The sequence below is a fragment of the Hyperoodon ampullatus genome, assembly GCF_949752795.1.
Source record: "Hyperoodon ampullatus genome assembly, chromosome: 1".
Lineage (NCBI taxonomy): Eukaryota > Metazoa > Chordata > Mammalia > Artiodactyla > Ziphiidae > Hyperoodon > Hyperoodon ampullatus.
Window position 1 is genome coordinate 3371277 of NC_136914.1, and position 288358 is coordinate 3659634.

The 288358-nt window shown below is 43.5% G+C and overlaps 3 protein-coding genes across 5 annotated transcripts in view; 1 reads left to right on the forward strand and 2 right to left on the reverse strand.

Annotated features, from left to right (window-relative positions):
• LOC307052668 (histone-lysine N-methyltransferase SUV39H2-like) overlaps nt 1-923 on the reverse strand; it is a gene marked incomplete at both ends in the record, with an annotated part of 1233 nt that extends 310 nt beyond the window's left edge. The window contains 2 exons of one of the 2 annotated variants that reach the window (XM_079703753.1): nt 1-74; nt 615-923. The exon at nt 1-74 is cut by the window's left edge and continues 310 nt beyond it. In XM_079703753.1, the coding sequence (XP_079559879.1) occupies nt 1-74; nt 615-923 (383 nt within the window). The other variant, XM_079703752.1, reaches the window with a different exon arrangement.
• A 31170-nt stretch (nt 924-32093) lies between these two features.
• On the forward strand, nt 32094-108614 carry GATB (glutamyl-tRNA amidotransferase subunit B; the record flags this gene model as incomplete). 2 transcript variants are annotated; one of them, XM_079702224.1, is made up of 13 exons in its annotated part: nt 32094-32269; nt 34213-34363; nt 63231-63344; nt 65759-65957; nt 66369-66491; nt 75397-75510; nt 77734-77818; nt 78533-78577; nt 80562-80751; nt 92430-92563; nt 99858-99936; nt 106411-106545; nt 107906-108614. In XM_079702224.1, 13 exons carry the CDS (start codon nt 32094-32096, stop codon nt 108032-108034), a joined length of 1674 nt encoding a protein of 557 aa, XP_079558350.1. In that variant the 3' UTR covers nt 108035-108614. The 2 variants fall into 2 exon arrangements, with proteins under 2 accessions (XP_079558350.1, XP_079558351.1); XM_079702225.1 differs by lacking the exon at nt 106411-106545.
• A 6964-nt stretch (nt 108615-115578) lies between these two features.
• Nucleotides 115579-220816, reverse strand: FHIP1A (FHF complex subunit HOOK interacting protein 1A; the record flags this gene model as incomplete). The annotated part of the gene is made up of 11 exons (XM_079707829.1): nt 115579-115999; nt 121729-121867; nt 122118-122296; nt 128770-129912; nt 133472-133662; nt 144114-144193; nt 149444-149611; nt 188297-188383; nt 190517-190675; nt 209233-209859; nt 220712-220816. The coding sequence occupies 11 exons, from the start codon at nt 220814-220816 to the stop codon at nt 115746-115748; spliced, it is 3132 nt and encodes a 1043-aa protein (XP_079563955.1). The 3' UTR covers nt 115579-115745.
• Nucleotides 220817-288358: the final 67542 nt, after the last annotated feature.

Sequence of the window (288358 nt, forward strand, 5' to 3'; positions counted from 1 at the left end):
AGATCAAAGAGATACGTGATTCCTTTGTTGTCATATAACTGCCCCCGTCTTTCAGCTTCTTCACTTGTGATTACCTCTCCGACATACTCCATGACAAAGCTCCTTCTCCTAATCTTCACAAGGGTCTTTACGCCCCAGCCGCAGCCATTGCTGGTCCGAAAGATGCAAAGTGAATACTGTGTGCCTTTTTGGACAATCCTCTTGGGACAATCGGGTCCACACTGACACCTTGAGTTGCATTCGTAAATGGGGGTGCCAGCTGGGATTTTAATTTGTTGATTTTTATTATAAGCCAAAAGAACTCCAGCTTCAGCAGGACAACATTTCTCAAAGAAGCAATCTGTGCATGAACAACCAAAGGTGGCTTCATTTACTAAGCTGATTCCAGGAGCTGGTTTGTATTCATTAATGTAGTAGAAGTCTGAAGGGGGGCCCTCTAAGTCCACAGTATTTTCAACAAAAATCATTCCTTTGTGATTCTTCCTTCTGTTGAGTTCGTCCTGCCATCTCTGCAGAGCTATCCTTTGTTTAGCCTTCTCTACAATGTATTCAGCAATGGCAGGTTTCAAAGCTCTGTGATTTTCTTTTAGAGTTATTGCTTTGCCTTTCTTTACCTGAGATAAATAATTATGCTTGTCATTAGAGAACTGCTGAAGCAGTAATGGGCACTTGAGATTTTGCAAAGGTTCCCAAGTATTTGTAGAATCTGGCCATCCTTTCCATTTTACAAGATAATATTCCATATCCTTTACTACCTTGTAGTCACACAAGTATTCCACCTCATAATTGTTTAGATTCCTTTTGGTGATTCCAATCGATTTACATGTGAGCTTTTCTTTTCTACATAATTCCTGAAGAGTATCAAGTGAAACTAGGCAAGGCACACACCAAGCTCCTCGCGCCTCGGCCCCGGCCGCCGCCATCTTGAGGAGCTTTCATTCAAACTAAAATAAGTCATTCTTACAACTAAACCCAAAGGGATTAGTCCTCTATAAGAATGCAACTTTCAGATAAATATATTTGTACATTCTCACTGGAGAGACTAGGTTATTGAGTTGATATTGAAAATCCGTTAAAGGCCCGTGGTGCAAAGCAGGAGAAAGAAGCACAATTTCAATCCCAAAAAGGGAACACTAAAATGCCACCCGTTGGGATCTAGCATTGGCTGACAGCTATTGGGGCACCCCCAGTACGTGGCACTGTCTTGTGACCACGGTATACCCCCATTAAGGAACCTCAGGAAAGCTGTAGTGGTTTAAGGAGGGGCATTGTGGCCTCCTTGAAAAAATTTCACTTTTGGAATAAGAAAAGGCTGTGCAGTACACTCACTTGTCTTTTGTCCTCTGAACAGACCTTGCATCAAATTGGGGTCAAGATTTCCATCTGGGAGGCGGAGCAGTTAGGACTAGCCGGGGGCTGCCATGTCACTTCAGGTGCCTGGGACCAATGTTCACGCTGACACCTCAGGCAGAGAGTTGCTTGCTTATTTTCTTTTTACTACAGTCAGTGTAGACATCCATTTCCAATTGCATACAACATTTTTAACATTTTGAGAGATGGACATAGAGAAAATGAAGACACAATCATTGTTTCTTGAGGGCTAGAAATGGCAGTGGACTATGAAACAGACCTGAAATCTCATCTCTATCAGCAGGGGATGAAGAAAATCTGTTGTATTAAGTCATTATTAAACTCCCCTTTCCTGGGCTGTGGAAGGCGAGGAAAAGGGAGATGTGCTCAAACTTGACTGGAACATTTAGAAAAAATCTGGCTAAGACTTAGCTCATTGATTGCTACTAGAAGAAGCTGCATGTGGGTTCTGTAATAGTCTTATTATTTAAGGGCAATCACAATCCTGCAATGGTTTTTCCATCTCTACCCCTGATGATTTCCCCCTATTCCTTTCATCATTATAAGTTACTATTTCATGTATTTTTAAGTAACTACTGCTATCCAGTAGGTGAATTCCAGGCTTCTAAGCAATGAGAGTTTATTTTTTACATTAGGGCACACAACCTGAAGTAAACTCATTGATTGTATAATTAAAAATCCACAGGCACTAGTGGCAATCTCTCAGCCAATTGGTTACACTTTGTTATGCTAGTTTTCATGCTAAAATTAACTGAAGATCCAAGTAAAAACTGCCAGTATGGATCAGAGGGGAAAAAGCTAGGAAAAACAGCTTTCAAGTATAGAAATATTGGGTTCAAGACCTGGCACAAAACTGAGAGAACATAAAACGAAATTTCATTTTTATAGAACAGGTCAGGGTCAAGGGCACTACCATTAAAAATACTATTCTATAAATATGGAAATCGGCCCATTGTTCTCTGGGAAATGTTGTGACACCTAAGAAGAAACTTGCAGGGGTTGGCATTTTCCATAAGTAACAAATGCTGACCACCAAGGAAATCCATCAAATAGTGCCTAACCTAGAAAAGAATAAAAGGGAACTCTAGGAGAAAAAGACACCTCCAGAGAAAACCTGAGTGGTTCTTGTAAACTGAGGAGGGTGGAGGAACTGGGAAACTGGAGTGGAGAAGTAAATCTCAGATCTGATGGTAGGAGGAGAATAGAAACCAGCCAAGGGGAACAGGAACACTACATGAAATGGACAAGCTCACAAAACAGAAATCCCAAGTAAGGGGCATGTAATAGAGAGTGTTTAAAGGACAATTCATTGAAGGGAATTGCCCGAGACACTAACATGGGTACCTCTGGCATCCCCTTGTGTGGAAGGCAAGATTTTACACTGCAGATTGGAACAGTCATTTCCATTTCATAAAGCCTACATCTCTGGAAAATTGGGTTCCATGAATTGAGATTTTTGTTACATTAAGCTTTACTTTTAACTTTCCAGTAGTTTTACAGGGGTAATTTATTTGAACCATTCAAAAGGATACAACAAGCTTGTAAGATAAAAATGAGTCAAAAGTTTTAAAATTAATTGAATAAATCAATTTGATAAGTAGTCAAACAACACTGATTTTTCAGGAAAAATAAATTACATATCAATTAATAAATATGAAATTAAATGCAGTCAATTTTCAAATATCAATGTTAATGGAGAAAAGGCAGAAATGAGAAACAAGATCCACAGAGAATTCTGAAATCTCATTTCCATTCAACCCTTTCCCCCATTTCCATTTCAGTCTTATTATTGAACAAATTCGAGTTTTAAAAAACCTCTCTGTTTCCTTGCTGGTCATTAAATAAACATTTATGAAGCACCTGCTATGTGCCAGGCCCTCAAAAAAACATTCAGAAGAAAGAGACCAGGGCCAAGGGGCTGACCAGGACCCTAATAATAATAGATTTGGTTTCAGTCATTTCTTTTTATCACCCCAGCAAAATGCAGAGCATAAATTAGAATTAATAAAAAAGAAAAAAAATGCCCTTAGAACGTATGGATATCCTTATCAATTTTCTTCTCGAAAATAGAGTTTTCACTGGCTCTCATTTTTAATCCTGATCTCTGTATGAGCAAGAAAATAGCAGCTGGGAAAAAATGGAGAAGGAACAGAAACTAGGCAAAAAGCAAAAGCAAAGTATATAGAAAATTAAGATACGAACAGAAAAGCAGAGTATAATTCATCTACGAACAACATTGAAGTTAACCTCAATTTTTCCTAGCAGATGAAGAGCTATAAAAATGGATTTATAAATGGGAATGTCCTGCTTGACAAGCAAAAGGCTTATGTAGAGAGGATGTAGGAGTAAGACAGAAATGATGTCCATCCCAACAAATAGCCAGGAGGAAAGGAAGCTGGAGAAATCAGTGAGCAGGAGCATCTGATCCACATTCATTACAGAAGAGACCGGTCAGGGAGTCTAGGACACAAGGAGCAGGTCAGGGCCATGATAAGAGGAGCTCCTTCTACAAACTGTTTTCTTTTTTTTAAAAAAAACATTTTTTTAAATTGAAGTCTAGTTAATTGACATGTTGTATTAGTTTCAGGTCTATAGCAAAGTGATTCAGATAATATATGTTATTCTTTTTCAGATTCTTTTCCATTACAGGTTACTACAAGATATTGAATAGAGTTCCCTGTGTTACACAGTAGGTTCTTGTTGTTTACCTATTGAATATTTTATATATAGTAGTGTGTATCTGTTAATCCCAAACTCCTAATTTATCTCTCCCCCCCATACTGCTATTCCCTTTGGGATAAGTTTGTTTCACAAACCATTTTCTTACCTACTTATTCCACAAACATTGGAGGTGCACCTATTGTGAGCCAGGCAACAAACGAAACCTATCCACCTCAATGGTGTGCAATAAGTTTTTTTTTTTAACCAGTAAATGAAAGAAGAATATAATGAATGATCAAGCCAATGCTTCAGAAAATCCATCTGTCCTTTAGTACCTGCAGCCCCTGCTAGGTGTTTCCTTATCCTCGGCTTCTGTTGGGCTCTTTCTCATCTACCCATCAATAAGGACTCTTAAATCCCAGTCGCTATGACTTCAAACTCTCACAGGCCACACCAACCAAGTGAACCCAAGTGAATCTGGTCTATTAATGTTGAGGAACCTGAATAAAGGCAGGCTGTAGAATTCCAAGAAATAAGATTAATAAATATTCTTACTCCCGTCACTCATGGGCAAAATGGAAATATAAGTGTTACATTGCCAAATACCACAGAGAGAGCAGATATCTCCATTAGATAGTTCTAGTGTCTCGTAGAGAAAAGTGCCCCTAACTTGAGCTCTCACGCTCAGCCGCATGCCTTTCTACTGTAATAAGACATGAACTGTGCATGATGTGATCTCAGGTGTCCATGACACTGGGTGGGATGACATTGCAGGTCTTGACACGGCCGTCCCCAGCGGTCTAACGGTGCAGCACAGGCTCACACTAAAGTCAAATATGTGATGCCAAGGGTTGAGAAGAGATGCATACCAGAGGCTGAAGAGTGTCACCCAAACACACGCCAATGTCAACACCCGGAACAGAAGTATCACAGACCCAACTTAACTACAGAAATACAGCAGGAATTCTTCCAGAATTCAGTGCCTGATCAACGCTGTCCCAGAAACCAGAGCTTAAGTAATAATAAACTCTTTACACCTGATATGTATATATATATATATATTTTTAAAGCTCCCCAGGTGATCTCAGATTGAGAACCACAACTACAGCATCACAAAACTTCTGGTTCTTCCTCCTCCTCCTCCAGGCTCCTTCATGAAAATGACAGGTTCTTGAAACATTAAAAATTCACTAGATAGGGTATTTGAGAGCGTCACAAGCCTTGCCCAAGACTAAATCCTTAGGAACATGCTTGTCGATCCAAAATAATTGTGGGAAATTGTAGAGTGAAATTAAATGGTTGACTGATCAAGGCAGTGGTGAAACGTGGTCCGTGCCTTAAGGAAGAGAACAATACGGTCTCTTGGGGCCCTTCCCCTAAGTTGTTTTCCCCTGTAGGGGAGGAGAAAACCTTTCCTTTACCCATCTTAGGTTCATTGGCTAGAGCCCTGCAAATTAGACTGGCGAGAAAAGCCAAACAGATCAACAAGAGAAAAACAAACAGAAGTTTATTCACACATGCATTGCACAGACACACAGGCGTACTCAGCAATAAGTAACTCAAAGGGGTGGTGAGAACTTGGGCTGATATAACATCTTAACAAAAGACGAATAAATTTTGTAGAAAAGTGACAAGACAAAGGAAAAGAGCTTTAGGCTTTCACGGATAGCAAACTCTGGGGAGGTAAATATATGGGGGAAACTAATGGAAGAGAAGCGTTGTTCTATGGATTTCTGTGGTGCCGCCACCTCTGGGCTGATAAGAGTCTAGAGTTGTCTCCTGTGGTTAACAATTGCCTTACCCTTCCTAATAGGAAGGCAGAGGGCAGAGAGGTTTTCTTGTCTACTTTTTTTTTTTTTAATTGCCTTCGGCTCAAAATAATCCTTATGCCAGAGTGGCATATTTGGATGGAGCATACTCTGAACTCCTACACCCCTTCAAGGCTGTTTGATGGGCTGGAAAGCCCTCCGTGCTCTCCCCACCAAGTTACTCTCTCTATGTCATCACCCAGTTGATTTCTTCTTTGGCACTTGTCACTGAGTAACTAGTAATTACTTAGTATATTCGAAGTGATATTTTGAAAATTATTTAATTAGCTTTTCCTGTTTGCTTTTGTACTAGCAGGTCCAAGGTATCCATCTGCCATGGGGGAGATTAGAATTTGCTGTGGGAAGTAACAAACAAAAAGGATAAGGGTGGTATTCACTTGTAACATGCCAAATAGGATTAGGCAGCAAAACAATAGCTTTACTAGCCAGGCCTTTGTATTGAGAGGATTTTCCAAAGTCCTCTAATAGCCACTTTATGAAGGGCCATTGGTAGGGCTCTTCTGTTGTGGCGAGAGAAGCTATCCCTTTCCTCCTAAGACAGGAAAGCTGATGAGGCTTGTTGCTTAATAGGGGGAGGATGTAACAAAGGGGAAGTTAAAGAACTAAAACAAACAACAAAAGCCTGGGGAAGGCTGGGGTAGTGGAGAGGAAGAAGAGAGAAGAGAGAGTCTGTGGACCAGCTTTGAACCAGACAAGGGTAGTTGCCGTAGATAAATGAGGATGTGAGGGTAACACCAAGGGCAAGTAGGGGCTCTTGCTCCCACCTTCTGTTAGGGTTCTAGAAGAGACCCCCCAACTTCGAACTTGGCTGCTGCAAATTGGCCCGGCAATGTCACTGGGCAGAGAAGGCTCTGAGCCACTCTTGTTCCCATCGGATAGGAATTGAGTTGGGAACAAAGAATCCTGACATTTTGGTTAGCCTGTGCAGACTTTCTGTGGAAACATGTACCATCTCTGTCAGGTTTATTGAAAGAGTGAAACTAGTTTTACAAAGGGAAACTATAGTGTTTGTACCCACTCCAGCCAATATTCTGCAGGATAGTGAATTCTAGACACCCAAGCAGGAGTCAGGGGCCCTTTTCTATCAAGTACCAACATTTCCCCAACTCCCAACCCTGTAACTGTGAATACAGGCATTTGCTTATTCATCCCTCAGTCATCATTTATTAAGCACTGTGGTGTCCCATGTTCTGGGATATGTACAGCTGAGACAGAAGTGTCCTCAAGGGGCTCACAATGCAGTAAGAAGAGGTGACAGTGTAAAAAAAGATTAAAATACTGCTATGAATTGAATTGTGTCCCCAGAAAGATATGTTAAAGTCCCAATCACTGGTACCTCAGAATGGGACCTCGTTAGGAAATAAGGTTTTTGCAGATGTAATCAGGTGAATGGTAGCAGAATCAACCACCCCAAAAATGATTGTAGTAGTTCAAGACAGGCCACCTCAAATCATGACCCTTTAGTATTTTGATGATTTTGAGCTGTAAGCACTTGAGAAATAGCAAGTTCAGGGAGAGGATTTCTGTGAACTCCCCTTAACTACCTAAAGACAGATCCTCCAAAAGGAACTCCGTTATCATAAATCCCTACCCGGGGGTTTCCGAACCAGGGAAGATGGACTCTCATCACAGGAGAAGACATTAGAGGTGGGCACCACAGCCAGACAGTCTTGGTCCCAAACCATCACACCTTCTATTCTTCCAAGGGCTCCTTCATCTTTCCCAAGAATCATTTCCTCTCCCCTAAGAGGCCAACATCCCCCTGCCCCCTTCTCTATTAAGATGGTATTTAAGCCCGAATTCTAAGCCACCTCAGAGAGTTACTCATTTTCCCTTGAGTGTCTCCCATTTATACATGAGGTATACATGTTAATAAACTTCTGTTTGGTTTTCTCTTGTTAATCTGTCTTTTCTTATAGGGGTCTCAGCTAAGACCTCAGAAGGGTAGAGGGAAGATTATTTTCCTCTCCCACACAAGTTAAGATGAGGTCACACTAGAGAAGGGGGGCCCTTATCCAACACAACTGGTGTCCTTAGATTAAGAGGTTAAGAGACACAGACGCACACAGGGGAGGACACCACGTGGAGGAGTAAACAGAGACTGGAGTTAGGGTGCCACAAGCCGAGGACAACAAGAATTGCAGGCAACCCCCAGGACCTGGGAGAGAGACGTGGAAACAATTCTCACTCAGAACCTCCAGTGGGACCCAACCCTGCCAACACTTTGATCTGGGACTTCTAGCCTCCAGAGCTATACAAGGATATATTTCTGTTGTATCCAGTTTACCAGTTTGTGGTAATTACCAGTCTGTGGTAATTTTTTACAGCAGCTTGAGGAAACCAGCACAAGTACCATGCGAGGGATGCTTCAATGGGGCATTCTTACAGGACTGGGAAGCACAGTGAAAGGAGCATCTTTTTCTGTAGAAAATGGAACGCTCTGTCTCATGGGCGTGGTACAGAGGTGACTGCAAGCAGCAGCTGCACGAAGTTGCCAGCTCAGCCAGAAAGACGCAGGAAACCTAAAAAAGAGACATCTCCATACACAGAACCTGTTTTGTGGTTCCCAGAGGAAACCAAGCCTGTGGTGGACCAAGATGGAAGTTAGTCTCAGCATGTAGGGCAAAGACGTCTCTAACTGTAGAACAAAGGAAATGAGGAATTTATGACAAAGCTTGAAAGCAGGAGACGGAACAATGATTCTCTAAGTCTGTGTGAGTTGCTTTAGTGCCTTAAGTGGAGGAGCCCTAGGAAATGAGGCATCAAGGGAGCAATGGAAATTCATAATATGCAGATGCAGACAGCTGGCCACTGATGTTCTGTGGAAAAAAAGGGACAAAATGATGCTCAATCTCTTTCTCAATGAGATATTATCATCTTTATTATTATTACTTCCACTTTATCTACCAAGCTGGTATTTCAAGAAAGGATTTCTCAGTTGAAATGAATTCCTATCTTTTTCTACCAGATTCTGAGAATAAATGCATACCCCAGAGAATGCATATTTGGAATTCCAAGGGGTATTCTAGGTAAAATCTACTCTGCCATTCTTTTAAAACATACGAGGTCGGTTGCACAAATACATTCAGGCCAAACCATTTCTAAAAGAAATGCACATCAAGCTCCACAGATCATTTTTGAGTTTTTATTCCCATATTAAATGTCATTGTAAATCACAGAAAGAGTAGAGGTAAAAAAACTTGAGCTATTGTTTCACATTGCAGGAAATGTTATTTTTTCCCGATTCCAGCTTAACTGAAATTATTTACCTTGCAGGGAAATGTTTCAAAATACAGGTAGAAGGAAACACATACATTTTTCTCAGTCAGACGATTGAGCCGGATCATTGGCAAGTCTTCTGAAAAAAACATATTAACCTTCTGTTTTTCAGAGACTGAGTACCCAGGTCTGACTCTTCCCTCCTACTGTTGACTGATCAAAGTCAAGGAGAAAAGGCTGATGGAGTCAGGAGCCTCCCAGGCCCTTCTCAACCCTTCTGATATGTTTGCATTTTAAGCTTTACCTCTACGAAAGGGTCTTTGGTTCAGAAAGCATTATTTTATGTGGCACAACCTAAAATTTCAGGACACAGTAAGCAACATTCTCTTCCTCTTATGGATGAGGCCAGCTCTGCAAGTCCAGAAATAAGTGATATTAGAAAGAAAGAAACAAACAGAAAATTTCGATGCAATTAAGGACCCCAAATCCAAATGGGTAATTTTGATTAACATGTACTCTTTTCCTAATGCTCATTCATTTGTTCATTTATTGGATTTCAAAATGGTACCCTATGCCCTCCAGCCTCAGCAAACAAAGACATAATTTAAAATACTGAGACACAAATGTGCTATTTATTACTGTGTAAAAGAGCCATTATTACAGTGACTTCTTTTTCTCCAGGAAGCTAGCTCTTTTCAAGTTATTTACCATGTTGTCAATTATTACTGTCATTAATAATGATAATGATAATCATTAAGAACTAGCCATGCACTAGGGAATAAATAGAGCACAGAGCCAGGCATGGTCCCAAACTAGTGAAACAATGGTGATTTTTGTTTCACCCCAGATTTCACAAAGTGAAGATGACAGATAGCAGGACAGTCTTTACCCATTATCCTCCCTCATGTTTTTCGTTTCAAAGCTCCCCTTTTGCAATTCCTTGGGCACACAGAGGGTGCGAATTCACAGTCGCCCTCTTTTGCATGACCTGGCATGTACCCCAGCCCATGCAATTCCTCAGGCTGGCACTAATTGCCAGATTCCCCCAGCAGCTGAGAGGGACTGGATGTTAGTCCCACTGGGTGTGCTATTAGTGGAATCTGTTATCAAGTCACAAGACAAGATGCCAGTCTGGCACTATTCTGCAAACTGGAAGTATATGGGGGAAACACAGACACCCTGTCTGACGATGAATAGCTAAGCTGTGAAACCAAGTGACGGGGCACCTACTAGAAATGAGCCTGTCAAAAATGATTGCACTGTATGAGATGGAACATGATGTATTCTTCTGTCTGTCTATTCGCCTGCCTGTGCTTCCTTCAGCTTCATAAATGTATGTGTATGTCTATAACAGAGTCAATAACAACTGAATTTCTTGGGAAGTATCTTGCTTGGGTTAATGTGTTCTGATAACATTCTTAACATAAATCTAAGTGAAACAGTAAGGGCAAGAGTAGAAACTATATAATAGCTCTTTTCTAAGGAATAATTCTTTGGAATAATTTATCTCACTATTTTCATGGATGCTTAGAATGAAATAGACAATTTATTTTTATCATATTATAGAATTTGACTTAATACAAACTTAAAGGCATACCCCTCCCTACAATGTCAATGCTTTTCATCCCAAGATTCTGAAGCTTTACATTAAACATGAGGAATATGTCTATGAAAGAAAAGCAGTAGCCCTTCTTGTTGTCCTCTGCCCCCTTCTTGGCTTAGCTGTCCATACGACAGGGGTTGGAAAGAAAACCACGCAACACTGGCAAGGGGAGCACTGGCGGATCGTACCCTGGTTGGTGACATTTCTGTTTCATGGCCCCATTTCCTATTTATCCTATTTTTCTTCCACCTAGAGACTACCAAATAAACACAGAGGATCAGAAAGGCTCTCCATGTGCATGTGTTTGTGTGCACACACACACAAACCCCTAAAACATAAGCTTTTCTGAAAGCCAGAAGTAGAGATCATGTAACAAGAAGAAAGGCAAGTACTCATTCTCTTAGCTCTCGTAACCTAGTTACTCAGTTTTCCAAAACTTTCTCTTCAAAGGCAGTGGATAGAGACCCAGAAAAACTATGCATACATACAAACACTACATATGGACACAGGACACATACATACATGATACAGATCAACTTCTGCTCTTGAAAATACACATATTATTCTGAGATCCAAATACAACCTTATCTTTTGTATAATTATCTCAGCGGGAGTTATCTGTGTGTATCAAAGGGTGAAATTCAGTCTAGGCTAATTAAGTTTGTTTTGCTTTTATCATTTAGACATGTAGAGTGGTATTCCCAAAATACATTTATTGTGTTTTTAAGAGGAACTTTTTCTTACATACACTTATAAGTTAAAAGTGCTATGGATAGGACTTCCCTGGTGGCGCAGTGGTTGAGAGTCCACCTGCCAATGCAGGGGACACGGGTTTGTGCCCCGGTCCGGGAAGATCCCACATGCTGCGGAGCGGCTGGGCCCGTGAGCCATGGCCGCTGAGCCTGCACGTCTGGAGCCTGTGCTCCACAACGGGAGAGGCCACAACAGTGAGAGGCCCGCGTACCGCAAAAAAAAAAAAAAAAAAGTGCTATGGATAAGGACTTAGTTGTCAATAACAATCAATTTTTCTTCATTGGGAGTTACAGACCTGTATCAGATTATTTCTCATAGAGACATTTTCCTTCAATTTTTAGAAGAGGGAGAAGGTGGAAGGAATATTGAGATTTTATTTAAATGACCTGAGATTTGTGCCTTTAAACTTCCAATTAAAGAGCACAGTTTTGCAGCTGAACCTTCTGTAAATCTATCAGTTAAAAGCCTGTGTAGTTTGATGGCATGTCACCTCCAACCACTGATTAGCAAATTGCAGGCCAAGCTTAAACGCTTAAGCAATGCTGCTGCTTGTCTCAATTTGGAGGACTAGATCATTACAGTTTGGTAATTTAGATAAATCCTTGCAGCCTATACTTCTTCTCTCTGTAGAGATCTGTAGAGAAGGCACTCAGGGCCAAATTACACACTACATTTCCCTTGTAAGAACATGCCAAAGAAATGTGCATTGATGGAATTTATAAGAGTTCATTGCATTCACTATCTGAAATTACCTTGTTTGTTTACTCATTTATGGGTTGTCTCCTCCTATAAAATGTAAGCTCCATGAGATCACAGACCTCGTCTCTCCTGGGCACTGCTGTATCTCCAGATCATTGCACAGAGCTCAACAAATATTTGTTAAATGGATAGATTCATTCATTCATCCATTCCTCAGGTATTATAGATGATAAAAATAAGTTCCCTGCCTTGGAGAAGTTCAGTCCTTTAGAGGAGACACAAACATCAGACCACTACAGTGCAAGTAAGTGAGCCTTGGGGAGGGCAGCAAACACTAGATATTACTCTTAAAAATATAAGCTACATATTACCTTCATGTATCATATATGTGCCATATATGAACATGGACATATTCACTATATTACCCACCAGTGATTACTTATTCAACAAATATTCATTGAGTACTTGGGCAATGCTGCCATGCTTATAATTTAGAACCAAGTCAGAGCATGAAGCTGGCAGTCCCAGGGCAGAGGCAGCTTAGAGTCAAAGGTAAGCCGGGGTAAAGCTGGGGCTGATGAGTGGCTTAGCCAATCTAGTTACTGGTTGAGGTAGGCAACTAGTCTTGGAATATTTGAAAATCAGGAGGGCAAAGTTCAGTAAGTTCTATAAGTTCTCAATTTTTGCATCACATGGAAAGGCCATGATGTCTGAAGCTATTCACAGATGCCCATGAAGTCAGGAAGACTGACTAGGAGGTAATTCAGCCCTCTTACCCTTGTTGTTTCCCAACTTCAGGGTTCTACTTTTCAAGACAGAATCAGTACTTGGCCCAGAGCCCTGACATGAAAATGTCTTCAAATGTTCTCACTCTATCCACCCCTGGCTTAAGGACCTAGGCGACCAGGGACACAAGACTGGAGGCCCTTTAGATAATGAGCCACGGTGTGCCAGGGCAAGTCACCTCTATTTATTTATTATGTGCAAATTTATTTTAGCACTTAAATTACATGGCTCCAAATGATGACTCAATGCATGGTTGATACTGTTGCTTTGTTGTTTAGCAGCTAATAACAATATAGTAGCTAATATTCATTGAGTGGTGATTATGTGCCAGGGCACCATTCTAGACACTTTCCATTGACTAACCTGTTTAATATTCATAACCACCCTATAGGGTGGCTACTATTACTATCCCATCTTACAGATTGGCAAACAGACCCAGAGAGGTTGAGTAATTTGCCCCAAATCACACAACTCATAAATGGTAGGATGTGACAGAACACACACACATGGCTCCAGAATAAGCAAACCCCTAACCACTGAAAATTGTTACCATATTTTGAATGCCAGCTAAGTGCCAGTGGCTTTACATTTATTTTTATCTCTGTAAGTCTGTTTCAAACAGCAACACTGCAAGGTAGGCATTCTTTTCCTCATTTTTCAGACAAAGATACTAAGGATGGCCCCAAAAATTCTGAAATCAGGGTGTGAACCCTGTCTGTCTGTCTGTCTGAAAGGCCTATGCTCCATCCACTGCTCAGAGCTTCTTCTGTGATCTTCCTTCCCACTGACCTTGAATACTGTCTTACCTGAGTCTTGCTTTTTCTATTCCTGATTTATTTAGTTTTCCCTGGTCAAAATAGCAACAACAAATTTTAATTAGGTCTTCATTAGGAGGTGCTGTGTTCCTTTCTGAAAGCCTTAATCTTTCACACTAATATACCACTATATATATTTCCAATAATGTTCATTTACATGCCCTCATTTGATCATCATAACATCCCTAGCATAAAAGGTAGGCATTATTGTCCCCCATTTCTGGAATGAATAAACCTTACGAGAGAGAGAGAGAGAGAGAGAGAGAGAGAGAGAGAGAGAGAGAGTAACATGCCCAAGGGGCTTGCACCTGGTCCTGATCTATTTTCATTTACTTGCCTTTGTTTCTACTTTGTGTAAACATCCCGAAGCAAAGGTCGATAGGTGGGAGAATTGGGCTAACAAAAAGAAATATGGCTCCCATCTCAGAGAGACCCATATGGATTTCTGCAGTAGCTCCCCTGCCTGCAATAAAAATATCTGAAAAGATATCACAGGGTTCTAGTTAAATACAGAGGACTGGACACTTGTATTTACCATTTCTTCTTCTTGAAATTATATAAAAATGACAGAAAATGTATAAACAGAGCATAAACCCACAATAACAAAGATATTGAGACAGAAGATGATCAATCTAGGTGGCCCAACATCTGAAGAGTAGGAGCCCCTGGGAAGAGAGAACAGAGGGGGATTACTAGAAAAATAATTCAAAATTTTTATCCACAACTGAAAGACATAAATTTTCAGATTGAGATGTTCAATGGAATGCCCAGCTCAAAAGATGAAAAACGACCCACATAAAGAGATAATGTTATGAAATTTCAGAATGTTAGGAATAAAGAGAAGATCCAAAAAGCATCCAGAGAAAAAAACAGGGGACATAAAAAGACTGAGAAGCAAATGGCATAGCACTTCTCAACAGTAGTATTGAAAACTAGAATAAAACAATGCCTTCAGGAAGCCTCAGGGGAAAAGAAAAAAAATTCTGAGGAAAATTATTTGTTAAAAATTATATTTGAATTTTAAGCTCATCCAAATTACCAATCAAGTATGAGGTCAGAACAAAGATGCTGTAAGATATGTGTCTCAAAAATATTTACTGCCAATGCGTCCTTTCTCAAGAAACTACTAGAAAATGTGCCTTACCAAAACAAGGAAATAAAGCAAGAAAGAAGACAGCAGATGGGAATGAGGAAGTAGAAGGTCCAACATATTCACAAAGTGAATGGGATCCCCAGGATGATGATAGGATTATTCAGGAATACAATTGTGTATCAGGACCAGGAAGCAACCAGCTCAGATTGGAACAAGAGGAAACAGAATGTTCCAGGAGCACATCTCTAAAACAAAGATGAAATTGATACACAAATATATGTTTGGCTGTCCTGAGATGCAATTTACACTTAAATTAAAAGCTTAGGAATAAATTAGGGACATACAAAACTAAGCACAGGAAAAATAATTCAGTAAAAATTTTAAAAATATACGTAACTACAATATACTACATAATCCAGCTTTGAATCATATTAACATAATAATATAAACATTGAGTACTGAGTGAAAAAAATTATGACATAACTGTATTGGAAGAATGGGTGAAGGGAACTGGGAGTGGTATAGGCATAAGGGTGTAAGAGCAGTAAACTTCTCATTTTCAATGGTAAAATAAATAGATACTATTTAAAACAAGAAAACAATTTGCAGCACAATGTTGTTGTTTTTGTCCGAAAATGAAGGTAAATATTAGGAGAAACAGAAAAAAGAGTTGAAAATATTTGCCTCTAAGAAATGAGAATCAGAATGAGAAAGAAGATGGCAGAGAGGATATAGTTCTTAGCAATTCTGACAGAAATGTTGTTGTCTACCATTCTTCTCTTTTTCCTTGGTAATAGAATCCCAATTTTATTCAGGAGAGCAGTATGCCAAGATAAAATACCAGGTTTCTCTGTACCTCTGCAACTAGATGTGGCAATATGGGCTTCATTCTGGCTACTGAGATGTAAGCAGAAGTTGTTGGGTATGACATAACTTTTATCTTTCCCTTTTTTCCTTTCTGCTTCCTGGAATGCAGACATGAAAATGGCTGGAGCTTATTGTGACTAAGGACAGAGAAGCAGAAAGCTAGAAGGAGCTTATGTTCCTGATAACATCAGGAACTGCCAAACAAGCCCTGGACTATCTAGCACTAAACAGCTTGTACTATAAATAGTAAGCCTTATATATTTAAGACACCATCATTTGGAGGTTTCTGTTAAATGCAGCTGAATCTAATTCTAAGCAATCCATATAATTTAAGTATGTATCTGGCTTATTAAACTATGTATGTGTACCTTGTATCAAAATTAAAATTGAAAGAAGGGATGGATGGTCAGCAAATGCATAAAGAAAAGAACTGTCAAGTACCCACTTTGGAAAAGTTCTTTAGGACCCTGAATATCCATGTGATGAATGACTTCATTGCTAAAGACGAGATAAAAAATACACTGGATGGAACTTATGGTAGATGAGACATTAAAGACATTAAAGAAAGGAAAAAAAAGATTTCTGACTTGAATATAACAGTAATAGAAACTATCTAAATAAAAATGCACAGAGAAAAATGAAATTAAAAAAATGAAGACCCTCAGTAAACTGTGGGATATCTTTAAGAAGCCTAATATCTATGAAATTGGAGTTCCTGAAAAAGAGGTGGGTTGAAGGAAGAGATGGATGAAAGAAATATTTGAAGAGATAATGACTGAAATTTTTTCATATCTGGTGAAACTTACATATCCACAGATCTAAGAAACTAGACAAATCACAAATAGCATCCTTTAATAGAATAAAAATTTTATTAAATTTTAAATTTAAAAAATTTTATTAAATTGCTAAAATCCAGTGATAAAAAGAAAATCTTAAAATCAGCCAGAGGGGGAAAAATCATGCTAGGTACAGAAGAGCAGTAATGATTACAGCAGATTTCTTATGAGACACAATGGAAGTGAGAAGACATTGGAATGATATCTATAAAGTAAAGGGGGGGAAAATACCCCAACAATTGTCAACCAAGAATTCTACCATGAGACAAGTAAAATGAAAACACAGTGATCCAAAATCTATGGGATGCAGCTAAAGCAGTTCTAAGAGGGAAGTTTATAGCAAAACAAGTTTACATCAGGAAACAAGAAAACTTTCAGACAACCTAACCTCAAACCTAAAGGAGCTAGAAAAAGAACAAACAGAATCCAAAGGTAGTAAAAGGAAAGAAATCATAAAGATCAGAGCACAAATAAATGGAATAGAGACCAAAAAAATAGAAAAGATGAAACTAAGAGCTTGTACTTTGAAAAGATAAAAAAAATTGATAAACCTTTAGCCAGATTCATCAAGAAAAAAAAAAGAGAGAGGACCCAAATAAATAAAATCAGAAATGAAAAAGGAGAAGTTACAACCAACACCACAGAAATACAAAGGGTCATAAAAGATTACTACAAACAATTATATGCCCCCAAAATGGGCAACCTAGAAGAAATGGACAAATTCCTAGGAGCATACAAGCTCCCAAGTCTGAACCAGGAAGAAATAGAAAATATGAATACACCAGTAATCAGTAATTTAATTTGAATCAGTAACTTAAAAAACTCCCAACAAACAAAAGTCCAGGACCAGATGGCCTCACAGGTAAATTCTACTAAACATTTAGAGAAGAGTTAACACCTATGCTTCTCAAACTATTCCAAAAAATTTCAGAGGAAGGAATGCTTCCAAACTCATTCTAAAAGGCCAGCATCATAGTGATATAAAAACCAGACAAAGACATTACAAAAAAAAGAAAATTACAGCCAGTATCACTGACCATAGATGCAAAACTTCTCAACAAAATATTAGCAAACCAAATTCAACAATACACTAAAAGGATCACACACTGTGATCAAGTGGGATTTATCCCAAAGGTGCAAGGATGGTTCAATATCTGCAAATCAATCAACATGATATACTACATTAACAATTGAAGAATAAAAATCATATGATCATAAATGTAGAAAAAGCTTTGGACAAAACTCAACATCCATTTATAATTAAAATCTCTCAACAAAGCGGGTATAGAGGAAACAAAACTCAACGTAATAAAGTCCATATATGACAAACCTTCAGCTAACATCATACTCGATGAAAAGCTGAAAGCATTTTCTCTAAGATTAGGAACAACATGAAGATGCCCACTCTCGCCACTTTTATTCACACATAGTATTGCAAGTCCTAGCCACAGCAATCAGACAAGAAAAAGAAATAAAAGGCAACCAAATTTGAAAGAAGTAAAACTGTCAGTGTTTGTAAATGACATGGTATTATGTATAGAAATCCTAAAGATGCCACCAAAAAGCTGTTACAACTAATAAATGAATCTAGTAAAATTACAGGATACAAAATTAATATGCAGAAATCTGTTGCATTTCCATATACTAATAATGACCTAGTCAAAAAGAGAAATTAAGAAAACAATCTCATTTACAAGTGCATCACAAAGAATAAAATACCTAGGAACAAATCTAACCAAAGAGGTAAAAGGCTTGTACTCTGAAAAATATAAGACATTGATGAAGGAAACTGAAGGTGATACAAATAAGTGGAAAGATATTCCATGCTCATGAATTGGAAGAATTAATATTGTTAAAGTGACCCTACAACCCAAGGCAATCTACAGATTTAATACAATCCCTTTCAAAATACCAAAGGCATTTTTCACAGAACCAGAACAAACAATTCTAAAATTTGCATAAAAATGCAAAGAACCCTGAATAGCCAAAGCAATCTTGAGAAAGAAGGATAAGGAAATAAGTAAAGCAAAGAAAGACAAGCACCATGTGATTTTATTTATATGTGTGGAATCTAAAAAACAAAACAACAAAACAGAAACAGACTCCTAGATACAGAGAAGAAACTTGCTGTTGCCAGTATGGAGGGGACTAGGAGGATGAGGAAAATAGGTGAGGGAGATTAAGAGGTACAAATTTCCATTTATAAGATAAATAAGTCAAAGGAATGTAATGTACGGCATAGGGAATATAGTCAATAATATTGTAATAATTTTGTATGGTGACGGATGGTAATTTGACTTATTATGGTGATCATTTTGTAATATACAAAAATATTGAATCACTATTTTAGACACCTGAAACTAATATAGTATTGTAAGTCAATTACACTTCAATTAAACAGTGGAAAAATTTACATTTAAAAAAAGAAATTAAAATTTTAAAACAGTACCATCTATAATAGCACCAAATATAATATACTTAAGGATAAATCTGACAAAATTATGCCAGACATATACACTGAAAACTATGAAACATTGCTGAGAGAAATTAAAGAAGAACTAAATAAATTACACAAGACTCAATACTGTTAAATGTCAGCTCTCCCCACCTTAATCTACAGATTCAATGCAATCTCAAAGTCCCAGCAACTTTTTTTGTAGAGATTGAGAAACGGATTCTGAAATTTATATGGAAATACAAAGGACTAGAATAGTCAAAACAACTTTGAAAAAGAATAAAGTTGGAGAACTAACAGTAACCAATTTCAAGGTTTATTATAAAGCTATAATAATCAACACAGTGTCATACAGGTATAAAGATAGCCATATAAATCAATAGAAGAAAATAAAGAGTCCAGAAATAGATCCAAATATACATGAACAACTAATTTTTTTTTACAGCGGTGCAAAGGCAATTCAGTAGAGAAATGATAGTCTTTTCCACAAATGGTGCCAGAACAATTGAATATTCATTAAAAAAAGAGAAAAAGAAAGAAAAAAAAGAACTTTGATCCATACCTTACACTACACAAAAACTAACTCAAAATATATCATAGAACTAAATGTAAAATCAAAAACTATAAAAATGTCCAAAAGGAAAATGTATGAGAAATCTTCGTGACTGGTTCCCAGATTCATAATTCTGGAGTTCCTCTTCTACAATGCAAAAACTCTTTTGCACATGCAGGATGACATCTGGCTATCATGCTGCCCTGAAAGGGGAGAGTAGAATGTGAGGAATATATATATGTTTAATAAACTTTTAAATCACACTATATGCCCCCCACCCCAGATAACTCCAGCGCTCTCATGGTCTTAACCCCCACTTATTTTCTTATGACTCCCAATTTATATTTCTAGTCTAGACTTCTTGGTGTTCACACTGGTATTTTCACTAGCCCTGCATGCATTCACTGAGATGTCTCACTGAAACCTCAAACTCAATGTGTCCAAAACTGCACTTGGTATCCCTCCCCTACATCCACTCATGTTACTGTGGAGGCATCATCTCTACCGAGTCACCCATGCCGGAAACCTGGTGATCACCCAATGCCCATGACGGTTAAGAGAGGCAAGATTCACTTATAATTTCAATGCTTGTAGCCAGAATAACTGAGAGAGTGGTTTCTTATTAACAGAAAAAAGAAAGTCCAGGGATGGAACATAACATTCAGGTGGGAAGATGCTGAGATTGTGGACGTGTTGATTTCTAGGTACTGGCAGGGCATCCAGGTGGAGATTCCTAGCAGTCAGTTGGAAATGCCACTGTACCTGACAGATTGCTGATCTTGGTTACAGAAATGAAAGCTCAAGAGCTTTTCTGAAAAGTTTAAGCTGTGGTTTGACAGGAATCATACTGTTTCTAAGAGTGAAAACACTCAGAAGCATTCGGCTGTGGAGCACAGACCACAGGGAGGAAGGGAAAGAGAGCATTGAGAAGGTGGAGGTGTGGCATTTGGAGAATGATTCCCTGGCCAGTTAAAGGCCAGGCAGCACCAGTCACAATTTTTGTGGTAGGTCCTTTACTAGAGAGTTCTTCACTATATGACTTCTCTCTCCTTCTCTGCCTGACAAAATCTCTTACCTCTACTGTTACATTTCTTTTCCTATTTTTCTACCCTGGAGCCCTGCATGGGAGAAGGCAGTATGGAGAGCAAAGGTCTGGCTGTAGGTTTTTCACTCCACTGAGTTAGGAAGGCAGACAGTGAGGAAGAGGTTGGTAGGAAAATTCTTAAGTCTTTGGCTGCCCTTTTTTTTTTTTTTTTTTTTTTTTTTTTGCGGTACGCGGGGGCGCCTCACTGTTGTGGCCTCTCCCGTTGCGGAGCACAGGCTCCGGACGCGCAGGCTCAGCGGCCATGGCTCACGGGCCCAGCCGCTCCGCGGCATGTGGGATCTTCCCGGACCGGGGCACGAATCTGTGTCCCCTGCATCGGCAGGCGGACTCTCAACCACTGCGCCACCAGGGAAGCCCCTGCCCTTTTGATTTGTGTATTGCTGTGGAGTTGATAGCCTGCCTCAGAGAGGCTGAAGGGATGTGTGTTCTGCATGTCTGGAATTTATTCCTTTGGCTCTGTAAGATGTGACACCGCATAATGGCCATGAAGAAGTAATTTTGATCCTGTGACGGATGATCTTGGCAAAAGTTCCAGAAAGACATATGGACATAATCTTCTGAACATTTGTAGAGGAGCCTTCCCTTAGGGATGGTCTTTGCCAGCTTGGGTTCACTTCAAGACCTATGGCTCTCACTAAAGCTTTAGTCTCTTGTTACTTAGGAGATAAAAATCTCAATTGTATTCAATTGAAAGAACTAAACATATTAATGTAAGAGCAAGTCATCATTACTGCCACATATCAATTTCTCACCTCTGAGGCAGTGCACAGAAGCAGGGCTCTGAGTAATAACCCAGCCATGATTAGGAAAAAAGAGCTCTAGTGGATCTTAGTACACACTGTGAAAATATGAGTTTTCACCATGATGGGAGCCAGCATCTTCAGCTATAAACTTACAGAGAGGTGACATAAACAAACAAAGTCTTCCTAGGAATGAAAACTTGCTTAAATATTATTCTGTAACAAGCTATTATGAATCTAGGACCCCACATATCAGGTATATTTAAGGAATTACTTATTTCTCACTGGAACAGATTTCAATCTATATACATTTTTATTTTAAAATAGTTGAGATAGCACAATAAATCCAGCTAGCTTTCCCCTAAGTTTCTGTATGTGTTTGGGAAATAACCACTTATTCAATGTAAACTTCATTTATGGCCTTCATTTAATCCTGGTCCTTGTTTCTTTCCTTGATAAGTCTAATGTGGTGATAGAAAAAACTCAGAAAATACCAAAGCTCAACCTCAGTCCATGGAGAATGACCATGCCTGCCCCAAAAGTTGCCCCTTAAAACTAGCTCCCAGAAAAATTCCAGTTAAGAAGTCTGCCAGGAGACAATCTTTATTCATTTACTAGTGTTTTGTGAATCCCCTTTGAGAAAACTGTTTGGAGTTGTACTACTGGCAACAGGAGAAAGAGAATGAAACTGTGGAGACAGATGTTCTCTGGGGTATGAGGTCTTCTTTGCTTCGTGGTTTTCCCCCAAGGAAGCACTCAGAGTCACCTTGCTAAAAACTTGCCTTGGCTGATGGCCAGCCTTAAAAGGATGGGTTAGTTTTTTGCTTTTTTTTTTTTTTAATCTCAGTGGTCACTACACTATCAAGATCTAAACAAATGACTGTTCTATGAACCTTGGCTGAGAAAAATGAGTGATCACGAACTTTTCTGTATTCCTTCTCATCATGGTTACACCTGAAGTCAGTCTTATCGAATCTGATGATAGATCCAGAGAATTACAGATCTTGAAAAGGCTCAAGAGGTCATCTGATCCAGCCTCCTGGTGCTCAAGGCTAGTGGATAGTACGTGCAGGGGTTCAGGGACCGCTAGCAGGCTATCAGGACCTTAGCTGATGTTTGGGCGTGTACAAACTAAATTCCCCTGCACACATCTGAGGCAGAGTGGAGGGATGTGTGTTCAGCATGTTGATGGCTTTCTTCTTTTCATGGCTGGAAACTAGACTGCTGATAGGTCTTCGGTTTTACACAAGTGGGACAAATTGTTTTCTTAGTTCTGGTCCAAAAAAGTAAACCAGGAAAGGGCTCCAACTGGTCTTACTTGAATCAGATATTCCCTTCCTCCAGGACCCAAGAAACCATGCTCTGTGTGTACATGCATACACAGTAGGACTGGCTTTGTGGGCATGCAACCTGTACAGTGGTATAGGGACCTGTGCTTAGAAGGATCTCATGCTTGGCTCAAGGCTCTGCTGTTGCCACCTGAAAATTTTTAGTAATGTTTGAACAATGGATTCTGCATTTTAATTTTGCACTGGACCCCATCAGTTATGCAGCCAACCATGGCATGGAGTCCTAGCTCAGCTTGGCAGTCCTGAGCATAGTCACATGGATGGTGTAGGTGGGGAAGGGGAAATGATTCCCAGGATCAGTGGGTAGATGGTGGCCAGTATAGCTAGCATAGTTCTGAGAATTAAAAAGACATGAAACATGAAAGATATGGTCATTGTACTCAAAAATCTCAGTCTAGTAAGACAGATTCTCTTTTTGAAAATTTGTTTCTGCAGTACACACATATCCAAATGAATATATTTATCTTGGGTGCTAATGGGAACATCCAACTGCTGTAGGAAAGCAGAGGCTCCTCAAGGAAAAAATAGAACTACCATATGATCCAGTAATTCCACTTCTGGGTATATATCCAAAGGAAAAAAAATTGCTTGAAAAGATATCTGTACTATGTTTATTGTAGCACACAATAGCCAAGGCACAGAAGCAACCTAACTGTATATATATGGAGAGAGAGACGTTTAATATATGAATAATAATAGATGGAATATTATTCAGCCTTTAAAAAGAAGGAAATCCTGTCATTTGTGAGAATATGGATGAAATTGAAGGGCACTATGTTAAGTGAAATAAGCCAGACAGAGAAAGACAAATACTGCATGGTATCACTTATATGTGAAATCTAAAAAAAAAAAAGAAAAAGGTTGAACTCATAGAAACAGAGAGTAGAGAACTGGTTACCAGGGGCTGTGGGGTGGAGGAAATAGAAGAAGTTGGAAAAAGGGTATAAACTTTCAGCTGTAAGATGAATAAAATCTGAGGATTTAATGTATAACCTGGAAACTGTAGTTGATAACACAGTATTATATAATTCAAATTTGCTAAGAGTGTAAAACTTAAATGTTCTCACCCCTCCAAAAAAAGATAAATATGTAAGGTGATACATGTGTTAATCAACTCAGTTGTGAGAATCCTTTGACAATGTATCTGTATACCAAATCATCATGTTGTACACTTTAAATATCTTATCATTTTATTTGTCAATTATACCTCAATAAAGCTGGAAAAAAATGTAAGTAAAGAAAATATATGGAGAATGTCCATCTTTGCTTTCAATATCACAAAGACTGGTTTTTATAAAACTGTAAGCTAGTCTATGATTACAGATGGAAGTAAGAGTCCCTTGAACAACAAGAGTGACACCGTACTAGCAGCAGTCCCTTACTATTACAGACTGTTAAAAAAATATTCTTTCTACCAAAGATACATGCACCTCAATGTTCATAGCAGCACTATTTACAATAGCCAAGACATGGAAGCAACCTAAATGTCCATCGACAGATGAATGGATAAAGAAGACATGCTATATATATATACACATACGTGCTATATGTGTGAGTATACACACACACACACACACACACACATACACACAATGGAATATTACTCAGCCATAAAAAAGAATGAAATAATGCCATTTGCAACAACATGGATGGACCTAGAGATTATCATGCTAAGTGAAATAAGTCAGACAGAGAAAGACAAATACCATATGATATCACTTACATATGGAACCTAAAAAAAGATACAAATCAAATCAAGTATAAACTTATTTACAAAATAGAAACAGACTCACAGACATAGAAAACAATTTAGCAGATATACACTACTGTATAGATAAACAACAAGAACCTACTGTATAGCACAGGGAACTATATTCAGTATCTTATAATAAACTATAATGGAAAAGAATCTGAAAAAAAATTCTTTCTACCAAGATCCATGAAGAATCGGACAAAGTAAGCCCTGGAATGGTGCCTGTAGCCTAGTAAGGACTCAATGCGTAGATGGACTATAAACAGGAGAAAGAAGTTGAGTGAAGAAGAAAAGGAAGGAACGGAGGAAGGGCGGAGGTAACTTGGCCACGCTCTGTTTTTCAAGGTAAGCAAGTGGTCCAGGAAGATGGTGGGTGGAAACCGTAAAAATGAAGGGTAAGCCATAACTAGAGCAATAAACTGTATGAAATGTTAACTGGGTTAACTCTCAGAACTCTTCCTTTCATTATTCTGTTTAACAGCAAACACTAAAAAATTAATCAGAAAATTCCATCTGGCCAACAATTTTGATTTATGAAATTCCTTTTGCTTCTGAAAATTAAAAGCAATCCTCGGAGTGAATTGAGCATTCTAAGAGAGCCCCAAACAGTCCTGAACGAAAACTCTAGAGTGTTGCTTCCTTTTATATTGTAACATCTTTGAGTCACTTACAATCTATAAATAAATTTGCATTTTACAGGAATGGGTCTACAAAAAGCAGCCCCATGCTGGAATTCAGTACACAAGGCTATTTTTTAAAGCGTTTTGATTTTTAAAAATTAATTATAGGCCCTAGATAACACAGCAGTTATAACTTGGCTTACTACAAGTTTTATGTTGCTTAACAAGTCTTTAAAACAATTCTTACACCTGTGCTTTAAGGGCACATCAATGTTACTTGAAGACTCCATTGAGTGTGGCTGCCCTGTTCTACAGCAGGAAAAATGGGATCACTAATATTCTGAAATCAGCAATTAATATTGTTTACCTTTAAATATATATATTTGGTGCTCCTGTTTTTAGATCTCTTTGGTTTCCCTAGGTGTAAAATAAGAAGCTGTCTGACACCAAAATGAATCTTTGAAACAGAAGCCCTTGCCTTAAAAACTTACAAGAGAAAAGCAAGGAAAATTTTGAGGCAGTGTTCATCTTGGCAGAGAGGCATGTTCAACTGCAATGCTGTGAAAAAAATATCATTATGAAATAATGAAAACTTTTGACCTAAATATATTTTTCCAATTGAACTTGTTAGTTGATCCTATATCGGGGATAACAGAGAAGAGTTCTTGACATCGAGGAGAGTTAGGTGAAACCACTAATGCCTGGGAAATATTATAGCCTTTTTCTTATGTCAAAAGGCATAGATAGTATGATAATAGAAGTTGTAGTATTTGGAAATTTTAGGCCTCAGAAAGTAAATGTTAACTGCTCTTTCAAGAGTATGGGATTTAAAAGTATAGGAAGCAAGGTGATTATTTCCGCCACTATGTTAATTAACAAAGATTAAATGCCTAAGTCTTGTCTGGGTTTTGCTCTAGAAGAACAATCTTTGAGGATTTTCTCCTAAGAAGTCCTTTGGAGAGGAGCAGACATTAGCCATAGTCACCAGAGACAGGACAGGACCTTGGATATGTGACTCCTGTAACAGAAACAAATCGATTTTCCATAATTTGGCCTGTCTTGACACATTACATTTCAGGCAGAGGGAAGATTACTACTTCCAAGCTTGTTTCTTGCCAATGGAAAATAAATAGCAGCATTTTTTGAAAGAAGAAAGCACAAACACAACATTTGATTCAAGGGTGCCATAGAAATCCAACAAAAAATATGTACTCAAGTTTACTTTTCAACTCCATGGACAACAACTACTAACTTACACAGTGAGAAGCACAGTTCAGGTGCTCTATTACACAATAGAACCGATGCAAAGGGATATTATCACTTTGAAATAAGTGATACAATAGATGATTTTTCAGAGACATTAGTCCGCCATCTTCTCAGTCTGCTGGCTTTCCAAATAAACTCGTATTCCTTGCCTCAAAAAAAAAAAAAAAGAAAGAAAAGAAATAAGTAACACCTTAGATCTCTGTTAGGCAAAGAGAACAGAAGGGCGTAAGGATAATCTAGTTGGAGTTTCTAGAAAGATATAATAAACAATGTAAGCCAACAGCAAAATATTGTTGGTCTTCCTTGGGGAAGTGAGCTGCTATTCCAGTAAACAGAATTGCTATAAGAGAGGTTGTTATACAGCCATGAATGTCCTCTTGCCATAGATCCCAAGAGAAAGGCCCAGGCACCTAAAATGGTTGCTGGTCTAGAGAACTAAGCAAGACGAATTATTTTCTTTCCTAAACTCAAGATTCTTCATTTTGACTTCTGCTCTGGACACTAAACTCTGAGAGACTGTGCAGTGTCAAACCAACCCTCATAAATTGTGAGAAGATTTCATAAGATTGTGTGAGTTTCAGTGTGAAGTAGAAGGTAATGAATTTATTTAATAAATCTACATAAAATTTTAAAAATCATGGGCTCTGAATCACGGCAAAATGTTTCCCAGAGATACTTTACCAACGTACTATGGCAGCCAAAATAAAGATAACAGCTTTAGAGAATGAACACAGAGAGAATATTAGGCTAGATGGGCCCTTGTTATTTGCTAGCATGGCATTTTACATAATCTTACTTTCCCTTGTCTTTTAAAAAACACAGTAACCAGTCCTATTCTTAACATCATTTCTTTTCATTACTACTACATGAGAAAGGGGTGAAAATGCCTTTTAGCAGAAAAGCTGGTTTAAGTGTAGAATCAACATCAACTTGAAATCATTGTTGAGTCAAGCTATCAAGTCTTATTCTTTGATAAGAATAGAATCTAGAGTCGGACTCCAAGGAGACATGAATAATGTCTGTGCTGGTCTTTCCCTTCCTAATTAGTATTCATGAATCGCTGGGAATTTTTTTGCTGTCTCTCTCTTTGCATTTATCTCAGTAGTTGTATCATTTGACTGCTAATGTGTTTGAATTAAGCTGCTTGATTTTAATTCAATCTGGCACCTCTTCGTGGAGTACTAAATTTCCCCTCAACAGCCATACGTTGAACTGTGGGGAGCCCTGAAGGCTCTGCCGCCAACAAGATTTCAGCCTTTATTGCTTTGTGCAGCCCATCCATTCTTGGTTCAATGGCAGCCTAGATACAGAGATCCCAGTTCAGATACTCAAAGGTAATGACACTGATTACCTGGCAGGATGTGCAAGGTGATCCTATCTGTTCTCTTCTGTAGCACCCTGGTGGACTCTGATATATCTTCCCTTCAATTATCAAGTAGGGGTTTACCCAATGAGGGAAAAGTGTCATCAAAGCTTATGCGTCTGGGCTTCCCTGGTGGCGCAGTGCTTGGGAGTCCGCCTGCCGATGCAGGGGACGCGGGTTCGTGTCCCGGTCTGGGAAGATCCCACATGCCGCAGAGTGGCTGGGCCCGTGAGCCATGGCTGCTGAGCCTGCACGTCCAGAGCCTGTGCTCCGCAACGGGAGAGGCCACAACAGTGAGAGGCCTGCGTACAGCAAAAAAAAAAAAAAAAAAAAAAAAAGCTTATGCGTCTTGGTGGAGTAGTTCTGTACCATTGTACTCCTCATAATCTTTGGACTTAAAATCAAGAGAACCACCTGACATCCAAAAACATCATGTTTTGAAACCTAAATCCTCTGATCATTATCTGTGCAAGATCCCAAAAAAAGACACTGCTTAGCTGTGTGTGTGTACAAACCCTGTAACTTTAAAGGCCAAATACCCGATTCCAAAACACAAAAGAAAGAGCTTCTTAGTGCATAGCAGAGATCTGACCACATAGCCTCTAGGCACGAGGAGTTTAACATGTTCTACTGCCAATACTTGCAACTCAGGAGCATTTTCTTTCAAATAAGCTGAGTCGGGGGGATGTGGAAAGGTGGAGCTTCCACACATAATTCCTGGCTGCTTCCAGGATTAGTCAGATTTCTAGAAAAGCAAAAGCCTGGGAAAACAGCAAGCCATCCCTTGAAACCATATAGAAGAAGAAAGGGTGTGGAGAGATGACAGTTCATGGACCAGGCAAGCCTCACGGCAGCGATACACTGGCCCCATCTTCCCCAGACAGCCCTTTGTCTCTACAAAGACATTGGACAGGGTGTTCTATTTCCCTGTTTTGGAAGGAAGAAAAAGTTAATAGATTTCTTTGCCTCAAAGCAATCTTCCATAAAAAAGTAATTGTTCCCTCCACATCAGTATGTTACCAGAATAAAGACGTAATTGTAAAATAAAAGAAAATGAATCCTGTTCTCCTGATTGCCCACTATGCATGTGGTCCCAGCCCTTTTTCTTCCCCTAATGACACTCAACTGGGTCCTACAAGGTGGTTTTTCTAAAAAGGAACGTCATGCTTTCAGAATGCTTTTTCAAAAACAGGCCCTTCTCTAGTGCCAATGTCCTTCCTACAATGTCCTTCCTATGATGCTGTCAGTTTTTGTCATCCGTACATCATCTCAAGTGGACTTTTTTCTTTTTTTTTAGAGAATTTATCCTGACCTTCCTTCCTGCCTCCCCACATGATGTAACATTCAAGACAGCAGGCTAGCTGCTGTAGCCATAGAACAGATAGAAACTAACAGTTGCACAGAGGAACTAAACTCACAACTGTGTTAAAAAATACTAAGATAGCCCTCTACGTCCAGCTCTGTTAGACTGCAAGGGACACTATGTTTATTAGTCTGCTAGATGTCTTTAAAGTGCTGCCTTTGCTTCCACAAAGCAAAAGTCATTAATCAAAGAATAGGTTAGTTAACACAATTTTCAGATTCAAAATTGTATACAAATCGATTTTGAGATATACTGCCAGGATACATTATTAAAATGAGGAGTGGAACCTACCTCCTTTTAGTTTTACTTGAAATTTTAATGTTTCCATTAAAACTGTTTATTTCATTTAAAAAAAAATGGAAACTTAGAGCCACTTGTGTCATTCCCTCACATTGTACTCATGATACTGAAGAAGTTATAAATCCTAGAATACCATGTTTCCACACATCATTTTGCCCATCTCAAACCAGTGAAAGGATGAGAAAGAAAGTGATTACAATTAAACACCACTTAGATTTGGGGGGGAAATTATTTGTATTAAGAAACCAATGTGTTTATACAGATACCTGGGGATCTAGAGTCAAGCACAGAGGTAAGCCAGTCTGTTCCAACTCCCATATTCAAAGACTCTCTGAAGAATACTAAACAAAACCAAGCATGTTATTTTAGGTATACTTCCTAACTACTGCCGTTTATAAGTAACGACTCAAAATTCTGTCCTGGCTTCCATAGCTTTTTAGGGACCTGTTCTAAATGTATTTGTCCTGTGTCAATTATGTGAATAAAATAAGAGCTGAGAGACTCTTCCCTAAGAAAATGTTTTTGCTAGGAACCCTGTCCTGCCACTTTCTGAGCTTCTTGAAAATGAAAATCTCTGTGTCTTCCAGGTGACAGCCACCTTTTCGGTGAAACCAAAATAACTCTCTCAGCTAGAGAGCTGTCAGTAAGAATTCTGATAGATATCAGAGTTGGCATGCAGGAGGAACGCAAGAGAAATGGTTCCATGGTAGGAGGTTTGCTGGGAGCCCCTGACTAGGCAGGAGGGAAAACAATGCACCCCTAGACACTAGACCAAGCACGAGGAAACCAATGGGCTTTTCCGGAAATGACAGATAATCTTGGGGGAGAAGGGAGACATTAGGTCCTGCAGGATTTTTAAAGGACTACGTCATATGCGTCAAGCTGGAAGGTGTCCATTTGTTAAAGAAATCAAATACACTTCCATGCACAGGATTTTCTCTCCCTCTAGTGGTGGGGTGGGATATGCTATTACTACATGATACTACCTCATAAACAAAGATGAGTTTCCATTATAGCACATTTTGCCCATAAATAAGGATTTTCATGAGGTGTGCTGCTCTCTCTTACGGTGGTTTCCAAACACCCCCAAACCCTTCATGCTAGGGAGTGAATTGCCTCCTAAGCAGGCTGGTTATCAGTGGGAAGGTAGCAAGGATCTCCTTGTCCTTTTGGCTAAAGAATGCCCATGCTCACTTCCAAGATACAGGATGCTCCTCTCCCCTGTAGTCCCGATCAACAGGTTATTGATCAATAACTGCAAATCTATCAGTGTGAAATATATAACGTATGCAGCTTTCCCCCCTGCTCCATACCATATGCAGTTAGGCATCAATGATGCTTATTTGACTTCTCCTCTTGTCTGTCTCCAAGGCAACCAAAGTCATATTTTCCTGCAAACCTGTTTCTTTTCTAGTTTCCTTATCTCAGTGAATAACTTCATCGGCTATCCAGTTGTACAAGCCAGAAATTCAGGAGTTACTTCACCCCCACCTAGTCTTCCACCATCATATCCAATCCATCACCAAGTCCTTCAATCTAACCCTCCTTAATCTATCTCACAGAGGTCGATTTCTCTCTGCCTCAACCACCCCACTATTTCATCATCTCCTTCATACACAACTAGTACTCCAAAGGGCATTCACTCCATCCCTTGTCAAATGCATTCTTCACACTGCACTACTTCATTCAACAAATATTTCTGAGGGGCCTACTCTGTATTCTGGTAGTACTGTGTTGAATAAGGCAGACCAATTCCCCATTCTCAAGGAGCTAGTGGAGACAGGATATAGACATTAGTTAGTGTAAAATAGGGTGATCTAATAGAGCATGGTGAATGGCTATTCTAAATTGTGTGTTCAAATACAAGAAATCAGTGGGAGTTTCAAGAGGGGATGGGTTTTGAAGCAGGAAAACAGAAGAAGTCCACTGGGATGATGGTAGCTGCTATCAAGACTTCCTCATAGGTAAGGAAAGTGTTTCAAATACTGGCCAGGATCCAAAAGAATAAGTTAAAATGTTCCTGATGTTTGTCTCCATGCACCTCTGCTGAAATATAGTCCTTATTATCTATGTGAAAGCATCCCATTTTCGTTAACTTTTCGGTACGTCTCGTCTACCAGTAACGTAAGCTCCATGAGCAGAACGGCCACAACTGCCTTGCTCATTGCTGAATCCCCAGTGCCTAAGAACTGTGTCTGGTATATAGTTGGCATGCAAATAGGTATTTGTTGCATTAATGCACAAATTGGTGTGTGAAGTGGAAAAGGAAACAGAAAAAATTTACTGAGTGGGTTTGGGGTTCACGAAGCCTTCGCGGAGATGTCAAGGTCATTTACTTCAGCTCGAAAGGTTAACTGGGCTATAAAATCCTGGCCAGGTTTCTCCGCTTTGGATCTCTGGCACCACCTGCTCTCTCTCAAACTCACACACGTGCTCACAGCTACAAAGCTCTCCAACTCCCCGCTAGGAGTCACACCTTCCGACACAGAACCCCTCCCACCCTCTCCCTTATTTCTCATGCCCTCCTCTCCCCTCCCCGCCCGGTTCCGGAAGCCTTCGAGTCGCAGTGCCCCCTGGGAATAGTAGTCTTCCGGTCCGAGCCTAGAGCGGTTTATCCCTTTCCAGAACTACGCTTCCCAGAGAGCCTTGCGGCAGAGGGCGGCTGTATCACCTGACCAGGACTCTGGAGAGGCAATGGCGACGTCCATGCTGCGCTGGTTCTGGCCTGGAAGGCGTTGGGTTTTCGCCCGGATTGGCGGCGGTTCTCGCCACGGAAGAGGGGTTCCAACTGGGTCCACGTCCAGCGGGAAGAGGGGACAGAGCTCAGTCGCTCAGCAGCCCTTCATCACGGCCCAGAAACCGAGGAAAGGGTATATTATTTCGTACCATTACTCCCCGCTTAAGCGTGAGGTGGAATTGCGGGACTGGAGAGATAATGGCCGCTACAGCCCAGCCTTCAATCTAGACGTTTTGGTGGGCGGGAGGTGCTGGGCTATAAGTTGCAGCGCTGAAACCTAAATGAAAGCACGAAACTGGCCCTCTATCAGCCCCGCCCCCACACACATAAACCGCTGTCTGCAGGTAGACAGGCATATTTGGGTAATTCGCGAGTGTAAAATAGCACGTGTTTTCCTGACGCGAAAGCTGCACAGAAGAGTGGATTCAGTCACCTTAACTAATAGCACCAGTAGCGGGGTCGGTGACAGTAGAAGATGAATCTTATTTACCTAACATTTATTTAGAGGTATTACGAGTCAGCAGTGTTGTAAATTATTAGTCAGAAAACACCACCTATCTGTGGAGGCGTTTCATTTTGAACATGTGTGTCTAGACCTAGGAGAATGCAGCCAATACAAGAGATCTTCCCTCTGGTTATGTAGAAAGTGTTGCTTATTTTGCTTAATATCCACTGAACAGCTGTTTATATTTCACTATATGAGACCTAAATAGTTTATTTTTAAGTACAGAAACATAAGGCATGTGTCTAATATTCAGTTTTTCTTTTGAGATAGTTAGGTTGCCGTTATTTTGCTTTTCTGTTGGAGGAACAGAGGGAAAATGTCCAGAAACACTGTTTCTGTTCCTTTCATAAATTAGGTTGTCTCACTGTGAATGGAAAGTATTTTTTTCTCTCATGTAATGAAACTGCAAAAATACATTGAATAAGGTTTTGGTGAATGCAAACTTCTGGTAAGTTCTTCGTTTAATTCCTCTCAGTTACAGGTTGTGCTTCCCAACTTTAAAAAGAAGGAATTCATCAGTACTACAGATGTAGAACTTCATGTGTTGAAATGACTGAAACAAAACCAAATACATGTAAACAAAAATTTCGATAATATAGAAAATTGCTTGGGGGAAGAGCAGGATAGGAACAGGCAGACTGTGGAGAGAGTAGGTGTTCACCAGGTGATCTGCAGATTGCCCAGGATACATGGGTTTAATAATAACCCATGGAATAAGCACACTTATAAGAACCTGGAGAGACCTCTGTATGGAATGTTCATACAGACCCAATAGAGTAGGAGTGGCCAGATAAGAGATTATTGGAGCATTTAGGTTGCATTATTGCACCTTCTTAGGTTTGGTAGCAATCAAGTATAAAACAAGCAAAGGAACCTGACACTAGATCTTTGGAATTTAAAGTGATCTGGGGAACCAGAAAAAAAAAAAAAGCCACTTGCAATGGTTTAATATTTCCCTTTGCACAAAATTCCCAGGAAGGGTGTCATTTAGTGGTGATCTATTATATCTTTGTCACTCTGGTTACTTTACTTGCAAACCATTGTTAGAAAATGAATTCCAAACATGACTGAGAATTTCCCTTCCTTTTTAATAATGAGATGTGCAACTATTTACCATTATTTCTCTAGTAAAATCCTGATGTTTATGTTAATTCTAAAAACGTTCACAAGATCAGCTTTCTTCATTTACTGACCGATTAATTGACAAAGCACAGTTAATTTAGAAAATGCTGCTTTTCATTAAAGTCAGCCAAGCAGTCACCACCTGATACCCATTTCTAAATTGTTTTCAGATGCCAAATTGTTCTTTTCTGTTACCTTCTTGTTTGCACAGTGAACTCTCCTTATGCCATGTTGTAAGTGAATTTTGCTTTGCCGGCCTTGTAGGTGTTCATTTTGCATTGCTTTTATTTAGTCACCAATACAATATGACACATTTTTTAAAGTAGGATATAAAATTTTAATAAATTAAAAACACAAATAGAAAATTAACATTTGTGGTTTCAGCTCTTAGAAGTTCATGCATGGTGACAGATCTAAGAACTTCTTAACCATTTTGTCTTCCTCTTTAGTGAACGTGAGTGGGCAGCTGTGGTAGGTTTGGAGATTCATGCCCAGATTGCCTCCAACTCCAAACTCTTCTCTGGATCTCAAGTCGACTTTGCAGCACCTCCCAATTCTTTGGTATCTTTTTTTGATGCATCTCTGCCTGGAACTTTGCCGGTAAGATTTTTATTGTATGCTGTTTCCATTACACAATGTTCATGTTTTATCGAAAATAACTCTTAGGAAATACTTGTTTAGGGAGCTTTGCATGAAGTGGGTTGGACTAAATGTTTTCCAAAGACTCATCTCTGTAGTTCTGTTTCTAAGTCTAAACGTCATCCGTTTGTTCATGTATTCATTCACTCATCTCACAAACTTAGATTGTTTACTCAGTACCAGGGTGTCTGGTCTGTGCTATGAACTGAAACAGAAAGATGAGCGACAATCCTTGCCTTTGAGGAGTTCAGAGACTAGCTGGGGAGATGTGTCTTATGCACAGAGTACTGTGTCACTGCTCCTGTGGAGGTCATATGGTTTTGGAACCCCATGCAGGGACTTACCGAATTCAGTAAGAGACGGACTGTTGTGAGAAATTGGGGAAGCGATAGGGTTGGTTAAGGAGGGGTTGTTGGAAGAGCAACAACCTTCTGAGCTAGCTGAGAAGGCAGGCGGGAGTCAGGCTGATACATGGAGGAGGGGGAGGAAGGGGAGTCTCGTCAAAGGAAGCAGCATATGTCACGTGATATTACAGTATAAGGTCAATAATGATTGTGGTTTTAGAAAATTAAGAACTGGTCAGTAATGGAGAAAAAGTCAACCACAGTATGCTTTGAGTGAACTACTCATTTATCTCTTCATTCTCACTGAAACTGGCAATGACTGGGTCCAGTGTACTAACTCATCAGCATGATTTTTCGCATATATTTTCACATAAGTGGATGACGTTTTGAAGGAAAGGATGGAAGGAACAATGTGAATATTTGGGCTAATACATGGCTCATGGTCTGTCCGGGACACATAGTATCAACTGGGTGTGGGGTTTCCTGCCCTCCTTTCAGGGAATGTGTAAGTGGTGGTGATGCGGGCAGGGAGAGGTTTCCTGGGTGAGTTCCACACTTTCTAACATTTAAATACAAGAGAAAACTGGTTGAACTGCACACTGCCAGGTGTGCAGAGGCAGAGGTTTTCTTTTCCCAGAGTCACTGCCATGGAAGGTCATGGGCAGTGCCTCCAAAGTACCTGCTGCACCCAAGGTTTTGGTTATACTAGGGCAGTGTCTGTGTCTTGGAACTTTTTCCTTACTTGTGCTTTTTGTCATGGAGGACTCCTATTCCTGTAAACCATGCCTAGGGTCACCTTTGACTTGCTGTTGGGCCTTTCTGGGAGAAGACAAGTATGGGAGTGTCTGTCCCTCCCTCCCTCCCTCCCTCTGCCCTAGAGTATCTACTGATGGAGAGATTGTTTTGATTTGAGAAGAGACAATTTTCCAGTTATAAATGTACAAATTCTTTTTTGGGGCAGAGACTCAGCTATAGTAGAAATAAAGTAATATCTATTTAGACAAGTGAATGGAAAGCAATTCATCACAACACCTCTTCTTTCTTCCTTCTGAGCTCAAAACATTTTTTTTCCACGTGGTGGTTGGTTCATTATCAAGAGACTAGACATAACTGCTGAGTTCTTTCTAGGTTTCTCCAGCTGGGAATATAGTATCTAGCAAGGTATTTATTATAGTTCACATTGAAAACATGTATGTGCAGATAGACATGTTTTCTATAGATAGGCTCTTTACTTGTGGCTAACTGTGGTCAGATATTAGAGACAATTCAAAATGACTAAATGTCAACATGCTTTGAAGACATCTTGTTATGCCCCCAAAGAGGAAGATATTTGCCCAGTGATAGGCATATCAACATGACAGTGAAGTCGTTTGGGACATTGGAGCATTGAGAGCTTGGCTTACATTCACTAAGTGACAATCAAAAGCTAGAAATCCAGTTTTGCTCGAGCTGGGTTTTGTTTTTCCTCTTTGGAGCCTACCACACTCATTGTTTGAGCAGCCTAATAGATTATTCTCGCAACAGAGCTAACCTGCCTCTTTTTCAGAAATGTTTCTGTCTTTAAAAGAGCTGTGTTGGTGTGTGACCTAAATTATACCAAAACTACCAGAATAAAACGTTGTCATTCCCACAGCCCTTCAAAACCCAGTGATTTACCTAGATAGAGATTTTAAATATACTGAAACATTTAGACAGTTGACCTTCTCTAAGCCTATGGAGATGGTGTGTTGATGCTCTGATATTCTGACTATGCATTTGGTTATTTTTATGCAAAAAATGGTGACCATTTGTTAGATACACTGATAAGAAGATAGAAATAGGCAACCAAAAGAACTTAGGTTATAGTGTCAAGTCTTTTTCTGTAGACCAGATTCATTTGCTCTGCTGGCCCATTAAAGAGAAAATATGATAAAGTGTGTCTTTCTGTAAGTATTTGATTCTCCCCCTCTCTTGATTGTGTCTTTATTCATTCGCTCAACTGACATTTATTGGATGCCTCCCATGCACTAGCCATTGTAGAAGTTCTAATGATACAGGTTTGAAGAAGGTAAAAGATCGCTGTGGGTCTTGTCCTCACGGAGCTTGGACAATTAAGTGGGCAATTGCAGTACTTTTCAATGAACATGCTGGTAGTGGAAATACAGTGTGCTCTGGGAGGGGCGTTCAACACAGATATAGGGAATTTGCAAAATTTGGCCAAATAAAAGTGAATAGGATGCACAAAGACCAGAAGAAAAACAGGGCTTGGCTTGCTCTGGGAACTGAAAGAAGTTCCGCGCGTTGAAGCATAGAACTGGAATATGGTGTGGCAAGAGGTGAGGCTGGCGTGGAAAGCATAGTCTGTACCATACAAGCCCTGCTAAGGAGTGTGCATCCCATTGCAAAGAGGTAAGAAGATGTAAGGAGAGTACCGGGTCAAAGACTCCAAGGGATGGCATATTTTGAGGAGTGAGTACACAGTATCTAACTTACTGAGATTCAAGTAAGGTGAGGACTAGGCAGTGGTCATTGGATCTATTAAGGGGGATATCCTTTACAAGAAGCGTTTCCACGATGGGGTTAGGAGGCAGGTAGCAGAAGGTTGAAGAACTCGGGGATGTTGAGGAAGAGATGAGAGAGTGTGGGCAACTATTTCAAGAAGTTTGGCTTGGAAGGAAAAGAGAATGCAGTAGAGAATTCCCTGACAGTCCAGTGGTTAGGACTCCACGCTCTCACTGCAAAAGGCCTGGGTTCAGTCCCTGGTGAGGGAACTGAGATCCCGCATGCTGCAGGGCGTGGCCAAAAAATAAATAAAGAGAGTCAGTTTAAAAAAAAAAAGCCTCATTTTCCTTAATGTTGGAGAAACTTGAGATTGTTTCAGTGCTGATGAGTTATAGTCAACAGTAAGGTATCGTCCACTTAAAAATATGTTAAGAGGGTAGATCTCATGTTAAGTGTTCTTACTGCAATAAAATAAGATTTAAAATAATTTTAATGCTGATGAGAAGGAGCCAATGAGGGGGCAGTTAAAGAGGCTTTTGATTAATGTGGCAAATTGAACGTATACATGTTAATCTGTCCTTCTCCTCCTACCCCAAAGAAACCCCACTGAAATGACAGTGAAAGAATTCAAAGTTATAAACCTGTGAGAGAATGGGAGAGTAGACCAGCATGCATGAGAGACGGTAGATGGAGGAGGGCCTGACTTGGCAGAACGAAGTTAAGTGTAACCCAGGAAAAGGACAGAAAGCCTTCAGAAAGAGACAGTAGTCAGAAATGAGATGGTGTGCCCTATGCAACCTCAGAAAGGGTCCGGATGTGAGATCAACAGGTATTGTGGAGGGCCAGAGGGAGGTGAAGACAAAGGGATTAATTCGGAGTCTGAATACAGAGCAGTTAGACCTGAGGTCCTCTCCTGCCCCTTGGTAGCTGCTCTACCTTCATAGGAATCTATAGTTTGGGGAGAAATTCAGCTTGTGACACACTCCCTCTAGAGACCCCAGGCAGAGCAAGAGGTACTGGTGTCAGACAGTGTCTGTACTCTGAACCCCAGGGCCTGCCCGATCCTTTCCCTGCCCCGTTTGAGGAGCTCAAGTGAACTGGTATGGCCATCTCTTCTCTTTCCCACCTCCCCCAAGCAGGAACCCATAGGAACCTGACGGAACTTGACATTTAGGGGGATCTCAATTAAAAAAGCTACCTGGCCACCTCATTGATTGTCCTAGAATGAAGGCCACCAATCAGCAAGCCCTGGATATATACATAGAATGCTTAGTCAGCATTTTAGTACCTTACTTTAAAATATAACTAGACTGGGAGTTCCCTGGTGGTGCAGTGGTTGAGAATCCACCTGCCAATGCAGGGGACACGGGTTTGATCCCTGATCTAGGAAGATCCCACATGCCGCGAAGCAACTAAGCCTGTGTGCCACAACTACTGAGCCTGCATTCTAGAGCCCGTGAGCCACAGATACTGAAGCCCGTGCACTTAGAGCCCATGCTCAGCAACAAGAGAAGCCACCACAATGAGAAGCCCACACACTGCAACGAAGAGTAGCTCATGCTCGCTGCAACTAGAGAAAGCCCACATAGAGCGATGAATACCCAACGCAGCCAAAAATAAATAAATTAAAAGTAAATAAATTTCTTAAAAAAAAAAAAGATCATTTCAAGAGATAAATTTAAAAAATATATATATGTGTGTGTGTGTGTATGTATGTGGTGTATGTGTGTATATATATATATATATATATATATATATATATATATATATATATATATATAAATTGACAGCCAAATATCACCAGACATTTGAAGAAATTCTCCAGTGTAGTGGACAGAGCCCAAAATAAAAAGAAAACAAAAAAATAAGAGGCACCAGATAATGCACAGGGTAAAAGAATTCTTTAAAAATTAAAAGCTTTTATAAATATCCTTAGAAAGATAAGAGAAGGTAGCTGCATCCTTGAAACAAGAACATGATACCACCATTTAAAAATAAACAATCAGGGCTTCCCTGGTGGCACAGTGGTTGAGAGTCCGCCTGCCGATGCAGGACATGGGTTCGTGCCCCGGTCCAGGAAGACCCCACATCCCACAGAGCGGCTAGGCCCGTGAGCCATGGCTGCTGATCCTGCACGTCCAGAGCCTGTGCTCCGCAGTGGGAGAAGCCACAACAGTGAGAGGCCCACGTACCGCAAAAAATAAATAAATAAATAAAAATAAACAATCAGGGACTTCCCTGGTGGTCCAGTGGTAAAGACTCTGCCTTGCAGTGCAGGGGACACGGATTTGATCCCTGGTCAGGGAACTAAGATCCCACATGCCGCGGGGCAACTAAGTGCACATACCTCAACTACTGAGCTTGTGAGCCTCAACTAGAGCCCACATGCCACAAACTACAGGGCCTATGTGCCCTGGAGCCTGCGCACCACAACTAGAGAAGAGAAAACCCGCACGCCACAATGAAGAGCCTGCGCGCCGCAACAAAAGATCCCACTTGCCTCAACAAAGACGAGCCTGACTACACATCATTACAGCTACACTTGAATCTCAGAATGTCAGGGTGCCCTCCCACTCTGTTTTTCTAGGTTAAAGTTATGATTGAAAAGTAATTGGCATATGAAATGTTTTTATCTCACCTGAGATGTGTAGAGTAGTATTTTTTCTGAGGATCACTCTTACCTCTTTTAATCTTGATGGTGTTACCCGGCCTACTTCCCGGTTGCCATCACTTAGGAGAGGAGACCAGAGTGGGGCCTGTGCAAGGACTCAGACCCCGAATGCCTTGGGAACCATGATTTTGATTATTTTGCTCTTATGAAACAGCTATATGATTTTTTTTTTTTTTTTTTTTTTTTGCGGTATGCGGGCCTCTCACTGTTGTGGCCTCTCCTGTTGCGGAGCACAGGCTCCGGACGCTCAGGCCCAGCGGCCATGGCTCACGGACCCAGCCGCTCCGTGGCATGCAGTATCCTCCCGGACCAGGGCACAAACCCGCATCCCCTGCATCGGTAGGTGGAGTCTCAACCACCATGCCACCAGGGAAACCCTGTATGATTTTTTTTTTTTTGGTACTAATATGAAGTTTTTCCTCAAAATTCTTCTTTTCCATCCTAGAGAGAAGCCAGCCCCAGAACGGTGAATAATGTAGTGTTGTTGTGAGATTTCCCCTGTAGTTTTTCTCTCCGTGGACTTGAACCAAGTGCTGCTGCCATATCGGCCTTTAAAGTACAGGCTCATGTGGGGCCTCCCCAGAGGGTCTCATCATTTGGGGGGAAAGTTTGTATATTTTTTCGGTTGGCTTTTCTTTACCAGTTTCTGGCTTTTATTCTCAATATATTTTTGCTAAACTTGTTTCACAAATTGAAAAAAAAAACAAAGATCCCATGTGCCACAACTTAAGACCTGACCCGACGCAGACAGAAATAAATAAAATAAATAAATAAAAAATAAATCTTTTAAAAAATTAAAAAATAAACAATCAGAACAAAAGCTCTTAGAAATTAAAATTAGGATGGAAAAAAAAATCCAGAAGAGTCAGAAGATAAAATCAAGAAAATCTTCCAGAAAGTGTAACACACATGCAATCGGACAATCGGGGAAAAAATAAGAAAATTAGAGAATCAATCCAGGATGTCCAACCTCTGGTTAATAGGAGTTCCAGAAGAGAGAAGAGAGGAAGTAGACAAGAGGAAACTGTCAAACAAATGACACAGATTAATTTCCCAGAATTGAAGGACATGAGTCTGCAAGTCAGAAGGGCCCGCCAGTGACCCAGTGCAAGGAATAAATAGCCTCCCATGCAGAGCTGTCATCATGAAGTGTAGAATTAGAACACCAGGGGTAAAGATAAGATACTAGAACTTACAGAGAAGGAAAGTCACACGCAAAGGACTGGGAATCAGAAAGGTGTCGGACTTCTCAAAGCAGCACCTAAAGCTGGAAGATAATGGAATAGTGCCTTTAAAAATCGTAGGGAAAAAAAAAAATCATCCTAACCTAGAATTCTGTATCCAGCACTATAAATCAAGTGTAGCAGTAGAATAATGATATTTCAGACAGGCAGGTTCTCAAAAAATTGTCCTTCCATTAAACGGGAACCTGCTGAAGTCTCGGAGAGGCTTCAGATTGCTGGCTGTGTAGCAGTGGGAGAGGAGGAGATGGCTCCAGAACAGAGAGGTTTCGAGAAAAGAAGGGAGGTGGGGAGGGAAGAGCAGGTATCTAATGCTTGTGTAAATAAGAGATTTTACATAGAAACTGGAGTCTTTTTATTTATTTTATTGAAGTCTAGTTGATTTACAATGTTGTGTTTCTACTGTACAGCAAAGTGACTCAGTTATACATATATGTGCATTCTTTTTCATATTCTTTTTCATTATGGTTTGTCGCAGGATATTGAATATAGTTCCCTGTCCCATAGGACCTTGTGTATCCATTCTATATATATGAGTTTGCCTCTGCTAACCCCAACCTCCCTGTCCATCCCTCCCCCACCATGCCCCGCCTTGGCAACCACAAGTCTGTTCTCTGTGTCTATGAGTCTGAGAAACCAGCCTTTGAGACTGATAAGGAATAGGCAATAAGAAAATAAAGCAAATGATAAAATGAAAGACCTATTGACTCCAGGAAGAAACAAAACGTTCAAGAAAGGACATGTAATCCGTGTGTACTTTACAGCTCACTGGAGAGACATATTTACATAATAATAATAGAAACACCAACCACTCATGTAAAAAAAACTGTGATATAATTGGGTTACTGGCAAGTAAAAGAACTAAATTCTTGTCTACCATAATCAGAAGTCATGTCCTAAATTGATAACGTAAGAAAAAAGTAATGTAGGAATATGCGTCTGGAATATTTTGGGCCACAGATTAAGGGGAGCCTCTTTTTCCTTTTCAGGCCCTAAGTTGATTGATTGGTTTTTGCTTTTGGTTTTGTTTTTTTAATTGGCTGTTACTATTTCTTTTAGCTTTTTATTTTTTTAATAAGATAATGAGTGAAAGATTTAGAGCTCCCAAGAGACAAGTTATTAGGCAAAAGGTTTTTCAACAAAGTTTTAAAAGTTTTTATATAAAGATAATATTAAGTAATAGTCAGATATCACCTCTGCTGGTTTCTCAGCCTTCTGTTGGTGAAATTTTCTCTTTTTTGTTCCCAAAGTTCGAACAGTGACAGCGTCCCACCTCTTCCCCCACCTGTAACTCCCACCCTTACCCTACTCTTAGGAGGAAAGGCTCATCTACATTCCAGATCCTTCACAGCCAAGTTCAGGCATGTGGCAGGAGTCCCTGCTTCCCCATGGGTGGAATGACTTACCTACCTACCAACCTGACTTTTCCACTTCAGTGTCATTCAGGTCATCATGGGCTTGCACTTAGGGGCGGCTTATGTTGTTCTCGAATAGAAATATGATAAAGTAACAAACACGGGTAAATTCTATGGGACAGAATAAAACATAAAAGTATTGCAAAATATCTCTCCTTGTAACTGATATACATTCTCTCTTGGGAATGGCATGGGCCTAGTCTGGTGGCTCCATCTTCCAAAAACAAGAACATTGGGTCCTTGGGACAGTTTGTCAAGTCTGTCTTTTCCCCAGATTAAGGAAGGATTGTTACGTGACAAATGGCCAATAGCCTTGGCCAGAAAGTGATGGATTTTCCAAAGGTCCCCTGGCACAGCATATTATTTAAAAACAGGAAGGTAAATACCAGACATGACAGCTCAAAGATCTGAAGGTGGTTCAGGACTAGCGGCGGAGGGTGGCGGGAACTGCTGCTTTTCGTTGTAAATTGTTTCTAAATACGTGCCTCTAACATTTTGTTAAACAATCAAAAGTTAGGTTTAAAGGAGTGACATACAGGGGAGAGGAAATTATTGATAGAATCAGGTTCCTGAGAAATCAGGAGCTGTCCCTGGAGCACAGGGGGAAAGACAGCTCTCCCACTGCAACCTCAGGGAAGGGGTGCCCCTCCACCCACAGCTAAAGGCAACTTTTGGGGTTGGCTTGTGGAAGGTTGAGGAGGCCCCCATCTGGTTTTTCCTTCTCTAGCAAACACTGTTTCTTGCATCTCACGCTCCTCCCGGGTGCTCTTTCCTGCCTCTGTTAGTGTGTCTTGAGTTCTGGGTCTGTGGGTGATCCACTCTCTCAGCTTTGCTGGCCTCCAGTCCCTTCTGTTTCTCCCTCGCTCTTGAATGACAACGTAGAATCCCAAGCTGACAGTTCTGTCCCCTCAGCACTTGGAAGACACGATTCCGTTGTCCTCAGACGTCTGTTACTGCCGACGAGAAGTCTGTATCCTTTGTAGGAAATCTGTGTTTCCTCTCTGATAGCTTTGGCCAGGATATGTCCAGGTATGGGTTTGTGTCTGCTTATCCTGCTCAGTACTCAGTGGGATATCTCCACTTAAAGACTCGCCCCTAGACTGTGGCGGCATCTCTGGAAGGAATTCATGGTGACTGTGTTAGGGCCCATTGGGCTTTACTGAGCAGACAGTTTCTCTGTTCATTTATTGGCCCCCAGCTGTCACGCCGCTTGGATGGTGCCACCCTTCAAGCCCCACACCCACGCCAGGAACAGGGCCGGGGGCTCTAGGTGGGTGGCCTCCTCCATATCAACTCCTCAGTTGGTGGCACAAGATTTTCTGGCTGGACCAGGATTTTGTGGCTCCCGGCTCCCTGCCCCCAGTGGAATGCCAGCCTTGACTTCTGTGCCATAGGTACTTGAAGTCGCCAACAACTGGTGTCTCTTCAGTGTGGTTAACAATGCTGATGGTAGGAAAGTCAACTAACATTTACTGAGTGCTTTCTTTATGTGTGTGTGGTTATTTTAACCTCATAAACTTTATGAGGCAGTTCCTGTCATTATCCCAGTTAGAAAGTAAGTGGACAAGCTAGATTCAAACCCTGTAGTCTGGCTTCCAGGTTCATACTCTTAACCCCTTTGCTGTTCTGTCTCCTGCAGTTATACCCCTGGGTGATGTGGGCCCCAGGAGATTTCCTTTCTTTTGAGCTTGGCTGTGTGTATTTATAAATTTATATGTGTATGTAAATGTCTGTGTGTGACGACATAATACTTGTTCTCATCCCCCATGTCCCCCCTGCCCCAGCATGTCTGCACTACCAGCTCTGTAGCACTCAGGCTGCTGTCTTTACCGGTGGTTACAACCTCCCCCCTCCATTCTGATTAGTGACCCTTCTTCTGAATGTTTCTTAGGACTACAGGCACTTTATCTTCTAATTTTACCTTTAGTTTTAGAATTATGTGGAATCCCACCATAAATCTTCAGACTGAAAAGGTTACTCAGTCTATTTTCCTGCTGGTAGGTAGGATTACAGCTAAACCAAGGACAACACTCTTTGTTTTTATTAGCAGGCATTCAGCTTCGCTCATTGCTTTGACCTAATAAGACCCCTTACTCTGATACAGAATCTCCCTTAATTTATTAAATCATTATTTGTCTGTAGAATTATAGACAGAATCTTAGGTTATTTGCTTCGAGTCAGTTATTTCCTATTTATCAATGTCATTCCAACTCTCTACTTGTAATATTTGGTATGTGAGATGCGAAATGGGAAGAAAAATAGGAAAGGAAATGTATTTGTTTGATAAAACGTCTTGAGATATACAAGTCTATTTGTTCATAATTTACAAATGTTTCCAGTAATGGCGAGATTTCAGCAAGGCATCAAGTCTGTTTGAAACTAATGCCTGTGCAGACCACACACACACACACACACACACACACACACTCTCTCTCTCTCTCTCTCTCTCTCTCTCTCTCTCTCTCTCTCTCTCTCTCTCTCTCAGTGCTTGCTCCCTCCTGGTGTTGATCCCTGTGTAGGAGAAAGCAAAGCGAAGAGAACGTTGTTGCTTTGCTGATGCCGGCTGGTGGGTGGCTCGTCGGTCTGTGGCCAGGAGGTACCTGCTGCTGCTGATCAGGCTGTGCCACATTCCATTAATGAGAAACTAGTACCTCTAACATGTTAATAAACAATACTGGTCGATTTCATTTCAAAAAAATATTAAAGAAACTAGTAATTCTGCTCTTGTTTTACTTGTTTGAAAGCGTTTATCTGTACATAACACGGAACTGCCTAGTAACTATGACTGCCTTTTGCCCCTAGAACTGGAGAAAGGGCAATAGAAGCTTTCTTCCCCATGCGTATGCAAGAATGTTCTCCGCTTTTCTCAGGATCAGCCTGTCTGAAAAAGCCTTGGGAGTTTTCCATGTCAGAGATATTTTAGATTGGCCCTGGCAGCTATGGCATGAAAAGTGGAACTGAGATATTACTTACCCATTTTACAAAACTTTTCTTTTATTCACAAGAGTGTTACCACTGTTAGCAAGCAGAAGGGGAATGAAGAGAGAGGAAAATCTGATGTGAATAAATCTAAAGTGATGCCTGCCCTCTGGGAACTAACAAACAATGCAGTTACCATGCTTTATGTTGGAGATTTCTTCTTGAATGTGTATGCAAATCTCTCTGAAAGGGATCCTGCCCCTTTAAGAAAAGATACTGTGAATGCTTATGTAAAGTACTTTGAGATTAATGTATTTTTAAAATTTCTTACAGCAGATTTATTTAAAGCTGGGTAAATCTGCAATATTCTAGCTCTCTGAACATAGCAGATATTGGTAATAACTTTTGTTTTGAAGGACCTAATAGATTTAGAAATACTTAATAGTTCTAGAGAGCATTAGGCTGAAGCACTCTTCTGACCCTTAATTCTAAATGTAATTATAAACCTTTTTTAACTCAAGACTTCTAAACAAAATAAGAATTCAAGAAAAGAGCGTTCGGGAAAAGTGTTTAAATGCATACATTTATAGTCAGATCTGTATTTGCCTCTCTGTCCATTCACACTTAAATGATGGTTAGTTATTTGACGAAGAAGACAAAATGTGACAGTTTTCTATTAAAAGGTTTTTCCGTTTCAGTGATTTGCTTTAATGTAACCTGTAGAACTTATAATTACGTTGTGTTCTCAGACGCTAATCTTGCTGTTGTCTGAGCCACTGTTACACTTTTTCCTCATCCCTCTGTAGAGTGGGGTGTTCCAGGGCTTGCAGTGTTCTGCCTCGTGACCCTTGCTTCTACAGAAGAGGTGTGTCCACGAGCTCACACGCACACAAACGTGGAGAGGCTCCCTATGAGCTCTTAAACTCTCTGATGGTCCAGACTTGTCCTCTGACGTCATTAACTGGATTTCCCCCGTGGACTCGGCTGACGCATGACCATCATGGACCTTCATGTCCAGTAGGCAGCATGACCTCCCCTCCCTTTGGGGAAGCATTTAACTCCTTCCTGCCTTGGATCTTTTTCCAGCATTCGGTGGGTTCTTGAAAGCCTCCCTCTTCACGACCATTCTTCCTTCCCCCACGCTTCTGCCATTCTCACATGCAGTATTCCCCACAGTGAAATCTAATACTAGTGCTTCTACATTGTATCAATATATATTTCGCAGCTGACTGACCATCCTTTATGTATGTTGTTTATGGGGATTTCTGTGTTTGATTATAAGGTTCTAAAAAGCAGCTCATAGATCATACTCGGGCCACTTGACAGTACCTTGCACAGAACATGTATATATAACACCCATAATAAATATTTCTCTATATAATTGCAGATACTTATGAGCACATACATGAGTCCACTTGAAAGAATTTTCCAGGTATCTAAAACCCTTTTGATATGTTTTAGCTTCTTCATAGGAATCTTTCTAAAATGTATTTTCGACTTTTCTCCTTTTAAATAGGGTATGTTGAACATAAGCTAACCTTTTCTTGATTGCTCAAGGTTATCAGCAATATGTTGTTGTAATATAATGGTGCCTTCAGGGTCTACTGAGGTGTGTAAAATTATCTGATCCTACAGGAAATGGCTAAAGATAGCCTTTCTTTTTAGGTTTCATATTACAGTCTTTGTTATTGCAGTCATCTACCCGTCAACTCCTTTGTAAAGCTACTGTCAGTATATTTGATTCTAGGAACCACTTCTTGCTCATTTTTCACTTCTCAATTATTACTTCTGGTCTGCTCCAGCCCAGAAAGCCAGATGATTGCATTTCTTAATGTAAGTAAGAACAGGCTCTGGGTAGAGACCTGTCCTACAAAATAAAGTACACGAATGGTGTGAAGCTAGTTAGCTTCTCGACATTGTAAACAGTGTGAGAATAGAGTCGGAGGAGATCCTGGAAGTCATCCAGTTTAGTCCTTTTAACTTAGATGAGAGAACTGCTGTTGTGACTTGCCCGGCCGTCACTCAGTGACTTCATGTCCTAGTCAGATTAGAACTCATGTTTCTGACCTCAGTTTAATGCTCAGCCTCCAATCTCTGTTCTACCATAACTGTTGGATGCCTGATTTATGTAGGTGCTATTATTTTGCAGGTATGTGTATATTACAAAACATGGATACCATCAACTGGTGTATATGTGGTAATGTTAATAGATGTATGTCCACATACTGTACACACACACAGGCATTGACTGTTCAGCATTGATGCTGATCATATGTGCTGTTTATTAGTGTCCAGTAGGTGAGAGATCTAAATCTGGGGCGGGGGGTGGAGAAAAGAGGAAGAGTGCTCCTTCCAAAGAAGAATGGGTGAAAGGAGATCTGACCGAATAAGCTACCAGTTCAGTGCCCCGGACACTGGATTTCTCCAGACCCCCCACTAAGAGAGCAGCCCTGACTCCGGGCAGCTCCCAGCTATACATTTTACCGTGCAAATAGTGGCCATAATGAAATATTCTTTTAGAATCTTTTATCGATGTTTCATTCTGGGAAATTTTCTCTACATTTTCTTCCAGTTCACTAATTCTCTCTTTGTTATATATACTCTACTCTTTAACATACCCACTGAGTTGTTTTTTGTTTTTTGTTTTTTCACTGAGAGTATCTTTTATTTATAGAAATTCTGTTTTTCTCTTTTAAATCTCTCTTGTCTTTTTGAAAATATCTTGTTCCTTTTTCATGTATTCAGTTCTTCATTTCTTTGGTAACTTTAAATCTAAATATTTTATAGCCTGTGTTCAGAAATTCTATTACCTGAAGTTCTTGGGCTATCTTGTTCTGCTTTTTGATGTGTCTGCTGATTCTGGCAAATGGTAGATGATCTTCTTGTTGTATTTTGTATTTTGTATTATGAAGTCATGTTTGACAGGACTTTTATTAGTGGGAATCTTCTGGCTGGGGTAAGAGCGAATCTCTCCAAAGAGCTTTTACTTGGGCTTTTGCCAGATACCCCAGGTCTAAGCCAGGCCATTTTTCATGTTTATGTCTTAGCTTGGGGGTTCCCAGACCACAGAGTTAGTAAATTTGAACCCCAGGTTCACCTGAGAGCAGGTTGTGGCAATCAATTCTTAGGGCAGACTTTTTTGTTTTGTTTTAACCTAAGTCTGGGCTGAGACTTTACTACAATTGAAATTTTACAGGAGGGAATAGAAGGTGTGACCATGTAGCTGGGTCTGCAGCCCAGGCTGTGAAGGTGAGCGACTTAGACTCCAAATGGGACAGGAAGGCATCTCAGGCTTCCTTTCCTCTGCCACCGAGATATCCTTCCCTTCTGATTGCAGCTGAGGCTGAGATCTGTACACCTCCCAGCTCATCCTATCCGTCCTCTTATCACAGACATAGATCAAGTGATGGAGCTCTTTCCACATTCTTTCTGGTTGTGCAAGGATGCACACTCTCACCCATTGCCTTTAAAAGTTATCACTTTCCAAAAGCAATTCAGCCTAAATGAATTGTTCCCTTCACCTTTGTGTGGAAATGGTGATGCCATCTTGTTCCTCTCAAGGGACAACAAAAAGTAAGACAGTAGAATTAAGAGGGACAGCGGATTTTGGTGGAGGGAACCCACGAGGAAGTTGAGGGGTTGTTTTCCCCTCCACCCCAGCCTCAGGGAACCCGAGGGACCTTGTCTGGCCTTCTCCCCAGGTGATCCTCTGACGCCGCCACATGCTCCTTTCTGGGAAAGGAACATCTCCAGGGAGCACACTCATCTCCCCAGAGATTCATTCCTGAGCAAGAAACCTTCAGTATTGGGCTTAGGGCTTTTCTCCCATTTCCACATCCCATTAGGCAGGTTTATTTTCCTCTCAGAATATGCCCTTGGACGAGACATTGAGTACAATAACACCAAGCCCTTGTTAGAGAAGATAGCGCTCTACTTAGAACTCCTAAGTGTTTAAAACGAATTTGGTACACCACTGCACCTACAAGTCTTTGATGCTAAAAAACGAGGTGGGAATGTGTAGAAAATAAACTAAAAACACATTACCAAAGGTGCCCAGGAGTACGAAAGCTTAGAGGTCTTCTGTTGATATAAATATACAGTAGTTTAAAAAATTACCTAACACTGTTCTGTGACATAGTTTTTGTCTCTGCCGTTCAAGCAGCTCATACTGGCTTTGTTCTGGTGATTTACGTTAGAAGCCTATAATAAAAATGCAGCCTGAAATCATGCAGCTGGGTACCATTCATTTTTCTTCCACGGACAGTTCCAGAGCTTAAAAAATTGCAGCAGACCTGTAAAAGCTCTGCACCCACAGGACATGCATCCTCAGCCATGACAGCTGGCTCTCTCTGGTTTCTTCTACTGGAGTCATTGGTGAGGCTGTCGGGGTTTCTGGATTGGTTTAATGAGTACTAGAAAAGAGTTTCCAGGAAGGTATTGTGCGGTTTTAGGGCATCAGTAAAAATAATACTCCCTTCCCCTCTTGAGTCAGAACCAATTGAGAAATCAGTATAGAATTAAGACAAATGGAGATGAACCTACCAGCTTCATTACTGATAACAGCTTGATGGAAAAATGTAACATGGGGCTTCCCTGGTGGCGCAGTGGTTGAGAGTCCGCCTGCCGATGCAGGGGACACAGGTTCGTGCCCCGGTCTGGGAAGATCCCACATGCCGCGGAGCGGCTGGGCCCGTGAGCCATGGCCGCTGAGCCTGTGGGTCCGGAGCCTGTGCTCTGCAATGGGAGAGGCCACAACAGTGAGAGGCCCGCGTACCGCAAAAAAAAAAAGTAACATGATATATCCAAATGGCTTCTAGTACTTTCTGCCTCAGTTGAACTCAGCTCCCCCAAAACCGTAGGCGTTTCACTTGCAGAAAGCTTATCACATGGCCAGAGTAAACCAGAATATACCATCTCGGTGGGCATGCTGATCAGAAAGAGCTGAGACGGGCTGTGTTCTGGTGATTTCTACTAGAGCCTGTAATAAAAATGCTGGGCCATAAGGAGCCGACCACTTGTGCTCGATTCCTTTTCCCAAAGTCACTCGTCAGAAAAGTCACTCCTCTTTGAGGACAGAAGAATACAGAATAGAGAGCAGAATCCAGCCACATGGAAACATGGGGGCGGGAGAATGGAGGGTGCTCAGTTCTGCCTTCATTAGCCCGAGCCAGTTTTACTGTGTCTGCCTTGCATCTGGGAGTAGGTGTGAGATACTCTTTTGGGGTGGGTTCTGTGGAATTCTTTCTCTACACCACAGGTATAAACACGTGTCTTCTGAGGCCATTGGGATAGACCTTTCTTACTTGACCATTTCCAGATGTATTTTCAGCTTCATATTTAGTTTGGGGGAAGAAGTTGGCTATTCTCTACACTGCAGCATCTTGGGGAATTTTTCTCCTTAGCTCTTTTAAAAACCTTGGCCAAGTTAAGAAGTCATTTGCCATTGGCATCCCAAATATGACAAGCATAGGCTTGGTGATTCTGGCATAGTTAGTGTAGTCAGGCTGGGCTCCTCTAAAGAGCGTTTTGTTACTCATGGCAGAGGGTTCTTGCTAGCGAGCCTTCATGTTTCCCAGCCTTCCACCACTGGTTGCATCCTTATAATAAAGCCTGGGTGCTGGGGCAGAGAGAATAAGTGGGAATCAGAAAACGTTAGTGTTCCCAGGAGCCTTAAAAGTACTCTATTCCAAATTTTGATGCATGAATCTCTTTTCTCAAGTATAAAAGCGGGAAGCATAGTCAATCAAGAGTCTTTGTCATGCTCTGCAGCTTTCTTAGGAGATGCAGACAGGCAGTAATATGTGATTGTCAACAGCGTCTTGAATTTTCCGTGATGCTTGCCAACTCATAGACCACCCAAGTGAGCAAGGTTGGGGCTCCAACCCCAGTTGGTAGGAGAAGAAATTGAGGGCCTTCTGGACTTATGCAAGGTCACAAGGTCAGGAACCCAGTTAAAAATAGAAGTGAGACTTGCCTGGTTCCCATTCTTAGCATAAAGCACCAGACTGCATTCCCTTCTGCAGAATTTGCTCATTGTTCATTTCTGACAACACAACAGGGAATTTTTCCTTTATAGCTGGTTGTAAACATTTAAGATGCCTGTCATCACTCATAACCTTTGTTTACTTATCACAGCTAGCTAGCTCTCTTATTTACGTATTTCTTGTTCTTTTCCATTTTTACTTCTATGCAGAGAAGTTAATGTATATGAAAGCACTTCATAACTCTCAAGTGGTATGTAAATGTTACTTGTTATTATTATGGTACTCATATTCTTAACTTTGCACCATTAAAATATTATTAATACAGATAGTACTTCTATTTTATAGTGGCCAGTAGGTTTCAGCACTTAAAATGGCACAGCTCACAACAGCATGAATGACAATTAATATGAAGTTCTTCATCACAGATGTATTTCAGAGAAGCACAAATTGAGAAATTGCCTGTGTGTTTACATAGTGAGGCAACAGAATGGAAGCATTAACAGAAAATAAGATACCTATACAAATTTGGGAGACGCTAAAAGTACTTTTCAACTAGAAAAGATATAACTGGGGAAAATTATTTTCCTACTAGGTAAAAGAGCACGTCTTCCCTTCATATTCTTGTTTATATATATGTTGTCTATACTTATATATAGATGGTACAGAATTCCCCGTTAACAGATTTTTCACATGTAAAATGAAATACTTAATAGTCCTATGAGTGTTGCACTATATACTTCATTATCTACACAAGGAACTTAATGTGTTGACAGCATAGGAAAGTTTAAACAGATTATAGTAAGTAGAATATTTTCTTTTCTACAACTGATTTTCAGCAATGCTGAATGGGAGCTTCCAGTACACATGTATGGTTTACAAGTTAGCATCCGTTTAAATAACTCCGGCCTCCTCTAGGCTCTCCTCCTGACTTTAAGGCATGTAACATCTCCCCATCCTCTTAGGTAGGAGAATTATCTACTCCTTTCTTCCTCCCCCAGATTTTTTATTTCGAAAGAATTCAAACTTACAGAAAAGGTGAAAGAATAGTACGTTGAACGTCCATCCTGCACCTAGATTTTTTTTTTCCCCTTTGGATTAGCCATTTGAGAGTAAGTTGCAGACATCATGGCCCTTCACCCCCAAATATTTCAGCATCTGTCTCCTAGGAACAAAAACATGCTCTTACTGATGGCTGTATAATTATCACCCTCAAAAAAGCTTAACCTGGTTACAGTACTGTTATCCAAGACACAGTTCATGGTCATCTTAGTATTAGCCTTTAGTTACTTCTTCCCAACCCAGGATCCAGTCAGAGATCACACACCACATTTAGTTGTCATGACTCTTTAGTCTCATTTTTTCCTTTTCTTTGTCCTTTCCCTTTCTTTCTCTCTCTCCCCAATCTCTTCCTCCTGCTTTCCCTTTTTTTCCTTTCAGGACATTGACATCTGTTTAGAGTCCAGGCCAGTTCTTTTAATACCTACTCTTGAAGCAAACATAGCTAAGGAAATAGGGGGTTTGCCTTATGAAGGTTTATCTTTTTTTTTTTTTTTTCCTTTTAGCCTCCATGATTTTATGGCTTGCCGTGAAGCCTCTAAGGAGATGCCGTATACCTACTGGATGCATAAAATACAGGATGGTTTTTTCTTCCTGAAAACTTGTGTCCTGATAGACTCTTCCAAAGGCCCACTCCTCAGGGCATTCCTGGGACTGAGGAACAGAGCCAGTGCACTTTCAATAGGATGGCAGGTGTCTCTGGGAATTGCTTTCGATATTCACAGGCCTTGTTCCCTATCCAACTTCCCTGTCTATACCAGTAGTGAATACCTAGCTAGCTTTTCTTACAGTTCAGTTGGTTCAAGCCAGTTGCTTTGTTTCTCAGCAATAGTCAAAGCTTTCAACTAAGTACTAACCTTTTATGTAAAGATAAAAGTAGATCTCTTTCTGGGTCATTAGAGCTTTTCACTCATGAAATTAATGTTTCTTATCACTATCACTGATTACTCTTTTTTTTTTTTTTTTTTTTGCGGTACGCAGGCCTCTCACTGGCCTCTCCCATTGCAGAGCACAGGCTTTGGATGCGCAGGCTCAGCGGCCATGGCTCACGGGCCTAGCTGCTCCGTGGCATGTGGGATTTTCCCGGACCGGGGCACGAACCCGTGTCCCCTGCATCGGCAGGCGGACTCTCAACCACTGCGCCACCAGGGAAGCCCACTGATTACTCTTAATATGAAAAAGTTTGTCATTCCATTGAATCTCTAGGTCTTGGGAGTAAATTTTAGGGTAGGTTAGAAAAGATGTGGCCATTTCAGTGTGGGGGCAATGATCTAAAATGAATGGATTTGTATGCTTTAGCCTTTTTAATAGTAATATACTCTTCTTAAAAGCTATAAACAAGAGAAAGACATATTCAGAGTTCAAGTTGGGGGAAATCTTTCTCCATTAAAGATCCTGGCCCGATCCCAAAGTTTTATTCAAAAAGGACAGTTATTGGGACTTCCCTAGTGGCGCAGTGGTTATGAATCCACCTGCCAGTGCAGGAGACACGGGTTCAAGCCCTGGTCCGGGAAGATCCCACATGCCGCGGAGCAACTAAGCCCATGCGCCACAACTACTGAGCCCGCGCTCTAGAGCCCATGAGCCACAGCTACAGAGCCCATGAGCCACAACTACTGAAGCCCATGTGCCTAGAGCCTGTGCTCTGCAACAAGAGAAGCCACTGCAATGAGAAGCCCGCGCACCACGACGAAGAGTAGCCCCCGCTCACCGCAACTAGAGAAAGCCCATGCGCAGCAACAAAGACCCAAAGACCCAGCCAAAAATAAATAAATAAATAAATCTTTTTTTAAAAGGGACAGTTATTTTTTTCCCTGAACAAACTCTTTATTTTTTTATTGAAGTGTAGTTAATTTACAATGTTGTATTAATTTCTGCCATACAACAAAGTGATTCAGTTATACATACACTCTTTTTTAATATTCTTTTCCATTATGGTTTATCATAGGATCTCGAGTATAGACCTCTGTGCTATACAGTAGGACCTTGTTTATTATATCCGTTCTGTATGTACTAGTTTGCATCTGCTAACCCTAAACTACCACTCCGTCCCTCCCACACCCCCTTCCCCCTTGGCAACCACAAGTCTGTTCTCTATGTCCGTGGGCCTGTTTCTGCTTTGTAGATAGGTTCATTTGTGTCGTAATTTAGATTCCACGTGTAAGTGATATCATATGGCATTTGTCTTTGTCTTTCTCTTTCTGCCTTAGTTCGCTTAGTATGATAATCTTTAGGTCCATTCATGTTGCTGCAGGACAGTGATTTTTTTAAAACGTGATTCCCATGTCTCCTTCATGCCTTCCTACATCTCTTATCCACAGACTCTCTTTGAATTTCAGAAGTAGCTGGGATCTTAGAAGACAGGAAGTCACAGATATGTGGTGGGCAACAATGAGATGGCAGTAAAAATGGACTCAGTTATCTGGTGTTAACTGTTCAGCTTGTCAGAAGGTAGTTTCTCTCACTTAAGAAGGGGAACTTTTTCCAGCCACAGGCAAGCATACAGTTTATCCAAGAAAATTTTGCTTCACGATAAAACAGAGACAATGAAATCATATAAGGTTCCTGAGACGTTAAGAAATATGGTCTCTATTCCTCTGCAGATAACAAACTAATTATCACAAAAGGCGTTGGTTATCATTTAAGCGGGAAGTATGATGTTGACATAACACATAATTTCAGCATCTGTTGTGCCTTACTTTGGATTGTAAATCCAGACTAATGGGTCTGTGGAACTGTTTTGACCCTTTCTTATTAGATTCCCTTGCCTCTTAGAAAAGCTTGCATATGAAAGATTCAGTTGATTTGGGCGTTTTGCATTTAATAACACTTCCATTCTGAAACTAGTTATAATGTCTACCATATGTCGAGTAATTTTATTGAATTCACCAAACAATCCTGCAAGATAGTCATTTTTTTCCCCTTCGCAGATAAGAAAACTGAGGCTGAGAGAGGTTACGTGATTTGTGCAGGGTCACACAGCTGATGAGTAGAGAGAAGACTGAGCCTCAGGTCTTTCCGACTCAGTCTCGACCCAGTTTGTCTTCTCGAGATCAGGATAACTGCCATGCTAGTAACTGCCCGAGTGCTCTGGGAGCAAGGAACGGAGACCAGCCAACCTGCACTCCCAGTCTTGCTTTTCACTGGCCACCAACCATTCTCAAACCTTCCTCTCTAACCTGGCTCACTGGCCAGGTCTGAGGCTTCACAAGTGAACACTGTAGTAGTTGGCTTGGCCTCCGACCCCAAAGTGAAGTCTGAACAAACCAGGCTGTGTCACGTGAGAGCTCTTTTTCCCTGGGCTAGAGGGAGGCCTGGATCTTTTCCTTCTTCCTCCTACAAGTCCAGAGGTGAATGTCAGGTCCTAGTATCCCAATGGTCCATGGAAAAGCAAGAGGGATTGCTCCAGTGTCAAAGGCCAAGATGGTCCAGGCTGCCCTCTCCAGCCCTTCCTTGCGGGGGGAGTGTGGGTACCAGCCCTAGGCCACCTGACCTTGCCAGGGAGGCGGGGGCAGGAGGAGAATGGAATCCCAAGTGAGGAGAGTGGGCCTTCTGGCACTTTGGACCAAGGAAATGTCCTTGCCCTTGATCCTGACCTGTCCTGGGGAGCGGAATTGGTACAAGAGGGCTGAGAACAGAGAGGATCGTGGAGCTGAGGGACCCCTGAACCTGCCAGACCACACCCCTCCTCTTTGAACAAGAATTGTTTCCTGTGATGGATATTTGATGTTTTTTTCCCTTTTGTGAAAGAGGGATTTAAACAAAAGAAAAATTGTTGCATTCACATTCTCCTTTTCCGGAGGCAACGGAGGCAACGCCCGTGTTTAGGTGTAAAGAACATATATATTTATGTGGGCATATCTAGATAAATATTTAGTATCTGCAGAAACCTGGTAACTTTTGATGGTAGAAGTCCTCTTTTTAAAAAAATTGTCTTAACTGAGCAATTGTACCGAGCTTAGTCGTCAGTGCTCAAAGTGTTTGTATTTGTATTGGGTGATGATAAAAGAGTTCAGGGATGAGAAGGAATGTGGTGGGGAGAGGCGATGGGATGAGGAACAACTTTCTTTACCATAATGAAAATTTATCTGTGTGGGAACTTTCGCTTTGAATATGAATCAGAGGGAGTTTGTGCTTTGAGACAAATTTATGGTTAGCGGTAAAATAAAAGCACGTTTTAGTGCCTTATTTTTACATAATAAATCTTAATTACTTTCTCTCCATAAATTAAAGCATTTGCCATGCTATATCTTAATCATCAGGTTTGTCATGTATAGCATTAATTTCATAGAGTAATTGCCACTTGGGATTTTTGTAAAACATCACCTTAGAGTCTTTGTTTGAATGCTCCAGAGGAGTTGCTAACTGGATTTTCAGTGAGTTACACTAGTCTTGTCATGTTGCCTCAATTTTTTAAGGAGGTACTGGTACCCATTGGACTAACTTTGGGTATCATGTCACTGTTGGGTCACCAGTTGAGGGTAAAGGAGGAAGGGGAGAGAAATGGTGTGAACTACAGACTCTTTTGAAGACCATGCAGTTTTACTCCTTTGAAGTATATCACAAAATATTTCCTGGCATAGGTCCCCAAGACTGACTTCTGTGAATTGATTTCTTTGTAATTTGTAGAGTTTCACATAAATGTGCTAAAATCCTAGGGAATGTTCTGTTGACTAAATAAGTTATGGGGTCTTCTTCATTCCTTGAACTTACTTAGCAAATTGCTTCCTAATAGTCAATGTCACCTTAGAGTTCGGTCCAACCCAAATTGAATTATCACAGATCCTCCTTGTAAATTAGTAACATTTCATAATTCTTGGATCCCAGTATGTGAAAAAGGAGTCCACAAGATTTTCATTTGTATGATGATTGGATAGACTTGAGAGTGGCATCGTTTGATCAATTAGATATTTAACAAAAGAAAGAGTCATAGAAGTGAATATAAAAATGGATGGGATTTGCTGTGTGGTCGTGGCCTGCGTTCCTCAGTTCCTCGCCTCACCATTCGCCCGCTCTTTTGAGTATCACTGCGGGGGGGGGGGGCGGGGGGCATGTGCCCCCGCAGGCTGACGTTCCTAGTGTCCCCTCAACCCACCCCCATCAGCTGGCTTCTGACTGGTTCGGCGGGAGGCTCTGATGAAAGACTGGAGCTGGGAGGAAAGAAGCAGCAGGGAATTTGTGCTTCCCTCTTCCTCTGTCAGCATCTCAGGTAGTGGAGAGGTCATGTCTACTGCCTCTGCTTCTCCCCACCCAGCCCCTCCATCCCTGGGGTATGAGTGTCTTCCTGCTGCTGAGAAGCTTCTAAGTTGCCTTTTTGACATCCCGGCTCATCTGTCATCTGTGTAATAAGGTCTCTGCATGAAATCTGTTCTATTTTACATGCTAAGAGTGGTGGCTTTTTCCTGACACATATTTTATAGAACAGTTTTGCTTTTATTTCATAGCTTACGGAGTTTGGGATGTTGATAAAGGGAATGCTGAATTATTCATTACCTCAGTTAATGTTTAATCAGCTGGTTTGCATTTGGTAATGGCTCAAAGAAGATAAAATGACTTGACTGCCCTCAGGGAGCTCAGTCTGCCTGGGGAGCCAGTGCTTTTCCAGAGCGCACGGGAGCTGAGAAGGAGGGATACCCTACACTGAGGTACTCGTGGGTCAACCGGGAGTCTTGCCAGGTGCTAAGATCTTGCTCAAGTGGATGAGGAGGAAGGGCGTTCCCAGCAGAAGCAGTGGTTTGTACGAAAGCATGTCACGTGCCGAGCTGCATAAGCATCTGTTGGGTTAGGGGTAGTGGAGGGAGAGGAAGCCAGCAAGGTGATGATGGGCCGAGTCACAGAAAGCACTGAAGACTCCACCAAGCACTTGAGTTTATCCTTGCGGTGGTGGGAGGAAGGCAGAAGGATTTTAAGCAGGGGAATTACATGAACAGATTTATCCTTTAGAAAGATCACTCTTGAATGGGCGTGGAGGAGAGATTATAGGGCTGAGGGTGGAGGTAGAGAAACCTGGCCAGGTGGCAGGTGCAGAAGTCTTGATTGGAGGGGGATTGTTTGAATGGAGGCCTGAACTAAATCAGAGGATTTGGGAGGAGGGAAAAAATCAAGACAGACCAAGAAAGTAGAATGTGAATTACTTGATTATTTATTTATTTATCTTGTATGTGTTGGGAGTTGTTAGATGATTAAACGATTGTTGTGCTCAGAGATCAGGCAATGTTCCTTGGGTTAGGCTAAGTAAGTCTTAAAACTCGAAGACTGCTTCTCATATTGGGGTCACAGCGTGTCCTTGGAGGTCTCATGATGTTTCTGGGCTGTTTATGCTGCCTTATGTGCTGGATGTATTTTAGGTTCCACACAAGTTACGGTTTCAGGACTGCTTATTTTTCAAACAAGCCAAACAAGTGATGATTCTTTTTAAAAACCATTCACTACCCCTCCACCCTGTATCCTTTTTCTGGCCGTGATCTGCCCGGTCTCTCTGCTGGTCATGACATTTATTGGCTGTCTCATCTCCTGCTTCCTCCTCTCATACCTTTCTTAACTTCCGATTAAGGAATTAGCTCTTCACTTACTCAATAAATCGTTTCACAGGTACTTGTGTCTAAAGGTTTCAGAAGTCGAGCGATACAGCATCCCCTGCTGATTGAGAATATCTGTAGACCCACCCCCTCTCCAGCTCCCACATGCCAGAGCCTGTGTACAGTGTTCTACAGAGTTCAAAGAACATGAGGCTCACCCTCTAAGAGCTCGACATCTGAAAACAAGACTGCAGGTAGAAACTGGCAGGAAGAAAATACTGGAAACAATATCTGCCTTAAGCTCTACGGAAGGGTTTGGTCTGGGCCGCTGCTGCAGAGTTATGGCCTGAAGTTAGGGTCTTGAGAGCTAACACCAATGCACTTCATTCTTTGAAGACTTACGATGAGTGTAGCCCAGGGCCTGGGCTCTGGGGGCCTGATGTCCTGGCTCTGCCACTTACTGTGTGTGTCGCCTTGGGCCAAGTTCCTTAATCTCTTGTGTTTCGCTTCATTATGTGTAAGGTGAGGATTATGAGAGTATCTTCCCTAGGACCACGGAGGGGATCAAATGGCACGTGCGTGTGGTGTGCAGAGCATACCTCCTGACACAAGCTGAGTGCAGTCAGCACTTGCTGTTGACGGTTCCCGAATCCAGAGTGAGGTGTCCTAAGGCTCAGCTGAGAGAGATGTGCTTTGTGAGTTCCAAGGAACATTGCTTTCCTTCCACGCGAAAGCTGCTGGGGTTAGCCGTGAGCTCCTTTGTAGTCACTTTATGTTAATTGCAAAGAAAATTCTGTAACAGGCTTCTTCAGGACAAGTTAGTCTTTGGAGTTTTTGAGTTACCTCTTGATCATATCATACGTGATTGGTCATCACTTCAGGGCACTTCCAGAAATAAGTCTGAAGGCCAGCAGGAGGCAGGTAACACCTTGGAGGAGACTGAGGCATCACTGCCTCTCTGAGACCCTCCCTGGATACCCGTCACCTCCCTCCTCATTTGAGTTCAACACACATTGAGCACCACTGCCTTTCAGTTCTGTATGAGGCTCCTGGGGTCCAAGGCTGAACAGACAATTCCCGTTCTCATGAAACTTAGTTTAGTGGAAATATATGTAAACACATCTAATCCACTGTGATACAAGCACAAATGGAAGCATGCAGAAGGTCAGAGAGGTACATAGGAAGAAGCGTAAGGAAAGTTGCACAGACTTGGTGACATCTCAGTAGACCATGAATAAGAATAGGGCAAGTCAGCAATTAGCATGGTTTGTACAGGAGAACTGGACCGTGGGGTGGGGTTGGGTGGGGGGATGTGTGATAGGAGATAAAATTGAAAATGGAGGCTGGAGCTAGACCGTGTAAAAGCTTGGCCTTTATCATGTGGACATGGGGGCCGCTGAATGATTTTAGGCAACAGAATGCCATAAGATGTGCATTTTTAGCAGGATCATCCTCACGTGGAAGATGAACTTGCAAAGGATGTAGGATGTGCCGGCAGGTTCATGTCCTCAGTGCACATTCCTTGAGGCCAGCAGCGGAGTCTTGTCCCTCTGCATTCCTAAAGCCTAGTATTGTGTAGACACTGAAGACATGTTTTGGAATAAAGACAACAGCCCCAGGTGAAGTTTCCAATTCTGCTGCATCCTCTCCTCAGGACATGCTGACCTGGACCTCCATCTGTCACAAGCAGCTTGACTAAGATCGCAATAAATTCTTTCTTCTTGGCATTCTTTTAACTGGCACTCTCTATTTACTAGCCCTTCTGTGCAACTGTAGTGTGGTGATGATTGATGCTTATAATTCTGACCCTGAAATGCTCCAAGCCTTCTAAATCATCCAGAAACGATGAAAGTATATTCAATATTGCTGTAATGTTTGTGTGTTTTACTGAATTCTTATTCTTTGGAAATGGATGGTTTATCAAGTGCTCATGTACTCATGTGCACGCAGGGACAGTGAGAGTCTGTGATCACCCACGAGTCTTCACTCCCGCACAGCACCAGGAGAGGGGTGTTTATTAGCCATGCACACTCAGAAATTAGCAAGCAAAACAGACCTGGGCTCTCTTCATGCCTAGAAGGAAGCAGGTTGGCCCCAAAGGGGCAGACTGGACAGAGATGAGAGAGGAAGCAGTGGTTAGAAAACAGTGGGAGTGATAAAGCAAGAACTGGACAGACAGCCAGTCGGGCAGTTTCCAAGCACACCCATGCTGCGGCCAAGCCCCGGAGGAGTGGGGTTCGGGGCCGGGACCCCAGCTCAGGTTCTCGTGTGCCTTGACCCGGGTCAGATTTTCAGGCTTGGATTTGGCAGGATCTTCCACCAGCTCTGTTTGTATTGCAGTAACAACTGTTCAGTAAAATGCCAAACATTAGCAAGTGAAAACATCAATAATTAGAGCATCCTGTTCACGCCGCACACACATCTTATCATGAAAACCATTATAACTGCAGAGCTGACAATATTATTTGGCCCAGAATGAAGCACTCCAAATGGAAGCTGTGAGATGGCTCCATTTTGTAACCCGGTTTCCAGAACCAGGCACGCGATGATGTTATTAGAAGGGAGGTTTGCTGTTGGCTTTTTCTTTTGGTGGTTGTATGTTGCAGTGAGTAGAGACACCTCTTACATTTTCTTGTACAGATTTGTTTTTAAAATCTGCGTGTTTGGGCTTCCCTGGTGGCACAGTGGTTGGGAGTCTGCCTGCCGATGCAGGGGACACGGGTTCGTGCCCTGGTCCGGGAGGATCCCACGTGCCGCGGAGCAGCTTGGCCTGTGAGCCATGGCCACTGAGCCTGCGCGTCCGGAGCCTGTGCTCCGCAACGGGAGAGCCCACGACAGTGAGAGGCCCGCGTACCGAAAAGAAAAAAAAAAAAAAAAAAAAATCTGCGTGTTTGATCAACAAGTCCTGCCTGTGTCTAGGTGCCTGGTCCCCACACCACAGGGATCCTATTCTGTTTGTCACCCTCTGAGCGAGGGCACTTGCGGACTCTCAAGCTGTTTTTAACGTTTTCTGCTCTGAGATTCCAGTGAGTCTCTTGGTCTCTCTGGGTCTTAGTTTTTTCTTTTTCTGACATATTGGAATAATACAAATTCCCTCTTTATAGGGTTGCTGTGGGGCTGAAATAAAACGGCGGATGTAAAAAAGCTTAACTGGAAAGCCCTACGTAGATAATAACATAGTAAATACACTAAAGAACATCATAAATAGTCTAATAAAAAATAGAAATATGTTTCATCAGCAAGCATAATGTCCTCAAAACTTTCCCCAAAGTGGTGTGGGGAAAATGAACCATTTATTGAATTCCTGCTGTGCAGTAGATTCGCCAGCTGTGACTTTGTCCCCTCTGCAAGGTAGACATTGAACCCCTCTCTCAGAGGTGAGGAAACTGAGGCTTCCAGCCCCACAGCTGTACATCTACACAGCGGAAGTGGGGTCTGGACCTGACTCCAGAGCTGAATGCTCTTTCTCCTCATCTCTAGTTGTCTACCTCATTCCAGCCAGCTACCCACCCCCGCAAAGTGCTAAGAGCTGTTTACGTCCCTTGGGGCCAGAAAGTTGGCTAGCCCTTTCTTGGTCTTTTGCTCCTGAAAGCGGGACAGGGTGGGATCCAGAAGGAGCTCCGGAGCCCCAGGAGCCCTGGAGGGACCAGCAGCTTGGGGAGGTGAGCGGGGGGCATTTCCCAGCCCTTGAGGAGACGGCTGCAGTCCTGTCGTTTCCAGAAGTTCGTTCTTCCTGTGTCACAGTGTCTCCCAGCCTCCCCGAGGTTGTTTGGAGAGCTGCTTCTCAAATCCTCCTCTCAGGAATCAGTGCCTCCTGTGTGTTCTGAGCGGCTCCTTGTTCTTCCAGCAGAGGCAGTGACCTTAAGTTTATTTCCTGTAGTAACCACTCTGCTGAGCTTTTCTGGGACCTTCCCTGTTAACTTTGATGTCGTGTCAGGTATGGGTAGGGGGGAAGGACCCCCAAAGTGGCAGTTACTAGGTGCCCAGTGGGACCCACCACCGCACGCATCTTTTTTTTATATAAACTTTCCCCAACTCCAGATACACTGAGTCGGCTTGTAAGCCGAGCTGCCCACACAGAACCAGAGCTGATGCCCGTCGAAGGGCCGGATGGCCAGATTCGGGGGGGATGTCCGCAGGCAGAGGAGCGTCTGTTCAGAAGGCGGGTCTGAGAGGAGCCGCGTGTTCTGTGCCCCCAGGTCCTCAACAGGCGGTGTGTGGAAGCGGCCGTGATGACCGGCCTGGCCCTGGACTGCCACATCAACAGGAGGTCCTTGTTTGACCGGAAGCACTACTTCTACGCAGACCTCCCCGTGAGTATGCTCTGCCCTCCGTCCATCCATCCGTCTGTCCACCCACCCAGAGCTGGGGCTCAGCCGCGGGAGGGGGCTGAGCGCACCTTCAGCCAGAGCTCCGTCCATCCCGACGGGAGGCCCTGCCCGGCCTGAGGAAGCCAGTGCCCCCCGACGTTTACTAGATTGGACGCCAGGGTCCTGATCGCCGGCTCTGGCGGAGCCTCGTGCTCTGGCGGAGCCTCGTGCTCTGGCGGAGCCTCGTGCTCTGGCGGCTCGCTCCTGACTGACTGCGGAGGGGAAGCGGCCCGCGCTCTCAGGCTCAGCCCGGCTGTGGGGTTTGGTGCTCATTGCCGTTAGGACAGAAGCTACTTCCGTGGCTGATGCAGCAGTCAGTGCATCCTGTGGCCCCAGAGACAGAGCGAGAGCGTCCCTCTGTTAAGTTGGAGGTCCCAGTAAGAGGACCGGCTCCTCTGCAAACGTTCATGTCGTCCCCAAGTACTGAGTAAGTGGGCAAGAGCAAGCAGGAACGTGAGCCAGAAGCCTGGACGAATGGCAGTAATTGGTCGAGCAGTAAACCCAATATTAACCTGCTTTTTCCTTAAAATTAGAAAGGTTTTTTCTTTAAGAGGAAAGCCAGTGTGAACTAGAGCCAATTTTTCATAATACTGAACTGAACCAAAACTGTAATGTCAAGTGTGTTGCCCCAAATAATGTTTGATTTGCTCTGAGCCTCTTATAGTAAGTGTGGCCCTTCTTGAGGTTTACAAAATCAGTAGTGATAATATTGCTTCACGTTATTTTCTCTGAACTGAAGGCGGGGGGGTGGGGGTGGGGTGAGCTGTTTTCAGCAGGTGAGGGCAGGAGTAGAATTAAATAAAAAATACAGCTGGAACCTGAATTCCCCAATTGCTGCTGCTTTTTCCCTCTGGCTGCCAGCCTTGTAGTAAATTCTACTGCTTGGTAGGGTGGAGAGAATTAAACTGCATTTTTTTCATCTTTTAAGAGTGATACTGAGTTTGGTTCAGGTGGGAGACTTAGCAATATGTGACTAAAATGAGATGTTTTATTAACTCTGGCTTTCTGGGGTTTCTGGCCCAGGTAGCTCAGATCATCTGGAGGTCGTGTTGCCAAATATTACATGAGACAGACACACTTACACTAAAAAAAGATTCGTTTTTATCTAAATAAACAACATACTCAAATTATTCCAGTGTCACCAAGCATCTGTATTTTATTTGGCAGCCCTACCCAGAGTTTAATTTTCACAGATTGAGACTTCCTGTCTCAGCCCAGAGAGCAAATTGACCCAATACAGTGGTTCTCAAAGTGTGTTCTCTAGGCCACTAGCATCAGCATCTCCTAGGAATGTGTCAGACATATAAATTCCCAGGCGCCACCCCAGACGTGCAGTCAGAAACACTTCAGATGGAGCCAAAAGGTCTTTGTTTTGACCACTCTACTGGATGATTCCAGTGCAACTAAAGTTTGAACAATGCTGGCCAGGTAACTAGGGGCACAGACTCTGAGTCAGACCATCTGAGTTCAGATCCTGACATTGACACTTACTAGCTCTGTGGCTTTGGGCAAAGCCCTTCCCCCCTCCATTCCCTGTAGCCCCTTCCTAGGGTTGTCTTGAGGATTAAATGGTGTGAAGTGCTGAGAACAGTGTCAGGGGACACTAACTGTGTCAGTGTCAGTCTCTGTTCTTCCCCAGTTCTCCGTCCTGACCTGCCTTCTCTCTAGTGTGTGTTGATGCACGTGTGCATTTGAAAGTAATTCTTCCTCCCCACTTAGAAGGTGGTGAGGGAGCTCTGGCAGCATCCATCAGTATTTTAGTACTCCGTGCTTTGCATTAGCCGGGCGTGAGTGTCACAGCATTTTCTGGCCCGAGGAACAAGGCAAGTCGGGTCAGGGAGGGCAGCTGACATGACTGGTGAGCTCAGAAAGCAGGAATGAATCCAGCTTCACCACACTAGCAACTGGCGTGAGCTGTGCTGAGAGTAGATGGCAGGATGCTTAGCCAGCACTTCCAATAAGAGGGTCTGTCAGGAGCCCCGTAATCAGATGCAGGGCTGAGCTAATGAGCTTAGTGGAAACAATACGTTCCTTTCTTAGAGGCTTCAGACAGAGAGATTATTGTTATTCCCCAAAATGGTACTCCCTAGGGAAGATAGGATCCACGTCGTTGACTGCTTCATTATTGGGGGTGTGGGTGCAGGGACGGGGAAAGGGGCGTCCAGAGAAGCCAGGAGAGGCCAAGCTAAATTACGGCCGCAGCACATAAACTGATTTGTGTCTCCTTTTCCTTTTTTCCTTTTCTGTTCTGTTGTGGTTTTAAGTAAGCCTGTAGTTTGATGACATTAAAAGGAATGATCAGCTAGTTCCCAGCTTTGACCTACAGACGAGTGACTCTGGCCCACATTTGCATGCAGGCTGGCTACCAGATTACCCAGCAGAGGCTGCCGATCGCCGTGAACGGGAGCTTGGCGTACAGTGTCTGTGTGGGGAACAGGCGGAGTCAGATGGTCACCAGGACAGCGGGGGTCAAGCAGATCCAGCTGGAACAGGACAGCGGCAAAAGCCTCCATGACAGCCTGCGGTCCCAGACGCTCGTTGATTTGAACAGAGCGGGTAGGCTTGGAGAGTTCCCATTTTCCTTCCCGCCACTTCCCCTCCCCTCCAGTGTTTGCCCAAACCCACTGAGGAGGCAGGCCCCGGAGCCTGACTGATGGCGATGGGAATATCAGCGTTGGTGTTGGCAGAGCTGATTAGAGAGCCGGGCTAGGACTGTGGTTTCTGTGCGCTTGCAACTAACCCACGCCTAAAACGAGACAGCGTGGCTGCCTAGTCACAGACCCAGCAGCTTGACATCTGAAGCAGACATTAAAAGAAAAGAACCAAAGTTAAAAATCCAAAAGTGAGGGGAAAGTGAAACGATTCAGGGCCTGTCAGTGCTGCAGGGTTTTCCTAAGTTTCAGCCTGATGTATCTGCGGATCAGACTGGAGAGCTCCAGTCAGACTGACTTTGCCTCTCTTTGGTAGGGGTCGGCCTTCTGGAAGTGGTCCTGGAGCCTGACATGTCCTGTGGAGAAGAGGCTTCTGCAGCCGTCAGGGAGCTGCAGCTGATTCTTCAGGCCCTGGGCACCAGCCAGGCGAACATGGCAGGTAGCGGCCACAGAGGCAGTGCCCGCCTCTTCCCCATCTCCCTTTCCGCTCCCGGGCTCTCTCCTCACTGGAGTCTTATTCTCTGCAGCAGCTGCAGTGGGGTTGTTTGCATCCTTTTCTCAGCCTTTTCTACCTCAGGGTTTGGGGGTTTTTTCCTTAGAATTTTCCTTGGATTTTTTTCTGAGCCCCCGACCAAAAATAAACACAAACAGCGGCCCTGCGGAGGTGCTGAGCCCGAGTGTGAGATTAGGAGTCCAGGGACTGGAGGTGTCCTCCTGGCCTCTTGCATCAGGACGTTGTGAGAATTAATAAAATAATGTGTTTGAACAGCTTCATCGTCCTCAGAAGACCCTGTGTTTATGCACAGTAGCTCTTCGTTTGTGAGTTCTGTGTAGGCAGTGCTTCATTGCTACTGGATGCTTTTCCTCTGGGTCTCTTTCCGCCTTTTATAGAATTTCCATCCAGGTAAGCTGAAGCCAGATTGTATCAACTACAAACCAAGGTTATGATTTCACAAAACTTTAACTTTGAGATAAAGTCTGAAATTCAATAGAAATATAATAGGGAATTAAACAGAAGAAACAATGCGAAAACTTGGGATCAAGGAAACTATACATTTTAAGTGTTTGCAAATTGGATACAAAGATCACAAGTTTTGGTCAAACTCAGTTTCTTCATGAGCCTTTCCTAGCACTGCCTTGCCCGCCCTTACACCCCCGAATGCTCGTCTCTCCCGTGGTTTTCCCCTATTTTCTGTTCCCAGGGGCTTTTAAAAAACGTCTGCCGCTCGCAGAGCGCTCCCTGACAGCGTGGAAAAAGGGTGCAGGTTCTGCATCTGCAGTGGTTAATCCATCTCTCAGTACAGTGTGTACTAGTCAGGGTTTTCCAGAGAAACAGAACAAATAGAACGTGTGTGTGTGCGCACGCGCGTGGGGCATGTAAAGAGATTGATTATAAGGAGTTGGCTCATGTGACTGTGGAGGCTGAGGCGTCCCTAAGATCTGTAGTCATCAAGCAGCAGGAGAATCAGTAGTAGAGTTCCAGCCCAGGACTGCAGGCCTGAGAATCCGGAGAGCGGAGGACGAAGTTCCAGTCTGAGCCAGAGTCCGAGACAAGACCAGTGTCCCCGATCCAAGGCAGTCAGGCAGAGCCGGCAGATTCCCCCGATGCCGAAAACTCGGCCTCTGTGCGCTGGTGCCAAATCGAATCTCAGAGACAGAGTTTGGGGTGAAGTAGAAAAGAATCGCTTTACTCCTTTGCCAGGCGGAGGGGAACACAGTGGACTCATGCCCTCAAAACTGTGTGTCCCAACCCAGGGGGATTTGATGAGTTTTACAGCAGTGGTTCAAGGGCTGGGTTGCTGATAAGGATCAGGGTGTGTGCAGGGCCTGCATTCCTTTAATCTGGTCTCCTGATGAGCTTCTTTGGTTCTTGAGGCTGTCACATATGACCTTCTCTGGAATGAAGAATGCTTCATCAGGTGGTTAACGTCTTCCACTTGTTGGGGGTTTTCGTTCTGTAAAGAGCTCAAAGATAGTGTTCTGTGTGTCCCTTGAGGGGGAACCAGGACCCTGCCCCAGGGCCGCACTGTTGTTCCTTGGCTGCTCCTCCCTTGTCTCTGCATCCCCTCCCTTCCCTGATTAGCAACTGTTTGAACCTGCCCTTTGAACTCAGGGAAGGTCATGGAGGCTGAATGAAGCCTCTTTCCTGTAATCAAGAAATGAGGGACACAGAAAGGCTTCCATGTCCAGGAGCCCCGCAGGGTCCTGCTTGGCTTCACCCCCACTCTGCCTTTTGTTCTAGTTTTCAGCGGATTGAATGAGGCTCACCCACGGTGAGCAAGCAATCTGCTTTACTCAGTATATCAATTTGAATGTTCATCTCATTCAGGAACACCCTTACAGACACACCCAAAATAACATTTAACCAAATATCAGAGCATCCCGTGGCCCAGCCAAGTTGACACAAAAAATTAACCACTGAACATGTTACAGAGGGTGCCACTAAGTACCATTGATGGGGATGATTCATCTCCCTGTCAGTTTATCATACCATTTACCAACCATTTTGTCACACGTTTATTCACATGTTACAAAGGGACTTGAGAATTTGTGATGCCACATTTGTCACATAGGACATCTAATGGACAACAAATTGTATCATCAAAGCCCTGGTACAAGTTGAATCTGGAGATGGAACTTGCCAATTTGCTCTCTTCTTTAAGCTAAAGTCTGGAAAAATAGCCAGCCGCATGAGTTTGAGTGGAGCGCTCTGTGTTAGAGCAAGAGAATTCTCTATTGTAGATTTATGGCTCACGCTGTCTTTTTACCCACAGAACAGAAATGAAATATGGGCAGATTGGATGGTTATCCATTTACGCACTGTTGCTTTAAAAAAGTTTTATTATTCCATTCTTCTTCAAAATAACTGTGATTCCTACCAAACCTATGGAATAATAAACAGGCCACCTGTTAGCTGAGAAATAGTCCCATCGGGTCCTTGCCAAGAGATAAACCATAACAGCGAGAACTCATCAGGCAGTGACAGCTGAGAGGGTTCATTAAATCTTATTTGTTGTGACACTTTTTGTTGCTTTTAAATACAAATCAGACAGCTTTGCCCCCAGCACAGCAGCAGAGTGGCTGAGGTTGTCCTGAAGTGCTCTGGGTAGTGAAGGTCTGCCTGGAGTCTGCAGGTGTCCGGCTTTCGGTGCTCTCAGCACTTTATCAGCACAGGCCCCTTTCCCATTTCTGTCCCACCACCATAGGCCACTGTGTCACCATTGGAGAATGCAGCCTGGGAACCAACCGAAGGCTGCCCTGGAGAGCACCAGTGGACCCCCAGCGTGCTTTTGGAATGAAACTTAAATTGCTCCGGGCTGTGCTTCAGTGAGTTCCTGATAGTTTTGCTAATGAGCGTGGACTAGCTCAGCTTGGGTTCCAGAAGTCACTTCCTTCTCAGGATGTTTGCCACTGTTGAGATCCTCAAAGCAGTCTGCTGAGTTGAATGTGTACCAAACTGTATAGATACGCTAAATGTTTCCAAGGTTGTAATATCTGCCGGTTTGAACATCGAGTATGTGCTCATCAGTTCAATAAGCATTTTTTAAATTAATTTATTGTCTCATTTAAACTTTATGACATTCCTGAGAGATGGGTATTACTGTGCCTACTGTACAGGTGAGGAGTTGAGGCTTCCAGAGGTTGGGTTATTTGGCCAAGGTGCACAGGAAGTGCCCGAGCCCAGGTGTGTCTGACTTCAGGACGCCTTCCTTTGTAAGCACTGTCACCCTGCTTCCTAGTGCCAGCCGTGACAGTGTCTCCGCTGCTGTAGATAACAACCTTGAGGGCTTCCCTGGTGGCGCAGTGGTTAAGAATCCGCCTGCCAATGCAGGGGACAAGGGCTCAAGCCCTGGTCCGGGAAGTTCCCACATGCCGCAGAGCAACGAAGCCTGTGCGCCACAACTACTGAGCCTGCGCTCTAGAGCCGGCGTGTCACAACTACGGAAGCCCGAGTGCCTAGAGCCTGTGCTCTGCAACAAGAGAAGCCACCGCAATGAGAAGCCCACGCACCGCAACAAAGAGTACCCTTGCTCGCCGCAACCAGAGATAGCATGCGTGCAGCAAGGAAGACCCAATGCAGCCAAAAATAAATAAAATAAATAAATTAATTAAAAACAAAAAAACAAACAACCTTGGGAGCTGGGTTAGCAGAGTGTGAGTGCTGAGGACACCGCAGGCCCAGACCTGGGTTGGAATCCTATCCTACCGCTTCTAGCTATAGAAACTGGGCGAGGTATTTGACTTCTCTGAGCCTCCCTTTCCACACTTGTGAAATGAGTCCCTAAATAACTGTATATGGAAAGAGAAAGGAAGAAACCAAAGTCATCCAAGTCATCAAACAGTTGGGGCAGCAGGGTGGGAAGATCAGGCGAGGGCTGGCCTTGTGGAAGAAAACCTGGAATACCGTCTTGGACGTGTCAAGTGTGAACTGCCTAAAGGACGTCTTAGTGGATGTGTCATTAAAGCTCTGTTGTAGGGAAAGAACGTGGTAATGTGCATAAAACATATCACAGGTCCTGACAAACAGCCTGTGCTCATGAAATGTCAGGTGCTTCTATTGACAATAATAAGTAGTATTACATTCACAGAATCACCACTCATTGTGGATGAATAAACTTTGTGAAATATGTTGGATAAAATTGAGCCACATTATTTATTTTACTTTATTTTTTGTCAAACCCTGTTATTTAAGTTCTGGAGGGTATTCAGTGAACAGAATGAGACAGTTTAATAGACTTTCTCACTAAATCTTCAGGCCCCTGCTGTTTACAGAAACAGTTTTCTGCCCTGATGTTATATTTCTGATGTGTGAATGTGTTTAAAAAAAAAAAAAGTGACTGCACCATATCACTGTGCTCAGTAGTACAGTTTTTTTGTTTTGCTGTTACAAATCTCTACTTCTAGAGGGTGGAAATTGAGCTTGATAACGTTCTTGTGAAGGCCCTCCCCCAGTGTTGCAGAATGCATTGAAGCAAACGTGACTGTGAGGCTTTTGTGGACTTGAGGCAATTTACCTTAATTTGTTTAAAAGGTATTTTGTCTTCACTGGGTAAATGCCTTTTGTGAGTGTTGGATGCTGTATTTGAATCCAGGCAAGTGAACTGTCTTTTTTTTTTTTTTTTTTTAATTTATTTATTTATTTATGGCTGTGTTGGGTCTTCGTTTCTGTGCGAGGGCTTTCTCTAGTTGTGGCAAGCGGGGGCCACTCTTCATCGCGGTGCACGGGCCTCTCACTATCGCAGCCTCTCTTGTTGCGGAGCACAGGCTCCAGACGCGCAGGCTCAGTAATTGTGGCTCACGGGCCCAGTTGCTCAGCGGCACGTGGGCTCTTCCCAGACCAGGGCTCGAACCCGTGTCCCCTGCATTGGCAGGCAGATTCTCAACCATTGCGCCACCAGGGAAGCCCCGAGTGAACTGTCTTTCAACACTGCAGGACGCTGAGTCCCCTCAGACATCTATGGAGTGCAGTCTTCTCTGGGAGAGACTGAAACTCATGCTTTTATTCCTTTTCCAAATTAAAAGTCTAAATCGTGAAAGATGGTTTTATTTTTAAAAGCAGGAGAGGTCCAATTCAGGGTTCTCAGGGCTCAAAAAAAGTTCTCTCCCAAGTATCGAGGTTTGGCTGGGCAGAGCTCAGCATACTTGGGAAGTTTTCCTTTGAGCTGAATGGGCCTTTCATAGGATTCAGTAGCTTAGTCCTATTCAGACAGAACTTTAGAACCTGTTGGGAACCTACTGTGAAACCAGTCTGCTTACTCGTGGCTCGGGAAAATACCAAGGTATGAATTTATCGAACAATTCCCATGTGCCAGAGGCAGCTCTGGGTTCTGAACAGAGCAGTGAAAAGGGCATTGTTCCTGCTACCTAGGGAAAATACTGTATTCATGAGGGAGACAAATACATCAACAAATAGAACAAAGTAGTTACAGTGATAAGTGCTTTAAGGAAATACAGAGGGTGCTGTGATAAAGAATACATTGGATGGTGAGGGCCTCTGGAGAATGACCCAAGCCCCAGCCCCAGGGAGCTAGAGGATGAGCATCCAGGAAAGAGCCAAGGCAAAGTCCCTGAGGTGAGGAAAACGTAGAGTGTGCTTGGAGGTAACGCAGGTGCAGAAGACCACTGTAGGGAAAGCTCCAGGAGCAGGCCAGTGTGGCCTCAGGTAAGGCTGAAAAGGTCTGCGAGGGCTAGATCACCAATAGTGATAAGAAGTTTGGATTTCATTCCAAGGGCAGTGGGAGGTCAGGGAGGGGCTTTTAAGTCAAGGAACGACATAGTCGGATGACCGTTTTGGAAAACCGCCATGGCTGCTCCGTGGGCCGTGGGTTTCAGAAGGGTATGAGTAGAAGCTGAGCCCAGTTCCGAAGCTTTGGCAGTAGTTCAGGTGGAGGATGGTGCTGTTGTGGACAGGGCTGGTGTCGGTGAGGATGGAGAGAGCAAGATGGTGGATTCGAGGTGGTTTTTAGAAAGAAGAGGATTTTTGTTAACAGGCTGGTGTAGAAGGCAAAGAGGCCGGAAGAAGTCAAGGACGCTTGAGGAACGAGGTGGCGGTGCCATTTGCTGACACTGGGAAGATGAGGACAAAGGTGCCTGTGTTGCAGGGGCAGATCCTTTAGTTTTTGAAACTGAAATGCCTGGGCCACCTCCACGTGGAGATGAAGTAGGCACAGAGGTCAGGGTGGATGGAGTTCAGAGTAGGGTTTTGGCTGAAGAGAGAAATTGAGGAGTTATCCGAACGTGGATGGTGTTTAAGACCATATACATTTACACAGAGAGTGCCGGTAAAGAAGACAGTCCTGAGTCTGGATGGGAACAAATGACACGGACATGGAAAGTGTCCAGGAGGTAGGGGGCAGCTAAGGGTGAGTAAGGTCACAGCAGCCGAGGGAGGAAGATGTTTCAGGGAGGAAGCGTTGGTTGGTAGGTCACATGCCGCCGAGGGCTGGCGTATCCAGTGAGGGGAAGATACAGCCTGTCCTGCGTCCGTGGGATTTGGCAGCCAGGGGTTGATGGTGACTTTGACAAGGCGCCTTGCAGAGAGGTGGGGCACAGAAGCCAGGCTGGCGTGGGGGTAGGAGTACATGGGAGGTGAGCTCACGGAGACGAGACGCCAACAAGCAAGCAATGCTTGTTGGAGAGGTTTTGCTGAAAAGGAAAGAGCAAAAACAGCAGAATGATGAAGAGAGAACTGGGCTCAAGGGAGTGGGTCTTTGGGTTCTGTTTCTAGTGAGAAATGCTGTTGACTATGGATACACATGCATAGAGGGAATGCTGAGGAAGAGAGCTAAGGAGTGGTGTGGGAGACGGGAGAGAACCGAAGGAGTGACGTCTTTGGGAAGGCAAGAGGGGTGGGAGGTTTAAATCTGGGCTCCACTCCCAAGGGCCCTCCATCTGGTCTCAAAGAAAAGACTGATTCAGAATAGACTACAGTCATGTGCTCTCCTGATTGCATGTATTCTGGTAGCTCCGAGGAGCCACCAGTGGAGGCCGGCCTACTGATGAGGGTTTCCAGGAGGAGAAGGTGGTACCACTTACGTGGGACCTGGAAGGATGAGCCGAGGTTGAAGGAGGGACAGTGCCGGTGATGACGAGGGCCTGTGGGAACCCGCGAGCAGACAGAAGCTCCCCTGATGGGAGGAGGCTTTCTCAGGGAATGAGCAGCAGGACATGCGGGGTGCGTCAGCCAAGACCAGACGAGGGCTCTTGCATACCAAGCAGAGGAGGTGGGATGACCTAGTGGGAGCCAGCTGTGCACTTGGTCAAGCACTGGGAGTGATGCAACCGTCCTGTAGCAGGATGTGGCCGGAGCTGAGCTGGGGGATGGGGGGTGCTGGACCAGGAGGGGTCACTGAGTTGAAGGTCAGGATGGGATGCGGGTGCTCAGGCAAGGATGGCAGCCGTGGGAATGGAGAGGAAGTGCCAGCTCTGAAGGATGTTTGGGGGAAGGAACTGACAGGATCTAGTCAGTTAGACTACAAAGGGCCAAGAAAACAAAAGGATGCCGCAGGGTTCCTAGACCAAGAGTCTGATGATATCAGGAGTCGTTGGGACTTCTTGAGATTCAAGGAAGCACATGTTGTCCTAAAGGGGCTATGGGATTTTGTAGAAACGTGAGAGGTCCGTGCTGGAGACATAGAGTAATTTCTGGGCTGAAAGGCACCTTTTCCCTGCTTGTCCATGTGGGTGGCCGTTGGAGCGGCAGAGTGGGAATGACAGAGACCTGTTGCAAGGGTCTCTTTTTCTTAGCATAGAATATACTTGAGCTATTTTATTATTTTAATATGCTTTTGCTATGAAACCTTGGAAAAGAAATTTCTTTCTTCAGCTCGTCGACACATTCCTCTTTGGCAGATTCTTTTTTAGTTCAAAGACTTGCCTAAGAAAAATCCAGCATTTTGTCTTCCCCTTTTGTTCTGTTTTAAATATTGTAAGTGGAATTGGAGAACAGAGCATTGGGGCCTTACCTTGCAGGGTATAAAATGTGATAATTTCTTATCTTTATCTCTCTTTGGCTTGAGATTTTGCCTCCCTCTCCTCCTCAAGAGCCTCTTGGCCCGCTCCACAAACCACCTGCTTCCTTAGGGATTACTGTTCCCAAAATGGGGGGGCTTGCAGGGTCAGAGAAAGTCCTCCCAGGATGGGGATGGCCCCCTCTGAGTCCCTCCCCCACAGACCGTCCCCTTCATAACAGCACTGTCTGTCTGCTGCGGCAAACCCTTAACAGCAGTCAGGAAGGATTCCGAGTCCTGTTTACGGAAGGAAGAGATCATTACAGTACCTGGAGGAAGGACGAGGGGAAAAGCCCAGGTTTCTGGCTCTTGCCCTTGAGCTGTAAATTCTCAAGGACTCTCTTATAAATCTCCCGGAATCACGGTTGGAAATCTACATTCCATTGGAGAGCAGTGTAGGGCTATATCACATGACCATTTCTGAAGCCTTCCCCCACAACCCAGCTTTGACACTTTGAAAAACACTTCGGAATAAAACTGCAGGGTAAATCTCCATTTTTAACAGTGTTGTTTTTCTTATTTGGCATGAAAGAAATTAGATTTCCCAAGCCAGTGTATCCAGAATTTCTCCTGCCTTCTGCATGTGCACAAGTGCACAGAAATATACACACACACATACACACACACACCCCTCAGATGCCTTAGGACCATCATTCTCGCAAGTGGACGGAAGTACTAGCCATGAACTTCAGGACCAGCCTTACTTCCTCTGAGGTTAGGCTGCTGTAACTAAACAGCAACTAGAGTTAGACGTTGCTTGCACTCTCTTGCCTTAAAAAAACCACGACTGCCTCAGAGAATTTCTAAAGTGTTGTCTTTTTTCTTTCCTTACAGAGGGCCAGTTGAGAGTGGACGCCAACATATCTGTGCATCACCCTGGGGAGCCTTTGGGCATTCGAACCGAAGTAAAGAATCTCAACAGTGCCAGGTTTTTGGCCAAAGCTATAGGTGAATGTCAGCTGTTACTCCTCATATACTTCTTTGTATCAGTTATCTGTTGCTGTGTAACAAGCATTCCTCCCCCGCAACTTAATGGCTTACATGATAACATCTCAACTTCAGAGTTTTGTGGCTTGGGTGGTTTTTCTACTTGTTCTGCCTTGGCTCATTCATGTGGCTGTGGGGAGCCGGCAGCTCTGCTGAGATATAGGGTCCAAGATGACCTCACTCACGTGTTGCAGCCTTGGTGCTGGACATCTGCTGGGCTGCTCTACCCACGTGGGCTTGCTTCATTCACTTGCCTAGCCCAGCCCTTCTTATTTGGCGGAGGGGGCATCCCAGGAGGATGAAGGCAGATGCCTCAAGGCCTCTTGAGTCATTAGCTCTAGAACTTGCACAGCATCTCTTCCAGCACATTCCATTCAAAGCAGCTTCAAGGGGAGGGGAAATAGACTTCACCTCTATGGGAGGATCTGCAAAATCCTGTAACTCTGTTTTTCCATGTACCACATTCCTTCTGACCAGAGCAAACTGTATAAAGTCATATTTGTTCCTTATAGATTGGCCACGATTTGACCTAATTGGTCAGTATGTTTTTCTGCTTTTTACCGTTTTAACTAATAGATTGCTTGGGCCTGAGTAATCAGGTATTGGTCTTGTTTGTTCACATTGTGGATCTTTCAGTGTGGACAAATATATACTAGTAGTTACAATAGAACAATTGAGCAAGATCAACAGCTGGGGTGGTCCATAGAAGTTGATATCTGTGAATGTGAGGGGAAGACATCTCAGAGGAATGAAAATATTCTTTAAAACCAAAGGTATCTAGAGAGGAAGAGAGGAGGGAGGAGGTGGAGGTTAAGGAGCACCCTTCAGGGTGCACAGAGAACGGGACGGATGAATGTGGAGGCACAGCCAAAAGGTTTAGTAGCATCCTGGGTATTAGAAGGAACACAAAAAAGATTTTCTCATCTTGTATAAAACTTTATTATCCTGAACCTGAAATGATCAACTAGCCTCAGTGAAGACACTTTGAGTCTACAAGTTTTCAGGAAAAAAGCATTAAAATAAAGTGGTCAAGGGAATGACTTACAGGAGAGGAAGGTGTTGGGGAAGGTCCCCACGTGAAGACAGACTAACGATGGTGGACTCTTCTGCCTGTAAAAGGAGACACAGTCCATATTTCTGAGGCCATGATAGGTTTGGGTCAGGGAAAACCCTCCAGCTCAGGTTTGTGAAGGGGAAGCTTGGAATGAACAGAAAGAAAGTTCCACTTCACCTTGTAGGTGGTAAGTGTTCTGGAACTCATTATTCTAAGAGGTGGTGATGGGAACCTAAAAAACAAACAAGATTTTAGGTAGATTCATCCCTGATGACTTACGACAGAGACCCCTGCCTGATTTTGGCTGTCCCTAACCTGTTATCTTATGAAGGACCCTTTGGAGTAGTCTGAGACAGAATTCTACCTGTGGTCTGACTCAGGCTGGAAGAACCGAAGCTTTACTGTTACGGGCTTAATTCTCCAAGCCTGTAATTTTTCTACCCCATGTTTCTCCCTACATCACGCCTTTTGGCCATCCTCTTAGTGTTGCTGCTTTTTATCAGCTATGATAAGAGTTTGGATTTGGGCAAGGGTAGGTGGTACATGTTGGGCAGGGAGTTGAGGTGGGAGGGGAGGCTAAAGCTGTTTTCATAAGGAAGCTTAGCAACGGTGGCTGTGCTTTGCCTACCACTTCTGCCTTGTGGGGTGGTGAGGGAGCGTGGCATAGAGCAGTGGCTGTTCATCATTTGGGGTCATAGATCCCTCTCCAAAAATATGTGCCTGTGCACACATGCACGTTTGCATAGCATCTCAGGAGGTACTAGACCCCCTTGAAGGCCACCCATGGATCCTGGGATAAAAACTCTTGATAAGCAGCCGTCTTAGATCTGGGGTCCTCCTGCCTCGATATTGGTCCTAGCCCTGCTTCTGCCACGTTCTGTAGCCTGTACTGGGTCCCGCAGTCTCTCTGAGCCTGGGTTTTCTCAAAAAGTGAAGGTGCCGAGCTTCCTCAAAGGCCCTTTCTAGCATGATTATTCTGTGACGGCAGCAAGAATAAAACATAGCATCTGTGGGGAAAATTATAAACAACTCCCTTGATTAGTTTTTGACATAAAGATGGAAAAAGATGTCTAACTATTGCTACACTGGATGAAAGGAATCAAAATATGCTACTAAACTATTTTTTTTAGACTATGAAATTCAGAGGCAAATCAGTGAACTCGAGAATGGAGGTAAAATCCTGAATGAAACCCGCTCGTTCGATTACAAGCTGGGGTGAGTTTGCATGACAGCATCTTGAATACAGGTAGGTGGGGCTCCAGTCTGGGCTCACCACAGACCAGCCATGTCACCTTGGAGAAGGTACTTAGCTTCTCTGCACTTCGGTTTCCTCATTAGTAAAATTAGGAAAATACAGTACCCTACAGGGTTGTGATATGCCCTCTAGGGCTGGTAAGAGGTTTCACCTGACTGCCATCAGACTTGCTGAGTCTTAAGTCCTGGCACTTCCCTGGCTTCCAGCTTACCTCCTTGGTTCCAAGAATTTTTACTTCCTTAAATTCTATCAGACCTAAGTTCTGCCAATTTAAGCTAGAAGTGGAAGAAAGCTTAGAACTGGTTGTAGAGGTGTCTTTTTCTGTTTAGATATCTTTGAGTCTAACTTTCTGACTCTGAATTTTGAGGATTTTATACACTTAACAGAAGACTGGGGAAAAAAGCTCAAGAGCCTAGAGTTTGAGCTGGTTAAATGTTGGAAACGTTGAAGCAATTTCTTTTCTGTTCTTTTCTTTTTCTTTAATTATCATGCTAAACATTTGTCTTTCTTTAATATTATTTCTGCAATGTATTCATGAAACTGTCTCCTAAGGAAGGCTGAGGAGCTTGAATCCCCTGGGTCCCCTATTGGTAGGGGAACCCCTGTCTGCATCTACACTAGCTGATGCTGCATGCAGCATTTTTTTTTAATGTTTTCTCGTTTAACTGTCACAGGTGCACCGTGCCGATGAGAGACAAAGAAGGAAAACAAGACTACAGGTGGTTACTCCTCTTGTCAAAACACCATTCTGTTATTTGGGTCATATTCCAAATCCACTTGCAGGCCAACATGATCCTAGATTGCTTTTAGGAACCACTTTTCCTTGTTGTTGTCGCATAATGGAAAATCTAAGCTTCCTGTTTTATGTGTACTCTGAGAGGAAGAGTATTTTCTTGATTTGGTAGCCATGGAGTACCTTATTTGACAGGATTCAACAACTGGAAAACACTTGTTCACTCACCTCTGTGTCAGACAGAGTTTTCATAATTGAGCTAAGAGGATGGCAGTTGCGGGGTGGGGCCTAGGCTGTTCTTATTCTCATGTTCAGTAATTAATGCAGTAACACTGAAGTTCTGTGAGAAGGTAGAAAAAAGAGATGTATATGTCAATGGCAAGTCCCTTCAAACCTCAGGTGATGCTGTTTAACACCTTAGACCTCACTTGAGATCCAGAAATAAAGCAGATAATAAGAATAGCTTCCAATAAATTGAGACTTTTGTTTCTTCCCAGTTTAGCAGACTGCAGAAATTAAAGATTTAAGCAACAAAGTTGTGGGGGTTGGCACTTTCCTTTGCGAAGGGCAGGAGGAGGTAAGAGTAGCCATTGCTGTCAATGAGGAACAAATATAGCCTCGAGATTCAGGAAAGACAAAGCTCACAGACCCTTAGAATGCATGTCACCTCGAGGACTCCTCTTGTGTGTCTGTCAGAGTCACCATCGTTCTAATTATAGTGATCCCTCTAGGTTCAGTCTGTTCTTCCTAAGAACGTCTTTGTTTTCCAGTGTCGCCCCTACTCTGTTTATGCTGCTTTCTCGCTGAGCGTGGAGTTGGCTTTTAGCACAGCCAGTGGCTTCAGCTCAGTCTCTCAGGTTAACAGATGGGATTCAGGAAGCCTCCCTTTGGTTTCCTCTTGCCATCAGAAGTCAGACTAATTCATAGCACAGATTTGGCATTGAGATGATGGGTTGCTTGCCCTTCTGAGCTATTACCTTGGAGCCACCATTTATTCTGCATTACCCTGCTTTTGCATAAGCCCTTTGACAAGTATGGGCAGAGAGAAAACGTTAGATGCTAGAATAGAACAGAGGGAAGGACGTCTTTATTTCACAAGAGCATATGCAACGGTGCGGCTTCCACATTTTTAAAAAAATTAGTTGACTTTTTTAGAGCAGTTTTAGGTTACAGCAGAACTCAGTGGAGATTACAGAGTTCCCATATACTCCTTGGTATGTCGTATTCCCCCCCGCCCCCACACACACAGAGGTTCCTCTGATAACATCTTGCATTAGTGTGTAGTGTGGTACCTTGGTTAATAGTAATGAACCAATATTGGTACCTTATTATTAAGTAAAGTCCATGGTTTACATTAGGGTTTGTGCTTTACGTTGTCCATTCTGTGGGTTTTGACAGATGTATAATGACATGTAGCCACCATGACAGCATCATACAGAACAGTTTCACTGCCCTAAAAATCCCTTATACTCCCTTTATTCATTCCTCCTTCTCCCCTAGCTTCTACATTTTATTTAGGCAAAATCCATTTATTTCTTGCACTTCTCAAGAAAGAAAGTTTTCTTTTTCTTTGACTTTTCATCTGTTACACAAATACTGCTAAAAATATTTTAAAATTTATAATCTTTCTTCCTAAAAAGTAAATTGTTCTCATTTGGTCCTATTTTTTCCAGCCTATGTCTTTATGAATATATACTTTATCCACAATTATAAACCACCGTGGCATCCACATGTGCTGTGCCTTTTTCACTTAATGCTCGTTTAAGCATAGAGAGTGGTGGATTTGGTCATTTTGACCTTACACTTGTACAAGGACTAGTTCCTGGAAAACTAGGAGACTTGATATTATGGGATGTTGGAAAATATTTGCGAGTAACATGGCATCCAGACACAAACTTTCATACTGACTATAGGTTTGTTTCTTGCAGCTAAACTGAATACTCAGTCATGCCATCTCCTCTGTGTGCCAGGTTCATGCCGGAGCCCAACCTGCCCCCGCTGCTGCTCTACGACTCGGAGTCCCTGCCCACTGGCACAGACCCGCAGCAGGTGATCAACATCGACCGGCTCCGGGAGCAGCTTCCCGAGCTGCCCCGCGTGACCCGGGAGAAGCTGGTGCAACAATACGGGATGCTGCCGGAGCACAGCTTTGCCTTGCTGGTGGGTACTGATCAGAGGCTGTGATCAGCCCAGCCCAGCAGTGGGGGGGGATGCTTCTCAGGGGGCTCTAGGTGCAGTGGCCCATGCCTTCAGCTGTACCGTAGAACCAGGCGTGCTAACCTTCCTCACCAGCCTTTTTGGTAAATGCTCCTCCGAAAACCAGAAGATGAGGCAGGATCTCGTGTCATTCATTTCTTGTGTGTAGACACGAAGAGCTGCTCACAGCAGCCGTGGAGGCTTCTTGAAAACAGTCCAAATGTTATGGATGAGTGTTCTCCCTTGCGTCTGCAGGACAAAAGGAAATCAATATATAGGCTTTCTAGATGTCTGGCAGTATCGAACCATGACAGGGTCTGGCAGGAAGTGGGGTTCTCAGAAAGCCAGCCAGTTGTTTTACCAGTTGTAGAAGAAACATTTATTCCACACAAAATGCTGAAAACTCTGACTAAAAGTATTGGTCCTTGGAGGATGCATCTGTAGGGGCTGTTAAGGATCTGACACCATGGAGATGTGCTCAGGGATTTTCCATCCTTTTCAGGGCTGTTGGGCTTTGCGGTTTCCTTTGTCACGGCAACATTAAATTGACACAGCGTCCGTGAGGGTGGCATTTCGTCACAGCTGTCTTCTGCTTGTCTGTCAGGGAGGATGTGGAAAGTTTCTCTGCTGCATCTCTCGGGGATGAGGTGTCTGCCACACTGATCCTGCGGAGCGCAGAATCCCTGGAAACTCTGGGCTTTTGCATTGTAATTGACCGATAATAACTATGTAGGGATGTTAGAATATTCATATTCGTATACGTATGTATACACTTCAGTAACAAAACCTGGCCATTTCTGGTACAAGGTAGGCGAGCGAATGCTTGTTGAATGAATGAGTCTCTTTATCATCCATAGATCAGCTCATTTGAAAAGTATCCAGAGAGTATACAAAACTCCGTTTTGTTAGATCGACTTGGAAAAACACACGAATCCTAGCAGGCTTTCCGGTTAATAGGTGTTCTGTACGAGATGCACGTGAACCCTCTTCCACCGCCAGTGATTAGACATGATGGGTTATTTTCTCATGCTTTAGGCAGAGTTGCTCACCACCTCCCAGGGCTGCTGCTGTATCTTATTCACACCTCTGAGGCGATTATGTCACTGTATTTTAATTCTTTGTTAGTGTATTTCGTTCAGCGCCTTGAGGGCGAGGTCGGTTTCATCCTCTCGCTCTGCTCGTTACCCGGCGCAGATTAGCGCATCAGCAGTGCTGACTGCCAACTCTTTGTAGGAATCAGTTAGTGAGCTTCTTGTTCAGAACACCTCTTAGCCTGAAACCTCTGGCAAGTCACGGCCTGTTCCTCAGTTGATTTAACAAACCTGAGTTTTAGCCTTACACATCTTCCCCACCATCTGGACTTTCCAGCCCACTTGAAATAAACTTCAGACTCAATACTAAACGCTGAATTCCAGTCCTGCGTTTCATAACGGATTTGCCAAATTAAATAAGGGATGGGAGGACACAGACCGAGGCTTCTCAGCCCCAGGGATAGTACCCTCACCGCCAGCAAGTTCTCTGAGGCAGAGACACGTTCGCACTTGTGTCTGTGTCCCAGCCTCTGCTCCCGTGACCTTCAAGTGCCACAGCCTAGGAGGTCTTGGATAGATGATTGCTGAGGGTGGCAAGTGAGTGAGTCTCTGTTTTCATGGTTTAAGGCCCTGTTTAGGGAAACTTATTTTTTGATCTCTTCAGTACAGCACTTTTATTAGCATCTCCTATGTAGCAGGTACTGAGACAGGGACAGGGACAGGGACTCTCTTTTTTGTTTGTTTGCTTTCCAGGAATATGTACAGGTGACACTACCACTAACCAGCCCCCAGGGCAGACTGCACTAGATAGATGTGTGATGTAGGCTGGGAGCCCAGAGGAGGTAGTGATTACCTTGATGGAACAGAGGGGAAAACTCTCAAGAAGGAGGTGGTTTTTGAGCCAGTTTTATAGGGACTTTTTTTTTTTGATATACTAAAAATATGCTTATTTGTATAGCTTGCAGATAATGTAGTAGGTGACTCATTTCGGTTTTTTCTTTTTCTTTCAATGGCTAGTACTTGAAATTTTCAAGACGGTTGAGAAGAGAACTTAGTAGGAATGGAAAGAGGATGATTCAGACAAATTTTTTTTCCTGAAGTTAGGCATCCCGAGCCCTTGATGACTTGATAATCACTGGAAGCTGAGTTACTTATACCCGGAAATGGTCTGTTCACGTTTTCTCCTCCCTTCCTCAGAAACACAGCAGATTGCTGAGAACGGCAGATGCACAAACCTGATGAACTCTCAGTTTAAAGAGCGCCCAGGAGTATTCATTAAATCGGTAGCCGTGGTGGAGGTCTGCTCTGCAGAGCTCTGAGTCCACGCTCCTGCCTTTGGGCCACTTATTAAATTCAACATTAAACACATACCCACCCCTCACGGGCCTTACCCACAAATGATTTTTAAAAACTTCAGAACTTAACTCTAGTCTTTAATTTTTTTAAATTGAAGTATAGTTGATATACAATATTATATAAGTTCCAGGTGTGTACAATATAGTGATTCACAATTTTTCAAGGTTGTACTCCATTTATAGTTGCTATAAAATACTGGCTGTCTTTCCTGTGTTGTACAACTCTAGTCTTTATCTCGTCGTCCTACTGTGTGGTGAGCACTGAATTGCGTATTGATCATTTCTCCTTGGCATTTACAAAACTCTAATATGGGTCTATCTTAGCACTCACCACAAAGTCTGGCACACAGTAGGCATCAGTGAACGGATGGACACGTAAGTGGATGAATAGGGTGCTGTCACAATACTCATGAAAGTCCTGGGAGAAGCAGCGTTCCTGATAAAGCATCCCTGTTTCCAAAGGTCAGATACATAAACCACCCTTTTGACAGCCCAGCAAATCACAGGGTGGTACCTGTGTCCTTGAGCTCCGGGGGAGAAGCCTGGGGTTTCCGCCATAAGCTCACCACGTGCCGTGACCGGCCTCAGGTCACTTGGTCTCTCTGACTCTTGTTTTCTGAACTGGTTTCTTTAGGACATTAAATATCTGCATTCTGATTTCATCTCTTAAACCCATCTGATAATCCCCTCCCAACAGGTAACCTGTATGACTGTTTCTTCCTCTGGCCTCATGAAAAGTATCATGTCCCACCTGAAACGTCAGCCTAGTGAGCTAACCTTTCCTCCCTATCTTGTGTCAGACTCCCTTGATTTCTCACCTCATTTGTAAGGATTATGGAATGGACATACGGAAGCTGAGGATTTTGAAACCTGAGAGATTCTAGTAGCGGAAGCACAGCAAGTTCTTCTCTGAGTCAGTGTATCCAGGATTAATTATGAGAACAGTCAAGGTTATATGCAGGTACATTTTTCTTAGTAGATAATCCCAGGTGTTTTCTTTGGGGGCATCTCTTCCTAAACCTTGCTTTGCTGGACTCCGAACGCAAACGAATTGTTGTCATTGTCTTGATAGGCAGCACAGAGTCGAGGCTGTTAGCTAACAGCAGGTTCTGCGGTTCACAGCAGACCACTTTCTAATCCATCCTCCCAGTACCCCCTGCTGTCGGTACCATCCATCGCCCCATTTTCCCGGTGAGGAAACATCACCTCTGTGGTTGAGTGTAAGACACAGTGATTTCGTCAGGCCTGTGAGGGAGCTGACTTCAGGGCCCAGACTCTTTACTTCCAAGCGCTTCTGCCTGCTGGCACATACAATGTGCCACAAGGCCAAATGGAAATAATGTTTCAAGTTCACTGCTGGTTTTTTTTTTTTTTTTTTTTTTTTGCGGTACGCGGGCCTCTCACTGTTGTGGCCTCTCCCGTTGCGGAGCACAGGCTCTGGATGCGCAGGCTCAGCGGCCATGGGTCACGGGCCCAGCCGCTCCGCGGCATGTGGGATCTTCCCAGACCGGGGCACAAACCCGCGTCCCCTGCATCGGCAGGCGGACTCTCAACCACCGCGCCACCAGGGAAGCCCTTCATTGCTGTTCTGACTCAACTAACAGAGAAAACAGAATGTTTACTTTTGTGGATATTAATGCTTTATCCAGCCCCACTGATGCTTCATGAAACGGAGCCATAGAAATCAGTCTATTTAAAACTTTTGCCCACCCCTCTAGGTTTTTAAGATACCAGCCTGCCCTATAAATAAATATAAAAAGTGCTATCTACTAAATTTAGTGAAAATCAGTCAACTCCAATGAAAAGCAGAAATTTTATTCATTTTCCAAGTAGAAAATTTAAGTCAGAGGAAAGAAATGTAAGCTCTTCTCTGCAGTTTTATTTATTTTGTTTCTTAGACTTTCTGCCTTAGGTATTTGGCCCCTTCTGACAGAATCATTGAGAAGGGCCTCCACATAGTCCGTGGGGTTTGTAGGTTTTGTGGGATGATTTTGCCCAGTTCCTTGTGTCATGAACTTGGTAAGAATGCATCTGAGCTCACAGGGTGGCTGGCTGTGTATGAATTCAGTGGACAGATTTCAGCGTCATCTGTCGTGGGAGGTTTAGTGGAGGACTGACGTAGCAGCCTCAATTCAGTGTTTCTTGAGAGCCCACTGTACTCACCACAGTGCCTTATGCTGTTGTCAGATGTAAGAGCTTTATCTTTTCTGTGTTGTGTTCAATTCTCCTGAGGAACCCTGCAGGGCAGTGGGTTAACACACTGACTAAGAGACAGACGCTCTTTTTTTTTTTTTTTTTCCTGACACATAGTTGATTTACAATGTTGTGTTAATTTCTGCTGTACAGCAAACTGACTCAGTTATACGTGTATGTACATTCTTTTTTATATTCTTTTCCATTATGGTTTATCCCAGGACATTGACTGTCGCTCCCTGTGCTGTACAGTAGGCCCTTGTTATGCATCCAGTCTGCATGTAATAGTCGGCACCTGCTAACCCCAAACTCCAATTCCGTCCCTCCCCCGCCCCCTTCCCCTCCCTCCTCCCTCCTCCTCCCTCCTCCCTCCTCCTCCCTCCTCCCTCCTCCTCCCTCTTGGCAACACAAGTCGAGACAGACACTTTTTATTTTTTTTCAAGATTTTTTTTTTTTTTTGATATGGACCATTTTTAAAGTCTTTATTGAATTTGTTACAGTATTGCCTCTGCTTTATGTTTTGGATTTTTGGCCCCAAGGCACGTGGGATCTTAGCTCCCTGACCAGGGATTGAACCTGCACCCCCTGCATTAGAAGGCAAAGTCCTAACCACTGGACTGCCAGGAAGTCCTGAGACAGACACTCTTGAGTCCAGATCTCACCTCTGGCACTGAGGAGCTGGGAGGACTCTGAGAAGGTACCTGAAGCTGTTCCCTCCCCAGAGGAAAGAGGAGGGGAATGAGTCACTTAACCCCAAAGGTGACAGGCACAGCAGCATCTTCACGGAATCTAAAAAATCTACATACAGCTGACCAGACTCCCAAGAACATGCTGCCAGGGTAAAAGAGCAGCAGACAGCTGCTGACACATCAGGAGCCACGCAGGGCAGAATTTTAGGAAAAATCCAGCATGGCTCCTGTGAGACCGGAGGGAGATGTGATTACCCTCCGAGTCAGTGCCTTTTGCTGCTATGTGTCTGTCTGTCTTTGTGTGCAGCCTCAAGATATGTGGTCTTATTTGAACAAATTCATTTGCCCAGCTGGTTATTCCCCATTTAAAGTCATAATCTTTTGTTTCTGACATCATGGAAAAGAGTAAGATGTCTCCGAGGAACAAAGAAACAGAAAGGATATCATGGTGATGGTTGGTTGTCGAATGGATTGTTTTCCAAGAGTTTTGCTCTGGGTCTCTCGTTACCTTGAAATGGCCTGGTTTTCTGTCTGGATGAATTGCCTGTAAAATAATTTCCCATGATAGATATCTGTATATCTCATAGGTAATACTACTTTAAAGCTAATAGTTAGAAAAGCAACTGAACCTTATTGACTGCTTTTAACTGCCCAGACTTATTGAGGGGCAAAGGACTCACCGTGTAACCATAGCTGAAGGAAAATGCATTTGGTCAACACCATCGCTCACCATATTTCAGCTTCATGCACTTTTCAAAATCGATTTTACTGTTCATTTTATAAAATTGCCCCCAGTGCTCGTCGGCCTAAGGGTGCTTTCACAGTTAGTCTGTGCACCGAAAAAATAACCAATGTTTTGTTCTGGTCAAGTCGAATCAAAAGGTGCGTCTTCTAACTTGACTCCCGCAAAACCCACAGTTCATTCACTTCAGGTGCAAGTGGCAAGGGGCTTTCTGAGGTGAGTCCCCTCTGGGCCCAGGCACCTGCCCACTGTGGGGTGCAGTCCTGAGCGCCAGCCTTGGGGACTCTCTGGGGCTCTGTCCCCAGCCCATCCCGAAGCCTCGTTTCCTGTCTGTACAGTAGACAGGTTTCCTTTTGGGGACAGTTAACAGAAAGCTTCAGCTGAGTAACACAGGTTTCGTCCGTGTCGGGACCATTTTGACAGCAGTGGTTTTAGGCTCACTGAAGTGCGATCACCATCAGAATTGATTTCTTGACAACATCCTCTTTGGGTCCGATTCTCACAGTCTTTGATTATGCCTGTCTGCTGTCAACTTTTATTACCTGAATTATTTGGATTTTGATTGTCCAAGGGAAAGCCCTCCTCTCAAATTGGTTTCTCTCAGCGTCTCTCCTGGAGTGAATGCATCACAGAGGATGTAGCCTCGTTTCCACGCGTCTAAGGCAGGGGTCAGTGAGAACGCGCGCGGAGTCCAGCTCAGAGGTGTGTGCTTGCTTCCCGGCTTTGCTGGGAACAGGGCACAGGTGACATGGACGGGACCGGAGTTCCGCTCAGATTGTAGGGGCTCCCACGCTCTCTGGGAACATGACCCAGAGGTGGAAATTGCGGGGACCAGAATAGGACTGTAGACCCATCTAATCATCTATTCCTTGAGTCAGGCTGAAGAGCATACCCTTGGTGTTTGGAGTCAGTTTCAGAGCTGCTTGAAAGCGGCAGTGAGGGTCCAGGATTCCAGCTTCCTCCACACACTCGGTGGAGAGCGATGTTTCCTGTGCCAGCCTCACACCACCAATGAACTAACTACCTCTTGTTTTTCCGCACTGATGATCCTCTGGATGCGTCTTTTTTTCCCCCTTCTCTCTCACTGAAGGATTTCCACAGCCCCTCCTTGTTTCCGTGAGAAGCAGAGGGAGGCTCCGTTCACGGCATGGACCCCGCCTCCCGCCCCACTGCGGGTCCCAGTCCCTCCCGTGGCCGCGTCCCTCGTAGGGGCCTCCTACCACCTGATTTCCATTTCCACCCCAACACCAGCAGTGATGTTATCTTCAGGGCCACGTTTCACAAAGCTGTGGGGTCCGAGTTCTTTTTTTTCTCACCTTGTAAGAAGGATTAGACTCACAGGAGTGACGGGAAGCACAGAGCTCCCGTCGACGTGCAGATGCCGGGCCCTCTTCCCGTGGCGCGGCCCCCGTGGGTACCTCCCTCCGTAGGGCGGCGACTCCTGGCTCCTTCGAGCGCGGCCCGGGCGGAGCTGCTGTCACTCAGCTGCAGGTACGGGGTCCCCCGAGCTGTCAGCCACTCCCCCCCACAGCACGACCTGCCCAGTTAGGTATAACCTCGTGCGCGAGTCACCCGCATCAGAGGAGCCAGAGTGGGACGAAATACCATGTGCTTGACGCGAAACTGTGAGTGACAACAGGGTTTGTTTAGCCGTGTCAGGGATGCTGCAGAGTCAGGCAGCACCCATGCAGGCGCGCTCCCTGACTTCTCTGGGGAGGGGAGTGGAGGGACGCAGGAGAGAGGCCCCGGGGCGTTCCGGCCGCCCTCCTGTCCCCCCGGAAGCCCCGTATGGGGGGTGCCACCGTTCCTCCCCCCACCCCCCCACCCCCGACCTGGGAACCGGTGTGTGTCAGCCACCTCGGAGAGCACCACGTGGTCTAGGTGTACCTTGGCAACGGCAGCACCTGAACTCACCATTTTCTCCTCCTAATTTCTAAGCTAATTGCTGAGGGCCTTTGCTACATTTTTAATATGTTAAGAACCTTTCAGCAGCTGGCAGCTCTCAAAATAATGCAAGTGGTGGGGAAGTGCGTTCTTTGGATGGGCAAGTTGCCTCGTGTTGTGCCCGGCCCTGGCGGGTGCTCAGTTTCAGTCCCCAGGAAGGCGGGGATGTGACCGTCCTTTGTCAGCGGCAGCGGAACCCGGAGGGTGAGAGCACAGGCTGCAGAGTCCCAGCTCTACTGTTTTCTCGCCTCAAGGGGACCTCAAGCAAGTCAGTGCTCAGAGCGTCCCCACCTGTAAAAGAGAACTCCACTAGTACGTCGCCCACAGAGTCGGTGTTGGCACTGGATGAGTTAATGTAGAGAAAGCACCCGTTCTTGTTGCTGTTGAAACTACTCTTAACATCATTAGCAGCAGCAGTAGCCACGTGCCGTCCCCACCCCTTCCCCCCGCAGGGCTGGCCACTGATCCCCGTGTAGCAGGTATTCAGGCAATAAAGCCAGGGTCCCCATAGCTGACGGGTCACTCCCTGCCACATAACCAGCTGTCCCATAATGTGTGCTCTGTGGCCTTTTTCTTCTCCGAGTCTGCCACCGGGCAGCTCTCTCTATCGGGTTTCATTCTCCTTCTAAATATAGTCCAGCCTTATCCTGCCCTCTCATCAGATTCCCAGGGTGTGTGACTTAGGACAGGAATGGCAGTTGAGAGATCAGCCTTCATCCTCTTGCAGCAAGATAGTCTTCTGGCATTTGGTCATCTCTGAAGGTAGGCTGGAAAAGTCGGCTGCGGGGCACCTGGCTTTAGGGCCCCATGCAAGTGTGGGTCAGGTTCCTTCCCAAAGCAGCAGGGAAGGGAAGGGGACCCCTCTGCCTTGCCTCACCCCAGCAGTGACCAGCGGACAGACCCACTGGCAGTGGAGGGTTCATGTCTGCATCCAAGAGGCTGGCCTGGCATTGGCTCTGGGTGTCATGGGATGCTTTGGGAAATTTGATTAAAATGTGAAAAGGATGCTTCCCAGTTAGTCGCAGAGCTGTAAAGAGTGTCTGGTGTTACACAAAAGCCAGGACCAGTTGTCCGTGCCACTTGGGCTATCTCTTGAAGGAACAGTTTGAGACATAGTCGACCAGGAGACTTGATGCCCTGTGTAGCTGAAGGTTCAGCTCTGTCTGATGTGAGATAGATTAGTGCTGGCCTGTTGCCTCTGAGAAGGACGTTAAGGGTTCCCTAATGCAGTGGCCTTTCTGCGTTGCTCTTTTTTTTTTTTTTTGGCTGCCATCACGTGGCTTGTGGGATCTTAGTTCCTCGACTAGGGATTGAACCTGTGCCCTAGTGCAGAGTCCTAACCACTGGACTGCCAGGGAATTCCCCTGCGTTGCTCATAATATGGTTTTCATGTAAGGGAATTAACTGGTCCATTGTTTTCCCGAGAAAACCAGATGGCTGCTCGGCCATGTTCACAGGGACTTCTGAGATCCGGGCCAAGCTTATTAGCATTTGCCAATCTCACAGAAAAACGAAGAAGGCCTTACCTAGAATGCTGTGTGTTTTTTTCTTGGTAAGCAGGCTTCTGATGTAAAGAGCCCGAGCGGGCAGCCCATGTGTGACTTTGTATCCATCTGTCATTCTCTGGGTGGGGGCAGCTCGGCCTCCTGCAGCCCTGCTGCCCACAGCTCGCCCTGTCACGATCGCAGACTTCCCCGTTCACTGCAGATTGTGTACTTACTGAACCCACATATCCCCCAGTGAAGCACAGCTCCAGCTCTGAGAGGCTGCCTCACAGCACTGACACGAAAAGACAAACAGAAATCTGACTTGCCATGTTATCCATCCAACAAAAAAACCACCCAAGGGTAGAGGAATAGATATTCATCACGTCCCAGCAACTCAGCCAGGCCTGTGAGTTCAGTATTTCTAGGTGGACTTAGAAAACCTTTCCTCGGCAAAGCAGGGTCCTCCTCCTGACAGCTCTTTTCACCAGCAGGCCAGCCTCTCTGGGTTAGAACAAAGGGAATCCTGCTTATCTGATTTGGGCCGGTAGCGGGTTTTCTCCCTCTCCAGTGGTTTGTGTGCCATTGTGGAAGTTTGAATACTTTTCCATAAGTTAAACAGAACTTTCTCTTCATGCTGCCTGGATTTGCCTTTATCTGTAGTCAAGCTCTGGCTGCTGAGGTGGCCTTTGCCCAGGTTTGGCGTGAGCAGAATAATACCATCAGCTTGAAAAGAGATTCAGGAGATGATTATGGAATGATTCAGTAGGCTTGTCACCAGAGAATGCAACTGTTATAAAGGGCACGTAGTTTGTTTTTGTTTTTGTTTTTTTACGGAATTTCTACTTTAGCAGCTGTGTGCCTGTGTATATATTACAGCATCTACAATAACCAAACACTGAGAGCACTTTTGTTAGTGTGTCTCACTTCTTCCCAGTATTGTATTTTTCCAGAATGTTCTTTTGGTTAATGAAGGTTTTCTGAAAGGGGCGAGGGTGAGAGCCTTACCTGCAGTATAAAGTTAAAAAGGAATATTTTAAGGAAAGTGTGGTTTGATTTGAATTTCAGCAGGTAGGGGAAACCTACTATTTAAAATGCATTTGGAAACTTCAGCCTCCCAGATGTGGGTGGAACATGTTTTTATTTTCCTCATTGAAAAACAAGGGGTGGGCTGAGCCAAATTTCTTGGTTTTGCCAGATCCATCTGAGCAGGCAACGTAGTGTATAATTCAATGAGTGCCTTGGGGATTACTCGTTGGCATAATTGTGGCAATTCCAATATTTGAAGGTGAACATGGTATGATAAAGGGTGAGCGTTCACATGTAATTTTTTTTAAGAAAACACAAGGTGATGGGAGATGTTGATTCACCCATCGATGCTAACCAGGCAGCTGCCATGACCCAGCACTGACGTAGCTCTAGTCACAGAGAGAACCAGGCAGCGTGGCCCCTGACTCACAGAGTTGGCGGTCCAGAGGGGGAGGAACAGGAGGGGCTTCTTCAAGCACGTCTCCTTGATGAGCCAACCCCGGTGATTGTTTTCACAGAGCGCAGTGAGAGCCAGGATCAGCTGGGCCTCGCTCGGCTCAGGGGCCTGGCACCACCCTCCACCCATCACGTGGTCTAAGTGGGTCACGTGCCTGTGTTCTTACTCATTTTGAAAACATGTGAAAACCACTGCTGTCCCCTCTGGGGATGATGTGAAGATGAGTACAGTTACGATCCACTTTGATTTTTCAGACGTAGAATATTCTGTTTGTTCCTTGGTCTGCTGCTTTTCTTACCTTCTTTTTCTAGCCATCGCTGGGACTTACAGGAGAAGACAGGCCTGGAAAGAGACAGGACGGTAAACTCAGGCTAGACATGCTGCTCAAGGATAAAGGTTGTAGGGTAGGGTACCCATGGCGGACACTGAGAGGGCGAATGAGTTTAGGGGATGTCGGGTTTCAGTGTCCTCTGGTCCACAAAGTCCAGGCTGTCTGCAGTATGTTCATTCCTTTGACAGAATGCTGTGTAAATGCATGGTGACAGTAGTAGAAGCAGTAGAATACTTGCTGTTTACTGAAAGTGATCAGAATTTTCTGGTGACATCTCTGTGTTTGGGGAAGTACCAGTAGATGTCTCAGGGATGCAGAGGGTGACAGTTTCAGAATGCTGATTTTTCATTTTTTGGAGGCTTTATATCATTTTCTTTTTCTTTACAGAATGAAGTTGGCCTACTGGAGTTCTTCCAGAATGTGATCAAAGAAACTAGGGCAGAGCCAAAGACAGTGACTAGTTGGGTCCTCAACACTTTTCTGGGCTTTTTAAAGCAGCAGAACCTTGCCGTCAGTGAGAGGTGAGTGGGGTCTGGGGGCGCCTTTTGCTTTGTGGTGACCTCTGTGTCCAGAAGCAGTTGACACAGGGCGGGGCTGGTGTTCTGCATTCCTTCTTCACCCTCAGGATCTCCTGACGAGACACAGACATCCCCTGTGCATGTCAGAGTCTAAAGCTGTCCGCCATCCACTTCACATCTGAAAGCTCATTTATTCCGATCTCTGACCGTCCACGCTGTCCTTTGTACTGGGCTGGGCTGGGGGCCTACAGATGAGTAAGCTGAGGAGTTTCCTACCTGCAGGGCATCCAGACTGTAAGAAAGCAGACAGTCGGCTCAGTACGATCCCGTTACACCGCAGGTGTGTTCAGGCCACCATGAATGCACAGAAAGGGGACCTGCACCGAGGCTGGGGCGTCAACCAAGCTTTCCCTCAGGAGGGAGAGTGAGTGTCCCTCAGAGACCAAGCCCTGAGGAGTTGCCAAGTGGAGGGAGGGTTCCGAGCCTTCTGGACCATAGATGCAATCGTGCGACACTCAGAGACAAGAGGCGTGGCGGGCTCAGGAGGCCCAGAAGCTCCGGGGTGCTCGGGAGGGAGCAGGGGGCTGCCGGGACGGGCAAGGCCACCCGGGAGGCTTCACACGCCTTTGTCAGCAGCTGTCAAAGGCCTGAGAGCGCACGCTCACTCCAGTTGCCCTCTGGGGGGATGGGATGGAAGATGGAGCCGAGGTGGGAAGCCCAGTTGGGTACCTCTTACGGGAGCGCCCGTGCGGAGCTCCCCGTGCCTGGGCCCTGGCGCGGTGGGCCAAGGTGAGGACAGTGATCTCAACTCCACACGACTTCCGCCTCCCTCTCGTGGGCAGTGGGGTGAGGTGCAGTAGAACCGTCCAACCCGGTGGGAGGTACAGGAAGAGGCACAGCTGGGGAGGACGCCATGTTCCTTTTGGACATGCAGGGTTTGAGCTGCCTGTGGGACAGACGTCCCCCTCGTGGGGTGACTGATAGGCAGTCAGATAGATGGGCCTACGTCTGCTGGGAGGCGTCTGGGAGTGTAAATCCGAGAGTTCTCACTTGTTCAAAACTCAGCACGTGTCAATTGAGACTCCGCCCTATGCTAAGTTCTGTGCCGAGCGTGGGGAAAGCCGGTCCACGAGACAGACGCGGTCCCCGTGGTCCTTACAAAGCAGCGAGTTGGGTGCCCTGAGAAGGGGGAGAGAAGAGCTGAGCTCCCTGCTGAGTGAAGGGTGGGCGGGGCCCAGCAGGCCAAGTCCAGCAGGCGCTCCAGGCGTGGAGGGCAGCGTGTGCGCGTGGCTCCAGGGGAGCCCGAGCGTGGCATCTCGGGGCAGGCAGTGCACGGTCCAGTATAAGCGGATCACAGACTCAGCAATGTGTAGACGGTACTGGGAGCCGTTGGAGCTGTGAGAGGTGAGAGCTGTCGGGGAGGATACTGTGTGACCGGCCTGAGCCTCCCTGGACTGCCCAAGGAGCATGGGCAGGGAGGGAGGGAGAGAACCAGGAGCACGGGTGTCACAGGAGCCGGAGAAAAGGAGAGTGTGGGGAAGCAGAGAACGAGCAGCAGGTTTACATGTGGGTGTTCATCAGGGACACACAGGCAGGGGACCCGCGGGAGGCCGAGCTGTTCTTGGGGAGCGTCGTTGCTGCAGCAGCGCCGACGGCCATATGGGGAAGGAGAGCCGGGGAGACAGGCGTGTGCTGACTGATACGCGAGTCCAAAGAGTCGTCTGTTCAGAGAAGTTACCCCTGCGCGATGCTGGCTTCATGTTCGGCCTCTTGCTCGCAGTGTGTTTGCACAGGTACCAGCGTGGCCACGTGGCTCTGTTTCACCTCCTCACGTGGCTTCTTACCAGCCGTGACCTTGGATGAGCCACCCTCAGTGCCGTCACTGTAAATGACAGTGATAGTGCCTGCCTCCAAGGGTTTTTGAGAGGAAACCACACGGCGCCCGTGGGCCCTTAGTGTCCGTTTCCTTCTCTGTTCCGTGCTGGTACGTGAGGTACCAAAACAATGCACCCCCGCCCCCGATCCCCAGACTCGCACGGCATCTGTTGCCTGCTTGTCTTTCCTTCTTGTCCTCTCTACTCAGAAACTTCAGTCTTCACACTGAAAAGCCCGGGCCCATTCAGGCAGAGTTGATGGAGGAGGTATAGCTGTACCAGGGCCTGAATGGCTCTGGAGAGGTCTTGGTGAAGGAAGGGCCGGGCGACATCTGTGGGGAACCAGGGCGTGGGGATGGCGAAGGAGCAGCAGCTTTGGGGGGCGGAGGGAGCATAGCTGGCAGGAGCAGAGGCTGGAAAATGGCAGAAAAGGACAGTTGACCGTATGATTGGGGTCAGGCCGGGGCATGGAGGGTGTGGAAAGTCTCAGGAGCTGAGCCGTGAATCCGGCGCTGGCCATAGAGCCCCCTCTGTGTGGAGCTCGTGGAGAGCCAAGCAGGACCCCGGCCCGGCCCTTAGGAAGCTCTGTGTCCCGGGGAGGACTGGACTTGTGCACTAACGCTTTTACCTCAAGGCAGAACGGGGTGCTTCTTGTTTAGAACTACTCACAGAGCGGTGCAAGCAGAGAGGGACGAGGCCACGTTCACCCGAAAGGCTCCGGGAAGGAGCGGTTGGAGCTTTGGGAGGAGATCTAACTCTTAGCTTTCAAAAGCGTTTTCCACGTTGCTGACTGATTGCTAGAGTCGCTGAATTTCAGTCTCAGCAGAGACCTGAGCTGCCTCTGGTTCAGCTCTTTCATTTAGCAGAGGAGGGAATCCAGGCCCCGAGAGGTAAGGTGCACAACTGCTCAGACCGGAAGGCAGCCCCCTGACTTCCAGACCCGTTTCTCTATATGTTGATCTGTGACGTGAGGGGTTTGCTAACAACCATTTTAGGAGCTTCTACAGGAGCTGAGATTGATACATTAGCCTGTCAAGGGAACTTGGAGCCTCTGGTATTTATCCAAACAATTTGTAAGCACTAGAGTCTTAAGAACTCCAAGGGGGGCTTCACCTGGTAGCACAGTGGTTAAGAATCCCCCTGCCAATGCAGGGGACACGGGTTCGAGCCCAGGTCCAGGAAGATCCCACATGCCGCGGAGCAACTAAGCCTGTGCGCCACAACTACTGAGCCTGCGCTTTAGAGCCCGCGAGCCACAACTGCTGAAGCCCGTGTGCCTAGAGCCTGTGCTCCATAACAAGAGAAGCCACCGCAATGAGAAACCCACGCACCGCAACAAAGAGTAGCCCCTGCTCGCTGCAACTATAGAGAAAGGCCGTGCGCAGCAACGAAGACCCAACACAGCCAAAAATAAATAAATAAAATGAATAAATTTATTTAAAAAAGAAAAAAAGAACTCCAAGGGCACCAAACTCTAAATAAAAGTGTGTTTGGTTGTTCCAAAGTCAAGTAAGGAGGAAGCTAAGCAACAGTTCTGTGCTAGAGTTTATGTAGAACAGGAACTGAACAGGAAACAAGCTCTGTGTAGCAGCTCTCACAGTCTACACAGTTCAGGCAACCATTGCCTGGGCTGCATATACCAGCCTCACCTTGGAGCAAACATTAACCAGTGAGCAGCCTCGGCAGCTGGGCTAACGTTTCCAAAGCCTAGGAGAGCAGTAGCTGCAAAGCTAGCAGTAGTCTCATGATGACACCAGGCAAGGGACACTCCAGAGATCACGTTGGCAGGAAGTGATTTTGCAAGTGAGCGTTCATCTTTAAAGACCCCTGAGAAGACTGGTGTTTAAAGGGTCTGGCCAGAAAAGTGCTTGTTGAACTTGGCTTTTTCATTATTTTGAGTATATTGCTTTTTTGGTTAATAACTCATAACTGTTCATACCAGGTTTGATTTAGTTAGGGAAGTGGAAGTTACTGATTCCCTGACCAAGTATTTCCTGGTAATATCAGGCCGGTGCAGCTGTCCAGTTGTTCACTCCAGCCGAGGGCCTGAACTTGCGGGTCAGCTGCGGGCAGCAGCTCCTGAGGCGCTAGGAAACCAGGGAAGGCCTTTGAGCTGAGAAGGGGCTGAGGCTGACAGGAGGATTAGTCCGGCAGCGTGATATGCGGGGCAGCGTCCAAGAATGGGATGTAGGAGGTGGGAGCCTGTTAGAGGTCACAGCCGCAGGCCTGTTTGTATACAGCCTGTGAGCTAAGGAGGATTATTACCTCGTATATTTAGAAACCAAAACAAAGACTACATGACCGAGACCAGGTGTGTCACACAGAGCCTTAAACATTTGCTCTCTGGCGCTTTCCAGAAGTTTGCCGACCCCTGGCTTAGAACATGTGTGGGGAGACAGGAGCCCGGGCCACTCCTGGCCAGCGGGAAGAGGTGGAGGAGGGCAGTCAAGGAGGGGGGAGAGGATGGGAGGCCCAGGGAGGGGAGGGGTTTTCTCAGGGGTGCGGCAGGGTGGGAAGCTATTATGTTTGGTAACTAGTGAGGGGAGGTGATTTTAAAAGAACAGCATCTGCAGAGGGATAGGGTTGGGATCCAAACAGCAAGGGCAGACAGTAGCCACTGATACTCTTCATTGGTAAAAAAAAAATAATAATAATAAGGTCAAGCAGAAGCAAGTGACTGCAAGATCACTTGGAGGTACTGTCAAGACTGGGCAGATCTGAGCACTCGTGAAGGTGTGGGGTTAAAGCTGCAGGAGGGAGGAACCCGGCATCCAAGTAGGATGCGTAGCAGTGGCAGGTGATGCAGGCAAGAGCATGGGTCCAGGGGGCTGTCTGATGGAAGAGGAGGAGGCGGGCACCCTAGAAAATTCTGAGCCTTCCATCAGCGGATGACCTTACGATGTGGGAGGTGAGGGTCCGTGCTGAGAAGGGGCGTGGGAAGGAGACGCTCTAGAACAGCAGCTTGGGTGGGAGTGCCAGGCAGGGGCGCTGGGACGTTAGCAAGATGAGCAGAAGGATTGCTGAGCAGCCACCTAGGTGTCCGTGTCTCCCTGTCTTTCTCCACCCACAAGCCTCTGCATCCCATGAGCTTGGGCCTAAAATGAGCTTGGGGGTTGCGACGGGCGGCACGTTTCACAGGAACGGGGGTGGTTGTGGAGGTGTCAGGGTGTCTGCTTCCAGAATCCAGGCTGGAGGTGGAGTCGGGATCCCATAAGAGCTCCAGGGGACTGGGTGAAGTTGGAAGGCTTGAGAGATGCCATTTCCCCTCGTCTGCAGATGCGCCGGGCTGGGGATGGGAGACTAGCCTTCCACGTCGGGCTCTTCTTTAGTGGAGACACACCCACGGCCCAGAAACCAGCGTGATCTGACAGCAGCCAATCAGTAGCTTGTGCTTCTGCTGCCGTTCTGTTCCAAATCGGCCGATTTATTTGTTTAACCTGATGAGGGGGGCCTTTCAAGGCCAGGGTGACAGGTCCTGATCTTTGTCATCGTCTTACTGGAGGTGAGCCCTGGCACAGCTGGAATTAGTAGACGCAGTGTCCCAGCCATCCCTGTTGGGGGGAAGGAGTCTGTGGAGTCTGTGACACAGATACTGCTGACCTACTATGTGTCGAGCACTGTGGGTACAAAAGGGCGATTGAGAAATCCCAAGTCAGTGGAGATACTTCCTAGTGAATGAAGGTCATTGGATGAAAGGCAAAGTATTTTTAGTCATGCTGTATTCTATTTCTGTCCTCACATCCCTTTATCATCAGCTCGTGTGGGAGTGGGGACCCTTTTGTTTGCAGGCTTGAGAAATCTAGTTCAACCTCAGTGCTTATTACAGGTTCTACACAGTCTACACTCTAATTGGCCTTTACATTTACTAGGATCGTAGAACATCCAAGAAACCTGACTTTTTAAAACAACCTGGATTCTTTATTACTTGTCAATAGGGTGGGAAGTTAGAGAAAAGGTGTCTTGATTCCCCAGCCCTTTGCCCCTCGTCCTGCTGAGATTTAATCAGCGTGGTCCAGACACTCTGCAAACCTAATATCCTCTTGGATTGATCTTTTATCCATACTTCGGGATAAGCAGACACTTGCAGGACAGTGGGCCGCCTCTGTGTGTCAGCTGCCTCACGTGAACAGCCCTGTGAGGTTTCACTGCACCTGAGTCAGACCTGGTGCACTTGCACTCGGTTGGCCTGGAATTCCGGGAAATTGGCGTAGGGGCTAAGCAGTAGTTTCCTTTTTACTATCTAAGAGCTTAACAAAGAAATTAATAGTGAGTGATGGGAACTGAGACTTAAACAGAAGGTGTTTTCAAGTAGCGTTAAACGTTCCAGAAGCTTTCGTTTACACAGACACACTAACGTACTATTTATGTCGTTCCAGTCTATTTAAAACTGGTCCCCTCATGACCTCAGACAGACAGCGTTTCATTAGCCTAGTTGCTGCATGTGTTTAAAAGTAGCAAAACCGTGTATTTTAAAAGAAATAGTCTGTATTTCAGTCTTTCCACTAATCCTAGGCACTCACCTCCCCCTTCAGCCCAGAATGTCAATTAATGACTCTTTACGCCTTTGGTTGCCTCTCGTCCTTTTATATCATGGGATCTTGGCAAATAAGTCCCTTCCTAGAAGTGTAGGCGTAATGAATTCCAGGCCCTTCTGTGAGAACCTGTTGAGAGCCTGCGGCAGAGAGCAGTATGTGGGTGCCCATGAGGATGGCTAACGACATGGCTGGTAGTCACCGCGTCCCTAAAAGACAAGCTCTTACGATTAAAAAGAATTTAATATTTGCACAAAAACACTCGAAAACTGGCCTTGTTAGCTGTTTTGTTTGAAGTAATTTTTAGGCTGATCTTTCAGTCGAAAATATTTAATTACTGGGTTTTGGTTTTTCTCTCTTCTCGTCATGGTTCATGAATTTTGCAGCCACCTCCTTTTTTTGACTAATTAAACTGAGCAGTTGTCTGTCACTACAACTTCTGCCAAACTACGGTTATTGTTGGGTAGTAAAATAAAGAAAAACAACACTGGTCACAAAAATGTGTTCTATCCTAAAGTACAAAATAACTGGGCTTCCCTGGTGGCTCAGTGGTTGAGAGTCCGCCTGCCGATGCAGGGTACACGGGTTCGTGCCCCGGTCTGGGAAGATCCCACATGCTGCGGAGCGGCTGGGCCCGTGAGCCATGGCCACTGAGCCTGCGCGTCCAGAGCCTGTGCTCCGCAGCGGGAGAGGCCACAACAGTGAGAGGCCCGCGTACCGCAAATAAATAAATAAATAACATAGAGCCTAACTGGCCTGTTACTTTTATTCCTGGGTGTGGATTTAATTATTCAGACCTTCAAAATCACGTGCTTTGATTTTAAATAACCATAAATGCATACACCGACAGTGAAATGTACATGTTTCTTCTCTCCTTTTTGGGGCTGCTAGTCCTGTCACACCCTCTGCCCTGACTGAGCTGCTTGACCTGCTGGACAGGAAAGCCATCTCTTCATCCGCAGCTAAACAGGTATGTCCCCACCTCCCAAAGGGTCCGACCACCCTGCCAGCCCCGTACATGTTTTATGTGAAACTCAAATGCCATCACTAAGTGAATTTCATCTTTGAAGTATTAAATGCTTCTAAATGCTATTTTTATTCTGAGAGGTAGAAACGTTATTTTAGCAAATGAAATAAAGCCAGCACTATGTATGACGCAGGTAATTTGCTTCTCATCTTTGCTAACCAGACGGAGTAGTTGTTTGGCTTTGCCCGGAATGTTTCCCAAACATTTGTTTATGTGAAAGGCGGGCCCTGAAGCTCCTGGGGGCTTCGGCCTGTGTGCTTCCCCCGTGCCCTGTGCGGCCGACACTGCTCCCTGGCCCTTGTCCTCCCTTTCCCGTCCTCTGCAGCCTCCCACCCAGTACCAGGGGCTCGTTTGTCTTGTCACGTGGTTGCCCCTGAAAGTCAGTCTTCCAGCAAGAAGGGTGAGGCCAGAGAGACTGCCTCCCACTTAGTAGATCCAGTTTGACACACAGGCCCAGTGTGTGAAAACCCAGAAAAAGAGCATCCTCATCAAAGACGGCCTTCCGCCTTATCTCCAGCCCCACCTGACAGTCTCAGGTGGGTGCAAGGTCCCTGGAGCTCAGACAACTCTTACAAATAAGCACCCAGAAGGATAAAGAACACCAAGGCGGCCGCCTGATCTCGACTTGAGATATCACAGCTGTCAGTTCTTCAGCCAGTAACTTAATGTTATTTTAATGGTGCCTTTGGCATTTAATATTTATACATGTCCTCAGTAGTGGCAGGTTACATAGTGAGGCTTTGGAAAAGCGGCTGCTTTTGGCTAATTACGAGGCACCATGGAGCATACACCCAGCTCTGTGCTGTGAAACTGGGGATGGGAACTAATAAAGGCTCTGTTTACCCACCATCAAGTGAGGCTGTCAAGTATAGGGACTGCGCCACATTTAGGAAAGGGTTTTGGTTGCCTGGATGTCAGAGGAATACAAATGTTTATGACAGTGCTTAGCAGTAGCAGAATGATTAGATGGCCTGAGGGCAGAAAGAAACTCTGTATATACACATAAGGGCAAATGAATTGTTGCATTTGAAACCAAAGAGGAAAAAAACCTTCTCCTTCCTACTCCTCCTGCCCCAGCAAAGAAAACCTAGTGCAGATAATATGTTAGGTTCAGAGGGGAGAGACTAGAACTGCCGGGGGATGCTGACAGCTGGGTTCAGATACAGATAGAGACATTTTTGGATTCTGTCGGCTTCCAGCGTGTTTAAACGAGGTGGGGTGAATCCCTGGCTTCTGTAAGGCAATCACAGAACCAAAATAAAAGTCTGATTGTGTGTCCCATGAGGGCATCTCACTTATACACCACTGCCTTAGGGGATTTGCTTTTTAATTTTTCTACCTTGTTTTCTGTTTTGTAAAAAAATCACTGATCTTCTGGTGGAAAAAAAAATGGTATTTGTTCATTGTAACAAACTTAAGTAATGCTGAAAATATAAAGATTTTCCAATTCTACCACCTTGAAATAACTACCATTAACACTGGGTGAACGGGACTTCCCTGGCGGTCCAGTGGTTAAGACTCCGCGCTTCCATTGCAGGGGGCGCGGGTTCAATCCCTGCTCGGGGAACTAAGATTCCACATGCTGCACGGCGTGGCCAAAAAATTTAAAAAATTTAAAATATATATATATATTGGGTGAACATCATCCCAGGCAGCTTTCTGTGCATACATACAGTTAGCAGGATGGATTGTGGGCTGGGCAGACAGGAGCTTAGAAAAATAAGGCTTTTGAAAATAAGAGGTTTTAGTGTACTGTTTTTTAGTTTTATTTTTTAAGAAGCGTACAGTTCATTGGTTTTTAGTATAGTCACAAGGTTATAACCATCACCACTATCTAATTCCGGAACATTTTCATCACTGCAAAACCATAACCCTGCATCCAATTAGCAGTTTCGCCCCATTAACCCCTTACCCTAGGCAACTGCTAATCTACTGTCTGTCTCTATGGATTGGCCTAGTCTGGACATTTGAGATAAATGGACTCATACAATATGTGGCCTTTTGTGTCTGGCTTCTTTCGCCTACTAGTGTCATGTTTTCAAAGTCCAGTACTTCACGCCTTTTTATGGCTAAAGAACATCCCATCGTGTGGACAGAACCGCATGTTGTCTACCGTTCATCAGTGAGTGGACACTTGTGTTGTTTCCTGTTTTTGGCTCTTAGAATAATGCTGCTGTGAACACATATGTACAGGGTTTTGTTGGCGCATATGTTTTCAAATTTCTTGGGTCTGTACCTATAGGAGTGGAATCTCTGGGTCATGTGGTAATTGTATGTTTAACATTTTGAGGACCTGCGGGACTGTTTTCCAAATGGGCTGCACCATTTTACAGTCCCGTCAGCAGTGTGTGAGGGTTCCAGTTTCTCCACATCCCCGCCAGCCCTTGTAATTGTCCTGCTTTTTGATTGTCGTCATCCTAGTAGGTGTGAAGTAGTAGCTCATCGTGAATTGATTTGCGAATTGATTTGCATTTCCCCGGTGACTAATTACATTGAGCGTCCTTTTTATTTTTAGAGTTTACTGTAAAATGTAACACATAAATGTGTTATAATTAATTTTTACTGAATTTGACAGAGGAATCCAAGTAGGCCTTAGGTTTTAGAAACCCTGTGAGGCAGAACGACTCTGGTTCCACTGGTTACTGGTGTTTCCTCTGACAGAACTGGAAGAGGTCCTACTAGTGACTGAATAACCAGGAGCTGAGAAAGAACGTTGACTGAGAAAGTGACTCCTAAGGATGACAGATACGCAGAAAGAGTCATCCTGCCCTGAGAACGTTCTGAACTCCAAAGACTCTCCCACTTTACGTCTAATCTATTATTAATCCACCTCTTGCCATCCGGCTCTCCCTTCCATGATTGTCCATTATTTTCATCCTTCACACATTTCACTGCACCTTCCCCCCAGGTGTCCCAACAGTGCTTCTGAGGTTTACAGACCTCATCCCCTCAGCTCCCTGGGCCCCAGGGGAGTTACGAGGTTGCTGCCATGAGGCAGCCCTGTCTTTCAGAAACAGAAACTCAAAGATTATCACCCTGAGCAACCTCCTGGTAACTGCAGACAAAAGCGCCCGGGCTCCTCTCACAGGGTCCGGTTCTGTCTAATGAAGGAGCCCCCGCCTCCTCCCCTCCCCAAGGACAGGGCACACCACACTCCCACCTGCAGAATCACAACACCCCCGCAGCTAGCATGCCAGGGTCCTGAGCCTCTGGGGACTCGGAGGCCCCGGGCATTGTCCAGACTGCTGGCCAGCCAGGCCCCAGGGGAAGTCACCCCAGATGCCTACGTGTCTCCTCTGTGCGAGCCTGGAGTAGGTGCAGACGGTCCACCGTCTCCCAAGGATTGTCCCTCTAGTGCTTCCTGTGGGACCAGGCTGGCCTGGGATTCCACAGAGATGGAAGTCGAATTATAACACGCGAGTGTGCCCTTTAAGCAATTTCCTCTTGTCTACCTTGGGGCCTACTTTAAACAGAAATCACCAAAAACCTTTTAATGTAGAAAATGTTACGTCGTGCAGTAAAACTTACGAGTGATTTGATGTCTTTTTCTCCCTTTTAGTGCGCCGGTTCTTTGCACATGTTCCCATGCCCTGCGTCTCTTAAGGGCCTAGATTGACGTCTGTGCCTTTCTAGAAGAATGACCTTTCACGATACGTGCCTTTGCCCAGAGGGGCCCCTCTCTGTCTGTCTGTCTGTCTGTCCCTCCCTCCCCGCCTCTCTGGTCTTTCCGCCACCCTCGGACCCCGGAAGCCCCACACAGGCAGGGACAGGCCAGCAGCCTGTGTGCTCTCCTCCTGTCCTTCCCTCCAGATTCTTTAAAAATAGCTCTAGCTAGAGAAATGGTTGGCTAGTAGTTAGGAGGGCGTGTGCTCGGTCGCCAGGAACTGAAGCCTGAGTTTCCGCCCCATGCGTCAGAGCCGGCTTCGGTGGTCGGGGTGTGATCGGGGGTCCCCAGCTTGCAGTACTCCCAACCCCGGTGGCCATTTGTTAACCCAGATGACCGGCCCTGCACCAGGACCCCCTTGTGATGTGGTCCATCTTGGGTGAGCAGTAGCAGGCCTGGGAGCTGCACGCCTGGCCGGAAACAATTGTACTTCGATAGCACTTCCCAGGGTGGCGATTAAACACAGACCAAAGCTGAGGATTTATGCCGCAGCACGAGGCTGGCAAGCACAGAGCCACGATGTCTGCAGCCAGGAGGCCCGGGGAGGCCGCAGAGTCTGGCCTGGAGGCGGCCGGGCCCCCTTCAGTGGCTCCTGCCCTGCTGGGCTACAGCCAGGAGGGCACAATCTGTGCCTTAAATAGGAACAAGCAGAGGATTGGATTCTGGAATCCACTGTGTCAGCCCAGGGGTGCTAATTTGGGAAGTGAGGAAGCTGATGTGTTCGCACTCTGGGAGTGGGAGGACCCTGCAGCCACCGGGCGTTTGCTCCTGGAGGCTGCCGAGGTGCGCTTCCCTCGGTCACTCCTTGGTACCGCTCCCCACTCTCCCAGGGAGCAGCCAGCCTCCCTGCGTGTCGAAGCATCGTCCCAGCCTCGTCCTGCTTTTCCTTCTGGAAGGTGTGGTTTGGCCTTTGGTCCCTGCCTGCCTCAGTTGCCTTTATTCTTGTGATTTTGGCCCAAGCAGATCCAACCAGTGTTTGGGCCTGTCGGGTCCCAGCTGTATTGGGTGTCAGGCAAAGGCTGACCCCTGGGCGGCCAGCTCAGCTCTGCACTTTCGGCCACAGTGGCTGCAGGGGCCTATGACCGCCAGGCGTTCAGCTCCTCCCAGGCCTGGGCTGCAAGCAGCGTCCACCCCTGCTGGGCTTTCCTGTAGAGAGTTGCTGCGTAGATTCTCATAAATCACTCTTGCAGGTGATTTCTGTTATAAGCTAGGGATCCGATCTCTCTTGAGATCTCCATCCTCTCTTCCTGAATGTTGGACATTTTCAACTAGAAACTTTTTTAGGAGACTCTGCAGATGAACGAAATAAACACTGGTCAAAATCCACCAGTGGGGGGTCATTTAAGTAAATCATGATGAATATTAGATTTTTTTGTTAATACAAGAAAGTACTTCTGTAATCAGTGAAACAGAAGCAGGTTACAAATTGTATATGTGCTGTGATCACAGTTATGTTACAAAACAGAAAGAAAACCATGGAAGGGAAAATACCAGAACACTAACATGGGTCACCTTGAGGGGATGGGAATCGGGTAAGATTTCTCTTTTCTGTATTTCCTCCCTTTTTTTCTACAGTGAACACGTATTGCATTTTATAATTAGGAACAATGTTTTAAAATTGTAAGTCTTATTCAAGAGAAATACATCTATCAGGGAAAGGGGGCAGAGAAGCTCTTCAGACGCCGAGTCTTATCCGCGTCACACATTGTCTGTCCTCCGGTTCCTGTGCTGTGGGCGCCATCGGTACGTCCGCTGAGAGCAGGGGAGGTTCTTACGCGCTGTGTGCCTCTCTCCTCAGTGCCTTTCTCCTTGTCGGCTGAATACACATTTGAAGAATTGAGTTGGAGGCACTTATGTTCAGTATTTTTCTAAGAGCGGGACAGGTCTGCGTACGTGGCCAGGGCTGTGTGGTGGTCGCCAGAGCGTGCCCTGTAGGCGCGCTTTCGGAAGGATGCCCCAGAGACGCCTGTGGGCCACAGTCACCGTGGGCGCCCGACAGCCCAGCTGAAGGCACACTGCTCCGGGCAGAGGGGCTCCTGGCTGGAAAGTGCTCAGTGCCGACCGCTGGCTGAGACGGGGATCCCCTCCCCTTCCAGCTCACACTAGAGAAACAGGCACCGTGGAGAACTGCCCTGGGTCACCCCTTCTTTACAAATGTCTTCCTTTTTCCCAACTTTATTAAGTTTGGGAATTGGTTATCTTTTTAAGTAGAAAAATACCCACACCATCAACTGCTAATTATCCTGGCCAGGTTCGGGGCCCCATCCCCCTGTGGGGATGGATGTGGTGAGCCTTGGGCCCCAAGGATTGTGATTTATGTTTTGCGTTATTTTCCATTCTGTATCTTCATTATGGGCCCCTCTCTCGTCCCCTCCCCGAAAAAACTCCCGTTTCCCAGCAGAGGCCAAGTTTTCATGACCCCCTCTAAGTGCAGTGGTGCCCTCTTGCAGCCCGTGTGGCCCCATCCTTCACCAACATGTCACCGCAACTAATTAATTCAGTGGCACTCCCGTCAGCAGGGGCCCTGTGAGTGATCATCCTCTCACACTCCCCGCCCTCCCTGCTGCGCCCTTGGAGTCGGCGAGTGGGGACGACCCGTCTCCACCGGCAGGGTCTCGGGCTCTGTTCTGAGGGCGCAGCTCAGCGCGGGGAGGCCCCGGGTGTGTCTGCATGCAGCTGGGATCCACTGACTGCTCTTGCACCCCAGCAAGTGGAGCTGGCAGAGCGCCGACCCCGCCCCTCTCCGCCCGCAGGTGTTTGAGGAACTGTGGAGGAGTAAGGGCAAGACGCCGGCACAGATTGTTGCAGAAAAGAAGCTTGAACTGATGCAGGACGCAGAGGCGCTGGAGCAGCTCTGCCGCGCCACGCTGGAGGCACATCCTCAAGTGGTACTTAGCCCCTCGGGGGAAGGGGGTCTTCACGCGCAGCGGCAGGTGGGCAGGGGGTCGCCGGCAGAGGCCCAGGGCCGGGGCCACCTGAGGACTCAGCCAGGAGCCCCTCTGATTCTCCCCCTTGCAGCCCAGCGGTGCTTCCTAATAATGGTTGGCCCGGTTTCATCAATAATCCCCCAGTTATTTTTGTCAGTTTTAAGCTAGAATCAAGAGATGAAATGAGGTGACTATTGGAAAAATACAGATTTTCCTAGAAGGAAAATCCCCCCCTGGAGCTTAATCTCATGGAGGTTCGGTTGAAGGGGGGTGTTAGCAAGCTTCGACCTCCCAGGCCTGCGGCCCGCTTCCAAGGTTGCCGAGCTCTGCTTTGTAAGAGGACCTCTCTATCAGGAAGCAGCAGGCAGCACTGCACAGGGGCAGAGACAGGGGAACACTTCAGTTCCTTTGAGAGCTGGGAAGAAAGGCAGAAGGGAGAATTATTTGTAAATTACGGAGAAAATCCTTGACAGGAACATAGCTGGAAATCAAGTCATTCTGTGTTCTGAGCGTAGAACAAAATAGAAGAGCTAAAATAAGGAGCATCCCTCCCTCCCCAAGTCTAATCATATTGTCCAGAGATACCTTTCAGTGGGGAGAAAAATTGCTCGCATCCCTTTCAGAATGATACCACCTACCCATCAGCTTGCGGGGACACTAACAGCTCTGTAAAGAGCTCTCGATAAGGAAAATGAGCCTGTGCAGGGTCTCAGCAATCTCCATCTTCCAGCCTCATCTGGAGTGACTGATAAAGACACACTTTGAGTTTCAGACTCAGAATGCAGCACCGCGCACAGATACTCGCAGACGCTGTTGCCGATCAGAAGCAGGACGTCGGGCGGGTGGCCCTGACGCGGTGGCTGTTTGACAGGCACTCAGCGCCCCCTGACCCGGCCCTTCCAGCCTGCCAGCCAGGCTCTCCCCCACCCAGATGCTCGGGGAGCGTTGCCATCTCGTGGCTTTGTCTTCTAGCAAACGAGCTTCTTGGCAGGGAGTGGGGGGAGGAGAGCCCGCTGAGCCCCCCGGAGGGTCAGGTGGCTTCACGATCCGGCACCCGGGTCCTGTGCACCAGCTCCTCAGCTGTGACACGTCACAGTCCTCCTCATTCCCTTCTAATCAGGAGATGGGGTAGCAGACACCTCCTTTGCCAGGAGCCCAGAAACCTCCTCCGAAGGTCACCGCCTCCCCTTTTTCCTTTTCTCATTCTATATCTAATACAGAAAAAAAGAAACTGAATTTAAGTTTCCATAAACGTAAACTTGATTTAAGATTTTTAGGCGAGAGCCTCTATTTTCTCCTCTAAAATAATTTGTCTTTAAAGGTCACGGATGTAAAGAAGGGAAACCCCAGGGCCATAAACAAACTGATTGGGTTGGTCCGAAGAGCGACTCTCGGCCGAGCAGATCCGAAGGTGATAAAGGAGGTGCTGGAGAGGCAGCTGTCGTCGTGACGGGTTCGGGTCCCCCTGCCACGGCCGGGCTGGAGCCTGTGCGCTGACGTCCTAGGCCCCAGCCAGACGCCCCGCCCGACCTGCGCCTTGAGGTGCCACCTCCACACAGACCAGGCCTGGCACCGTTGCTTCATCGACATCACACGCTTCCAGGGGAGGTGCAGCAGTGGTGAGAAACGGCACGTCCTAGTGCACAGTGACGCCGAGCTCAGTGCCACATGCTGTTTCAGATACTGTCACCACCCTAGGAAAACGTTTCATTCCGCAGGTCCCTCAACAAATATTTTTAAGCACATGCTAAGGGCCGGGCGTTGTTCCAGGTGCTGGGGATTAGCGATGATGAAGAGAGGCCGTGATCTGGATGCAGTATTTTGTTTGAGGCACTCTCATTAGTCTTAGTACCAGGAATTAGCTGTATTCTCCCATCACTGAGTAAAAGTGATGTTGCCCATTCAATGCCCAGGGATCCCAGACGGCAGAGGTCTGAGAATACATGGTTTTGTTTTTTTTTTTTTTTTTTTTGGTAAAAAAGACAACAGAAGTTTTCAAATAAATTTAATGAATAAAATTTATACTGAAACATCACATAAAAAATTAACTTACACATCAAAGATTGTGCAGTGGACAAACCCCCATCCCCACCCTCAGACCAAAAAAGTTTGATGAAAAAAAAGCTGTAACATTAAACTGATTTGTTTTGCCTGGAAAGAATAAGATGGTAAGCTAGTAAATCAGAATCTTGACCTTTAATGGTAACTGTGGTACAGTTAACAGTAGTCCATGGAGGCTGCGTTGCCCTCACCCCTGTTCTCATGGCAATAATACTATTTCTCTGTCACACTGGGGCACCCCTTTGTTCACTGCACGCCTTTGTTACCTCTGACTCACAACACTAAAGGCCAGTTTTGCAAGTGCTGTTTTTTAAAAGCACATGTCAAATAAACTGTGACATAAAAGAAAATCATTGGAGGCCCTGATTTGACACTGAATTCTCTCTTGTACTAAGAAGAGTACAAACATTTCCGTCATGAACGGTGCTCCAGTGGCAGCTGGGGACCTGGAGAAGAGTCACCAACTTAGCAGCTCGTGGTTCCTGGTTGCAGACGATCGCTCAGGACTTCCCTGAGGACGGCCCCGCTTCCCAGCCAGAAAAGCAGGGACCAGTCATCTGGCTTATTTCAGACAAGCATGAAGAGGTAAGGTTTTTTTAAAAACTAACTTTTTAAAAATGAGTGACTTAGAAGTGTTAAGAGAATACGGTACGTTACATCACCCAGGAAGCCGCGTGCCCCTCACGCATCCTGTTGCAGTACTGAAAACTCCTGGGCCTGACAGTGAAATATTTTCATCAAACCTCTTTTCGAGAGAGAAAGGCAGAGCCAGTCCCCACCCCCCCACCCCATGGCTCTTGAGTCTGGAATCTGGCGGGATCATGATTTTGTAAGAAATGATAAGATTCAGTTTTGTTTTACAAACTCCATTCTCACCAAAGGTCTGGCTTCTTGGTCATCAACCCTTACAGAAAGCACTGGACGATCTTTCCAGGCCATTTTAAATCAAGGGCTTACTTAAGTGGGGTCTGGGAGGGGCGGAGACGGCCAGATGGAGGCCATTTACCAACAGTATCACGTCATATGTAAACCGTCTTATGGACTGATCATTTCAGGAGAAGGATGCCATTGCTGGGGGTCGGGGGTAGAGGGAGGACGAAATGGGTACAGGGGGTCAACTATATGGTGGCAGACAGAAGCTCAGCCTTTGATGGTGAATACACCGTAGTGTATGGAGAAGTCAAAATATAATGTTACACACGTGAAACATACAGTGTTATAAACCAGTTACCTCAGCACACAAAAAGGCACTTGATCTTTAAAATGCTAACTGTCATCCAGCTCTGACAATTGCTTGTTGTCTTGAACGCCCACTTCTGAAATCCTTAAAATGAGATTGTGTTGTTATAACTGCTCATAGCAAGAAAAAAACATATCAGAGCACAGCTCAGATATCTTACCTGGAACCTGACTAGATATTCAAAATATATGCTTATCTAACACCCTAAGAAATTCACAGAGTATGGCTCTACTTGTAACTGGGCTTAAGTGCAATACAATTTTAAATACATTTTTGCATGAGTGTGAATTTAGTCTGGTTCTGTTTGCTGTTCAGGGGGAAATCTCATTGAAATGTATGAGTTGGCGCCACAGGTGAAGCCAGTGCCATCTGCCATTGGAGCCCACACACCTGGAGGCTGGGAGGGCAACGTGCTGGAAGACTGGCTCCCCCGGGTGCCCTGTGGCTTGAGGAGGAGGTTGGTTGGTCGGCTGGTTCTGGGGGGAGGGGAGGGGTGGCAGCCGCAGCACTCGGCATCACAGGATCCGTTTTTAGCAAAAGTTCATTAAGTTTATAAAGCAAAATTAATGGACAACCTTTTGTGGAAGTCCCTCTGTATGAGGGGTGGGTGCTGCCATCCACTAGGCTTTTAAACTCTGGGTCTAGGAAGGAGCTTCTTGACTCTGTCCAGGCTTATGCATCAAGGTGAACTTCTGTTCCCATCTTTTAAGATGTCGACAACCCAGGGAAAAAAACTTGTCATTATTTATACCAAGTTAAGGATGTTTTTAGCTGAGCTCCCTCCCTCCCTTCTTTTTGGTAATTATGGCTAATCTGGAAGAAGGCTATGAATTGTTTTCAAGTAAACACTCTCCTAGAGCTTTGCGTTGGTTGGTTAGTTCGATATATAGCTTACGGCCAGGACCCACAATCCATATTGTATTTTTCATGTCTATTGAATTTAGCCACATCATTTCAAGGATTCCACATAGGACTATTTGAAAAAAACCCACTAGATCTATAGGAAAGGCCATGTTATTTACCCACCACCAAAAGCAGCATGGAAATGGCTGCCATGCCTCTTCAGCAGATTTTAGACAACTTGCATTTGTGGATTATTTGTGAACAGAGCGGACCCTCGATGGTGAGATGGAAAGCGCTGATTGAAATCCTCTCTGTTGTCTCCCTTAGTCAGACGTCTTAGCAAAAATCATTTAAGTAATATTGTCAACACCAAATAATCTTTTAAAATATCTGCAGGGCAAAATGGTACCTCATTATAGGTGGGCCTTTTCTAGACTTGTCCCAGTAAAAAGTCAGCTGCTGCCCTAAGAAGCACAGACTTCTGCAGCCTCAGCTCCATGAAATGCGTAATCTGGCCTAAGAGCTGCCATAACCCTTGTCAGGTTCAGAAAGCACACAGTAAATCTATGGTTCCCCAAAGATGCCTGAAATACGTATGGAACGCATGCGGGCAGACCCTACTGGCAGCCTTGTTCCTTGTGTGGGTGACAGGAACAAAATTCACAATGATGACAGGACAGGGAGGGGCATTCCCAGCTAAAATCGGCCCCTGTCTTAGGATTCCAAGTGCAGAGGCCAAAGAACTTTGCCCGTCCCTCTGGTCCCTACAAAGCCTCAACGAAAATCTTTCACTGAAGCCCTCGTTTATCCAGTTAATGAGCTGCCAGGATGATCTGTCCTCCAAAACAAGTAATGGCCTAATAAACGCCTGAACATAGAGAGGATTTACTGAGGCAAAATTATCCCGAAAACAATTCTTAGTCTTTTGAGAGCTCTTTCGAAAGCGTTAGGTTTATGATGGTCATTCAAAAAGGAAAAAAAAAAGTCAAGTCCATTTTCTTAAAATGTTTCCTCCGTGACGTGATTTAAGAAATGGAGTATAAACCGGTTTGACAGTGTTCTGTCTTAAGCTGTTATCTGATGGAGAATGAGTGTTGTGTGATTTACAGTCTGATGGCTGAAGCGAGAAGGGGCCGAGAATATCTTCTTAACGACTTAAAGTGTTGTGGTCTCAGCTACAGAGGGCTGCTGTTCAGGAAGAGCTCATACCACAAGGCTGGCTGGGACGTGAGGTGAGCCACAACGTACCCCGGCCTGGCCAGTGACTCGAAGTACCACATGCAGTAATAGCTGTCCCGCAATAAAGTGTTTCATAAAAATGGCCAAGCGTGCCAGCCATTTCAGTAAATACATGGCTGGTAGTTGGCAATTACATTGACCCATCCCTATGTGAGAGCTGGGTGTGCGCTGCAGACATTCACCGTCACATCTGTGACATGTCCCACCCCCGCCAGGGCCGCACTTCCCAAGGAGAGCAGCCCAGGCACACTGACCCACGTTCAGAACGGGCAGCCTACCCACAACCCCAAACCTCTGAACACAGCTGGAAACTCACCCACACTGACCCTGGCAACCAGGCTGATTCCAAGACATCAAAAACGACTTTCAACCCCGAGTACCACGGGCTGCCCAAAATTAACAGGTAACCTGAACAGTCACGTATCCTGTCTCTAGATTCTACTCATAAGAGGATGCTCTCCTGACAACACCCTGGAGCCAGGATGTCTTAATGGACTGAAAATCAACTGCATCAGACCTAAGTAAAAGCCACTTGATGAGGAAAAGAGACCCCTGAGGACCCGCGGAAGAAGTGAATGCATCCTCCCTACCTGTGACAGAGGCATCGATTCCAACCCCAGCTCGTCAAAGTATTTTACTAAGTCAAATGGGGACCATTTCACAGTTCCTCTAAATACCGGGGAAGGAAAGGAAGGTACCTACTAATAAAAGCACATCTCTGATTGGTTACTCCAGCATTCCCACTTCATGTCTGGGACTCTGTAATTCACTCCATAAAACTGTATTTTAGGCTAAACTCAACCTGGAATCGCTTTAAAATTTTTAAAACAAACGTTTTTAAGGGCACTTCCAAAAATCAGTTTTAAGTATCCCAGTGCTCTCCTATATTTTGAAGCACAAAATCCACTCCACCTAGAACTTTACGTCAGACTCTGAGTTATGAATCAAGATGAAGGATGTGATGCTCCAGGAACCCGTGACTCACCTCTGCTGCCCGGGGCCACCAGGCTCGACACAGCGACGCCAACCTCAGGGGCTGCACCAAAGCCTGTGTCCACTGAGTCCTGGGGGGGGCCTGTCGCATGCAAAGGCATCCACGCACTGGCACATTTTAAAGCATGCCAAGTACTGTTCAAAATCCTTCCCCAAACTCATTGCGAAAGAGATTTCTAAGGGTGTCACCTATTACTTTATGACTAGAACATTCTACTTCATTACCGAGATTTTTCCCATCAAGGAATTCCCATCGCCACCCCCTGCTGTTCAGTATCTTCCTATCTGCCTAGATCAGTGTTCATTCCTCCAAACCCCCCAGCATCTGTTCTTCTCCTATTTTAGCTTCCGGTTTCTGCTGTGTTCCCTCTCGCATGTCCACACCACCCCCAAACCATCCTTAACCTAACCCACCTGGCTGTTCTCCTCAACTGCATGGGTTCACAAGTTCCCTAGAATATATTTCCAGGCCCATTTTCTGACTTCATTTTGAGAAACGCTGGACTCAGTACTCTGGTGGAGGGCTGCAGTGGTTTCAGAAAGCTGAACCAGTGTCCACCTCCAAATAGGTTGGGTTGTCATGTGGGTTTGCTACCAGCACCCAACCGTGGGAGGTAGTTAATTTTCCTGCCTCTCACCCCACACCAGTCATCGCTGTCCTCCTTTAAAGCAAATCTACTTTTTTTTATAAAAGTACCTACTTAATAAAATACTCTTTCCCAGATGATGCCTTCCACAAAGGAGACTGTGGTTTTCTATAATAGAGCAACATGGACTCAAGGAGAAGAATCGACACCATCACCAGATAATGGAGAGACGTGGAAATCAGACCAGAAAGCTGAAGAATATGGCTCTCAGACGTGACTTTAGCTTCTTATATACCTGGTGAGTCCAAACTGGAAGACAAATACTTGTGCAAAGCAAAGCTGGAGGATAATACATTACAGCTGAAACTCACCTTCTCCTCTCTCTCCATCTCTGAGCCACTGACTTTTCCAGTAGAGACACTTACGCAAATACAAGTGGATGTTGGGAAGCCAAGAGCAGGCCAGTCCGCTGGGCCTCGTACATTCTGGCTGCTGCACCGCAGCCGGGCAAACCATCTTTCAAGACAGACAAGTTTGACGTCAGAAACGTACAACGAATCACTATCTTTGGTTCCTTGCCTAGACTTGCAAGCACTGCGAAGCTGGACTCCTGAGAGCCATCCAGCGCCGGCCAGAGCTCCTGAGGCTTCATTCCAGGACTGGCTCACTCGCTTCAAGATCCCTGAAACACAAAAGGCAGCCTCGGCCCTGCAGCGTCTCAGATGTGCTTCTCTCCTCCACGCCCTTCCTGTACTAGGGCCTGATGGATGAAAACCAAGCCAGTGCTCCTGAGGCACCACCACCAGCCCTGTGACTGCCCCCGGGGCTCAGCAAGATGCCCACAGAAAGAACAGAGAGACCCGGGGCTTCCAATTTCCTTCCAAACGTGTGTTGGTGGGGGGTCATCCTGCTTACGTGCTTCTCACCTGCCCACAGTACAGGAGAGTGGAATCTAATATCCATGAATATCAGTCGTTTATTGTCCTGTTCTTTTTTAGCCCACAATTAATTATTTTGTGTGTTTGCCCCTCTCTGTGTGGTAGGAAGACCATGGCTCTAAGTATAATTACCCTTGGCAGAGCAGGCTGCAGAGCAGAGAGGCACTAATACATCACGGTGGGGCCTCGTAATGAACCCCATTACTCAGAAGGCAGGGTTCCTGTGTGGAGTGAGCCCCAGCAGGCTCCCCGCGACCTGTTTGCCTTTACATCCTGGTTCCGTAAGTGGCTGTACAGTTCCTGTTTCTCTACAAAGTGCAACATATTAGAAAGAGCAAACAGATTTTAAAATAATTACCAAGGTTTGTACAAACTGTATTTAGTTTACTTTTATCCTTTCCCCCACACCATACCCCTCCAAAAAACCCACTATGAGACAGTTTCACAGATGAACCAGTTTGTTTTTCATAAAACACTTAAAAAAATAATGATGGTTGTCTTCTTACATAAGCATATACCACACTTTGTTCATCACACGGTGGATCAAAGTCCTAAAAGCCAAAGTAACATTTTGCATAGGCATAATTCATTTTGTGCAAATCTGACTAAAATAAGGCTATTTTCAGGGTTTAGGTAGTGATATACTGAGCAAGGAAAGCTCTCAAGCAACAAGAACATTTCCCTGCATTCCAGATTCTCTCCAACTACACCTGACTTCCCAGGCAGAGAGCTGAGACCAGTGGATTTGCCTGCACTGTAAGGCAACACGTGCTGGGCGGAATACAAGTCTTGGAAGTAAGATGCAAAGGGACGGATGCTGTGTGCTTGTGTGACGGAGGCAAGAAGGCCTCCATCTTTATACTCTTTATGAGACGGAAGCCACAACGCAGAGGCCACAGGGGCAGGTGTGCGTTCTTACGTGCTGTTGAAGGTCCTTCTGAGGTGGGCACCTCCAGAGATCACTGCGTCCCGGTGTTCACTGGGTGTGATCTAAGCTGCAAGCAGAGTGACTCCGAGGGATGGGAGAATAAGGACCAAGAACTCTGAGGAGGAAAAACTGAGCCAAGACTTAGATTCTAGGGGTACAGGGTGGGAAGATCCGGCTGGGGAGAGGAGGCGCCCAGAAAAACCCCCTCCCCACGTATCAAGTATCGTCAGGAAGTCTCAAAGTAGAGGTGTCTGTAAGCAGCTTTGCATTTAACGTTCAGTCAAGACACTAAAACCTTAAAAAAACAAGAACCTCTATTTGAAAAGAAAAAGCTAACAGTAGCTGTCATCCGAGTCGCCCAGGATCTTGCAGCAGAGAATGGAGTGCTCCTGGGCCAAGGCAGCCAGCTCCTTCAGGAACTCGGGGAAGAGGGCAGCCGCCAGCATGGTGTCCCGCAGGGGCGGGGGCAGGCTGGGGGGCGCCCCGGCCACCTTGGCTCTGTTTGTCAGGAAGGGCTGAAGCACTCGTGGGGGGCCATCCAGAAAACTCCGGCCGCTCCCTGTCCTGGAGGCGTCCTGAACGGGATCTGAAACTAGAAGGAAGACGGCCATGGTGATCCTCCAGAGCCCTTTCCGCCCACCCCTTAAATGAATGTGTGTGCGTTGGGGGGGTGTGGAGTGGAGTGTCTCGTGCGGGTTCAGCTCCCGCTCTGACTGGAGTCTCAAGACACGACCCCCAGTCCCCCCCTCACTCTACTCTGAGACACATGGATCTGCCCAGATCAGCTCCAGCACTGGGCATGTGACGTGAGAGTTTGATGCCAAATCCTGTAGGAGGACCTTCATGTAGACACTGTGGCAAGAATACAGGTTTATCAAGGACCGTCCCCGCCAGGGGCCTGGCGACGGGGGAGAGGGAAACAGGCACGTCCTGCGGCCGCATCAACCAAGTGAGGACACAGGTCACTGCGATGGTTAGTTAGGAGCGTTCAGGGGCTCCACCTGTTCTCCCGGCCTCCCAGGGTCGGGGTGACCGTCCGCCCTTTGCCAGCTGAGCCCTGACCACCCGGCAGAGCTGCAGGAGGCCACCCGGGTTACACACACCACGCCCTGCCGTCCGCAGCCTGGGCTCCGGCCTCCTGGGCTCCCTGCTGACCCCCAGCCCCTTCTGGCCAGGACTTCCAGCCACCGTGGGCAGCTCGTGGCAGCAAGTGGCTTGGACCTTCCATTCAAGGAAGGTTTCCAGGAGTTTCGATTTCAGTTTCAAAAATGTAGGCCTAAGATGATATGAACCAAACTTCAGCATACCCAAGTGATTTGCATTTTCATATCAAATCAGTTTTACCAATTAAAATGGTTCACCCTTCCCAACTATTTAATTCCCGAAGATCTCCAGCCTTCACACTGACAGGACTTATGTATGCCGCCTTCCGCCCCCGACCCACACAGACTCATTACTCCTTATAAATCATTAGATTCAAGCTCTTCATTATTTTGGCTGCTTTTTAGAATTCAGTCCCATTTTTCAACACTCTTCTCAGAGTGTCGCTTAACTGTGGTACTAAAAATTCTTGACATTTATAGTACTTTCCACATCTCACTACTATCGTCTTTAGTGTTAAAAAAAAAAAAAAAAACTTCCGCTTTACTGCTTTAAATATCCTTTTCGATTAAAGCTTATCACAGTTCATGCCATAAAGAACTGGAGAAGTTGTTGAGAATCTGCTGCTACCATTCACCAGAAACTCACACTATGTCTTGACAACAGAGTGAGGACGGAAGTGTTGACCTCCCTGAGGACACTGCCACCCTTGGGGACCACGCCTGAGTACCTCCATCCCGGCCCTCCAGCACTGCGGCACCCGGCTCTCCAAAGGGCCCGGCGAGGCTCACCGAGAAAGCTGGGCTGATGCCTCGGGCGGGGGGACGCTCCGGGCACCAGCCCCAGAGCCACACTGCTCGTGCTGGTTCCCCCACCTGGCGTTCCCTTGCCCGTGTCTGCACACCTAAACCTCACCAGGCTTAGACTCTGCCACTTACCAGCTGAGCGACACCAGGCAAGTTGCTTTACCTCTCTGTACTTTAAGGTCCTCATCTGTCAAAATCTCACGGCTGTAAGGATTAAGTGAGCCAGTAGGTATAATGTACACAAGGACCTCTTGGTAAGTGTCAGCCATCACACCACCGTCACTGCAGCCGTCACTGACTTTACAGACCATTCCCGCTTCCTGCCCTGGCAGTGATCCCCTGCTCTAGGCTCCCACTCATTTTACGTACCAACTGGGGCTTGCAGTGCCCTTCAGACTTGCGTTGCTGTTTATGTGCTTTCTCCTCTACCAGACTTTCAGGTTTCTGAGAGCTGAGCCCCTAGACGATGTGTCCTTCATGGCCCTAACACGCTTCCTCATCCACAGAAGAAGCTAATAAACATTTGCTGAATGAACGAGGGAAGGGACCGACCAACGTCAGGTCCTCCCTATACGTGATCTTCCTGGAGCTGGTTCATTTCCTCATCTCCGTCGTCCTCGTTCAAATTCACTCCTCTTTTCCCCCAAAAGGGCTTTTGCGGATCACTTATCCAGCTCGATCCATGAATTTCAAAAGCGTCATCGCTTAGGCTCATTTACCCAGCTTGAATCTAAGAATCAACGCTGTCTTCCCTAATGAAGGCAGGCGGGCGCCCAGGGAGGGAGACGGAGGGCCAGCAGGGAAGTCCTGGCGGTGGTTTCTGTCCCGTCAGCGTGGGACTGGCCCTTCCGTGAGTCAGACTCAACTCAAAAACAAGGAGACCCGAGTTATGGTCCCTACCTGGCAACTAGCTAATCATATAACGTCTCAGTTTCCTTTTCCACAAGATGGGGATAATACCTACCTGGCCCCCTTCTAGAACTAGAGATCAGTGAAAGGACTCTGAATACAGGTAATACTAGAAAATACCACCTCTGTGGTTTAAGGGGAAAATGAAAAGACTAGCAAGTAGCTGAGCCTCAGAGACCAACAGTCTCAAGAGTGACAATGTGACAGGGGCACAGGAAGTCCGCCCGGACTTCTGTTGGAAGCGTCAGGCTCATTTCACCAGGGCCTGTGCGATGGAGCAGCTCGGGCTGCGGGCGCCCCTCGTAAAAGGGCCCAGGGCACGGCTGCAGCGCCCGGAGCAGAGGCAGGGAGGAGGGAAGTTTACGTAAACGTCAGAACCGGGAGTGGTTTCCTGAAATGTTACGCTGGGTCTGAAAAGCCGCAACAAAGGGTTTTCAAGATACTACTGGGAAGACTTGAGAAGTTAGGAGAGAAATCCGTTAACCCCTCACCTCCCTGTCAGCGGCATCAGACAAGGCGCATAGCCACGCACCTGGACACCCCAGTGTGTGGCCTCTTACAGGATTCTAATCACTCATTGCTCTGTGTCCCGCTGAGAATAGGGCTCCCAGATTCATCTCATTTATAGACGATCACATCACACGTGACGCTTCAGCTTTGTACAAGGGGACGGAGACCTTCGTCATTCTGTGAGTTGAGAGATTTTTGAAGTTGAGGAGAGGGTGTCACTATGCTAACCTGAACGAAGTTAGGAGGTTAATCTGAAAAGTTCCATCAAACGGAAGTCTTCTATCCCGAGAGTAGCTTCCTACAAGTCAATGTCCCCTGAGGGTCACAGACCTTGGAAATCATCCCCCACAGCTGCCTAATTGACAACCTTACGCAGTGGGAACAAGACCCCCCTGGGCACGTATCTGGCAGCCGCCACCATCAGTCTGAGGCCAGGACAGGGCACAAGGCATGCTCACCTGGATCGTGTGGGTCAAGGAGGCTGGTCAGGGTGTGTAGGCACCCGGGCTTAGTGATCCTGGCTGACCACCTGGGCCTCTAACTTCAGCTTCCTTCTATGAAAATGAAGCTAACAGTACCTTTCTTGCCCATTGCACAGTGCTGTTTGAAAAGTAAAACTGTCTGGGAAAGCACTTTACAAACTGCAAGATACAAGTGAAGACCAAGCCCAGAGTGCAGTGTGGGGAGACTCAAGTCCCCTTCTGTCTGGAAGCCTGCAAGAACTGCCATAATCCCTTGCGGCTCTTCCCATCAAGAGGGGGGGGTCTGCTCCACTCCTGCACCTGGGCTGACCAGTGGCTTGGCCAACAGAATACAGCAGAATCGACCCGGTGGAGTCCCGAGCTGGTGCCTCAAGGGACTGCATGTGCTCCTGCTCTCACTCTTGACACCCTACAGCCGTGAAGCTGACAAGCCAGGGCTAACCTGTTGGATGACGAGAAACACGGACCCCCATCACCACGGCCCGCAGCCACCCCAGTGAGCCGGGCCACCCCAGATGCCCAGCCGCCCGCTGATGGCAGCCCCCAAGCAAGTCTTACCAGCATCAGCCATGCCCGCCCAGGCCAGCAGGTCACCCGGGCAACCACACAGACTCACGAGCACACGTGATGGCTTTGTCTTGAGTCCCTGAGCTTTTTGTGGTGGTCTGTTACGCGCGAAAGCTAGCTGAGGCACCGTCTCTCGCAGGGTGAGTCACACAACGTGCCCCCTGTGCTCAAGCCAACAGGCCGACTGTCCACGGGGCTAGGAGAGGCCACGTGGGGCCCGCAGGCCACCTTCCCACAGACGTGGGCACTCCTCCCTTCCAGGGATGGCCCACTTGCTCTCATCCAGGGCCAAGGCTAGAAGCTGGCCCTCATTTCACCAGTGGCACAGGGCCCCCCTTTCTTTCAAAGTGTGCCTTGCGGTGTCCTAATGCCCCTCACACCCCGAGTCCTACAGCCAGAAAGGACTCGAGAGATGGAAGACAAACCCTTCACTTAAGAGTCGAGGAGGGACTTCCCTGGTGGCGCAGTGGTTAAGAATCCGCCTGCCAATGCAGGGGACACGGGTTCGAGCCCTGGTCCGGGAAGATCCCACATGCCGCGGAGCAGCTAAGCCTGTGCACCACAACTACTGAGCTCGCGTACCACAGCTACCGAAGCCCGCGCACCTAGAGCCCGTGCTCTGCGACAAGAGAAGCTGCCGAATGAGAAGCCCTCGCACCACAACGAAGGGTGGCCCCCGCTCGATGCAACTAGAGAAAGTCCGCGCACAGCAGTGAAGACCCAATGCAGCCAAAAATAAATAAATCAAAATTAAACTAAAAAAAAAAAAAAAAGTCGAGGAGCATGAGGCCCAGTGAGGCCAAGTGACCGAGATCAAACAGCTACACAGAGGCAAGGACATGCCTTCACAGGGCTGGGGTTTGTTCAGCTTCCCTCAAAGGTTTGACACTGCCCTGAGTTACACTTCTGCCTCTCACTCCAAATCGTGTTTCCGATCACATGCTTTAGCCCCGGACCAAGAGCCCCGCTCTCTTCACTGTTCACCTGCCACAAAGAAGCCTGGCTTGTCCAGGGCAGATGAGCGAAAGCCAGCGCAATGTGGGCCGTTCCCTGGTCTGCCCTCTCACCAAGGCTGAGGCCACAGCTCAGGAGACAACTGCCGTCAAACCTGCGCCAGCAGAGCCCACCCAAGGCCAGGCAGCCCCGTCCCCAGGCCTGGCCACCGGCAGGGTCCTCAGGCTCCGGTCGGCGGCCACCCCACGCCCCACGCCCACTTGGCCAGGCCTCCTGAGCCGACGGGAGGCGCCCTCAGGACGGCTAAGGGGTGCATAAACTTTACTGCTCTTGCTCCAAGGGAATGGTTTTTACCTTCCAGAGCCTAAAGCACATTCATTTGGGGCCCGAGAGTATCTGAAAACATAATAAAGAGAACGGATGCCCTCCTCAGGGTAGGACCGGCCAAAAAACGTCTCAGGGTGTGCACATAACGCTTCCTTCTAGCCCACACGTGCTAAGTTATTTATTCTAGCGGCAGTCCCCACATCACTCCTGCCCTGCAGTACTCTCGGTCAGGAAAGCAAACGCCCCGCTAGACCCTCCAAACTGGGACCGGGCCGGGTGCGGGCAGGGTAGACTTTCCTTTGGGTTTAAGGACGCTCAGGGGAGGCTCCTCCCTGCTGCTTAAAAATGGAAATCTAGGGCTTCCCTGGTGGCGCAGTGGTTGAGAGTCCGCCTGCCGATGCAGGGGACACGGGTTCGTGCCCCAGTCCGGGAAGATCCCACATGCCGCGGAGCGGCTCGGCCCGTGAGCCATGGCCGCTGAGCCTGCGCGTCCGGAGCCTGTGCTCCGCAACGGGAGAGGCCAGAGCAGTGAGAGGCCCACGTACCGCAAAAAAAAAAAAAAAAAAGGAAATCTATTTAGATGCTTTCAGGGTCCAGGAGCTGAGGCAGCACCTGTGACTCCAAGTCGGGAAGCTGGGGGAAAGGGAGGAGCGGCTGACCTTTGGTGGGTGCCTCAGGGCTCGGGTCGGAGAGATCCACGCGGAAGAGCAGGTACTGCTGTGCTTGGATGAGGAGGCCCGGGAAGTCTCTCTCCCCCGAGGCGAACTGCTCAATCTTGTTCTTCACAGATGCGAGGACCTGTCAAAAGCGGCACCAATGACGCTACCGCTGCAGCAGAGAGTTCCACCCTGCATTATCAGGACATCTGCCAGGCAGAGGCCCCGCCGCAGGAACGACAGGGTTTTAACTGCCTGGGTGTTCTGGGGAGGCCCTCTCAGTTTGTCTAGACACATCAACACAACCAGCGTAACAGGTAACAGAAGGGGCGGAGAGCAAATGAATGAGAACGGGGCGCGGCGGGGCGCGGAGGGGCGGGGCGCGGCGGTACCTGGTAGAGGGAGCGCACGCTGGGCTGGAAGACCATGTTGGTGTTGAGCAGGAAGGAGCGCAAGAGGGGCTGCGGGTAGCTGGCCAGCTGCGTGATGATGCCGATGAGCAGCAAATTCACGTGCAGCGAGTTCTCCAGCATGTTCTCCAGCTTGGACAGGACCACGCTGATGAACGGGCCTGTGGAAGGACACGAGGCTTCAGGGCCGGCTGGGGGCACGGGCCATCTCCCCGGAACACCGAGGAGCCGCCGGGGCCACCGGGGGCGAACCGAATTCAGACAAGTGCAGCCGACGCGGCCAGGTCGCCTCCTGCCTCAAAACCAAACCACAAGACACACCACCGCCACAAAAAGAAAGCAGAAACACGGGTGTGGTAGCTAGTATTTTGTTTTGACTCCCAGAGGAGTTTTAATGCTTTGAAAATTATCATAGACCTTTAAAAAAGATGACCAATAATTTAATTTTTAAAATCAAAATATACTTTTCATACTATTTCTGTATCTCCTGGGGCTGCCAATGCTCAAAAACATGGCATGCATCATCCCGTGATGCTGCGTGCTGTAGGGCGTCATGCAAACATTAGAGGCCATCAAAAGTTCTAGTAACAAAAAAATCTTCGTGTCGTTAAAGAATAGCAAACACATACAACTACGTTTACCAAACAGCAGCACTGTGAACGGGGGACTGTCTATATCCCCCAAAAGCACCTGAGAAAGACTCTGTCTTGTCAGTGTCACAATGTGGAAGAACCAGAAGAAGAGAAGATGAGAGGTAAAGGTGGGCTTGGCTGTAATTTTAAAGCCATGCTTTAATTTTCAGGGGGAGGTGGGGATGAGAGAGAGGGAAGGGACTCAGGGGAGCTGAAGTTTGGTGTGTCCTAGGTTCGTTAAACAAGAAAATCCCTATCATTATAAAAGCAGTTTGTAAAAAAAAAATAGGCAAAAAGAAACTGACTAATCTGGGTCACTAGAAAAATAATATGCTTTCTGTTTGAGTTCACTGAAGACAGGGAAAATCCAGACAATAAATCTGGCATTAATAAAACTACTTGAAGATGTTTTCCATTTTCACCATAAAAGTGGTCCATTAAACAAAATCAATGAGAATTTTCTATTTCCCCCAGTGGAGCTATTGATGATGTCACTAAACCATGGCATATTTATGACAAAAGCACATAACCCTCGATAAATAAACATGCCTTACGAAGATTTCACCAACATTAATATGAGTTTAACAAAAACATACTTCATCGCAAGATGCTTCATTCAGAAGCCTTGGTAGCGGAAGAGGGTAAACCCGTTTTGTAAGAAAGCAGAAGCTGTTTGTGAGAAATGGGAACAGCAAACCACACCGGCAAGTAACAGGATAATGACAATATTCCCGGTGCCACAAGCACAGAGGATGTCTTCTTAGGGGCCTGGGAACTCAGAAGAGACACTTTCCCTTTGTGTGTGGAGATTAGCCCCAACTTCCCCATCCTTGGGGGTTGGGGGCGGAGCTCCTGAGTCACCTTCCATGACACAGGAGGTCAATGAATTCTTTGAATAGAGAGCCCTTGCTTACAAAACTGGGAGAGTTTGCCAAACACATTCAGAAACTCTGGACTGGAAGCCCATTTTGAAAGCACCTTGATGGGGTTCCATCAAGAACCCCGAAAATGTCACCGGTAGCTCTTCTTGATTCTAGTCTTCCAGGCAGACAGGGGAAGGCTGCTGCTGGCCACACTCCTCCACCCCAGACCCGGGCTTTCCCCGCAGTCCCTGGGGCTCAGCATCTATTTCCTTCCAGAAGAGTAGAGACAGGTGAATCAGGTGATACTTGGGTGGGAAGAGTCTCCTATAAAACCTGTCTCCTTAGTGGAGCCCTCAGCTTCTCTGCCATAGGCCCAGACTAGAGCTGGCCTCACCTGGCCATCCTACAGAAACGAAAGCTGCGCGGTGCAGTGGCAGGGGAGAGAGTCTACAGTCCATCACTACTGAGAGGGAGGGAAAAACCCAGCCTGCCCCCGCGCCCTGTGAGAGTCAGGGTCGTCACTGTCTCGCTTGAACGACAGAATAGTAGGTCAAGGTCAGCAGATTGTCCTTATAATACACTAACAACCTTAATTACAGCTTAGGCGTGTGCAGTAAGAAACAGATATTAAACACTTTCAAGTTCCTGTTTTATTCTTAGTTGCTTTCTAGCACTTAAAAAAAAAAAACCCTCCTTAGCAAAATGCAGTTGCTAGGGGAAACTGGCAAGCAGCTGAAAACGAGAAAACTCAGCTACAATTCAGAAAGCTACAGGTGTGGGGGGGTGATGGAGGGTGTATTTTTTTCCCCTTTTCTTGCAGGAAGACAGATAAATTCCGCACCCATAAAATACTGAATTTTCAGGACAACTAATACTAATGCCGTTTCCTTCTCTCCCCGCAAGCCCGCTTTTCCCTGCCTCAGTGGCCCCCCACCCCAGCTCCCAGACGCCAAGGGGAGCTGCCATCACCCTGCACCTCAGCTCTGCAGAGTCCACCCTGGAACATCTCCCAAACGTGGACCGCCACCTCCCCTGCCAGAACTGCCTGACGCCAGAGATGCCTCATTTCTTGTCTGGACTTCAGCAACGGTTTTTCTATTTTAATAAAGACTAAAATGATTTGAAATTTCTCTGCTTCAAGCAGTATAGGAATATAAAGAACAGACCTCCTCCCTGGAGGCAACCCATGTTAACAGATCCAAGTGTATTCTTCCAGAAATGTTTCACATATGTAGTAAGTACTAATAACTGAATTATCATTCAGAACATTTATTAATCACTTATTATGTGCCAGGCAGTGTTCTAAGCACTCTTAAAGTATCAACTTACTTAAATATTCACAACAACCCTACAAAGTGTGCTTGTTATTTATCCACATTTAAAGATGACCAGAATGCCAAGTGCACAGTTAGTAATGGAGTCACAATTTTAATTCAGACCATCTGTTTCCAGTGCCAGGACTCTTAACCAACACACCATCTTGCCTCCCAGGGTGTGTGTGTGTGTGTGTGTGTGTGTGTATCTCCTGGTATTTTTTTAAAAACAAATGATAAAATGACAACACTGTCTACACACTGTTCAGCCCCCTGCTTTTCCACTGCACAATAGCTCCCAGAGACTGTCCCACATCAGCACATAACAGAACTGTCTCATTCATTCACAAGATATTTGGTTGCCATGGGTGTTGCATGAGCAAAACAGTCCCCTACTGGTGGATATATAGGTTATTTCTAGTCTTTTTCTATTGTAAACAATGCTGCAATGAACATCTTTGTGTACACATCTCAGCACATCCGTGTGAGCACAGCTGTGAAAATGTTCCTAGAAACATTATTACTAGTGCATTCCAAATCCTGATGTGATGACAAGTCTCTTACTTTGATCTTCCTGGCACTAACCTCTCCTCACTCCAGTGCTCTCTCCCCACTCTCCAAGGCTGGCCTTTCCAAACACAGATCTGGTCACATCATTCGCCAACTCTGATAATTCCAGGGCATCTTCAGTGCCAGGAGCACAAGGCCCCCATTCCTCAGCGTGGCCCAAAGCCCCTCCTGGGCCGGCATCAAGCAATTTTGTGGCTTCCTCTCTACCCCCCAAGACCCATGCCTTGTCACCCTCATGCGCTATCAGGCTCCTTTTCCTTGCCTGTTGTTTCCTCTGCCTGGACTGTCATTCTCAGCTCCTTTTACCCAGAGCTTCTGTTCACTGTGTCCCTCCTCTGTGAAGCCTTTCCCACTCCCCACACTGGGCTCCCATAGGATTTGGATACAATGACTGATAACACATTTCCCACTAAGAGGGTATAGTTCTTTATTGACGTCTCCTCTGAACGTCTACAAATCCCTTCATTTTGTGTCCTTAGTACCTAGCACAGAACCTGCCAACTATTAGGGGATCAATAAAAGATGGCTGACTTCATGAATAAATAACATTAATTAGATAAATGAAATGCAATGCTTTGATTTTGCTGAGAAGCAAATTCATTTCAGTGGAAATCAGGATTCCATGGAGAGAGGGAAGTTAAGCAAATGCTGCAGAACAAACTCAGAAGTTTAGACACTACGAAGTTCACAAACGTGGAAAGAGAAAAGACGTTTCCTGAAGCTGTGTACAAGCTTCAAAGGAGGAAGCAGGCAACGTTTTCGTTAAAATTACATATATGTATCCAAATCTCAGGTTATGTTTTGGCGGTGTTCAGGTGTATCATATTCAAAATATTGATGTTATTTTATAGGTGGTGTATTAGCTTTTTTTTTTTTTGCCCTAAGCTATACTTTATTTCCTCAATTTAAATATTGCCCAGGGATGAAGCTCCTTGTATAGGCTGGCATTCTAAAGAACAATCTTCATTAGCAGTGGGTAGTCCTGATGTCTCGGAGAACACTGCAGACAAAGCTAGGATTCCTGCTGGGGGAGAGTACATGGCGCAGCCCTAGGGCAGAGTTGGGACTGCGCTAGGCTACTCTGCCCTCTGCCTCCCACCAAGCTCTCCCCCACCCCCTCCCCTCCCTCTTCCCTTATCAACTGGGAAGAGCCAGATTATCTAATCCTTTTTACTTATGATTGACTGACTGAATTTTAATTAAAACCCATTCGCACTGAAATGTTATCTGGGCTAGAACCTCAAGCCTTTTAATTGTGGAATTAAAAGCTTTCTCCCCGTTTAAATAAATTTTCAGGCATCCGTAAACCGATGAATAAAACTTGGAGGAGGGCGGAAGAGCTCCCTGAGGTCACGTTAAGCCTACCTGGCTGGACCCGAAGATGCTGTGACTTCGTGTATTTTGGGTGATCCAAGGAGATGGGAGCATGATCTCCGCCCACCGAGCTGCCCCCTGCTGGCCAGGGAAGGACAAGCCTCAGCTGAGGCTGCTGGAGGCTGCCTGTGATAACAGTAATGACACGGCCCACCACCCCAGGCCAGGATCTCATTTGGTCCTCCCAGAGTTAGGGCACCAAGGCCACATGGCTGGAAGCGCCAGAGCCAGGAGTCCCCACAGGCGTGACTGCAAGGCCAGTCTGTCCCGCTGAGATGTTGGCTCCTTAGGACCCTCTCCTCTAACTGAACACCATTCCGGGGTCCCACCCCAGCTGTCCCTGAGCCTGAGGACCCCTCCTCTGTGCCAGGTCCCTTTGTACCACCATGTGCAGATTTCAGATTTTGTAACAGAGCAGGACCCTGTGGGGCCTTCCCAGAACAGACCCCTCCTCCCACCCCTGCCATGTCCTCCACCTGCCTCTTGCCTGCAGGAAAACTTTAGCCAAAGAATAAATTTAATCAGAGAAATGAGAAACTAAAAAAGCAAAGGAAAATAGCCAAGCAAGACAAAATAATAACAGTCTAGCCATGAAACAAAGTCAAGGCCCTTTAGTTCCTCCTCAAGGGCTGTAGAAAATATCCTGAGCCATGTCCTTTGAGCTGTTTTGTAGATACTGAAACCCTCACCAGGTGGAAGAAGTGAACTACATGATGACCTGACTGCATACCTGACATAAGCTGCTGCAGTTCTAAGAACTGGCCTCCGAGAAAATGGGAACAAATCAACCCTGGAACTGAAGACTAACTGTACTTAAAACAACCGTGATGAGGATGCTGATCAGACCACTGCGTGACTCATTTCAAGACGACTGTCAGAGCTGACTGTGCTGTTTCTGCATGTAGCTCCCTCCCTCCGCCTATACATCCCTGAAGCTCCCCTTTAAAAGCTCTTGCCCCCTGGCCGGCAGTGGGGAATTGGCTTTTGGACACAAGTCCACCTTCTTCCCAGGTTGCCGGCCTCCTGAACACAGCAATCTTCTTCTCCTACTGACAAGTATTGGCTTTGAAGCAGCGAGCAGCCAAACCTGAGTTCAGTAACAATTTTACTTGGGTAATAATTTAAGGATAATAATTCTATCATAATTCCTAATCTCAATCCACTTACCTGATACCCCATCCTACCCCTTTGCCTCGTCCTCCATTTCTACCTGCTGTTAGGGGTTTATCACTGGAACACAGCCAGTCTTTAGCACAGTGATGAGTTTATGTGGGTCTACTCTACTTATTTTTGGATGAAGATTTTGTGATTAACTGAAATGAGCTCCCAGGCCCAGGCAAAGGCACGACTGACCCCAATGGCCTCTGCTGTGTGTACACAGCCACATTGATTCAAGGGGTATTCTGAGTACCTACTATGTGCTCTCTCCACTGTTCAGCACCAGGGATAGAGCAGAGAACAAGCCAACACCTGTGCCCTCAGGAAGCACACATGCCAGTGGGGGAAAGTGTAATTATTTTTTTTTAAATACACATAAAAGCAAATGCTAAGGAGAAAAATAAATTAGCCTAGAGAAAATGAGGCTATTAAATAATGAGACTGGATTTCTTGTGTGGTTTAGTCAGTCCTACTACTTTATCAAAGGCATATCAAGGGAAGTTACTCAACGGCAAAATTTAACCTCTAATTTGCTGGGGGAAAAAAAACAAACGACAGAATAAGATAAAAATAAAACCACCCCTCCCTGCTGCTTACAAAAATATCCCACCCCTCTGGTAGGTAAGCTGATAACGCTCCTTACCTGCACCTACCTCACTCTCCAGGTGCGATACGTACAAGCGCTTTCAAAAGCAGAAACCGCAAAGCAATCTAAGGGCGTCACCTGTGAATGGGGTGCTCTGAGTCCTCGCGGGACGGCGACTGGCAAAGGCAGCCTCATCTCTCGCTCCGAACGGGGACGGCTGGGTCTCTGCGGCAGGAGCCTCGGCTATGAAGGAGTCAGAGTCGTCCTCCTCCCCTTCTGGCTCCGTCCTCCCCTCCTCCTGTTCTCCTTTGCTCTCCTCTTCCTCCTCTTCCGGCTCCTTTGTAAGAAGCAGCGGATCAGGCGGGGAGAAATTCTGCCCCATCAAGCCCTCGGTGCTGGAATCCAGCTCTTTAATGATTTGGTCACACTGGGCGATGAAATCTTCACCCTCAGGGTTAGTCACTGTCAGGCGTGCACCGTGCTCCGCCTCGGGGTTGGGGGCCGCTAACTCGGGGCTTGATTCTAGGGCGACTTCAGGCTCGTTCTCTCCTTCTGGTTCCTTGCACACACCGTGAAACACGTCCGAATCGTGCCTACCATGTTCCTCCTCTGAATCTGTCTCTGACTGAGGGCCGGGCAGGGGGCCGTTGCTCACGGGGGGACCCTGGACCTGGGTCTGGGCTTGGGTTGGGGGCCTCGCGGCGTCCTCCCGTGAACCGCTGGTGTCCTCAGCATCCTTCTCAGCACACAACCTGTACACCATCACGTCATCCTGGAAGTCAGACTCTTCGATGTAGGCCCCTTTGAAGAGCAGGATGGCGTTCTTCTTCATCTCCTGGATGTGTCTGGGAGGATCCAGGGGGGCCGGGGGGCCCGAGTTCTCTGCAGCCTCATACGGCCCAGGGCAGCCCCCACCCACCCCCGAGGAGATCCCGGTGTCGTAGCTGTCGTCCCACTCCAGCTCCGTGTGGCTCTTCTCCTTTCCGGGAGCCAGCTGGGGCCCCGTCGTCCCAGGGACCGGCTGCGGGAGCCTGAGCACAGGGTAGGTGGCGCTGGGAGCCCTCTCCTCGGGCGGACCCAGCAGAGCCGGGCAAAGCGCCTCGGGGTCGGGGGAGTCTCCATCGTATAGGGCGGACCACACGTGGCAATCCCTTATGCAGCGGAGGATGTTGGTGTGGGCCTCCCAGAGGTACTGCAGGTAGCTGATGTCCAAGGCTTTGCCGTACTCCACGATGCAGGCCGACGGCGAGAACGCCTCGGGGGGCAGCTGCTCTGAGGGCCCTGCCCCGGGAGACACACAAGTCAGAACTGGGCAGGGGGACACAGGCAATGGATGGGAATGCAACTCATCCAGCTGCCAAGGCTTTGTCCCACCAGCTACTTTGGTTCTAATAATTTCTGATTAAATGATTTCCAAACAATAAAAAAAGATTTTAATAGGGAAAAATAAGAATAGAAACTCTATCCTCATAGAAGATACAAAACCAATCTGGCTGGTCAGATACCGGCCATCACCAACAGAAGTCTGTTACTTGGTATCAGTCTTTAGAGAAACGTGAGCTAATGAAGGCAACCTCTCAAGATGTTGGGAGTGAGACAGGCTGGGACCTGGGACCCTTTGCTGCAGTGCTGCAATGCTTGCACCTGGACACACCTCTCCTCAAGCAACAAAGAAACTGTATGGGACTAAAACTAACTGCGTGCATATGCAGTTGGGGCAAATTCTGGACCCAAAAGATACAAAGAGAGCAAAAAACCCAACTGCCACTTTTGAAGAGCCTGGAGCAAAAGCAAGGTACTGTGCATGCCCCCTGCACTCAACACCACCTAAGGGGTGGGCGAAACACCTAAGCCAGCCAGCCCTCCTGACTGACCCCTAGACCCACCCGTACCCTCACCCCATATAAGGAGCAAGCTCGGCCCCCACTCAGGGAGCCAGCAAGGGAACCTGGTGTTTGCTCTCGCTCCGCCCAGCTGCAGCAGGGGACCCAATAAAGCCTCACCTGAATTTCTTGTCTGGCCTCTAGTCAACTTCTATTGATTGGGGAAGACCAAGAACCCTGGTCAGTAACAGGAGGATTAAGTTAGGTAATATATCCAATATAGTACCTGCCACTGGGTAGGCAATTAAGAAGATTTTTACTTTCACTCTAAAGTGGAAAGCCTACATAATCCATGGATTTGGGAAACAGATTTTCTCTAGAAAACCCTGGGTTTTTCGAAAAGGCTGTTAATTCATTCTGCCTTCCTGGGAATTATATGTACCAAACAGTGACTTAAGATAAAGTCATATTCACTCCCAAAATAGCCCTTTTAACCTAAGAATGATACCCTGACTACCTTTGATGTTAAAAGCTCTCAACCGTGTAACTGAAATAGGTATGAAAACATCTGCATTTAAGTTTACATTTTCCTTTAGGGAAAAAAAAAAAAAGAACTCAGACAAGGGAAAACACAAACTCTACCATTTCTTAAACATCTACTACATGGCAGGTGCTTTCTCAGTCAGTGCTATCTAATTTAATCCTCACAACAACCCTACATGGAGATACTATTTTCTCCATTTACAGATGAAGAAATTTAGGCTCAGACACAATGATCACCCAATGAGTCAGTGGCAGAGCCAGAAGTCAAGCAAAAGCTGTCTTATGTCAACCTCTCTCCTTTTCTCGTTCGATGCCACACCTTTCAACCCTATTCATTGTCTAAATCTCTACCTGACTGGGCCACAAGTGAACCTTTTAAGAATACACATTTTCACATCGTTAGGGTGGACATAATCCATTTTTTACAGCTCTGTTTTTAAAAGTTTACCTCTTATCCACTTTGACTACTGATAATATTTATTTAGCACTTACTACATACTAGGTAGTTTTCTAACAGCTTTGTATGTCCTACATCACTTATCCTTGGAACAACCCTTTGAGGAAAGCAGATGAGGAAAAAATCTTAGAAAGATCAAGTAGTTTGCCCAAGGAGGGAGCAAAGCTGAGATTCAGAATCCTAGCTCTTAACTACTGCACAAAAATCACATTATCTATCTACCCACCTACCTACCTGTGTAACCCCCTATCCATCAGGGCACTTAGCCACCGTAAGACAACCTCAGAGAGAGGAGAGCGGAAAGAAATGGAATTTGGAATCAGAGGACCTGTGTCCTCTGTGTAACCTTAACTAAGTCAATCCCTCACTCTGAGTCTATTTCTTCATCTATAAAATGGTAATGCTGTCTTCAAAGGATTAAAGGTGATAACACAGGGAAAGAACGTGGCGAGTTGCAGGCACTCAATCATCATACGTTTCACCTGAAATTTGAATTCTGCAGAAAGGTCAGCCACAGACTCATTCTTAAAACAACTTTTTTAGTAAACAAAAAAGACATCAATTTTTAAATACGCTTTTAAAAATGACAGTTGGGTAGGAAAATATAAGCTATGCATACTAGTTTACCTAACAGGAAAATATACTGAAAGTACAGCTTGTTACACTGCCACATAAAGTATTAATTTCCACGATACACTGTATCTTTATTTAAAAACTAAGAATCAGTAAGACAACCTTAATTTCTAAGAATTATATTTATACCAAATATGCTGATATTTTCTTAGTCAAGTAGCCCAGCTCTTAGACAAAATACTTTTTATCGAAGAGGACTAGAGCTGGGCAGACAGAATGACACTGTTTTGGGGGATATCAGAATATAGATTGGAAACACGGAAGTCAGCACGAGGCCGGGACCATGTCCTAGTGGTCACAGGATAGGCAGACCCCTCCTGAGCTGAAGCAGCCTTCTGACCACCAAAGACACACACACGCCCCTTTGCTGCTTGCCAGAGGGAGGGCCGCGGTTGACACCGGGGGGCAATTTAAATTTTACTTGTACAAGATTGGCTGTGGCTGGCAAACACCACAGGGTACTGTGACTTCTGGGACAATAAGTATTTATGAAAAACCCCTCATGATGTCAATCAAATGGATCATATCCTCTTGCCATATCAGATATTTCACATTTTAGAATGATATATCATTGAGGCAAAAGCATCCACAAATGGGTCCCTTTGGAAATTAACATAGGGGCTAATTCTGTCTTAGCTATAGCCACCCTCCACACCCGCAGCCCCATGTTGTTTAAAAAGACACACGGGTACACTATTCACACTGGACTCCGAGGATGGCGCTAGGAAGCCTAGTTAACATAAAGGTCTGGGAACACTGAGTAGGTAAGAGCTGGGCACGTCAAGGAACACTGATTCCCAAATATCCAGAACTCTACAAAGCAGAAAAGGACCCCCAGGTAGTCAGTCATAAAAGAAATGGGACTCACTGCATCATTCCCTGTCTACCTAGAGACAGACACATCCAAGGAGATCCTTTTGTTTAAAGATGACCACTCGAGAGGTCCTCCCCTGACAGGCTGGGACCTGGGACCCTTCGCTGCAGTGCCTGGACCTGGACAAACATCTCTTCGGCTCCTCCAGCAACAGAATACAAAGAAACTATAAGGGACTGAAAATAACTGTGCGCCTTCACAGTTGGGGCAAACTATGAACAAGAAGATACAGAAAGGCCAAAACCCAACTGCCACTTCTGAGGTGTCGGGGGCAAAAGCAGGGCCCTGCGCAGGACCCCTGGCCTGACCCACCAATTCGCACCCCCCCACCCCACTTAAGGGACCAGCTCGCCCCACCTTGGGGAGCAAAGCAAGGGAAGCTGTTTCTTGTTTTCCCTCCCTCGGGCTGTAACACGAGTCCCCATAAGGCCTTGCCTGAATTTCTCACCTGGCCTCTCTTCAATTTCTATTGATTAAAGAATCAAGGACCCAGGTCGGTAACACTCCTACCTGGACTATCATGCGTGCACTTTGACCAGAGAATATAATCCCTCTCTTGGTTCCCAAGCGTCAGGGTGATCCCGCTGGAGCAGCAGACGGGGGTCAGGGCGAGCAGCTTGGCCGCAGAAACAGAGTAACAGTCTCTCTCCTTCACAGCCCACCTCTGACTCAGCATCATGTGATTGCAAGGGATCAGATACCTGGAAAGCCAAAAAGGGCCAGCGTTCAGTGTCTGCAGGTCCGTTCCCAGTCCGCCACCACCTAAGCCACGATCGGGACCAGTCACAGCCAGGGTGGTTCATCCTCTCCCCACTCTCACTCCAGCCATCCCACCAGCCCCCGGGGCTCACTCCCGTGCTTAAAACTTGTCAAGGGCTTCTTTCTTCTGATGCAGATTTAAGGGCCTTCACAATTTAACCTCCACAGACTTCCCCATCTTCTAATGGATCCGCTCTCCCTCTGTGCCTCCGGGCCTTTGCACCTACCCTAACAGTCCCCTGCAAGGTGCTTTCCCCTCCCCCCGCCTGACAAATGCCTTGTCATCCTGCAAAGTCTGGCTTCAGTGTCCTCTTCTCCGGGAAGGCTTCTGGGCTTCCTACTCCAAGATGGAACTACCCTCTCCCTCCACTATGCTCACAGCCTTCTACTAAGGCACTATTACTAGAATCACAGTCATTTCGGTGTCTGCCTTCTCAACATAATGTGCTATCAGAGCAAGCACCTCCTTCAAGAGTTTTGTCTCATGATCCCGGAAACTCTGGCTCAGAGTCGGTACTCAATGACAGCAGTTGCACAAAAAGGCAAAGGGGCCCGTCGTGGTGTTAACCTCCTCTCATATTCTCGCGGGTGATCACGAGAACACATTGTGCTACAGGTGTTCCATCACCAGTTCCAAAGGGTGGGTGTGTGTAAGGCAGGTGCAGGAAGTGCCCACCCCACCAAGCAATCAATGGTCCAGACATGAAGGTGTCCTTCAGTTCTGCTCAGGCCTGACGCTGTCTAGCCGGAGATGGCAGCGCACCCCACAGGTTAAGGGTTCGGTCCTACAAGGCTTCTCCCGACACACACACACACTTCAGACGCCACTCACAAGTCCAGGCTGTCACCTGTGCTTCTGACTAACCGGCTATACATCAGAGGTGCTAACAACCCCCTTCCTTGGGTTTGATTAATTTGCTAGAGCGGCTCACGGAACTCAGAGACATTTTACTTACCAGGTCGCTGGTTTATTACGAAAGGCTGTAACTCAGGAACAGCCAGATGCAGAGATGCACGGGGCAAGGGTAGGGAAAGGGCGTGGAGCTTCCATGCTCTCGCCAGGCTGCCTCTCTCCCAGCCTTCACCAACCCAGAGGCTCTCCAAACCCGACCGCTGTGGGGCTTTATGGAGGTTTCATTATATAGTCATGGTTGACTGAATCACTGGCCATTAGTGCTTAATTCAACCCTCTCCCCTCTCTGGATATCAGGGGGGTGGGACTCAAAAGTAAAAGGGCAAAGACCAAATATATATTTCTCCTTATAAATCACAACATTACAGTGGCCAAGGACCCACCGGGCCCGGTTTCACACAAAACCCTTTTGGGTGGTGAGCAAAGCATCTCAGGATCATTATGAACCTGGAGAGAAGAAAACCTGGGCAATCGTTTTTGACACACTTGGAGCACACCAGCCGGCTGTGTGGGTAGAATAAAGTGTGTTTAAATGGCTTCCTTTCCTAACAGGGAGACAGACCATACTGTTTATTTAAACAAAGATGGCACAAATGGGATGGAGGCCTCACGGCCAGAGCCGAGTGTCCCACGTTTGTGCAGGAGCCAACTCCAGAGACCCCGAGCCCGTAGGCGAACAACCACAATCTTCAATAAACCAGAATGTTCTTATTTCTGTATTTAGCTTTTGAGAGAGACGCAGTACAGAGGAAAACAAGCTGTGATGAGGGATTCAGTGAAAAAGATAAAAGTACAACTTCCAGGGCATGTCTTGAGGCCAGTAAACATTAAGCTGCCTCCCGCAGCTCCTGGTGGTCCAGAAGAGGAAAACGTATGTTTGCATTAATGACTGAGCCACTGCAAGTGCCTGAGTCAAGGAGGAAAAGAGATTTAATTCTCTTCAGAGCAGTTTACACTTAGGGTCTTAATAATGTCCACGGTATAAAATGGCAGACTTGCCACTTAACCTTCTGTTCTCAAAAAATAAATCAAACCATGCCTCATTCAACCGAAACCTTAGCTAGGTGGCCAGGGAAGGGGGTCCCAGTCTCCCCTCCCCGCACTCATGGGCATACAACACACACACACACACACACACACACACACACGAGCCTAAATCCCTCTCCCTAAGATCCAGACACACCCCGCATGTCTGATGTGGCGGCATCTATTTGAATAAGTTCAGTTGCATGGGAGTCAAAGGTTCTAGAAACAAAAAGGAAAGATTGGGGCGGGGGGTGGGGAAGAGGCCAGATCTGTTCTACTCCTTAGCCCAGCTTTGGGGACTTGTACCTGAGCCCTGCTGCAGAAGAAACAGATCCTGTAGGTAGAAGATGAAGGAGCTCTTTTCACGAGGATCTGTGTGAGCAGAGATGCTTTGTTGACCAAGAGTGCGGCAGAGGAGAAAGGCCTTCTCCCACCTGTCTGAAGCCAGCGCAGCTCTGGCCCCTGGAACACTCAAGGGGACAGCGCCGCTCCAGCAGCAGAGCGCCATCCCCGTCCCCAGCACTCTCAGGAGGGGCGGGGACACAGCAGGGACAGAGGGGACGCAGCACCAGCCAAAGGGGCTCAGCAGAGATGATGCTGCGGCAACTGTCTTGATCATGAACACACGTAAGGCCCCTCCCTGGGGACCCCCCCAGATGTGATGGCTGACGCTTTGCAGGGGGCCAAGGTCTTACATGAGGAGCAGGGGTGAGAGCCAGGAAAACCCATCCTGTGGTTGTTGACGTGAACGCTTCTGCTCTCACAGGCGAGTGAGGCTCAGGGAAGTTCAGATTACATAGGATTTTTATTTTTTTCATGGTTGAGAAAAACTTTTTATTTATACAGCATACATATAAGTTAAAAAGTGGGAGAATGTTAACAATTACTGAATCTAGATACAGAATACGTGGGTGTTCATTATACTATTCATTCAAATTTTCTACATATTAAAATATTTCATAATAGAAAACTGGAACATAATAAAATTAAAAGGGGCCTAAATGCAATGAGGTACCCAAGAACAGGTCCCTGAGACAAAAAAAAATACATTAGTAGAAAAACTGGCGAAATCTGAATAAAGTCTGTACTATAGCTAATATTATTGTATTAATGGTAATTTCCTAGTAAATGTGCCATGGTTATATAAGATGTTAAGGGGAAGCTGGATAAAGGGAACTCCCTATAGCGGCTGTGCAAATTTTCTGTAAATCTAAAATTATTCCAAAATAAAAAGTTATTTTTAAAAGGGGGCAACCAGTATATAAAAGCTAGAAGTTTTCATTGATTTCTTTGACAGAATACATGAAATAGGACTACTTCTTAATAATGCTAGTCAGTCAGTAAGGAAAATAAGTGATCAGTAACCCAAAACATCTGACTGTAGGTCTTCCAAGAAAGGAAAAAGGACTAACAAACAAGAATAGAGTGCTTTACCATTTACAAATGGTGAATACATACATTCCATTTGACCCTCACAACATGGCTGTGAGGTAGGCAGCACAGATATTCCCATTTAACGGATGAGGAAAGTGAATCTCAGAGCAATTAACTGATGTGCCCAAGGTTCTACAATTAGTAAATAATTTGTATTCATATCAGTCTTTGGCCTAAAAATTCAGCACACCACCTCCCCTCAGACTTGCCTACCTACTTCACAGGGATAACGAAGATAAGATGAATTCAAGGCTAGAAAAATACTTTGAGGGAAATAATTTTCCACGATATATGGCTCCTTCCCCTTCTCGTCCCAGCTTGTGCGTGAACACAGAATTTTATATTGCCTCTGTTCTGTGTTCAGCTAGGCAACTAAGTAAGACAGGGAACAGTGTGATCCTCTTTAAAGTTATATAAATTACAATCAGGGTAACTGCTATTATAGCAAGTTGAAAAACAACACAGAAAGGCCAATGTGCAACTACACAGGATTTATTGTATCCTTATTTTCATCATTAATTATTTAAGAAACTGCTTCAATGCGTTTATGTACTGCAGGAACTCAATGACTGCTTACAGCTCAAACAAAGCATATTTCATGATTTAAGTTGATATATGTAGACTTCTACTCTTTGTTTGAAGCACTAAAACAAAATGGAACAGTGGATCAAACCTAATAAAGCTATTTATCAAATATCATCAGTGGGTAGCTTGAAATTATATTAGGATAAAGAGTTACTGGGAATTTGCAACTCTGCAAATACATGCTTTCAGTAGAAACTAAGAACTTTCTTCTGAGTAAATCAAATAAAGGGAGATCCCCCAGAGGTTGAAGAAGGAGGTTCTATAAAATTGGAAATAGGAGAGTCAGTTCAAATGAATAACACCCCTGTATTCAAAGCAGTACTTCTACTACTGTGCCTTTAAAACGAAGGATTATCCCAGTGGGAAGAGTGGGAAAACCGTACACTGACCCTCTGTCTCTCCGTCATTTACACAGAAAGATTACAAACAGAATAAAGTCAGAAGCTCCCCAAGCGTCAAACATCAAATACACCACCATGTATAAAACAGATAGCTAGGGCTTCCCTGGTGGTGCAGTGGTTGAGGGTCCGCCTGCCGATGCAGGGGACACAGGTTCGTGCCCCGATCCGGGAAGATGCCACATGCCACGGAGCGGCTGGGCCCGTGAGCCATGGCCGCTGAGCCTGCGCGTCCGGAGCCTGTGCTCCGCAACGGGAGAGACCACAACAGTGAGAGGCCCGCGTACCGCAAAAAAAAAAAACAAACAGATAGCTAGTGGGAACCTGTGGTATAGCACAGGGAGCTCAGCTCGGTGCTCTGTGATGAGCTAGATGGGTGGGATGGGGGGCAGGGGGAGGTCGGCCCAAGAGAGAGGGGATATATGTATACATATAGCTGATTCACTTCATTGTACAGCAGAAACTAACACAACATTGTAAAGCAATTATATTCCAATAAAAAAATAATAAAGTGGCTGTCGACAGCAGAAAAAATCACTTAGGAATTTAGTACAGATGTCTGTCATCAAACTATCTTTCCATTTCAACTATATTTGCCTGGGGTGGGATTTTATTTAAATTCAGGAAGCAGTAAATATAATCAGAGACTAATAAATGGCTTTAGAGGCTCAGATTACTCAAAGCCATCCCAATACAGCAGGAAAAATATATTCCCCACATTGTCCTCCTTTTTTTCATTATTTCCCCAACCCTCTGCAACCCTGGGTCCATTTTCTATTTTATTGGATATTACTCATTAAAATAAATCACCATCATTTCTGAAACAATTCAGTGATAACTAATCAATAACAAAGGACACACATTGCCTACTGCCACACTGACAATAAAGACAAACAAAACAAAGCAGTGAAGTATGATGAAGGAAGCAAGGTGCTTCTTAAGAGATGATGATAACCTCAGTAATATACCAACAGGTAAAAATCTTAAAAGCAACGTCAGTGAATTTCAAAAAGCTCGTTTGTTTTTCAGAGACGTTCTGGCTGTGTTTCTCCTGTTCATCTTACCCTAGACTGGCATTTTTTCTCCCCTCTCCTCCAGACACCCAATGCCCACGTAAGATGGGAATGTTCCTGAAGAGAACAACAGGCAGCTTCTCTTCGAGCAAAACAGCCTCTATCTGAACACAACAGGCGAAGCAGTTCATAAACCTGACAAATGACCAGCACTTCTGAAAGAAACACCCCAACCAGAATATTCAGAAATGGCATTCAGGGTATTAAGCAATTAAATGCTGCCTAAACTGGGAAGTGCCAAGAACATGCAGTTGATCTGTCACTTCACTGCTGGTCAGCATTTCCTGCCTGCCTTAGGCCTTCCATAGGTCACGTCCCTGGAGGTGGGCAATTTCTCCTTGGATTTCCTGTTCCCTTAAATAGCCTCTCTTTGGGGGGGACCTTATTTCAACTTACTTTTCTAATATTTTGCTAAAGGAAATAAACAGATCAGTTACAAATGGATTATCACTTTGAAATGTCAATAATTCAGAGTATTTGGGTTGCAACAAAAATTGATGCAGTTTATTTAGCATGGAACAAATAACTTCATTAAAAAGATTCACATAATCTTCACTGCTCTATCGCCTCTCAGCTCTACAAGTTTATCATGTATATTCGAATGACTACAGTGGCAACAACAAAAAGGACAGGTTATAAATCTAGTTTTTAGGTCCCTTAAAGTTTAAATGACTAGAAAAATAAGGATTTTTTCATTGTCCTTGCTTTTGGTACAGATTCTAAATCAGAAAAGACATTGTTTTCATTACAGTAACCCCCTGCCCTTATCTGTGGAGGATACAATCCAAGACCCCCAGTGATGCCTGAAACCACGGGTAGTACTGAGCCCTATATATATACTATGTTTTTTTCCTATACATACATACCTATGATAAAGTTTAAGTTATAGATTAGGCTCCGTAAGAGAGTAACAGCAATAGCTAGTAATAAACTAGAACAACTAGACTAATACACTGTAATACAAGTTACGTGAACGTGGTCTCTCCGTCTCTCAAAATACCTTATTGTGCTGTAACCACCCTTCTTCTTGTGATGATGCGAGATGATAAAATGCCTACGGGATGAGAAGAAGTGAGGTGGACAATGTAGGCCTTGTGAGGCAGGCTGCTATCAACCTCCTAACATATAAAGGAGGACCGTCTACTTAAGGCAATCCTGGATCACTGAGCCATGAGGATGTTGATGGCTGGATATCAGGGGCAGACGATGTCAATGGCTAGGGATCCTGGGTGGGACGGCGTGAGATTCCATCCCAATACTCAGAACAGCGCACAATTTAGAACCTATGAACTGTTTATTTCTGGAATTTTCCAGTTAATATTTTTGGACCACAGTTGACCCTGGGTAACTGAAACCTCAGAAAGTGTAACCACAGGTAAGGGGGTTCTACTGTAGTTTAAAATGTATATTCTAGAAAATTCCCCTCCCTTAAATTTGTGTAGTGCTTTACAGTGTTTCAAAACATTTTCACAGATATCACCACAGTTGATCCTCCCCAAAACCTTATGGGATAGCAAATTCCAAAACCAGAATAAGTCAAGGGGTCCTAACTGGATTCATTACACCCCATCACTCCAGCCACCATTCATAGCCTTGTTCTCATATTTTTAAATCTCCTTATGTCTTTCTGCTTCAAATTTAGTAGTAACTTCTTCAATCTATCTTCTAGTTCATTAATTCTCTCTTAATCTGTATCTTAAATGCTATTTATACCAAACACTCAGTTTTTCATTTTAATAATTACAGTTTTCACTTCTAAAAACCCCAGTTGGTTCTTCAAATCTGCCTGTCATTTTTGCTTGATTATCAAAATGCCATTTTTATTTTAACAGAAAGTAACAAGTACTGGAGAGGATGTGGAGAAACTGGAACCCTGTGCATTGTTGGTGCGCACGTAAAACGTGCAGCTGTTATGGAAAACAACAAAAAATTTAAACAGGATAACCATATGACCCAGCAATTCCACTTCTGGATATACACACAAAAGAAGTGAAAGCAGGGTCTTGAAGAGAGATATTTGTACCTCCATGTTCATAGCAGTGTTATTCACAACAGCCAAAATGGTAAGCAATCCAAGGGTCCAGTGGCTAAGATTCCACGCTCCCAATGCAGGGGACCTAGGTTCGATCCCTGGTCAGGGAACTAGATCACATATGCTGCAACTAAAGATCCCGCATGCCACAACGAAGATTCCACATGCCACAACTAAAATCCGGCACAGCCAAATAAATAAATAAATATTTCAAAGTGTCCATCGGCAGATAAATGGGTAAACAAAATGTAGTATAAATAATGTAACATTATTCAGCCTTAAAAAGGAAGGGAATTCTGACACCTGCTGCAATATGAATGAACCTTGCAGACACTGTGCTAAGTGAAATTAAGTCAGGCACAAAAAGACAAATACTGTATGAGGCGACTTACATGAGATAGCTAGAACAGTCAAATTCATAGAGACAGAAAGTAGGATGGTGGCTGCCAGGGGCTGGGGGAGAGAGAAACGGGGAGTTAGGGTTTAAGGCGTGCAGAGGGTTTGTTTTACAAGGTGAGAGCAGTTCTGGAGACGGATGGTGGCAACGGTTGTACCATACGGTGAATGCATTTAATACCACTGAACTGTACGGTTAAGATGGTAAATTGTACGTGCTGCGTATTTTACTACAATTGAAAACACTTGTTAAATGTGGGGGGCGATCAGCAGTTCAGAGGACAGAGACCAGGAAGCAGGGGCTTCCTGCGCGTCTACCGCGCGCTGACCGCTGACCTCTGACCTCTGACCTCTGCATCTGCCCACCCCCCACTCACTCTTCCCAGATTCCCCCAGGCAGCGCGACAGAATTAGAAATACAGGAAGTATCAAATAAAGGACAACTACTGTTATTACGGTCTCACCATCGTCCTCAGTAAGGAAGCAGAGAAGAAACTCAGGCTCAGAGCGCAGGACCCACGGGTACGCCCAGCACTCTTTCCATGACTCCATTCAGAACCTGCGACCACGTGCCCTTCGGGCGCTTTCCTGGGAAATGATGGGTCCTTACTCGCCCTGGAAGTCACAGCCCTGACTTGGATGCCTAAGTATTTCAATCACGAGCTGATGTCTTCACCTTCATAAGGCACAGGTCTGGGTCTCAAAAGATGCTTTGCCCAGTACAACCTCTGAGGACGGTTTTTACAACAAGTACCGCCCTACGAGTAGACAAAGGCCACTGAACAGAAGTGTCCACCCCCTGGGTTCAGTCTCCCCTGGTGACCCAGAGCTGGGATGCCGGGCCAGGCTTCCAGGTCCACTGAAAAAGACAGCTGCTTTCCATGCCATCAAAGAAGCAGCATTCAAGAATCTAACATTTAAATATAATCAGGATTTACCCTTGTTGGAGGCAAAGTCTGGTTTTGGGCAGTAAAAAAGGCTATAATGAGTTGCTCTGATGGATTTCTTTCAGGCCCTGCTAATGCACTGTCACATCAGTAGAGACTTGATGGGAAGCAAATGTAATCCTTTTAGGACAGATAACTAATGCTCCCCCAGACTCCCAGGGTGTTTCTTTATGAGCGGATTTATTCTTTGCTAATGCCCTAAGATTAGTTACTGATGACCTGATCTAAACCCCTAAAAAGTCCAAAAGCTCTCTTTAAACTAAAAAAATTAATAGGTGATACTCTCCCATAAAAGAGTGACTCCGTAAGGCCACCGCCGTTCCACCCACCAGCCCCCTGTGGTATCAGCATCACTCCCTTTTGCGGGACACCACGTCTACACTGCAACCTTCCTCAAACCAGTGGTTCTCAAACTTAGCCTCGCATCAGAATCCGCTGGAGAATTTGTTTAAAGCACAGCTTGCCAGGCCCCACCCACCACCAGAGTTTCTGATTCAGCACATCTGGAAGAAGGCCAAGAACGTGTGTTTCTCACGAGATCCTGGGGGATGTCTCTGCCGCTGTTCCCAAGATCGCACGTCACCACCCCCTTACTTTTCCACAGCCACTTCTGTGGGAATGCTGGGCATCCTCTTGGAATGCCAGCTCCTCAGTAATTCTGCTCACGTCATGTCTAAACCCCAGTGGGGACCAGGGGCAGCCCAGGTCTCGTCCCTCTTGTGCTGCGCTGAAGCAAGGGGTCAAAAACAGGGTCTAAGGAAGGAGAGGTGGAGGGCGTGCCCGAGGACCTGGCGGGCTCTTTCCTTTTTGCTTCCACACCACCAGACGGGAGTGAGGGAGCACAAGCCCTCACCAACTCTCTTCCTTCACAAAAGGAGATGCTTCTCTCAGGGACCCTGAGAAGCAGAGGCAGGGGCAAGGCAGGATTTGGTGTTCCTGAGTTTCCTGCCAAATGACCAAACTAATGTCGTCTTAATGGCAGTCCGCTTTGACTCCTGTCTTCAGATACCAGTCCCGTCATGAAACCTTTCCCACCTGGACGTCTGAAGGACACGCCTTTTCCGCCTTGTACACGTGTATGTCCTTTCCAGTTCGTCCCCTCCATGCCTTATTCCCTTCTGAATTGTACACAGGAAGTACTCATTAAATATTTACTGAATTTAATTGAAACATACTCACAGGTCAGACAGTGAGCACTGTACCATTTCTAAAGCAAGAGTCATAGAAATTATACATCAACAGCATTTAATATTTAGAAAAGTTGTTTTCAAAAACGAGTGCCCTAAAAATGTACTTCAGGAGAAAGACATGCAGCCACGGACCAGAAGAGCGTTCATAAAACTTCTGAAAGTTTCCAAACACTTATTCTTCCCAGGAGCACATGTCTAATATAATGCATTTGGCCCCCTAAAAACTGTTAACAGTCAAACGAAAATTAACCTTGGGAAATAATGCAGAAATTAAATTGATTTGCTCGAAGATTTTCTTTCTTAGAAGCATGGCCCTTACTTCACTTATATTACCAAAGAAAAATGTAACAGCGATAGTGTAGAGCTTTCCTTTAAAGGGAACAAAAGATGGCAACTCACCTTAGAATTAGTTGTAACATTACATCTTCACAATGTAAACCGATGAGAGTTCTAAATAATGCCAGGGACACCACACAAAGCTGGGAAGCAAGAAAAATATCTATTTCAGATATTGGAAGGACAGCTCTACCCACACAGATGGTAAATAAATCAGAATTACAAAATAAAATGACCCTTTTCTTTTCTAGCAGTCTTGATTAAGAAAAATGTAGAATTACCCTCCTAATAAAATGCCTGTGCTCATACTTCCAACTTGTAAAGATCCAGATAAATATGTCCCCCTACAACTCCCCAATACACCCACATCCCCCCCACACACACACCATCTCCTATTTATGTCATTTGTTTTCCTAGTTATTTTCAAATACGACACTGGTTATTTGCAAGACAGGGCTAACAGAAGATTGCATAGACCCCAGCCATCTCTCTCTCTCCAGAGTCCTCAGCCCTAAGCCTCAGCTCTTCTTGACTTATCTCTTGGCTTTGGGGCAAACATTCTCCTGGGTTCCATTTCCCATAGTGCTGAGGGGTGATGATATACTTTCCTAGGATGTTCATTAAAACACAAGATTTCTTGCAATCTCTGATTTCCAAAAAGGAAAGATAAACTGTCCAACAGAGAAGGTTCCCAAAGGTGCATTATAAAACCACCGTGCCTTTTGGGAGTAACTTTTTGCTGTTCCATCAGGCCACTTAAGTAATTTAGGCTCTCACTCTTTGTACAGGAGAATAAGGGCTAGCCTGTGTTCTAGGCAGGACAGGTTTACAAGCTGGTCAGTGAAGTCCGTAACGGTGTTGTAGAGAAAGAGCTGTGCTTGGCGTGCCCCAAAACATCTCTTGTGCTCAGGACAGGTCACACCTTACAGTTAGGCAGAAGCAAATACTTCATTCCGTTCCTTCCACGCCTTTGCACATGCTGTTCCTCTGCCTGGAATGCCTTCCTCTGTCTCCTCTGCAGGATAGCCCTACTTATGCTCAAAGACTGACCGTAGGCATCACCTCTCCTCTTTCCCCCAGGATTTCCACTCAACACCCCCTTTCCTCAGTCCGAGTCCTCTCTATATGTTGCCATAGTAACCTGGGCAAATCACTGTCAAGGGTGCTCAGCACCCTGTATCTGTCTTTTTATTACGGAGTCCAGGGAGTTCATTATTCTACACACAAGTATCTTTTCAGACACATGATTTGCAAAGATTTCTTCCTATTTTGTCAGTCGTCTTTTCAATTTCTTAATGGTGTCCTTTGAAACACAAAAGTTTTTACTTCTTTACAGATTTTAGATTTCTTCTGGAATCAGTTTCAGAAGTTGTGTCTTTCTAGAATTTGCCTGTTTCATCTAAGTTACCCAATATTTTGGCATGCAGCTGTTCAGAGTATTCCCTTATAATCCTATTTATTTATTAACTACACTTTTTATCAATGCATACAGATATCATTAACTATGAAGAAAAGAGAAGGCATATTTATTACAATAATCAGAATCATGGTTATTTCTGCAGGAGAGGGAGAGGGTTGTAATCAGAGAGGGCTACCGAGGGGCTTATGAGGTGTTGGCAATGTTTCATTCTCCCCTGAATGATGATGACATGGTGTTTTCTTTACAATTAAACTGTATATTTAGGCTTTATACAGTTTTGCTCTGTATGAATATTGTATCTCATTATAAACTCTGACAAGGCATCATTCCACTGGGCAGAGGCTGCAATAGTAGTTCTCAATGTCTGGTCCAAGTCTTCCCATGGGTACAATGGATATAATCCTTTTTAGTTCTATAAGGTCAACAGGAATATCCCCTTTCATTCTGGATTTTACTAATTTGACTCTTCTCACTTTTTTTCTTAGTAGTCTAAAAGTTTGTTAATTTTGTCAACTTTTTCAAAGAACCAACTTTTTTATGAGGTTTTTTGGTTGGTTTTTATTGAATGAAAGATTCTTTAAGTTCTACAGTGCTTTACAATTTTCAAAAGTTTCACACACATTGATTCCATATAATCCCATAATATCTCTTCTCCCCCCTACCCCTATATCGCCCCTCCTTCCTTCCCCCTCCCCACTGGTAACCACGTTTGTTCTCTATATCTGTGAGGCTGCTTCTTTTTTGTTTTATTCACTAGTTTGTTGTATTTTCTAGATTCCCCATACAAGTAATATTAAGACAGTATTTGTCTCTCTCTTATGACTTATTTCACTTAGCATAATGCCCTCTAAGTCCATCCAAATTTTGCAAATGGCAAAATTTCATCCCTTTTTATGGCTGACTAGTATTCCATTGAATAAATATATACCACATCTTCTTTAACCATTCATCTGTTGCTGGGTACTTTGGTTGCTTCCATACCTTGGCAAATGTAAATAATGCTGCTATGAACATTGGAGTGCATGTATCTTTTTGAATTAGTGTTTCTTTTTTTTTCAAACATATACTCAGGAGTGGAATTGCTGAGTCATATGGCAGTTCTATCTTTAGTTTTTCTGAGAAACCTCCATAGTGTTTTCCACAGTGGCTGCACCAATTTGCATTCCCATCAACAGTGTAAGAGGGTCAAAGAACCAGCTTTTGGTCTTGTTGATTTTGTATTGATTTGGTTGTTTTTCTAGTCTTCATTTCCTTAATTTCTGCTCTAATCCTTATTATTTCCTTCCTTCTGCTTGGTTTGAGTTTGCTCTTCTTTTTCCAGTGTCTTAAAGTAGAAGGTTAGGTTACTGATTTGAGATTTTTCTTCTTTTTTAACGTAGGTGTTTATAGCTATATATTTCCCTCTTGGCAGTGTTATACTGCATCCCATAAGTTTTGGTATGTTGTATCTTCATTCTCATTTATCTCAAAGTATATTCTCATTTCCCTTGTGATTTCTTCTTTGACCCATTGGTTACTTAGAAGTACTGTTTAATTTCCACATATTTGTGAATTTTCTGTCAATAAATTTTAATTTCAATCCATTGTGGCCAGGGAACATACTTGGTATAATTTCAATCGCTTTAAATTCATTAAAAGTGATTATCACATGGTCCATCTTGGACAGTGTTCATTCCATGTGCACTTGAAGAGAATGTACGTTCTGCTGCTGTTGGGTGGAGTGTTCTATAGATGTCTGCGCTAGGTCTCGTTGGTTTACAGCATTGTTCAAGTCTCCTATTTCCTTATTCATCTTCTGCCTAGTTGTTCTATCTATTATAAAAAAGTAAGGTGTTGAAATATCCCACAACTATTGTTGTATTTTCTATTTCTCCCTTAAATTCCATCAGTTTTTGCTGCATAAATTTTGGGACTCTGTTTTTAGATGTTTATATATTTATAATTGTTATATCTTTCCAAGGGGTTGACCCTTTATCATTATAAAATGTCCCTCTTTCTCTCTAGTAACATTTCTTGTTTCAAAGTCTAATCTGTGGCTTATTAGTATAGCCACTCCAGCTTTGTTTTGGTTGCTGTTTGCATAACCTGTTTTTTCTATCCGTTAACTTTCAATCTACTGTTATCTTTGAATCTAAAGTGTAACTCCAGTTGGCAGCACATAGTTGGATCTTGTTTTATCAAGTCTGAAAATCTCTGCCTTTTGATTGAATTTTTAATCTATTTACATTTAATATTATCATTATAGTTGAATTTATATCTGCCCTTTTACTTTTTGTTTTCTATATGTCTGATGTCTTTTTGTTCCTCTATTCCTGTTTTACTGTCTTCTTTTACATTAAGTGAGTATTTCCCCCACTGTAACATTTTAATTCCTTTAATGATTTTTTTACTATTTTTTTGAGTTACTAGTGGTTGCTCTAGACCTTACCATATACATCTTAATTTATCAGACTCTACTTCAGATTTATACTAAATTAATTTTAGTGAAATACAGAAATGTTACTCTTATATAGCTCTATTCCTTCTTTTTTTTTTTCTTTTTTTTTTTTACGGTACATGGGCCTCTCAGTGCTGTGGCCTCTCCCGTTGCAGAGCACAGGCTCCGGACGCGCAGGCTCAGCGGCCATGGCTCATGGGCCCAGCCGCTCCACGGCACGTGGGGTCCTCCCGGACCGGGGCACGAACCCGTGTCCCCCGCATCGGCAGGCGGACTCTCAACCACTGCGCCACCAGGGAAGCCCACTCTATTCCTTCTTACCCCCCTTTGTGCTATTACTGTTATACACATTACATCTACATATGTTACAAACAATAACACCGTTAATTATTCCTTTACCTTTTTTGCATTTTTAACGGAGTTTTTTTCTGAAGTATAGTTGATTTACAATATTATATTAGCTTCAAGTGTACAACATAGTGATTCAATATTTTTATAGATTATACTCCATTTAAAGTTATTATAAAATATTGGCTATATTCCCTGTGATGTATAATGTATCCTTGTAGCTTATTTATTTCATAAACAGTAGTTTATGCCTCTTAATCTCCTACCCCTATCTTGCCCCTCCCCGTTTCCTCTCCCCACTGGTAACCACCAGCTTGTCCTCTACATCTGTCTCTGTTTTGTTAAATTCATTCATTTGTTTTATTTCTTAGATTCCACATGTAAGTGATAACACACAATATTTGTCCTTCTCTGTCTGACTTATTTCACTCATCATAATGCCCTCTAGTTCCACCCATGCTGTTGCAAATAGTAGAATTTCATTTTCTCTATGGCTGAGTAATATTCCATTGTATATTTATACCACATCTTTATCCATTCATCTGTTGATGGACACTTAGGTTGCTTCCATATCCTCGCTATTGTAAATAATGCTGCTATGAACATTAGAATGAATGTATCTCTTTACAAATTAGTGTTTTCATTTTCTTCAAATATACCTTTGCTTTTAAAACAATAATTGCACTTAAATAGACAGCCTTTGGGGAGAGGGTTGCAAAGGATTACACCAATGGTATAGAGGATTTTCAAAGTTAATCAGAGCACCAAACTAAAGAACGACTACCTAAATTCACAACTGCCCAGACTTGCATTTCAAAACACTTATGGACAGAAATATGATCTCTAAATACCCAGACTTGATACACTTTGGTTCCCTGGCTTTACCTGAACTTAATTAAGCCCATATGTTCCCCTGTACCTTGTCTCCTCAGAAGCACATTCTGCTGGTTCTACAGAAGAAAGTGCCAACCTAGACAAATTGAGAAAAATTGTCCTATGAAAGGCAGTAACTCCCACCTCCCTGACAGAAGGGCTCTTGATAGCAAAACGAATTACCTAGTTCATCTCTTCCAAAATAGAAAAGTAATGGCTGAAAGAAAACAGAATATTCATAATTTTATTCCAAAAACAAACTCTCCTGAAATCTGTCTTGAGCTATAAATCCCCTTCCTCTGGGGCCTTCCTTACCCGAAATGGGGTGTTGATTCGGCTCGTGAGAGTATCTAGGATGTGGACGTTCTCATGCTGGTGCAACAGGATAAAACGGAGGAAGATCTCAAGTAGTGCTGGCTCAGAGATGCTACGCAGAAACAGGTCCAGATATGCAGTTGTGGTCATGACCTCCTCCACAGTCACCTGGGACCAATGACAGAGTGAGCACAGGTGAGCACCCCCTCAATGCTCTGGTACATGCCTCCTCAATGGCCCCCAGCCTCACCACAGTGACCCCATCAAGGCAAGAACACGCCTGCCACAAGAACACACTTCAGAGCTTCATCTGAAGCCCATAACCTATTCACATTCCACAAAAACTCATGCTGCTTCCGCCCTTTAATTCAGTAAGGGAAAAGCAAAGGCAGAAAGAAGCAATTCAAGTGTTCCAACAACTCTAATCACCAGATGCAGTTTGAACACCATCAAGATTTTAGTGTGTAATCACAAAGGAGAAAAAAAGATAACAGAAAGTATTTCCATGGTCAGTAAGGGATTAATTAGAAAGCTCAGTACAACTTGTTTCATTATTAGTCATTCAATAAACCTTTACTGGGACCTGCTACGTACAAGGATCTAGGAACATAAGAACATATTTTCTGTCTAGGAAGTTGGGTTATATATATGCTCTAGCAAACAAAATAATAATATAATAAATAGCAAATGAGAGGTCCAGACACAAAATGCTGCTGAACACAAGATGTTCAGATATGTTTCTGGAAAATTGTAAGCCAAATTTTTATAACTGAATAATATATATATAAGTATTAGTTATAAAGTGCTATAAGAGTTGACTGCTTATGAAGTAACTGTGACTTTTTTTAATAATACAGATTACTATTTTCTATGTGGTGTGATTTTCCCACGCAGTAAAACATTGATCTTTCAGGAAATAGAACCCTCTGAACAGTCAAGTTTTTCAAAGAGCTGAGGATTTGATCATTAAAGCATCAAAATTTTAATTTTACACATTTTTATTGGGAATATTTTAAGAGCCAATATACGTTTCTTCATCCTCCTAAAAGCAGCATAGGGGTCATCAATTGCCTTACCATCTGTAATATAGAAAGACTCAAACAGGGGTACATGACAATCACCAGGGAAACAGTTCAAAATTTCAGATTCCAACCTTATACCCTAGAAAGCTTAGAAATCTCCCCTGCCATGAGTCTAATGCACTTGATGCTAAATGAAACAGATGGTGATAATTTTTGAGTGATTACATCTTTTCTTTTCCAGTATTCCATCTTCTTTCTTCCTCCCTTTAAAAGTGTCAACTGTCACTTTATCATACTGTTACTGGGCCATTCCTTTAAAAATACATTCCTCCTCTCCTTTTCTGCCTTCAAAATCCACAAATCGGTTTAGAAAGCAGATCTCCAGACCTGCTATATAAGTGTAGATAGGCCTTGTGTGGATGCATCTGTGCAAAAAGGCTTAAATTACTTTTACGAATTTCTTGGGTCTTAGGGATGTTCTAGATAGATGAGTCCAAATAGATAAGATATTAGCAAATCAGTTCTGTCTGTTCTCTTTATTCTAGGCACGGCCCCTACAGGACCTCTGAATCCACTCTTGGACTCTATGAACAGCTCACCCGGCAGTACCGTGAGCGGCCCGAACACTGCGTCGAGCCCTTCACTCCCCAGCTCAGAGCCAATCCTGTGAGCCCTCAAACACTCAACACACCCCCGTGTCATCTGGTTAACCGTAAAGGGCTCTCCATGGCCCAAATATAGCAAAGGAAACAGGTAAGCATCAACCGCGTGGCAGATCAATTACCTCGAGAAGAGTGCTTCATGGGGGCTGCCCTCCTTCTGAAACAAGCTGCTCCTATCCTGTGTTTTCCCGTGTTCGCTAGTCCCAGGCTCACGGCACTTGTAATACTGTCCTGGGACACAAGCTGTGACTTTTTCTTTATTACTCCAGCGCAATGCAAAGAGCCTAGCGCATAGAAGGTACTTAATAAGCGTTTCCCGAACAAATGACAATCCCCAAGGACCTAGCAATTTACATTTGCCAGAGTTGAGCTTAAGTTTTTAATTCCTCCCTCTTCTCTGCATGAGATCTGAAGGCCCCAGCGAGTGGGAATATTTCTTTATAAAGACCTATAGAATAACTGATGTCACCAGTATAGCTAAGTGGGAAAGCCTTTAGGCAAAAATCTAATTCCCTAACAATCTTGATCACTAGAAAAAAACTAGCACTAATCATTCCAAAGGGGCCTTGCATGTAGTTCCTGCAATACTGTTTTTTCAACTTACCTATGGAGTGCTGCTAAGCTGACACGTCACACAGAATTCCAGGAGCTGCCTCTGCATCAGTAATGCAGCATGAGTTTTTCCCCCCTTAAGTTAGCATGACCGTAATAAGCTCAAAAGCACAGCAATAAACCCTTTAGAATCTAAGTCTCAGTCTTCGGGGCCTGGCATGAAAGAAGGGAATTAAGCATCTATTGTTTACTACCCTTAAGCTGGATAAATGGAAAGATTTTTTTTTTTTAAGAAATCCAAGCTGTCATTTATAAGCTAAGAGGATTTAAGAAAGCACTTGGAGGGGTGGCATTTACATAACATGCTATAAATATTAAAAGCCCAATTCTATTAAGCATCAAGTTGCAAAGTCTTTATAAATTGAGGTCACACTCATCTTAAACTCATACCCCAACCAAGAAAATCTGGTTCCATTCTCTATCCATCTCTTCCCTCCTCCATATTCTCAGAGCCCTTAGAAGCCTTTTTATCCCAGAAAACCTTCTCCCACCCCATTACCTTACTTCTCAGAAACTTCCTCTAATCCTCCAAATAGGTAACCTCCTTAGTGAGAAAGAGACTAGAGCCTAAGTGTGATCACTTGAAAGCTAACAATGAACCACCATGGGAAGGCGGCTCTGCTGGGCAGACTGTAAAACTCAGGTTCCCCTGACGCCCAAAGAGCAAGTACCAGCAAAACGGGAGAGCAGCCTCCTCCTCGTGGTCCAATTATGAAGGACAATCGGCCGTTGATGTAAGGAGGACCTTCTGCCTTATGGCTGACTGTCAATATTTATTGGCCTGTTCTATAAAGAACTGCAGGTAGCTACGAATTTACATAGAAATTCTACTAGAAATGGTAAATGAGGTTCTACCACATAATATGCAATAATAAAGCTTAAGAATGCTAAAGCTTAGGAATGTTCTTTCTTCTTAAAGGTAGACTGCAATGGCGGCAATGACCTCAGGAAAACTCGGTTCCCACAAACAAATAATTATCCTTGACAAGAGAGGTACAGCCATGAACCCAAACAGGATATCTGTTCAGGCACGTCCACATGCTTACTTGTCAGCCCAAGTTCTAAGTGGAGCTCTGACTCAGGTACTTAACTTTACTGCTATCCAGTCCAGTTTAGTCGATCCTTTGAAATCTCTTTCCTGGCCACCTTCTCCACCTCCACCAGCCCTTACCTGAGTCCTCCTTCATGCCAAGTGCCTTTCACCAAGCCCTTAAACTGGTGTTTTTCAAACAACAGTTTGAGACCCAAAAGTGGGTAGTAAAATCAATGTATTGGTCCACTCATGGTTTACACCAGATTCAAATGGAAAATATTAGAGTACACTGCACGTAGCATGAGTAAGTACTGTTTTGTGAAACTTCTGTATACATATTTTCTTCAAACTATATGTAATACAATTTATTATGTATGTGACTTTGTACATGTTCAATAAAAAATACACACACACGCAAATGTATGAAATAAATTTCTGGCCAAGCGTTACAGTCAAAACTATCTGAAAGCCACTGAAGTAGTACTGCAGTAACCCAACCAACTCACAGTCCTTTCTGCCTTCCTTTCCCCACCAGTTCCTTCTACTCCAGGCCATCACCCAGCACGGCCTGAACCTGGGTGAAGCGCACATAGAGCTGAGATCGGCTCTCTGAACAGCATGGCCACTAAATTTACAGCCAGTCTACTCTTTCTTATCTGAGCCTAAGAGCTTCAACAGTGCATTTTTATTTTTTAATGAAAATTTCAAGTTTCTCAGAAATGGACAAAATAGAGGTTTTGTTTTCTTTGAGAAAGGGGGTGAGTGGGAAGGGAGGAGTTGACACTGTGCATCACATTCCACTTCTACAAAGTCAAAACTCTCTCAAAAGTGAAGGCTAGAACCAAGCCCAGCCGTCATGTCCACTTAATGCACAGTGTAGGAGGGAAACTGAGCATATAGACATCTTGACCTTTCTGTAATCAGCTCCAGTTGGGCAATTCCATGTGCCTCTAAATTAGCATCAGAATCCTCGCTGTAATGGCAGGTTTATTGTGTGTCCTGAAAAATATATTTCCCACCTGCTAATTGTGTGTGTGTGTGTGTGTGTGTGTGTGTGTGTGTGATATCTAGTCACATTGGGCCAAACAGATGGGTCCTACCTTCTATCGCCCAGGGAGGTGTCAGGCAGTGGGATCAGGTGACTGCAGCACCCTCTCCAAGTTAGAAGCCACCCTTCCTTGGTTAGTCCTTTGGTATAGAGGAGAAAACTAGCCAAGCTAGGGTTCCTCTGGGTCCTCTGTGAGCCCTCAGCCCCAGCGGCTCCATCCAGAGAGCAGGAAACAAGGAGACCAGGGGTCCTCTGCCCAGGGAAAGCAGCAGCGGGGAAGGAAAGATGAGGCTGGATTGCATGAAACAGGTGTGAAGGGGTCTTTTCAGGGAACACAGGCTAAGACCCTTCCTGCTGCTGCCAGAGAAAGACAAGCTAACAGACAGGCAGGAGGCGTGTCCACCCAAGTGCTGTCAAGGGCGGCAGCTAGATGGGCTCTTCCCATGCATCTCCTTCCCTCCAAGGATACAGAACACAAGGAACATTCAGGAACAGAGGGAAGACAGTCACCCTGGTTCTCAGGGAGCGGCCCCACGGTTTCAGCCAAGTTCAGGACAGAAAACATTCAATGATTCCAAGTCTGAAAAGAGTCTGCAGTTGATGACTGAGGCTCCCTCCTGCCTGGCTCCTTCTGCTTCTCGACCTGCAGGCACTCACTGCATTGACCCCACTGCCAGAGGCAGGCAGGGGACCATGAGTGGACGTAACATCCAAAATCCATAAGTGTGGCTATTCATTCCTAAAACATCTGAGGAAGGAGGAGATTACAGTGATGGCTACAATGACTTCAGCAACATATCTTTAGGAAAAGATGTTAAAAATAAAGCCAGTCTCTGCCTCTTTCCCCCAGCATTTCCTCAGTGTATCTGTAATACGTTAAACATAATCATTAATTAAATCAATTAAATATTAATTGATGGACTAATCACCTATGATAGGGACTAATCTCCACCGAGGCGGGTGGGGGCTGGGAGCTCTTACGTATGATAAACCTCTCCCTGGAGAAGTCAACAAATTATTTCTAGAGCCTTTCTTCCTACTCTATGTGTGTATAATCTGTACCATACTACTTCATTTTAATGTAACCTATCAGAGTATAATTCAATATATGATCCGTTATATTTGAACCACATCCAATAGAATTTTGTTATTGAAATACTCCAAATATCACTAAGAAAGGTATTTCATAGCATGGCTTTCAGGTCAGAAATAACAAAGAAACTCTGGAGTAAAATATATTTTAGCTGAGAAGCAGAGATCTGAAGAGTATTCCAATGATCATTTGATCCATCCCTTTCCTGTTACTAATTGTTCCAGAAAGATTCTTCTTAGTTGCAATACAAAGAACTACAAAGACAACAAGGGAGACCGTCAAGATGGCTGAAGAGTAAGACGTGGTGATCACCTTCCTCCCCACAAATACATCAGAAATACATCTACACGTGGAACAACTCCTACAGAACACCTACTGAACGCTGGCAGAAGACCTCAGACCTCCCAAAAGGCAAGAAACTCCCCACGTACCTGGGTAGGGCAAAAGAAAAAATAAAAAACAGAGACAAAAGAATAAGGATAGGACCTGTACCAGTGGGAGGGAGCTGTGAAGGAGGAAAGGCTTCCACTCACTAGGAGCCCCTTCGCAGGCGGAGACTGTGGGTGGCGGAGGGGGAAGCTTCAGAGCCGCGGAGGAGAGCGCAGCCACAGGGGTGCGGAGGGCAAAGCGGAGAGATTCCCGCACAGAGGATCGGTGCCGACCAGCACTCACCAACCCAAGAGGCTTGTCTGCGCGGGGCTGGGAGCTGAGGCTCGGGCTTCAGTTGGAACGCAGGGAGAGGACTGGGGTTGGCGGTGTGAACACAGCCTGAAGGGGGTTAGTGTGCCACGGCTGGCCGGGAGGGAGTCCGGGGAAAAGTCTGGAGCTGCCGAAGAGGCAAGAGAGCATTGTTTCGGGGTGTGCAAGGAGAGGGGATTCAGAGCACCGCCTAAACGAGCTCCAGAGACGGGCGTGAGATGCTAAGGCTGCTGCTGCAGCCACCAAGAAGTCTGTGTGCAAGCACAGGTCACTCTCCACACCTCCCCTCCCGGGAGCCTGTGCAGCCCGCCACTGCCAGGGTCCTGTGATCCAGGGACAACTTCCCCGGGAGGACGCACGGCGCGCCTCAGGCTGTTGCAACGTCACGCCGGCCTCTGCCACCACAGGCTCCTGCATCCGTGCCCCTCCCTCCCCGCGGCCTGAGGGAGCCAGAGCCCCCGAATCAGCGGCTCCTTTAACCCCATCCTGTCTGAGCGAAGAACAGATGCCTTCAGGCGACCTACATGCAGAGGTGGGGCCAATCCAAAGCTGAACCTCAGGAGCTGTGCAAACGAAGAAGAGAAAGGGAAATCTCTCCCAGTAGCCTCAGGAGCAGCAGATTAAATCTCCACAATCAACTTGATGTACCCTGCTTCTGTGGAATACCTGAATAAACAACAAATCAGCCCAAAATTCAGGTGGTGGATTCAGGAGCTATGAAATATATATTTTTTCCTTTTTCTCGTTTTGTGAGTGTGTATGTGTATGCTTCTTTGTGTGATTTTGTCTGTATAGCTTTGTTTTTACTATTTGCCCTATGGTTCTGTCTGTTTTTTGTTTTTCTGGGTTTTTTTAGTATAGTTTTTAGCGCTTGCTCTCATTAGTGGATTTGTTTTTTGGTTTGCTTGCTCTTCTTTCTTTTTTTATTACTTTTTAATTTTTAATAATTTTTTTTAAATTATTTTATTTTATTTTTCTTTCTTTCTTTCTTTTTCTCTCCCTTTTCTTGTGAGCCGTGTGGCTGACAGGGTCTTGGTGCTCCCGCCAGGTGTCAGGCCTGAATTTCTCAGGTGGGAGAGCCGAGTTCAGGACATTGGTACACCAGACACCTCCTGGCTCCACATAATATCAAACAGCGAAAGCTCTCCCACAGATCTCCATCTCAATGCTAAGACCCAGCTCCACTCAAAGACCAGCAATCTACAGTGCTGGACACCCCACACCAAACAACTAGCAAAACAGGAACACAACCCCACCCATTAGCAGAGAGGCTGCCTAAAATCATAATAAGGCCACAGACACCCCAAAACACACCACCAGATGCAGACCTGCCCACAAGAAAGACAAGATCCAGTCTCCTCCACCAGAACACAGGCACTAGTCCCCTCCACCAGGAAGCCTACACAACCCACTGAACCAATCTTACCCACTGGGGGTGGACACCAAAAACAAGGGGAACTACAAACCTGCAGGCTGCGAAAAGGAAACCCCAAACACAGTAAGTTAAGCAAAATGAGAAGACAGAGAAACACACAGCAGATGAAGGAGCAAGGTAAAAACACACCAGACCAAACAAATGAAGAGGAAATAGGCAGTCTAACTGAAAAACAATTCCAAGTAATGACAGTAAAGATGATCCAAAATCTTGGAAACAGAATGGAGCAAATACAAGAAACATTTAACAAGGGCCTAGAAGAACTAAAGAGCAAATGAACAATGATGAACAACACAATAAATAAAATTAAAAATCCTCTAGAAGGAATCAATAGTAGAATAACTGAGGCAGAAGAACAGATAAGTGACCTGGAAGATAAAAGAGTGGAAATAACGACTGCAGAACAGAATAAAGAAAAAAGAATGAGGGCTTCCCTGGTGGCACAGTGGTTGGGAGTCCGCCTGCTGATGCAGGGGGCGTGGGTTCGTGCCCCGGTATGGGAGGATTCCGCATGCCGCGGAGCAGCTGGGCCCGTGAGCCATGGCCGCTGAGCCTGCACGTCCGGAGCCTGTGCTCTGCGACGGGAGAGGCCACAACAGTGAGAGGCCCACGTACCACAAAAAAAGAAAAAAAAAAAAAGAAAAATGAATGAAAGAATTGAGGACGGTCTCAGAGACCTCTGGGATAATATTAAATGCACCAACATTCGAATTATAGGGGTCCCAGAAGAAGAAGAGAAAAAGAAAGAGACTGAGAAAATATTTGAAGAGATTGTAGTTGAAAACTTCCCTAATATGGGAAAGGAAATAGTTAATCAAGTCCAGGAAGCACAGAGAGTTCCATAAAGGATAAATCCAAGGAGAAACACGCCAAGACACATATTAATGAAACTATCAAAAATTAAATACAAAGAAAAAATACTAAAAGCAGCAAGGGAAAACCAACAAATAAAATACAAGGGAATCCCCATAACGTTAACAGCTGATCTTTCAGCAGAAACTCTGCAAGCCAGAAGGGAGTGGCAGGACATCTTAAAGAGATGAAAGGGGAAAACCTACAACCAAGATTGCTCTACCCAGCAAGGATCACATTCAGATTAGATGGAGAAATTAAAACCTTTCCAGACAAGCAAAAGCTAAGAGAATTCTGCACCACCAAACCAGCCGTAAAACAAATGCTAAAGGAACTTCTCTAGGCAGGAAACACAAGAGAAGGAAAAGACCTACAATAACAAACCCAAAACAATTAAGAAAATGGTAATAGGAACATACATATCGATAATTACCTTAAACATGAATGGATTAAATACTCCAAACAAAAACACAGACTGGCTGAATGGATACAAAAACAAGACCCATATATATGCTGTCTACAAGAGACCCACTTCAGACCTAGGGACACATACAGACTGAAAGTGAGGGGATGGAAAAAGATATTCCATGCAAATGGAAATCAAAAGAAAGCTGGAGTAGCAATTTTCATATCAGACAAAATACACTTCAAAACAAAGACTATTACAAGAGACAAAGAAGGACACTATGTAATGGTCAAGGGATCAATCCAAGAAGAAGATATAACAATTGTAAATATTTATGCACCCAATAAAGGAGCACCTCAATACATAAGGCAAATTCTAACAGCCATAAAAGAGGAAATCAAGAGTAATACAGTCATAGTAGGGGACTTTAACACCCCACTTTTACCAACGGACAGACCATCCAAAATGAAAATAAATAAGGAAACACAAGCTTTAAATGATACATTAAAGAAGATGGATTTAATTGATATTTATAGGACATCCTATCCAAAAATGACAGAATACACTTTCTTTTCAAGTGCTCATGGAACATTCTCCAGAATAGATCATACCTTAGGTCAAAAATCAAGCCTTGGTAAATTTAAGAAAATTGAAATTGCATCAAGTATCTTTTCCAACCACAATGCTATGAGACTAGATATCAATTACAGGAAAAACATCTGTAAAAACTACAAACACATGGAGGCTAAACAATACACTACTTAATAACCAAGAGATCACTGAAGAAATCAAAGGGGAAATCAAAACACACCTAGAAACAAATGACAATGAAAACACAATGACCCAAAACCTATGGGATGGAGCAAAAGCAGTTCTAAGAGGGAAGTTTATAGCAATACAATCCTACCTCAAGAAACAAGAAACATCTCAAAAAGACAACCTAACCTTACACCTAAAGCAATTAGAGAAAGAAGAACAAAAAAACCCCAAAGTTAGCAGAAGGAAAGAAATCATAAAGATCAGATCAGAAATAAATGAAAAAGAAATGAAGGAAACAATAGCAAATCAGTAAAACTAAAAGCTGGTTCTTCGAGAAGATAAACAAAATTGATAAACCATTAGCCAGACTCATCAAGAAAAAAAGGGAGAAGACTCAAATCAACAGAATTAGAAATGAAAAAGGAGAAGTAAAAACTGACACTGCAGAAATACAAAAGATCATGAGAGATTACTATAAGCAACTCTATGCCAATAAAATGGACAACCTGGAAGAAATGGACAAATTCTTAGAAATGCACAACCTACCAAGACTGACTCAGGAAGAAATAGAAAATATGAATAGACCAATCACAAGTACTGAAATTGAAACTGTGATTAAAAATCTTCCAACAAACAAAAGCCCAGGACCAGATGGCTTCACAGGCGAATTCTATCAAACATTTAGAGAAGAGCTAACACCTATCGTTCTCAAACTCTTCCAAAATACAGCAGAGGGAGGAACACGCCCAAACTCATTCTATGAGGCCACCATCACCCTGATACCAAAACAAGAAAAAGATGTCACAAAGAAAGAAAACTACAGGCCAATATCACTGATGAACATAGATGCAAAAATCCTCAAAAAATACTAGCAAACAGAATCCAACAGCACATGAAAAGTATCATACACCATGATCAAGTGGGGTTTTTTCCAGGAATGCAAGGATTCTTCAATTTACGCAAATCAATCAACGTGATACACCATATTAACAAATTGAAGGAGAAAAACCATATGATCATCTCAATAGATGCAGAGAAAGCTTTCGACAAAATTCAACACCCATTTATGATAAAAACCCTGCAGAAAGTAGGCATAGAGGGAACTTTCCTCAACATAATAAAGGCCATATATGACAAACCCACAGCCAGCATCGTCCTCAATGGTGAAAAACTGAAGCCATTTCCACTAAGATCAGGAACAAGACAAGGTTGCCCACTCTCACCACTCTTATTCAACATAGTTTTGGAAGTTTTAGCCACAGCAATCAGAGAAGAAAAGGAAATAAAAGGAATCCAAATTGGAAAAGAAGAAGTAAAGCTGTCACTGTTTGCAGATAAACAAGACGAAAAGACAATGCCTGCCATTGTCTAATGCCTGCCACTCCCACCCCCCATTCAATCTGCCTGCTGGGTTCCATGTATTATTTGGGATGGCATTTTATACACAGACAATTTTCCTAGACACCAAAACTATAACAAAGGCAAGTTCTGATGATAAAGGACGGATTTCACTCCCAGCTTATTTTCCATGAGAGATGGAAAGCCCTCAACACAGGGAAGACTGAGAAAACACACAGGTGGCGGCCCCAGGAAATTCAATAATTCTAGGCTTTCTGGTTGTTGTTGTTGTTGTTGTTTTTGCGGTACGCGGACCTCTCACTGTTGTGGCTTCTCCCATTGTGGAGCACAGGCTCCGGACGCGCAGGCTCAGCGGCCATGGCTCACGGGCCCAGCCGCTCCACGGCATGTGGGATCTTCCCGGACCGGGGCACGAACCCGTGTCCCCTGCATCGGCAGGCGGACTCTCAACCACTGCGCCACCAGGGAAGCCCTAACTTGTATAATTTGTAAAGTAGCAAATCCAGGGGAGAAGAGCTGTCCTAGAAAAGGGAGCAGAACGAGGTATATCTAGGGTCACGTGTTTAAGGTCCCCTGTAGACTACCTGGGACCCTGCCTCTGAGTCAAAACCAGCCCGTATAGTGCAAGTCTGTGAAGCAGTAAAAGCCACACACCCCCACTGGCCCCCGCCACCCGGCAGAGTCACCACCAGGGCCACAGTTTGGAAAGCAGACGGCTCTGCCAGAGCAGAAAGTGCCTGCTGCCCATTAGATCAAGGTGCCCGTGCTGCAGGTGGACACGTCCCCACGCGAGGTCACTGTCAAGCAGGAGGTGCACTTCATTTCCCCCTCTGCCTGCTTAGCTGGGCATCCCTGTGCCGTGGACAACCTGCACAAGCCTATGCCCGGCCAGCCGGCGCTTTTTCAGTCATTACAATAACAGAAACTTCCAGCTGCCCATCAATAGAAACAAAATTTTGTTAGCATGTGAGATATGTTGAGGTTTGGAGTAGGCACTTCTAAATGTCCCCCGATACTCAGTCTCCCTTTCTTCCTTGGGAAGAAACCCTAACTTTAGAGCTAAAAAACTACATTTCCCTTCTTCCTTTGCATCTAGGTGGGGCGGCATACGTCTTGGCCAGAGAGGTGTAAACAGAATTGGTGGATATAACACGAAGAGATTATTAAAGGGAGTTTTCTGTTATCTACAGTTAAACCCTATGCAAACTGATACAGTGTCTTCTCTGAAAATAAGATGATTTGCTTTGTAAGTAAACTGCTAAAGAGATCTCATCCCCTGCATTTAGCACAGTGACTCCCATATACTGGGTACTCAAAATAGAAAAGAATGTTCTATACCAAGAGAAGACCAACTAATGTTTGCAGCACATGATAAAGCAGAAATGTAGCATCAACACTAATTTCATAACCCATTTCCAAATAATCCTTCAAAACATGAGAACTGTCTTTTTCAAACTTTTTCAAACCATGACCCATCATAAGAATTATATTTTATGTAAAATAGATAGCTAGTGGGAAGCAGCTGCATAGCACAGGGAGATCAGCTCGGTGTTTTGTGTCCACCTAGAGGGGTGGGATAGGGAGGATGGGAGGGAGACACAAGAGGGAAGAGATATGGGGATAGATGTATATGTATAGCTGATTCACTTTGTTATAAAGCAGAAACTAACACACCATTGTAAAGCAATTATACTCCAATAAAGATGTTAACAAAAAAAGAATTATATTTTACAATAATATATGATATTTACCATTACTCAACACAATGCACTCTGATATTTTCTATTTTATTGTTCTGAAGTGCTAACTGTGACCTACTCAATTGACTTTGTGACTCATTAATGTGACAAGACTCAGTGTTTAAAACTCTGTTTAATATATATATATATATTTACTTACCTGTTAAATTTTCTGTCAACTAATAAATGAATAAGAACCAACACTGAAGTGTAAGTTTTTAATTTAAAATGTAATGGAAAGAAACAGTGGTAGAAATAACCAAAACATTGTGCTTATTTTGTTTGACATTTTATACGATATTTAAATATGATCACTGAAGTCCTGGGGCCTCTACCACATAAAGCAAATATTGAATCTGCACAGGGAAAACCTGCTTGGAACTTAGGAGGAGCAAAGAGCTGGCGAGGTGGCCCACCCCCTCGGGTCTCCACTCCTGCTTTCTGTTCCTCCCTGACAACGGGCAGCATCCTCTCTGCACCCAGCAAAGCCAGGCTGTCCTTGCTCCAAGCTTGGTTCCTAACTTTCTACCCTGGGTGGGTAAATACTTGTGTTAGCTGTCCTTTCTTTCCCGAGCAGGAATTCAAAAGTGTACGTCCTTTCTAAGCTGGAATTCTCAGAATTTAGAGATAATAATTTAAGAAAGAAAAAGGGCATTTTCAAAAGGCAGTTGAAATGGACTGCAGTGGGAATACAAAACACTTGCATCTTAACCTTTAGGAGCTGGGGACCTTGGGCAAGTCAAGTAATCTTCGGCGTATCAACTGCTGTGGCTGTACACCAAGCATGGAGCCTCTGACCTGCAGCATCACCTCACGTAGGAAGTTTACCATATGTTAACGAAGAAGGTCAACAATGAGATGTGGTGACAGCTTCTGTGAAAAGCGCTTTTCTCCCCAGATTTTGGTGAGAACATAAAGACGTGAGCCTCTACAACATAACAGAAAAGCACTTTGGAACACTTAGAGGACAGCATAATGTAAATGTAAAGCTGCCACATCAACCTTCTGTGGATGAGATAATGTTAAGGAACTGAAACATCTATTCCGTATCCTCTATGCCTCTCACAAATAGAGGAATAAGCTCTATTCCTCACAGACTCTGGACTGACCTTTTCCAGTCAGGAGCCTTAGTGTTCTCAGCTGGAAAATGATGGTTTGAACTAGATGATCTCGCCTCTCAGTTCCCAAAATCTGAGGTTCTTTGATTCCATGTGAGTGGCATGAAACAAGAGCTAATTTCAGTTCTTTGTTTTGGTAATTTTATCTTCCAGCATAACAAACACCTAACTCTATTCTAGTGCAGTGCTAAGGGTGCTAGCGACTGTTTTTTGATACATTTTTTTAACCAACTGCATATTTATTGAGTGCTGTTCATGTGTATAATATAAATACTAGCAGCTGAGGGTACATAAAAGAAGTATAAGAAACAGCCTGTCCCTCATGGTACTTAGAGCAGCTGGCTGGTGAAATTCACGTGATGAGACAAGTGCTAGACTGCCTGGTCCGTGGTCAAAAGCACAGCAGCAGTTTAGGGATGAGAGAAAGCAGTGTGTGTTTAAGTGCAAGGTGGTAGCCCAATATGGGGACTGTACTGGGGTTTAACAGATGAACATATTCTGGACAAACAGACAGGCAGTAGAAACAATAATCTAGCAGGAACACTGTAATAAGCATAGAGGACCATGAGGGTACTGCTCTGACTTCAGATTTGCACTTGAAAATCATGGGGATGGTGGCCTCGTAGAATGAGTTTGGGAGTGTTCCTCCCTCTGCTGTATTTTGGAAGAGTTTGAGAAGGATAGGTGTTAGCTCTTCTCTAAATGTTTGATAGAATTCACCTGTGAAGCCATCTGGTCCCTGGGCTTTTGTTTGTTGGAATTTTTTTTTTTTTTTTTTTTTTTTTTTTTTTTGCAGTACGCAGGCCTCTCACTGTTGTAGCCTCTCCCATTGCGGAGCACAGGCTCAGCGGTCATGGCTCACAGGCCCAGCCGCTCTGTGGCATGTGGGATCTTCCCAGACTGGGGCACGAACCCGTGTCCCCTGCATCGGCAGGCGGACTCTCAACCACTGTGCCACCAGGGAAGCCCTGTTGGAAGATTTTTAATCACAGTCTCAGTTTCAGTGCTTGTGATTGGTCTGTTTATATTTTCTATTTCTTCCTGGTTCAGTCTCAGAACGTTGTGCTTTTCTAAGAATTTGTCCACTTCTTCCAGGTTGCCCATTTTATTGGCATATAGCTGCTTGTGGTAATCTCTCATGATCGTTTGTATTTCTGCACTGTCAGTTGTTACTTCTCCTTTCTCATTTCTAATTCTATTGATTTGAGTCTTCTCCCATTTGTTCTTCATAAGTCTGGCTAATGGTTTATCATTTTGTTTATCTTCCCAAAGAACCAGCTTTTAGTTTATTGAGCTTTGCTATTGTTTTCTTCATTTCTTTTTCATTTATTTCTGATCTGATCTTTATGCCAAAGATGTCACAAAGAAAGAAAACTACAGGCCAATATCACTGATGAACATACATGCAAAAATCCTCAACAAAATACTAGCAAACAGAATCCAACAGCACATTAAAAGGATCACATACCATGATCAAGTGGGGCTTATCCCAGGAATGCAAGGATTCTTCAATATATGCAAATCAGTCAATGTGACAAAGCATATTAACAGATTGAAGGGGAAAAACCATATGATCATCTCAATAGATGCAGAAAAAGCTTTTGACAAAATTCAACACCGATTTATGATAAAAACCCTCAGGAAGGAGGCATAGAGGGAACTTACCTCAACATAATAAAGGCCATATATGACAAACCCACAGCCAACATCATTCTCAATGGTGAAAAACTGAAACCATTTTCACTAAGATCAGGAAAAAGACAAGGTTGCCCACTCTCCCCACTATTATTCAACATCGTTTTGGAAGTTTTAGCCACAGCAATCAAAGAAGAAAAAGAAATAAAAGGAATGCAAATTGGAAAAGAAGAAGTAAAGCTGTCACTGTTTGCAGATGACATGATACTACACATAGAGAATCCTAAAGACACTACCAGAAAACTACTAGAGCTAATCAATGAATTTGGTAAAGTAGCAGGACACAAAATTAATGCACAGAAATCTCTTGCATTCCTATACACTAATGATGAAAAATCTGAAAGAGAAACTAAGGAAACGCTTCCATTACTTTGCAACAAAAAGAATAAAATACCTAGGAATAAACCTACCTAAGGAGACAAAAGACCTGTATGCAGAAAACTATAAGACACTGATGAAAGAAATTAAAGATACACAAACAGATGGAGAGATATACCAATTTTTTGGATTGGAAGAATCAACACTGTGAAAATGATTCTACTACCCAAAGCAATCTACAGATTCAATGCAATCCCTATCAAACTACCAATGGCATTTTTCACAGAACTAGAACAAAAAATTTCACAATTTGTATGGAAACACAAAAGACTCCAAATGGCCAAAGCAATCTTGAGAAAGAAAAGCGGAGCTGGAAGAATCAGGCTCCCTGACTTCAGACTATACTACAAAGCTACAGTAATCAAGACAGTATGGTACTGGCACAAAAACAGAAATATACATCAATGGAACAGGATAGAAAGCCCAGAGATACACCCACATACCTATGGTCACTTTACTTTTGATAACAGAGGCAAGAATATACAATGGAGAAAGGACAGCCTCTTCAATAAGTGATGCTGGGAAAACTGGAGAGCTACATGTAAAAGAATGAAACTAGCACACTCCCTAACACCATAGACAAAAATAAACTCAAAATGGATTAAAGACCTTAATGTAAGGCCAGACACTTTCGAACTATTAGAGGGAAACATAAGCAAAACACTCTATGACATAAATCACAGCAAGATCCTTTTGACCCACCTCCTAGAGAAATGGAAATAAAAACAAAAATAAACAAACTGGACCTAATGAAACTTAAAAGCTTTTGCACAGCAAAGGAAACCATAAACAAGATGAAAAGACAACCCTCAAAATGGGAGAAAATATTTGCAAATGAAGCAACTGACAAAGGATTAATCTCCAAAATTTATAAGCAGCTCATGCAGCTCAATATCAAAAAAACCAACAGCCCAATCCAAAAATGGGCAAAACACCTAAATAGACATTTCTCCAAAGAAGATATGCAGATTGCCAACAAACACATGAAAGGATGCTCAACATCACTAATCATTAGAGAAATTCAAATCAAAACTACAATGAGGTATCACCTCACACCAGTCAGAATGGCCATCATCAAAAAGTCTACAAACAATAAGTGCTGGAGAGGGTGTGGAGAAAAGGGAACCCTCTTGCACTGTTGGTGGGAATGTCAACTGATACAGCCACTATGGAGAACAGTATGGAGGTTCCTGAAAAAACTAAAAATAGAACTACCATACGACCCAGCAATCCCACTACTGGGCATATACCCTGAGAAAATCATAATTCAAAAAGAGTCATGTACCACAGTGTTCATTGCAGCTCTATTTACAATAGGCAGGACATGGAAGCAACCTAAGTGTCCATTGACAGATGAATGGATAAAGAAGACGTGGCACATATATACAGTGGAATATTACTCAGCTATAAAAGGAAACGAAATTGAGTCATTTGTAGTGAGGTGGATGGACTTAGAGTCTGTCATACAGAGTGAAGTAAGTCAGAAAGAGAAAAACAAACACTATATGCTAATACATTATATATGGAATCTAAAAAAAAAAAGGTTCTGAAGAACCTAGGGGCAGGACAGGAATGAAGACGCAGAAGTAGAGAATGGACGTGAGGACATGGGGAGGGGGAAGGGTAAGCTGGGACGAAGTGAGAGAGTGGCATGGACGTATGTACACTACCAAATGTAAAATAGATAGCTAGTGGGAAGCAGCTGCATAGCACAGGGAGATCAGCTCGGTGCTTTGTGACCACCTAGAGGGGTGGGATAGGGAGGGTGGGAGGGAGACACAAGAGGGAGGGGATATGGGGATACATGTATGCGTATAGCTGATTCACTTTGTTATACAGCAGAAACTAAGACAACATTGTAAGGCAATTATACTCCAATAAAGATGTTAAAAAAAAAAAAGAAAATCATGGGGAAAGTTAGGTCAATGGGTAGGATGGAGTCAGATTAGGAGGGGTTTCTAAACACAAGTGAAGGAATCTGGATTATCTTCTGCAGGTAACAGGGACCCATTATAGGTTCTGGAGCGTGGGAAGGACATTTAAACCACCCCTATTTGTTTTTTTAATATGATTTACTAGTTGCAAATTTGTTAGCATTTAGAAAGGTTGGATTTTTACCGGCCCGAAAGAGAACACTGATGTCTCCAACCCTGAAGCTTCCTCCCCGACACAGGGTCTCCTAGCAGGGTGCTCCAGGACTCGCCCTGTGCCCCTCAATTACTCTTCACTTGGGGGGAGGGTGGCAGGTAACTTGTCACTTTGCTGAGCCTGTCCCTTCCTCTCTCTGTTCTCTGGGAGCCAGGCCACCAGCAGGAAGTACTCATTCTTCTCTGTGTCTGGGAGAGTCTGTCTAATTCTGGGGCTCAGTATCAGGAAATCTTACCCACAGATGTAATCCCTATTCTCCAGCATCAGTTTTACTGATAATAAAGGTATTGTGGTCCTCTATCTGCCTCACTCCTTTTTTCTCAACTTGCCAGAACCCAGATGGGAAAGAAAGCCCTTTATACCAAATTAGGCTATACTGACTTTTCTGAAACTGCATCACAGGTCGCTCAGCTACACGGATCCAGTTTATACTGATTCATAGAAATGCTTCTGACTCTAAGCCCAGTGCTTCAATGAATCAGCACTGTCCTCCAGACACTACCAACTTACAGCAAATCACCAAGGTGGTACCAAGAGAAACTTATGGCAACACACAGGCAGTCCTAACAGGGACCTCGGTCCAGCCATTCAAAACAGCCGCTGTTTGGGCCCTCACCAGTCCCCCATCCTGGCATCTCCTCTTCTCGGCTTCCCAATGGTCAAACCCTTTCTGTCTGTCCAAGGCCCACACCACCCCATTGTTAGGGAACCGCTGACCGAAACTGCCCACCTTGGCCAAGCAGGATGATAACCACTTGCACAAGCTGTCTCACAACAGGAGGTCCCGATAAGGAACCCGGTGCTGTGGCCGAAACTAACTGGGAGAATTCAGGAGGGACCAGAAGGAGGCAGGAGACGCCAGCCCATAATATGTCCTGCCAACCTCCCAGCATCCTTCGCGCTAGAATCCATCTTGGCTGAGAGAGATGTACCTGCCACCAGAAAGGACCCTGAGCCAGACTAAGTATGGGCCAAGCAAGACGACTGGCCAGAGACAACCCAGAAACTCACCCCATCACCACAAAACCTGAGACTGCGAGCCACGTGGCAAAGCAGTTCTCCTGGGGTCTCTCACCCCGCTGCTCTCCGCCCCAGCGCCCCTTCCCAATAAAGTCTCTTGCTTTGTCAGTACGTGTGTCTCCTCACACAATTCATTTCCAAGTGTTAGACAAGAGCCCACTCTCAGACCCTGGAAGGGGTCCCCCCCGTTCCTGCAATACCATGGCACCAGGTATGGCTTATATTAAAGTAGTCCCCACGAGTCACATTTTCCCTTCTTCCCTGCTAAACCCCCGTTCTACATTGTTGAGATAAAAATCTATGTTCTATTCCCTCTGGGGTAAACAAGCAGAATATACACAAGATGAGTGATAAGTGAAATTGACTCTTCTAGGGAGCAACTACACTTTAAGGGATTAATATGTGATGAGGCTAAATTATAACATGTTGGTTATGTGAGGATGAAAATTCTGAATACACCTTTCCCAGCTGGGACCCCTGTTAACACTGCTTTACCATCACCCTTCTCAACCCACCAGGAGGACAACCGGACACATGGACCACGAAGCTACTTATCTCAGGTACCATTTCCAAAGGAGATGAAAAACGTTGTTTATTACTATCATTATCATTAATTATTACTTTTTTTTTTTTTTTTTTTTTTGTGGTACGCGGGCCTCTCACCATTGTGGCCTCTCCCGTTGCAGAGCACAGGCTCCGGACGCGCAGGCTCAGCAGCCATGGCTCACGGGCCCAGCCGCTCCGCGGCATGTGGGATCTTCCTGGACCGGGGCATGAACCCGTGTCCCCTGCATTGGCAGGCGGACTCTCAACCACTGCGCCACCAGGGAAGCCCAATTATTACTATTATTAATAGTAGTTCCGGAAATAGCTGCCATTTATGGAGTCCCAGCTCTGTGCCAAGCAATGTGTTAGGTGCTTCACATAAATACATTACCTGAGTTAATTCACCTGCAGGGTAGGTTGATGGGGTTCTCATCTTACAGATATGAAAATTGAGGCTCACACACTTGCCCCCCAAAGTACACAGTAAGTGGCAGAGATCAGATTCATGAGAGACCCGGTCTGCCCAATACCAAATTTTATGTTCTTTACACAATACTATTGTCTTGGAAAAGCCAAGACAAGGATTCTAACAATTCCTTGACATTCTCATCCCTTGCCCTCTGAAAACACAGCAGAAATACTTTGAAATTGAACAGTTGTATCAACTATGTGGACTGATTAAAATCAAAGACACTGCTTCCCATTGTAAGAGTTCAATTTATGGCATTTTGTAGGATTTATACCCATCCCTATCCTTTTACCACCACACCCCTCCTCCAACCAATTCAGCTCCATTTCTCAGAAGCAAGCTGCTCCCAGTGACAGAGCAGGACTTCATTCCAGAAAACAGTTTCTCCAAAGAACTCTCTGAGCACCTTATTCCTGGACTCCACAGAAAGAGGTGAAATTCATCATGAAGCCAACAAGAGAAAAAAATAGATTGAATGTGAGACACCAATTTTCCTACTGTCACTGGGACAAAATGCCAACAATAGAGTCAATGCCCTCAGCAAAGGACAAGTGTAAGAATACATTAAACTGCCACTCACAAAAGCATTCCCTTCTGGCCTGCTCCTGTCTACCCTGCAAGTACTCCGGTTCCTCGGACCCAGATCACACACCAGGACTGAGTCCACGAGCACCAGCTAGAGATGTGAGCATGGAGTCACTTAGACACAATGATGACTTCATTACTCCAGTCACAATACAGTACCACTTCTGTTCCCAAAGAGAACACTGGTTTTCAAATATGGATCTCCAATATTCAAACTTGATTTGGAATCCAATGATTCACAACACGCTTTCAAGCATATCATACAGCAGTGGTTCTGAACCCTGGCTCCATGTTAGAATCACCTGGGGAGCTTTTTAAACTTACCCATGCTCACATCCCACCTGGATCCAGGTAAATCAGACTCTCCAGGGGTGGGGCCAGGCTTCCTTTGTTGATTCCGATGTGCACCAAGGTGAGAACCACTATCACAAAGGATGCCTACACTGCACAGGTGATAAAGAAGTATTTAAGATATTGTATTTCAGCTGCTGGAGTAACAAAAGTAAAAAAAGAAAGAAAGAAGCCTGGTTTTCACGGAACAGTAGTCTGTAAATATAAAGATGACCAATCATATTCTTTCCAAAGAAAACTCAGGCCCAGAAGGTAATGAGCATTTCGGATCTCAGGGCAAAGTCAGTGATGAGACCCCGCCCTGTGTTGCCCACTCAGTCGTCAAGTTACCCTGCTTGACAGACACCATCTTCTGCCACCGATCACATGAGATAAGTATTTTTCAGAGCTTGAGAAAAGATTTAAATCTCTATTGAAGGAAACAAAAGAATAATTTGGAAGCTTCCCAAAACTTCATTTATGCAACTGGGTAGAAGAATACTGTGCATTATTGAAAAAGTTAATTGCCCAAATGAGTACTAGTGGATTTCCCAGGAATAACAGCAGGATTTGACTAATTCCCAACTATTATGGGAAGACCCATTACAGAAGAGTTACTGTTCTGAATTAATGAGTAAAAGAATCCAAGCCCTGGTTGCAAAAATAGGTTGATATACTATCCACTTCTTTACCTTCCTTTCATCATTAAAAGAGCCTGGTCATGAACATGCCATGTTGTGAGCACGGTGAGGTACAAAGGGACCCTACCATCATTCTGGGCTTCCACCCTCACTCTCATGATACGAACAAAGGGTTCCATGTGAGAATCTGCAGATTAATTAAGTAAAAAATAGCTCCTTTCTTCTTATTAAAACAGGGCCACCCAAAAATTAAACCCAAGAGCCTCTTCTTAGATCCACTAGATGGTGCAAGCTCTCCTTTTGGAACAGACTTACCAGGAGGACAAACTCAAGCAGGACATTAAAAATTTACTGTGGGCGCACCCGAGCAGCCCCTGCACTGCACAGGAGCCTGCATGGGAAGGGTACTTGCTGTCTGAGAATCTTTCTATTTTGCAACTAAAAAAAGCATAAGGAGGGGCTTCCCTGATAACGCAGTGGTTAAGAATCCGCCTGCCAATGCAGGGGACACGGGTTCGAGCCCTGGTCCGGGAAGATCCCACATGCCGCGGAGCAACTAAGCCTATGTGTCACAACTACTGAGCCTGCGCTCTAGAGCCTGCGAGGCACAACTACTGAGCCCAAGTGCCACAACTACTGAAGCCCGCGCGCCTAGAGCCCGTGCTCTGCAACAAGAGAAGCCACCGCAATGAGAAGCCCACGCACCATAACAAAGAGTAGTCCCCACTCGCCGCAACTAGAGAAAGCCCGCGTGCAGCAACGAAGACCCAACACAGCCAAAAATTAATTAATTAAAAAAATTATTTTTAAAAAAAGCATAAGGAGAATTTTTCTAAATCCTGCATTAGGAGCTCAGGATTTAACTTAACGCCATGGAAAGACTCACTGGAACTAAGATTTACTTCGAGGGGAGTAATGGGAAGAGATGATACCAAAGCCTCAAGACCTGGAAATCTCGGTTGGGTCCAAGCTCGGCCATAAGCAGCTCTGTGAGCCTGAGCAAGTCACCTAACCTCTCCAGTCCTCAATGTTGGTATCTGAAAAACGAGGAGCTGGGACTAGACCAACTCTGGAATTAGGTCTAGCGCTAAAATTCGATGAGTGTACATAGCACGTTACGTTTCTATCTTCAATTCAATCTCTGCATTTTAGATGTGGCAAGAACTTTAAACACGAAGGATATGTTTCATGAAATCCATCCAATCTGAAATTTGTGTAAATTAGATATTAATTCACTTACTGAAAAACTGAGATGTTATTAATTCCTTTACTGAAAAATATCTATAGAGTGCCTACTGGGTGCCAAGCATCGGGCCACCACTGTCAGGGAATAAGGACGTGGTCACAGATGAGAAACACCCCCCCCGACCCGGTCCACATGTAGCTCCCCAACGAAACTGAAATCCAGTGGACTTTAAAGTTCTAAACTTCAAGTTCTAGGAAAAACTGCACAGCTAAATCTACTAGTTCTATTAAAGCATTTAACACAAATATAAATATCACACATCTTACCCAGATACTTTGATGTCTTGATAACTAACCAGGGCAACCATATATTGTCAATTATTTTAAACTTGATATCTCATAGGCAACTAAAACCAAAAACAATACGGAAAAGTTTGCCCACTTCGCATAATTTCATTATACGAAGATGTGGAGAGCACGTTTCAGACATGAATCTTAGAGCCATCACTGATTCTTCAATAATATTTTTTGTTCATTTTCCTTCTGCTTCTTTCTGTAAAATATCTATGTCTTCCTTTACATTCTCCCAGCAACATCTGTCTCAAATCTGGTCATTTCCCTTCTGGACCTCCACAACAAATAAGCGTTGTCTCGCTTTCAGCAAAAGTCACCTCCAGCCAATCCTCAACGCCCCTTCCCTCAAGTTCCTCACTTGTCTTCCACTCCACGCCGCCCCAGAGCGCCCGCTGTCAGCGAAACACCAGTTCACCAACCTGACGTGACCACGACAGCTCTAAACCATCCCATCTCTCTTCAGCTTTCTCCTCACTCCCTCATATTTGCTCCACACACACACACCCCTGCACCTGCTCACCACATCCATGTTCACACATTCACTCTTATTCAGAAAACAGTACAATACCTATTATGCACAAGGCAGTGTGCTAGGTATGCTGCCACAATACTTGCTCAATGAAGAGATGAATAAATACACATGTATGGTCTCTACGCTCATGGCATCTACCTCCTGATAGCACAGGTAAGACATTAAACCCATAATGATCGTACGAGGGGATCCTGAAGTGCCACGTGAGTGATACCAGCCAAACTCTAAGAAGTGAGGAGTGATTGCCTCCTTCTGGCTTGATCACGAAGACTTCCAGAAGGTGGCATATGGTCAGGATCCTGGAGGAGGAGAAGGATTGGGGTAAGTATAGTCTCAGGAGAAAGGCCGCTCAAGTAGAGGGAAGCATAAGCACAGGCTTTTAACTAGAAGGCTAATTCACACTCAGTGTAGAGCAAATGGCCCAGGGGAGCTGGAGAAGAGGGTCTATGGAGAGAGCAGGAGGAAGACACTGGGATTGGCCTGGGGAAGATTCAGAGTCACGCTCTACCAAGTCCACGTCTGAGTTATTTCTCCAGTACCTTGATGTCTACAGTTCTCTGCCCATTTCCTCCTGGCAATGTGCCAAATGTCATGTTAATACAGATAATAATAGTAGCAGTATTACAGTATAGTATTACAGACCAATGAAAGCACTGCTGGGTCATCTATAATTATGATTTTCCAACAAGTACATAGTAAATACAGAAATCGTTATAATAGAGTTAACGCATACATAGCACTCTGTGCCAGGCATCATTTTAAAGTCATTCAACCCTCACAAATCCTATAAGGTAGGCACTATTATTATCACCCCCATTTTACAAATGGAAATGAGGAAAATGGCTCAGAGAGGTTACAGGTTCTGCCCAAGGGCACACAGCCAGCAAGAGGCAGGGCTGAGATATCGACCCTGGCTGCCTGACTCTCAAGTCCACATCGTATTAAACCCTCTGCAAAGACCTCATTCACTGGATACCACTACATCTAGGTTTGTGTCAATGAATGAATAAATCTGCCCTCCTCTTTGCTCTCTATTTCGAGTCTGTTTACTCAGGCCAGTATTGTTTGGTTTTTGTTTTTATTTGTTTTGGCACAGCATTAGATACAGCAGTGTAGAGACAAGGATGCCCCCAAGACACCATGAAGCTGTCAACACCAAGGTGATGACATCATGAATCCTATGGCCGGTTAGTTCACTATTTGTTCTGTGAACATGCAAAATGGGGGGAAATATTTAGATTTTCATTCATATAACAATATGCCCAGGGCTTGGCTGCACACACACCACGTGCCTTACCTGGAACCTCCGTGTCTACAAAATATCCAAAGACACAGCGTTTAAAGCAGGCTGGAAACTTAGTGCAAGACCTTAGATATTAATTACAAGATTTTGTTTAGGAAAAAAAAAAAAGAGGTGAATGTTCCAATAGCTTCTATTATAATCTACTGCCACATTCTCAGATGCTTTCCACAATAAATACTAGACATATCATCTTGTTCCACAGTTGGTCCACAAGTGATAGCTCTGGGACAAACAATGGATTCTCCTAGGTTTTTCTATATATTGATAAAGAGAAAAGAATATTTGTGTATGGATCTAAATACCTGTACATGTCATCTTTCTACTTAACATACAGTATGAGAAGTGAAAAAGTAATAATGGTTACCGTCAACCCGAGAAAATCTGCCCATCTCCTCTTTATTGTGTAACCTCCAGTTACAGCCTCCTTTTCCCTTCTGCCCACAGCACCAAAGCACCTGGTAAGACCAGGTCGGCAGTGGAAAGGCGATGCCCTGTAATATTCTGGGATACACATGACATCGGTGAGCGGCCAGTAATCCCACTGCCAAGCTGACATCATTTCCATTTGAAAGGAGTTTTTATGGTCTTGACATCACTGTTTGCATATCTTAACAGCATCACAAAGGAGTGCAAAGCTGATTTCAGGGTGATGAGTCATAGCACTTGCCCAGCATCCTGAACAATGAGAGGTACTTCCCTCAATCAAACACCATGCACACATCAGGGGCAGAAACACATTCCTAGAACCCAACAATCTTCTTTCACTACTCAACCTTTAGATACTATGACTACTAAGTCTTTAAATTATGCAAACTATTGTCACATCTGCCTTGCTGGCTAAAACAGCTCCAGAGGGGGCAGACCAGAACCTCATGCCCATTTTAATACCCTGCTCACTTGGAAGAGGCTTCACGGCTTCCCAGACTGTTGTTACCTACCTTCTTGTCTGATGTTCCCCACAGTTTTGGGAAGCTGACAGGGTGGGATTACTACACATGAAAAAACTGAATCCTTAAGTGAGTTAAGATCCTTGCGATCACACATAAAACTAGAACCCGGGCTTCCCTGGTGGCGCAGTGGTTGAGAGTCCGCCTGCCGATGCAGGGGACGCGGGTTCGTGCCCCGGTCCGGGAAGATCCCACATGCCGCGGAGCGGCTGGGCCCATGAGCCATGGCCACTGAGCCTGCGTGTCCGGAGCCTGTGCTCTGCAACGGGAGAGGCCACAACAGTGAGAGGCCCGCATACCGCAAAAAAAAAAAGAAAAAAAGAAAAAAAAAGAAAAAACCTAGAACCCATGTCTTCCAAATCCTACTTCAATAAAAGAGCATAAACAGCCAAAGGGCCAGCAGAAGGTCACAGATCGGTATGATCACCCGAGTGTGGCCCGTGGAGCACCTGGGTGTTGGCTAAAGTGTGAACTCCTGGGCCTCAGCCTCACCCATGAAATCCAAATACCCAGCCCTTGGGAGTTTACATGTAAGAAGTTCCCAGGGAAATGTTTTCCCACATTTACGTTTGAGAACCTCTGACACTGAGAATTAGAACAAAGAGGGAAATAACTCTATGAACAACTGAATCGACATCACATTCTGAGGGAAATAAGGGAAGAGTAAATCCAAAGTCATGCTGTCTATGAAATAATGTAAAAATCTGCTAAGGAACAATAAGCATATTACCTAAAATCAAAACACGATAGTACTGAAAATGGTAAAAAAAAAAAAAAAACACAACTCACTGTCCAGTAACATACAGTGCCATGGGAGGGATGTGTCATTTAGAGACTCGGCTGGTTAAGTTAATGGTATTATGTATGTAGTGCTAAGTGCCAGAGACAATAAGCTCGCTCAGTGCAGCATCTCCTTTATTCCTCACAAGAACTCGATAAGGTAGGTGTTATTACCCGCAGGTAATACATATACATAGATGAGGGCACTTGCCACAAGGCGCTGCTAGTTAAATAGCCAAGAGCCAGAATTCCAACTAAGGTCAATCTCAAAGGCCATTTCTCGCAACGTTAAGCTAGATTGCTTCCCCGAATTGTATTAATCAAATATAATGCATTAATAGAATGTATTAGATTGCACATACTTTCAGTTTTCAATTAATAAATCAAGTATTTCCAAGTCAAAGCCTCTTATAACTGTTGCTGAAATCTTCTAGGTCTGTTTAATAGCTGGGTCTCGTTGGATAGAGCAATGATTAATTTAGGCTGTCTCAAGCTGGCCCGCTTAATATGATTTTTTTCAATCCAAGTTTAACAGTGTCACATAGCTGCAGGCCCACGACAGGACTGGGCCTTCTAATTATCTCATTCGACTGCCCTTACTGATGGACGACAGCGATAGTCACATCTGGCCCCTCTGTTTCCACAGAGCTCTCCTGTGGAGCCCAGGGTAACAGGAGACACAATGATTGCTTGGGCTTTGTCCCCGCCATCCCAGATCCTTAGTCACCCCTGCATCCCCAGCATCAGACAGGAACCACAACGCTATAAATGAGCTTGAGGTGGCACCAGGCGCCCCAAGCCTTCCTGCTGAGCTCACACATCACAGAACACGGCTGCCCCCGCTGCCAGCTGGCCCTGGAGGGACCCCTCCCTGCCCTGGAGCCCGCTGGAGCCGCCTCAGAGGCTGTGAGGCCATGGCAGCAGCTTCCAAGAGGAATAACCTCATTTCAGCAGGACACGCCTGAGAGCCCTTCCCCTCACACAGACCAGCATCTGTGGGCCCAGGTGGGCACACAGCTATGTGTTCAGCACAGTGGAGATGAGAATCATTCCAAGTAACTCGTTTACTCCAGGCATGGTGAGAAACAAAGTTCCATATGAACAAGGACAGTTCAACATCACTGCAGGAAGAAGATAACGAGCTAGCAGAAAAAAGAGCAGCATTTGGGAGCCTTCAGTGATTGCAGAGGTTGGGTCAATAACGTAGAGAATGCATTTTAAAAAGCAAATTGTTGGGCTTCCCTGGTGGCGCAGTGGTTGGGAATCCGCCTGCCGATGCAGGGGACACGGGTTCGTGCCCCGGTCCGGGAGGGTCCCACATGCCGCGGAGCAGCTGGGCCCGTGGGCCGTGGCCGCTGAGCCTGCGCGTCCGGAGCCTGTGCTCCACAACGGGAGAGGCCACAACAGTGAGAGGCCCGCATACCGCAAAAAAAACCACAAAAAACTAGAACCCATGTCTTCCAAATCCTACTTCAATAAAAGAGCATAAACAGCCAAAGGGCCAGCAGAAGGTCACAGATCGGTATGATCACCCGAGTGTGGCCCTTGGAGCACCTGGGTGTTGGCTAAAGTGTGAACTCCTGGGCCTCAGCCTCACCCATGAAATCCAAATACCCGGCCCTCGGGAGTTTACATGTAAGAAGTTCCCAGGGAACTGTTTTCGCACATTTACGTTTGAGAAAAAAAAAAGCAAATTGTTGAAATGCATAAATAGAAATAGGAAAGGGAGAGACCAAAATATGATCCCACTACAGTTTTCGGTACGGTTCACCCCAGAGCTAGAGTCTAGTGTAGAGCTCCATGACTCAACAGAAAACTATAAAAGATTTAGCAAAGGACCACCAGATTTGAAAAATAAAATCTCAAATTTCCAGGGCCAAGATGGCATCCTAATTTCCTCCTTCTTCCAATTTCCCACTGAAAGGGGAATGACCTGATCGAAGAAACTTTACAGCATTATTGGAAACCAGACATAAAACGTCACGGTACTTGTCTTCTGGAGGTGACACAGATGATAGCAGAGTGATGAAGGGCACCAACCTGCTGGGCATCCAAAAACGCAACAGGAAGTCAGCCAGAAGAGCAAGTAGGGGACTTGTCTCTACTCTCGTGCCACCCTGAGCACCGCCCCCCCATATCCCAGACAAGAGATGCGTGGAGAAGGACGGATATAAGAGACAGTTAAGTGACAGGCTGCTCCGTCCACTCCTCTCTGGAGACTGAAACACCGGCAGAAGGGACCAGTGTAAACCTCCTCTACACTCAGCGCCCAATTATAGCTCATTAACACTCATTAACGGTGATAATTTGAAGACGGTACACAATTGCTCTTAATATCTTCAGTCACTAGTTTCACCGGCCATGAAAGTCAAAAACATCCCTGGCTAGTGGGAGCCCCACTGGGCTCTAAAGGGGTCCCAGCCCACCGCACCCACAGACACACAAAGAGCAAGCGGGAGACTCACAGGTGTGGCTGCTCCCAGCCTCTCAAAATTTCCATCTTTTCTTCTCTAGTCCCCAAAAAACTTCCATCCATCAGCCTAAGTCAATAAGCCATGAATTATTGAGCTCACAGGATATAGATCATGAATATGTATGTGTGTGTTTGGAAGATGAGATTCTAAAACAAATGGGCCACATATATACAATGGAATATTACTCAGCCATAAAAAGAAACGAAATTGAGTTATTTGTAGTGAGGTGGATGGACCTAGAGTCTGTCATACAGAGTGAAGTAAGTCAGAAAGAGAAAAACAAATACCGTATGGTAACACATATATATGGAATCTAAGAAAAAAAAAAAAGGTCATGAAGAACCTAGGGGTAAGACAGGAATAAAGACACAGACCTACTAGAGAATGGACTTGAGGATACGGGGAGGGGGAAGGGAAAAGAAAAAAATAAAAATAAAAAAAAATTTTTTTAATGGGCTCCACAGTGGCTTATAAGAAGCCAGCACACATGCATGCCTTTAAGGAAATGGCTGAAACTAGTCTACCCGTGTATATTGTTCAAACATGATTTTAGCACACAAGAGATGGTGGAAAAATCAGTGTTTCTGGTGGGTTTTTTGCTTCTGTTTTTCCAAGTGCACGTGTATGGAATAATTTGCTGAATGAAACACGGCTGGCTGCTCTCCGCAAAATCCAAAGGTATGGGCTTTCTTTGAGGTCATGGTTATTGCAGCTAGCGCCTGTGAGCTGCCATCGGAAAAGGATGGTGTGTCATTATTTTTCCTTCCTTCCATCCTTTACTTCAGCACACTCCCCTCAAGGTCTCCACCTCCAGCCACCACAGAGAGCCCCAAACTTCTGCCCTAATTCCCTCACAGTCTCCAAATAAAGGAGCCAAAATAACCCACAAAACAGAACAGCCTAGTTTACAAGATACTTGACAGAAAGAATATGACGGGGCCCAGCATGCTCTGTATGCAACGCCGTCCCCTCTTGCAACCTTGCTGGGGCCAGGGCAGCACTGAAGCCATCTTTGGCTGCTACTGCCAACCATCCACCGGTCTCCCGCCAGCCCAGGGCCCCTAATCGACAACCTGGACAAAGATTCCTCTAAGCTGGTGACAAAGCCAATCAGCCCGCTCCACTTCTGGGCTTGTCTGTGGCTCCTCAGCCTGATCACTACGTTCAAAAAAAAAAAAAGAAAGAAAGAAAGGGGGGTGGGGGGCGGCATCTCTCTCTACCTGGGGACTTTCTTCTACTATTACTACTATTATCAGCATCCTCAAACATTTATTGATCACCTAAAATGTCCAGGACACCATGGTACCCCCATTGCCAGGATCAGCAAACTTTTTCTGTAAAGGGCCAGAAAGGAAATATTTTAGGTTTCACAAGTTACATACAGTCTCTGTCATATACTCCTTAAAAAAAAAATCTTGGAAAAGCATAAAAAAATTCTTTTTAAAACTTGTGGTAAAGTACACATAATATAAAATTTGCCATTCTACCCATTTTAAAGTGCACAGTTCAGTGGTATTAAGTACATTCATATTGTTGTGCAGCCAACACCACCCTCCACCTCCAGAGCTCTTTCTGTCTAATGAAGCCGAAACTCTCTACCCATTAAACAACTCCCCATTCTCCCCTCCCCCAGCCCCTGGCAACCACCATTCTAATCTGTCTCTGTGAATTTAAGTGTTCTAGATACCTCATGGAAGTGGAATCATACAGTACTTGTCTTTTTATGACTGCCTTGTTTCACTTAGCATAATGTCCTCAAGGTTCATCCATGATGTAGCATGTGTCAGGATTTCCTTCCTTTTTAAAGCTGAATAATATTCCACTGTACGTATATACCATGTTTTTGTCTAATCATTCATCCGTAGATGGATGTAAAAACCATTCTTAACATTCAGGATATAGAAAAACAGGCCACAGGCCAGACCTGGCCCACAGGTCATAGTTGCCAAACCCTGCTATAGAGGCACCAAAAAACATACAACACAAACCAGAGGTTCTGAAAGTTTCTCAGTCTCTGGCACCTTCAGTATATCAGTAATTTTTCACAGCACCCCTAAGCCAAAAGAAATACCCAACCATCCCGTCTATTAAGGATTTAAGTCCAAACAACTTACTATGTGGTTAGGTTGGGCACTCGAACCTCAGAACCAGACTGGACACTGCCAACCTCCCACCCTGTTCCATGCGGATTTTCATGTGATACTTGATTTTAAGCACAGCACCCAACAAAAACTCGGTTTTGCAGAAAGTGTGCCCATATTGAAAGGAATGTATATTTAATGCAGAAACTGGCTTATTTCAAGTTAGTTAATTCACGTGGTGTCCAACAGGTGTCACTGTATTTCCCTCATAAATGTAGGCACTTTTCACTGAGTTCTCCCACCAAGAAGCCCAGGGTTCCTTGGCACACTGTTTGGGAACTGCAGATAGAGACTCTTCCAGGGGTTTCAGATAAAGGTGGGGAAACAGAGTCAAATACCAAGAATATGCTGAACAAGAGACAGTAGCACATGCTCAGTGTCAAATGACCACTGACAGACACTGAGCTACAGGTTCTAGACAAGAGACAGCCTAGAGCCCCAAAGTCAGGGACAGCTGCAGGCAGGAGTGGGATTTAGGCTTCCCCTTGAAGAGAGAGTAAGACCCGACAGGAGAAGAACAAGCGAAGGGAACAGACTAAGTACAGGAGAGGCCCCGACGTAAGAACGAGGCGGGTGGGAGGGGGTGCACACTGAGGAGACCTAGGAAATGAGCCACTCAAGGTTTCAGAGGAAGGTGGTGCATTTAAAGATGTGTTTAGAAAACTTAATCCAGCAGCTATGGGTGCAACAACCTGAAGAAAGAAGTCGTAGCAATGAGACCCATGTCGAGGTGTGGTCGAGGTGTGTGCAGAGGATGACCTACATGGACACTGTTGGGAGAAGAAACAAAAAGGATCAGACTAAAGAACCTTATGGGAAAAGGCTGGCCTTGTAGCAGGGGGGAGCATGAGAAGAGATTCAAGAATAATCAAGGTTTCTAGACCAGGTAACTAGGGGAAATGATGTCATTCACACAAAGGAATTGTGCAGAAGCTGCGCTCAGGTGGCCCGGAAAGAGAATCTGAGTGTTGCTTTTGGTATTCTACGTCTGAGGGCATGGCAGGTCGCTCAGGAAAAGGGATCCAGCTGGTGGTTGATCAGCAGAGCCCAAGCCCTGGGCACGCCCACACGCAGGGCAGGAAAGGAGAGAGGTCGGACGGACTCTGAAGGAGAGCAGGAAAGTCTGGAGGGTGGAGGTCAGAGGGGAAGCAGGCAACGCCGGTCCAGGAGTCAGAGGCCTCAGGTTTGTAAGTAAAGCGATTCTTTAAAATCCCAATATTTTAAACAAATGTTTAAAGTGCATTTAATGATGTGGCGAGAGGAACGCTGGCGGTTGTACCCGGGGAGCAGCAGTCTGATGCTTGGTGGTCGGGACCATCTCTTCTCCTAGGAACCTTGACTCCCTGCAGCCCTACTTTCTCCAGCCCCTTCCCCCTCAACCCTTCACTGCTCTTGAAAGTGCTTCCTTTCTGTTTTTTCAGTTCCCCACCATGCTTCCCAAAATGCCAGTGCACCCGCCGACCTAACTGTGTCCCCCCCGGACTGTCCCTGAGCCCCTCATCGTCGGAAGCCCCCTGCACTGAAACTCCTTGCTACGGACATAAGAGCTCTCCTGCCCTGGGAGTCAGGGTACGGCCTTTGCCCAGCCCCCATCCTCCTGGGCCTCCCCTGCACAGCCACACTCCGGGTGTAGTGCATCCAAACACAGCCCCCGAGCCTTGGCTCCCGCCAGCGCTCAGTCCCCAGATGTCCTTCCCCAGCTGCTCGCCTTCATGGCTCAGCACCCACTCACTCTCCCTAATCACCCACTCCGTGTCACAGCGCACCCCCCACCCACCCGCCCCTGCTGCTTTCTCTGTCACGGCACTTATCTTAGTCCATCTCGTTTGAAGTTTGTGGTTGGCCTGTCCGTCTCCTGGGTCCCAGGTCACAAGCTCCACGGAGACGAGAGGGGTTTTCAGTCACCTCCATCTCCCCACAGGGTCTGATCACGTGTTTTGCACCCAGCGCACACTCACCAAGTGGTCTTTGAACACACGATATTACCCTCTGCCTGCGTATGAGATGGCAGACTCTGTCCTGGAGTGAGTACCGTAATACCTTTGCGTGTGACAGTATACTGCTTTCAGAATGCTCTCATGGAAAGGACTTGAGGACACAGGGAGGGGGAAGGGTAAGCTGGGACGAAGTGAGAGAGCCGCATGGACATATGTACACTACCAAATGTAAAATAGATAGCTAGTGGGGAGCAGCCACATAGCACAGGGAGATCAGCTGGGTGCTTTGTGACCACCTAGAGGGGTGGGATAGGGAGGGTGGGAGGGAGACGCAAGAGGGAGGGGATATGAAGATATATGTATACATATAGCTGATTCACTTTGTTATAAAGCAGAAACTAACACACCATTGTAAAGCAATTATACTCCAATAAAGATGTTAAAAAAAAAAAAGAATGCTCTCATGTTTGAGGCAAGAGGAGTGTTACTATCCCCACTGTGCAGCAGAGGAAAATGAGACTCAGAGAGGTTAAAAGCTTTGCACAAGGTCACACAGCAGTAAATACAAGAGCCGGGATTAGAACCCAGATCTTCTGACTCATGGTCTAGAACTCTTCCACCACACACCCTGCCTCTGTGTGAATCCGTGTAATGATAAGCTTGACTTGGTGATGGTTACCTGTGCTTGAGATATTGCTCTGCTGTTTATTCATGTCTCATATGTTGTTGGCATATCTGCCTGCCACATTAAAGTCTAACTATGTTTTAGGTTCCAGAGGATAAGGATCAATATACAGACTTAGGCGGTAACTCTAAACTGTACTTTCTCATGTGTTTCTAGAAAATTTCAAGCCACAATTTACTTAAGCACTAAACCCAAACACGCTCTTAGAGTCGCCATCTCTCACTGCTGATGAACGCTCTACAATGCTGAAGCGAGTACAGACATGTGCTGATGGCTTCCATGTGCCCGTGCATACCCACTCTTCATCTTTTCCACCCTGCTCTGAGCCCCGATTCACCTGTATGCACCAATTTTCTCCACGATTCCCTTGCCACCTGGATTCCATCTGGGTTCACCCAGTGGAGTCCAGCAGGAGACTGGAGGCAGGGAGGAGAGTGAAGTTTGGCTATTTATTCCCCTGACTCCCTCCCAGATTGGCTGTGACCCACGTCTGAGGTTCCTGGTTCTTATCAGGGAGTCTCTGCATATAGCTCTCGGACCCTTTATGCACAAATTCGGTCTCAGGGTGGTGACCGTGGTAAACCTGCCCAGAATATGGCCACAAATTCTTTGACATTCCTATCGTCAAGATGTGGGGTCTATGTCCTCTCCCCTTGAAAGTGGGTGGGCCCTGCGACTACCAGGAACAATAAAACATGGCAGAAGTGACACTGTTTCAGTGCACAGACTGGCAGCTTCTATCTAGGGATGCTGGGGAATGCAGGCCTCCTCTGAAGGCCTTTCTCACACTGCACAGAAGTCTCAGACACTCTGGCCAACCTCTCCCCACTCCCTTCATCCGGGGTCAGGTTTGCATTGCAGTCTGACAGTTCCCCCAGCCTTCCCCACCTTGCTTCCTATTTTCTCTCTCACAAGCACTTCCCCCAATAAAATTCTTGCACATTTAATCCTACCTTGGCATCCTCTCCTCTGAGGACCCAGACTAATACAGCCATCCCAATAAATATTCAGCCTTGAAAACTGAGCTTTGATATTAAACATATAAAGACAGTAGAACTAGCTTCTGCTGAATAAGGGTGGTCCCATGAATCTAAGGTCATAAATAACCAGTCTTATATTGGGTTGGCCAAAAAGTTCATTTGGGTTTTTCCATAACATCTTACAGGAAAACCCGAATGAACTTTTTGGCCAACCCAATGCAATCGGATGTCCGTATGTATGGCTGGATCTAATTCCTAAATGATCTATATTAACACGGTATCGTTTTCTTTAATAAGACTTTTACATAGTATGATTTTCACCTATCTCCAGAAATGTATCCTTCCCCAGATGTCCAAAATAGGTTCTCAATCCCTTGTCCAAAACCTGGAGACCATGTGCATTTTGGAATTCAAAACTTTTCAGGAAGTAATATGTACATCTGCCACAGTTGACATAACAAACCCAGCAGGTCTGGCGCAAAACTCTACAATCAAATACATTAATACAGCAAGTCCCCTACACATGAACAAGTTCTGTTCCGAGAGCACGTTCATAAGTCCAATTTGTCCGTAAGTCCAACAAAGTTAGCCTAGGTACCCAACTAACACAATCGGCTAATTGGTATTGTACTATAATAGGTTTATAATACTTTTCACACGAATAATGCATAAAAAACAAACACAAAAAATAAAACATTTTTAATTTTACAGTACAGTACCTTGAAAAGTATGCCAGACACGTGAACCAACTTATGTGATTGGACACGCAAATGCACATTTGCATCTTTGAAAATTCGCAACTTGCAGGTTCCTACGTAGGGGACTTACTGTACTATGTCCACCATGAAACATACAAACATTAACACACGTGGTATAAAAATAAATAGCCTGGAGACAGTGCAGGGATGGGTTTGCCACCAAAGGAGTTCAGCAAAGGTTAGACTGCACTGCAATATGAATTATTAAAAACATTCAGTTTTCAGAGCTTTTTGAATGTCTGAGTGTGAATAAGGGATTGTGGGCCTACATATCCACACTAAACTATGCAGCCCTTTAAAAAAAATAACAAACCAGATACTCCTTTGCACCAACACAGAATAAATGGCCATCCCCCAGCGCGGGATGAAGACGGCACCGAGCGGAACCCGAGCAGAGGCAGGGTGACGTTACGCATCTCCAGAGAGGGGAGAAGAAAGGTGGAGACGATCTTCACCTGTCAAAGCCCCACGCCCACCTTTTACTGCCCTCAACCCTTTGTAACGACTTTATCTCTGGTTAAGAAAGGCTGTGGAAATATTGTTTATGAGTATTGACTGTGATGTGGGAATATTTTTAAACCTGAATTTATCTCTACTATTTATGAGACAGAGAAAGTTCACCCCTGCAAACTGCCTCCGTTGATTGCAGGCAACTAAAATGTTAGACGTAAATTGGGAGCTGAGATAGTCCACAAAGGAAATGTATGTAGGGTATTAAATAAGCCTCAAGGCGAGGGACACTGAATATGAGAAATGTGGACCGGAGCCGCTCCAGTAGCCCGGAGACTTCCGGGTGTCCCTTCCCGGGTCAAAGGCGAAGACACGGGGTGTGCGTGCTCCCACTGGGGGCTCCTCAGAAACACCCAGCCCTGCACTTCCCTCCCCCGCCCTGAGCCCCTGTCCGGCCGCTCACGAGAGGCTCTTCTCTGCATCAGCCACGTAGGGAGCTGAGAGCCAGCAGAGAGGCCGTTCACCTTCCTCCTCTGGCCTGCTTCCTCCTAAACCTCCTCATTCTAAGTGATAAAAACACAAACGATGGAAGATGAAGAGCAGGGAGCGAAATAAATTAGGAAGGAAATATTCTCCCTAGTCGCTAAATAGCCCTGGGAGAAATGGTCTGCAATGATGGGTCAAAGTTAAGGAATCTTATTAGGAATGGGAAATTCAAATCTAGTAATTCCACTTAGTATTTCATATATTCAGTATTGACTGTTTTTTCCCCCAATAAGCATGTATTAACAACTTCATGATTTTTCAATCTCATACTTTAATGATGGGCATAACTGAGAGAACAATGTTAGTTAACACACGTAGGTGCTGTTATTTTTCTCTGGGAACCACTGTCTGGGAAGGTACCAACACTCTGCCCAGCACCTTAACAAACATCATTCCATACTTGTGCTGTTTATTCAACCCCCAGGTCTAAGGGACTGCGCTCAGCACTGGAGATTCCCCAGGAGACAAAACGGGTGTGAGCCTTACCCTCAGGAAGCAGGCAGAGCACCGTGGAGACATTACACAAGGTCCTGCACATTGAATGATTTAATTCCACTCGTGGTAAGTGCCACGAAGGAGAAGTACTCAGAGACCAGTCAGAGCCTCCTAACAGCTCTCTGAGGTGGATCTCATCCTCGATTGTAGATAAAGAGTTATCATTAATATTTGTAACAGTACGGTATGCTAATTATAATAACATAAAATGTCCTGGACAAATAATAATTACCATTATCACTATTATAATAATGACTTGGGAAATAATTTTATATCAGCCGGTCAATGAGAAAAAGGATGGGAATAAATGAGGAAGAAAGTCTAAATGCACGAGAGAGTATGTGGATAATTACTGTCAAAGAATTTCCAGGGCACCATCCTATTCCCCCACAAAGGAAAATTCCTCCATGCAGGGGCTTAGAGACCTTCAGACACCCACCCCTCCTCCAGAACAGCAAGGTACTAACAGAAGGACAAGGTAGAAACAAATACAAGGTTTGTATTTTCCAGAGATGTGTCCCATATTTTCCAAGACAAATTTAATTTCAAAGACTTGGTTCCTTGGTTCCCATAAACCAGTGAAATAACCTGGAACCCTCAATATGTTCAAACCACAACCAAGATTACCTCCTGAACCCAGAAGTAACACAAAAATCCTAGTCAGACCAAGTACCCTGTTTGTTTTGTAAAATATTGCTACTGTGCTCAAAAGGCACTAAATGGTAAGAGGTGAACACCTTCCACCAAGACCTGCTGCTCTAAACGAGAACTCCCATCAGCACCACAGCCAGGCTTCAAAGTTGCCATGATCAGGTGTTCTTGGTTTCTATAAGACGTGAGCCCATGGAAATGGAACGTCCAGATATACAAAGGTGGGCGCTCCATCAGAAGGCACGCGATACGTTGTTCCTTGCTTCTCTCCCTGCCAGGGCTGTCAATGCCAATAACTTGACAAGGATCCTCTGAACTAAGTACTGTATATGTGTCTTTACTTAGTGAAAAAAAAAAAAACTCCTTAAAATTAGAATGCTAGGTCCACGATGTCTCCTGATAGCTCACAATAGAAAAGATATCAGTTGATTTATTCTATAAAATGAGAGCATCATAAGGAATTCAGAGTGATGCTAACGAGGCAGCCAACCTTTGATGGGACCTTCACTTGGCTTCACTTTAATGTTTGCTGTCACAAAGCTGTTATAATAAAAAACTATGTTCTGTTAAGTAGATGGCAGCTGCAGGGCACTTGTGCCACCAGTGTCCCTCTCCATGTCCACAGGAAGCCTCACACTCTCTATGACAGACTTCTTAAGCTCAGAGGACAGCTTCACAGAGAGTTCCAAGTAGCCACTACCTATGAACTCAAGTAGACACAAGAGCCAGTCCAGTTGCCAGTGCGTGTTTAGACTCCCTTACTTGACATTCACAATGTCCTGTTCTATGACATCAAATGGATCCCATCAGACTTAAGCTGTTGCCGTCATTAAGACCTGTAATTGATACTGGTAAGGAATATGGATGGAATGAGAAGGAAAATAAGGCTAAAGTCGCCATCAAGTCAATTACACTGTGTTCGCCTTCCTCAGTTTCCATCAGTTGTACTAGAAACAGGTAAAAGATTACATCAGCCAATCACTGACCTTATGGAGAGCTGGAGCCAAGACTGGTACCAAGAATCCATTGTAAATATAATTGACGAGCTGATTACGAATCAAGGGGTGAGCCACCTAAGAGAGAAACAGGAGTCATGAAAAAGATAAGGAGTGCAATCTTTAGGTCTTCTTAAAATCAAACATTTCTGTGTACATCCTGAATTCAAGAAGGAAATCCAAACTTTGGCCATTTATTCCATGGTTAAAGAAAAACTCAGACTTCAAACCAACATGTAATTTTTCCAGATGGTTTATCCCATTATAAACAGCCTGGACTTTCAAATTTTAAAACGGGTAATTTTAAGTTTCTATCTGAAAAAACAATAATAAATAGACTGATTACGTATTAGGGACTCAAAAATTAAAGTCGACAAACTGGAAAGTGTAATTTTTGTTCCATAACCTCATCTATGTCCTTTCTCAACCTGTGACTAATTAAAAAAATAATAAGAACTGTCAAAATAGACAATTAAAAACATTCACTTTGGTAGCAGAAAAAAATTTCTCATTTTGAAATGCATTTTCTGATAATCATTTATATTGGGGAAGAAAGCATTTAGAAAATTTTTTCATAAAAAAGATACTGTTAAAAAGCAGAAAACATTATCAGAGGTACACCACTTCCTATATTTAATTTTCAAAATATATTTAGCATGGATAAGCCTTACTAATATCTTTTATAATTACAACCATCCCTGGGTGTCTGTAGGGAACTGGTTCCTGGATGCCCACCCCCACCAGGATACCAAAGTGGGCAGATGTTTAAGTCCTTTATATGAAGTGGCACAGTATTCACATATAATCTACACACGTCTTCCCATATACTGTAAATCATCTCTAAATTACTGTATAATACCTAATACAATATACATAGTTGTAAATACAATGTAAACGCTGTGTAAATAGTTGCTGATACACAGCAAATTCAAGTTTTGCCCTTTGGAACTTTCTGGACTTTTTTCGAAATATTTTCAGAGTCTCTGTTGGTTGAATCCACAGCTGTGGAACCTGCAGATACAGGGGTCAACTGTAATCTGTTCACTTATACCCCCAAACAAAAAATCTTAAAAGTATATGGCTTCAATCTCAAAATATGATACAAAATATATCATTTCTCTGTTCTTAACCATGCCCGTTAGCTTTCTCCTTCTCTAAAAAAATAAAAATAGCATCAAACAATAAAGTAAAAAGCAATTTCTAGGGAAGTGAGGCTAGATCTTTAAATTACTGACAATCTCTCTCTGTGTGTACATTTGGGGAGAAACTAATAGTTCCATCTTTTTTATTTCCACATTCTTCTGCAAGAAAATGTTGACAGACTGTAATATTAAAGGAAAAAATAACTTAAGATGTAATCCATTTATCTTATACATAAATAAAATTTCCTTTGCCTTAGCAATAAAAAGGAGATGGGAACTAAAGTAATTTACTTGCATTTTCTTCCAGGAGGTATTTCTTTATTTGGTAGATAAACAGATTATAACTAACATTTTTCACCTTACAATCACCATAAAGAAAATTTGATTTCTTAATAAATCTAAGATTAAGGTAATATTTGTGCTATATAGAAATAAGACATTTTTTGATGAAAGCCTACTACACCCTTGAGTATATATAAAATCTGTTTTTTTTTAACTGAAAACAGTAACAAGAAATCTGAAGGTAAAAATCTAATCAAAAAGCCAATATACCAGAGTTCAGTGGTTATTTGTTCCCCGAAGCAGGCCAATTTCAAACCAAATTTAATTTGTGTTGCTAAGAAGATGCTTAACTTCTTCTAAATTCAATTGGAATAACAATATTCTTTATGCAGTAAGCACCATTAAGCAAAATAAAGTGTTTTCCTTTGTAGACTCCCAAGAAGACCTTGAAGTAAAAGTGGTATAATTTGGAGTACTTAGAAGCCTAAAATTATCTATTTACTGAGTCAGGCATTGAACTTATTTTTGATGGTTAAGTGGATCATCAAAACAGAATTAACACTTTTTATAACGAAGGTAAAGAAAATCTACTCTTTTTTTCTCAATTGAAACTTCCCAGAAACCTCTAAACTAACACTCTTACTCATTCGAGAACATTCAGTAGGCTTAAAGTAAAGCATCAGTATTCCATAAACGTTGATTGAAATAAGAAAAGGAATGTGTATCCACTGATCCTTCCCGTGTATCCTGAATGGACCACGACAGAGGGTTCCTTGCCTGCTCCCACCTGAATGACGGCGTTGCAGAACTCAAGGGAGTTCATGAACTGGACCAGGGGAGGCAGCAGGACCCAGTCGTCCGTCAGAAGGCAGTGCCATTCCTCGTCCTTCTCTTCCAGCTTGGCAGGCAAGGAAGAGTACAGACCACTGAGCCCGGTCGCAAGCACCTGTGTTCAGAAATAAAAACGTAATCAACACTTTCCCCAGGTTCTTAACCTGCAACAAACAGCTCCCAGGTGACGCCACTGCCACGGGTCCAGACTGTACTTTAGGTAGCGAGGTATTCCAGCATTAAGAGGCTGTCAGCTAGGAAGGATTCCACAGCTGGAGGCGGGAGGGAAGGACACGTCCAGCAGAGGGAACAGGAGCCCCAGAGGTCTTCGGCTAATACCTACGCGAGGCTACAGGTTGTTGATCTCTTATGTGCCAGGCCTACGCTGGGCAGTGGTAGGGGGAGTGAGGGAGACACATGCAAGATGAAGAAAAAGCATGGTTCCGGCTCCCAAGGTATGCAGGAGAGGAGCGAACTCGTAAACAATGCGTTCTGTTACACGACGCTGAGTGCGCACACAGAGACGACCCACACACACACACCCCCGTTCCATGGGGACACACCCTGGACTGAGGCGGCCCAGGACAGAAGATCTCACACGAGCAGCATGAGTAGCTTTATGAGAAAGATTCCTGCAGGCATGTTAAAGCTCATGACTGACACGTGCATGTTTCCAGTTTAGAGAGGGCTTTCATCTCATCTCCACAAATTATAGCAAGAAGAAAGAACTGGGGGTCACGGGTCAGTTAGATGGGATGACGATACTTCAAACAGAGCTAAAGCGGGTCTAAACGGAAGCATCAGCAGTGGGAAAAAGAGGAGTAAAGAAAGGGGAGGATCACACATAAGGTGGACATGAGGGTGATCTTACTATCATACCTACCTATCCAGTATTAACGCAAAGCTCACAAGGTTTACTTTCTTCCCCTGCTCGGTTTCTAAATGACACTGACAGCATTTGGGCTCAGTTAGTGACGGTGAGTGAGAACTCCAAACTGTCACTTTATCCAGCTCGGTCATTAAGAAAATGCTGATGCATTAAATTGAGACAGAAATATAGAAAAGGAACACACACGTTGACTGCCTATTAGTTTTATCTTGTGGAGAACAGGACCAAGGGAAACAATGAATTTCACAGTACGGGGAAGTGATGCTAGCCAAACAGCACCTCAGGGCTCCTGATCTGGTAGATGTGCAAAGGATGGACAGGAAGTGCCCAGAAAGAAACACAGAAGTGATTTATAAAAGGTGCTGCTCTAGGGTAAACCCTGAGGTTATAAGGAACTCAAATGGGATAGAAACATTCAAGAAAACACTCCATTATGAGTTAGGCCCAGAAAAGAAACAGCAAAGTATTCACTGATCTCACAGTCTAATAAGAGATGAACAGGCAATTATAACAGTGTAATAAATGCTCAAACTACATAATAGAAAATATGTCACCGTGGATATACAAACCCAGACTTGGAGTGTTGGGAGCAGGAAATGTTCTCAGAAGAAGTGATGTCGGGCTCCCCTGGTGGCACAGTGGTTAAGAATCTGCCTGCCAATGCAGGGGACACGAGTTCGAGCCCTGGTCCGGGAAGATTCCACATGCTGCGGAGCAACTAAGCCCGCACGCCACAACTACTGAAGCCCGTGCACCTAGAGCCCATGCTCTGCAACAAGAGAAGCCACCGCAATGAGAAGCCCACGCACCGCCACGAAGAGCAGTCCCCGCTCGCCGCAACTAGAGAAAGCCCACGCCCATCAACAAAGACCCAATGCAGCCAAAAATAAATAAATTAAATAAATTAATTTTTTAAAAAAAGAAGTGATGTCCAAGCTGCTGAAGAATGAATAAGAGTTAGCCAGAAAAAGAATGTTGGAAAGAAGAATATTCCAAGCAGAGGATGTACAAAAGCTCAAAGGAGCAAGAAAAGATGGCACCTTCTGGAACTAAGAGAAGTGCAGTATTACTGGAGCATATAGTTAGAGATGGGAGGAGCCTGGCAAGGTTCACTGGAGCCAGGTCCTGCAGGGTTCTGTAGGACAGAACACAGAGCTGGAGCCCAGTGGAGAGTCCAGCAGACAGTGTGTGGGTCTGACACCTACGAGAGGGATCTGGACTAGAGATGGAGCCCTGGAGCTGTCCACATGGCGACGAGACCCCAAGCTACACAGACCAGAGAGAGAAGGGAAGGGAGGTTTAGACCGTGAGCTATAACAAAATAATCCATAGTGCCTGGAGTCAGACACAGAAAGTCAGAAGGAGGGATAGGGACCTCCCTGGCAGTCCAGTGGTTAAGACTTCTCCTTCCAGTGCAGGGGGTGCGGGTTCGATCCCTGGTCGGGGAGCTAGGATCCCACACGCCTCGGGGTCAAGAAAACCAAAACATAAAACAGAAGCAATATTGTAACAAACTCAATAAAGACTTTAAAAATGGTCCACATCAAAAAAACTCCTTAGGGACTTCCCTGGTGGCACAGTGGTTAAGAATCCGCCAGCCAGTGTGGGGGACACGGGTTTGAGCCCTGGTCCGGGAAGATCCCACATGCTGCCGAGCAACTAAACCCGTGCACCACAACTACTGAGCCTGCACTCTAGAGCCCGTGAGCCACAACTACTGAGCCCGAGTGCCACAGCTACTGAAGCCCATGCGCCTAGAGCCCGAGCTCCGCAACAAGAGAAGCCACCGCAATGAGAAGTCCGCGCACCACAATGAAGAGTAGCCCCTGCTCTCTGCAACTAGAGAAAGCCCGCACCCAGCGACGAAGACCCAACGCAGCCAAAAATAAAATATAAATAAATTTATTTTAAAAAAAAGGAGATGTGGATCCCGGCATGCCGAACTTGGAAAAATTACCTACAGACTGTTGCCTCTCCTCCCCGTCTTGATCCCAGGGCACCCTCTCGAGCTCCCTGTGTAGCAACTGTCCTGCGTGCATTTATTAATTTATCAGCCCTCTCCTCCATCTCACCTGGCCTGACGTGTTCATTCTCGTCCACACGGCAGATGTGGGCGACTTGCCCAGTCAGACGCTAACAGTACTTCCCCTGAGTAACACATCCGTCAACAACAGAGGATGGGCCTGAGGATTGGCCACCTGGAGGTCTCAGTGCAAAGAAACCAGACGCCGCCATTGGGGGGGAATGGGGGAGGGGAGGGATGGGGGAGGGGTGGGGATGGGGGCTATGAGCCCACAGTGGAGTGTGAGGGCAGCGAGAGAAAGACACGAACCGTCTCAACAGTGGAGAAAGAGAAAGGTTACATACATTTCTCTGTTCTATTTCCTAGTGACCTTGATTTACTCATTCATTCACTCACTCATTTAAAAAAAAAAAAATCAGTGAGCATCTTCAGGCCAGGTACTATGTTAAGTACGGGACATACGATAGTAGACAAGATAGTGCACGTATCTCTTCCAAAATCAGGGCATCTGTGGTCCCAGAGGAGAATGTCCCCGATTTAAAAGCATTTAACTCCTTGTCAGCAAACCCAAACAAATCACTTTAATTCCAGTTTTGAATGTGACCCCAAGTGAGCTGTTTGTTATAAATTAGAAACCGCTGGCAAGAGAGAACAGAGACCAAAAGTTCTCCTTGAAGGGAAATCTAATCTTGATGCCACATTTTTAAAATCAATTACATTTGCTAACTCATGCTAAATTAACCAGAGAACAAAGGCTTTAATTCTGCATACTCCCGATTCCTTAACCACTTGGAGGCTTTGAAAATGAATTCATAAAGACAGCTTAATTTGTCTGACTAAGAAGCTGGGAATAACTATTCAGTATATCAGTATAATTACAGCAACATTAATTTTCAAATTACATACATCAGTGGCAGTAATTAAAAATAACACATACCTAATATTCACTTTTTTTTTAAAGAGTGTTCTGAAAAGGGCATGGCTGAGATGCGAACACGGCCCGCCTGTGCGGGAAGACAGTGCGGTGTGCCCGCTGGACACGCACTCCTGCCATGTGCTCGCCCCTGGAAGCAGAGCCAGAGAATGTTTCTGCAGTGGTCTCCAGCGTGGCGGAGAAACACAGAAGAAAACAGTCTGCACAATAAAGAGGACTACACGGGCTTAAGAGCAAGATTCCAAATCTTTACTGCTAAATATTTATCCTTTCCAAGACTTTGCTCAGAGTTCAGATTCCTTCATCCAATCCACAGATACTTCTAGAAGACCAACGACAGGCCAGGCACCGCGTCAGGCCGGTGCTGGGGAAAGAGCACTGAGCGAGTCAGACTGGGTGAGATGGCAAAGACCACCAATCAACCAATAAATGCAAGAAAGACCATTACTTCAGGAAGAGGTGCAGGTGGTGCTGTGGGACTAGGAAGAGGGGACAGGAGGGGCAACAACAGGTCTGCAGGTAATTCTTCCGGGAGTTTGACGGCACAAGCTATTTACCTTCAAGTTTAATTTTTAACTTAAAAATGTAAGAATATATAGACATTCAACAGCGAATTTTTTTTAAATGCTCATCCACTCTTTTAGCCTTTTACTGATCCTGACCACAAAAAAGTAACTGTAAAACATTATATTTATTCCCACAGATTAAGTATTAATTTTTTTTTTTTTTTGGCCACGCCATGAGGCATGTGGGCTCTTAGTTCCCCAACCAGGGATCGAACCCATGCCCCCCTGCGTTGGGAGTGTGGAATCTTAACCACTGGACCGCCAGGGAAGTCCCATAACCCAATATTTTTAATTTATCTTTTCTCAAGAGTCTTAAAAAAACAAATCACCATATAAAACCACAAGGATGACAGACAATTTAAAAACGCAAACCACTTCTCTGATGGCAGTATAGCATGGTAATTGTCGAGACCATGGATTTCAGTATCAGACTAACGTGGTTTTGAACCTGTCTCTGCCATTCACAGGCAGAAAGTCCCTGAAAGTTCAGTTTCTTCACTGAGCTGCTGCAAGGATTGAAGGAAATCGTGCACGTAAAGAGGTCGGCATGATGGTTTACACACAGCAATGCTTCCGAGGGAGGGGAGAGAGATGATGTGCACAGAGCAGTGAGCAATCTGGAAAGGTCCGCCTTTAACTTTCAACATCTAATAGCACCCAGTTAATTTCAGCAAAAACAAAAAGATCGTAAGCAGATGGCTTTAGTCAGAAGCTAGCAGCAAAACACCTGGTGGGGACCATATGTGACAACTTGCCGAAATAAAAAGCCTCATAAATTTTAGATATGGGATAAATAACTTTCTACCTGTGGCTGTGTACCGAAAGGCTGCTTATTTCAATCTGCATCTCCTAATGTATGTATAGGCTGTTTTCGACTTTTGCCAATATGCAACAAGTGACAGGGCTTAATCATCAATACTCGGTTTAAAAAAATCAAAAGAAGCTACGGTCATATACTCCTCAACCATTCATTGGCACTAAATAGTTCCCTAGAGTATCCTCATTCTCTTTCTTTTCTTGGGAAAACACAGCTTGAGACAAGAGGCAGCAGAACCAGCAAGCTCTTCCTATCAACCACAGAACAAAAGTTTCCAAAAGTGGTCCAGTTTCCTGAAAGAGTCATCACTCTTCCCAAAGCCTGATGCTAACACACTTTGACAATCATACTAATTAGAGAAAGCTTTTTGTCAATTGTGGTCCTTAGCTGCATGGTTAATAGAGTATGCTTTTATCTTCAACATAAAGAGGTCTTTTTTTTTTGTTTAATTATGTTGTCAGTTGTAATTATAGAAAACTGGGTACAAATGAGATTATGGGATCTATCCTGAGGGGCAACTTAGCACAAGGAAGCTCTGTGTTCCATTCTGGCAAATAAGGTCAGCTGGAGATGTTTTTCCTCTAATTTTAATGAACTGTACAGGGTTTTAAAACACTTTTTTATGAAAGCAACAACTACTCAGTGAAATCTGCCTATAACTTAGTAAGTGGAAATCTAAACGTTAAAAGCATGCTCCATTCTAGTCCTAATATGTTTAAATGTGTAAAATATGCAATATTACAAAAACGTAAAACATAATAGAATAGAAAACCATCCACAAGGTTTAAGATTTTAATATTTTGCCATAATTTCTTCAGAGTGCTCTTTGTTTTTAAAAAAATAAAACATTACAAATAGAGCTAAACCCTACTCCAATCCCATTACCATCCCTCCTCCTTCCTTTGCCCCCAAAAGTAACCACAGTCCTGAACTTAGTACCTATTATGCCTGTGCTTGTTTTTGTACTTCTACTGTATTCATAGGTATCCGAAAACCAGTATACACTAAGATTTCGTCTTAAAACTTCATGTAAATTTTATGTAAATATTAACATACTATATGTAACCTTTTGCTACTTACTTTTTTATGTTTCTAGATTTCATGCTTTTTGTTTTTAGGTTTATTGGTGTTCACACATGTAGATGCAGTTACATGCTAATAAATGTGAAATGTGATTCATTCATTTTTTTATTGAAGTACAGTTGACTTACAATATTATATTAGTTTCAACATAACATAGTAATTTGATATTTTTATAGATTACACTCCATTCAAAATTATTATAAAATATTGACTATATTCCCTGTGCTGTACATTACATCCTTGTAACTTATTTACGTTATACCTAGTAGTTTGTACCCTTCACCTATTTTGCCCTGACCCCAACCCCTCTCCCCACTGATAACCACGAGTTTGTTCTCTGTACCTGTGAGTCTTTTCCTGTTTTGTCATATTTCTTCATTTGTTTTATTTTTTTTTTTAATTTTTTTATTAGTTTCTGCTTTATAACAAAGTGAATCAGTCATACATATACATCTGTTCCCACATCCCTTCCCTCATGCATCTCCCTCCCTCCCACCCTCCCCATCCCACCCCTCCAGGCGGTCACAAAGCACCGAGCTGATCTCCCTGTGCTCTGCGGCTGCTTCCCACTATCTATCTACCTTACGTTTGGTAGTGTATATATGTCCATGCCTCTCTTTCCCTTTGTCACAGCTTACCCTTCCCCTTCCCCATATCCTCAAGTCCATTCTCAAGTAGGTCTGTGTCTTTATTCCCGTTTTACCCCTAGGTTCTTCATGACATTTTTTTTTTTTTAATTCCATATATATGTGTTAGCATACGGTATTTGTCTTTCTCTTTCTGACTTACTTCACTCTGTATGACAGACTCTAGGTCTATCCACCTCATTACAAATAGCTCAGTTTCGTTTCTTTTTATGGCTGAGTAATATTCCATTGTATATATGTGCCACATCTTCTTTATCCATTCATCCGATGATGGACACTTAGGTTGTTTCCAGCTCCGGGCTATTGTGAATAGAGCTGCAATGAACATTTTGGTACATGTCTCTTTTTGAATTATGGTTTTCTCAGGGTATATGCCTAGTAGTGGGATTGCTGGCTCATATGGTAGTTCTATTTTTAGTTTTTTAAGGAACCTCCATACTGTTCTCCATAGTGGCTGTACCAATTCACATTCCCACCAGCAGTGCAAGAGTGTTCCCTTTTCTCCACACCCTCTCCAGCATTTATTGTTTCTAGATTTCTTGATGATGGCCATTCTGACTGGTGTGAGATGATATCTCATTGTAGTTTTGATTTGCATTTCTCTAATGATTAATGATGTTGAGCATTCTTTCATGTGTTTGTTGGCAGTCTGTATATCTTCTTTGGAGAAATGCCTATTTAAGTCTTCTGCCCATTTTTGGATTGGGTTGTTTGTTTTTTTGCTATTGAGCTGCATGAGCTGTTTATAAATTTTGGAGATTAATCCTTTGTCAGTTGCTTCATTTGCAAATATTTTCTCCCATTCTGAGGGTTGTCTTTTGGTCTTGTTTATGGTTTCCTTTGCTGTGCAAAAGCTTTGAAGTTTCATTAGGTCCCATTTGTTTATCTTTGTTTTTATTTCCATTTCTCTAGGAGGTGGGTCCAAAAGGATCTTGCTGTGATTTATGTCATAGAGTGTTCTGCCTATGTTTTCCTCTAGGAGTTTGATAGTTTCTGGCCTTACATTTAGGTCTTTAATCCATTTTGAGCTTATTTTTGTGTATGGTGTTAGGGAATGATCTAATCTCATACTTTGACATGTCCCTGTCCAGTTTTCCCAGCACCACTTATTGAAGAGGCTGTCCTTTCTCCACTGTACATTCCTGCCTCCTTTATCAAAGATAAGTTGGCCATATGTGCGTGGGTTTATCTCTGGGCTTTCTATCCTGATCCACTGATCTATCTTTCTGTTTTTATGCCAGTACCACACTGTCTTAATTACTGTAGCTTTGTAGTATAGTCTGAAGTCAGGCAGCCTGATTCCTCCAGCTCCGTTTTTCGTTCTCAAGATTGCTTTGGCTATTCGGGGTCTTTTGTTTTTCCAAACAAATTTTGAAATTTTTTGTTCTACTTCTGTGAAAAATGCCAGTGGTAGTTTGATAGGGATTGCATTGAATCTGTAGATTGCTTTGGGTAGTAGAGTCATTTTCACAATATTGATTCTTCCAATCCAGGAGCATGGTATATCTCTCCATCTATTTATATCCTCTTTAATTTCTTTCATCAGTGTCTTATAATTTTCTGCATACAGGTCTTTTGTCTCCTTAGGTAGGTTTATTCCTAGATATTTTATTCTTTTTGTTGCAATGGTAAATGGGAGTGTTTTCTTGATTTCATTTTCAGATTTTTCATCATTAGTGTACAGGAATGCCAGAGATTTCTGTGCATTAATTTTGTATCCTGCTACTTTACCAAATTCATTGATTAGCTCTAGTAGTTTTTCGGTAGCATCTTTAGGATTCTCTATGTATAGTATCATGTCATCTGCAAACAGTGACAGCTTTACTTCTTCTTTTCCAATTTGGATTCCTTTTATTTCCTTTTCTTCTCTGATTGCTGTGGCTAAAACTTCCAAAACTAGGTTGAATAAGAGTGGTGAGAGTGGGCAGCCTTGTCTTGTTCCTGATCTTAGTGGAAATGGTTTCAGTTTTTCACCATTGAGGACAATGTTGGCTGTGGGTTTGTCATATATGGCCTTTATTATGTTGAGGAAAGTTCCCTCTATGCCTACTTTCTGCAGGGTTTTTATCATAAATGGGTGTTGAATTTTGTCGAAAGCTTTCTCTGCATCTATTGAGATGATCATATGGTTTTTCTCCTTCAATTTGTTAATATGGTGTATCACATTGATTGATTTGCGTATATTGAAGAATCCTTGCATTCCTGGAATAAACCCCACTTGATCATGGTGTATGATCCTTTTAATGTGCTGTTGGATTCTGTTTGCTAGTATTTTGTTGAGGATTTTTGCATCTATGTTCATCAGTGATATTGGCCTGTAGTTTTCTTTCTTTGTGACATCCTTGCCTGGTTTTGGTATCAAGGTGATGGTGGCCTCGTAGAATGAGTTTGGGAGTGTTCCTTCCTCTGATATTGTTTGGAAGAGTTTGAGAAGGATGGGTGTTAGCTCTTCTCTAAATGTTTGATAGAATTCGCCTGTGAAGCCATCTGGTCCTGGGCTTTTGTTTGATGGAAGATTTTTAATCACAGTTTCAATTTCAGTGCTTGTGATTGGTCTATTCATATTTTCTATTTCTTCCTGAGTCAGTCTTGGTAGGTTGTGCATTTCTAAGAATTTGTCCATTTCTTCCAGGTTGTCCATTTTATTGGCATAGAGTTGCTTATAGTAATCTCTCATGATCTTTTGTATTTCTGCAGTGTCAGTTGTTACTTCTCCTTTTTCATTTCTAATTCTACTGATTTGAGTCTTCTCCCTTCTTTTCTTGATGAGTCTGGCTAATGGTTTCTCAATTTTGTTTATCTTCTCAAAGAACCAGCTTTTAGTTTGGTTGATCTTTGCTATCGTTTCCTTCATTTCTTTTTCATTTATTTCTGATCTGATCTTTATGATTTCTTTCCTTCTGCTAACTTTGGGGGTTTTTTGTTCTTCTTTCTCTAATTGCTTTAGGTGCAGGGTCAGGTTGTTTACTCGATATGTTTCCTGTTTCTTAAGGTGGGATTGTATTGCTATCAACTTCCCCCTTAGAACTGCTTTTGCTGTGTCCCATAGGTTTTGGGTCGTCGTGTCTCCATTGTCATTTGTTTCTAGGTATTTCTTAATTTCCTCTTTGATTTCTTCAGTGATCACTTCGTTATTGAGTAGTGTATTGTTTAGCCTCCATGTGTTTGTATTTTTTACAGATCTTTTCCTGTAATTGATGTCTAGTCTCATAGCATTGTGGTCGGAAAAGATACTTGATACAATTTCAATTTTCTTAAATTTACCAAGGCTTGATTTGTGACCCAAGATATGATCTATCCTGGAGAATGTTCCATGAGCACTTGAGAAAAATGTGTATTCTGTTGTTTTTGGGTGGAATGTCCTATAAATATCAATTAAGTCCATCTTGTTTAATGTATCATTTAAAGCTTGTGTTTCCTTATTTATTTTCATTTTGGATGATCTGTCCATTGGTGAAAGTGGGGTGTTAAAGTCCCCTACTATGATTGTGTTACTGTCGATTTCCCCTTTTATGGCTGTTAGTATTTGCCTTATGTATTGAGGTGCTCCTATGTTGGGTGCATAAATATTTACAATTGTTATATCTTCTTCTTGGATCGATCTCTTTATCGTTATGTAGTGTCCTTCTTTGTCTCTTCTAATAGTCTTTATTTTAAAGTCTATTTTGTCTGATATAAGAATTGCTACTCCAGCTTTCTTTTGATTTCCATTTGCATGGAATATCTTTTTCCATCCCCTTACTTTCAATCTGTATGTGTCTCTAGGTCTGAAGTGGGTCTCTTGTAGACAGCATATATATGGGTCTTGTTTTTGTATCCATTCAGCCACTCTGTGTCTTTTGGTGGGAGCATTTAGTCCATTTACATTTAAGGTAATTATTGATATGTATGTTCCTATTCCCATTTCCTTAATGGCTTTGGGTTCGTTATTGTAGGTATAGTCCTTCTGTTGTGTTTCTTGCCTAGAGAAGTTCCTTTAGCATTTGTTGTAAAGCTGGTTTGGTGGTGCTGAACTCTCTCAGCTTTTGCTTGTCTGTAAACGTTTTAATTTCTCCATCAAATCTGAATGAGATCCTTGCTGGGTAGAGTAATCTTGGTTGCAGGTTTCTCTCCTTCATCACTTTAATTATGTCCTGCCACTCCCTTCTGGCTTGTAGAGTTTCTGCTGAGAGATCAGCTGTTAACCTGATGGGGATTCCCTTGTGTGTTATTTGTTGTTTTTCCCTTGCTGCTTTTAATATGATTTCTTTGTGTTTAATTTTTGACAGTTTGATTAATATGTGTCTTGGCGTATTTCTTCTTGGATTTATTCTGTATGGGACTCTCTGTGCCTCCTGGACTTGATTAACTATTTCCTTTCCCATATTAGGGAAGTTTTCAACTATAATCTCTTCAAATATTTTCTCAGTCCCTTTCTTTTTCTCTTCTTCTTCTGGAACCCCTATAATTCGAATGTTGGTGCGTTTAATGTTGTCCCAGAGGTCTCTGAGACTGTCCTCTGTTCTTTTCATTCTTTTTTCTTTATTTTTCTCTGCATCAGTTATTTCCACTATTTTATCTTCCACCTCACTTATCCGTTCTTCTGCCTCAGTTATTCTGCTATTGATCCCATCTAGAGTATTTTTCATTTCATTTATTGTGTTTTTAATCGATGCTTGATTCATCTTTAGCTCTTCTAGGTCCTTGTTAACTGTTTCTTGCATATTGTCTATTCTATTTCCAAGATTTTGGATCTGGGAAATAGAATCTTGGATCAGCTTTACTATCATTATTCTGAATTCTTTTTCAGGTAGACTGCCTATTACGTCTTCATTTGTTAGGTCTGGTAGGTTTTTATCTTGCTCCTTCACCTGCTGTGTGTTTTTCTGCTTTCTCATTTTGCTTATGTTACTGTGTTTGGGGTCTCCTTTTTGCAGGCTGCAGATTCGTAGTTCCCGTTGTTTTTGGTGTCTGTCCCCCGTGGCTAAGGTTGTTTCAGTAGGTTGTGTAGGCTTCCTGGTGGGGGGGACTAATGCCTGTGTTCTGGTGGTTGAAGCTCGATCTTGTCTTTCTGGTGGACAGGTCCACGTCTGGTGGTGTGTTTTGGGGTGTCTGTGGCCTTATTATGTTTTTAGGTAGCCTCTCTGCTAATGGGTGGGGTTGTGTTCCTGCCTTGCTAGTTGCTTGGCATAGGGTGACCAGCACTGTAGCTTGCTGGTCATTGACTGAAGCTGGGTGCTGGTGTTGAGATGGAGATCCCTGGGAGATTTTCGCTGCTTGATATTATGTGGAGCTGGGAGGTCTCTTGTGGACCCGTGTCCTGAAGTTGGCTCTCCCACTTCAGAGGCACAGCACTAACTCCTGGCTGCAGCACCAAGAGCCTTTCATCCACCCGGCTCAGAATAACAGTGAGAAAAAGTAGAGAGAAATAATTAGTAGAAGAAAGAAAGAGAGATTGAAAGAAAGGAAGAAGGGAAGAAAGGAAGGAAGGAAGAAAGAAAGAAAGGAGGGAGGGAGGAAGGATGGAAAGAAAGAAGGAAAGAAAGGAGGGAGGGAGGGAGGAATGAAAGCAAAAGGAAGAGTGAATGGAAGAAGAGAGGGAGGGAGGAAGGAAAGAAAGAAAGAAAGACAGGAGGGAGGGAGGGAGGGAGGAAGGAAAGAAAAAGAAAGTGGAAAGAAGAAGGGTGGGAGGGAGGGAGGGATGGAGGAAAGAAAAAGAAAGAAGGAAAGGAGGAGCGGAGGGAGGGAGGGAGGAAGGGAAGGGAGGAAAAAAAGAAAGAGCAGGTAAAGTAAAATAGAATAAAGTATGAAATATAGTAGCGTTATTAAAATTAAAAAGTAATTATTGAAAAAAAAACACGGACCAATAGAACCCTGGGACATATGGTGGAAGCAAAGCTATACAGAGAGAATCTTACACAGAAGATTACACATACACATTCACAAAAAGAGAGCAGGGGGAAAAATCAAAAATCTTGCTCTCCAAGTCCACCTCCTCGATTTGGGATAATTCGTTGTAAAAAGAGGAAAAGGGCGAAAAGTCTGAAATCTTGCTAAGTCCACCTCCTTAATTTGAGATAATTCGTTGTAAAAAGAGGGGAAAAAAAGGGGGGAAAGTCTTAAATCTTGTCCTCAAGGTCCACTTCCTCAATTTGGGATGATTCGCTGTCCATTCATGCACTCCACAGACGCAGGGCACATCAAATGGACCGTGGAGCTTTAATCCGCTGCCTCGGAGGCTGCACAGAGAGATTTCCCTGTCTCTGCTCTCACAGCTCCCGGGTCTCAGCCTTGGACCTGGCCCCGCCTCTGCGCGTAGGTCGCCGGAGGGCGTCCGTTCTTCGCTCAGACAGGACGGGTTTAAAGGAGCCGCTGATTCGGGGGCTCTGGCTCACTCAGGCAGAGGGGAGGGAGGGGAATGCCCTCTCCTCGCGCAGCAGGCAACAAAAGGGAAAAAAGTCTCTTGCCTCTCCGGTAGCTCCAGACCCTTTCCCCGGACTCCCTCCGGGCTAGCACTAACCCCTTCAGGGTCTCTTCCTGCCGCCAGCCCCAGACCTCTCCCTGCGCTCCGACTGAAAGCCGATACCCGAGCCTCAGCTCCCAGCCCCGCCCGCCCTGGCGGCCGAGCAGACAAGTCTCTCGGGCTGGTGTGTGCCTGAGGGCACCGATCCTCTGTGCCAAAATCTCTCTGCTTTGCCCTCCGCACCCCTGTTGCTGTGCTCTCCTCCGCTACTCCGAAGCTTTCCCCCTCCGCCACCTGCAGTGTCCGCCCGCGAAGGGGCTTGTAGTGTGTAGAAACCTTCCCTCCTTCACGGCTCCCTCCCACTGGTGCAGGTCCCGTCCATATCCTATTGTCTCTGTTTATTCTTTTTTTCTTTTGACCTACCCAGGTATGTGGGGAGTTTCTTGCCTTTTGGGGGGTCTGAGGTCTTCTGTCAGCGTTCAGTAGGTGTTCTGTTGGAGTTGTTCCACGTGTAGATGAATTTCTGATGTATCTGTGGGGAGGAAGGTGATCTCCGCGTCTTACTCTTCCGCCATCTTCCTCCGGCCCCCCTGTTTTATTTTTTAGATTCCACATATAAGTGAAGACATATTTGTCTTTCTCTTATTTATTTCCTAAGCATAATACCCTCCAGGTCCATCCATGCTGTTTCAAATGGCAAAATTTCATTCCATTTTTATACAAAGAAAACAAAACGCTAATTCGAAAAGATACATGCACCCCGATGCTATAGAATATCTTTGTGCATGTACCCTTGTAAACATGTGCCCGATTTCCCTAGGACAGATATCTAGAAGTGAAGATGCAGGATCACATGGTATGCAAATATTCAATTTCATTAAATATTGCCATATGGCTTTCCTGCGTTATTGTACCCATTTATATTCTCAAGAGTTCCTGTTGTTCCACCCCCTCGACAGCACTTGGTGCTATCAGACGTCTAATGGTTAGCCACTCTGATGCCATTACCTGGTGTCTCATTGTGGGTTCATTTGTATTTCCCTGACTCTAGAGCAGATGAGCGTATTTTCATATATTTATCAGGTTTGGGGTCTTTTGGGAAACGACTGTTCGTATCCTTCACCCATGTTTCCTCATTTTCTTATCTATTTGTAGTATTACAAATATTTTTGTATATTTTGGGTACCAACCACTTGTAGTTATGTGTGTTGCAAATATCTTCTCCCAATCTGTGTTTTTGCTTTTTTTTAATTTATTTATTTATTTATTTGGCTGCTCTGGGTCTTAGTTGAGGCACACGGGATCTTTGCTGCCACGTGCAGGATCTTTAATTGCAGGATGCGGGATCTGGTTCCCAGACCAGGGATCGAACCCGGGTGTGGTTAAGAATCCACGCTTCCAATGCAGGGAGCAGGGGTTCCATCCCTGGTCAGGGAACTAAGACCCCACATGCCGTGCCATGCAGCCAAAATGAAAAAAAGAGTCACTTGGGGCCTAATTGGGAAACTGGATATTAGATCATATTATGGAATTATTGTATAATTTTCTTAGTGTAATAATGGTATTGTGATTATGCAGGAGCATGTCCTTATTTGTAGGAGATACATATTAAAATACTTGATGTCTATAATTTAATTTCAAATAGCACAACAAAACAAATAAAGGGCATAGGTGATAAATATATGCAAATATGACAAATATTAACAATTTTGAATTTAAACGGTGTGTACATGGTGTTCATTTTAGTATTTTCCAAGTTTTCTGTATTTTGCTTTTTTCCATAATAAAAAGTTGTAAAACATAAATTGCATTAACTTTATGGACTGACTTGCAGAAAAGTGTCCTCTACACAATATCTACAAACTGCAGGGCTTTCCATCTACTTCTATCTTATTTTATGCCCTTTGATAAAGTTGTAAAATTTTCCTTGTAAAGGCCTTTTACATATTTGTTAGATTTAGTCAAGATAAATTATGATGCTTTTGTGAATGGTACCTTTTTATTTTTTTTAAATAAATTTATTTATTTACATTTTTTATTTTTGGCTGCATTGGGTCTTCGTTGCTGCACTCGGGCTTTCTCTAATTGCGGCGAGCGGGGGCTATTCTTTGTTGTGGTGCACAGGCTTCTCATTGCGGTGGCTTCTCTTGTTGAGGAGCCCAGGCTCTAGGTGCACGGGTTTCAGTAGTTGTGACACTCAGGCTCAGTAGTTGTGGCTCGCGGGCTCTAGAGCGCAGGCTCAGTCGTTGTGGCACAAGGCTTAGCTGCTCCGCGGCATGTGGGATCTTCCCAGATCAGGACTTGAACCCGTGTCCCCTGCATTGGCAGGCAGATTCTTAACCACTGCGCCACCAGGGAAGTCCAATGGCACCTTTTTACAATTGACCTGTAGATGCTGAACAGGTGAACCACGCAGATGTTCTGATGATCTGTCTTAATACCTGCACTCCTTCTTTAATAGCAGAACGACCCAAAACGATTCACGTAAGCCCAAACTCAAACCTGTGCAGAGCCCCTGCTCGAAAAAGCCCCATTGTTTAATGAGCGGCTGCCTCCACATCACTGCTCAGATCCAGCTCCTCTCTTACGTTCTCATTCCTGCCACTCTTGTTTCTCGACCCTAATGTGTGTCCCTGCTTCCTCCACAGCTCCCAAACTTACTTAGTCAGATTAAACTCCTACAAGAATTTTGATCATGCTGTGTTCTTGATCAAATCTCTTCAAGAACCCTCCAAACTGAATGAATATGCCAAGTGTGGTAGGCAGAATCATGGTCCCCCCAGACCTGTCTATATCCTGGTTCCTGAGCCTGTGAACACATGAGGTTCCACGGCAAAGGAAAATTAATGTGGCAGATGGAATTAAGGGTGCTAATCAGCTGATCTTTAAATAGAGATGATCTTAAAAATCTTTAAATCCTGGATGATCCAGGTAAACACAATGTCCTTGTGGAAGTGAGAGAGGCCGGCAGAAGAGCAGAGTCAGAGGGAAACGTGACTACGGAAGGATGGTCAGAGAGACGCAGTACTGCTGACTGTGAAAATGGGGGAGGGGGCCATGAGCTAAGGGGTGTGGGCAGCCTCTAGAAGCTGGAGAAGACAAGGAAACGGCCTCACCACAAGAGTCTCCAGAAAGGAGCACAGCCCTGCCGACATCCTGATGTTAGCCCAGTGAGACCTTCTGGACTTCTAACCTACGGCAAGACACTACTACTGTAAGATAATAATTTGTGTGGTTTAAAGCCACTAGAGTTTTTGGTAATTTGTTACAGGCGCAGTAGAAAACTAATACAGCAACGTATTCCAAAGATGCTTAGATTCAGGGTGAGGCGTTACATTTTTGCCTGAAGATATATTCTTTAAAAAGAGTTTATAGGGCTTCCCTGGTGGCGCAATGGTTGAGAGTCCGCCTGCCGATGCAGGGGACGTGGGTTCGTGCCCCGGTCCGGGAAGATCCCACATGCCGCGGAGCGGCTGGGCCCGTGAGCCATGGCCACTGAGCCTGCGCGTCCGGAGCCTGTGCTCCGCAACGGGAGAGGCCACAACAGTGAGAGGCCTGCGTACAACAACAACAACAACAACAACAAAAGAGAGTTTATAATCTAGTTTATAATTCTGTTGAAGGAGATAAGGAAGGGAGATTTAATATGTTGGCACAGATGAATGGAATCAGTTCTTCACTTCCCATTTGATTCTCAATCTTTGTGCAATTTCTTATTCCGTTGGTCAGAAGCCAGAAGAGAAGAGATACATGGCACCCTGAACTTAATTGAAATTCTATTTTTCAATATTTTTACTCATTTGTTTCCCCTGAAATAAATATTCACCACACGCTAGGGGACTCTGGTTTATTAGTGAAAATAGGACTCAGTAGTATAAAGAAGATTACTGCTTTTGAACCTCAAAGCAAAATACAGTATGTTACTCACTAGGATTGCTATTAGCATCTGGGGCAGGTCAGTTCTCTCCTGTGCGTGACCGTTCCACAAGCTACTGGACTTTAAGCATCCCTGGCCCCTGCACACTAAATGCTATCTGACCTCCCTCCCAGGTGACCCCATGTCCCTTGACAACCAAACACACCCCACATACACTTCTAAATGCCCTCACCCCGGTCAAGAACTACCCATGGAGTGTTAATTAACAATGAATCTGATCTACTTATGGCAACTTGCCTGGCCTGTTCTAATAAAACTCACTAATGGTCTTAACACACGATTCCAGCAGAATCAGGAATATTTAAGGCAATACAGTTTATAAAGTAACATAATGAGATGACTGGTACAAAGAACAGATAACGGAAATAAACTGAAAATGTTCACTGATTTAGGAAAATAAAAATAGCTGTGGCCCAACATCTGACAAACCAAAAGAAGATATATATCTATAAATCTGTCATTTAAATAACACCAAAAAATAATCAGAGTCCTAAGGCTTCTTAAGAATCTCAGACAGCTCCCAGTATTTTCTAGGACTGTGACTGGGCCTGGCTACTCGGGCATCTCCAAAAGACCTTACCCTTTATTTCTCACCAACCAACTATTAAGAAACTACACAGGGACTTCCCTGGTGGTCCAGTGGGTAAGACTCCTCGCTCCCAATGCAGGGGGCCCGGGTTCCATCCCTGGCCAGGGAACTAGATCCCGCATGCATGCAGCAACTAAGAAGTCCGCATGCCACAACTAAAGATCCCGCGTGCCGCAATGAAGACCTGGTGCAGCCTAAATAAATAAACATTAAAAGAAAAAGAAAAAGAAACCATACAGAGGACTTCTTGCTACTTAAAAGTGTAAATATGTATTCCTTTTTTTAAAAATAAAATCAGTGCTTTGGATCTACGATTTTGGTCATTATCTTGCTGGGAAACAAATTAATTTGTGAAGCCAGCTGTGAGGGGTCTGACCATATGCCATGATTCATTGGCGCAGAATCAACCTGAAAAGCTAAGAATATAAGAAGAGCAGGTTTTACCAACTGCTCAGGATATGCTCTTAGAAAAAACTAAAAACAGCTCGTAACCCAACAGAAATGAACCAAGAAACAGTAACACGTATCGTTTCCTCTGTTGGCTTATTTTGAGCTGACACTGCTCAGCCGAATGGCATCTCAACTTAAATTCCTCCGCTCCCTCCAAAAGATTTCCTCTAAATAGCTTTCCATAGAAGGTGCCAAGGGCAGTCTGCTGAAAAGAAAGGAATAAAAAAGTATCTGTCATTAGCCCAGGAGAGGAGAAGAGAAGCGGGTGGAAAATGGGCCAACAAGAAGGACTTACTGGACAAAAGTAGGTGTTCTCCACGATGTGATGGGCCACCACGCTGTTCTCAGCAGAGAGAGACATGATGAAGAGCAAAGCATCCCGGGCCTGCTGGCCTACAGTCCCCTCCCGGTGAATGAAGGGAATCAGAAGAGAGAAGATGAGGAAGTTGGCAGCCCCTTGGTCCTCGCTAGTGTGGAAGAAGAGCTCCAGGATGGATGGATCTTTGGCAAGAATGGAACAGAGCTGACTGAGCAGCACAACCAGCTTCCCCTCCACAGTGGGGGTGGCTGTTCCTGAACAAGCACTCAGCAACATCATCAGGGGCTTCAGGATGGGCTTGTGGTGCAGCAGAGGCTGGTGGGACTGGGTGATCAGCATCTCATACATCTTTAGCTGCTCCATTTTAGTCTCATCAGTAAATTCCCGTCTCAGACTCCAAAGGAAGAGTTTTTCCATGATGTTCTCAGAGACCACAAATTCCAGGATTGGCCCCATGGCAGCATCCCTGGCTTGCTCCTCAATCAGCAAAAAGAGCATGTGTTCTACATAGTTCTGTACAGCACTGGCCTCATCTGGAGGGATGAACCCATATTTTGCCTGGGTGTTCTTCAAGGGGTCATGCTTCTCTAAGATTTTCACAACCTGAAACCAAATCAAACATGTGTCATCCATCTGATGTTTATCATAACTACAAAAACATACCACTGCTAATTGTACCAAATCTTCATGGAAAATGTAAGAGCCATGACCCCCAACAAGATACATGTGAGCATTCTGTGTCTCCCTCTCATGAGAACAAAATGAAGGAGTTAAACTACAGGAAGAAGATGTCTGAAGTTGTTCATTTATCATAGTGACAAATGTTGGCAACCTAAATGTCAAAGAAAGTAATATGGTTATGTAAATTAAGCTACATGCATTCCTGGGCCTATTATTATGAAGACTGCTGAGCAAAATAAAAAATAAAAAACCTGTAAGTGATAACGTCAGATGAAAAACTAAGTCACTTGTATATAGTTAGATCCATCATTATTAACTATGTCAAAAACACGCAAGTGAAAAAAGACTGAAAAGAAACATGGAAAAACAGTAATCGCTTTTGTGTTCAAAGTAATGACAAGTTCTTAAATTTTTTTCTAAACTGTCAAGAATATAATTCACTTTGTTATAAAGCAGAAACTAAGACACCATTGTAAAGCAATTATACTACAATAAAGATGTTAAAAAAAAAAGAATATAATAGTGCTTTTAGGGATTTCCCTGGTGGTGCAGTGGTTAAGAATCCACCTGCCAATGCAGGGGACACGGGTTCGAGGCCTGGTCCGGGAAGACCTCACATGCCGCAGAGCAACAAAGTCCGTGCACCACAACTACTGAGCCTGTGCTCTACAGCCCGCGTGCCACAACTACTGAGCCCGTGTGCCACAACTACTGAAGCCCGTGCTCCGCAACGAGAAGCCACTGCAATGAGAAGCCTGCACACCACAACAAAGAGTAGCCCCCACTAGCCACAACTAGAGAAAGCCCACGCGCAGCAACGAAGACCCAATGCAGCCAAAAATAAATAGATTAAATAAATAAAATTTTAAAATAATAATAATAATAGTGCTTTTAAATTTTAAAATACACTAAATAAGTAAGACTACCAGTGTTCTCCTACAAATAGAGTTGATTTGGAGATTTCAGCAGCGGGACGCAGCTCCTCATATGCCCTTGACAGAATAATAGCCCTCTCTCCTCTACCTGGATTGGCACCCTCTTCAACCAAGCATGCATCATTAGGAAGGATGAAAGGAAACGGATGAACTGATGAACAAGTGACACGTACCTAGGTGACACGTACCTAGCAGAATCCCCGAACATACGGCATATGTTGAAATTTTAACCACAAAGAGTTTGAATTGTGCATTTTGTTTAAGCCAGAAAAAAATTTTGAGATAACCAATTACAAAATAAAGCCCTAAAGCACATTTGGGGTAATGAAAAAGTTTTGGAAATAGTGGTGATGGTTGCACGACACTGTGAATGTAGTTAATGCCATTGAATTATACACCTAAAAATGATGAAGATGGCAAACTTTGTTTTATATATATACATATATATATATTTTACCACCAAAAAAGAAAAAATCTATTAACTGTAAAAAGTAAATAAATCCCATGTGACAGCCCAGGTGTTTCTCTCCCTCACCGCTGCTGGCATGTGAATGCTTCCTAACTCTCTCTGCCCATCAATGCTTAATTTCTACTTTGGGACCTGAAAATTAAAACAATTTTATATCTCAACCTCCATTTAACTTTATGACTTGGAATTTCTATGATAATATCCATTCAATTTACTTCCTTTAAAGTTTACGCACGTTAATTTTTTAAAAAATCAAACATTTTATCAACATTTTTAACTTGTTCCTTTTTGCCTTTCTGAACTGCATGTTCTGTGGAATATGTTTAATTTCTGCCATACCCTCCCAGCCCAGTTCTAGGACGTGCTGTTACATGTTCTGGTATTTAGGTTATAGAATTTTTGCAAGTCACTGTGGAAGCTGGCAAAGGTACAAGGCTATGTCAGCATTCATGAGCAATGAGGGAAACTTATTTCTCAGGGAAAAGTCTAAGTTTTCCCCCTAGCAGAAGGAGAAAAAAGGAACCTTTATAGACTAGGATAGTATATCCTTACGAATGAGTGCATTTCCACAGAATCTGTACTCTCCATCAACTTCCATTATAAAATTAAAAAGACTGTCAGGAAAAACATCACCCCAACACCCCTGAGTTGACAATGTCAACGAGGAAGCCCTTGGTTAGCCACTACCCAGGAGGTACACGGCTCAGTGACTGGTGGTCTGGGTCTCCCCACTGGCCATCCCCTCTCCTTGGCTGCGCGTGGACTGCAGAGTGCCCCCACCATCCCCAAACCTCCAAGAAGCCCTCCAGGACTCCTCGCAGGCCTGAGGACCTCTCTGGCAGAAACGCTGGGACCTACTGTGCTCCTTTCCCTTGGCTCTGGCCTTGACATCTCACAGCGTGGGGCTGCAGTACCACAGTTGTCCAAAAGGGGACTCCACCTCAACACAGCATGCTCTCCAGCCCCGAAGCCCCAATTTCAAGGCTCCACATTCTGAAGAACAGATTAGCTCTACATTTTACCAGTTCTATAATTTCAAAGTCCACATATTGAGTTTACTTATGAGAGCTATCTATACAGCTAGGCCTCGGGGTAGAAATGTAATTATACTTGTCATGTGTGCTCAGACTGTCTAAACTATCTAAAATTGGGACTGTGCATTATACATTGATAGTGGCACAGCAAATTAGCTCAATCTTTCTGGAAAGCAATCTGGCAACACGTAACAGAAGCTATAAAGTCGTTCCTGCCCTTTGACTTGTTAATCTCACTTTGGGGAAAATGCCAAAGGAAACAACACAAAATAATTTGTTTTAAAATGTTCATGCCAATGACGTTTTCAGTAATGAAAAATAAAAATATTATTGACCCAAACGGTCAAAAATAAGAGAATGATAATCACGATGTTACATCACTATACACTAAAACTATTAAAAATAAACACTAAGTGAATCATATCATTACATGCCAATATATACAAGAAATAATTTAAGTTAAAAACTAAATATATTGATAAATAGATGTACGATTAGAAGTGAGTCTGAAAAGATACAAATGAGATTTTAAGGTTAATTCGTTCTTCTTTCCTGTAAATTGATCTAACTTCATAGTATAAATAAAAACAAAAAAGTAATTTTGTACTAATGTCTAAGAAAAGGATCAAAACACGGAGTTAAAAACAGTAATTCTCAGAAATTCCTAAGCAATATGAATTTTTACATATGTATATGTATTTATACTATAGGCATGCCTGTAAATATTTATAAAATATCTAAATATATATATGTAATGTAGACCAAAACTATTTACCTGATCACAAGCTACATCTCTCTCATGAATTAATCTTCACTTATTTATTCGAATGCAGTCCTCTGCAAAAAGACCTACTTTGGTGGGGGTGGGGAGGGCGGTGGCTATGAAACACCTAAAACAGGTTTCATTCTGAGGTGTTTATACAGAATGTAAACTATGCAGCAGCTTTTAAATGAAGCCTCTCTCTCCACCCCTTATAGAAGCTCTTCTATTCTGCCTTCCGGGCTCATGGGCAGAGAAACAATGCAAACAGAGCTGTAACAACCCACCAAGATCGAAGGCTTGTTGATCATTTGGAACAGAGCCCTTTACGCATTCCCACCCCTGGCCTGGAGGTTTTCCTGCCTAGAAGATGCGTGTGTTACAACCAGGGCCTCTGAGTCATGGAAAACACAACTCAGCAAAGTGCTGATTATGCCTCTGTTGCCACTTGTCCTTAACCTCCCTCCTTAGGTGTCAGGACCCTCCCAGGCCACCTCCCTCTCCCTTCCAGGCAGGCACACCCATGACCTGTTTTTACAAGTGGGCCCACACCCTGGGCCTGGTTCCCATCCTGACAGGGAATGCCTAGAAAACTTCTTGGCTAGAGCACAGCTGGCACTGAAATGCCAAAGATCTTCTGCTATGATGTCCCAAGTTAGCTGCCCGGGTGGTGTCACAGTTCTTTCAGTTTCTGTAGGCTGATTCCTGATGTGACCTCGACTTTTCCTTATTGTTTCCCTTGGGTCCTCTTCTCACATCACTCCCACCGAAGTCCAATATTCCTGGGCCCCTGATTTCTGCTTGCTGGGATCTACTATGGATCCCTGATCTCATGCTGCTTCCCCAGGCCTGGCCCACTCCTCTGATTACCCTCCATCTTATACTCTCAACCTTCCCTCCGATTCCCCAGCTCTGGCTGCTTCTCAGCTATATACCCTCAGGCTCAGGGATTCAGTTCAGGGGAAAAAACACAATTAGGGTGGCTGGAGAGATACAAGTAGGAAAATACAGTTTGCAAATATTTCCTTTACTAAACAAGTTCCTTCGTTAGGCTAAATAGCATTTAACAAACTGATCAACCCCTGATAAACCTCACGCTCATTAAGTATGTAAGCCAGCTGAGATCAGATACAGCACTGTAAATGGTTTACCAATCATAGCTAGGCATTTGTTGATCTACAAACTTTAACATATATAAGCTGGTGTGTGTGTGTGTGTGTGTGTGTGTGTGTGCGTATATATATATATATATATATGGATCATGAGCCTAGATCACATATTGCGACTCTAAAAAGAAAAAAATACACAAAAAATAAAGAAAAAAGAAAAAAATACACAAAAAATCAATAGTGTGAACAATGGTATACAAATTACCATCTGACCAATACAGCTAAATTTTAACCTAACTTCAAAGTCATTTGACCTATAAATATGAGGATCATTGGAGATCAATAAGATGAACAAATAGCATATTTCTTTCATTAAGGAATATCAGCTACTGCTATCCTTACCTCCAATGATGGCCTCCCATCACTCAGTGATAATGGGCCTGAATTTCAAATACTCACAAATTCTAAATAGGAAGTTCAAATGCTTTCAGAATGAAAGATATACATAAATCACATAGTCACACCTCAAGCTAACAAATTATTATTCTTCATGATAAACACAAGTGTTTCTCTGACAGAAGATTAGCTTTGACTCCATCTGTCTATCATTCTATTTCTTATACACATGCATATATCAGTAGATGACTATTTATGCTACTTTGGTTAGAGCCTAGTTACTTCAAGAAAGTCACGTGAGTACAACCCATACTTCCAAATCCTTTGGAATGCTAATTTAAAGCGGCATTGTGGAAAAAACCAAGTTGCTAAGCAACATTTTCCATCACACATTAGAAGGACAGGATTTAGTGATCAAGCCAAATTCCACTTAATGTACCAAAGTAACTACAACAAAAGTACGTTTCCATCCAGTCCCTGTTTATTACTTAGCAGCTGTGTCTTTCGATTTAGGGTTATTTCTTACACACCTATTCCCATGGGAGACCTTTACGGAGTCATTTCTTCTCATATTCTGATAACAGCCTAATAATATATGTGTACTTGCAGAACTTAGTTAATGTCAGCTCCAATCCTGAACTACAGAGATGTGTCTACATCTGGAATTAAACCTGATAAAGCAGAAACTATACATGCCATACTTCCTTGGGACCAAAGTAGTCTTGTAATTACTCTAACACAGAAACATGGTAGGAGCATCAGTCAATAAAATAACATAGTAACCTAACCCTTAAGCTAGGTAGATATAAATTTTTTTTTTAATTTCAGTATCAGGGGAGGGACTGAAGAGTAATGATACACGTAAGAATATTCCAGAGAACCCTGTAATTCCAACCACAGCGAAAACAGACTTATCACCGAGCATACAGTGGGACAGCTTCTGACTTCTCAACATGTTCAACCACTTTAGAGTCTAATAGAGGCACAACTCCATGCCCTGGCCCTCTAAAAAAGCATAGCTTTTGTTCTGCTTTACTTTCTACTGTGAAGTTTAGAGCTACTTGAAAAGCTGAGAAGAGAGACATACATTTTTTAAATGTTAACAAACATCACTTTACTAAGATACTGAGAAGGTTAATCAGAGTTCTCTAATATTTTCTAACTTTTCATCTCTCAAAGACTTCATGTAATTTCTCTCTGTCATTTAGTTTATGACAAGGCACAGACCAAAAGAGTGAAGATGAAGAGAGTGAGAGAATGAGTGTCACAGGGAACAGACTGGAATGCAGATCTCAAAGCCACGTATAAGTGCTCTTTGCTTCTTTAATGGAGTCAGGCTACTTGGAGCTCTATACAGGTTACCATACATAGGACATATTGTCTATTTTTTATTATTGTAGGAGGACATCTGACTTACTTAATCCAGATGATTCAGTTTTTTCTCATCCCCATCCCCTTCCAAGAAGAAAAAGGCTACTAAGTCCACTAGCTTTTCTTTATCCATCACCATTACTCTATCTGAACTCTGAAATGTTCTTAGCTTAAAAAATTGTGTAATAGCTTGTATTTGGAGGCTGAGGGTGGTAAGGAGAAGCTTTGTGCCATTAACAAGCACACAGAAATGTGCATTTCCAATTGATTCTTTTTCACCTCTGTTCTCCTGGCTTTAAGAGAAGACACCGTTTAGTATGTAACTAATACTGATGCGGTATGTGAGAGGAGAGGATAGAGAATGAATAGAGCAAAGGGCCATGAAGTCTCACAAAGTAAAAGTGTGCCATTAAGGATACCTAGTGTGGGACTTCCCTGGTGGCACAGTGGTTAAGAATCCACCTGCCAATTCAGGGGACACGGATTTGGTCCCTGGTCCAGGAGGATCCCACATGCCGCGGAGCAACTAAGCCTGTGCGCCACAACTGAGCCTGCACTCTAGAGCCCGTGTGCTGCAACTACTGAGCCCGTGTGCTGCAGCTACTGAAGCCCATGCGCCTAGAGCCCATGCTCCACACAAGAGAAGCCACCGCAATGAGAAGCCTGCACAACACAACAAAGAGTAGCCCCCGCTCACCGCAACGCAGCGGTGAAAGCCCGCGCACAGCAACGAAGACCCAACACAGCGAAAACAAACAAACAAACAAAAAGCAACAACAACAAAAGAATACCTAGTGTGTGTGTGGTGGCGGGTTAGTTCACATGGCAATATACTTGGGCAGTTCGTTATCTGATGGACCAATGCTTCTTACTTCTTGCTCTCTCTTCCATTCAGAAGAAGCAAAGAAGCAAAGGCAAGAGATAAAAACAACAGTCTACTAGACTATAAACCGTTCTTATAGACTACTATAAAAATTAAACATTCTCTTTCTCTCCCCGACCCCCTCCCCTCAAGATCACTGATCATTACCTGCAAGTCTAAGGTTCTTACTGGTAGCAGTTTATAGCAAATGTTGTAATATTAGTATATGTTTTCCAAGTCTCCTAGCTCTTCTGAAGTTGCATTAACCAGGTGGAGGGATGTTCCAGGCAGAAAGAAGAGGAAGTGCCAAAGGCAGAGAGCCATGAAACAACACGAGGTGCGCTGCCAGGAGAGGGGGTAGCTAGGAACTCCAAGTACTTTTGTATTTCTGGAGGCTAAATGAGAGACAAGCAGTGGAAGAAGCCACGACATAAAGAGCCCTATCTGCCATCCTGGCCTGTAGGTGGCCAGATGCCACTGAAATGTCCAACTACAGGAATGCCCCAGACAGAATCTGGGTTTTAGGTTCGTTGCTCTGTCTACTACAGCACAAGATGGCACCTCAGAAGACAAGAGGACGTACAGGCCAGAGGCTACTTCCTAGAGCCTGGATTCTCCAATGTTAACTATTCCTGGATGTCCACTATAGAACTATTCTGAGGATAACATGAGACCACTGGACCCGGGGACCGGTTTGGAAAGTGAAGTGCACCACTGGGCCACTCAAGGTCTCTCCCCTGGCGACCCGCCCCTGAATCTCGGACTGCCTCAGATGATGCCTCGGATGATGGATGGCTGTATAACCAGCTGTCCCTGACAGACTGCAAAGTGTAGGTGGGTAAGCGGGTATCCTTGACCACCACTCAAGGTCTGAAGTAGAAGCTCCTAGTAAACAGTAGAACAGAACCTGCCGAATATATGTTAATTATGCTGAATTTGTACTGAGGTATCCTAACAAACAGAAGCACTTTGGACACCACTGACTTTTGTTGCCTTCATTTTCCCTAACTTAACATCTGAAAAAGCACGGTACTCGCCAGCTAATGGAACACTTTGGTAAATAGAATGTTGTCACCCAGTTCTGTCTACAAATTTCCTACCAGCCTTACAGTTTTCTTGGGTTGCCTCAGGGGAACCCGGGGGCTACGTCACACTAGTCACAGAAGTTTATGTCAGATTGTAGCTCATTTCCCAATCCTCTGCGAATCCGCCCCCAGCCTGAACAACTCACAGCAAAGCACTAATGCGTGAAACTCCAAAAACAATAAGTAGCACTTATTTCTATCAGCTGAAAGTCTCATTCCTTACCTCAAACTTAGCCTCACAGCTCTGCCTTGCCCTGACTTCCTCACCTTTCTTATTTCTAACCATCCAAAAAAGGCAAAGCTGAGCATTTGTTCCTAATACCCCTTCACTAAAATGTTCTTTTCCTTTCTGTCATCAGAACCTTCTCTTGGGCTTCTCTGGTGGCGCAGTGGTTGAGAGTCCGCCTGCCGATGCAGGGGACACAGGTTCGTGCCCCGGTCCGGGAGGATCCCACATGCCGCAGAGCGGCTGGGCCCGTGAACCATGGCCGCTGAGCCTGCGTGTCCGGAGCCTGTGCTCCGCAATGGGAGAGGCCACAGCAGTGAGAGGCCCGCGTACCACAAAAAAAACCAAAAAACAAAAAACAAACCTTCTCTTCCCACAGTCAAGCTAACAAAATCTCACTTCCTGGATTCCACAGGCCATTTTCATCCGTAATAGTCCCTTCCCTTGACTTAATTCCTGTGATCAATATTATTCATTTTATAACAATGTATCTCACGTTGTCATCCAAACTAGCTTATACATTCTTTAAAAGCCCAAAGGAAGGCTTATACATTTCTGCGTCCCACCTGTGACGCCCACAGTGAGGTAGCTGGAGTTTGGGCTCAGTAAATCTCCATTTAACAATACAGTCGGTCCTCCGTATCCGCAGGGTCTGCACCTGCAGAGTCAACTGATCATGGATCGAAAATATTTGGAAAACATTTTCAAAAAGTTCCAAAGAGCACAACTTGAATTTGCTGCACACTGGCAACTATTTACATAGCACTTACATCGTATTGACACTATTCACATAGTATTTACACTATATTAGATATTATAAGTAATCTAGAGATGATTTGGAGGATGTGCAGATGTGCGTAGGTTTATGGAAATAGATCACCTTATATAAGGACTTGAGCGTCCACAGATTTGGTATCTGCTGGTGTCCTGGAGCCCATCCCTCAGAGATACCAAGGGACGACTGTAATCACATTGACATCGACATGAATTTCTTCAACCAGCATTTTTATTCATAAAGGTAACAGTAAGGCCCTCAAGAGCCTTTGGAACTAGAGAGACACTGAGGGCATTTTCCAGATTTATTTAAAAGGAAAAATTAAGACTAAAGGGGTAAGAAACTTGGCCAAAGTTAAAGAAATGGCTGAAACGATAATGAGCCCAAGAGTGTACCCACTTTACAAAAGGAAGTGTTTAATAAACTAAACCCCAATCCCTCTGACAAAGTCATCCTTACCCTCAACTCAATATTTTCCTGCATTAAACAGAGGGTGGTATGCGTCAGCACTAAAGTACAATGCCAAAGGTAATTACTCTAATTATCTGGAAAATTCCTGAATTACTTTCTTCCCATTGCTAAAGCAGATGTGCCCTTAATATCCAGAGCAAACCCATTAAGACTATAACAGTAAACAGTCAGAGAAGGGGAAATGCATAAAAAAATCTTGGAAGCTTTACACTGGATAGTGACAGGAAGCCAGAAAGTGTAAATGACGCAGAAGCAGAACTGATTTTGTTTTTTATCTAAACTGTGTCCCCTTATAATTGCTGTGATTTACAGGCTCAATGCTTTAACCCATGGGCTGTTTCCGACCACAGGAAGGAACTGGGTACTCATTCAAACACTGTCACATAAATAGCCAGCCACCAGCTCACCTGGGGAGTGTAATGTTGTACAAGTAGTAAAGAATGCCAATTTCATTTATTTTACTACTTGTAAACTCCCTCAGGAAAGGGGCAAGCTGGTAAGTTTCCTGACCATTCAAGCCTTAAGTATCCATACGAGCAGATCAGAGAAGAGTCACAGAGAAGTCAAAATGAAGAATCAAAAAAAACTTTTACAATCAACTTTGTAAGGAATTCAGATACTTCCAGGCACCTTCTTTCCTTAAATGAATAGGGACCACCAGCCTGAAAAATGCTAGAGCACAGAGGTCAAAGACGCTGGTCTTGGAGTCACGGGACCAAGGTCTCAGTACTTGATTGGAAACTCACTAGTCGTATAATCTCAAGCAAGCTATTTAACCTCTATAATTTTCCATTTCCTCATCTGTAAAGTGATGAAGCTAAAACCAACTGCCTTACTGGTTTGCGGAGACGATTAAATGTAAGGTATTTGATGTATTCGGCACAGCACTTTGCAAATATTTAATAAATATGTATTTTAGTATTGGTAGCGTTTAAGGACTGAATGGAAATCAGCAGGGAGGAGGGAAAGGAAGAGGATGTACTCGTGGTCAAGTGTATTGCAAAGTAAAGGACAAGTCACTCGAAGGCCAACTGCTACTCTTATAAAAATATCTGAGGAACACGCATGTCCCCTAATTGCTTTCGTGAAAACCAAGGTTCTTAACCAACTACCTATTCTAGGAATGCAAGTAGAGAAATCTGCTTTTCTTCCCACCTGAAAGGGTTTCCTCCTTATGTTTTCTGGAGGCCCACCTGTCACACAGGTTGGGAACCCTGGTTCAGTGCAATAGAGGCTTCTAGGGCTACCTAACCAGCAGAGAAGGTGGAACTCATACATTACCTGCGCCCAGTGGTTTTTAAATACAATCATGCATGTTTCTGGGTCAACTCCCTGCAAGCTCACAGCCTGCCGGAGTCTGCCTTCTGTCGCAACCGATGACATCATAAGCCTTCAAAAACCAAATGCTTCTAAGTCATATTTCATTTTCAGGAAAATTTGGTAAGCAGTCACTAACTTTCAAGTGTCACAGTAGAAATGTAACTTCTTCACATTTCATTGTCACTTTCGAAACCTGTAATGACAAAAATAAAAAATGCATCCCATTACATTCATATATTAAACAGGACACTGACTTAAGTTAAAATCAAAACACAGACATTCTCAAAGTCCAACACTGAGCAAAAATATCAACAAAATAGACATTTATACTCAACCTAAAGCCTTTCTTCTGTTTTCTCTCACTTTGCTACTAACTATATAAAATAATGATGCTACCAAAGCTACATGAATAAATTAAACAATTATTGGATTTATTCTCTCCACTATCACCAACTAGATTATTCTATATCACTAGATTATTATTATTCTAGATTATTAGATTATTATTATTATAGATTATTATTATTAGATTATTATTCTATATCACTCAAATCTAGTTTCCAGAAGCAATAAACTATGATAGCAATGTTAGTGGTGTGTAGAAACACCCAGAAACAGGAAAATCATTAGTTAATAGTGACTGAAATAAATGGCTTGATGTAACTTAGGGGAGTTATAACACAGCACCCAGACTCCTGGGTCCAATAATACCAATTTTTTTAATCAATGACTGTCATAATGGAATTGAAAGCATTCTCAGTCATTTTGTGGCTACAACCTAAGTTAAGGTTTCCAGCTTTCCTGAAAAATAAGAGAATTCCAAGTAATCTTGACAAATCAGATAGAAATGATCCATCAAAAACAAGAGAGTGCTTACTTGGTATGAGGACAAGGCAACAGTGCACTTATCAATGAAAAATGAGTTATGTGGACAAAATATGAAGAAAGCCTGACTCCAACAGGGCCAGTGGGAAGAAAAAAAGATACTGGGGTCATAGAGTATACAGGCAATGTGATCCAGTTGTGTGGTGCTAACTCTCTGACAAAAGCACTAAGATACTAGTATTATTATCTTAGATTCATCAGCCCAAAAAAGGACTGGGGACAGTTCAAAACGTTATTTGTTTAGTGTACAGACTAGAGAGAGTTCAGAGAAAAGTAATTACATTATAATTACCAGAGCACTGGAAAACAAAGTCCATGATAAAATTTCCAGACTTGTAGTGCCAAAAGATTTAAAAAAAAAAAAAAAAAAAAAAAAAAGAGGCTATTTTCAACTGAGTAACATGAAGGGTATTACAAGGAGAACACTGATCAACTATTCCTTCTATAAACAAGGGACTTCAGGTGATGATTCAGGTTAGACTTATTGATCAAGTTCTTTGTGGGAAGAGGACTTCAACACTGGAAAATAGTTAAAGGAATATTCAAAACAAGTACCTCTGTTGGGGTCGTAGAAGACTAACCAATCAACATTAAAAGATCTTTATAATAAATTTTAGTACATAAGAAAAGAAAACACGTAAGAATTAATAATTTGGGGAAAGAAACATTTCTTAAGGAGAATGATGGGGGATTAAGGTGTGTGGAAAGAGGGGAGCCTGTTAGGAGGAGGACTGCATAGATATTGTAAGTGAAACAGTTTACATGTATCTTTCATGACTATGTTTTGTTATGTATATTGGTGAATTCCCCAACATATAATTCTTAATAATACAAATGTGCTGTTTTCTTTTTTTTTAAATAAATTTATTTATTTATTTATGGCTGTGTTGGGTCTTTGTTGCTGCACATGGGCTTTCACTAGTTGTGGCGAGCGTGGGCTACTCTTCTTTGCGGTGCATGGGCTTCTCATTGCGTTGGCTTCTCGTTGTGGAGCACGGGCTCTAGAGCACAGGCTCAGTAGTTGTGGTGCACGGGCTTCGTTGCTCTGTGGCATGTGGGATCTTCCCGGACCAGGGCTCGAACCCGTGTCCCCTGCATTGGCAGGCGGATTCTTAACCACTGTGCCACCAGGGAAGCCCAAATGTGTTGTTGTCAATAAGACACTGTCCATTACCAACATGGCCCTTTGCCACTGAGACGCATGTTACACTGCACCCAACTGGTGTTTTAAAAATCAGGAGTGTCTGCCCATGCATGCAGAGTATGTGTTCCCAGTCTCACACACACACACACACACACACACACACACACACACACACACACTCCCTGTGATCCTCCCGCCACTCTCTTGACCTCACTTTGGTTCGCAGGCTAGCCCTTCTAGACGGTATCTCATTGTGCAACCCTGTTTTAAGTGATAAGAGATAAAACAAGTTCTGATTCAACTTCCTTGCTGTCCTAAACACTACATTTCTTTGAAAATGTCAAGGTCTCTTATTCAGATGGTGTAATGATAATAATGAAAAATATCAGAGTGTTTGGCTTTAGCCCAGAGGTTGAAAAAGTAGAAGACTCTCTGAGATGCCTTCCAGCTCTGGGACTCTCAGATTCTTCTTCGAAGGTATAAAGGGAACATAAATCATGCCAATTGCCTCTACATCAAAAATAGAAAGATGCTCTCTAAGATCCTTCACATTAGTTCTCAAAGGGACTTCACGTGCAGTCTTTTCAGATAGTGAGACCGCAGTACAGACAGGATAAATTTCTTAGCTGCGGCCAAGAACTTACAAGTCAGTTTTGATGGAGACAGAAATGTCTCTTGACTTAGTCCAGTGTTCTTTCTAGAAACTGTATTCTCCTTGCTCCTGGCTATAATCCCTAGCCCTAGTCCCTTAAGGAATTTGTATCTTCTCTGAGAAAAGGACATCTCACTTGGTTGATGCTTATCCAATCATACTCTTGAGGCAGATGCCTGAAAAATCTAAATATGCCATGAATATAGAAACCACAACATCGAGAGAACCTGGGAGAGAAAGCAGAGGGGGCGGCAAGTCCAGCAAGCCACGTTTGGGAAGCGAAAAGCTATTGCGGGAGACCCTGTCAAAGAAAACACCACCTAAGCACCCAGAAGCCACTCTCTCTCTCATTCCCAGGTTAAAGTGGTAAAGCACTGGCATGTCCCCAGGGCAGTGTGAAAATGAAAGAGACGACTCCATATTTATGAGCGATGTTTAAGGACCCATTTCCTCAAGCACCAAGGTTTTCAACATATTTCTGCATTTTCCTGTTATCAGCCTTTCCTTTTTCCAATTCCAAGCATTTTACTTAACTCTCAGACAACAGCTAAAAATCCCAAATGAAGAAAAGAGAAGGGCAATACTAAGCAAAAGGCTGTGAGCAGGTAGGAGAGGCTGCAGGTGCTAGAACGTGTGCTTATGGCATGTGGCATCACTGGATGTCACCGCTTCTTGCCCTCTGCTCTCTTCAGGCTAAGGCATCTGAAGTTGGGAGTGGTTAGGGTAAAGCTTGCTGCTCTTGGCACACATGCAGCCTGTTCTTCCCATAAATACACATATGCACATCAACTCGAATTTCATGCCTGAGAGAAAGCTCTAGAAATTGTTTAGCCCCTAACAAGTGATTTTTTTTCCTTTCTTCAAACAAACCACCACCAACAAAAAATACCCAAAGGACTCTCCCCACAGTGGTTGCATGTGGTATTGTGGTATGGTTGTTGAGGTTTTTGGTGTTGGGGGGAAGAGATGAGCTATCCAAATACATGTATGTATTATGTATGTACGTATGAACGTATGCTGAGATATTAGCACAGTTTCTATACTTCAAAGACAGAACCGACTATATTATTTCCAAAGACATTACTGAGTGGTCACATTTATATATCTCATTAATATTATATATAAAAATATTTTCCATCAATAAGGAGAGAAAAATTCTATTAAATATTGTTGAAGACAGAGATAACTGACATAAGAATTACCTATATTTTTATTTGCCCTTTTTTGAAAGTATATGGTATCTTTCATTTGACTATGAAAAAAGCACAAGCATATGCTTCCATATCACAGAATTATAAAATGTACCATATAATCATAAAAGCCTAGATTCTAGTCATCTAGATTATACCTCTTTCCAATGTAAAAATTCCTTCTACCATCCTCCCAGACAGACATCTTATCTAATTTCAGGCCCTCTCAAAAACTACAATACTTAGGAGAGCTGTAAATGGGTCAAAATCACATTTTTTCCTGAACTACCAATGACTATATTTTAATATAGCTCTCTTTCACTATCAGGCTGGACTTATAATGCATACGTTTTGGCATTTAATTACATATTATTACATACCATCCTTCAATTCTTTTACATATTTAAATATAATATCCTCTAATAATGGACTATAAAAAAATCCTGAAAGGAAAGAAGTAGATGGCCACCTTAAGGGAGACACAGCCAAGGGAACATTTTTTTTTTTTTTTTTTTTTTTTTTGCGGTACGTGGGCCTCTCACTGTTGTGGCCTCTCCCGTTGCGGAGCACAGGCTCCAGACACGCAGGCTCCGGACACGCAGGCTCCGGATGCGCAGGCCCAGCGGCCATGGCTCAAGGGCCCAGCCGCTCCGCGGCATGTGGGATCCTCCCGGACCGGGGCACGAACCCGTGTCCCCTGCATCGGCAGGCGGACTCTCAACCACTGTGCCACCAGGGAAGCCCAAGGGAACATTTTTATTAAGGGAAAAGTGACTATATTTGTAGGTCTAATGAGAAGGAATCAACGAACATGGAGAGTTTGAAGATACCGAAGGAAAAAAAAGGGGGGGTGGATTTTGATGGGGCAAGAGGAGGAGAAAGGTGAGGTCAAGAGGACAGTTAGGAGAGGCCTAGAGAAAAAAGAGAAGCACGGCCGAGTCTTTTCACAGTGAGTCACCAAATCTTGAACTTGATGGAAAGACTCCCTTCCTACCTTTCCTTCTCCTTCCCTCCTCATATTCCTCTGGTTGGTTTCTGGAGACAGTCAGAGAGGATAGGTGGATTTAAAGTGGGGAACAAAGCATCAGGGCTAAGAGTTTTTAGCTCAGTTCTCCAAGCATGGAAGTCAGGAAACTTAGGTCCCTACTCAGGGACTTAAGCTTTGACTGGCAGACAGGGCCCAGGACTCTAGCTCCAGCTCTAACCAGCAGGAGACTCTTGGTTTGGAACCTCGCTTCAGGGAGTAGTTAGGACTCAATGATTATTTCTGAGGTCTCTCCCAACTCAAAAGTCATCATTTTACATACTCTTTTGCAACTGTTATACTAATTGGGGAGGGGTAATCAGATAATCATTAAAGGAGGCCAATGGCCGTGGTACAAAAATCTTTGAGAGAATTCTAGTTGTAAACAGGATTCTACCTGTATTCTTTCATGATTAATGCATATTTCACTTAAGGAACCTAAAGCACAGAAATCAACCATCTCAAATATAATTTGTGTTTGGTTTGTTTTTTTCCTGAGCAACTGCCAGTAGAAAAACTCATTGTTTTAGAATGCACTTCGGAAGGCTCTGAATTGGCTGCTATTAAATACATAAAGAGTCTATTAATGTAAATGTGCTTATCAAGTAAAATTCCATCTAAGGGTGAAGACTCTTCAAATATTGGGAAAACCTGAAGAGACGGGAACCGTGTGCCCTCAACTATAGCTAACAGCAGTGGGGGGAATTCATTTTGGGTCAGACTACCTCAGACAACCTCTACTTAGAGCCTAATAAAATCCTATTAAGACTAAATTCTCCCTGTTCTCTGATCCTCTGGCCCAGTTTCCTTTTCTCTCTTGCTGTCGTATCACATGGCAATGCTGGGCTGTTGGAAATAAAGCCAGAATCTAATAGCCCCGACTCTCCTGGACCTTGTCCTAAGACTCCCTCAACTTGTTGGCTCATGCATTGTTCACTATCCATCATTTCAGTAAAGTACACCTTGTTTTGTTCCCTCAAGTTGTAGGTCACCAGTTAACACAGAGGGTGTACACAAAGAAAATTCTTGCAACATGTGCATTCCAAATGGTTTCAGGCTTTGATAAATGCATGCCTCAAAATAGTAACCAGACTGCAGAAAACTGTTATTAGTGCCATGAAATAATTCCACCATGGTTTACATCTTAATTTCACTAAAACAAGCTGCCAACCAACTAGGTCATACCCGAGTGCCATGCAAGTGACTGGTAAACAGAATAAATGGAGAAGAAAAATTAAAATTAATATGCAAAACATACCTAAACTTTGTTATGGGACTTAATTTTTAAGGCTGCTTAAGAAACTAAACCCCTAGTGGCAAGGATTTGGAATGTAAAAATTATTGAAAATTGTAGCAAGTGAATTGTGACTGAACAGGAAAGTCTCTTATACACATGGAGTAATTTGTCAAAACGTGAAAACTGGACCACTCTTGGGCAAAGTCTCCCCAACAACCCAATCAATTACTATCACCTTGGTAGTATGCACCGTCCTGTCACATCACTATCTTTTTTTTTTTTTTTTTTTGCAGTACGCGGGCCTCTCACTGTTGTGGCCTCTCCCGTTGCGGAGCACAGGCTCCGGACGCGCAGGCTCAGCGGCCATGGCTCACGGGCCCAGCCGCTCCGCTGGCATGCGGGATCTTCCCAGACCTGGGCACGAACCCGCGTCCCCTGCATCGGCAGGTGGACTCTCAACCACTGCGCCACCAGGGGAAGCCCCAAATCACTATCTTGATGAAAGTTATTAAGGGACAACTCAGTTACAATATCTGCCATAAAACCCTAAAATTTAGCTAAGGTAAATTCAGAGATAAATTTATCTGACAAATTCTGTGGGATAGTATTTTAAAGCAGAGATTTGAGGTAGATGCCTGGAATCTCTCTCTAAGAAGAACACTTTCATACTAATGAAGCTCTTCTCAAGAAATGTTCCTGGATAAAAAATATGTAAGTTTTTGACCAACATGTCTTGGTCACTTTCCCTGGAAAAGTAGGTGCCTTTGGAAAGTTATGCTGTTTAGTCTAATACTTGTCTTTGCAGCTCTATCAATCAGAATTAGTTCCCCACCAGCAGCCTTTCAAATGTCTTTATGTGAAAATTGTCAAATATGCAACCTGCATTGTAATTAAGATGATGTGATGATTATCTTTTGGCATAGCAACATGAAAAAATCTCCTTTTCGAAAATGTCCTTCATCCATGCATGGTTTAAGACATACTAAGTGCAATGAGTGTAGTAACAATAAAATTCCACATATGTCCACGAATCTCACAAATTGTGGGCATATTTTTCTGAAGAGAGGTGGCTATAGTTTTCAGCCAATTCTAAAAAGGGTCCATGAATTTCTTCCCTTCAAAAATGTTTAAAAGCCTCTTTAAAGATGCATTCATTGTAAAACCATGAAGAGTCCCAAAACAGAGACTAATAGCCAGTTCAAATTCTAAAGGTGTTACTGAAGAGACAGCCATGGAGCTTTTGTGACTTCGGTGATACAGAAAGTTCCATTTCAGCAGCTTGGGGGTTGTTCCAGCCTGTGAGTAACCATGATCTTGAGTAACAATGAGGGCAGGCCTCAGTGCCTTACAAACTTCATGGCTGGTTAGATACTTCCACTCCAACTCAAAACACTGCAAGGTGCGGCATCAGAGGTACAAAGTGATTAGCATTTATTATAATGTCAGCAACAGGCTCAAAGAACATGGTCCTATGCCAATTAGGACAAAGCACCTTTCTTCACCAGTCTATGAAATGGGCCACAAGGAGTTTGGGGGCCTTTTGTGCACTACAGACATGACAGAAGTGGAGTAAATCACTGGTACTTGAAATAGCCCATACAGGTATCGTGGAATTACAGGTGGAATAATATTAGCACTTATGTGGTAACCTAAGACCACAAAGTTCTAATTTCACATTTCTTTACTTTTTATGAACATAAAAATAATGAAAGACTTCCTCACATGTAAATATAATAATCTAACAAATGGTATCACTGCTGTACCAGAATTTAAAAGACTATATTTTCTCATCGAAGAGTAGGCAAAAGATTCTAGAAGTTCATAGTAAAAACGTACTGGTTTAAAGTAGTTAACCACTCACATATATATTACTGCTATGATCAGTTTATCATCAAGATGTCATATTGATAAAAATAAAAAGCCAAATCTAGAATCACTGAAAACTTTCAGGGGGAAGAAGATTTTATCTTGAAATTTCTCCCTCCTCAGTAACAGCTACATGGGCCTCAGTTATATACTATCAGTGTCCAGACCTACACATTTCAAGAGGTGACTTAGGAGAAGTAAAAATGGGTCCATCTCATACACTTCAGGTGAGAACACAAACTGGTGTTCTATCTGCAAAGGGCAATTTGGCAACAGTCTTCAAAACCACTTGTGTGCATTTATCCTATAAATATACTTTTACCTTACAAAATGACATATTGAATAGTTGCAAAGAGTTGACACTTACTGGGCACTTCTCTGTGCCAGATACTACTCTGAAGACATTACACCATTAACTCATTAAATTTTCTCAGCAATCCTGTGAACTACATTTCCCTCTTCTACAGATTAGGAAACTGAGGCACAGAGAGGCAAAGGAGGTGGCCTAATCAAGGTCACACAGATATTCTGGGGTCTAACCTAGGCACATTCTCTTATACACTAGCACCTCTCTCACTACAGAGATATCCTTTGTAGCATTGTTTAGATAGTAAACAATTGGAAAGATCCCAAATATCCATTAGCAACGGTCTGGTTAAATAAATAAGGCACTTCTATATAATGAACTAACTATGTCACAATTTTTAAAAGGATGCAGCAGATCAGCCAAGATGGCAGAGTAGAAAGGCCCTGAGCTCACCTCCTTCCACAATCACATCAAAATCACAACTATTTGCAGAAAAAGACCAAAACCTATCAGAAAAGATCTTTTCCAATTAAAGACATAAAGAAGGAACCACAAGGAAGTGGGTAGGAGGGGCAGTGTTGCAATCTTATCAATACCCACAAGCTGGAGAATAATTATATTACAGAAATTCTCCCACAGGAGTGAGAGTTACAAGCCCCACGTTGAGCTCTCCTGCCCAGGGGTCCTGCACCAGGAATATGAGCCCCACAGCATTCAGCTTTGAAGGCCAGCAGGGCTTAATTTCGGGAGTCCCAAAGGACAGGGAAAGAGACATTTCACTCGTAAAGGGAGTACACAATATCTCACAAGCACTGGGACCCAGGGTAAAAGCAGTAATTTGATAAGAGGCTGAGCCAGACCTACTTACTGGTCTTGGACAGTCTCCCAAGAGTGGCAAGGGGCAACTTCAGCTCACCCTCGGGACACAGACACTGGCGGCAGCCATTCTTGGGAGCCCCTTCTACCAGGTGGACACTGGTTTTGGTGGGCACCATTGTAATGTCCTCTCTCTAGCACATTAGCACCAAGACCTGGCCCCAATCAACAGCCTACAGGCACGAGCGCTGGGAGGCCTCAGGCCAAGCAACTAAGTGGGTGGAGACACAGCCCCACCCATTGGCAGACAGGCTGCCTAAAGACTCCCTGAGCCCACAGCCACCTCTAGACACGCCTCTAGAAACAGCCCTGCACACTAGAGGGCCAAGACCCAATTCCACCCACCAGACGGCAGACACCAGACACAAGAAAACCACAATCCTGCCGCCTGCAGACCCAGCCAGCCCACAGCAGGCCACACCCACCCGGGACCATCTGGGCCCCGGCCCTGCCCACCTGCCGACCAACACAAGCTTCGCGACACCCCAGACCCTATACCCAACTTTGTCAGGAACCACACCCTCACCACCAGCAACCTGACACCAGCTCTGGGATTCCTGGGCCCTGCAACCAAACTCCAGGACCTGGCTCTGCCTGCCAGTAGTCCGGCACTAACCCCAGGACCTGGCTTCACCCACCAGTGGGTAGGAAACAGCCCTGAAGTCTTCTGGACCCTGACTCTGCTCACCAGTGAGCCAGCACTAGCCCTGGGGCCCCCTGGGGTTCTGTAGTCAGCCACCTCTTAACCAGAGCTCACCAAGTAGAAGCCAGCAGTCTCCACAAAAGTCAAGGCCTGACAACCAACTGGGACAGGGGCCAAGCAAGCCCACCAGACTGCCCACAAAGTCAACCTGCCACAAGAGAAGGACTCATGCAGCCCTCATGGAGGGGAACCCCTAGAGCATAGAGCTTGGGTGATGAGAGGGGCATGCACAGCTGGGATGCACAGGGCATTTCCTACAGAGGGCTACTTCTCCAAGGTCAAGAAATGGAACTAACCTACCACATACATAAAAATACAAAAAGTAACTTAGACAAAATGAGGAGACAGAAAAATATGTTCCAGATGAAGAAACAAGATAAAACCCCAGAAGAAGAACTAAGTGAAGTCAAAATAGGCAATCTTCCCAAGAAAGAGTTCAGGGTAATGATCATAAAGATGGTCAAACAACTCGGGAGAAGCATGGATGCACAGAGTGAGAAGTTAGAAGTTTTTTAATAAAGAGTTAGAAAATATAAAGAATAACCAAACAGAGACAAAAAATACGATAACTGAAATGAAAAATACACTAGAAGGATTCAGCAGTAGACTAAATGATGCAGAGGAACAAATCAGTGAGCTACAAGACAGAGCAGTTGGAAATCACTGCTGCTGAACAGAAAAATGAATAAAGAATGAAAAGAAGTGAGGACAATTTAAGAGAACTCTGGGACAACATCAAGTGCAATAATATTCATATTATAGGGGTCCCAGAAGGAGAAAAGAGAGAGAAAAGGATTGAGAACACATTTGAAGACATAATAGCTGAAATTTTCTGTAACACTGGAAAGGAAGTAATCACCCAAGTCCAGGAAGCACAGAGTCCCATATGGGATTAACACAAAGAGGAACACATCAAGACACATAGTAATTAAAACAAGAAAATGCTAAGGGAGAATAGTAAAAGCAGCAAAGCAAAAAGCAACAAATAACATACAAAGGTTATAGCTGATTTTTCAACAGAAACTCTGCAGGCCAGAAGGGATGGCATGATCTATTTAAAGGGATGAAAGCGGAAAATCTACAACCAAGAATATTCTACCCAGCAAGGCTCTCATTCAGATCTGAGGGAGAAATCAAAAGCTTTACAGACAAGCAAAAGTTAAAAGAGTTCAGCACCACCAAACTAGCTTTACAACAAATGTTAAAGAAACTTCTCTAGGCGAAAAAGAAAAGGCTACAACTAGAAACAAGAAAATTATGAAATGAAAAAGCTCATCAGTAAAGGCAAACATACAGTAAAGGTAGGAAATCATCCACACACAAAGCTAGTAGGAAGGCTAAGGGACAAAAGTAGTAAAATAATCTATATCCACAATAAGCAGTTAAGAGATACTCAAAACAATTAGGTGTAAAACATGATATCAGAAATAGTAATCATGATGGGAGGAGAATACCAATGCAGGCTTTTTAAAATGCATTTGAAATTAAGATTTCAATTTAATTAAAATTTAAAACAGTCACATATAGAGAGAGATCTCTATATAAAAACCACATGGTAACAACAAACCAAAAATCTCTAATAGATATACACACAGGATACAAAAAGGAATCCAACATGATACTGAAGACAGTCATCAAATCACAAGAGAACAAAAGAAGAAGAAAGGGGGGTGGAGGAAGATGTACAAAACAACACCAAAACAATTAACAAAATGGCAACAAGAACAAACATATTGAAAATTACTGTAAATGTAAATGAACTAAATGCTCCAATCAAAAGAGAGTAGCTCAATGGATAAAAAAACAAGACCCCTATATACGCTGCCTACAGGAGACTCACTTCAGATCTAAAGACACACACAGACTGAAAGTGAGAGGATAGAAAAAATATATTCCATACAAATGGAAATCAAAAGAAAGCCAACTGGGCCTCCCTGGTGGCGCAGTGGTTGAGAGTCTGCCTGCCGATGCAGGGGATACGGGTTCGTGCCCTGGTCTGGGAGGATCCCATATGCCGCGGAGCAGCTGGGCCCGTGAGCCATGGCTGCTGAGCCTGCGCATCCGGAGCCTGTGCTCCGCAACGGGAGAGGCCACAACAGTGACCACAAAAAAAAAAAAAAGAAAGCCAACTAGCAATACTTGTATCAGACAAAATAGACTTTAACATAAAGACTGCAATAAGAGACAAAGAAAGACATTACATAATGCTCAAGGGATCAATCCAAGAAGAAGATATAAAAATGTAAATATACATGCAACCAATCTCAATATATAAGGCAAATATTAACAGACATAAAAGGAGAAATTGTCAGTAACACAATAATAGTAGGGGGCTTTAACATGCCACTTACATCAATGGAAAGATCATCCAAACAGGAAATCAGTAAGGAAACACTGGCCTTAAATGACACATTAATTGACATTTATATATATATATATATATATATAAACTATTCTATCTGAAAGCAGCAGAATACACATTCTTTTCAAGTGCACACAAAAAACTCTCCAAGATACATCACATGCTAGGCACAAAACAAGTCTCAATAAATTTAAAACTGAAATCATATCAAGCATCTTTTCTGACCAGAACACTAAGAGACTAGAAATCAACTACAAGAAAAATACTGCAAAAAACATAAACACATGAAGGCTAAACAATATGCTACTAAACAACGAATAAATCACTGAAGAAATCAAAGAGGAAATCAAAAAATACCTAGAGGCAAATTAAAATGAAAACACAACAATCTAAAACCTTCGGGACATAGCAAAAGCAGTTCTAAGAGGGAAGTTTACAGTGATACAAGCTTACCTCAGGAAACAAGAAAAATCTCAAACAACCTAACCTTACACCTAACAGGAATTGATAATAAAGAACAAACAAATTCCAAAGTTAGTAGAATGAAACAAATCATAAAGATCAGAGCAAAAATAAATGAAATAGAAACAAAGAAAGCATAGCAAAGATCAATAAAACTAAAAGTTGGTTCTTTGAGAAGATAAACAAAATTGATAAACCTTTAGCCAGAATCATCAAGAAAAAAAGGGAGAGAACTCAAATCAATAAAATTAGAAATGAAAAAGGAGAAATTACAACTGACACCGCAGAAATACAAAGGTTCATAAGAGACTACTACAAGCAATTATAAGCCAATGAAATGGATAACCTAGAACAAACGGACAAATTCTTACAAACGTACAATCTCCCAAGACTGAAACAGGAAGGAAGAAAAATATGAACAGACTAATTTACAGTAATGAAACTGAATCAGTCATTTAAAAACTCCCAAAAAACAAAAGTCCAGGACCAGATGGCTTTACAGGTGAATTCCACCAAACATTTAGAGAAGAGTAAACACCTATCCTTCTGAAACTCTTCCAAAAAATTGCAGAAGAACACATCTGAACTCATTCTATGCGGTACCACCCTGATACCAAAAACAGGCAAAGACTCACACACACAAAAAGGATTACAGGTTAATATCATTGATGAACACAGATGCAAAAATCCTCAGCAAAATATTAGCACACCAAATCCAACAATACAGTAAGAGGATCATACACCATGACTAAGTGGGATTTATCCTAGGGATATAAGGATTTTTCAATATCTGCAAATCAATCAACATGATACATTAACAAATTAAAGAATAAAAACCATACAATCATCTAAACAGATTCAAAAAAAGCTTTTGACAAAATTTAAAATCCATTTATGATAAAAATTCTCCAGAAAGTGGGCATGGAGGGAATATTCCTCAACATAATAAAAGCCATATATGACAAAGCCACAGGTAACATCATATTCAATGATGAAAGCTGAAAGCATTTCCTCTAAGATCAGGAGTAAGACAAGGATTCCCAATCTCACCACTTTTACGCAACATAGTTTTGGAAGTCCTAGCCATAGCAATCAGGGAAGAAAAAGAAATAAAAGGAATCCAAATTGGAAACGAAACATGTCATATGCAAACTGTCACTGTTTGCATATGACATGATACTATAACCAGAAAATCCTAAAGATGCCACCAGAAAACTATTAGAGCTCATCAATTTGGTAAAGTTTCAGAATACAAAATTAATATACAGAAATCTGTTGCATGTATATACAATAACAATGAAATATCAGAAAGAGAAAAATTAAGGAAACAATCCCATTTACCATTGCATCAAAAAGAGTAAAATACCTAGTAACAAACCTGGCTAAGGAGGTATAAGAACTGTATTCAGAAAACTATAAGACACTGATCAAACAAGCTGAAGACAACACTAATAGATGGAAAGATATATCATGTTCTTGGATTGGAAAAATTAATACTGTAAAAATGACCATAGGCAGATTGGTTCAAGATGGCGGAGTAGAAGGATGTGTGCTCACTCCCTCTTGTGAGAGCACCAGAATGACAACTAACTGCTGAACAGTCATCAATTGATAGGAAGACATTGGAACTCACCAAAAAGATACTCCACATCCAAATGCAAAGGAGAAGCCACAGTGAGATGGTAGGAGGGGCTCAATCACAATAAAATCAAATCCCATAACTGCTGGGTGAGTGACTCACAAACCAGAGAACACTTATACCAAACTGGAGAACACTTATACCACAGAACTCCACTCACTGGAGTGAACGTTCTGAGCCCCACGTCAGGCTTCCCAACCTGGGGGTCCGGCAATGGGAGGAGGAATTCCTAGAGAATCAGACTTTGAAGGCTAGCGAGATTTGATGGCAGGTTTCGACAGGACTGGGGGAAACAGAGACTCCACTCTTGGAGGGCAGCACAAAGTAGTGTGTGCATCGGGACACAGGGGAAGGAGCAGTGACCTGATAGTGTTGGAGGGTCTCCTGCGGAGGCAGGGGGTGGCTGTGTCTCACTGTGAGGAAGAGGACACTGGCAGCATAAGTTCTGGGAAGTACTCCTTGGCGTAAGCCCTCCAAGAGTCCACCATTAGCGCCACCAAAGAGCCTGGGTAGGCTCCAGTGTTGGATCGCCTCAGGCCAAACAACCAACAGGGAGGGAACCCAGCCCCACCCATCAGCAGGCAAGCGGATTAAAGTTTTACTGAGCTCTGCCCACCAGAGCAACAGCCAGCTCTACCCAACACCAGTCCCTCCCATTAGGAAACTTACACAAGCCTCTTAGATACCCTCATCCACCAGACGGCAGACAGCGGAAGCAAGAAGAACTACAATCCTGCAGCCTGTGGAAAAAAAGCCACATTCACAGAAAGATAGACAAGATGAAAAGGCAGAGGGCTATGTCCCAGATGAAGGAACAAGATAAAACCCCAGAAAAACAACTAAATGAAGTGGAGATAGGCAACCTTCCAGAAAAAGAATAAAGAATAATGATAGTGAAGATGATCCAGGACCTCGGAAAAAGAATGGACACAAAGATCGAGAAGATGCAAGAAATGTTTAACAAAAACCTAGAAGAATTAAGAACAAACAAACAGAGATGAACAATACAATAACTGAAATGAAAACTACACTAGAAGGAACCAATAGCAGAATAACTGAGGCAGAAGAACGGATAAGTGAACTGGAAGGCAGAATGGTGGAATTCACTGCTGTGGAACAGAATAAAGAAAAAAGAATGAAAAGAAATGAAGACAGCCTAAGAGACCTCTGGGACGACATTAAATGTAACAACATTCACGTGATAGGGGTCCCAGAAGGAGAAGAGAGAGAGAAAGGACCCAGGAAAATATTTGAAGAGATTATAGTCGAAAACTTCCCTAACATGGGAAAGGAAATAGCCACCCAAGTCCAGGAAGTGCAGAGAGTCCCATGCAGGATAAACCCAAGGAGAAACACTCCGAGACACATAGTAATCAACTTGGCAAAAATTAAAGACAAAGAAGTATTATTGCAAGCAGCAAGGGAAAAACGACAGACAATGTACAAGGGAACTCCCATAAGGTTAACAGCTGATTTCTCAGCAGAAACTCTATAAGCCAGAAGGGAGTGGCATGACATATTTAAAGTGACAAAAGGGAAGAATTTACAACCAAGATTACTCTACCCAGCAAGGATCTCATTCAGATTCAATGGAGAAGTCAAAAGCTTTACAAAAAAGCAAAAGCTAAAGGAATTCAGCACCACCAAACCAGCTCTACAACAAATGTTAAAGGAACTTCTCTAAGTGGGAAACACAAGAGAAGAAAAAGACCTACAAAAACAAACGCAAAACACTTAAGAAAATGGTCATAGGAAAACACATATCAATAATTACCTTAAACGTGAATGGATTAAATGTGCCAACCAAAAGACACAAGTTCGCTGAATGGATGCAAAAACAAGACCCATGTATATGCTGTCTACAAGATACCTACTTCAGACCTAGGGACACATACAGACTGAAAGTGAGGGGATGGAAAAAGATATTCCATGCAAATGGAAATCAAAAGTAGCAATACTCATATCAGATAAAATAGACTTTAAAATAAAGAACGTTACAAGAGACAAGGAAGGACACCACATAATGATCAAGGAATCAATCCAAGAAGAAGATATAACAATTATAAATATATATGCACCCAACATAGGAGCACCTCAGTACGTAAGGCAACTGCTAACAGCTCTAAAAGAGGAAATCGACAGTAACACAGTAATAGTGGGGGACTTTAACACCTCACTTATACCACTGGACAGATCATACAAAATGAAAATAAATAAGGAAACAGAAGCTTTAAATGACACAATAGACCAGATAGATTTAATTGATACCTATAGGACCTTCCATCCAAAAACAGCAGATTACACTTTCTTCTCAAGCTCACAGAACATTTTCCAGCATAGATCACATCATGGGTCATAAATCAAGCCTCAGTAAATTTAAGAAAATTGAAATCATATCAAGCATCTTTTCTGACCACAATGCTATGAGATTAGAAATCAATTACAGGGAAAAAAACGTAAAAAACACAAACACATGGAGGGTAAACAATATGTTACTAAATAACCAAGAGATCAGTGAAGAAATCAAAGAGGAAATCAAAAAATACCTAGAGACAAATGAAAATGAAAACACGACAATCCAAAACCTACAGGATTCAGCAAAAGCATTCTAAGAGGGAAGTTTATAGCAATACAAGCCTACCTTAAGAAACAAGAAAACCTCAAATAAACAATCTAAACTTACACCTAAAGGAACTAGAGAAAGAAGAACAAACAAAACCTAAAGTTAGCAGAAGGAAAGAAATCATAAAGATCAGAGCAGAAATAAATGAAATAGAAACAAAGAAAACAATAGCAAAGATCAATAAAACTAAAAGCTGGCTCTTCAAGAAGATAAACAAAATTGATAATCCATTAGCCAGACTCATCAAGAAAAAGAGGGAGAGGACTCAAATCAATAAAATTAGAAATGAAAAAGGAGAAGTTACAACAGACACTGCAAAAATACAAAGCATCCTAAGAGACTACTATAAGCAACTGTATGACAATAAAATGGACCACCTGGAAGAAATGGACAAATTCTTAGAAAGGTATAACCTTCCAAGATTGAACCAGGAAGAAATAGAAAATATGAACAGACCAATCACAAGTAATGAAATTGAAACTCTGATTAAAAATCTTCCAACAAACAAAAGTCCAGGACCAGATGGCTTCACAGGTGAATTCTATCAAACATTTAGAGAAGAGCTAACACCCATCCTTCTCAAACTCTTCCAAAAAATTGCAGAGGAAGGAACACTCCCAAACTCATTCTATGAGGCCACCATCACCCTGGTACCAAAACCAGACAAAGATACTACAAAAAAAGAAAACTACAGACTAATATCACTGATGAATATAGATGCAAAAATCCTCAACAAAATACTAGCAAACAGAATCCAACAACACATTAAAAGGATCATATACCATGATCAAGTGGGATTTATCCCAGGGATGCAAGGATTCCTCAATATATGCAAATCAATCAATGTGATACACCATATTAACAAACTGAAGAAGAAGAACCATATGATCATCTCAATAGATGCAGAAAAAGCTTCTGACAAAATTCAACACCCATTTATGATAAAAACTCTCTGGAAAGTAGGCATAGAGGGAACCTACCTGAACATAATAAAGGCCACATACGACAAACCCACAGCAAACATCATTCTCAATGGTGAAAAAGTTAAAGCCTTTCCTCCCAGATCAGGAACAAGACAAGGATGTCCACTCTCACCACTGTTATTCAACATAGTTTTGGAAGTCCTAGCCATGGCAATCAGAGAAGAAAAAGGAATAAAAGGAATACAAATAAGAAAAGAAGTAAAACTGTCACTGTTTGCAGATGACATGACACTATACATAGAGAATCCTAAAGGTGCCACCAGAAGACTACCAGAGCTAATCAATGAATTTGGCAAAGTTACAGAATACAAAATTAATTCACAGAAATCTTTTGCATTCCTATACACTGATGAAAAATCTGAAAAAGAAATTAAGGAAACACTCCCATTTACCACTGCAACAAAAATAATAAAATACCTAGGAATAAACCTACCTAGGGAGACAAAAGACCTGTATGCAGAAAACGATAAGACACTGAGGAAAGAAACTAAAGATGATACAAACAGATGGAGAGACAGGCCATATTCTTGGATTGGAAGAATCAGTAATGTGAAAATGACTATACTACCCAAAGCAATCTACAAATTCAATGTAATCCCTATCAAATTACCAATGGCATTCCTTTACAGAACTGGAACAAAATATCTTAAAATTTGTATGGAGAACAAAAGACTCCGAATAGCCAAAGCAGTGTTGAGGGGAAAAAAATGGAGCTGGAGGAAACAGATTCCTTGACTTCAGACAATACTACAAAGCTACAGTAATCAAGACAACATGGTACTGACACAAAAACAGAGATATAGATCAATGGAACAGGATAGAAAGCCCAGAGATAAACCCACGCACCTATGGTCAACCTATCTATGACAAAGGAGGCAAGGATATACAATGGAGAAAAGACAGCCTCTTCAATAAGTGGTACTGGGAAAACTGGACACCTACATGCAAAAGAATGAAATTAGAATACTCCCTAACACCATACACAAAAATAAACTCAAAATGGATTCGAGACTTAAATGTAAGACCAGACACTATAAAACTCTTAGAGGAAAACATAGGAAGTACACTTTTTGACATAAATCACAGCCAGATCTTTTTTGACGCACCTCCTAGAGTAATGGAAATAAAAATAAACAAATGGGACCTACTGAAACTTAAAAGCTTTTGCAAAGCAAAGGAAACTACAAACAAGACGAAAAGACATCCCTCAGAATGGGAGAAAATATTTGCAAACGAATCAACAGACAAAGGATTAGTCTCCAAAATATATAAACAGCTTATCCAGCTCAATATTAAAAGAACAAACAACCCAATTAAAAAATGGGCAGAAGACCTAAATAGATACTTCTCCAAAGAAGACATACAGATGGCCAAGAAGCACATGAAAAGCTGCTCAACATCACTAATTATTAGAGAAATGCAAGTCAAAACTACAGTGAGGTATCACCTCACACTAGTTCTAATGGGCATCATCAGAAAATCTGCAAACAACAAATGCTGGAGAGGGTGTGGAGAAAAGGGAACCCTCCTGCACTCTGGGTGGGAATGTAAATTGATACAACCACTATGGAGAACAGTACGGAGGTTCCTTAAAAAACTAAAAATAAAATTACCATATGATCCAGCAATCCCACCACTGGGCATATACCCAGAAAAAAACATAATTCAAAAAGACACATGCACCCCAATGTTCACTGCAGCACTAGTTACAATAGCCAGGTCATGGAAGCAACCTAAATGGCCATCAACAGACAAATGGATAAAGAAGATGTGGTACCTATATACAGTGGAATATTACTCAGCCATAAAAAGGAAAGAAATTGGGTCATTTGCAGAGATGTGGATGAATCTAGAGACTGTCATACAGAGTGAAGTAAGTCAGAAAGAGAAAAACAAATATCATATATTAAAGCATATATGTGGAACCTAGAAAAATGGTACAGATGAACTGGTTTGCAGGGCAGAAATTGAGACACAGATGTAGAGAGCAAACGTATGGACACCAAGGGGGGAATGTGGCGGGGGGGTGGGGGGGTGGTGGTGTGATGAATTGGGATATTAGGATTGACATATATACACTAATATGTATACAATGGATAACTAATAACAACCTGTTGTATAAAAAAATTAATTTAAAAAAATTCAAAAAATTGACCATAGTACTTAAGGCAATCTACAGATTCAATGCAATCCCTATCAAAATACCAGCAGCATTTTTCACAGAACTAGAACAAATAATTTTAAAATTTTTGTGGAAATACAAAAGATCCTGAATAGCCAAAACAAGCTTGAGAAAGAAGAATGGAGCTGGAGGAATCACACTCCCTGACTTCAAAACTATACTACAAAACTACAATAATCAAAACGATATGTGTACTGGCACAAAAACAGACACATAGGTCAATGAAACAGGATAGAAAGCCCAGAAATAAACCCACACACCTATGGTCAATTAACCTATGACAAAGTAGGCAAGAATACAGTCTCTTCAATAAGTGGTGCTGGGAACACTGGACAGCTACATGTAAAAGAATGAAATTAGATCATTCTCTAATACCATATACAAAAATAAACTCAAACTAGATTATAGACCTAAATGTAAGACTGGAAACCATAAAACTCCTAGTGGAAAACATAGGCAGAACACTCTTTGACATAAACCATAGCAATATTTTTGGGGCTCTGTCTCCTAAAGCAAAGGAAATAAAAGCAAAAATAAACAAATGGGACCTAATTAAGCTTAAAAGCTTTTGCACAGCAAAGAAAACCAGCAACAAAACGAAAAGACAACCTACTGAATGAGAGAAAACATGTGCAAATGTTATGACCGATAAGGGGTTAATATCCAAAATATATAAACAGCTCATACAACTCAACAGCTAAAAAACTGCCAAAGTAGGGAAGCAACCTAAGTGTCCATCAACATGTGAACGGATAAAGACGATGTGGTATGTATATACAATGGAATACTACTCAGCCATTAAAAAGAATGAAATTTTGCCATTTGCAGCAACATGGATGGACTTGGAAGGTATTATGCTGAGTGAAATAAGTCAGATAGAGAAAGCCTAATACTGTATTATATCACTTATATGTGGAATCTAAAAAAAATACAGCAAACTAATGAATGTAACGAAAAAGAAGCAGACTCACAGATATAGAGAACAAACTGGCCTAATTTCATTGCCAGTAGGGAGACAGAATCAGGGCAGGGGGCAGGTGGGTGCAATATGGGGTACAGGATTCAGAGGTATAAGCTATTAAGTATAAAATAAGCTACAAAGATATATTGTACAACATGGGGAATATAGCCAATATTTTATAATAACTATAAATGGAATATAACCTTTTTAAATTGTGGACCACTATATTGTACACCTGTAACTTATATAATGTTGAACATCAAGTATAGTTCAATTTTAAAATGGTTTTAATTTTTTTAAAGGTTGCAGCTCTGAATGTACTGATATGGAAAGGCTACCAGGATATGTACAGGACAGCAAGTATATTATGCCATCATCTGTGTAAGAAAAAAAATGGCATGTGTTACTGTATATGCTGGTAAATGCATATCCCTTCTGTGTGAAGATACCCAAGGACTCTGAGGTGGCTGCCTCAGCACAGGATGGCTGGGACAGGGAGGGAGGGAGACTTGCTTTTCCCTGTGAGGCCTTCTTCACGTTTTGAATTTGGTACAATGATTATGTACTACTTAGTGAAAACATTTTCTAATTAACAAAATAAAAGCAAAAGAACATCCGAACAAAAGGAAAGTACCTAAGTCCAGCTTAAGTGTAGCAATTACAGTGAACTTGAAGTCTCCAACTCTCTAGGAAAGGAAGAAGCCTGCACAATGATTATATAGCCTGGTGGATATGAGTAGGGATAAAAGAGTACATTAATGTAATATGCTATTTGAATCAATTACAATGATGACAAAATGTCTGAAAAGTATTAAACAGAAAACACACAAAGGAAACCCAACTCGATTTGTAGCATATAAATTGTTAACTTCCAGTGGAATAAACATGGATGAAAATGACATGTTACGGAAGCGTAAAGAACTCAGCGTAAGAATTCTTATTTTTAAGGCCCACTATTTTTTTAAATGCTTATTTTAATTATTATTGTGCAATAATACTCCAAAAGTAGTCAGAGGAACCCTAGGGTTGCATGAGCCCCTTTCCAGGGGTCTGCAAGTTTCTCAATAATTTTTAAGAACCTCTTTTTAAGAAAAACAAAATCAAAGTAAATATAGCTCATTATGAAGATTTCTCATACTCAAGAAACCTTCAGCACTGCAATTTGCTGTAGTTGCACTTGAGCAGTGTCACCACTATTCACTACAACCTTTTAAAATTATTTGGCTTTTTTATAGGATTTCTTTCTACTTATACAAAGCCTTTCAAACTATCATTTGCCCTGAAAATCAAAGATCATTATGCACCTGTAAATAAGTTGCTTAAACTTTCTCTTTCTCTTTAAAAATGTTGTACTCATTAGCGGCAGATCTCACTGTTTTGAAGCCTCATTTTGCCACAAGCATCATTTTGTGGAATGCTGAAATAGAACCTGGTAAGAGACTGGTTACCCCTGAATGAAGCACTGCTTCACCTCTCTCTCCCTCTCATGCATGGAGTTTCACACATGTCCATGTGTGGGCATGTGCGCGCGAACGCACACACACATCTAGCTCTGCACACAGACATAAGTGCTAATCATTAGTTGCTACCTTTTCAGAGACTCCACAATAGAAAAGCCATGTGTCATTCGCAATTAACAGAAGGTAATGAAGGCTCTAATTTCTGCTTGGGGGTCCAGCATTTCGGCTTACTGGGATGCCTTTCCAAGAAATACAAGTAAAAACTGCAACACCTTATATTAAGCAGGTCCTCTGTTGCAACAAGTGTGGCTTATTGACTGGATGGCTGCCAGTCTCGTGAGCAGACTTGCAGAGGGGCTGTCTTCATGGAGAGGGAGGCATTAATTTATCTATAGGCCTCCAGAAGCAACTGAGTAGATCGCAACTCTGCCATACTCTGCTTTAATTTATATACACTTGCCTCTAGAGTAACTGGCACAGACTTGAATGGTTTCAGGCTATCTATACTTCTTTAATTAAAACTCTTCTCCACTAAATTAACATGGGGGTATCCATGTATTTTGTATGGAGAGGAAAGAAAGAGAAAGCAAAAGCAAGAAAAGAAAATCAAAGACAGTGTTTTAAATTGAGTTTTCCTTCAGGTAAATTCTGCATTTGGCACTATTTCTCCCTAGAGTTGGTGCTTCCAGTAGAAAACTAGGAGCAAGGAGAGTAGACAAGGATTCCTACTTTCCCCTGAAAAGCATCCTGCACTTTAGAGCTAATTAACCACTTAAAATCAAAGAAGTTGTGAAGAGGGTATGAAAGCAAAAGAGGAAATTTGGTCAGTTCCTTTTTTTTGCAAGAATAATGTTATATAATATTAATATATATGCATAATAATTCACTCCCATTCTATGCCCTGCAGGATTACCAAAAATTGATAATCTGACTCTATACTATTGGAATAGAACCTATCTGGAGATTAGGTTCTAATGTCAGTATATAAAGCAAGACATAGAAATACTCAAAATTACTCCTGAACACCCCTTAGCAAAAGTATGTTGATTTGGGTTTTTTATAGGATGACATACTTTTTCTCATTAAATTGGAGAAATAGTTGAGTATCCAACAAAGCAGCAGGCATTTGGGGTTGAGTTGTACAAACAATAATGTGTACCTTCGATTGTAAGAATTACTTTCAGCACAGTGTGATAACTCACACCATGAGAGGCAGGTAGAAACTGGGACCAAGCAAAGAACCAGCAGGTATACACAGCTACAGTTCCCCAAGAATAAACTCAGAAGTATCCAAACCTTTTAAATCACTGTCTTCTCTTTCTCTTTCTGGTTTTTTTTTGCGGGGAGGGCCAAGGATATATACAGTAGATGAAGTTACCACACAACACTGGCGCTTTCTTCAGAATAACTACCCTGGAGGAGCTTCACAAACATTAATGACACAGCAAATCTGCACTAACTTCCAGGTAAATTATATTTCCTGTTTTCATAGAAAAGGAATCTAATATAGGTAAACCATCCAGGAGACAACTCAAGTAAATTAAAGACAGATTTTTTTTCCATTAAGAAACATAGGTTTGGGCTTCCCTGGTGGCGCAGTGGTTGAGAGTCCGCCTGCCGATGCAGGGGACATGGGTTCGTGCCCGGGTCCGGGAAGATCCCACATGCCGTGGAGCGGCTGGGCCCGTGAGCCATGGTCGCGGAGCCTGCGCGTCCGGAGCCTGTGCTCCGCAACGGGAGAGGCCACAACAGTGAGAGGCCCGCATAGCGCAAAAAAAAAAAAAAAAAGAAAGAAAAGAAACATAGGTTTCTGGGGTTTCCCTGGTGGTGCAGTGGTTGAGAGTCCACCTACCGATGCAGGGGACACGGGTTCGTGCCCCGGTCCGGGAAGATCCCACATGCCGCGGAGCGGCTGGGCCCGTGAGCCATGGCCGCTGAGCCTGCGCGTCCGGAGCCTGTGCTCCACAACGGGAGAGGCCACAACAGTGAGAGGCACGTGTACCGCAAAAAAAAAAAAAAAAGAAAAGAAACATAGGTTTCTAAAATATTTTATTTTATTTTTTATTTTTTTGCGGTACGTGGGCCTCACTGTTGTGGCCTCTCCCGTTGCAGAGCACAGGCTCCGGACGCACAGGCTCAGCGGCCATGGCTCACGGGCCCAGCCGCTCCACGGCATGTGGGATCTTCCCGGACCGGGGCACGAACCCGTGTCCCCTGCATCGGCAGGCTGACTCTCAACCACTGCGCCACCAGGGAAGCCCCCTCTAAAATATTTTAGATTTATACCCATAAATATAGCATACAAACATTGCCAATTAGCAATTCAGTAATAAACATCATACTCTGGAGAAAGATTTCTCAAAAGTGAGGAAAAGGATGATGATCCAATGGAAACCAAAGAAATATGAGGATTTCGGTTTCAGGTGGACCTGGTCATGTAAATATTAGTATTCCTCTAATAAACTGATAGGGAAATTAGTAGCACTAACTTCTGGCTCTGCCATATGAATTGTTCATGTCTAGGTTCTTTCTGTGAGAAATCTTTCTGTGAGAATTTTGAGGTTTAAATCTGACCATATTTAGCTCTGAGGGCTTATAAAAATAGGCTTATTATTATTAAAGCACATTTAGAATATATGTATTTGCCTTAGCACCAGAGAATCTTCCCCATGTTTATGTATTGATTATTGAGAGAATAAAATGAGTCTCTCTAAAAAGTTTCCACATTTTTCTATCAAGTGCTCTGAGAACTTAAGCCCTGAAGTCAGAAAAAAGGTAAAGGACCTCTCTAATGCTAGAATTAAATACAGTATACGATTATATCACAATAACATCTTCTTTGGTCTAACACAATCAGGATTCTATATTTGTTGCCGGCACAAAACTATAATTACTCATTGATTTGATCAAAATTACTAGCTGACTTGAGCAAATCAGTCTGCCTGCCAGCCAGCCTTCAGGGTAATTAGTCAAATCAACGGTGTATCAAAATGACTAATATGCTTGTGAGTCATGGTTAGACTATCTACGACATCATGGCAATGCTTAGATTCAGTTCCAAAAGCTCAGTTCATCTTGTTTAACTCCAGACTATTTTCCTCATAATTTAATTTACTCTGTACAAAGTTCAGAGTTTTTCCTCTCCTTCAAGGGAAAAAGGAAAGTGACAATAAGAACCAAAGTTCAAAATTCAATGAAATCAGATACTCTTGTTTCAAAGAAATAAGAGGAGGAGGAGGAGGGGTGTTTCCTTCTTGTGTGACAGGAGTAAGGTCAAGGGGAAAGAAAGAAAAACGGATTCTCACCAATCAAACCACCTGTCAGTGCTTCAGATTCCATTAAAGGCCACAATTCTACTGATTTGATGCCAAACACCTCTAAAATGTTCTTACACTTAAGAAAAGTGTGTTTTTTGAAAGAACAAGGAAAGCAATACATTTAAAGGCTGGAAAAATTTTTCTTCCATTTACTTGGGTCAGTGAAACATCCATCATACAGAGACAAACACCTCACAGAATAAAAGATCAGAGTAGCTATGCTAGTAGAAGATCAAAGAACCAGTACCGCTGGGAGAATCAAACAAGTAACTGTCTGAACAGAGCCCCCCTGTGATTTCTCTCCTAAATCTAGCTGATATGACTGAAGTGGGGGAAGACAGAACATGCCGGCCCCAAAAAATGTGATTAAAAATAATTAATTCTAGTTTGGCTCTCTCTCTGGAGAAAGAATCCTTTCAAAGCCATTAAATAGAATAACTACATAATGAAAATTTTTAAAAAAAGCAAAATGTTCCAATTACCTACACACTAACTACAACCAAGCATATGAAATTAGCATATGCTCAGCCTAACAGCACACCCAGCGTAAACAATGACAGATACATATAGTAAATGGTTGCAAAAGTGTCAAAAGGACCTGGATGCATTGAACAGATGCCCTCAGATCTAATTCCACCTGCTTGGGCTTAAAAAAAAAGCACTCTGTCCATCCCTGTCACATGTACAGTTCAAAGAACAAGTTGTCATTAAAAATTGAGGGATAGAATTCAGAGGAGAAATATAATATGCCCAGTATAATCTAGCAAAAACTTTCAGCATCCCAAAACCTTTGGTTGCCAGGATCAAAAACATTATGCTGAACACCTACTAAGCACCTGCCTTAAACCTGTCCTATTCACATCTTTCTGCTCTAAACCTCTTAGTTTAATTACATCTCCCTATGGTGATGTAGTTTCTGCTTTGTGTTGCAGTTATTTCAGAACCAGACTCTGGTCTCCTTGAGGGTAGAGATGGCATCTGATGTTATTCACGGGTGATTCAAGAAGTATTCATCCACTGCCCAAGATGTGCAGTGTAGAGCATGTGAATCAGATCCAGTCCCAGGCCTGACGGAATAAGCAGCTCACAGTGGGGTGATGTTTGTCTTGGCAAGTAACGGTAATAGCCACCAGTGGCAAGGGGTGCCATCTATTGGGCACTTACTCTGTGCCAGGCACCACATTAAACTATTTAATTCTCACAACCACTCCATGAGGTAGGGATTGTCATACTCATTTTTTACAGATGAAGAAACTGAAGCTTAGAGAAAGTGAATAGTGACATTAACGAGAGGGAGAGTCAGGAGGATTGGGAGGACGGGGAAGACTGGATGGGAGGGAGGAGGAGTCCACTTGCAGCCGTGGTCAGGAGCGGGAATGAGGAAGGGCTTCACCAAGGATGGGCTCCTTCGCTGATATCATGATAGGACAGGAATGTATCTGAGGTGACACGAGGAAGGAAGTCCCTAAGCAAATGAGAAAGTGTGGTGTGGATTTTAAAAATATGATGTGATTCCCTGCATTCCAGCCCCTAATGAAATATCTCCATTTGCTTATTTGTTTTACCATAACATCCACAGAACAGTGTCACGGAACTTGTACCTATCACAAATCCAACCTTTAGGGAGATTAAAAGTTTGGGACGGGGCAAAACGATGGCTTGAAGAAGCTGAAACCACTAGTCAGCTAGTCATGGCTACCACTGCAGTGTATCTAAGAGTCCAGAAAACTTGGGGTTTCAGTCACTAGAGATGCTGTGACATTTCCCTGCTTACACAAGGTCTAGCTATGCAAACAAAGTCCCATGGGTTAGTAATTCTAATGCCTGTTAGAAAGATTAACAAAACTGATTATCCTACCAGTAAAAAGAAAGAAAAACCACTAAACGTGAGCCATTTAATATATCCAGATTCATCACTTTAGTTCTAAGAGAGAGGATATGTTAACAGCTACTGAAAGATGCATTACCCAAAATGCTGATTCCAAATACATTTTGTGTTTCCTTTTCACATGGTATATATTGATCAATATTGCAAGGAATAGCTCATAAATTCAGTTGGATATCTATGGTAACTTTTTGTATACAATTTAAATTAGCAAATTAAAATGTAACTGCATGTGTTTTTCCATAATTGTTTATGAAATATAAAACCATGCAATATTTTCAATGAAAATTCAGGTCATTAATCCTTACATGAAATCCCCCCTGTGGATTAGACTGCAATTTGGCTCCTGGTTTTATAAAACTTCTGTAGACTGTGCTCATCTTCCCCATGCAGCATGGTCCCAGGCTTCCCCTCGGACAATTATAATACAAAGCATATTCTTCTGTGAGCACTTTAAGGATCTGTGACTTAGCCAGATTGGGGATTTAATACGAGAATAAATCACATCATGAATTAGGTAAATTGTATTTTTAAAGTGGTTCTATTTTTATAGGCTATGTGTCAAACTTTCTTACACACACACACACAGAGAAGGGAAAACTGGGTTTGCTAACAGACTACATCTTGTACAACTACCCATCTACCTTAAAACCATATTCATCACACAAAGATTATCTGATGAGCTTCTCTCCAGCTTCCCCTACCCTTTTACTGAATTTGAAGAGTTAACGGCACTGTACTGGATGCTGTGACATCCACCAGTCTCTCCAGGATGTAGAGGTGTGTTCTCTCAGCTGCTAGGAGGGCCGCTGGCTGTCAGTCCTCTCCAGAAATCATCCTCTGCTGAAGACAGCCACTTTGCCAAGATTAAACCCTCCCCTTGAAGGCAGCTCACATCCATGCCTGGACTAAGAGAGGGTGCAACTCCCTTGCTCCCAAATCAGGACAGCTCTGTAGGGTGAGCCCAGGCCTTTGTGGAGACTTCACAGCACCCTCCCTTCCGCCACCTGTCTCTCTGCCCAGAGCCGCCTCCTTCTCTCCCCACGGGTGTAGATTCAAAGAGCGCACACCCCAACACACTCCTCCATCTCAGAGACGGCGTCCCAGGAGGACCTGCAGCACACACCCCCACCGTCAGTCAACTAAAACAAAGGCACTTGGACAAAAAGATTTTTACAAAATCAAGATTCTTTAAAATGTTACAAGCCTTCAAACAGAGAACGGACAACACTTTTGATAGGTAAACTAACAAAAGCAATACCAAGGCTGCTTCGGTTACTTAAGTCAACATTTTCCAATATTCAGCCTTTTATTACTTCTAAATGATTCCCAAACCAATATTAAGAATTAACACACACAGTGGCTTTTACTCTAAGTGCTTAGATTACCATTTTAAAAACATTTATCCCTTAGGTTAGGCTGGTAGGTAATCTAGGTAATTTTAAAGACACACATACCAACAGCCTGAAGAATAAGAAAAATAAATTAACCTAGCCACTAACTTTTTCATTTCAAAAGTAAACCCTTTGGGCTTCCCTGGTGGCGCAGTGGTTGAGAGTCCGCCTGCCGATGCAGGGGACACGGGTTCATGCCCCGGTCTGGGAAGATCCCACATGCCGCGGAGCGGTTGGGCCCGTGAGCCATGGCCGTTGAGCCTGGCGTCCGGAGCCTGTGCTCCGCAATGGGAGAGGCCACAACAGTGAGAGGCCCACGTACAGCAAAAAAAAAAAAAAAAAAAAAAAAAGTAAACCCTTTTGAAAGATTTTTCAAGTTGTCTAATTACAGCAAAAAGAGCAACGGAGGAGAGAGAAGGAAGGAGAGACTTTTTCCCCCTCTACTTTAACACATGTTCATCTCCCTTTTAAAAAAAACTATTCTTAAGCTACATGAAAAGAAGGACGTGTGTCCTATTAACTGTATTTTGTTTTAAGGGAACTGTGTTTCCAAGAAACTAGCTCATCTATTAACTATCACTCTGATGTTTCCAGAGCAGTTGTCACTATGATACACACAAAGACCACTGGACCAGGGGTCAGAATTCCTGGGTCCCAATCCCAGTGCTGGCACTGACCATAAATGTGATCTCAGTAAGGTCATGGCTACATATTGTGCCATTCAGTGCCAATGTCCCACTAGATCAACGATTAAGGGCTTTGGCTGGTCAGTCACGGACACCTGGGTTCAAATCCAACTCCCATCGCTTACTAGCCATGTGACCTTGGGCAGGAGATTAAGCCTCTCTAAACCTAAAGCCTCATCTGTAATACAGAGATGATCAACACCCTGCCTACCTCATAGGGCTGCGGGGGAGATTAGATGTGAAACTGCAAGCAGGGCTCAGCACAGTGTCTCTCATTGCAAACACTAATAAAAGTGAGCTATTACTATTAGCTCTTTTTCAGGCTGTGCCTGTCAGAACCCAAAAGCTTTAGGGAAAAGCATTGCTTCAGGCATTTAAAAATAATGAATATTAAAACTCTCTAAGGTGTCAATTCATTGCTTTTATCAGATTTATATTCTGGATTTCCATAGAAGATTTTGTTGGGAAAAAAAAAAATAGTGTCTAAGAAAGTTCAAAGAACATTGACTAGGTGACCTTGAACTTCAGCTTTTCTCTCTGTGAGTCCACGTTCTGCTCCAACGGGAGGCTTTTCTCTGAGCGCTGCTATTTTCACACAAGGGTAGAGAAGTGCACCCTGTCTCAGCAGCCCTTCTTTCTAATACGTCTCCAGCACTGGGTCTGCAGGTATTTCTGCCGCTTTTCACACAATGTACGATGCATCCAATGGCCTTCAGTCCCTTATGACAACACTCCAGGGGACAAGATACAGACAATCTATGGCACCACTGCACAAAAGCATGTCATGATGATTTTCGCCTGGTTTCTGAGTCAGAATAATCCATCTAATCAGAACTGCCAACCTAGAGGAAAGAATCTCCACGCAGTGTTCAAACTACAGGAACAACTGGCAAGGCGCGGAGGAGCTGGAGCTGCCGGAGCGGATGCAGAGGGAACCAAAAAGAATGTCTTTGCGATTGTAACCCAAGTCTTCGAATCTCCCCCCGCCACGCCCCCGCACCCCCGCTAATGAGGCCTGGTCATGTGGAGAAACAATGTTTACGTTCTAAAAAGAACAGCAAACGGTTTTTGTTTCTGAGATGAAGACTCTGTAATTAAACCTGAATATTTCCACGGCCCCCTTCTTCAACATACTGTACATGTAGCTCCACCTTCCCAAGGTACCTCTAGATCTATCCATAGTAGGCACCATCTTCAGATTTCCTCTCACTCCTCGGGTCTCGGCTTACATAGCTCCACTACCAGTAAGTCTTCCCAGAAAGACTTGACTTTTTTGCCCACAGGACGCTTATAAATTCCGTGAAAGCAAAGTCTACATTTTGTTCATTGCTATATCCCCAATGCCTTACATGGTATGTGTCACACAGTAGGCCTGTAAGAAATCTTTGTTGAGTGAATTAACTAATGAGTAAGTGAATGAACAAGTAAAAGGGAGGAAGGTGGATTGTGCCAAAAATTTAAGCCCACTCTTACTGTCACTTCCATGATGTTTAAAAAACCATAACATATCTCTAAAAAATAAACAGGACAAAAAAATAAAAATTAAAAATAAATAAATAAATAAACAGGACATGGTCATCTTTTAAAAGTTCCTTTTCTGAGCTTCTCATCCAAAAGCACATCAAATAGCATTAAGACCTTTCCCCAGAGGCGAGAGGCTTTCAAAGCAGGTTTCTTTTTTGATTACTTTTATGGGAAAATTAGAATCTATCAAGATAATTCTTGTAATGTGTTGATAACATTCTTTGTTCTTTGTTAAGGACCGGGTGATAAAGGGAGGCTATTCTGAGACTTTCTAAGAAAGAAGACATTTTGCCTTGGTAATTTTAGTCAATCTTATTGGCAATAAAGTATTTAACATGTGTTTCCAGCCTTGAAGCTGCTAACCTTTTTATAGCTTAATCATCACAATATCAAATAAAAAAAAAGATTTTAACTGCAAAACTTCATTGCATTTACTTTTCATCCCGCTATATCGATAAACAGAGAGAGTAATACACACTACCCAGACCTTCCTGGGAAACCAAGTGCTCTTAAGAGAAATGCAAAAAGAGTGAGGGCAGTGAGGACTTCCACACCGCCGAACCTGCAGAACAAAAGCTGCATTAAGATAAAGGCTCCCAGGGCTTCCCCGGTGGCGCAGTGGTTGAGAGTCCGCCTGCCGATGCAGGGGACACAGGTTCGTGCCCCGGTCCGGGAAGATCCCACATACCGCGGAGCGGCTGGGCCCATGAGCCATGGCTGCTGAGCCTGCGCATCCGGAGCCTGTGCTCCACAACGGGAGAGGCCACAACAGTGAGAGGCCCGTGTACAGCAAAAAAAGAAAAGAAAAGAGAAAAAAAAAAAAGATGAAGGCTCCCAGGACCGTTTTCCGGGGCAAGGTGCGGTCAGGCTGAGCCAGCTTCTGTGGGTTAGCTCCGCACCATAGCTTTTCTCCACACCATGGAAGAAGAGAAAGGCCACGCAGCCAGACATTGCAACTACCACACAGCCCATAACCCTTAAGGAAACCTGTTTCCAGGCACAAAGCACTCTAAACAAACAACCTCATGGAGTCTGAGGCCTCTGTCTATCAGGGAGAGGTCACATTTCAGGTCCCTATCTTCACATCCCTCCGATTTTTATTTATTTTTTTTTTTTTTTGCGGTACGCGGGCCTCTCACTGTTGTGGCCTCTCCCGTTGCGGAGCACAGGCTCCGGACGCGCAGGCCCAGCGGCCATGGCTCACGGGTCCAGCTGCTCCGAGGCACGTGGGATCTTCCCAGACCGGGGCACAAACCTGTGTCCCCTGCATCGGCAGGCGGACTCTCAACCACTGCGCCACCAGGGAAGCCCACATCCCTCCCATTTTATCTGAGTTAGACATTGGCACCTGAGAAGCTCTAAGTGGGGAAAGGAGGAATTAAATGGTGACAAAGCTGGACTGCCTGATGAGGTTAATCAGAATCCTTCACCTTAGGCCCAAAGAGTGGCCAGCATTGATTACTTTGTTCTGTGGTCACAAGCACTACCCCCTAATTTGGTCAGCCATGTCAGGGAAGCCAGATGGAGGGATGTTTGATGACTAATTAAGGTAAATGAAAAACTGTGTGACATAGTGAAAAATCAATGACTTTGAGAACCAGAAATCTAATACTCGTTCTGCTCCTAACCAGTTCTAAGAACTTAGACAGCTTACTTGACCTGTGTCTCACTTTCTTTATCTTCAAAACACGGGGCTATACTAAATGGACAGTGTCCTCCAGTTCCTAAAGCCTAGAGTTCTACAAAGCCCATCACATCCCTACTGAAAAACCAAGTAGATATTCATGGAACACCATGTGCTTGTTACTAAAAGTGTTGTGTTCACTGCAACTTGAACCATAACCCTTGCCCTAGAGCATCTATCACATTAGCAATGACTAATCAAAATATTATTGGTAATAATAACAGTGAACAAGTAGTCAACAAGGACAGTGAAACACGTGGAGTTTCAATAAAACACTGCTTTATTACAGTGGAAATAATAAATTGGTGCAATCTTTGAAAGGCAATTTTGCATACAGACCAGAAATCTTTTTTTTAAAGCCATGACTGGGCTTCCCAGGTGGCACAGTGGTTAAGAATCCACCTGCTAATGCAGGCAACACGGATTCGAGTCCTGATCCGGGAAGATCCCACATGCCGGGGAGCAACTAAGCCCATGTGCTACAACTGAGCCTGTGCTCTAGAGCCTGAGAGCCACAACTACTAAAGTCCTCGAGCCTAGAGCCCGTGCTCCAAAACAAGAGAAGCCACTGCAATGAGAAGCCCGCGCAACCTAATGAAGACCCAATGCAGCCAAAAGTAAATAAATAAATTAATTTTTTAAAAAAAGCCATGACCTATGACCCATCTAATTGTAGAAATGTTTATTAGTCATTTAAAAACTGGAAGTACAAAGAAGACATACAGATGGCCAAGAAGCACATGAAAAGCTGCTCAACATCACTAATTATTAGAGAAATGCAAATCAAAACTACAATGAGGTATCACCTCACACCATTTAGAATGGGCATCATCAGAAAAACTACAAACAACAAATGCTGGAGAGGGTGTGTAGAAAAGGGAACCCTCTTGCACTGTTGGTAGGAACGTAAACTGATACAGCCACTATGGAGAACAGTACGGAGGTTCCTTAAAAAACTAAAAATAGAATTACCATATGATCCAGCAATCCCACTACGGGGCATATACCCAGGGAAAACCGTAATTTAAAAAGACACATGCACCCCAATGTTCATTGCAGCACTATTTACAATAGCCAGGTCATGGAAGCAACCTAAATGCACATCGACAGACAAATGAATAAAGAAGTTGTGGTACATATATACAATGGAATATGACTCAGCTATAAAAAGGAATGAAATTGAGTCATTTGTTGAGATGTGGATGGATCTAGAGACTGTCATACAGAGTGAAGTAAGTCAGAAAGAGAAAAACAAATATCGTATATTAACGCATGTATGTGGAACCTAGAAAAATGGTACAGATGAACCGGTTTGCAGGGCAGAAGTTGAGACACAGATGTAGAGAACAAACGTATGGACACCAAGGGGGGAAAGCGGCAGGGAGGTGGGGTGGGGGGTGTGCTGAATTGGGCGATTGGGATTGACATGTATACACTGATGTGTATAAAATTGATGACTAATAAGAACCTGCAGTATAAACAAACAAACAAACAAAAAAAGCAACTAATACTAAATTTTCTTAGGGTTATTTGTATGGAAATATGGTAATATAAATGTTTCAGACATTACATGAAATTTCTAAAAATCTTGTATGTTCTGGTATAATGTTATAAGTCATAATTCTAGTTATTACTTTAAAATGTATATCTCAGAAATAACTAAATTTCCTTGTCAATTGCATTATTATGAACTTTCATCAAATCTTTACCCATGGTCATTTTTAAGTCTTTTGTCATTTACAGACAGTTCTGGGTGTACTCTGATGCTTTTGCAAAAATGTTCCTACAAAAGGGTTTCATCTTCAAGGAATTCATGGAAAAGACTCTGACAAGTACAGGTTTCTGGTAACTGACTATACTGCTGAACTAAATGAATAAGCATTTTCAGAACTCTAATGGAAAACTGATGAATTCATAAAAGTGCTAACAAAAGATAAAAAAATAAATAAATAAATAAATAATAAAATTGGAAGTAAACAATATGTCCACCATAGACAAGTTAACTAAACAATTAAGTTATTTGAACTCATTAAAATGCTGACTTAGAATAATATTTAATGACACAGGCAAATGCTTACACTATAATGTGAAGCAAGAAAAGTGGGATACAAAAATTATATACATGGCATGACCATAATTATATATAATATGTATTTATGTCCTATATTGTCATGTGTATATGTATAATATTTATAAATAACACTAGGAGGACAGATAACATGTGAATAGTAGTTATCTCCAGGTGTATTTTATTTCCTTCTTTGATGTTTCCATAGTCCAGATTCTCCATTTTAGCATGTAATAACTTTGTAATCAAAGGAATTTTTCGTACATATACAGGACTGAAAAATATAAAATAATGAGGATTTAAGCAATTATGAACTTATTCTGCTGGATACATGCATTAGGAAGTCAGAGAGAGAGGTGTCACTACAAGCTGTGCAGCCAAAGAGATTCCTGGAGGGGGTTCACAAGAAGAATTTAGGTTTATAGAATAGTGCTTAAGAGCACTGATTCTAGAGCTAGATTTCCCAGGTTCAAATCCTAGCCCTGCCACTTACCAATTGTGCCAGTTTAAGCAAGTCACTCAAACTCTCTCAGCCACAGTTTTCTCATCTATAAGATGGGACTGGTATCAGTTCTTACTTCAAAGAGTTCTTGTGAGGATTAAACAAATGCACGTAAGTAAGGGCTTTCTGACAGTGCCTGACACATAGTAAGCATTATATAAGTACTAGCATAATTATTAAAAGGCCATTTTAGACTACATGAGCATAATACATTAGTAGTTCACCCTTTTGCTGAATTCTTACTATGTGTCAGACACACACACAACTCACACTTCGCACTTCTAGGCAGGAAGGACCATCATCATGCCCAATTTATAGATGAGAAATCTGAGGCACAGAGAGGTTAACGGCCCAAGGCAAGTGGCTGAACCAGTACCTGATCCCAAGCTAATCTGACCCCAGTGCCCATGCTCTTAACCATGGCACTGCCCTGTAGGGAGGAGTAAACAAGCTTACCTCGGGCAGACAGATGACTACTTCCAAAGAGCACAGGAACTACCATCAACAGAGGGCGTGCAACCGGAAAATGAAGCCAGACAGGGAGTCAAGCTCCACTGCATTGGGCAAGTGGGAGACAGATTTCTGAGCAAAGTGGTTACAGGACGAAAGAGGGATGTAAGGAAATTAGTGCAGCAGATGCACAGGGACTGAACCACAAGGAGAATGCTGACAGAGAGAGAGCACTTATAGACAAAGCAGTGGTGCGCTGGTGAGGGACTGGGCCGGGTGACAGCACAGAGAGACGGTAGAGCTGGCAAATCAAAACAACGCTTTGAAGGGAAAATTAAGAAAACTCAGAAACACTGAATACTGGAAGCAAAAAAAAAGAGAAACATCATATCTCACAACCCATTGAGGGCTGGACAAGAAATGTTTCCTTTTATTTTGATCTCTACACGTTTTGTGAAATGTTTAGTGCATTTACTTACATATTTGTAAAGCATTAAAAAAAAAAAAAAAAAAAAACCTAGGGTCTTCCCTGGTGGCGCAGTGGTTGGGAGTCCGTCTGCCGATGCAGGGGATGTGGGTTCGTGCCCCGGTCTGGGAAGATGCCACATGCCGCGGAGCGGCTGGGCCCGTGAGCCATGGCCGCTGGGCCTGCGCGTCCAGAGCCTGTGCTCTGCAACGGGAAAGGCCACGGCAGTGAGAGGCCCGCGTACCACAAAAAAAAAAAAAAAAAACCTAACCAATAGTAGCACAATAAAAAGCATCACACAACACTGTACTCTATACAAGCAACGTTGACTGAAAAGGTGTACTGCAGTAAGTGACAAAAGTGATTAGCAAGAAATCATAGAGCATAACATCTTTTGTGTAAAGGAAGTGGCTATTTAGAAAATCAAGATAAAGAGCCCGCTAATGGCTGATACTGACAAAGAGCCCAAGTCTGATAACATCTCCCAGCACAAAGACAGGCTGATTTATCCCTTGTTTTAAAGTGGCAGCCAGAGCTTGCCAACAAAAATATGTGATTAATCTAATTAGCTTACTGAACTGAGGAAACAACGTGCCAAAATCATATGTACTCACAGATTAGCCCTTCCAGGACAAAGCAGTGTCACATAAAAGCCTATCCTTCAACTTAAATGTTCACGCTCATTAAAAGGGATGAAGCCAGCAGTACTCAGCTTGTAGGAGCTTAATGAATATTATTGGATGGTGATGACACAGACATGAGCCTCAAAAGAATCAGCTCTCATGGTGGAAAACAGGAAGGATCACAAAGGACTGCACAAATGTATGTGCTGTGGCAAAAGTCCAATTAGCCGCTCAGGCCAGGCAACTGGACCACATTACACCTGCATTAACATTCCCACTCTCAGCTTAATGCTTTAATAGCCTCATCGACAATGCCTGTCTTCACTTGGAGTTATCAGCAAATACAAGCCACGTCTGTTGAGACTGGCAAAGTCACCCAGTTATTCAACAAATATTCTTGGGCCCTTACCATGCACAGGTAATAACTGATTATCTCTGTCTAGTCTTTTGCTGCTAAGGCAGGAGAGGATCTAAATACCAGTTTGGTGCACGAAAAACCCTTAAAGGTTAGAGACGAACAGCCTAGAGAAAAGAAAAGGGACAACACTAGCTTCATCTAATAGTCTGCAGATCACAAGGGCAGCTGCCTCATTGGTTCCCATTAGGGGGTACCTATGTATCCAAAAGGCAAACTTTCTTCTTCGGTGGGGTGTTGTGCAACAGTGTCTCTCTCATAGACTCGGACCCAAGTCACTATAAGGAAAAATGTGAGTAACTGTTTATTCAAATTGCCTCGCCTCTTCTACCTTCAACATCACTGCTTAGAAGGATCCCTGGTCCAGAGAGCCACAGAAGCTGACACTCCTAGAGCCATGGGTCAGGTGAGCTGACCTGAGCAGCTGGGCAGCCTGCCGGGCGTGGGAAAGCAGGACACACCCGGAGGGCACAGGGGAAGTAGAACAGAGTCGGGCTTACAAGCAGATGGTTGGTATTTGTTGTTTTCTAGACGTCTTATTTTTATCACTAAGATCCTATATAAAACAATGTATCAGTTCACTTCTGAAGTAAAGATAATTTATTATACCCGATTTCACTGCCATAGAGTAATCTGAGTACCCCGGAACTTGAAAAATGAATCACTTTGCATCACCTTATATCAAATCATGAGCATCATTTATATGAAAATTTTTTCACAGGAAGAGAAAACAAAAATGTTGATTTTACCAAATGTATAATTACTGATAGTTAAGTATTTGACAAGCTGAAACTAGATAGAGCTATGGTATAAAAGAGTCAAACTTTAAATTTCAGTAAGAATTTCTTTAAAGGTATTTATAAATACTCTGCTTTGGAAGCACTGTTTTCTCTGAAAAGAGAACCTCCCCAACCCCTTGACTACAGACTAGTCTCAGTCAACTGTCAGCTACTCAGTCATCAGCATGTAGCCCTGCAGGACCGACGACTGCAGAAATCCTGCTGCAACAAAGTGGTGGTTGGTAGATTAACAGACAATGTCATTTATGGCAGGGAATCACTAAAAATGACATATACACACATTTTAAATACCTTATTTCATCATGAACCGTAAAAAGGCACATTTATTTGCCAATATTTTCACACAGGCCAAAGCTATTTCTTCAAGTACAGGTCTACTGACTGAAGTTCAAAGCTGTCTTTCTTGCACAAACCATCCTCATAATGTATAATATACGATTTCCAGTTTGTCTGCTTGAAGCTGAGAAAACTCTCAATGTGAATCAATCTAAGTGTAGAATCATTCTGTATTTTAAACATCTTCGCAATCTTTTAGTTATCTCTTCCACATCCAATTTGACAGCAATGTCTTACAGCACTTTGCCTTTATTTAGTCTTTGCAAAGAATTCAACTTCAGAGAAACAAAGCTTTCTTTTCACACACACACATTTCATCAGATTATATGTTACTTGATGAAAGTATATAATTACTGTAACAATGCACACAACTCAGCAGTGGGAGGGAAAGTCCGGCCCTCCCGAGCACCCAGGAGTTAGCCAGCCAGACAGAGCAGTCAGCAGGGTGTGGACAGCAACCAGTGTGCTCTCCAGAGAGAAGAGAAAGAACTGGCAATCCAGGGGCCCACTTAGCCTGGTGAAGAGAACTCCTGTCGTATCATAAAACGAAGCCAGCTGCGCTTTCAAGAGCTAGCTTCTAGCTTAAAACGGTATCTCCAGGCAACTAATGTTATGGCTTGTTTAGAGGAAATGTCAGTGAAGTCTCCCTGGGAAGGACTGCTATGTACTTCTGCGACATCCCTGGTGGGGAAAGTCCTATGGAGTCATTCTTTGTGAGAAAGCAAGTATGTACTGCTATCTATATAGCCTGAGGTTATCTCCGGACCTTAAGTTCCATTATTTACACTGGATGATCATCTGTAATAGACCAGCCGGTAGAAAAACTGCTGGCCTTGAGCACTCCAGTTTACAAGAAAACTGACACACAGATTAGCAAACAGTCTCCCACACTGCCCCCCACCTCCACAAAAGGCACGCCTCCATACCTGTGCAAGACCATTAAAGCTGGCAGCCAGAATGCTGAATCCAGCCCACAGACTGATTTTTTTTTTTATTACTACTGTTTTCACTTGGACGCCTTTAGGTGCGGTATGCATGCTCCAGTTTACCACAGACTCCAGCACTCCCTATGGTCTCACACCTGCCTCACCCCAGTGGTGCAACAGAGTCCCACCCAAACTCGACCCTACAGAAACTTTGGTTAGTCTCTGGCAACGCTAGGCGTGCTCACAGAGAGAAGGCATTCGCCTTGGCAGAAGCACCCAGCCACACCAATAAACAGACACCAGGGGGTTCTCTTCCCACAGAGGAACAGAAATGATTGGCAGCGTAAGCAACTGTTCAAAAACCGCAGCCCTTGTAAGAACTATGTGGGAACCTTGCTGAACTGCAGATTCCTGGAGCCCTAACCCTTCAGATTCTGATTCAGTAGGTCTAGGAGTGGAGATCCAGGAATCTGCATTTCAACAAGCACCCAGGGTGATACTGATGTGAGAGGTGTAATAATAAAAACATTAGCAACAATCAGAAGTGCTTACCAGGCCCAGCTCCAAGCACTTTACATATAATGGTTTAATCCTTGGAACAACCCTATGAGATAAATAGTATTCTTATCCCCATTTTACGAATGAGAAAACTGAAGAAGAGAGAGATTAAGAAACATGCCTCTGCTTACTCAGCTAGTAAGGGGAACAGCCAGGATGAGAGGGTCTCTGAGGAACAAGTCAAAAGTCCATGCTGGCTAGGCCAACAGTTCTGAGACTTGACACCAAAGCACAAACCGGTTATAAAAGGAAAAATTGACAAACTGAACCTCATCAAAATTAAGGAAACTTTTGCTCTATAAAAGACTACATGAAGAAGATTAAAAGACAAACTAAAGACTGGCAAAAAATATCTACAAACCACATATCTGACAAAGGACGGGTGTCTAGAATAGTAAAGAACTCTCAAAAACTCAACAGTAAAAAAAAAACCCCAAATAATTCAATTAGAAAATGGGCAAAAGACATGAGCAGATATTTCACCAACGAGAATATACGAAAGGCAAATAAGCACATGAAAAGATGTTCAACATCATTAGTTATTAGGGAAATACAAATTAAAACCACAAGGATGCATCACTATACACCTATCAGAATAAGCTAAAATAAAACAGTAACAATGCTAAATGTGGATGAGGATGCAGAGAAACGGGGTCATCCATACACTGCTGGTGAGAATGTAAAATGGCACTGCCACTCTGGAGGACAGGTTGGCAGTTTCTTTGAAAACTACACGTGCAATTACCATACAATCCAGCAACCGACCTACTGGGGATTTGTCTCAGAGAAATGAAACTCCCGTTCACACAAAAACTTGTACACAAATGCTCACAGCAGCTTTATCTGTAACAGCCAAAAACTGAAATCAGCCCAGATTTCCTTCAATATGCAAATGGTTAAACAAGTTGTGGCCCATCCATACCATGAAGTATCACTCGGCAATAAAAAGGAATGAACTATCGAGACCAACAACAACTTGGATAAATGACCAGGGAATTACACTGAGTGAAAAAAGCCAGTTCCAAATGGTTATATACTGCATGATTTCTTCTACATAACATTTTTGAAATGATAAAATTTTATTTATTTATTAATGTATTTTATTGAAATATAGTTGATTTTCAATGTTGTGCTAATTGCTGTACAGCAAAGTGATTCAGTTATACATATATAGACAGTATTTTTCATATTCTTTTCCATTATGGTTTAATCACAGGATGTTGGTCATAGTTCCCTGTGCTATACAGTAGGACCCTGTTGTTTAACCATTCTACATATAATAGTTTGCATGTGCTAATCCCAAACTACCAATTCATCCCTCCCCCATCCCTCCCACCCCTTGGCAACCACAAGTCTGTTCTCTATGTCTGTGAGTCTGTTTCTGTTTCGTACATAGGTTCATTTGTGTCATATTTTAGATTCCACATATAAGTAATATCATATGGTATCTGTCTCTTTTTTTTTTTTTTTTTTACAGTACGCGGGCCTCTCACTGTTGCGGCCTCTCCCGTTGCAGAGCACAGGCTCTGGATGCGCAGGCTCAGCAGCCATGGCTCACGGGCCTAGCCACTCCGCGGCATGTGGGATCTTCCTGGACCGGGACACGAACCCGTGTCCCCTGCATCGGCAGGTGGACTCTCAACCACTGCGCCACTAGGGAAGCCCTGTCTTTCTCTTTCTGACTTACTTTATTTAGTATGATAGTCTCTAGTCCATCCATGTTGCTGCAAATGACATTATTTCGTTCTTTTTTATGACTGAGTAATATTCCATTGTATATATATACCACATCTTCTTTATCCATTCCTCTGTCAATGGATAGTTAGGTTGCTTCCATGTCCTGGCTATTGTAAATAGTGCTGCTATGAACACTGGGGTGCATGTATCTTTTCGGGTTAGAGTTTCCTCCAGATATATGCCTAGGAGTGGGATTGCTGGTTCATATGATAGCTCTATTTTTAGTTTTTTGAGGAACCTCCATACTGTTCTCCATAGTGGCTACACCAATTTACATTCCCATCAACAGTGTTACAAGCGTTCCCTTTTCTCCACACTCTCTCCAACATTTATTATTTGTAGACTTTTTGATGATGGTCATTCTGACCGGTGTGAGGTGATACCTCATTGTAGTTTTGATTTGCGTTTCTCTAATAATTAGCGATGTTGAGCATCTTTTCATGTGCCTGTTGGCCATCTGCATGTCTTCTTTGGAGAAATGTCTATTTAGGCCTCCTGCCCATTTTTTGATTGGATTGTTTGGGGTTTTTTTGTTATTGAGTTGTATGAGTTGTTTGTATATTTTGGAAATTAAGCCCTTCTTGGTCACACTGAAATGACAAAATTTTATGAAATTTTGGAAGACAAATTAGTTGCCAGGGGTTAGGTATGGGAAGATAGGGGGTGGGAGCACAGGAGGCAAGTGGCATGATTATAAAAGGGCAATAGGAAGGACCCTTGTGGTGTTGGAACTGCTCAGTGTCTTGACTGTGGTGGTGGACCCACAAACCCACTCCAGTAGTAAACTTGAATATAACTTAATATAGCAATACAGGTACACACGAATGAGTACAAGTAAAACCGGGGATCTGAGGATTGTGTCAATGTCAACATGCTGGTTATGATACTATACTTCTGCAAAAATGCTTCCTTTAGGGGAAAATGGGTAAGGCGTACAAGGAACGTCTCTATTATTTCTTACAACAGCATAAGAATTTACAATGATCTCAATAAAATTTCAATTAAAAAGAAAAGGTCCATGCTCCCAAGTGTGTAGGTGAAATCAGGCACTGTATTCTTTCACTAGGAATATAAAATGGCACTACCTTTCTGGGGGAACATCTGGCAATGCTATCAAAAGTGAAAAACATATATATCCTTTGATCCAACAATTCCGTTTTTAGGCTATTAATTGTAATGAATAATTTATGATGTGTCAAACATTTAGTTACGAGAGTACTTAATTTCAGCAGTGCTTTTTTAATAGTTAAAGGCTAGAAACAACTGAATGTGGTATGTCCACAACAGGAGATTCTATCAAGTCAGCAAAATAATCTTTGGAGTAAAACAGCTGACCTGGAAAGATAGGCAAGATAGATGCAGATGTTCTATGGATATTTACTCAATTCCTGCTATGTGCCAGGCACTGTTGTTGACTGGGAACTCTGACACAACCAACAAGGCATGGTCCCTGAGCTCAACTATACAGTCTGATGGACTGTCCTCTACTGGTAAGTAAACAGTTGACAAAACGCTATACATATATCTCTGTAGGTGATTACAAATACACATGCACATACATATGCACATACTTTTTATCTATATATAATATAAATTCTGGAAGGATATAGCCAAAATAGTGGTGATTTCCGGCAAGTGGGATTGTGTGTGTTTTATTTAATTTTATTTGTTTTGCACATCCATGTATTCTAAATTTCTACAATTAACAAGTTTCACTGGTATTAATTTGATTACTGGGAGGAAAAAGGATGGTCCCCAGAGAGTGCGTTTTTTTTTTCTCTTTTTAGTTTCTTTTGATTTCTAATAAGGCACAATCAGAGTGAAATTTTTCTAAATCCTGATTCAAAGAACTCAAAGACCTCTTCAATTATCAATGTGAATAAAGGCAAGTTAACCAAACTGGATTACCTCAGGATAAGAATTGGGCCTATTTGTAAAAATTGCATTTCCTTACAAATTCAGGTTTGTAAGCAATTTCTAGCCCTTGGATTGAGCTGGGGTTTCTATTACAGGAAGTTTGTACTGTTTGCTTTTGCTAATTTCTTAAAACAATGCAGATTCTTTACAGAAAAATATTTTAAATACAGATGTCCAACAAAATGTAATATCACTCAACCAGAAAAAAACAACTATTTTAAGCTCCAGATATACTACTTTAAACTAATATCTATGTGTGCATATTTGCTAGTTCATGTGGTTACACTAAGATGGTCTCACACAGCACATACTTCTGTTTAAACTGGGTAGGGTTTTTTTTGCTTAGCAACACAGGCCATTTTAATGATATATTTTAACATTAAATATGTTTATTTAACCAATCTGCTAATGGTTGGATATTCAGTTTGCTTCCAGGTTTCAAAGTTACAAACAGTTGACGATGAACATTCTTTTAACTGAACATTTGAGCATTTCCTTGATTTTGTCCTCCAGCTGAAATCCCAGAAGAGGACATTCTGGCTCAAAGGGTATGAGCCAGAGGGTATGCACACCCGGAAGCTATTGATGTAAGTGGGCTCCCAAAAAGCTGTACCAACTTACACTCCCAACAATCAGTACGGGAAGGAAAGTGATCCAGTTTCTATCAATACATGCTCAAAAATGCTGCTGACCAACATGAGAATTAACTTCTTGGATTCTCTAGAATTTCACTTTTGGGGAAAAAAAAAATCATTTTAATAGCAGATCAAAACAGAGGGATTACCTGGCTGTCAGTTAAATTAGAAATTTTACTTTGTCAACTTCACTTTAATTGCAGAATTTTGTCAGACTCACTAAGGCAAACCAAAGATCATCTCTGTAGGACTCTGTATTCAATTCAATGATCTTTATTTAGATAATCACTGTGAATTCTTATCTGACATCCCCAAATCTTTACCCTACAGAGATCAGCCTCCCCACCAAGAACTCCCAGGCTAAGACAGAGGTGGCCGTTTCATAGTAACTACCTCATGGGGCAACGTGGGAATAAATGAGATCATGCAGCGTTCACACACCTGCTTAAGGCACGATGCTATTATTGCCCATCACATATTAAATGGTTCAAAAATGTTTACTATTAGTGTTCTATTATAAGTAACTCAGCTTCAGCATGACATAATGAGGACTTAAGTTCCAGCTATTTCGACCCTCTTTTATTTTTACAGATGAAGAAACTGGGGTTCGCGAAGCTAGGTCTAGAACTCAGGCCTCCTTGATGCCAGTCTGATACTCCTTCTCTAAAACTATTTTGTCTGTTGGTAGGTTTTCTCTAGTGAAGGCTACAGACACCTTAATTCACACAATTACACTTAATCAGAGCAATCTGCAATTTGAGATTTAAGTCCACACGTTCAGAATATACTTGGCTTATAGATATCTGCCTGGTTAAATAATAATTCTCTAAAGCAGGTATTTTAAGTTGCAGGCGAAAAGCAAATGGGTTTATACCCACCTCAGAAGATGATGAATGATTGATTATAAATCTCTACACTGCTCGAGGGCTTCTGATTACGTTAGACAGAGGGCATGAAGACTAATTAAAAATGCTCATACATTCATCACCGCTGATTGTGCAAATCCCAACGCTGAAAGTACAAGTGCAGCACCTTCTCTAAAATGACAGAGGAAACAGATGAATTTCCACTCAGAACTCCCAGAGGCTATCTGTCTCGATTTCAGGGTGAATGGGTTTTCCCTAAAAACCTAAATCACAAACAGAATGACAGTCCAAAAACCCTGGACCAAATTTTACTATTCTATCTGAGCAGGGGCTGGCCAGGTCTGGTCACATGGCACATGATCAATAAATAATTACAGATCGATTGGTAAATAGGTCTGAGGGCATACTTCAGGGATTTTCAAAACTAATTTTTCTAGATGCCTACATAATTGGAAGTCATGGTGTGTGTTCCAGTGAGCTAAAGGAACTACATCCTATATGCCACCAAAAACAGCCCTTATATGCACTCCAGACTCTGGTTCCCTCTTATATGCACTCCAGCCCTACAGTGAGGGGCTTGTACTGATCTCTCCCCACCCCTTCGGGGCCACAATTATTATCTGACAGTCAGCAGTGTCGCATTCACCCAGGAAAACGTCACCAGGTAAAACACAGGTGCTTTCTAATAACAAGGCAAGACGGGTGGTTCTGGCCTCTGTCTTCTAAGGAAGCCTCCACCCACCACACATCACAATCGTCTGAGCTGAAAAGGCTGCTGAGCTGAAAAGGGAAGGATGGGAGGAGGCTGATGGTCAACCTGCACTCTCCAACTCCCCACCCCCAACACACACACACAGTCCACCCCTATCCAGGAAAGCCACCACCACCAGCCTCCTCTCTGACCTGATTCAGGACTTAGAATCCTTACCTAGCTTCAGGATGTGACGATGGGAGAATCTATCCATTATGCTGCCTGAACGCGCCCGAGTGTTTATTTTTGGTTTGTTTGTTTTGTTTTGTTTTCGGCCATGCTGCATGGCACAGCGTGTGGGATCTTAGTTCCCTGACCAGGGATGGAACCCACGCCCCCACTGGAAGCATGGAGTCTTAACCCCTAGACCGCCAGGGAAATCCCTGCGCCCGAGTGTTTAAGGAGCATTTACCCATCTTCCTCCAGGAGACCCCTGTGGCCCCTCTGTGTGCCTGCAGGGGGCGCAGCCAGGGGAGTACGGAAAGGAACAGTACCTGGCCCATGCAACCTGCACAACAGAGGGCGTGTTTGGAGAACTGGCTTAAAACTCAAAATCCTGCTGAATGAAGATATCTGTCCTACTAGCTTATGATCCGCTTGATGTATAAAGAATCAGACAAATGAAAATGGGTTTTAAATTACATAATCTGCATTAATAGCAAGGAAAAGAGTCTTGAAATTAATGGAAATTCAACACAGCAACCATAAACCTAAGGTGGAAAAGGGAATCAATAATGAGACTCTGAGCTTGCAAAGTCATCCTAGTTTAAGCAATAAAAGGACAAAACCCCAAAAAAGACACAGACCAGACAATACCAAAATTATTATGCAGCTGCTCAACCTCTGCTTTTTGAAAAACAATCAAATATCAGCAGGGAATTACGCAATGCCACACACCCACAATACTCCATGTTCTTTCCATGTGAATTACCAGCAAGTGAAATTGACATTTTCTATTTTGTAACTTTCTTATACATTCCTAAATATATACCTATGTCATTTTATTTTATTTTATTTTTTAATTCTTGCCTTTTTTTACTTCATTCCCTTTTTTATACATTTTTCACTGGGCCCTGGAGATCCAGATTCTGGCCCAAGCTCTGGTCCTGTAGATATCAATGTAATTTATGTAAGTATCAGTGGGCCTCTGTTTTTCCATTAATGTATTCAACAAATTCTACTGTGCACCAGGTTCAGTGCTAAGTACGAGGCATACAACACGGAACAAAGTCAAACATGGGCCCTGGGGGCTTCCCTGGTGACGCAGTGGTTGAGAGTCCGCCTGCCGATGCAGGAGACACGGGTTCGTGCCCCGGTCCGGGAAGATCCCACGTGCCGCGGAGCGGCTGGGCCCGTGAGCCATGGCCGCTGAGCCTGCACATCCGGAGCCTGTGCTCCGCAGCGGGAGAGGCCGCAGCAGTGAGAGGCCCGCGTACCGCAAAAAAAAAAACAAACATGGGCCCTGTTCTTAAGGAGCTCAGAGTCTTTAAAGGCAAGGCTTAGACATGAAATCAACAATCCGTTTACGTTCTCACGGTTTTGTCTTTACTCTTCTCCCTCTTTCTTCTGACTCTCAAGGCACTAACTTCAACTTTTTCATTCCATTATTAATCACCTTTAAGGCCTCCGCAACAGGCAGTGCCACACAAAAATTTTATGCTCTAACACGGGGATTTAGCCAGGTTGGTTCACAAGGCAAGAAGGAGGAAAATGGAGAAGAGGGATTCTATAAAAATCAAGGCCTCAAAAAAATGTAGAGCAGCGAGCTCTGTTTTAGATGAGCACAGAACGTGAGTAAAGGTAACAGGGGGAAAACAAGCAGCAAGAGAAGCAGAGAAAGCATAACTCTCTCCTCCTCCTCAGAAAGTGGAACCTGACCCCCTGAAAGTCTGGTCACTGGGTTATTCAATCCTGATTGCTTAATGAAAGTGTACGAATCATCAGATATTAGGCCTGAGCGTTCCAAATGTCCCTAATTATGACCAAGGAGATGAAGGCCTTAAAAAAAAATCAAACTTCCCCTTACTGGAAGGGTTTCTGGCACATCAGTAATTAAAATACCTCAGTTCCCAACTACATTAGAAACATGATAATTATCTTCATATGAAATTTGCTTTATAACACTTGAAATCCTTCAAATCCTAGCATGACAACGGAATATAAACAAAAAGACCGCAGATTAATAAGGCTTCTGTCCATGACTGTGTTGCTGCAGCTCAAAGTTAAGAGCTCCCCCCTTTGGGAAAAACGAGCATTAACAGTCCCCAGAAGAAAATGATTATCATGATAATAATATTAGCAGGACCTAAATTTTCTTGAGTCATTACTATGTGCCACGCCTGTACTAAGTGCTTTGTTACATGCCCCGAGCTCAGAGAGACTGAGTAACTTGCCAAAGGTCACCGAGCCAGGACATGTCAGACTAGAGAACTGCACCCAGATCTGCCTGGCTCCAAAATTCATACCGTTCATCACTATGCTGCCACCAAAGAGGTAGCGTCAAAGGAAGGGAGGGGCCAGGAAAGAGAAGGCGCTGGCAAAGCACAGTTTACAAGATTAAAAATCTTTAGAGCCATAGAAGTTGAATGCTGAACCACTAGAGAAGCCCAAACAGAATTCCAGAGAATTCCCCAAACAGGTATCAGAAAACCCACCTTCTTGCCCAAGGCTAGTAAAATTTGAACAAAGAGAAATGGTGAGGCTGTGGCATGAGGAAAAAGTGATTCATCAGGAGGGTCCCTCCCTGGAACTTCTTTGGTGGTCCAGTGGATAAGACTCCACGCTCCCAGTGCAGGGGGCCCGGGTTCGATCCCTGGTTGGAGAACTAGATCCCACATGCCACAGCTAAGAAGCCCGCATACCACAACTAAGAGTCCGCATAATGCAACTAAGACCCGGCACAGCCAAAAATAAATAAATAATTTAAAAAAAAAAAAACTTAGCACTGCGTTTATTTAAAAAAGAAAAAAATAGGGCCCCTCCCTGAGGACAGGCAGTGGAGCCAAGCTGTCCAGTGAACATGGACCATATGCCGACTGTGTGCCAGTCGCCAAGCTACTGCCCTGGTTATGGTCTCTAGGCTCCATGTGTTAGAGAGAAATGACAAATCCCTAAATGAGGATGAGAACTTGTACACAGACCCTGTGAAGGGGAAACGAGCAGGACTGATGGGATCTCCTCCTGGAACATTTGCCTCCAGGGTTGCTAACTCAGATGAAGACTGCTCAGTGTGAGAGCCCTTCCCACGCAGCCCCTAGCTCAGCTGTATTAGAGCGAGAACAGCACCACCGTCAAAAGACTGAGTTTGAACTATTTCCTTTCAATAACAGAAAACTCACAGTCTTTCTTAGAAGCTCTTTTCCTTGCAAGGGGAAAATGAGAAGCTATCCTGGTTATCACGCACTAGGAAAAAACTCACGGCCCCAGCCCCTGCGAGAATAAGAAAGGGCCAGCACTACTCATCGAGTTGCAACACGGCCTTGCCTTAGTTTTGAAGAACTCAACAGTAAAAAACACGTCATGGCCTAGTGGAGTCAAATAAATCTAGCTTCAAATCCCAGCGCTGCTGCCAACTAAGTCGATAACTTTAAGCATGGTACTTAACCTCTTTTGGCCCCAATTTCCTCAGTTTCAAAACAGGGATAATAACCTCCATCTTACTGGTATCTTGTGGGCATTACGTGAGGGTGGATTTTTCACCCCAATGGGGTGCTTGCCCTGCCCACAGCCCCTTCTAAAGGAAATTGGTAATATTCCCAATCAATGTTTGAGGGCAGCACTTGGCAATGATTTTCTGTACACGCGTGCATGCGCACGCGCAGACACACACACACACACACACACACACACACACACACATACCATCAACCCGCTAATCATATGGAACAGAATCTGAGAATCTGACAGGGGTGGGAACCTGATCTAAAAGCAACTAATCCCTAGGCTGTCCATCAACCATGGTTTAATCTCAGAGGTGATGGCTAATTAGTTCAGCCACTCAAAATCTACTGGAGAGTTGAATTAGGAAGTAAAGCTAGTGGTCAGCACGGAGTGAAGCAGATAGGCCCCAAAACAGAACAGCAACTTGGAGAGCAGCAGGGTTAACAGTGAGGTCGATGCCCAGAAGGATACTCCATAGCCCCTCAGCTGAGGCTCCCAGAACCAGTGGGGATCCAAACACCCTCTAATTCCAGCCTCCAGGTTTCCAATTCCCTGCCCTTCCTGAAGCCAGGCTGTTCCCTTTTCCTAGGATCTAACAATAAACTTCCTGTGACCTGCAGTCCCTCGGAAGCAGAGGTAACAGGTAAGGAGCCTCCATCCAGCTGTGAGAGAGGCAGCGGGGCAGAGAATCATTCACCAGACTTCTTTGTAGGACCTCGCTGAACAGACTGGGAGACAGGACATGACCCATCTGGCAAAGAAAGGCTCAAGATGCCTTTCAGAGATCCAGGCTAGCCAAGAAAACAACCCAGGGGAGGGGACCCCCGTTATGATAGGTATTTGATATCTTCAAGAAGTTCCTTGAAGGAAAACACCAAGTCACGTTCCAAAGCCCTCGTACTTTTGCCACCATTGAGAGCCTCCTCTGAGGGGGGAAAATAATGCTCTAACCCTTCTTAAGATTGAAATGAAGACCAATGTTGCTGGTTTTCTCTTTGGGGTAAATTTTCATTAAGGAATGAAAAAAAACCCAAAGCAGTCCATCCAAGCCCCCTCAAAACAAAAAGCAAAACAAAATTTAAAAAAGCAAAGCCTCCCTCCTCTCCCCACACAAATACATAATTTAGAAAGTGACAGTCAAAATAACCAGCTGCATCAATCACACAGGAGCCATTACGCGAAGTCTTTCCCAACACCCACCTCCTCCAGCCTGGCCTCCAATCCCATGCCAGCCCTTCTGGAGCAGCTTTGGGGTCCCATTCCATTTATCATTTATTTTATTATCTGGCTTGCAAGCCAATTTGTTCCACTTCGTGTTTCTGGTTTAAATATGTGAGTTGTATATTTCAACAGAATGGACAACGGGCTTCAGGAACACCCTTGATGTACATCTCACAGCCACCTGCTTCAGTGCTTCTCTCCAATCTTCATGTAACACAGCAAATTTGTTTGCTATATATTTAAAAGAGGCAGCAGACAAGCACTTCTGCACAAATCAAACCTGGGGAGGGAGACAGGGGTATACTAGCAGGCCAAGGTGTAATTTACCTAGATTTGCTTTTCCTCAGACCACTACTCAGCTGAGCTGGAAAACTGTTGTTCCTGTTAGCTTTTCTTTCAGCCACCAAAAGAAAAAGGCTCAAAGCAGCTGCTGTTTTGACAAAGTATTCACTTCTCATGGGTGGGAGTGAACAGAAAAATTCAGCTCTGAAGCCACTGGCCTGGGTCCATCTGATATGTTATAAGAAATCCCTGAGATAACACTTAGGCTTCTGTTTCGAGCTACATGGTTTTTATTCTATTCTCTCAGTGCACAAGATTCAATGCCTTCCTGGCACTGAGTGGCAATAGCTCGAGGTGATGAGCAGTGAATCACAACACACTTCACCGAGTGTCTTCTTGCAGCCTATAAATAAAGTCAAAATCTGTGAAGCTAGCAAACCTTCCGAGGCCTGAACATCCCAAGGTTATTCCTTTCTAAACCTCGCTGGGAAGGATAAAAACACAATCAAAAGAAACGTGGTGTATGATGAACAAAATTTCTTAATGTGTGAAAATTCCCATTTTAATTGTCAGGGACGTTATACTGAAGCATTGCAGACCTTTAACTTCTCACTCCCTGTGTTACCCCCCAAAATTTCATTTTCCAACAGGGTTTGGAAAGCAATAGAGGTGAGCAGCAAAACACCAGCTGCAAGGAAAAGCTGGGGTTCTGAATTATTTTTATATGATGAAGTTGATAAAATGGGCTGAATAGATCTGATGCCTCATTATGCCACAAAGAAATTTCAAAACATTGATGCAACCAATGGCACATAACTGTTTCGGAATTTGGGTAACTTTAAGTGGGGATTTTCAGTTTGATGGGAGTATCTGCCTACGCTCTCTTCTCTGCCTCCATCACCTACCGCTCAAGGGTGGGAACTGCAGCCGTTCTGGTGTTCCGTGAGCGGCTGCCCTGTCCCCCACCTTTGCTGACTAGGCTGAGCCCATCAGATTGTCTCCCCTAGAAATTTAAATCAGGATTGGGAAATGCTAAATGAGTTTCTCCAGTTGCTTCAATCACTGGGACACAAACTCAGGAGGTAGAAAGCAGCCCAGTTTGGCTACGTGGAATGAAAACTCGTTCAGTGACAGAAGGAAAGAAAATGAGGGCCGAGCTGGCATTCCAGTTCCTGGTCTGAGGGCAGGCTGAGCCTAAGTCCCTTAAGATACCAGAATCCTATTGATAAATGTCCATTTTTATTTAACCTAGTAGAGGTTTCTCTTAATTTCAACCTAGTTCAATCAGGGCTAGGACGAGAGCAGCATAAGCATGGGATGAAGGTTAAGCAATACTAGAATGATCCTTCAGCAAGTGAAAATAAAATAAGATAATCATTGAAATTCTGAATCAGATAACCAACTTTGATCAAAAAAGATGATGCTGACATGCCGTTTGAGAATCTGATTCCTACTTCTGTCATGTATTAATTATAGCATCTCAGTTCAAAATCAAAGAGCCTCAAGTTTCTATGTGTCAAATGGGTAACACTTCCCTTCCAAGGTCATTTCTTGCTGTCCTCCCTGCCCCGACCATACTGACACACAGCAGCAGCCAGGATCTCTTGAATCTTCCCTTAGTGTTAATTTGCTCACGTTAAGCTTCCTCTCAAAAGCCTGCAGTGGCTTCCAACTGCTTGACACGTCAAATTAAAATACCCGATAAAGTGTTGCATCTATTAGTTCTGCATTACCTAACCACTGTCATAACCCATTATGGCCAAACTCACAGCCAGTCCTAGAGTCGGCTCTTGTGTTTGTCATCCCATGGTCACAAGACGCCCACTCCAAGTTGAGAGCATAGCACTTGCTGGTGCTTCCTCTTGGAAATGAGTAAAGAGAAGGGCTCCCAGAGTCTGGACACCTGGATACCAGTCATGATTCTTCTATGAACCATCATCTTTTAATTTCTGTAGGCCGGATTCCTTCTCTATAAAATAAAGATGCTGGGACTTGACCACTGGCTTTTAGCTTTTTTTCTGCCTCATCCAAGAGATGTGACAAGAACACAAGAAAAGTTACATAATAACATATGAAAACAGGATAAACTATGTCATATTAACTGCATAGAATACCCAGGAGATTGCTATGGGCTTGGCTGGCATCCTGGCAGACGTAGAACCTGCGCTAAGCCATGAAGAAGAAGGAGGACAGGGATCAAAGGAAGGACACGCACTTATGTCACTTAATTTTTCACCTCCTTTTGTGGCCGTTAGTGACAAATGGTATTAACAAACCTTTAGGAAAAAACACATATTAAGAGATTGTACTGGGAAGGAGGAAGAAAGGAACTACTCTAAAAATCTATCAAACACCTATTGAGAAAGGTGTCTGTAAGGCAAAGGCGAGTGCTCAAGGCGGAACCCGAAGGTAAGTGGACGTGGTTCACTGCGCCTAACGTCTAAGGCCCAGGACCACAGCTGCTTTCCTCATACTGCACTCCCAAACCCTAAGAGCACCTAGCTGAACACTCAATAAATTTCTGTTGAAAGAATACATAAATATAGCCCCTACTTTTAAGGACTTCCGATTTTTTTAATGGAGGATAAAAGAGAGAGAATATGTTGTCCTTTCCCTTCAGGATCCCTGATAACTATGGCATCAATTTCACTTAAAGGGAGCCCTCCTAGGGATAATAGAGAGAAGAATGCAAACCTCACACAACAACCATTTTATATAATAAATGATCAAATCCCACCACGTTAGCAAGTAGACAAATCTGTCACTAGCCTCATTCTCTATGCTGATGCATTAGCCAAGAATGAGCCTTTTAATAGAAAAGAGTAAGTCCCTCCACAGTGGTAAGCCCAGATCTCTCTGATACACAGGCGGCCCTCCGCATCAGCGGTTCACAGCTGGTCGAATCTGTGGATGCCGGACCCCTGGTTTGGAAGGTGGACTGAACTATGGCCATTTTATAAAAGGGACTGAAGCATCTGCGGGTTTTGGTATCCGCATGAGTCCTGGAACCAGTCCCCCGTGGATACGAAGGGACAACTGTATATATTAATTTGTTTCAAAATGCCACTTCCTCTTAAGTTGATTTTCCCCCCCAAATGCCTCAACCACGGGCAATTATGTCACATGCACCAGATCCGTGCGCCCAAACGACAAACAGTTCCCTTAAACCAAATGTATTACCATAGCAACAAAGGGATTACCCTTGCCGTTCTCTATCTGCCATGGCCTGATCAATTATTTAACATGCCTACACTACAGTGACACTATATAAATGATCACGCTCATTAGCTGCAAGAGTCAGCTCTGGGAAAACCATCAATACCAGACATGCACACAAACCAAACACACATACGCACACACCTGGCGACGGTGTCAGAGATCACAGTGCAAAGGGAAGGAGGGAGAACTAAATGTTCTTAAATTTCAGCTTCCCGTTTAGAATGATATGAGCACACAAATCTCCCAGTTCTTATTTTTAAAAAAGGGAAACGCATAAAACGACTTTATACCTATAACACACGTTATCAAAAGTTGCTGAAAGCAGGATAATTAGATCAGAAGATCAGAGAGGCCAAGGATGAAATTCATCTTAAACTTGTTTTATGGTTCTGGTCTTTGTTTCTGTTCTGTGCCAGTTTCTGGCTTACTTTTCTCATTAGGAGAACAGGCAGGAGGCTGGAAAATTGGACACTGAAGGGAGTGTACAGCAGCTGACAGCCAGCTGTGACCATCCTCTCACTCAACCTGGTGAAATCTCCACCGACTTCCCCCGGGGAGATTCCTGAACAGAAAACTGAGGACATCCATCTGGTACTGTGGGAAAGGAGAGAGTCATCAAGAATAACAGGAGATTGAGTTCATGCAGGACCCCTACAATTCACACTGGGACACAGGGCGAAACCTTAAGGTCAACACAACCACACCCAACAATTGTATCTTAAACCAGCTGGTGGGTTTAATCTAGATAGGGGCTGGGTTAGGGTGGCCCCTGTGCCTTGCGTCCACAATGACCTAGTAACAGGATCGCCATTGAGAGCTGGAATCAGCTTTGAGGCTGGAAAAGAGGATAAATGGCTCTTTGACTCACTTTGTTGCGCTCCTTCCTGTCACCCCCTCGGAAAGAGGAGGAAAGAGAGAAAAGGGGGACAGCCCTCTAAAAGATTCTAACTTATTTATATTAGACCACAGTCTGATAATGAAAGCTTCACACAGACAAGAGTTTCTATTTGGCTAAAAATAACTGACATGATCCAGGAAGGGAATCTCTAATAACTGACATATGGAAGAGCCTGTATCAACGTTTGAAGAACCCATTCGTAGACAGAATTCCTGTGCTACTCTTCTAGATACAGTCCTCTGCCTGCTTTGCCAAAATCTAGCTTGCCACATGCTGCAGCTATCAAACTTTGATTACAGACTGCAGAGATGACTTAATCATTTGTGAAAACTGTAGTTTTCCAGTACAGTGGTCTTTCCACCACAGATATTAATTTTTATTGTCATAAACATAAGAAAACCTCTTAAAAGATTATGATGCACAATTATTTCTCTGTCCATTTGGGGAAAAAAACAAAAATTTGAGAACATGGAAAAAAACCAAATATTCACCCCAAATAACTGTTTTTCCCTTAAAAATCTATCTTCCCCGAGAAAAGCATCACAAATACCTAAAATGATGTCTAGGGTGGCCTATTCACCACAAATTGCTCCTGTAAGTAGATAAATTATCAAGTAAAGAAGCAAAGAATTTAGAAACACTTCACACAGTGGTACAATTTTATTTATATACCCACATAAAATAAGGACCTGTGCCTCGGGGATCACTGACACAACTAAATGCTTTGCTGATTACCATACAAAATAACTTAAGACAGATAACCTCTCACATCCGACAGTACACAGGACATGAATTATGACTGCTGTTCTGTTTCTGTAATTGAGTGAATGCCTTTAGACAACTGGTCAAATATCTGCGCCTCATTTTCAATAACGTGACATGCATACAAATACATGCTTACAACATATGATGGGACCCATGGAGAACAGTACGTTCTAAGAAAGTCCTTTTAAAGTTTTTAGTCTTTCTACTTCTCTACTCTAATAATGTGGGTTGACAATATAATAGAAGCGACCTGTAAATGACATTTAGAAGCAAAGTGAATTCTCTTCTGCCAGCTAAGGAGGACTTCATGGCTGTTGGTCACGGTATTCACTCTACCTTCTGGCCAAGAGCAGACACTCTCGCTTGTCCCAGAACTAAAAGTCAGAATATACTATGTAAAGTTAAACAATAACATTGCACTCGTACATATTTGCCTTGAGTTTTGTTTATAAATTATTTCTGCCACTTATAATTTAAATAATCAAAGATTAAACAACAGAAGTAATATGCATCATATTGTTTTAACTGAAGTGTAGTTGATGTGTGCAATATAACGATTCATCATTTTTAAAGGTTATACTCCAGTGATAGTTATAAAATATTGGCTATACTCTCTGTGTTGTACAATATATCCTTGTAGCTTATTTTATATGTAATAGTTTGTACCTCTTTTTTTTTTTTTTTTTTTTTAAGGTTGCACCAGGTCTTAGTTGCAGCACACAGACCCCTTAGTTGCAGCTCACCAGCTCCTCAGTTGCGGCTCCCGGGCTCCTTAGCTGTGGCATGAGAACGCTTAGTTGCGGCATGCACGTGGGATCTAGTTCCCTGACCAGGGATGGAACCCGGGCCCCCTGCACCAGGAGCATGGAGTCTTAACCACTGCACCATCAGGGAAGTCCCAAATAGTTTGTACCTCTTAAGCCCCTACTCCTATACTGTTCCGCCCCTCTTCCTTCTCCCCACTGGTAACCACGAGTTTGTTCTCTATATCTGTGAGTCCACTTTTTTTGTTGTTATATTTACTAGTTTGTTGTATTGTTTAGATTCCACATATAAGGGGTGTCATATAGTATTTGTCTTTGTCTGATCTATTTCACTTAGCAACAATATTGTTTTTAATAGAAAAAATTATAAACTTCAAAATGCCCAACAACGGCAGAGTGATTCTATATGATTATGGACATCCATACAATATACAACTATTAAAAATGGTGCAAAAGCGACTTCCCTGGTGGCGCAGTGGTTAAGAATCCACCTGCCAATGCAGGGGACATGCGTTCGATCCCTGGCCCAGGAAGATCCCACATACCATGGAGCAACGAAGCCTGTGTGCCACAACTACTGAGCCTGCGCTCTAGAGCCTGCAAGCAACAACTACTGAGGCCACGTGCCACAACTACTGAAGCCCGCACATGTAGAGCCTGTGCCCTGCAACAAGAGAAGCCCCCGCAATGAGAAGCCCACATACCACAACGAAGAGTAGCCCCCGCTCACTGCAACTAGAGAAAGCCCGTGCGCAGCAACGAAGACCCAACACAGCCATAAATAAATAAATAAATAAATAAATAAAATTTATTTTTAAAAAACGGTTCAAGACAAGAGTAATCAAAGTAGATTAATGGAACAGAATCAAGGGCCCCAGAAATAGACCCCCACATATACAGTCATGATTTTCAACAAATGCATCAAAACAATCCAATAAGTGAAGAAAAATCTTTTCAACAAATGGTGCTGGAATAACTGAGTATCTATATGGAAAAAAATTAACCATGACGCTTACATCACTCACACAAACTGACTTGAGATATAATATAGATATATGCATAAAAGCTAAAATCATAAAGCTTTTAGAGGGAAATATAGACTATCATCATAATTTGGGGGTGGGAAAACTCAGGTCACAGAAAGCAATAATATTTTTTAAATAGTAATAAATACGACTGTTGAAACAGAAATTCTCATCAAAGACACAGTTAAGAAAATGAACAGGCAAGTCACACACTGGGAGTAAAAATCCACAAAACATATGTAACAAAGGACTAGGACTCAGATATATAAAGAACTGCAAAAACTCAATAATAAAAAGACAAACAGGGCTTCCTTGGTGGCGCAGTGGTTGAGAGTCCGCCTGCCGATGCAGGGGATGCAGGTTCGTGCCCCGGTCCGGGAGGATCCCACATGCCGCAAAAAAAAAAAAAAAAAAAAGGCACTTCACAAAAGAAGTAACTGGCCAATAAGCACATGAAAGGGGCTCAATAGCATTATACTACTACGCACCAACCAGAATGACCAAAATTTAAAAGACTGACAAACTCAAGGATGTTGAGCAACAGGAACTTTCATATATTATTGGTGAAAATGTCAAAGAGTACAACCACTTTGGAAATAGGTTTGTCAGTTTCTTATAAGGGAAACACATACCTACCCTATGATCAAGCCATCCTACTCTAGGCATTTACCCAAAAGAAACAGGAATATATATATATATATATATGTACGGATGCACATGAATACACACACGTATATACCTATACCTATATGTAAATATATAAATATACACATGCATATATCCACAAAAAGACTTATAGAAGAATGTTCACAGCAGCTTTTTCACAATAGCTGAAAAACAGAAATACTCCAGGTGTCCACCAATAAATAGAAGAATGGGGAAACTGTGGTATACTCATACAATGCAATACTGCTCAGCAGTAAAAAGGAATGAAACTACTGAAACATACAGGAACCTGGATAAATCTCAAAAACATTATGCTGAGTGAAAGAAAGACCACACCAAAAAAAAGTATACAGCTCACCCTTGAACAACACAGGTTTGAACTGCACAGGTCCACTTTTATGAGGATTTTTTTCAATAAATACGTATATGTACTGTAAATGTATTTTCTCTTCGTAACATTTTCTTTTCTCCAGCTTACTTCATTGTAAGAATACATTGTATAATATACATACACAATATGTGTTAATTGACTATGTTATCAGTAAGGTTTCCAGTCAACAGTAGGCTGTTAGTAGTTAAGTTTTGGAGAAGTCAAAAGCTATACCTGGGGGGCTTCCCTGGTGGCGCAGTGGTTGAGAGTCTGCCTGCCGATGCAGGGGACACGGGTTTGTGCCCCGGTCCGGGAAGATCCTACATGCCGCAGAGCGGCTGGGCCCGTGAGCCGTGGCTGCTGAGCCTGCACGTCCGGAACCTGTGCTCCGCAATGGGAGAGGCCACAACAGTGAGAGGCCCACGTACCGCAAAAAAAAAAGAAAGTTATACCTGGATTTTCGACTACATAAAGGGTCAACACACCTAACCCCCATATCGTTCAAGGGTCAAATGTATATTGTATGCTTCCATTTATATGAAATCATAGAACAGGCAGAACTAACCTGTGGTGAAAACAGTTAGAACAGTGATTGCCTCTGGAAGGGTAGGGGGTGGGGAATAACTGGAAGGGTCATGACGGAACCTTCTAGGGTGATAATGATGTTGTATAATCCATGTCATGATAGAATTTGAGTTATACAGGTATATGTATTTGTCAAAACTCAGAAAATATACAATTTAAGATGTATGCATCTCACTGAGTACAAATTCTCATCAAATATTGAATTCCAGTTAATGATAAGCATTCTGAAATATGTAGAGTAAATATACTGATATGAGCAATTTATTTTGAAATGTATCAAATAATTAAGATGGATTAATGAATAGAGAGAATGATAAAGAGATCGATATGTGATTAAGGAAGTATAGAATAATGTTAACCGTAGAACCTGGGTGATATGTATAGGTTCTAACTGTTAAATTCCTTCAGCTATTCTATGTTTGAAATTTTTCGTGATAAAATTTTTCACAATAAAATGTTGGAAAACACGGTGTGAAAAGTATATGTATTAACGTGGAAAGATTACGTGTGTATATATTGGGTTGGCCAAAGAATTCGTTCCAGTTTTTCCATAAGATGTTACGGAAAAACCCAAACGAACTTTGTGGCCAACCCAATACATACATAGGAACACATACAAATATACATACACATAGTTAATTATAAATAGCAAGATACAAAATAGCATGTATAAAATGATTGCATTCTAGTTTTTTAAAAGGTAAACATATGCACAGAAAAAGGGCTGGGAAGAAAACCACAATTAACATATCAGTGCATTGAATAACTACATTTTAACTCTCCTTCACAGAGGGACAATGTATTACCCATTTGCAAAAACACAAAGCACTGACAAGTTCCCCAGATTTACCTAGGCCATCTTAATTATAATGTTGACCTGAACAGCACGTACGTATTTCATAGTCTCCAGGGAGTGCTCTTTCTAGTTGGGGCAGACAAGAATTTGTCAGATCAGGGTGAGTTTCAGGATCTCCTTCCATGTGTTTCCAGGCACCCTGTACATATCTCTACCACAGCATCTTCATACTGTTGTGCAACTGCATAGTTTTCCACCAGACCATTATTAATTCCTCAAAGGCAAGAGCTACATCTTGAAGTTCAAGTATCTCCAGAGATGAGTACAATATTTAGCACATATGGGACAGTCAATAAATGCTAAGTGAACAGAAGAATCAATAAATGAGCAAACAGCAATTTCAAGAGTCCCTAAATGCAGAAACAAACCTCCTTCACCCAGATTCTACTGTCTCTGAAATGTGATCACTAGAAACTGTTACCTTGGGATTCACTACTACTGTTAACAGGACAATGTCTTAGAAGGTAAAAATTCTTACAAGAAGATAAAACTTTAAGTCACTAAAACCCATTCATAGATTGCCAACTCCTTGAAGGTAAGAGAAAGGGATTATGCCATGACTGGATCCTGAGGATAGCAAGGTCCCTAGGACAGGAGAGTTTCAAAAAATGTGCTCGGTAGAAATCATGAATCGATTGGCTGATCAGTTAAGTAAGACGTTAACATTAGGGGAAGCTGGATGAAGGGCATAGGGGAACACTCCATATTATTTCTGCAGCTTTTCTGTAAATCTAAACTTATTTCGAAATCAATAAAATGTTGACGGGGGCTGGGGGGTGGATTGCAACATGTTGAGTGGGGCAGCTAAGGAAGCAGGAGGTATGCAGGGCACAGAAAAGGAAACTCTCCTTCCGGTTCCCAACCTTGTCGAGGACCAGCCACGCTTTCAAACTTTCAGTAGTAAGAAAAATATTTGGGCCTCCCAAAAGGTACCTGCCCAAAAAAGAAAGATAAATCAATCCTTGACCAAACTGAGGTCCAATCCAGATCACATGTCAAGACAGAGAGGTAAAATAGGTAGGAAAATATCTCTTTAAATGTATTTATATCTACACAAAACATTAGGAGTAACTGTACCAAGTACAGTATTTAAAAAGCACTTCCAGCAGCTCAATGGTAAAGAAGTGCGGAGTGAACAAAGGTGGAGCCCTGGGTGCAGTCTCGGTGCTGGCCTTCTCTTGGCAGCCCTTATTTATTCCTTGCCCCAACCACTGTTTACTTGTTTGTCAGCTGAGAACGACAACAGAGGTAAATTTCAAAAAGAATAAGCTCACACACGGTGCTCTCGGTCTCCAAGGGCAGAAGTCACATCTCCTCATATATTTTGTACTATCCCTGGCTCAGCGCCCCATTCAGGTAAAGAGCTTAATAAATGCTTTCAGTGGTGTCAATGGCTGAGAGAATTTGCTTCCCATCTCATTTACTCTCTCAAGGAATACTTACTAAATATTTATTTGTACAAGGGTAGCCCCGTGTTAGGTGCTATTTGTATCTTCTCCCAAAGAATGCCTAAATTTCATCTAAATCCAAAAGGAGGAAAATCTGTTGCTTGAAGGGTTTCCTTGGTTTATCTTGGGGCAGAAGTTTTGGAACAAGTGTTCCTTCAAAGTTACAAGTAGTTTTTAAGGAAGGCTGGCTGGGAAAGGGAAAAGTATATAAGAACTGACTGGTGGGGAAATGGGTTTTTCCAACTTTTGAACTACCTGTTTATTCTGCTCTATCTCTGCCAAGGTCCAGACAAGCCCGAGAGGGCAGTGCCCCATGGTTTCAAGACTCAAAGTAGGTTTCCAATTCCAAATGACCCAACTTTTGTTTAGCTGCCAAATTCTTTCTTTTTTTTTTTTTTTTTTTTTGGCCACACCATGCAGCTTGTGGGCTCTCAGTTTCTCAGTTCCCTGACCAGAGACTGCACCCAGGCCATGGCAGTGAAAGCCCAGAATCCTAACCACTAGGCCATCAGGGAACTCTCTAGCCCCAAAATTCTAAGCTTTGCAAGAATAATAAAGTCAAACCTTGATCCTGAGAGCCTGTTGATGCAAGTACACAGCTGATGTTTTGGTCCAATCAATGACCGTGGATCAGCGGCGTGCTGCTGTTAACCTAGAGGGCAAGTAGAAGATGGCCCTATCTCGCCCCTCATCCTCCCACCTGTAGCTCCAGCTGGGGCCACAGTCATTCACTTTATTTTCGGTTCCTGTGCTCTGATGAGGAGCCTTCAGATGGGCCAGATCCCACCCAAGGCAAAAGGCTAACAATTCCTGAGCCAGCAACCTAAGGAGACAATGCTGGCCAGTGATTAGACCTCAGCACACTTAATGTTACCATACTGTGCAGGTCCCCAGAGTCTTTCTCCCCTAAATTACTATGCCTGCCTTGGTCTTTCCTAGATCTTAAGTTCCCAAGAGGATGTTTTTCACTGTAAATGTTGCACCTTCTGAGACAGTCAAAGATTAAATAAAAACTGAGTTACTCAAAAGCACAGAGCCAGGTAAAATTATGCAATCCTGTTATATAACCCCTACCCTCCCTTCCTAGTTGCCTCTCTGTGCCTCTTCCAAACCTGTTCATAAACCTGCCTGTTAAGGCCTGCCTGACTGCTCAGCCTTCCTCTGGTACCTCCTCTTGTCTTCTCTCTGAAACAGCCCCTTTGGTTTTCATACTATATTCTCTGTCTTCTCCTCCTGAATCTTTCAGACTCGAAATGCCTCAGGAAAGAGACTCTCATTTCAGTACTGCTTCTGCTTCCAGAAGCAACATTTGCCTTCACTGTTTAAATAATATATAACACAATCTCTCTGGTAAGCACTATCCCACACCGTCCTTTTCCCGATCGCCTCTATCCCTCTCTCAGATTAAACTGTGGTTCTCAAGGTGTTTAAATTCATGCGGGGTTGGGGAGGGATGGAGAGAGCAAGGGGGCCTTTTGTCTAGGTCTTTATAGCTTTGAAAATAAATAATGAAAAGATCACAGATGCCCCCTGTTCATTTAATAGTCCAAGAAAACATTTCCTACAAAATATAACATGGATCTAAGATCATCTGCCATGCCATTTAACAATGTATAATGATATGAAAATAAAAAGACATTAGATAACCCCTTAATTATCGAATATTAAAGAATACAGATATTGACTAGAAGGGAGCAATAAGTGGAGAATTGGGGTTAAAAATAATACTTAACGTGTTTTAGCTTTTTTTTTAAACTTCTTGCTTCTCATTTTCTAGTTTCTCACTCCTTACTGCCTTCCTTTTAAAAATGAGATACAGCTATCACAGCATAAACAGAGACAGTGGTACAAGGCACTGAATGAAGCAGTGCTCCCCTTGGTATAGGAAATCTCAGCTAGAAACAAGTACTTGCTTTTGGAGATTATGAAAGTCTCACTTTTGCCATGGAATGTCATATTTGATTTCTCTTTTAGAGAAGTGGAGGGATATGACCTCTGTCCCAGGTAACAAAGTTGGTTTGTAAATAAATTTAAGAAATAACTATCACAGTTCTAAATCTCTTCCATATTGCAAAACTGGCTTCATATTTTTATGTTCTGAAATTCAGCACTCTTTTAAGGTTTGTCTTTTTTTAATTTAGTGGAAATACTTCCTTGGCAAAGGTCACAGAAAACTCAGTAGAGCCCTGCAGTCACAGTAAATATTTTATTAACTATCCTGTCCAAAAAAATCACCCCTCTCTACCTATTCACTGCCCAGGTCAGTCCTTTTCCCCCATTTCCCATAACCCCATTCGAATTCTACCCCAAAAATATAGGTTGTACCTTCCCTAGTTCAAGAACATGATTTATTAATGCAAATGTGCTAGAATCTGAGACCTGATCATGGACTTTCTGAGAAAGCCATATGGTAAAACACCTTTAAATAAAAGTCACTGACCAAATCTTGGCAGACCATCAGTCTCTTGGGTATAGCATAATCTGCCCTACTTTATTAAGAAAGCTTCTTCAAGTTTGACTACTGATGTTCTCAATATCTAGCTCTTGGTAAATGAAATTGGTTTGCAGATGGCCCAGAGCTCAGAAGTTTATTGAACTGTTTTACATTTTTAGAAACCCCAAATTATTCAGGGCTAGGTAACCATTAAGTACAAACGAAGATTTTTTTTGTGGCCACTCAGTTTATTGTTAATGGCCTTGAACAACACACAGTTTTGCTGTCAGTCACAGCACACTAGGACAACTAAAAAAACACTGTACTGGGTGCATATTGGGCAGTGCTGGAGTTGTGTCATTCCCCTGTCTCCTGCAGTTATTACAAGGATGGAATCAGCCCATGTGTTCAATACAGTTAAAGAATTTAAAAGACTGCTACACTGAAATATTTGTTTTACTCCATTACCTTCAAATCCTTGTTCTGAAATTGGACTATGCCCATTTTGTTTCTCTATACATGTCCCTTATTTGTCTTTGAGGAAATAAAAGTTAGAACACTACTGCAATCCCACAGATAGAAAAATGCTAGATTCTACTACCATCATTAATGTTTCCAGGCTCCATTTAGTTCAGTGCTTCTCCCCAAGTGTATCAGGACACACTGTGTTCCAAAGGCCTAACTGTCTTATTGTGACAACACCTGACCTTCCCCACAACATGGACTACCTTTGGGCAGATCCTAACCTCATACCCTTTGTCCCCAGATTTCCAATCAATTCAGTTCCCATCCTCTATCCTTACTAATTAGAATTCTATTCAGGTTTGCTTTGAAGGCAAAACAATAAGAATGTCCCCTGGGTGCATGAATCCCAACTCTAGAGAACCTAAAGGTGAGTATTCCCCATACTGGTCATACGGTTATGTTTTTACAAACCATGAACAGATGAAAGACACAACTTCTGATATCAAATTAGCCTCACCAAAAGCAATTCAAGATCAACTATTCTAAGACTATTCTGTTTAGTTCAGTGCTTCTCCCCCAATATTTTTAAAGTATATATCTTCCCACATTTAATTGGAATAAGATCTCTTAGGGAAAATCTTTGCAACTCACTTATTCTAAAACATTTATCAGGAACAAGCTACAGTATTTAAAATTGGCCACAAGACGGGAATAAAGACGCAGACCTACTAGAGAATGGACTTGAGGATATGGGGAGGGGGAAGGGTAAGCTGGGACAAACAGAGAGTGGCATGGACATATATACACTACCAAATGAAAACTAGATAGCTAGTGGGAAGCAGCTGCATAGCACAGGGGGATCAGCTCAGTGCTTTGTGACCACCTAGAGGGGTGGGATAGGGAGGGTGGGAGGGAGGGAGATGCAAGAGGGAAGAGATATGGGAACATATGTATATGTATAACTGATTCACTTTGTTATAAAGGAGAAACTAACACACCATTGTGAAGCAATTATACTCCAATAAAGATGTTAAAAAAATTAAAATAAAATAAAATAAAATTGGCCAGTGGCCATTTCCAAAGTGAGATTTTTTTTTCCCCATTATGGTCATGATCGGTAATTAGTAATCTTTTCCAAAGCTGGGTTAGATTTAACGTGAGTGTGCCCTTCAGCATGGAACACTGGGGCCTCAGTGGTTCATTGAGCAAGGTACTAAAGTGAACATTTGTTAAAACGCATGGCTCTATCCTTAGATACTTCCTCAAACAGTGTATTATTAATCAGTATGTTTGAAGTTACAGGTGACAGAAACCCAACTCAAATCTGTTTAGGCAAAACAAAAAATATATTAGCTCATTTAGATGGATAGCACTAAGAAGAAAACTGGAGTCAAGACTCAATACTGCCAGGAAACTCATTTGCTCTCGCCCACCACCCACCTTCCTGAGTCTCTGCTTATCTGTGTCTCTTTGCCTCCCTCTCTCTACTCCATGTGTGTCTTCCAGGTGACCCAGGAAATAAACTCCAGGCTATCATTTGTCCTGCACTTATATCCCAAAAACATGAATGTCCTGCCCATCAGCTGTATCATAAAAGTCCTCATTTGTCTGATTATATCTATGCCTTCCCCTGAACACATCACCGTAGCCTAGAAGATGGAGCAGCCTAGGAGACAAGGATCTCTAACTAGGCCTCAATCACATGCTTACTTCTGTGGCTAGGAATAGGAAGTAGGGAATAGGGAGGTTAGAGATCAACATGATTATTGTCCTTATCAAAATCACATGAAATGGGAAAGCAGTCTCCAAATGGAAGGGACTGTTATTACCAAAATGAAAGAACCACATCCAGGGCAGCCATATCGTTAGCTAGTAGAGTCTACCACTGACCTCTTTCAGGCAAAGATGCGGTGGCCATCTATTCAGGTGTGATTCCCAGACTTTTTACAAACGTTGAGAAAGGGAGAGCAATCTGCCACTCACTCAGATGACATGTTGGATATATTCTTGATCAATATTTTTGAACAGCTGAACTCTGGATAATCACAAAGAAAATAACCTTGAATTCTCTGCTGCTTGGTTCTTATCAAAAGCTTAGTTTTAGGAAATAATAGTCAAGGAAGATTACACGAAGGATTTGCTGTCCTCTATAACTACTGGTTACCTTTCCAACAGCCACTGTGCCCATCGTGTTTTTTGTTGGCAGAACTTTATTTTGTTTGGGTATCTCCCCTGGCTCTATGTGTCTCAGGGCTAACAGTCCCTCAGGGTCAAGGTCTGATGAGTTAAATGCTAAGCCAGTGATGATGATCCCATGCTTATTGCTAATGCTGGTTTAAGGGCAGACAGGTGACCCACCTCTAGCCAGTGAGATGTGGGGAGTCTGCTTTGGAGGTTCTGGTTTGGAGGTTCAGCTTCCCTGCCACTATAAAGAAGAAAGAAGAATGGCTGGAACTCTTTCTACTTCTGGACAATACTGCAGCCACCCTGAAATGTGGAGAGGGGCAAGTCTAAAGGCAAACACACCGAAGATGGTGGAAAAGAGAGAGGGCTTACTGATGACACTGTAGAGCTGCCAAAGTCAGCTAGTCCTGAAATCTATCATAGAAATATCTATTATGATAAAAAAGAGTCTATCACAGAAATACAACAAAATGCCTTGCAGCTAAACTGATTTAGTGTTGGAGTGTTCTGTCTTCAGAGTAAAAGATACAGCAAAAACTTCTCTTTGCCAGACTTCCCTGGCAGTGCAGTGGTTAAGAATCTACCTGCCAATGCAGGGGACACAGGTTCGAGTCCTGATCCGGGAAAATCCCACACGCCACACAGCACCTAAGCCCGTGTGCCACAACTA